The 288358-nt window shown below is 34.5% G+C and overlaps 1 protein-coding gene, 1 non-coding gene and 1 pseudogene across 3 annotated transcripts; 1 reads left to right on the plus strand and 2 right to left on the minus strand.

Annotated features, from left to right (window-relative positions):
- The first annotated feature begins 66284 nt into the window (after positions 1–66284).
- On the plus strand, positions 66285–189424 carry LOC118203735 (neprilysin-2-like; annotated as a pseudogene). Its single transcript, XR_015043802.1, has 24 exons — positions 66285–66451; positions 73841–73948; positions 78204–78296; positions 84256–84417; positions 89130–89213; positions 91596–91807; positions 94273–94449; positions 97371–97424; positions 97513–97608; positions 150873–150926; positions 151015–151110; positions 153179–153303; positions 154658–154880; positions 159157–159255; positions 161506–161583; positions 163582–163685; positions 164824–164891; positions 167199–167250; positions 167400–167467; positions 173718–173845; positions 179852–179917; positions 182961–183056; positions 188847–188923; positions 189128–189424. The product of XR_015043802.1 is annotated as a neprilysin-2-like (transcript).
- On the minus strand, positions 103335–107685 carry LOC118203736 (sterile alpha motif domain-containing protein 3-like). The gene is made up of 4 exons (XM_035376022.2): positions 107001–107685; positions 106124–106437; positions 104805–104990; positions 103335–103697 (listed from the first exon to the last, which is right to left on the minus strand). The coding sequence occupies exons 1-4, from the start codon at positions 107668–107670 to the stop codon at positions 103389–103391; spliced, it is 1479 nt and encodes a 492-aa protein (XP_035231913.2). The 5' UTR covers positions 107671–107685; the 3' UTR covers positions 103335–103388.
- Positions 189425–278620: 89196 nt separating the features above from the next.
- LOC118205941 (U5 spliceosomal RNA) lies at positions 278621–278740 on the minus strand. The gene has a single exon (XR_004761090.1). It is a non-coding gene; the product is annotated as a U5 spliceosomal RNA (small nuclear RNA).
- Positions 278741–288358: the final 9618 nt, after the last annotated feature.

A 288358-nucleotide genomic window follows, 5' to 3' on the forward strand; every position in this document is an offset into this window, starting at 1 on the left:
CTTCATCTAATAAAATCAGTCAATTGGCAATCCACCACGAAGTATTTGGTATCACCCAAAACATTACAATTTAGACATAGATCATTATCTTGGAAATGAAATCTCTTTAAATAATAAGGAAACCTACCATGTCCGGTGATAATCTGATTCATATCAATGCCGAGGTTGTGCGCGATGCCGAGTTTATGAGAGTCTGGGATGTTTTTTTAAGTGAAAATAGATTGATGTGCACATGGGCAAAGCCATTGTGGTGCGCAATACCGAGGTTGTGCGCGATGCCGAGTTTGTGCAATTCTGGGATGTTTTTAAGTGAAAATAGATTGATGTGCACATGGGAAAGCAAATGTGGTGCGCAATGCCGAGGTTGTGCGCGATGCCGAGTTTGTGCAATTCTGGGATTTTTTTTAAAGTGAAAATAGATCGATGTGCACATGGGAAAGCAAATGTGGTGCGCAATGCCGAGGTTGTGCAATTCTGGGATGTTTTTTTAAGTGAAAACAGATCGATGTGCACATGGGCAAAGCCAATTGGTGCGCAATGGCGAGGTTGTACGCGATGCCGAGTTTGTGCAACTCTGGGATGTTTTTTAAGTGAAAATAGATCGATGTGCACATGGGCAAAGTAAATGTGGTGCGCAATGTCGAGTTTGTGCAATTCTCTGATTTTTCTTTAAGTGAAAATAGATGGATGAGCACATGGACACCCACTTTGTGGAATTCTTTGATGTTTTTCGAGCGAATACTGATCGTTGTGTAAAAGGGAAACGAGTGCGATGCCGAGCAGTAATGTAACTTTATTTATGTGCAATGTTTAACATATCGTTTGTGTATTTTAAATTTGTATTGTTGTTTTAATTGTGAATTATATTTAAGACATCATTTTTCATTTAAATTGTATTTTTAATTTTTTGGTTTTGATATGTTTATAACGCTTTCCGACTTACGTTATATATCGATAGCCCGACGATCTACTCAACAGTAGCAAAATTGTTAACTTTAACTCTTGAAGTAACGTTTACCTCATATTTTAATACGTAGTGTTTGGTATCGCAATTGCACGTGATAATATGAGTTCATTGATAATATGTGTGTGTGTTCGTATGTGAAGCATAGCTTAGTGTTCCAAGTTTGTAGTATTTATTTTATTACATTATTTTCTTTTATTTTGGAACATTAGATTTTTTTTATTTATTAATGCGCAGAATTGTAGCATGCCTACACAGAATATGGCGTGATTTAGGAATTTTAGAAACTGATATGAAAGCTGTGTAATGATGTTCATATGCAATAAAAAATACTTTTCTTTTTTATTAATGTAAAGTTTAAAATTTATAGAAATAAGGAAAATTGTCTAATTATTGGTATATAAGGAATTATTTCGTTACGTAGCAAGAAGGTAGTTTGTAAAAATGATAAAATTGAAATGTTCCACAATATGAATTTAAATTAAATTTTTTTTATTTGTATAAAGGCTTTAATAAAAATCTTTGAAAATATTGAAGCTCTACAAGTATTAGAGACTGCGACGTTGCTTATTGTTTTAATAATTGGTAGAATTCGCTCACTGTATCATGGTAATTTTAAATATAAACAATTTATTATACTTATTATCATTAACGCCTAAGCTTAAATGTTATAAATGTAAATTAAAAGTACAGAATTTGATATTAATTTACAATAATAAACAATTTATTATTGTTATTTTTAAGAGAAAATAGAAAGTACGCGTAGTGCAAATGCGAGACTCCATGTATCTAAAAGGAAAGAAAAGGTCCATGTATCTGTATGGACCTTTTCTTTATCATGTATGTGAGAAAAGGTCAATGTATCTAGCCAGCTGGTGTTTTGCATTTCTGTTTAGTGACATAACGGTCGAAAACGTGACCAGACCTAAATGAAACTTTTTGCACTAGTCTGTGGCGGCTTTGTTAGGTAGGCCATCAGATACTTGTGTAATATTGACTACTTGTTTAAATTAGAGATAAAGATGGCATTCATGAAGTTTTTTTTTTAATTTTAGGTGTATATATCTGGTGACCACTTTAAAAGTTACGCGTATTGTGCGCTAATCAATGACCTTATGCAAATAAAATTCTTTTATCTAGCTTCCAGCGCTCCAAATGATATTTTTTTCTAATAATTTCCTTTATAAGGATCGCATAATTAAACTGAGTGCTTCATATTTTTTAGTTTAGTTTATTTATTTAGCTGGTTATTTTTTTCTTAATTTTATTTGAAGGCGGTTTTTTTTTTTTTTTTTTTTTTTTTTTTTTTTTTTTTTTTCTTTTCAAGAAACATTTCTTTTAATTCTCTTTTTCTATCCTTTAAATAGTATATGTATAAATTTTGGTCTCGATTAAGTCAGGGACTCTCTACTAATTGTAACGTATTAACTCAAATAAGCAGACCAACTTTAATACTATTACCCGGTATTTTAGCTTTTAGCTTCTGTTAATTAAAGGGCAATATTATGAAATAATGACTACAAATATATATATATATTGTGGGTTCTTTAGTTTCAAAATCGCAATTCATGTTCAAACAAAGCACATTTATTGAAACATTAATACATCTATAAGATCGTTCATCTATTAGTACAGAATCTATGCCATCTTACATCTATAACACAACATCTTATATCTCTTCTAATAAAACAAAGTGGCGAGAGTTCTATCAATTTCATTCGTGCAGTCAACAGCTAAAATTTAGACAGCGCGCGAGGAAAAATATTAAGCTTTGGATTTAAAATCCCACATTCGGCCTTCCTGCTATGCGTCGACCTCGACGACATTATTCTACTCTTGACATCATAAATCATTGGTCATCTTACATCATCGTTGTCTTCGGTAAAAGAACCATCATCAAGAATAAGCTGAAACCTGAAACGAAATACGAAGGGAGAGGGGGAAGATTGTGTGCTAAGGACAAAATTGAAAGGAAACATCGTAATTGTCCTTCATCTTTGCAACAATAACATCATCAACAGTCCCTTCTATTTTTCACAAACTTCATCTAAATCGAAAAGTATCTTCAATCTTTACATTTTTGGAAAAGTTTATTTTATCTTAAAAATAACATTAAGTGAAATAAAAATCATCATTAGGCGAAAAATCACAGTTCGGTTATCAGTTGTATCACTCCAGATTAAAACGTCATAGTCAGTATTATTCTACAAATCTTCTGCTTGAAAATTAGATGTTGATGTATTTAATTATGGCAAAGCACACTAGGGCTATCTGCCTAAGGGGAGGGATGCCTTCGTGGAGGACTTTCTAAGGGAAACTGGCTCGTATACACGTTACACATGGGGAAAACCACGAAAACACCCATGCAGCCAGCCCGTAAGCGGGATTCGAACATCGGTCCAAACTACCAGGGTTCAGCGACTTTACCGCTCGGCCACTGATGGGCGCTTGAAAATTAGAAGCATTCTGTTTGCTTATTCCAGATATAAAATTAACAGCTGGTATTGCTTTAGGAAATCTTGTTTTGGGGATTGAAGGTTCTTCAATGAAAGATTTACGTCTCATATATGTCCTTGTCTTAGATTGAGCTGACTAAGTTGAAGTCGCACTAGAAAATGTTGTTGGAACAGTATCAGCATCACCTAGGTCTCCATAATGTTCCCAAGCATCAGCATCTAGAATTTCTCGCAACTGACGAAATGTTTCTTCTGTCATACACATGTTTCTTTCCAATTCTGCTTGTTTGTCAGATAATCTCTTCTTCATCATTTTTCTCATGCGATCTTCTTCTAAAGCTAGCATTTCTTGCATTTTCAATTTAACATGTTGAAATTCTTTTTCTTTCTCAGACAGGATTTTATTTTTGATTCTCATCTGAAATTTTGTAGTTTCTACTTCCTTTTTGGCTTTTGATAGTTGTTTCAGTAACATTTCTACACTCTGTTCTAATACAGAAAGTTTTCTTTGCAAAGATCTAACTTGTTGTTTATGAGCATCCAAATCCATTTGTAAAATAAATTTTTCTTGTTTTAACTGTTCTTTACCTATAATTGATAAACGCCTGGGTCTCAAAGAAATAGGTTGGTCATCTTTTAAAATACTAAGCATTTCAATATTGGTAGATTTTCCTTTGGCTTGTCTTCCTGTAAGATTTTGAGATATACCAGGATCCAGTTCTTCAGTTGGAAGTTTATTTGCTGTTGATTCTTTTTTACTCTAGATATTTCTGTTGCAAAAGCATTATCTTCAAAAAATTTTTCAGATTTTGAATTCTTTCTTTTTCTAGAATTCATTGACTCTGAAGTGAGCTTTCTGCAATCATTAATTTTTTCATTACTTTCTTTGATTTCCTGAACTTTCGTAGGTAGATTTTTTTCTTCTTCCTTTAAAAATCGAATTCTTCTGTTCCTCTACATTTTGCAATTTTCCTTTTCCATGTTTAACAGCAATTTTTTCTTTCCGAGACTCCTCTTCCTTTAATTCATCTTCAACTACATCTGTTTCTTTTGCATGGTTCTCAGTTTTATTAGCAATATATCTGTGAATTAAGTGTTTAACTTCCGACCTATATGTATTAATATCCGAACAATTATCTAATCTATTTTTTTGATCAACACTTATATACATTAAATTCGATTCATTTTCGTCTTCCTTTTCATCTTCTGCTACTTTCATAGATATGCCGTTCTTGTTTATAATAATTTCCATTTGCGAAAGCAATTCATTTCCAATAACAGCATTTTCTTTCATTCTTCCTTGAGGCACAACATAAATATTTGATTTAATTTCGCAGTCATCAATTCGTATGGAACCTTTAAAAAATAACCAATAGGTTTTACTTTATTACTACCAAAGCCTTCTAGAATCAAATCGGAAGAATTAATACTAGGTGAACCAATTACTTTACAAATATTTTCCGATGCTATATTTATATCACTTCCTGTATCAATCAGAGCTTTTACTTCTACATTATCTATCGATACAGCTTTATGCATATCATTTAACTGCTTATTTACAAATATGTGATTCACTCTGGAAAGGTTTTTTATATTTGTCTTATTTTTTATACATTCTGCGGCTACGTGACCAAATAAATTACAATGAAAGCATTTTTTCCCTTGCTCTTATTTTTGCAGAAATTCTCCACGTGACCAAGATTTCCGCAGTTATAGCAGCGAATATTTGTTTTTATTTTAGTTTCAAAATGGTCGCGTCTGGTTTTAGAATTAGGCTTAACGGATTTGTTCTTATCATTATCTAAATTAATTTTTTCATATATCTTAAGTTTTTCCTGAAATTCTGCCGAAGTTTTACAACCGTAAAGAATAGCTTTATTAAATGTAGAATCATTTATACCATTAATAACATATTCCATTAAAGCGGCGTTTTCAATATTACCTTTAGAACACATATTTTTAATTACCAAAAAATATTCATATAGCGATTCTTTTCCCTGCATTTTACGTTTTGATAATAATTCATGTAACTGAGCAGAGTTATACTGAACACCATATTCATTTACTAATAAAGCCTTAACTGCATTCCACGAATTAATTTTCGTTTCACTTTCAATGAATAATTTTGCTTTGCCAGTTAAAGATCTTTTGGCGAATATCAGTTTCTGCAATTCATTTAGTTTTAACAAATTAGATACATCCTCAGAGATTTCAATGAATTTGTAAACCGAATTATACGGATTACCATCAAATTTAGAAATCAAACTTTCAATATCATTAAAATTTATATACATATTTGAAAACTGTGAAAACGGAAATTGAACTGACGACTTACTAATATTTTGTTTTACCTCATGATCTTCATCAACAGCAGCAAAAGATGAGTCGTTGAAAATTCGAGCAGTTGATGCATCGATTTCACTATTAACAGAAATATTCCTTCTATCATCCAATATTGCTTCATATTCCTCTATTTGTTGCTTGTAATTTGATCCAGATTCTGACACCAATTTTGTGGGTTTTTTAATTTCAAAATCGCAATTCATGTTCAAACAAAGCACATTTATTGAAACATTAATACATCTATAAGATCGTTCATCTATTAATACAGAATCTATACCATCTTACATCTATAAAACAACATCTTACATCTATAAAACAACATGTTACATCTATAAAACAACATGTTACATCTATAAAACAACATCTTATATCTCTTCTAATAAAACAAAGGGGTGAGAGTTCTATCAATTTCATTCGTGCAGTCAATAGCTAAAATTTAGACAGCGCGCGAGGAAAAATATTAAGCTTTGGATTTAAAATCCCATATATATATATATATATATATGTGTGTGTGTGTGTGTGTATCTAACATCTGCTATTGCGCATATTACCATTCATAATAAATTCGATTTAAAAAAATGACTCATCTCAAGAAGCCATAATAAGATAACAATTTATTTAATATTTTTCTGCTTATGTCATACTTATCTTTCCCCTAAATTATTCGAGACAATATTTTTAACGTCTGAATATTTCCCGTAAAACTCGAAATTAATCTGAAATGTGACAAGTGACAGAAGTAATTATTTGGAAAACATTATTCTAAAAGAAAAATAAATTATTGCTTATAGGTAACCCTGTTTCAATGTAAATGTTAGATTTATAAAAATATCGAATCTTACAAGCAAAATATTTTATCACATGTAACATTAATGAGTGATCATGCCACAACAGTCTGCCGAAGTAGAAAGTGCCTTCGTAATGAAATTTCTTATCTACTTTGTAACAAAAAGAAAAAACCACGAAAATGCTCTTGCAGAGAAAGCATTCCAGTCAAAGTCAAAAATACTAGCATGGTCTGGTCTGGTCTGTACAGATATAGCCAAAATATCGCGCAAGTGCGCAACTCATCCGGCTCATGAAAGTACAGCCCAGTGGGCACATGAACTTTGAAAATTCTTGACAAGTTGGTAAGGTCAAGGTGGTTTACAGGGGGCGACCATGAGTCGCAAAGCCATTGAAAGACAAGCTGAATGAGAAGGGCACGAAACAGAGGCCGTGAGGATACTGTGTGACATGTTTGCGTTGTTGCATTTTATTGTTATTTTTTAACGTTTTGTGTGTTACATTTATTTATGTAATATTATGTTCTTGGAACTTAAAACACAAAAATTTAATTCAACACCAATATCACAAAATATTTCAGAATAGCAAAACAGCATATCTTTAGAATTTCCAATAAACAGTCTCGTGCTCTGGAGATAAAAATGTTTTTTTTTTTTTCGGTACAGTGTTGCCATTGCTCGCTTAGAAATCGTTGAGTTTATTAATCCAAAATTCCTTAAAGTTTTACAAAATTTGAAATAGATATTAAAACAAATTAAAAATTCGAGCTTCCAAGGGCCCATGTTCGGTTGGAAGACTACATTATTCAAAACCACCGTTGTTTTTTCACAATGTTCAAGTTACCGTTGTTTTCACTCTCCAATTATTGCTTATCAGAACAATAATTTTTATGAAATTTTAAAAATGCCTTACAATACATCCTGCAAGAGATAGCGCAACCAGAGCTCCAGTCAACTAAAATGCTTTTCATCCTTACTAATAGATGGCGCCACACGACGTCTCATTTGTTTAAAGTTTACTTATTCTACGGAGGGCGCCACAGGAGCTTCCGTCGCTAGTAATCTCTGAGTTCTAGCACAGCATGTGCACAAGTACTTCCATATTATTGGATACAACTTACTCGATTCCTCAAGCATTTAAAAGTCAAGTATAATATATTGGTAAAGGCCGTTAATGGTCGATTGCCTCTTACTAAGTGATAAGACATAGACATAGACATTGGAGAAACATTCCATGCGTTTATGCAGATTCTTCATTATTTAGTTTCTTTAAACATACATAACGATAATATTTGGTGGCAAGAGTTTGAAAAGTGAATCGACGCAAAATATTGTTTTGAAATTAATAATTCTTCTGGGCTAACCGCCTTTATGCTAACAATCATATATTCTCACGAAATTGGGAAGAAAAAAAAAAAAAAAATTCTACTGGGTATTTTTAACAAGCAATGTTGTATTTGTTTTTACATGCTTGTGTCAAGGTGAGATTAGAGTATTGTGCGTCTAAGGACAGTTTTCACTTCGCGATAAAACATATTATCACAAGTCTGTCACTGTTCTAGAGGTTTGAGTCTAGTATAGTATTTCATGGCCTGGTTATTCGCCTGATTTAACTTATTTCCTAACTCCAAAATTCAGAGCGCCATGTAATGTGGTTTTTTGGATACAACTAACATTCAGGAAACGATGACAACGGATTTTAAACAGCATCTGTTTAATATTTTTGTGTGCACTTTATGATCAGGAAACACAGCATATAGAAGGCTCACGAACAGGCTGGCTGCATGGGCGTTTTCGTAGTTTTACCCATGTGTAACATGTATACGGACTTGTTTCCCTTAGAAAGTCCTCCACGAAGGCATCTCTCCCCTTAGGCAGACAGCCTTCGAGACTTCGTAAACCAAACAAGACCAGAAATAATTTACTGTTAAACATTGGTATATATTTATACCTGTATTTTGTTCTCAAATTTAAACGAAAAAAACTTTGAACTACAGAAATGGAATGTATGTGTAGTTTTCTGGTTAACAATTCTAACTATTCTTTCCATCCGTTCTCAGCTAATTTACATGTATGCTTTTTCTGTCCTCAGTACTTACCGAAATTTATTTTTTAATGGATATGCCAAATTTGCGAAACATTGTAACATCCATTATAAATTTTGAAGTATTTAACGATGAGTTATTTGCAAAAATGGCTATACTGTTTTGTGAAATTTTTCAAAACGTTTTGGAACAAATCGCTGTACAGGATTTTATCGATGAGTGTTTCCTCAATCAATCAAGTTGATGAAAAATAAATGCAATTTCATCGATGAAGCACGTTCAGAAGCACGTTCAGAAGCACATTACATTGGGTACATTTTTAGTTTGCAGCTTATTCTTTCCTGGTTCAACATCCTGTCTCGGAGCATTTGATATCCAGTTCTGGGTATCAAATTTTCTCATCAGATATTATTACTGAGTGATCAGGGTTTAAAGTTTTAGAGAAAACTAAAGAACTAAGTATTGCTTGAAGGGAAAAAAAATAAATTTATTCATAGAATGTATATCTGCAACTACGTTTTCTTGTGAAAAATGTTTTATTGGTTAATTTAAGTTCTCAATAGGTAAGACTGAGAAAAGAGAAATAAACATTTCCAAACTTTCCACAACTAATGCAGAAATAATTTTTTTTTAAAAAAAAATTACATTTCTCAGCAGTTAACGTAAATATACCTGCTTGAAATAAATTTTCTTTATTTAAATTTTGAATCTGAATAAATCTAAGTAATAATTACTAAAAAATTAAATCTGAAAAGGTTCAATTTTATCTGCAAAGTGGAAAATTATATAACGTAATCGGATGATAGGAAGACTTTCCGATGGTAACTGATACTTCCAAAATCTCGAATTCCAGATGTCCTTAAAGAACTACATACCAGCTCTACAGCAGGCCACTTCGGAATAACTAAGACCTTGTTCAGCGTTCGTGAGCGCTTCTACTGGAATAATGCAAAGGAAGACGTGCAAAAGTGGTGTCGATCTTGTCTGTGCCGGTCGGAAACGACCGAAGAAACGCAGCCATGGCAAGCTGCAACGTTTTAATGTAGGAGCAACTTTTGAGCGTATCGCCTTTGAGATCTTGGGGCCTCTACCACGAATTAATGATGGCAACAAATACATCCTCGTTGCCATTGATTACTTAAACAATGGCCTGAAGTAACTCCTATTCCTAATCAAGAAGCTGTCAGAGTAACAGAGGTAATGAATGCTACAGCACTGAATTTCCAGGTTCGGAGTGCTTCTTCAGTTACAGTCCGATCAGGGAAGGAATTTTACCTCGGCAGTAATCATACAACTCTACAAGCTACTCATCATTGACAAAACCCAAACTACGCCCTTACATCCCCAGTCCGACGGCATGGTAGACAGGTTTCATCGAACCATCCTTAATAACTCTCATTGGTGGTTTCAAAAAACCAACAGGACTGGGACAAGAAGTTACCACTGCCTCTTGTTTAGTCACCCTCGAATGCGTCGTCATCGCCTGAGGAATACATCCAAGATCTCCAGGCTCGGTTTCAAGTGATGGACAATTTTGCACGAGAGCGAGTCAACTTAGCGACGGAGAAGATGAAGACCTGATACGACACCAGAGCTACTGGACATCGATTCAACGAAGAAGACAAGATATGGTTAGGAATCCGACTCGACGGAAAGGACTCTGTTCGAAACTACAGTCACCTTGGGATGATCCGTACACAGTCCTAAACAGGCTGAACGACGTCGTGGTTCGGATCCGCAAGTCATCGAACTCTAAGCCTAAAGTCTTTCATTACGACAGGTTAGCTCCTTATTATGGCCATTGTACGTAGTGTATATAATGTAAAAAGTATAATTGTGTATATAATGGTCCTTTCTGTTTCTAAATTTGATAGTATTTGTTTTGTATTTAGTATTTGATAGTATTTGATTTGTTTTAAATTACTTATTGCAATTATTGTTTATGTTGTTTGTTATTGTAATGTAAACTTGTTATTGCATTGATGCCTTAGGTGTAAGTTTAGCTTCTTGTCCAGGGATTCTACTGCCCGGGACGTGCAGTCCTTGAGAAGGCAGCAGTATTTTGTATTTAGTTGGCTATTTTTGGTAGAATTGTAATTAAAATTGTTTTATCTCCCCGTGTAATGCAGCGTGCGATGAGTTCTAAGAGAAAGCTATGCCGAAAAAGTAAAAATACAAAAGCCCGCCATCTAATAAATAGGTATAACTTAATTTATATTTAAATTGAAATAATGCTGTAACATGTGTATGTTAGCTGTAACTGTAATTCTATCTTTTGCTTTCCGGAAATCTCGAGAAGTTAAGAGTAGTTTCTCGAGACATTAAAAAGCTTATAAAAGCGAGAGAAAGACATCTGAGTTCAGTTGTTTACTACGTTGTTGTCGTTTACTTAGCTGCTGTAATTTTCCGATTGGCTTAGTTTTCTCTGCGCTTGGCATTGTGTTCTATTTAACGTTTTTGTAGTTTAAAATATAACTACTGTGTGATATTAAACAAATATCTGTGAGGGAAAAAATCGCCATTTTCTTTTATTTCTTGTGATAAGAATAAATTTTGTTAACTTTTTATCGGACTTGACATTCAATCTATTACGAACCGTAAATACGCAACATTGATTTCGACTAATAACATAGCCGGCAAGTAATGTTTTCTCCTTACCCTTCTTCTGCTTCATTGCTTATTTCACAAACTGCATGGACATTTTTGCAACAAGATCGACAAGAGTGGTCTGAACTGCATTCTTTTTCACGCATTACGCAGAATTTTTCGCGTAATGCGTGAAAAAGAATATATAGTTATTACCAGGTAACCGGTCTGAACTTGTGGAGACAATAAATTATTTTGATACAGGAGACATAAAAAATGTGCAATGTCCTCGCCAGGAGTTGAACCTGGACCTCTTGAATACGCGCCGAGTGTGCTAACCATTACACCCCGAAGGCATGCAGAAAGAAGGAAGAAAATAACTTTGGAGTGGCCTGTTATGACTTGCCAACTTGTTGGGTCAGGTGGGTCGGTCTGCGCCCACTTCTGATACCTTATAAAATTTTGGACCGTTTGGGCCCGTTATAGTCATAAGTAACTAACTAACTAAGATTTTTACCGCAGCTCGTGAACCCAATCACATTCTGGGAACGGGAAAAATCCCGAAAGCGTCACCCACCGATGACTTGAAACACTCCTGCTGGGCCCAGGGTCCCACACCCCCGAGACACCAACAATTTTATGGTACCCTCTATTAATCGCTCAACGATTAAAAGCCCACCGCTAAACACGGGCCGGTCAAGACCACCGTCCCGGCCGGACCGAGACCACGGTGGGGTGGGAGATGGAAACTTAGGGTCGATGACCGGCCGTTAATTTGGGCTACCTGCCAGCACTACACGGGATGCCCCTCTCCTTAGGCTTTTACATGGAATACCAAGGACAGCAGCGACCAGACGCTCAATGGCCCAGTTTGCTATTTGGCTACCAATACCCTGGTGGAAGGGACTTACACCTCCCGGCCCATGAAGAGCAAGTATAAACCTACCCCATGGACCATCGGGAACCGCCAAGTTCATAAATTATATACCCCCGTGGCCGAGACTGCCTAGATACAGATCCTAGCCAGTAGCTTCGCAGAGTTCTCTACGTCGACCTCCGGCGGGGGGGGGAGTTATAGTCATAAGATCGTCCTTGAGACGGTTAGGTGGACTGCGCTTCACCCGATACTGCTTAACATTATAAACTTTCTCATGCTTCCACAGCCACGCCAGCACATTTGCCATTTCCAGAGGTACTCTGTACACTTTTAGCATCCTCCATTTCTTTTTCGGCTTTCTCAAGGTCTTTCTCTGTACAACCTATCTGAGCAGATTTGAGGTACTTAGCTCCACTTTTGCTTTGCAGTCAAACATGGCCTCATATGGTGAATACCGAATTCCGAGGTGAAAAGAACGATTTTTCATGAATTGAAATAGATCGGAAAACACTAAGCCAAATGTTATTGATTTATTTGACCGCATCCATGTGATCATCCTATTCTGAATATCCTGTTTTGCGCGTTCGACAGAACCTTCACTTCTGTAGAGTCTCTGTTCTTTTCGGGATCATCCAAGGGTACACTCTACTGAGAAGATTGAGTAGCGAATTCTCGCTATGTCTTTGAAGAACAGATACAGCAGAAGAAGGTATAAATAATTTATTTTTGAACTAAACTAACATTTATTTGAACTAACTATTTATTTGAACTAAACAAATGCTGCGCTCACAAATTACCACCATTTGTGGCTAAGTAACTTGAATAAAAAATAAAAAATGTAAAATCACAATAAAGTAAAGGTGCTACTCGACTGGCGACTTAATTACCTAAACCGCTAAATCAGCTGCATGCAGCAACGCCGAACCTAGAGTATCAATACAAGCTGAAGAAGGTGGCTAACACCAACTATTAATGTAAGGGTACTTTAAACACGTGACATCAATTCGGAACTAACTCTCTTACTACTACGCTTAAACTCGCTGCTTAAATACTGATTCCGAACTCAGTTAGATTTGCATACTACGTCATTAATATCTACAAACTGAAATCAGAAGAGAAAGAAAAGTTTTACAAACTAAAAATAATTTATTAGTACGAGGTAATCAATCAACATTTCTACATCCCTCCTGCGCTCAATTGCGCAACTGGGAGAATCGACCTACTGTGAACCCCCATATCAGGCAGGGGGAGGTCGTGGCAGGTAGGCCACAAAACGAATTCGACTTAATGGGCTGGAGTCGTGGGGCCCAATCCAAAACTTAGCCTCAGCCCAACTTTTACGAGACCACTTAGGAGTTTTAAACTAATCCTTAATGTCTGAGAAGCCGGGTCCCACGCCGGATCTTCCCCAGACTGAATAACTCCAAAAATCCTCCGCGTACTGGGCCGGGCCCGAGGGGTCACCACTCACTGTTCTCGGCTTTTCGACGGAGGCGTGACCTGAAAACCTGATGGACTTAACCGGTCGTTAAATGCTCCCGCCAGTACTACACGGGCAGCGCGTCCCATCAGGACATTACCTAGCAAACTCGGTGCCGTCCCACACCGTGGTGCCGTCCAACACCAAGCTACAGAACCATCTGGTATACGTCTTATGCCTTTCCCCCGAGGTCCAGCCATACAAATGACCCAACCCCGGGCTCTGGAACCGCCAGGCTCGTGATTTTATACCCCCGTGGCCGAGACTGCCTAGGTACAGATCCTAACCAGTAGCTTCGCAGAGTTCTCTACGTCGACCCCCGGGGGGATAGTACGAGGTAAGGTCTTTACATGGCTATGCCTCGGTTTTCCTTGTAGAAGTTTCAGTTCAGGTCACATGTTCTTTAGTTCACTTATAACTTACTTCACAAATTCTTTCCCATCATCTGATTGAAGCATGGTTGGAGCACCTATAGTGAGGAAGATATCAAGTAGCTTGTAAGCAACGCCTTATGCTCTTTTGGTTTTGCTCTTTGGTTGAGAGCACGCAGTAACGAAAACATGGTTAAATGATTCTGATAATTGACTATAAACTTTTTTTTCCAATGGCAGATTGTGAACAATTACAAATGTAACCTAGTCGATGTGGTGGTCTCTTTATTATGGAGGCACCTAATAGGTGGGCCACCATCGCCTTTCCTATGAAGGGACGGACAGTTACAACCATGCCTTCTCCGGGATTCGAACCCAGGCCCTTCGGCATCGCAGTCAGCTTACCTGATCACTATACTGACTGGGCAGCTTGGCTATAAACTTGTACTCGCCATAAGGGCTAATTTACATATCTACGAGATCGACCTGGTATCTTGAGTTAAATTCTTTAAATATCAAAAGTTTAGAAACTAGACCTCTATTAGGATCAGATGACTTGGCCTGACATGGCTTGCATAAGCGAAGATATAATGTATTGAATTCTTTGGTACATTTCTGCACTAAGTTTTCAGGCCCTTTTCCATCCGTGTGCGACTTTCATGTCCGGTTTTCAAGTGAGTATCATGCAGTATGCCAAATAATTCTTCTGCTTGCACATAGTACGAAGTAACACTATTGTTTCCTTTTATAGGCACAATAAGTCTGTCTGACACCCACAAAAGTCAGAAGCGCCTACGGAAGGCCTTCAGGAAAATAGGAAAAAATAAAATAAAAACTAAATAAAGAAATAAAAATAAATATTACAATAATAACATTAATTAGTAATAAAAATAATAAAAAATTACTTATTAAAAAACTTAATAATTAAAATAATAAAAAATAGTGATTAAAATAATGAATAATTAAAGTAACATAATAATTAGCAACTGAAATCTAAAATACTTATAAGTAAAATTTAACAAAAATGTAAAGACAAATAAAAATTAAAATAATTCTTAAATTTATGATGAATCGTTAAATTATAAAGTAAAATACAAGGTCTTGTATTATTGGCTTAGTACCTTTTCGTCCTTTCTCATTTCATCCCAGCTCCAAAAAGTTTCATTTCGTTCGCTGCCTTCCCCCACCAATTCCCTCTTTCCCGTTTTATCCGCGGTTTGAAAAATAGGTGTTTACGATAAGACGAACGTCTGTTTACTTCAATTAAAATGGTTTAGAAGAGATGACTGTTTCTACTTCGACTTAGCTTTCGATTTCTAATACTATTTATTATTTTATGCAGACGAATTATGCTGAGCAGAAGAATGAATTTCAGACGTGTTCAGAAGGTGTTGTATCTGAATATAATAACGTTTTTGTTATATAGTATCCATTTTTTTTTTTTTTTTTAATTTCACACATTTCTAAAGCAAGAGAACCACGGTATCACTATTTTGGCACACACAAAAAACATGTATAAATAACATTAATGTTACATTCTTTATTAAAAGTAATGGGTTCTCTTTAAATGCAACCATTCATGCTTTATAGAGCATTTTACATGTCGTGGTCTTAAAAAGGTGATGTTCACTACCAATGTTTGTTTATGTTCTCAAAAATACAGATCTCTTAGAAAGTGACCTTTTAGAAATGTCGTAATTAGATGGTTTGCTATAATTATTTTCTAATAGATAACGGAATTAATGTAATTTAATGTCAATAACTCGAAGAAGCAAGTTTAAATACGGTGCAACAAAAATACAGAAGTATTTTAAATGACGAAAATATTCATATTTTGTCAATGTCAAATTTTAAAAAGAATTAATTTTGGACAAATTATGAAATATAACTTTTAATGTTGTCTTCTGGTTCCTATATTTATAGCTGGCAAAGTTTTATACTCGTTATGAAAAAATAAAAATACAAGAAGTTTGAGTCCCGTAGACAGAGATTGACCGGGAAATTTAATTTCAAAATTTGCAGTGTTTGATGCCATTTGTAACTTGCCTTTGGGTATCGCTTAATTAAGTTAGAATAATTCGACGAAATAAGTTTAAATGAAGTGCAGCAAAAATTAGCATAATTGAAAAAGTTATGTGGTATCCATATCAAATTTCACTTTTCATAATGACAATAAAAGTTTCCCAAAATACAAATAAAGAAACTGGGTTGGTGTTGGTGTATTTAATTATGGCAAAGCACACTAGGGCTATCTGCCTAAAGGGAGGGATGCCTTCGTGGAGGTCTTTCTAAGGGAAATGGCTCGTATACACGTTACACATGGGAAAAACCACGAAAACATCCATGCAGCCAGCCCGTTCGTGGGATTCGAACCTCAGACCGAACTACCAGCGTTCAACGACTTTACCGCTCGTCCGCTGGTGGGCTAAAGAAACTGGGAGACCGCATTAAAGATTAGATTCCGTTATTTGTCCGTTATTCATTATTTCGTTCGCTGATTCTCCCCATTCCTTTCATCAGAACCGCTAATGACGAAAGGATGAATTTCTAGTAAAGCATGTATATTAATGTTCATTATACATTTGTCACATTTTTGCTTTCTTTCAAAACAGTGATACTGCGGTTTTATTGCTTTAGAAATTAATAAAATGGGCCCTATGTTATAAAAACCTAATTATATTCAGATACACACCTTTTGCACATGTTTGAAATCCATTATTCTAATTAGAATGTCTACAGAAAATATTGAATCAATATTGGAAATCAAAAGCTAAGTGAGAATGAAGTAGTAAGTGTCATATCGTCTAACCTGTTTTAATTGAAGAAAACAGGTGCTTGCTTTATCGTAAAGTGAACACCTGTTTTTCAAACAGCGAAGAGCCTACCAGCGCTCGAGCGGTAAAGTAGCTGAAGACTAATAGTTCGGTCCGGGGTTCAATTCGGGCGTTTTTGTGGTTTTCCCCGTGTGTAACTTGCATATGAGCCAGTTTCCTTTAAAAAGTCCTCCACGAAGGCATCCCTTCCCTTAGGCAATAGCCCTAGTGTGCATTGCCGTAACCAAATAATCCGAAACCGAAAAAAAGGGAATTGGTGGGGGAAGACAGCGACGAAACGTCGTTTTAGAAGAATAGGCTACATAACCAAATTTCTATCTATACTCTGGTAAACAGTACATTATTTGATCCTCAAGAGCCTAAATTTAGCTAATGCTTGGCTTAGTTCTTAAATTGCAATTTCAGCTACAGCCACCAAACCAGACGATGTCTGGTATTTTATTTCATTACTTAGTTGTTCATCAATAAGTTAAGAATTAATTAAATTTTTATTTGACTTTACATTTTTATTGAACTATAATAATAATTATTTAATATTCTTGTTGTTAATTATTTTATTATTGCATTAGTTATTTTACTTATTTTTTATTTTTATTTATTTATTTATTTATTCATCTTTCCTGATGGCCTTCCATAGAGCTCCAGCACTTCTAATTTTAAAAATTAAGTCCTGACTACAACCAACGATTGCGAAAATAAAAGTCAAGTAACTTACTTAGTGATAAATAAATAAAATAAAAATCAAGGCTTTTATTTTCGCCTTACTTGGCTTTTATTTTGTATTTATATATATATGTATGTACTTTACATTTAATTACATATAAACTTTACATTTAATTATAATTTATTTAAAATATACATATTTACGTTTTGTAGTATTACCGATTGCAATAAAAAGGGAGGTGCACATCTAGACGTTATAACGGTCCCATATACAAAATTTCAACGTTCTAGAACTAATCGTTTTTGAGTTATGCGAAATGCATATATACGTACTTACACATCACGAAAAAATCCCTTTCAAGTATCAACTTAGAGTCATCAGTCATAATCATTATTCATAAGTATCAGCTTAGAGTAAATGGGATTACATTTAACAATCCGTTTCTGGATTTGTGTTTGTAGGTACAGACATCACCCCCCAAAAAAATAATTCACATGGATTCTGTAATCGTCAAAAATGGATATTTCCGTAGAAATATTATACCCAAAAATTTTTCTCGATTACAATACTTACTTCCTTTTTATTTCGTACAAGGAAGTAAAGAACTTATATTACCCTACACATTCTTATATAAACCTAAGTGCAGTATATAAATATTTCAAATCAATAAAATCTCACTATGGCACGCTCAAGAAAAAAATCAATAATCATCTAAATTTTCAAATTACAAACATAATATGCACTATAAATCTAAATGTAAAAAGCAAATACAAAATAACGCTTTACGCTATCAAAATTGATCATTTTCTTATATATCAACAACTAAACGATATTTCAACTAAAACACATAATGTAAACAAGAGATTCCCCGATGAGTTAACCAAAAAAATTCGAAATTATCAATGAAAAATGTGGCAAACGGGTATTGTTAGCAAATGTATCATTCGTATTCGAACAGCAACCGCATCATTCGTATTCGCACAGAAACCGCATCATACGTACTCGAATAAACCGCATCGTACGATAGATGCGAGTACCGAATCGGTACTTCGAATCAACCGATGCACCCGTTACTCGGTAACGAATACATGCGGTTTGCTTCACCTCTACCCGCAATACCCCATAGTTCAATATAGGGGAATAGTTAACAGAATGGCAAGAATTTGTCTTTATATATATATATATATATATATATATATATATATATAAAATATCATTCGTATTGTGTGTGTAAGTTTTTGCATCATCAATGTTGAGATTATTGCGCAATAAGGTGTTCCTGACCAAGTAATGCGCATCTATAATTATTCTTAAGAATTTATTTTTAACGATTTGCAGTTTCTTCATTCCGGGGTGCAGGACTCAATTTTTATGGGCGCTGGATTTTGGATTTTGTTGCATTTATTTCTGCGTAGCGGACCATGGAGAGGCTCGTGGAAATGTACACAAATCAGCTTAAGGAGTTAGATAAAATCAGAGAAAAAAAATGATGGGAAATTATCTGATATTGAAAAAACATTTTACAATTTTTTGCTTAGCTCTCTTGAGATTGTGAATGCTTTAAAAGAACAAAGTAATAATGTCAATGACAACACACCTGCATCTAGCACATGTAAAAACTATGATGAAAACAGTAGGGCCAGAAGTCCAATAAACATACATAATGATCCCACTAACAGTACCGAGGAAAAAACACTTGATCAAGACACAAGTTCTGATGAAGAAGCATTTAAACGCCGCAAAGGCGACCAGACCGTTAGAACAAAAACTCACAAACCAAATGCTAAAAAAGTAAAAACTCAGTACACACACACAAATAATCTCACTGATCGTTGCGGCTAATCAAGCTTGTAATAGCACAAATGATCAAGAGTCAATTAATGATGTGCAAACACATTCAGAATCTAATCAGGATAATGAAACAGATAATAACATGGATACCAATGTATGCGAAACAGAAAATCAAGAAAACCCAAATAATCAGACGATAACAAATAATGAACGCGCTGAAGGTAATACACAAAATTCAGAGAGCAACACGCAAAGAAAACTTCCACCATTAATTCTTAAAGAAAATGTCATGACTTGGGGAAATATCAAAAAAGTATTTCATACCAAAAAATTCTCATTTATTGGACAAAACTTGAGGAATGATGGCTGATTATTTGGGTTATCTTGGCATAAAAGTCATTGCAGGAGACGCTGAAAGTTATAGAGGCATGGTTAAAGTACTCAAAGAGCTCAAAGTTGAGCACCATTCCTACATTTTGCCTCAAGATAAAAACTTAAAAGTGGTTATAAATGGTCTCACTACTGCTTCAGATATAGAGGAAATTCAAACTGAATTAGAGGAATCAAATTACAAAATTATTGAAATCAAACAAATGTCAAGACGACGAGGCGGGGAAGTCATCCCACTCCCATTGTTTCTTGTAACATTACCAAAAACTGACGACTCCAAACGAATCTATAATGAATACAAACTCTGCGATATGAAAATCAAAGTAGTTGAGTATAATGGTAGACAGGGGCCCATACAGTGTTTTCGCTGTCAGGGCTTCAATCATACCCAAGCCGGATGCAATTATGCTCCGAAATGTGTCCGATGTGGCGGAGGCCATTCAGTTAAAGAATGACCTGACAGAAAAAATCCCGATAAGCCCCTAGTCTGTTCGAACTGGGGGGATCTCACACATCTAGCTTTAAGGGTTGTGAAAAGTATCCCAAGAACAACAGCAGCAGAAATAACACTGTCAAAAACAAAACATACTCAAATCGTATCATAGAAGGTAAAAGTTATGCACAGGTTATATCATCAGGACTCTATTCTGAAACAATCAATGAAGCAAAAGCAGTTTTTGCTAATCTAGCAGAGCTAGTAAAAATCATTAAAGGCGCCGGCTTCTTGCAACTAACACAACAAACTAAACAGACTATTCAAACCAATCCAGAAACTGCAAAAACACAGACTTTAGATCATGAGCCAATACAGGAATAGTCGGGCTTTCCTATTCAGATCATAACCTGGAATGCGCATAGCGTCCAGAATAGAATTACGGAACTTCATAACTTTTTACTTGTGTATGATATTGACGTTGCGCTCATCACAGAAACGTTTGCGACTCCCTGTTACAATATGAATATCGCAAACTATAGGTGTTACAGATGTGACAGATTGAGTCATAGAGGTGGGGGGGGGCGCGATTTTCGTGAAAAGCTCCCTACAATCCTGCCTCATCAGCGAGGTTCGCGATAATGGTTATGAAACAGTTACAGCTTCTGTTCTACTTCCATATTATGAAGTTGTCTATTTTATTGCATTTTATAATCCTCCGAATAATCTTCTTGACATAGACAAGCTCGTTGAGATTCTCCCAAATAACAAACACATCATCCTGGCCGGAGATCTGAACTCAAAAAATACACAATGGGTTGTCGAAGAACCAACAACAATGGTGAAATCCTGCTTGAATTTATAAGTAATTATCCTATTTATTTTTATGCACCTACGGACTATACCTATCTCCCAGATAATCCTAGAAGAGGAGACATTTTAGACATTGTGCTCACTAATACTGTCATACCAATGTATTTAGACGTTAAAGTAGAATTAACCTCTGATCATGTGCCGGTAATTGCTATTTTAGGTACCAAGAGATGCGAAGACAACAAGTTTAAAAAAGTCACTGACTGGCAGCAATATTACACACAATTGTTAGAGAAACCCCCAACTATTAGCTCACTTAAGAATAAAGATGACATTGATAATGCGATTGAAATTCTCAACAATAGTATCCTCGGCGCCTACAACACTGCTACCAAGAAAATCCCAATTGATAAAGACAATTTCAGGCTACCTAGAGATATCAGGAACCCAGGGGTCAAGAAAGAACTTAATAGACTTAATAATAAAATCAGAAGCAAGATTCGAAAACATCGAGATGAGGCCTGGAACAATAAAATTGAGAGTTTCAATGAATCTGGAAATGATTTCTGGTCTTTTGCGAGAAACCTTAGACGCAAGCCCCTCTGCAAAAAACCAATTTATAGCAACAGCAGAATCGCGCTCACTTACAAAGAAAAGGCCACCCTTATGGCAGAGCACTTAGAACAACAATTCGTGCCGTATCAAGATCCCTGTGATCCACTTTTCTCCTATAATACAAGGCAATTTATAAAAGACTGGTTCGAAGGACCCGGGGCCAAAAACCGCACTGAATATACATCACCGATGGAGGTTAGGAATATTATAAGAAAAATGAAAAACTGGAAATCCTCTGGCTATGATGAAATTACGAATGTTGCAATTAAGAATATGCCTCTTAACACGGTCACAAAATATGTTAGCATTCTCAATGCCTGCCTGGAAAATAACTATTTTCCGGAAAAATGAAAAAAGGCGAAAGTCATTCTACTGCCAAAGCCAGGAAAAGATGTCACCAAACCGGAGGGATATCGACCGATTAGTCTACTCCCAGGACTAGGTAAGATATTCGAACGGGTCATCTATAAAAGAATTGAACCGCATATCAATAAGCTCCCAATGGAACAACTTGGTTTCCGTAGAAATCTCTCAACGACAAAACAACCTGTTCGTCTATGCGAATTCATTGGATCTGCTTTGTTCAGACATCAAAGTGTTGCCTTACTCATGCTAGACGTGGCGAAAGCTTTCGACCGCGTCTGGCATGAGGGGCTCATTCTCAAGCTCATCACACTTGACTTCAGCAGAGATCTCATTTTACTAATCAACTCCTTCATACGGAACCGCAAATTTTTTTGTAAATTTTAGAAATGAACACTCTGAGACAAAGTATCTGAAAGCCGGAGTAGCACAAGGTTCTATTCTTGGCCCTATTTTATATCTATTTTACGTTTACAACTTACCCAACACTAGTGCCGACCTCAATACTCACCTCGGATGTTATGCTGATGACACCGCTCTTACCGTGAAGTCACATAGTCAAGAGCACGCATTGGTAAAACTTCAAGAGAAAATTCCTGCCATTGAGGAATGGTATACTAGATGGAGAATTGCGAACAACGGACAAAAGTCCCAGTTAATTACCACCGGCAAAAAACACTCTAGAATCCCTATTGACAGGAAAATTAAAATCTTTAATGAAGAAGTACCACTAGTTAAGAAGGCTACATACCTTGGGGTGGTCTTAAACCACAGATTTACCTGGAAAGATCACATTCACACTATTAAATGGAAAACCTCTTATACTATCAAAACTCTCCTCCCACTAATAGGTAAAAACTCCAGACGTGATCTTAGAAGAAAGAGACACATCTATACGGCAATTATCAGACTAATTTTCTGTTACGCTTCGCCCGTTTGGGCTACCTACACTCAGAGTGACATGAAAAAACTTCAAGTAACGCAGAACAAGTTTCTCAGAGTAATTACAAATGCGCACTTTTATGTTTCTAATGAGACCTTGCACAGAGACCTACGTATTAACAGAGTTGAAGAGTTCCTCCATAAGGTCAATAGAAAGTTTTTTGAAAAGGCGAGAAAATGTTCTCATATGCAACACTTCAAAGTGTTCGACTATCAGATCTTTGCAGAAGACTCACGCATCCGACCACTCGCGGCCTTTCTCACCCGAGACTCGAACTTTCCTACGTAACTTTATCACGAGTGCAACGTCGCTGTAAATATGTATATAAACCTTATTTAGTCGTATGTAATCTTATGTATTCATTTTCGATATCTATTCGCATGTATTTGTATTATTCTAATAAATTGTAATGTGTAATCGTATTTGTGTAACTTTAATTATGACATGTATCTATCACGAACAACTGAACAAGTCAGATTTTCACCCTGTCATCGCCTCTCCTGGTCTTGGGCTTCGTCTGCGTGTTTCTCTACACTTGTGACGTCTTGCAGTCATCCCCTCTTCTCACTACTGATGCCTCCTTTCAATTGTCATTGCCAACTACCATCATGCGCCCTCCGGACCAAAGTGTCAAGAGCCGGAAACATTGCGTCAAAACAGCAATATCTCGGCAATATTGATGATGATGATTTGTAGTTTGTGTATTTGAATGTTTGTCACCGTATTTCAAGCAGGTGACGCTTATCATAGGGTTGGCCTGAAGCAAGCCGTACAAATATGTTTTGTTGAGCCGATTTTCGAAAACTGGCCTATGAATATAAGAAATTGATTTATTTTTCCTGGTGCTTTGTTTCTGACCCTAACGATATTACTCTGGCTCGTTACGGGCTACACTTCAGGCAACAACCATTAAGAGGATTGGATTCTTTTTGTTCTTGGATGGATTCTTTCAGAACTGCAGGAAAGTGCTACAGCTGTAGTAGAAATCCTGCAAAATTCGCGCAAATGGTCAAAGCATCATGGCACCAATCTCATTTATTTTCCGTGATTTCTTTGCACTCTGTGGGATGGACAAAGAAGAGCTACACTGCCATCTAATGGTCGCGACATTTTTACACCGGCTTTTCTACTTTGCTACTAGAAGTACTAGAGGTAGTAGTGTACTAGAAGATAGAAATGAATTATCGGTCCTCTATATTTGGTAATAAAATTTTGACGTCCCACTAGGCAGTGTTGTGATCGCATGTGGCTCCAATTCCGAGACATTCACTGCAAATACAGATGTTTTACAAGCCAATTTCTTATTTTCTTTTTCTTTTCTAAGAAATATGCATAGTAAATTTTATGTTGCATTTTGGCGTTTTAAAGAAGAGGTTTTCTTTAATTTATTTGAATATATTATTGAAATTTTATATTTTTTAATATTCCTTCTTTGAATGATTCCAACTAATTTTAATATTTATGAAAATGATAATTTTCTTTTAATACAGGAAAATAAAATTACATTTCTAAAATGTCAAAAACATGAAATCAGGAGAAAGTGGATTAGAGATCTCTATTGTGCTTGTAAATTTCCTTTCCTAATTTTGATACTAAATATTCTTAATTTAGAAATCGAATTTCTGCTTAAACTAATTTGTTGGCAAAAGTGTGTATCTATATTTAAAATTTCATAAAGGTACTCCAGTTTTTGAAGTAATAAACATTAAAATTTCTTTCATTAGGTATTATTTGTTAATTGATTTCTTTGTCATAAATTAAATATGATTATATTTGTTCTGACATTTGCATTTGAAACTGAGTCCATTTCATAACATTTACTGCTTACAGTAGTAAATGATAATCATTTAATACTGTAATAATATTAATCGATTAAGTCGGCTTATTATAACTCAAGCTTAGTATTGCTTAAGTAGTAATAAAAGTATTAGTACTTAAGTAGTAATAATAAGCTCGACTATCCGAATTTCTTGGAAAATGCCGAATTCCGGATAAGTGAAAATTCCCTTAAATGAGTGTTTAAAAAGTGCAAGGTACAAAACGAAATTTCACAAAAGCCGTCTTATCTGCTATCAACTTGAATATCAATGGCCTAATATAAAATTTACATCCTAATTTATACATAAAGTATCCCAAATAGGAAATGTGGTGAGATTTTAATGACTACTGTTAGTAATAAATAATTTTAAATGACTTTTATACTGATTTTGCTTAATTATTCCCCAAATAATCTACAGTTCGCTAGTCGAACTTTGAAGTCACATTTTATTATTTTACTATGTTATTCACTTTTTCATTATTTCAGGGTACTGATACCATTCAAATAATGCCTCTACAAGCCATATGATTGCCATATCACTTCAAGTTTACCAAATAATATTTGCTATTCACTTAACCAAGGCCAATTTATACTCAAAGCCTGCCAGTGTGAAAATATTCTTTTGTGTTTTCGGTGGCCTCCGTGAAATTTCTACTGACCGCAAGAGGGCGCTACTATTCCGCTACGTTTTGCGACGTTAACAATAAGTAAAATGGTATCCGAGACAAATAATTGTCTTGTTATTTGCGAAATTTAAAAATGATTAATTTGTAGTAGTCAGAAATTATACATTTCTTTTTAATAAAAATATTTTTATTTAGAAAGAAAGCATGAAATTTCAAGTTATCCCATTTTTCTTTTTTAATATATAACCGTCAGCTACTTGATTCTGATTTTAATCCCTGCTTGCATCTTGATACACGCTAGTTTTAATTGCACTTATTAGAGTTACCTATTCCAATTTAAGGGTAATTTAGAGCACATGCTTTAATTTTAAATAATTTATATAGTACGAAGTTAGCAGGTAGCTTCAGAACATAATGTTCATCGTATTAATATCAGTTGTATTGAGCACCAAAATAATTTGGAGCCATTATTAAATATGTAACTAGGAAATTAATAAATGATGATCTAAAATTTGTTAATACATAGGAGAAAAAGTATTCTACAAGAGATTTGGTTTTAGATACTGAAGAGTTTTTCTCTTTTTTAATTAATATAAAATACGTTTTTAGAAAATATTAAAAAATAAAATTTTAAATAATGCAGATTTAGAGTTCTGAAGAGTAAACGCAACACTACAGATATTCAAAATAATACCAAGTATTTCAATATCACTGACAGTATATAATAATGACATAATCACACTGACAGTATATAATAATGACATGTGACATTAATCACAATGTACAAATGTACGTGGAATGGAAAAGCGTAGATTTTCTCCACGCGGCCGGCTGTCCGAGCTGGAAACGTTCCTTTGCTGGCTCCTGGATTTCTTCGCTAGCTCCTTGAACGTCATTCGCCAAGGTCAGTCACGTGTGTGGTCACCCACCCAAGTACTGACCCCGGTTGCTGCTGAAGAATGGGGAAGGAACAAGTTAGTAATTTGAAAGTCTTGGAGTTTCTTCTGTTGCAATCAAGGAGCCTCCTTAGTTGCGATGCATATTAATAGCTTAATTGGAGTCTTTGGCAAACTTTATAAGAGACATTATTGCCTGAAATCATAATATAAATTTTTCTATATATTATTTTTTTTCTAATATTATTTTTTTTCTAATATTATTTTTTGAATATGATTGATGATGTTGCTTAATAAGTTATTAATTCGTGGGTCTTTTATCCATTCTATTGCTTCGTTTAAGTAACCAGGGGGAGGTTGAATATTTGTTCGCTGGTTTCGTCATTCTGAGTATTAGTATTTTCTGCTCTCGAGGTAGAAGGTAAAGGCGGGAAATCTTCTGTTCGATGCTCTCGGTAATGGTGATTTCTTTTCGAATTTCTTTTTGTATACCACACATCCACGGTATGAAGATACATGCTGTTCTGAACAAAAAATGCAGGTGGGCTTTTCTTCAGGTTTAAGGGGACAAAATTTACTTCGATGTTGGGCTCCGCACTTACAACAACTTTCGGGTTTTGTGCATAGGTGCTGGGAATGCCCGTACTCTTGACAGCGAAAGCATTGCATGATTTTTTTCTGGGTTGGTATTTTTCTATTTTCTCATTAACATTAAACATATTATTGAGATTATGTATTGCATATCCAGCTTGATTTTTCTTCACTTCAATTAGAAAGATAGGTAACTTTTCGAAATTATATTTTTGACTGCGTGTGAATTGCTTAACTTTCAGGACTGGAAATTTTCTTCGTTTGAGATCGTCTTTGATTACATCTTCTTTCATATTTTCAGGGAGATTTTTCAAGATTACTTTTAAGGGTTTTTCGCTTTCTAATCTATGCGTGTGAAAAGGAATATTTCTTGATTGTAGTAGTCTAGTTGCATTTCTATAGCCAGTAGTAGTTTTTACGTTAACGTATAGTGATTGGGTTTTCGTTTCCGCTTCAAATTCTTCCGTGCCTACTGTATAGAGTAAATCTCAGATCTCCATCCAGTTAACCTCTTTTTGTGAGAATACTATAGGTTATGGGATTTCAGCAAAGTTAGAGTCTTCCGTGTTGCTTCTATTCTCGTCAAGCTCCTTAAACCTGTTTTCGGTAGAAATTTCCATCGGTGCTGTTTCTTTTGGATTCTTCGCCGTTTTCGTAGAGGAAATCCATTTATCTTTCTTATTATCTGCTTTCTTTTCGTTATCAGGAGTCTTAGCTTAGTTTTTTGCTAGATTAGCTAGCAATCTTTCGGCACCGTATTCTTTAATCATTCCTTCAAGATGTTTCATTTTTCCTCTTCAGTAAGTTCGTCAAGATTTTTTCCATTCAAGGGTGATTCGTTTTCTTTAGCGTGCATTGTTTTCTTCTTTTTGTATTTTTTCGTCTCCGGACTGACTGACTGACTGATAACTTATAGCCAGAATACCACTGAGATCAGTAGTTTATCTGGCTCAATCAAATTCATGCCGGATGGGCACAATAACATAGAACTATCTTCACATAATGTCCGCAGTAAAGAGGAGAAAGACGGATAAAGAATAGGAAGACCAGCAACGCAAGAGCTCACAAGCAAGTAACCGGCCCGGTAAAGGCGTGACTAAGTGGGAGTCATAAATGAGTGTAGAATGTGAATAAAACTAGAGAATTTAAGAAATACACAGTACAATAAATGAGTAAAATACAAAATTAAGAATGCTAATAAACACATTGGGTACATCATTTACAGGTGGGCACTAGGTGGGAAAGTTCGGGTCCCTGATAAGGTGGGCCGCAAGTGGGCGCAGTTTGGCGTCCTCATTCAATATTTCGTAGGTAAAGATATCAAAATTTCTCATATGGTCACAGTTCAGAGCTTTCGTGAAGAATTTCCTGTTGATCTTATTCAGGTGCTCTTCTAGAGTGTCCAGTTTTAAGTCACAGTGTAGTGTAGCATTGCTCTCAAAAAAGTGAGCATGGGTGATAAGCCTTAAGACTTTGTTTTGCATGATTTGAAGTCTCTTTATATCCTCCTTGGTAGCCGTGCACCAGGCCGGCGACGCATAAGTCATCAATGGCCTAATTGCCGTGATATAAACTAGCCTCTTTTTCCTGAGGTCTAAGCTAGAATAATTACCCAATATAGGGATGAGACTATTTACAACAGTGAAAATTTTTCTTCTGACCTCTGTTATATGATCTCCTCATTTTAATCTTTCATTTAGCATTACTCCTAAATATTTTGCCTTACTAACTCTAGGACTCTCTTCAGAGAATAAGAAGAGCTTACTGTTAATAGTCAACTGTGTATTTTTCCTTCTTATCAATAATAATTGCGATTTGCTGGCATTAATAGCAATTCTCCAAGTCTTACACTACTTTTCTACCACTGGTAGAAGCTCCTGTAATTTCTTGATTGCATGGTGTGCGTTTGCGGACTTTACGGCTAATGCCGTATCGTCCGCATAGCACCCAAGAAAGTAATTTCTGCCAATGTGAGCCCTAGGAAAGTCATGAACATAAAATAAATACAGGACGGGCCCTAAAATGGACCCCTGTGGGACGCCTGCATTCATGGTGCGTAAACTGGAGATGTCCTTTCCAATAGCCACAGTGAATTTCCTATTAGTGATGAAAGACATAATTAGCTGAATCAGCTCTCTATCCATAGGGATATTTATAAGTTTATAAATAAGCCCCTCATGCCAGACGCGGTCGAATGCCTTCGCCACGTCTAGCATGAGTAAGGCGACATTTTGTTTCTTGTGAAGCGCATCCCCACAAAACTCGACGAGCCGAACCAGCTGCTTCGTTGTTGAAAGCTTTCTCCGGAAACCAAATTGTTCCGGAGGCAGTAATTCAATATAGTTTTTCAATCTGCTGTAGATTAATCTCTCAAAGACCTTTCCTAGTCCCGGAAGCAAGCTAATGGGCCTGTACCCATCTGGCTTAGTGTTATCCTTGCCGGGTTTAGGCAATAAAATAACTTTTGCGATTTTCCATTTTGTGGGAAAATAGCATTGACTAAGACACGCATTGATAATACTCGTGAATTTTGTCACAACATTGCAGGGCAGATTTCTAAGTGCGTGATTATTAATACCGTTTATGCCAGGGGCCTTTTTGACTTTAAGCTTCTTTGTGATTTCTTTGATCTCACTGGGGGTAGCAGTGGCCATGTACCTCTTAGCAGTGTGGGCATTAAGCCAATCCCTAACAAAGTAGCATGCCTCATTGACAAAATTAATGTCCATGGGCGTCATGTTAGGTCTGAACTGCTCTTCTAAATGGTCCGCAAGGACCGTCGATTTGTCTTTATTGTTGAGAGCAACAGAGTTTTCAGTATAAATCGGCTTATTGCATGTACGCTGCCTTTTCAAGTTACGCATGAACGTCCAGAGACTGCCATCATTCGGACTAAGATTCTGAATTTTTTCTTCCCATACATCTCTCTTATGCTCATCTATTTTCTTTTTAATTAATTTATTTAATTTGTTCATATCTCTTTTAACGTGAGGGCTCCATGTAAGGTGCCACGCTTTCCTCATCCTATTCCGGTCCTTAATCATCTCTCTAATTTCCTGTGGCAGAATGCCAGCGTTATTATTTCTTCTCACGTGTCTAGGGGCATTTTCAATAGCATTATTGATTGAATCAGTGAGGGTATCAACTGCATCATCTATATCTTTCCGCGAGTTCAGAGAATCAAAGATGGGCGGATTCTGACTGAGAAACTTCTGGAACTTATTCCAGTCAGTCGTGCGGATCATTTCATTTTCTGCCTCTTTAGTAGTGCCTAGGTAAGCAATGACCGGTATATGGTCAGAGCTCAATTCGTGCTTTACTTCAGTATAAATAGGGATTGAAGTATTTGTCAGAAGAATATCAAGAAGGTCTGCATTTCTTGGGTTCTGTGGTCTATACGTATACTCCTCAGTAACATGCAAAGCAACTGGGTGATTATTTATAAATTCATAGAGGACCTTACCATTTTGGTTAGTTTTACGGCACCCCCACTCGGAGTGCTTTGCGTAAAGATCACCCGTTAGGATATACTTATTAGTGTCAGAAAGAAGTTTGGAAAGAACACTTTCCGTCAGTAGTTTCCTGGGCGGATTATAAAATGAAATGAAATTCAAATTACCATATTGCGGTAAGTACACTGAGACTGCGACCATCTCATGTCCGTCGTTTCTATCTTGGCTAATCAAACAGGACTGTAGCGAGTTTCGCACATAAATTGCGGCCCCCCCACCATGGTGACTCAAACGATCGCACCTATATGTGCGGTAATTAGGCAAATTTATACGCACGCATGGCGTGTGTCCGTTAATTCATAGGTCCGTTGGTCCGCATCCGTTATATCATCATCCGTGTCGCTGACTGCCCCGAAAAAGGACATTTTATTTACCCGAAGGTAAGAAATCTATTTGCGTTTGCAATCTCTGTCCACCTAGGGCCTGGGACAGATCTACAAAAATTCAAGAGAATAGCTTTAGCACGTCCTTACACGTTTGCTGTCACAGCTCTGAATCATCCTGTGAGCAGAAATAGAAAAATCGCCCAGTTATAGATATGAGTGCGTAATGCTGCTCATCCAATCAGAGATATTAACTGAAATCACGAGGTGACGCTATCTTATCATCAAGAGCATTCTTAAGAACTTTATGTAATATGACAGATTTATGAGTTTGGCGGGCGCCAACAGGTTAATGTAATTTATAATATAGAAAAGATTTCGCCAAAATTTAGGAGCAGGGATGCAATTTAGGTAGAGAATCGCCAACACGTTATTAAGCAATATTATTAGAATTTAATTTAATCAATTGATTTAAAAATATCATTACACACACACACACACACACATATATATGATAGGTTAAAATATCAGTTATAGAAAACATAGATTATCTCCAGTCTGATAAAAAAACAATTATGAGATTTTTATTTCAGAAAGACGAAAAAATGATATAAAGCAGAACACACATACACACATATTAAGAAGCTTGTTTAAGCACAAAAGCTGAGCGAAAGAAACGTATCAAAAGAATTTTAAAGCTTTAAAATTTTACGTGATGATGGATTTTGTTTAAGAAATTGTGTATTATGTATTTGCAGTAAATCTGTATTACATGAAACTGATGGAAATGCTATCCGTCCTACAGTTATATGCTGAGAATAATTATTTAAATACAATCGTAAACATTTTTTAAAAGGAAGAAACTTTTTGGCAGTATAGCACGTAACAATATACCATTCTATGTTACTATTAGTTACAGTGGTACGTTTTAATAAAATACACATTTTGTCAATAACGAGCCACATTACAAATAGAGAACGTATAGCAAAAGTGTAGTGGAATGCGAGCGCCACCTAGTGATGAATTTCACGAAACCAACTGAAAACTGGGAACCGGAATTTCGCTCAGTCTGGCAGGCCTTATAAGTAAGTAAGGTAAGTGTGTGTAAGTGTGTGCTTATCGTGCCATATAATTGCCATTACGCCTAATTGCTGTGTGTTAAAGGATGGTAATTAATTACTTTGCTGTACTTTATTTTATTTTGCTAGTGTCTTACGCTGGATTTTCAACTCACATAGTTACTCCCAAGCTGTCACTGCCAAGTGATTGTCAGGAGCCTTGTGAGTTTCCACCCGCTCATCTGTCTGCCGAGACACCGTCGAGCGGGCCCTGTTCCAGGGCGCGGGTTTTTCTGCGTTTTTGGGCGCTGCGATTTTTTGACTTTTGGATTATTTCGGATTGATCATGGACAGAGTTAGCTTTGTTTTCGAGCAGCTCATTGAGGAATTGGAACTTAAGCGGTGCGATGATGGTACGCTTACTGGCGAACAGGAACGAGACTATAAACTTTATGTGCACATGCTCACATGCATTAATGCTTATTTAGCTGATAAGAATAGCAATGTAAAAATAATGTGAAACATACACAGAAAACTGATGAAATTGATAAAAATAGTGACAATGAACGATCACATAGTCTTCTAACAATTAATGATAATGAACAAACAGGTTCAGAAAAAGAGACTACACTTGACCAGGATACTAGTTCCGACGAGGAATTTTATTCTAAAACGCAGAGGAGATCAGACCGTAGGTACCAGGTCGGCGAAACCGCCGTCTTAAAAGCAAAAACATCATATGCCGAACAAATTACCACGTGCTAGCAGGCACATTAATTCTGATATTACCGACAAAAATTTTAATGATACTATACATTCAAAAGAAAAACAACGTGAGTTAACACAAAATAACACACAAAAACAGGGATTATCCACCATCGTGGAAACTGAAAATGATATATTGGATTCCACTTCACTGGAAACAGAACACACTCAAACCGAACCAAACCCACAAAATAAAGACGAAATAACTGACACAGACTTTGTCAGAAAATATAAAATTCCACCTATTACCATTAAAGAGACTAACAAGGTTTGGAATAATATTAGGAAAACCTTTCATGAGCGCAATATTGAAGTCGATAGCCGTCAAACCCCTAAGGGTATTAGAATTATGACCAAGGATGATGAAGACTACAGAGTGATAGTTAAGCTGCTTCAGGTCGCAAAAATTGAACATCACTCATTTATCTTGCCACAGGATAAGGATATTAAGGTGGTCATAAGAAGGCTACTACGTGATACTGAGATCAAGCAAATTAGCGAGGAACTAAAAGCTAAAAATTTAGTCGTTAGTTCTGTCAAACAAATGACTAGCAGGAGAAATGGAGAGGTAATTGAATTGCCTCTGTTCCTTGTTTCACTACCCAGAAAGGATAAATCGAAGGAAATACATAACATCACTAACCTCTGTGGGCTAAGAGTAAGAATTGAAGATTATAGAGGTAGGGCAGGGACCCTACAATGTTACCGTTGTCAGGGGTTCCACCACACCCAAGCTGGATGTTACTTTACGCCCAAATGTGTTCGGGGCGCTGAGGAACATTTTTCATATCTTTGCCCCAATAAAAATAAAGAAAAACCACCAAAGTGCGCCAACTGTCTCCAAAAGCACACATCGAATTTTCGAGGGTGTGACAAATTCCCGAAGAAAAAAAAAAGAAAGTAAAAGCTTACACTAGTAGGGTAGTGGAAAGCAAAAGTTATGCGCAAGCTCTTTCCACTGGAATATATTCTGATACGATCAGTGAAGCGAAAAAGGTGTTCGCCGACTGACCGAACTTGTTAATGTAATCAAAAGTTCAGGCGTTTTGCTTTCACAGCTAATTCAACATACTAAAGCAGTAATTCAAGAAACACAACAATCCGGAGACCATAATGGCCAATCACAACATTAATCAGGCCCCTATTAGAGCAGTTTTTTGGAATGCTCACAGCATTCTTAATAAAATCACGGAACTTCACAATTTCCTCACTACTCATGAGATTGACATCGCTTTAATTTCTGAGACTTACGCTACTCCGTGTAATAACATAAATATTAATAATTATCGCACATATAGATGTGATCGCTTGAGTCAAAGAGGTGGGGGAGTCGCAATTTATGTACGAAACTCCCTGCAATCATGTTTTATTTCCGACAAAAGGAACGCCACAAATGAAATGGTCACAGTTTCAGTTTTACTACCTTACATAGGGACTGTTTATTTTAGTGTTTTACAATCTCCCCTATGTTCAGCTTAATGATGATATCCTGAAAAGTATTTGTCCTGAAAATCAGCAGTTTATAGTCGCCGGGGACTTTAATTCAAAAGATAAAGAATGGGGATGCAGACAGACATATAAAAATGGAAAAATTCTACATGAATTTATTACAAATCACCCCATCGCACTAGAGGCGCCGGCTGAATACACTTACCGGCCAAATGATCCTCGCAGAGCAGAGATTTTAGATCTCCTCCTTACTAATACTTCCTTTCCCATGACTATTGAAGTTCTACATGAACTCACCTCGGACCATCTGCCAGTGGTTGTCACACTTGGAGTAGCCAGGGAAAAGAATACCGATAAAATTAAACTCACTGACTGGAATCTCTACAGAGATATTCTTCAGATTAATCCTCCGAATATTGGTACGCTCAAAACTAGAAAAGATATTGACGTTGCAATAGAGAACTTGACTAATGGCGTCAAAACTGCCATTAATAATGCCTCTAAAGAAATCAGTAGAGAACAATTCGCCAGTTTTCTCCCCCGCAGCATTAAGGATCTTATTTCTGAGCGGAATAAATTACGCAAGAGATGGCATTTGACCTGGAGTCCCCATGTAAAAAGAGAATGGAATAAATTAAATCGAGGAATTAAACAGAAAATTGCTGAATACCGCAACGAAGTATGGGAAGAGAAACTTCTCAATCTCAACCCTGCTGACGGTTCTATTTGGAAATTCGCTAAAAACTTAAAACGAAAGCCATGCAGCAACAGACCTATATATACGGACAACCACATTGCCACCACCAATAGTGATAAAGCACAGATTTTTGCTAACCACTTTGAACAGCAGTTTATGCCGAACCGAGAGCCTAGAAATATCAATTTTACTTACGAAGTTTGCTATTTCATTAGGGACTGGCTAAATGCACCGACTGCTAGGAACCTTGTCAGGTTCACTTCGCCTACTGAGGTAAAAGAAGTTATTAAAAGACTCAAAGCTAAGAAGGCTCCTGGTTATGACTCAATTAGCAACAACGCTATCAAAAACCTGCCTGCCTGTCTAAACTGTGTCACTAAATACACAAGCATCCTTAACTCATGTTTGAACATGAGCTATTTTCCCACCGCCTGCCAAAAACCTGCCTGCCTGTCTAAACTGTGTCACTAAATACACAAGCATCCTTAGCTCATGTTTGAACATGAGCTATTTTCCCACCGCATGGAAGCATGCAAAGATGATTTTAATTCCAAAGCCTGGAAAAGACATCACAAAGCTGGATGGTTACCGACCCATAAGTCTGCTTGCCGGTTTTGCGAAAATATTTGAACGAATTATTCTTACCAGACTAAGGCCCTACTTATCTGTACTTCCACCTGAACAGTTCGGCTTCCGCAGCCAACTTTCCACCACCAAGCAACTGATCAGATTGGTAGAGTTTTGTGGTGATGCACTGCACAAAAATCAGAATGTGGCTCTCCTCATGCTGGACGTGGCGAAAGCTTTCGACCGCGTCTGGCATGAGGGACTTATCTACAAACTTATCCATCACAAACTTGACAGAGAGATCATTTCGCTCATTGTCTCTTTCATCTCTAACAGGACATTTTCAGTCTCTATAGGAAATGATTCCTGATGTGTCAAAACAATAAATGCAGGGGTCCCGCAAGGATCCATTTTGGGACCCATTTTATATTTCCTTTATGTAACAGACTTCCCTAACATAGTTAATGATCCTAACTATTTTCTTGGTTGCTACGCGGATGACACGTCTTTAGCCGCAAGTCCGCTAGCGCCAAGCATGCCATAATCAAACTTCAGCAACGCATGCCTGACATTGAAGAATGGTGCCAAAGATGGCGTATCTCTATTAACGCACAAAAATCGAATCTATTAATGATTAGGAAGAAACGCAGACTTGCACAGATGAATGCAAATATCAAGCTGTTTGGGGAAATTGTTCCACATGTTGACGAGGCCACTTATTTAGGAGTAGTATTTAACAGACAACTTACCTGGAGGAACCATATTAAAAACCTTAAAAGGAAAGCATACAGCATTATTAACTGCCTCAGGCCTTTACTTGGCAAATATTCAAGCCTTGACCTACGCAGGAAAAGACTTCTGTACATTACTATGATCAGGCCCATTCTAACTTACGCGTCGCCTGCATGGGCCACTGCGAAAGAAAATAAAATCAAACAGTTGCAAATCATTCGGAATAAAGTGCTTAGGCAAATGACTAATGCACACATGTACGTTAGTAACGTCACATTGCATCATGACTTTCAACTGCACTCAATCAAAGAACACCTGCACAAGCTGAACTCAAAATTTTTCAATAAAGCATTGAACTGTGACCATCTTGCAATTTTCGACACACTCAATTATATTATTCTTTTTGATGATGAAGAATTGAGACCTCTCGCAGCTCACCTCACCCACGACTCAAATTTTCCGACATAATTATGAATTGTATATAATTGTAAAGCACCTTGTACATAGTATTTTTACATTCTGATTGTATCTTTTAGTAATAAAATTTTTGTACTTTGTTTATGTATTTTGTTTATTTCACACTGATGATTTACACACTTCCCGTCTGTCCATGATCGTCTCCTTGCTTGGCTCTGCGATGTTGGCCCCCCTTTTTACCACCTCCTATCTTTCTTAATTGAAGATAGTACTACTGTGACGTGCCTTCATGGCAATTTTATGGAGTCGGACAAGCGGCCATGTGCTGCATTCTGACAATAAACAAACAGTCAGTCAGTCAAATGGATTTTCTCCCTCGTCTTACGCGTTCCCCGCTGTCACGGTGATCACATCCGGAGAAGTAGGGACGACTTGCAGAAATTTAACAGTGATTGCCTATTGTAGTGTGTATAATTGTCAAGAAAACGCTGGTTGTAGCACCTTATTTCACAAATTCGAATTTCTACATATCTTTATTTTTGAAATTGAGATTGATTTTTAAAAATTTAGCATATTTATCAAGCATAATTAACGTTCCAAATAATTATAAAGCTATTGCATGCTTTCAGGGCTGGATATTTTTTTAGCTTTTCCTATGCTGTAAGGAAATTTGTAACTAGTTCTTTTAGAAAATACTATTTTAAATCTTAACTAATAAAAAAATTTAAAACAAGCAATTTTCTCTTGCAATTTTTATGCTTTTTATCGTTGTAAATAAATAAAAAAATCATGAATTTTTAATTAAAAATGAATTTTTGAAAGTTTTGTTTAAAATTCTAAATTGTGCTTCTTTGTTAAAATTATAGATGAGTATTATAGCACAATTTCTATTAAGGAATTTTATTTCAATCATATTTCTCATACATCATAGTGATAAACCCTTTTGACTCCTTAATTTTTATACACTTAATTCTAATATTAAAATTGTATTTAACCGTAATTTTGCTTGTATTTTATAGTGATTATTTTTTAAATTTATTTTTAGTTCTACATAAGATTTTTTTTTATTTACTGTTAATTTACGTTATTAGTTCTAAGCGGCATTTTGCGCTGTTTCACTATAAATGTCCGTGTCTCCTTGCAAATTGTTGTTACCAAATATTACCGCACTGTATTATATTTAAAGAAATTTAATGAAGATTCTACATGAATACATGTATGTTTCTCGCGCTGTGACAAAAACGGCAGAATCTAGAGCCATCAAATTTTGAATAATGTAATCCTCCACCCGGACATGGGCATATGGATGGTCGAATTTCGAATTTGTTTTAATCTATTTCATATTTTGTAAAACTTTACAAATTTAAAGAAATTATTATAATAAGAAATTAAAAAAAATATTAAAAGGTTATCCCATCCTATCAAAAAATTGCTTTGGGCCATAATATTGTCTCATTAAAAAGTGAAAGCTTTTTCATAAAAAGTAATTAAAGTTTGAAAAAATGCAATAATGTGTTTGAAAAAAAAATGTAATTAATTATACATATGTAATATTGTGACAGTCAGGCACAGGGATGACGAAGCTTGGCATCAAAATCCGGACATTTTGGCGGCTCAGAGTAAGGCGGCATCCAGTGACGACAAAGAAGTTAGCTGTTTTGATTCCACATCTTTATTCAATTCAAATGGCAGATCATTTTTACTTTAGATGAAATTCTCCAAATTAGATATCCAATAATGGTTTAAATTAAAATAAGGTTAAATTTAAGATTTTGACGTCATAACTGTTCCAACAAAGGGAAGAGTAATGTACAGAGAAGCGCTGAGTCTTGTAGCAGCGGTAGTAGGAAGCAGACTTACGAAAAAATGGCGCGAAATCTGCATTTAACGTAGCGGTTATATAATATGCCAGAATGTTCTTCGTCTAGGGGGAAGATCCTGAAATTGCGGTTAGTTAATTAGAGGTTGCCTGTTCGCGTAGAGCAAATCCATTGTAATTTTTATATTTTAAATATATATGTGTGTGTGAGTGTGTGTGTGTGCACTTTGGTACTGCTAATTCCAATAAAAATGGGAGGGATACAAATAAATGAACTATATGTTATAGTAGTCCCATATATAAAAATTTCAACGCTCTAGTGCTTAGTGTTTTTGAATTATGCGCGATACATACATATACACGTATTTAAGTGCCTATGTACAGGCGTCATGAAAATATCCCTTTCGAATCCATTTAAAATCCACTTCACAATCTTTTTTGGAAATAACAGTCCTTTATTCTTTCTAAACGTATGTTACGGACAAAAATAGTAAAAATGAATTTGGGAATGATCAGAATGGATGTTTCTGTTGAAATATGTCACCCGAAAATTTTCACCATCACAGTACTTTCTTTACTTTGCTGCAATAGTTGTAGCAATAAACAGTTGCTTAAAAAAATGCAGAAATACCTACAGAAGCTTTTAAAATTGACAATCTTTTTTGAAGTGAGTATCGATTGTAGACAACCATTTTTTTTAATTAATCAAAAGAAATGAAATAATTTTAATCTTGTGTTTTTTCCTGTAATGCTTTTTCGGAGACGGTTGAGCATGATGTTATGCACCTGAATAAGGTTAATGATAATTCCCTTCTTCAGCAAACATTTTTATCTAATGAATCTTTGAAAAAATAACCAAATATACTCAGCAATATTATCCATAGGTTCCAATATCCATGTATGTTGAAATAATTTGGTTCTGTGACATAGCATTTTTTTAAGAAACTAAATACAGTCAAAAGTCTTTAATCCGGACTCGTCGGGACTTTGGCGATTCCGGATTATCGGTTTTTTTCCGGATTATACATCATCAGTTTAAATCTGGTAAGATGGCATGCAGAAATTATAAAATTAAAAATATGAAACCGTAATTTATGAAATAAAGAGCATTTATGATCTAAAGGGTATCAAAATTTACAAAAAAAAGCTTAATATTTATTTGTTTACTTTATTAAGCATTTCTTTCACCGCGCACATGCGTAAAACATACATTATGCATAGTCGAAATTAGAAAATTGCAACCAGAAAACTATTTGACGTGTATTCGTGATTATTATAATGACGAGGAATTAGATTTAAATCATATCAAAGACGGAGTACATCGACATGAAATACTGCATTTAGTAAGAAATTATAAGCCGAATAAAATAAAAACATCTGCCCTGAAGATAAGGATAGTGCTGACACATCAACTTCCAGTTCATTGCGCGCCGCGATGTCCCCCCCCCCCCGCAGAGCAGCGTGAAATTGTTAGAAAAACAAAGGATGTGCCTTTATCCATTTTTTGTAGCAATCCTACTTTTTGTGATGGACATCGAAACGTTCTTTCGCTTTGTAGATTATTTATCAGCTCCAGAATCGGAAATTCTTTTTGACATAATCGAAAAAAATCAAGCTTACTTTTATAAAATTGCTCTAACAGTCTGCAAAAAATAATAAGCCGGATCCAATTAGAAGATTAAGGAACAACGCAATCTGCAACATTAACTGAAATAGATAATTAGATAATTTTAGCTTAGCTTATACAGTCCGTTATACATTAAACACGATTGTCTGAAAATGCAAATATCGATAATTAGTTCTTCTAATATTGTACTCAATTGACATACATTAAACACATTTAATTTTATGATATACTCAGCAAATAATTTTGATGGACATTTGCGTCTTCACTGTAACTGATAAATCATGTTTACATAAGTCATACATTATACAGCTTTTAATCATTCATTTTTAAAATTTTGTATGTAACATTTTTAGATGTTTCTTAATATGTTGGTATTTTTAAGAATAAACTCTTCTTTGAAGAGACTCAGAAGTTTTCAGACTGCAATTTCTTTTTCCCTTTTGAATTAATTAAATTAAGATTTACTTTCACCTAAAACTAAGAGACAAAATATTTAAAGCACTTTGTATGTGAAATTCGCAATTGTCTATTTATATAGTTTGCCTCTCCGCTTTCAAATCTATAAATTAAACATATGAAACATTTAGTTTTAAATTTACCTGATAAAAAACTAAACTGCCTCAAGAATCCATAAATTAGTTGTATCTAGATTAGGGGTATAGAAGTATTGTTTCAAAACAAAATACTGCTTATATATATATAAATATATATATATACAGGGTGATTCTGTGAACATGGGACAAACTTGGAGGGATGGTTGAACATACTAAAATATACATTTTGTGTATAGGAATGTAGGGGTCTAAAGTGATCTTGCGCTCATTTTGTAAATAAACTAATTTTTCCCCCTGTGTCACTTTTTGCGTTTGTGCCTTAACATGTTACTTTAGACCCTACACTCCTATACAAAAAATACATGTTTTAATATGCTCAACAACCCCTCCAAGTTTGTCCCATGATCATAGAATCACCCTGTATATATATGTGTATATATAGATAGATAGATAGAAGGATACATAAAAAATATAAGGTAGGCACAAAAAAGACAAACGGATACTGAAGCGAAGTAGAGTCTCAATAAAAGTAAATTAGTTGTATTCTAGGTTTAGGGGTGTTGAAAAATAAAAAAGGTGTAAAAAATGTATGGCCAAAATACTGAAGAGAAAAGGAATAAAAGGCTATCTGGTAACTTCCCTCTCAGCCCCCGTTGCGCGGTCTTGAAACCATAGTCTACTATTTTTTTCATAGGGAAAAAAAATAGAGCATAGGAGAAGGATGTAAAAAAACAATTAAGACCGGATAATTGAATTGAAAAGAAGCAAAAGGAACTGTCCAGTAATTTCCCTATCCTCCTTCGTATTAAATGAAGCAGGGATTTTAATTGCCAAGTTTTTACTTTAATTTCATTTTATACTTTTTTCGATTAATTTAGTCATTTCTGTGTTATTATAATGAATTGTACAAAAATGTCTGAATTAGCAACAAAAAGACGAAACATGATAAGCGCAAAATTGGCCGTCCAGTAAACTCCTCTCTCCGCCTCTGTATTAAACTCTAGCACACGAGGAACCGATCTTGCTGTTCGAAATTGCCGGATTAAACCGGACAGCACACAACGGCGTCTGAGTGTCGTTACCAAACAGCCAAACTGCGGTAATCTACTCACATTTATATACAAACAAGTACAAATTCAAATAAAATAGTGGTGGCAATTATTCTTTCCTACGTTGCGTATTGTTGAATAATATAATAATTTTCTTATGATAATTAGAATTTGATATTATTATTAATAAAAGCTCGACTATCCACAAACTCTGGTAAATGAAAGTTCCGGATAATTGAATGCATAAAGTCGAACTCATGATAGGTATGCCAAATGCAATCTAAATATTAAACAATTTAGATTTCATGTAACTACTGTTTCTCACAACTCAGCACGTCAGTTAGTAGGTGGTGTTTAGAAATAAAATTAGGCACAGATAGATTTTGATGTCTTAGCCTCTTCAGGAACACAAATTTAGTTATTTACAAAAATTTAATATATGTTCTAAATATAAAAAAAAAAGAAATTTAAATCTTTTTTCTTCCTAACTCATTCAGGATAATAGATTAGTTTCCTCAATATTAACTTTCTATGTAACATTTTAAATAAGAGGCGTGGTCAATAAAAAAACGAAGGGCGTGGTTGATTTCACGACATTGATTTCGTTTGATTTATGATACTTTGCATTTCTAGTCGCGATCTAGACATTTTAATTCGGAAAATGCGAATTTTGAAGAGAATCAGATGCAATATATCTCCAAATAATGGTAAATTTTTCATATGCGTCTACTCATTCTGGCCATAAATTTTTTGGTTAAATTTACTTAATACTTCTGCCGCCCAGCTGGTACAGTGGTTAGTGCCAAGGCCAACTTATACTCAAGGCTTGCCCAAGGCCCAAGGGGATATTTTCCGGAGTACCTTTGCAAATTAATGCAATTACCTCCACAACTTCGTTAAGAGAAATGAAGTAATTAAGAATAAGCAATGGCTAAAGCGTGTCAAACAAAACCGTTAAGGGTTTAACGAAGAAGAATTGAATAAGGAGTCCACGCTAGAGACGAAATAATTCTTTCAGCTTTCAACTTGTTTTGCAAGATTGAAAGTGAGAGAAGAGATAAGGCGAATTCCTGAACGCACTCAGAGCTAAAGAAAGAGAAGGGCTGGGTCATCCGTTTGAGAATAACGATGCCGACACGAACCCTCTTGGGGAGCATACCCGATGTTATGTGACGTCACTGGGTTCGTCCCGTCGTCGACTGACCAGAGCATCAGGTGCGAAAGATTGAATCTTTAGTTCTTAGATTCTCTTTCTTTAGCCCTGTTAGTTTCAGAGAAAGAGGTGGTTTTTTATTTATTTTTTATTTTTTTATTTTATTTTACTTATTATTATTATTTTTTACTTGAAAGTTATAACTGATGATACTTTTAAAGGGATTTTGTATTTAGAAGGTTCTTGTAATGAGAAATCATTGAAAAAATAGTATCGTGTGCCGTTGCTACCTGTAGTAATATATATCATAATACGAAAGAAACTAACGTGGTATTTCATAGATTTTCGTACAAAAATATTCGGTTAACGAAAGAATGGTTGCATAGTTGTCGAAGAGTGAATATTGTCAACACAAAGAGTGCTCGAACATGCAGCAATCACTTCACTGAATCTGATTATGAGGATGATATGAACAATAGCTGGGATTGCTGACAAAAAAGTTACTGAAGTCAACTGCTATTCCAACTGTTTGTATTCTTGACTTGGTTATTTATCAGAATACACCAAGGCAGCAAAGGCAACAAAAAAGAAAAAATTTACAAAGTGCATTTGAAAGAAAGAATTTAAGTCCTAAAAAGGCATGTCTGGAATTTCAAAACTATAACAATAATAGCTATGAGAAGCTCACTGAAAATAATATTACTCAGCAATGTTGCAACTGTTCCAACCTCCAGAAAAATGTGAATAATTTAATCACAAAACTATTTTACAGACTGAGAGAAAGCAGCATTTAAAAGCTATCTTCCAGCAAAGAAAAAGATTTAAAAGGAACAGAAAACTAATATTAGAAAAAGTTCAGAAACTGAGGAAAGAAATTAAAAAAGTGAATCAATAAAATGAAAAACTAAGAAAAATGAAAACATATGTTCAAAACATATTTACCGAAACTCAAAAATAAATGCATTAATGAAAAAATGAGCGAATTAAATGGTCTCCAGACGACATTTCAAAAAGCATAGCAATCAGGTCATTATCCTTAAAGTCATATGACTTCTAGAAAGAAAAAATGGGTATTCCACTTTCAAGTGCAAGTACACTGAAAAGATGGTGCTCAAGGTACAATTGCATTCCTGGCATTTTAAATTATGTACTGTTATTAATAAAAAAATTTGCCAAAATGCAACTGACGAAGAAAGATTATGCGTATTAAGTTTCGATGAAATTCATATAGATTCAAGATTCTGTTATGATTCAAAATTAGATCAGATATTAGGTCCTTTTAAAAAGACTCAATTTGTATTGGTTCGAGGACTCATTTTGCAATGGAAACAGCCCATTTATTTTGATTTTGATCGTCAAATGAAGGAAAATCTTCTGTCTTCCATTTTGTTTGCACTTGTATCGTCTGGGCTTCGAGTCAAAGCAAGTGTATCTGACATGGGAGGTAGTCAGACCCTTTGGAAAGAATTACAAATTTCAACAGTTAAATCTTTCTTTTACATTCCCAAGTTCAGTACCAAAATATGGGTTTTCGCTGATATGCCGCATTGCATAAAGCTTTTGAGAAACCATTTTCTTGATAAAGGTTTTATTCTCGGAAATGGTACAATTATAAATAAAGACGTTATATATGAAGTACTAATAAAAATATCGGAGAAATTAAACTGTGCTATAAACTGAAACCTCAATTTTTATCTGTAAAAGGAAACGAGAGACAGAAAGTAGCACCAGCAAAAGCATTATTTTCCTCCACAACGGCTAAAGCAATTATGCATTTGACTGGTAATGCTGCAACAAGTAATTTTTTTTCAGTAGTTGATGGTATTTTTTGACATTATGAATTGTAGTGTACCATTACCCCTAGCAATAAGCCTTTAAAAGCTGTTTTCTGCCTAGAAAGCTATTATGAAGTACAAAAAGAAAAAGTAAATGCGATCAAGCAAATCATTTTTGATCTCAGAGTATGTGGAAAGAAGACAATTTCCAGAAAAGTATTATCATATCGATAAATTCGCTTTTCGGTTTATTTGATGACGTAAAATCTATAAATGTGAAATATATTTTAAGATATTTTAAGACTGACTCAAGATGTATTAGAAAGCTTGTTTAGCCAGATACGGTGTCTAGGTTTAATGACCATTCGTCTCCACCAGACGTAATAATTCGCCTGAAAAGGTTGCTATTGGAAAACAAATTGTCTAAATTGACTGTGAAGATGTGAAGAAAGTTGAAGCATATTTGACAAAAGAGCTGTTAGAAATAGCTTTTTCTTCAAATGAAAAAAACACAAATGTTTGAGTCTTCCTTATACGAAGATTATTTAATTAATTACGAAGATATCTATGATGAATGTACGTCACTTCCTTGGGAAACCGAAATTTATGATTCAACGAGAGATATATCTGCATATGAACAAGAATCGCTCACTTATGTGGCAGGTTATATTGCATCTATCTGCCTAAAGGGAGGGATGCCTTTCGTGGAGGACTTTCTAAGGGAAACTGGCTCGTATACACGTTACACATGGGGAAAACCACGAAAACGCCCATGCAGCCAGCCCGTTCGCGGGATTCAAACCTCAGACCGAACTACCAGTGTTCAGCGTCTTTACCGCTCGGCCGCTGGTGGGCCCCGATGATGATGAAAATAGAAAAAGTTTTCCGTTCTTTTCATGGCAGTTCTTTCTGAAAAAGGTAGAGGTGTAATTCAGAATCTTATTTCTGAACTTGAGAAACGTTTTCCCTCCATGAATAAGAGTGCAATTCGTTTATTTTGCCGTTTACGAACATTTATAAGGGCTCGGCACTTGAATAGGAATGCAACCCATGTATCGGCAAGAAAAGCTGACCAGAAAGCAAATAAATGGATGAAAACTAACAGAGGATTATCGAACTAAAATATATAGGAAAACAAAATCATGTAAGTTGATTCATATTATTCCTATCAAAAATAATAATTTGAATCATTACTTGGTTTATTATTCATTTAATTTGTCACCTAATTTATGCACGTTTCAGCTAATTATTTGGACTACTATATAAAATATTATATATTATTATATACTAATTTAAACTGCTAAATTTTACTATATAAAATAAACCATGAAATTCTGCATAAACATAAATTAGTATCAGAGCATATACTTTTAAAATGTAAGAATATATGCTATTATTACAAAATATATAAATACTACTTAAAAATATTTAAATTATTTTTTGAGTAATTGACGTTAAATAATAATGCTGATGTTCCATAATTATGCTTTCATAATAGTCATTGCAAAAGCTTACAAAATTCTACTTCTCATTATCAACGTTAATTGATAATCAAAAATGAAAGAAGTGAAATTTGTTTCGTTTTAATGTGTTATGAAATCTATTATTAGCATTAAGTAATTTTTAATCAGATAGATGTGTAAAGTCTTTAGCATGTATTCTCATTTGAGACTAACTGATATTTTAACGCAAAAAGAATTCTTCGTAAATGTAGAAATTTACGTGTTATCGGTGGGTTACTATTTACATATATTTAAAAATATGATTACGAAAAAGAGTTACTATATTTAGGGTATACTCGACCTAAAAATTAGTTATGTTTACGCATATGCGTTAATTAAAAAATTAGTTATGTTTATGCATGTTTTACTTACGTTTTACGCATATTAGAGTTTAATTTAGTATGACGTAAATACATTACTTGTTCATAAATAGATGCATGTGTATATTGCAATTTCATGAGCTAAAATCTCGGCTCATATTGGTTATTGAACTATTCTTCAAAGCGTTTTGACTCTCGTGCAACTGCTTAAGAAACTGAACAGCAGAACTGAGCAAGCGAACCCAACTACGTCATCAGTCTCTTCTTTCGGTTTCAGCCGCGAGAAGCTGATGAACTAGCCCTTTAGCCCTGGAACGCACTGCGTTAATGGAATCGGAAAGGTTGGAAGACAATCAGCCAGGAAACATATTTTTCCAAGGCTTGGAAAAGCTACATTAGGTATTACGGGAAACCGCAGAGAATGCCTTGGGGATAGGCGGGGGGTATTCCAGGGAGGGAAGAGCGAAAGGTCATGGAGGTAGGAACCTGTGAAAGTACTGTGAAGAAATCTAATGATTAAATGTATCTAATTTATAATGATTATAAATATTATCTAAATATATAATAACCTTAATATTGAATTGTAAACATAAATTGAAATGCTGTTGACAAATACGTTATAAAACTATTTAAGCAAGAATTGTTCGCATTGGAAAGCAATCTGTTAAAAGGTACTGTAAAGCAAATGTTATGAGTTGCGCACTTAAGAACGTAATAAAGAGTTTTTGAATATGTATTGTTGAAATGAAGGGTAAAAAAAAAAAAAAAAAATCTGATAAGTATAATTAAAAGAATTATTCCCCTTTACATTTTATAATAACTCAGTTACAAGTTTTAAATAATACTTTTAAAAAAAAAAAACTTATTTTATTCCCTTTCAGAAATGTTCAGAGAAAGTCAAATACTATTTAATACATATTTAATTATTAGGAATTAGCGAAATACTTATTTAAAGTATTTCGCTAATTCGTAATAATTCTCTTATTTAAAATGAACCGAATAGAGCATTAATTATAAATTGACTTACATTTTTCGATTTAAAAGAAGCCAAAAAATCATGTCATATTTAAAAAAGTATTTTAGGAAGAAGCTCTATAAATAGAAAAGAAATAATGCATAATTTTAATATTAATAATACAATAAACTTTTACCTTAATTTTTGTACCTTAACCGAATAAAATCGAATTACCTTAATTTTTTTTTTCTAATGTAATTAACGGAAACTTGTGAAAATATTTCATTCAAATTAAACCATTCTGAGAAAACTGTCCTGTGAAAAGTATAGCCTTTAATTCCGTTCAGAATGAAATGTTGTTTAAAAATATGTTGTTTTCACATACTTAGGACTCTGAAGTGTTGTAGAAAAAGAAAATATATACATTTATATGTATATTTGCGACGTAATTACAAAATATTTACACCCGAACGCGTCAAATCCCATAGAACTCAATGATAAATGACCCAATGTTTTGGTCACCACGTAGGGATCGCCGGTGCTTCAGAGCAGGGTACGGAGAAACTTGTTTAGGGCGACTCCTTCTTACTTCCTACCTCCATGCGAAAGGTAGAGGGGGAGAGATAGTGTATTCATTGAAGGCGAAACGTTCTCCAACCGCCCGTGGCGAATTGAGTAACTGGAGCAACTTTTTGAAAAGAAAGGACCGCGAGGAAAGTTAACTGTGAAAAAGACGGAGAAATTTTGGGAGAGGATTTAAAGGGAAGACCTGCAAGGTAAAGTGGCTTAAGAAGAGGGTAAAAAAGTGGGATTAAAGGGGGGAGAATTAATTTTAAGGGCAGGATTAAGTTAAATTTTTGGGAGTAAGGATGCGGATGGAAGAATATGCAAGAATATGCGGATGGAAGAATATTCTTGTAGGTTTTATTACGGAGTATTGAATTGATAAATTTTAAACAGAAGAATATTTACTGTATAGATTTAGGATAGAGTAACTTCAATAAATACAAAATCTGACGTGAAGATTATGAATTTACTGAATTCATGGCGTTAAATGTTATTTAGTCTGTTATTCTATTGTAATTTTGAATCCTAATTGTCTGCAACGTGAGATATGAAAAGCTGAGGTCTTGGCAAGTGGAGGAGCATGTTATGTATAGCAGCACGGATATATTGCCGAAGAAGTAGGCCGAATTAGGTCCGGCGGGTAATTGATAATAATTAAGAAATAGTTAACTGTCGCCGGGTTAGGTCCGTGATGTGCTGGTTGATTTTAAAATTAGAAAGAATTCTCCGCTTTGGCTTCCTAGGAAAGATGTTAAATGTTCTATCAAGGCTTGCCAGACTGAACGAAATTCCGATTCTCAGTTTTCAGTAGCTTTCGTGAAATTGATCACTAGGTGGCTCTCGCATTCTTCTACAATTTTGCTATACGTTCTCTATTTGTAATGTGGCTTGTTATTAACAAAAAGTGTATTTTATCAAAACGTGCCGCTGTAACTATATAACATAGGATAGTATATTGTTAGTTTTCTTCCTTTTTAAAAAATATTTACGATTGTATTTAAATAATTATCCGCAACATATAACTGTAGCATTTCCATCAGTTTTATGTAATACAGACTTAATACAAACACATAATACACAATTTCTTAAAAAGCCTTCATCACTTAAAGTTTTAAATCTTTTGATATGTTCAGCTTTTGTGCTTAAATAAGCTTCTTAATACGTGTGTATGTGTGTTCAGCTTTATAAATTTTGCTGCATTTTTTTAAAAAAATAGTTTAATTTAATTTTAATTTATTAAATTAGTAGATTTATTTTCATGGATAGATTTTACACTTGATTTGCTTATGCTTCTGAATTTAAATGATATTGTAGATTTGTTCGAGAATTAAATCTTTTACATGTTTGCATATTTTTAAATTATTTTAAATTATTTTGGTTTTTTCCTTTTTTTAGAATTTAAATTGTCTTTTCTACTTTTCGTCTTCCTGAAATAAAAATATCAATTTTTTTTTTAAATCAGACTGGAGATAATCTCTGTTTTCTGTATAAATGATATTTTAACCTATCATATATATATATACATACACATATATATATATAGTAGGTAAGTTAGAATTAAGACTTACTATTTACTTGCTTTAAGTATTTTTTTTTTTAAATTTTTATGTAGTATCTAAGTATTTTCTAAATATGAAATTATATTTTTAAATATATATTTATTTTAAATATTGTGAATTATTCTTTTTGTTACTTTTTGTTTCTTATTGGTTTATATGGATTATGTATAGTTCTTTTGTAGTTTCTTTTTATTGATATGCATATTCGTGTAGGGGAAGTTTCTGTAGACAAGGATTTCTAAAATACATTGGTTTCTAAATTCTTTTTATTATTTTATAAAAAATTAATTTAAAAAAAATATTGTGAATTATTCTTTTTGTTACTTTTTGTTTCTTATTGGTTTATATGGATTATGTATAGTTCTTTTGTAGTTTCTTTTTATTGATATGCATATTCGTGTAGGGGAAGTTTCTGTAGACAAGGATTTCTAAAATACATTGGTTTCTAAATTTTTTTATTATTTTATAAAAAATTAATTTTTAAAAAATTTAATTTTTTAAGAAAAAGTTTAATTCTTGACTTTACTTGCTTGTTTCTCAAAAGATTTAATTAGTATTTTCCTTTTTGAACTTTAATTCTTAAATGTTAATTTCTAAGGGTACCACTTTATTGGAATTACTTTTGGTTTTGACTTTTACCCTTGCCTGCATGAATGACGAAACACGAATTGAATGTTTGGAGAGTTAGGTTTGGAGGCAACTTGCCTTGACAAGTCTGTCTCCTGCCTACTCTACGATCATTCACATATGCATTTTTTTAAAAAAATAGTTTAATTTAATTTTAATTTATTAAATTAGTAGATTTATTTTCATGGATAGATTTTACACTTGATTTGCTTATGCTTCTGAATTTAAATGATATTGTAGATTAGTTCGAGAATTAAATCTTTTACATGTTTGCATATTTTTAAATTATTTTAAATTATTTTGGTTTTTTCCTTTTTTTAGAATTTAAATTGTCTTTTCTACTTTTCGTCTTCCTGAAATAAAAATATCAATTTTTTTTTTAAATCAGACTGGAGATAATCTCTGTTTTCTGTATAAATGATATTTTAACCTATCATATATATATATACATACACATATATATATATAGTAGGTAAGTTAGAATTAAGACTTACTATTTACTTGCTTTAAGTATTTTTTTTTTTTAATTTTTATGTAGTATCTAAGTATTTTCTAAATATGAAATTATATTTTTAAATATATATTTATTTTAAATATTGTGAATTATTCTTTTTGTTACTTTTTGTTTCTTATTGGTTTATATGGATTATGTATAGTTCTTTTGTAGTTTCTTTTTATTGATATGCATATTCGTGTAGGGGAAGTTTCTGTAGACAAGGATTTCTAAAATACATTGGTTTCTAAATTCTTTTTATTATTTTATAAAAAATTAATTTAAAAAAAATATTGTGAATTATTCTTTTTGTTACTTTTTGTTTCTTATTGGTTTATATGGATTATGTATAGTTCTTTTGTAGTTTCTTTTTATTGATATGCATATTCGTGTAGGGGAAGTTTCTGTAGACAAGGATTTCTAAAATACATTGGTTTCTAAATTTTTTTTATTATTTTATAAAAAATTAATTTAAAAAAAATATTGTGAATTATTCTTTTTGTTACTTTTTGTTTCTTATTGGTTTATATGGATTATGTATAGTTCTTTTGTAGTTTCTTTTTATTGATATGCATATTCGTGTAGGGGAAGTTTCTGTAGACAAGGATTTCTAAAATACATTGGTTTCTAAATTTTTTTATTATTTTATAAAAAATTAATTTTTAAAAAATTTAATTTTTTAAGAAAAAGTTTAATTCTTGACTTTACTTGCTTGTTTCTCAAAAGATTTAATTAGTATTTTCCTTTTTGAACTTTAATTCTTAAATGTTAATTTCTAAGGGTACCACTTTATTGGAATTACTTTTGGTTTTGACTTTTACCCTTGCCTGCATGAATGACGAAACACGAATTGAATGTTTGGAGAGTTAGGTTTGGAGGCAACTTGCCTTGACAAGTCTGTCTCCTGCCTACTCTACGATCATTCACATATGCATTTTTTTAAAAAAATAGTTTAATTTAATTTTAATTTATTAAATTAGTAGATTTATTTTCATGGATAGATTTTACACTTGATTTGCTTATGCTTCTGAATTTAAATGATATTGTAGATTAGTTTGAGAATTAAATCTTTTACATGTTTGCATATTTTTAAATTATTTTAAATTATTTTGGTTTTTTCCTTTTTTTAGAATTTAAATTGTCTTTTCTACTTTTTACTTTTATACGTATTTGTTTAGAATTTAAATTTGTTTAAATTTATATACATACATACATACATATATACATATATATATTGATTTATATATATATGAATTTAATGCAAAAAATTTAAGAATGAATCCACGTATATATTTTATGAGAAATGCTAATTGTGTTAGTTTTTTTACGAACGTAATTAGCATTTCCTATAAAATATATACGTGGCTTTTCTTATAAAATATAACATCAATTTATTACTTTTTAGCTCTCGTATTTGTTATTTTTGATCCCGAAACATTTGAATGCTGTTTGTATTAGCTTCAAAAATTTAAAGCGCACATCTGATTTTAATTAGTGTGATGTATCAATATGCAGTGCATGAATTTGTGTCTACTGGTTGAGTGTTTTTGTGGTTGCACTTGAAGCAATGGAGATTCATGTCGAATCCATATATAATTACTTCTATTAATCCATATAATGTAATTAATAGAGTTAAAACATCTTTTGTTTTAGGGAATATGGCTTTGTTTTTTAAAATATGCTGTCAATGATATTGAAATACTTGGTATTCAACACTAGCAGTTTCAAAATTTTATATTCCCTCCCTCCCAAACTCGTTGCTACATTTCGGTCGAAAGTTTTGTCTCAAATTAGGTACTACATTTCAAGTAGGTGGAGTCATAAATAACTTTCGATGCAGTTTAGCAGATGGACATCAGTAAAATTAATTATAAGCCGTATTACAAGGAATGTAACGCTGCATACAAAGTTTTCATTCTCAGTTTTTACTTTCCACAAATGTAGCACTTATTTTGGGACAATTTTATCGACGCAAATTTAGACGGTTCACACGCTCTTAAGCCACGCCCCATTTTGTAAGGACTATACCCCCCGTATTTGGGAAATATCGTGTTTATGTGATTAAGGCGAAGCCTCGAGGACTGTCTGCCTAAAATGAGGGATGCCTTCGTGAAAGAATTTCTAAGGCAAACTGGCTCGTATAGACAGGACAGATTATTGAATTTATATTTAATTAGTCTGAAGATTTTAAGCGATTACTGATAGAAGAGTCCTTACAAAATGGGGCGTGGCTTAAGGGTGTACGAAAGGCTGGATTTTTGAAAATAATTTGGTACTGATTTAAGGAGGGAATGCTTGGTAAATAAAGTTGTTGTGGATTGATAACGTAGCACCCTGAAATTTCTGGGAAATGTCCAAACAAAATCATAAAATCTTCAGTATCAATAATCAGTACTGTAATATAGCAACTAATTTGGGACAGAGACAGTATATGATTATGATTTATTGTGATTAATGTCATACATTTTTTTATTATGCTGTAGGTGATTTTGAAATACTTCGTATTCATCACTAACTAGCTTAAAAATCTCTTTTAGAAATACTTTTTCTCTTATGTATTAACAAATTTTAGATCATCATTTATTAATTTATTAATTACATATTTGATAGTGGCTCTAAATTATTTTGTTGCACAGGACAACTGATATGAATACGATGAAAATTTTGCGCTGGAATTGTTTATATTCTGAAGCTAGCTGCTAACTTCGTAGTATATAAATAATTTAAAAGTTAATCATGTGCTCTAAATTACCCTTTTTCTGAACCGGCTGGTACAGCAGTTACCAGGAAATGACTTTTTTTGACTCCGGTTGTGGTACCAGGCATGCCCTCTCTATTTTTGAGAATCGCCTATCTGTAGATCTCTGGGTGGTCGGTTGTCGCTGCTCAGAATAGCCGCTGGCTAGGCATTATTCCCCTCATCTTATCAGTTTGGCTACATTTTGGCAAAAACCGCACGTTTCGTCTCACGCCAATATACTTGAAAATCAAATAGGGCCAATTTCTCTCTCGAACTGTCTCATAACTTTAATGCTAATTTTTTTAGTACAGACTTTTGCTATGATTAAAACGTCAGCGATTTTGCACGCTCTTTATTTACGCTTACCAGATTTAATGTTTTTTAAATCATAGCAAATAAGAATAGATTACTATTTTAGATTTAATGCCCTTCTAGAAAATAGGTAAAACCGCTTTTATCGTTTACTTCCTTTTTATACTTATGAATAAGATTTTATCTTGACATTTTTTTTTTTTTTGGAGTGTATAAAACCCTTAAGAACTGTTAACTCTTTCAAAGTGCTTCTATTATGTAGGCAATTTTGTCTGATTTATCAGGAGATAAATAAGAGACAATTGTATGCATAATAGTTTTTGCGATTTTCATTCATTCAATGATTGCTTTCAATGATTTTCATTGATTGTAAATTAAATAAAATCAGACTACCTTTAGACCCTATTTTAGGATGAGATCTGACAAAAAGTATTTAAATATCAGTAAAGCATCCGTTACTTCTCAATTGAATCAAAACATCAGTTGCATTGTATAAAATTTCGGCTAGTTTTATTTACTGAAATTCTTATACTCCTCAAGAGATAAAGGGAATTCAGACAAGTTAATAAAAAAAATATCTTTAAAAAAGGTTGTTATTTTGTCTGTAATAAGATGTATGTCAACTTACTATTAAATGTGTGAGAATTAGGATTGGATTACGGAAAAGCACGCAAACGCCATCTGCTTAAGGGGATGGATGCTTTCGTGTAAACTTTTTTAAGAGAAAATTGCTCGCATTTATGTTCCTGGTGGAAAACTCCACATGTAATCAACCCGTTCTTCGGGTTTGATTGGATTAATTTTATTCGCTTACGGAATTACATCAAAGCACACAACAATTATCTGTATAAGGGGAGGGATGCATTCACAGAGGACTTTCTAAGGAAAGCTGGCTTGTATTTACGTTACACAAAAACCACGAATCCAACCCTTTAGCCGGGATTCAAACCCAAGCGAGCTACAAGTGTTCAGCCACCTTTACCGCTCTACTGAAGGGCCCATAAAAAAATTGATAAAGAAAAAGTAATGAAATAACCGGTTTAATTCATTAACCTTTATTTCTCAATCGACAGTACATAAATTACCCATATGAGGGGATTATTTGTGAATAAATAAACTGTACTGCACTTTTCTCCATTATTTCATATTACGATGGAATTATTGCATTTCAAAGTTATTTCTCATGAATTAATTTTGCTCCGTTCATGATTTTTTATTTTTTCAAAGAGAAAATTTCACACTTTAAATAAATAAAAAAAAAATACACGAGAAGATACTTTATGGAAAATTTGGCGCAAACAGTTTTCTTAATTTTGCTTTGAAAATATTCCAGGGTAATCGTTTTCATCACTGGAAGAAATATGAAAAACAGATTTACTACATTGTAAGTGTCAACATCCAGTATGTCTTTATTCTTTTGAAAACGTGAAAGATTACTCTTTCTAAAATAAATTAGAAAATATATTATGTGCAAATAGAATATTCATTGAAAATGAAATAGACTTCAACCTTTGGATATAACGATGGTTTTAGATGAAATTTCTACCTGTGAAAAGAAATTGACGTATAATTAATTGTTCATAAACATTTAAAACTGTTCTGAAAAATACTTTTGATGATTGCATGTATAGGTCACGGATTTTTTTTTCTCTGCTAACATAAACAAAAGCCAATTTTACAAAGAAAAATTCTGGTTAAAGATATATCTCTTTTGCCTGATAGTACAATGTAATATTTGTTAAAGTTAAGTGATGAAACGCAATGTATCTCGGATTTTCTTTTTTATATTATAATAACAAAATTATCGAAAAAAGCAGATATCTCAATATCTAATTGTATTGAAACTCATTCTAATCATCTAATGGTAATAAATATTATTATTATTATTTCATTAAATTAGTCATTACCATTATTTTGTTAATGAAAATATGTTATTAAAATTCGCATTCCAACCTGCAGACTTACAAAGCTAGTTCGTATTTATTATATTTTGTAAAATTTTGTTTTCGTTTTCTAATTTCTAATACGAAAATATTCGAATATAAATGAAGTGTGAAAACAAAGTTATAAAATTCACAAATTATTGAGGAGATTGATCAGAAATAGTGAGTGAAATATAAACATTGCATACATTTTGTTCTAAATCAATAGTGCACTGGATATGCATAAATTCATTTAAATAAAAGCAAAATAATCATTGAAAAAATCGCAAATCTAGCAACCCATCTACTATGGGACAGCGGCCGACAAACATGTAAATTTTACTGCATCCATGGAGGGGGACTAACGACTTTTCTCATTAGGAAAATGTCAAAGAGGGGGCAAAACTGTTTCCGATCGCGCCGGTCTGAAGGCTATATTATGAGAATTTCGACTCGGATTTAGAAGGAAATTGGAATAGGTACTCCCTTAAATTGGAATAAGTACAATTAAAACTAGCGTATATCTAGATGCAAGCAGGAATTAAAATCAGAATCACGTAGCTGACGGTTATATATGAAAAAAGAAAAATAGGATAACCTGAAATTTCATGTTTTCTTTCTAGATAAAAACATTTTTATTAAAAAGAAATGTATAATTTCTGACTGCTGCAGATTAATCGTTTTTAAATTTTGCATATAACAAGACAATTATTTGTCTCGGGTACCATTCTGCTCAGGGCTTAATTTCTAAGATTAGAAGTGCCGGAGCTCTATGGAAAGCAGCAAAGAGGAACAAGAATAAATAAATAAATAATATGACTATTAAACTCATTAATAATTTAAAAAAATAATAGCTATTTAATTAATGTTTATAAATTGTTATTTAATCAACAATTATTATATAATTAATTAATTATAATTTAATTGATAATTATTAGATAATTAATTATTATTTATTGAAATAATTAAAGATTGAAGTAATTAAATAAAATGTAAAAAGATAAATTAAAATTTAATAAGCGATTTTTAATATAATTTTATTATTAAAGTAAAATTTTCAAGATAAAATTTCTACTGAAATTGTTATTCAATTACATAAAAGAAGTGCCGCAGCCTTCTTATTCAGAGCTCCTGTGCGTTCCGGCTAGAATTATGATTTATTACAAAAACTAAGAAGCACCGGAGCCGAAATCCAGTGGGCTCCGGCCCAATTTAAGCTCTGATAGTAGGGAGGAGTTCTTTTATCATCAAAAAATTAAATATACTTATAGCTGATGAAAATTCCAGGGCGAAACAGAATGAGGGTATGAGTGGGTGGAAACGAAAAATGAGGGGAATCTTGGTGAGAGAGAACGTTCTCTTTGACCGCAGCTCTCTGCTGATATAATTATAGCCATCAAGCAGATGTATGCCAGGGGTAAAATGAGTCCTGAATCTGACTCCTAATGATGAATGTAAAGTTGCTGGTTACGCTTTCTCTTTCCTCATTAGTGGATAATGTGAGAAGACGATGTATAGGCATGCTTGAGCAGTTTATCTCAGTATTTCACTCATTTCAATTTCATTCATTTCATTATGTACTCGCTGTCCTATAATGCACATTTAAGAACACAAATTTTCCTTCCTGCGAGGGCCCACCAGCGGCCGAGCGGTAAAGTCGCTGAACATTGGTAGTTCGGTCCGAGGTTCGAATCCCACGGGGTTCGAAGCCACGGGCTGGATGCATGGACGTTTTCGTGGTTTTCCCCATGTGTACGTGTATACGAGCCAGTTTCCCTTAGGAAGTCCTCCACGAAGGCATCCCTCCTCTTAAGCAGATAGCCCTAGTGTGCTTTGCCATAATTAAATACACACACACACCTTCCTACGAGGATAACTAACTGTAAGCATCGATAACAATACACTAGATACGATGGCACGGCGAGAAATTTACACGTTCCTAAACAAACTTCCCAAATTTATTGCCCTTCTGAAAGGAAAAGGTTTCCGCATGTGAGTGAGGGGACTTTACTTGAACGGCTCATGTTCTCATGAGTTCGTATTTCTAGGAAAATAGAGTATTGCATGGTCTGCTTATTATTAAACTAAAACGTTAGGAATTTATTTTTTTTTTCCCTTTAAATTGTGGTTCGGATTTATAAAAAGAAGTACCAAAGCTCATCTTATTTAGGGCTTTGGTGCGCTCCGGCTGAAATTGTAATTTATCTTAAAAACTGAGAAGTACCTGAGCCGGGATCCGGCGCGATTTAAGCACTGATTCTGCTCATTGTTAACGTCGCAAAGCGTAGTGGAATAGTAGCGCTCTCTTGCGGTCAGTAGAAATTTCAGGGAGGCTACCGAAAACACAAAAGAATATTTTCACACTGGCAGGCCTTGAGTATAAGTTGGCCTTGCTCTGACTACCGTGGCGGTGGGCCCGGCCTCGAATCCCAGCGGATCATCAGTTAAGTGGCGAAGTCACTGGTCCGAAGACCTTTATTCCCATAAATCACTTGGTTTATATCACCATAAAGTTCTTGAAAATCCGCTAACGGAAATACATCGATGGAGTGAAGCAATTACATGGCAGTTAGATTCAATATGGTAGATGAAACATCGTAAAAGTTGAAATCTGCATGGCATAAGCAATTATTGTACGGAGAATCAGCATCCCAGGAACAGCATATTTCGCAGGAAAAAATATTAAAAACGTATTAAAAAACATAAAATGAGCTTAGAAAGTAGAAAAATTAGAAAAACAGTAATATTTACAAGTCCCAGTGAAATATTTGTAAAAGAGTACGACCGGGGTTCGAACTCGCTATCTCTTTGGAGAAACTAGCAGGGTGAAAATTTAGTTCAAATCCCGGAGAATACATGGCTGTAACTCTCCTTCCATTCGTAGGATGCATGGAGGTAAGAAAGGTTTTACTTCCTACCTCCAACACATTGTAGGATCCAACGGTGGACACCTGTTAGGTGCTTCTGGCCACCACTTCTAGCCCTTGTAGCGGTGAAAGTCTAATGCCTATTTAAAGCGCCGGGCTGTTGGAGAAACTTAATTCTACGCAATTTGTTTTGCACTTCAACGATATTCTCTTCATCAATAATATCTTTGAAGTGCAAAACGTTTTGAGGGATAATTTCGTTCTCATATAAAATCTAATGGTTGAAATTTATCCTATACGCAATAATTTTTTAAATGAATGTGTTTTAAACTTTTATCTTTGCATATTGCTTTGATGTTAAAATTATACGTTATGTGTTTGAACTCAGAACATATTTCCCAGCATTTGCACGAGAAACATGTATCAAATCAACAAACTTTAAAATAATAATAATAATAATAAAATATTCATCTCCAACTCCAACTTGCTTTATTTGCCGCGATTAACCTGCGAAATCGCAGCGCAGGTTGTGTTCCGGCTATCGAACTTTGGTGCTTCTAGGAGCGCTGCAGGTAAGGAAATGCCGAACGTAGTTCTCGTGGAGACAGGATAGCAGATGCAGGGGGTGTGACCAATGTCACGTGATGAGCGATAAGACATCTGGTTGGCGATGAAGTATCCAGGCATCGTAGCGCTGTAAATCTGAAGTTTTGCAATAGTTATACATAAAATAGTACTAAATCAGTTCATAAAAGGTGTGTGTTGCAGTCATAAATGCAGAAAATAAAATACGATTCCAAAAAGTAAAATAGTATATACAGGAAAAATATAAGTAATATCTTGTGGGCGTGGCTGTGTGTGTCACATGATCATCCGGCTAAGATTTCTAAACATCATTAATTACAAGTCAAATAAGTTTTTCAGAGTACTACATACTTAAAAACACAAATTATGTTGGAAAATCCTGGTTTCCACTGAGTAGAAAAGCGGCATATGGACGGAGGTGCCTGTCCTCGTGTAAAATTTCATAGTGAAATAGGTTGAAAATGTCCATATGTTGGCACTCTTTAGCGGCGTCATAAAATGCCGTGTTAGTTCTTAAATATTCCACAATTGTATCCATTTTTAAATCTTCATGGAGACGTTTGTTCTTCACATACGAGTGTGCATTTGTGATAATTCTTAAAAATTGGTTTTGCACAACTTGTAATTTTTGGATTTCACCCTTCGTAGCTACCCATGCTGGCGAAGCGTACGTCATGATGGGTAAAATATTCATATAGAGCCGAACTGAAATTCAGTGATGATTGTGAATGTAAAAAGTATATTATATTAGTTTTCATTTGATATAAGATGTAAAATGAGGCATTAACTTCACAATATTACATACTTCACAATTCATGTGAAGCAATTTTAAATAGTTCTTAAAATTGTCATATTCTGAGCAAATTTGGAGTTGTTTAAAATCTATTAAAATTTGATTAAGATTTATTCTGAGAAAGAGTGGGACAGGGAAAATGGTATTTCGTCCACTGTGCTCTTGGTGAGACAATATATTCTCTGTTCCAAATGCAGATAGCAACATTTCTATAAAAGCGTTTCCAGTGAGAAAATCTAAGAGAGAAATTTAAATTATGAAGTTTTTTGGCTAACTTTGCCAGAGCATCAGCTCTCTCATTTCCAAATTTTCCACTGTGTTCAAGAAACATAAGCAACGTGGATGACGATATCAAGATCTTGCAAGATTTTAGTATTAACCTGAATTTCAACAGTAAGTTATTCCGAGACAGATACTAATTTTCTGTAGCAATTATTGGGGACCATTACATAATAAAACGCTCATTTATCTCGAACCAGTGAAAGAATTTGGAATCCATTTCGGAGCAAATTTTACGCATAGCAATTCAGCCTGACAACACAGAGTATTCATCACTACATCCGTACTGTTTGAAACGTATAGAATTTCTGCTGGCTTTCTTTTTTAGCATCTTAAAGAACAATACCAAAGCCAGCTTTATTATCCATCCTTTTCTGTCAGTTAGACAAATCATTAATTCCATCAGTATCTTCATTTCTTCCATCGGTAAAATAAATTAACTGGTACCTTTCAAGAATAATATCGAAATAGGCAATAAATAGTATGGTGTTCATATTAGAAAAATGCGAAAAAAAATCAAAAGATTTGATGACGAGTGCCTATTGGTATAATTCAATATTGCATAGTGAATATTGCAGTTACTCAATATTGCAATAGCAATGGTTGGAACAAACAGCACAGATAATAAGAAGAGTGAACTAATAGTTCTGTAGCCACGAACAATTCTTAAAAGATTTTATGTGATTATGGCAAAGCCTCAAGGGCTATCTGCCTAATAGGAGGGATGCCTTCGTCGAGGACTTTCTAAGGGTAACTGGCGCAATGGTTGGAACAAACAGCACAGATAATAAGAAGAGTGAACTAATAGTTCTGTAGCCACGAACTATTCTTAAAAGATTTTATGTGATTATGGCAAAGCCTCAAGGGCTATCTGCCTAATAGGAGGGATCCCTTCGTTGAGGACTTTCTAAGGGTAACTGGCTCGTATACACGTTACACATAGGGAAAACCAGGAAAACGCCCATGCAGACAGCCCGTTTGGCCTCTGGTGGACCAATTCATAAAAGAAATCTGAGTTTTCTTTAGGAGCTTGCAGTTTATTTCTTCTGTAAAGAAGGGCCCCCAACCGTTCATGAATATATCCATAAGAATTGTTTCACGTTGCTTTAAAAAATTAATCTTCTCATCTTTATCAGAAAGCAGTTGGAAGTAATTGGTACAAAAATGTAACTTACTTAATTCTGATGAAAAGAAAAACAGAAAGTGTTAATGTGTATCTAAAGAACGTCAGTTACAGGTGATACTCCAAGCGTAATTATGCCAAACTGATAACAAACACAACCAGTTCTAGTTAAATTATACTAAATTAACCCCAATTCATAGTCTAGTTTAAAGCTCGTAAGATCAGAATAGAATCGAGATTACTTTTGCACTGCATTTAAATATTGTGATTGTATTCGAATTTAATATTAAGTCTAAATCTAATAAGATTGACAGCGGTTGATTCTCCCTCAAGTGGCTGGAGCATTTCTATGGATACGCAATATCATTTAAAGAATTTAATAGAAATATCACAACTAAATCTAATACATAAAAGTACATTCCCAAAACATAAATAAAAATAATGTTCTTTATTGTTGCCAGTTAATATTTTTAATGCAGGATTTAATTGAAAACGAATGTGTTTTTTACGGTTTTCTGACATCTGACACCTTAATAGTAATAATACGTGTCTATTCAGGTCGAAACAACTATTATCTTCTGTTCTTGTAACTGCAGAAGTTCATTTCTTATTTAACATTAATGTTCAAGAAATCTTAAAAAAATTCATTTATTCTTTTAATATTTATCCTACGTACTCACAATTACAAACTGAAGTAAGTTTTACTTTGTAATACGTACTTCAGTTATGAAGTTTTACAAAGTAAAGGGACAGGAAAGTAAAGGGAACTCAAAACAAAAGTTTCAATAGAATAGATAAACTAAAGATAGAACAGATTTGAAAATGGTTTTCATTTTTGGGAGGTGTCGCAGAGCAAGTGTTTAATCAGTAATGTGGAGGATTTTAATTTCTTGTCCATTTTTGTTCTTCGTATGTCTGTCATGCAGATTTTCACCCGTTCCAAAGACACAAAAGTTTAAATTAAATGGTAATAAATCTGGTTTTAACCACAGTTTTAAAATAGATCAGTAACAGGTGTCAATATGGGAACAAAATATTAACTGCCTATCTGCTTTAGAAGAAACGTATTCTCCGTAATTAAGTGGTTATTCTATGGTGTTGGAAATTATTTTAAACTTTAAAAGCATAAGTAAATTTGAATTGTTATTAAGTAATACCTGCAAGTTAATGATAATTACGGGCTATAACTCGCCGTGACATTAAATACAGCTTTAACAGGCTTTTAGATTTAATGGAAATTGATTAGCAAAAGAAAAGAAAGGAAACTGCTTTAGACTAAAGGTCTTCCTGGAAAATATGGCCGTAAAAGGAAGTGATTAGTGTTCACATTATGATGCATAGACTCCAACCTTAAGCAAACCTTGTCAGTAGTCAACGCGCGAACTACATTTTTACAACTTTGAAAATGTGCGCGCAGCGTATGTTGTAATTAACCATTCATTAATTTTAAATTAATAATTAATTGTAATCAATTTTATTACATATAAAACTGAATAATTAAAAATATACCTTGTAAATTATATGCACATTTAATTAGAAATTTTCTTTTAACTCCTCAAGCATTCACTAATAAAAAGTACTTCAAATCACTACTAATCATAGAAAAAATCAGAAGCTATAAATCATATCTTTATTCTGGATATGATTTCTACAGGGAAATAAAATCTAAATAACCAAGAATGATACATATAAGTATTAAACAAAATACGCATAATTTATGAATGCAAAGATTTATATGTAGCATGCTTAGCAAGCTTAAGTTCTGATTTTGAGAATGTTTTTTTATAACACAGTTCTTCATTTGCCTGCATATTTATTTTTTTAATCAAAACTGCTTCAAGAGTTTTAAGACCTAAATTTGGTCGAAATTCCGTCTGATTTTTTTTAACAATAGAAAAAATTCTTCCGCAAGCTGCATTTGAATGAGGTATTATTAAGACAGCAAGCATTACAGAAGGCAATACTTTGTATTTAATACACCCATTCATATTTTTTAATTTGGCAATTTCTCCCCATGCTATATCAATACGCAAATCTACAATTTCTTTCAAATCATCTACTTGATACATGGAAAATTCAATTTCTACTTGATTAAGACATTTTTCATCAATAATGGATGGAAAAGTATTCATCAAGTAAAAAACAGATGAAAATGAGACTTCAGTTCTCAAGTTGATGTCAGCAACTTCAGCATGTTTTAGAAATGGATCACTCAGTGGAAATTTATCAATTATATATGAACATGCAGTTACAAAAAAAGCTCGCACAGAATTGAAAAATGATTTCACTTCACTTTCATTCAACTTGGCATTTTTTAAATATAGTCTTGTTTCCGCACCAATCACTAAATTTTCATTTTCTTTTTGTTTACTATACTTCTGAAATGGAATAGACGTTAGAGTAACATCTTCATTTTCTTTAGAAATTACTGATGGTTTTACGAATCTAACAAATAAATTCATTAAAAGTTCAGAAGGTTCTCTTCTCAATTTATGTATATAAGGAGCTTGTTGTTGCAAATTACTATTTACTGTTATAAACAAAGGCAAAGTATTTTTCAAAAATAACAAGTACAATTTGGTGGTCGGTGACTGTAAAATTTTTTTAATGTTTTGCAATCTCTTTCCTTCATTCTCACTGTTATCTGGTTTATCTCCAAAAAAATTTATCACAGCATCCCACTGTTCCAAAACCCTTGTTATAGATTCTAAAAGAGACAACCATCTCGTACTGCAATATTTCAAAATTTTATGAGATTTTGCATTCTGTCCCAAAATTTGTTGAGCAACTTTGAAGCTATGCTTCCGTTTCGAACTTTTCTCCAAGTAAAAATATATATCTATTATCAACATTTCAATTTCTGAGCCAATTAATTTTTCAGTAGCTTTTTTTGCAGCTATATGCAAGAGGTGGCATGGACAACCTCGGGTGATTATACTTGGTTGATGCATTTTGATAAATGATGCTACACCTTTAAACTTTCCAATCATATTACTAGCATTATCTGAAGAAAATGATAAGCAATTTTTCCATTCTAAACCTTTGTTTTTAAAGTTTTCATTTATACAATTAAAAATACCTTCTCCTGTATTATTCGTGCATTCTAAAATAGAAATCAATGAAGTAATTATCACTCCCTTTTCTTTACTGTAGTATGTTATAACCAATGGGTACAGTTTGTTATCATTGTTATCATTACTTCCATCAGTACTTAGAGAAAATGATGTACTGCACACTGATTTTATAATATCAGCAACAGTATTTTCTGCAAGCGTTTTCACAATAGCAGCAGTTTTGGTATGACCGCAGCTAAATTTTTTTGCTATGGCAGAATCCGGAAACATTGCTTTGAAAAGCTCTTTGGAATGATCCGAAACAGAAAGCGGTAGATTATGTTCAATTAAAAAACGAACAAAATAGCATTCGGCTTTTATAGGATCTGTTTCATCATCTTTTATTAAGAAATTTGTTATTTCTTTAGATTTTACGGTGCCAAGTTCTATATGCTTTTGAGAAAACACATGCCGTTTACAGTCATCTTTTCCGCCATGAGCAACTGAGAAGTCTTTGTTGCATACACTGCAGTGTGCGTGATTCACAGAAATTTCGGACGCTTTAATGCATGGAAATTCTGAAGAATATGAATCTTTAAACTTCTGCTTTGATAATTTTGGCTTCTTCGTTCGAGGCAGCATTATGATTAAAAATCTTTCACCTGATTCACAGTTCACAAGACACACGCTAAGCTCTCGCCGTAAACTACACAATGCAGCCGAATGCAGCCTAAACACGCATCAGCGAGGAACCTGGGAGACAGACAATTGGGTGGAACTATTGATAAGTCGTTAACGGTTGGAGTTACTGATCTACGATTGGCTAATTCTTCAAAACTAGGAACGCACTCAACACGTGATATATGATAACACGAGTATTCAGCCAATCATCGGATGAATTAGTTGGTTCCGTTTTGCGTACTGGTTCTCCTGCTCTTGTTTCTGTAAAATCCGTAGTTTTTTCCATACTTTTCGTAGCTCGTAGTTTTTCATGAATTTCCGTAGAAACTACGGAGAATCCGTAGTAGTTGGAGTCTAATGATGTTTCAAATTCTGTATTTAGATACACAATTTTAGTAGAATTATAATTAATTATTATTATTAATATTAACAATTAATTATACTAAATTAATTAGTGTACTAATAATACTAAATTAATTAGTATTTTCCAGTGCAAGGCAGCGCGAGACAAATTTGAGAGAAAGCTATGCCCGAAAAGTAAGAATACAGGGCAAGTGCATTTAGCTTTAAGTAAATGGATATCTCGGTAATTTTTATTTAAATTGAATAATCTTATTCACCACTAAACATAGTAACCGTAATTGCGTCCTTTTATTGTTTTCCATAAATCTCGAGAAGCAGAAAGTACTAGAAATTTCTCGCGACCGGTTGAAAACTATATAAAGCCAGAGAGAGATAGCATTGTAGCTCAAAATTGTATTTCTGTTTGAATTTTCTCAATTCAGGACTTTCCAGAACCTACCTACAATTCACTTTGCTTCTCGAAGTCCCCGTGATAATTGGTCACACCCTTCACACACCATCTCCAATCCCAGCCCGTTCAGAACTCACGTAATAGATATGCATTGTAATGCGTCCTCAACGACCCAATTACATGGAGCCGAAAAACATCGAGCATACTGCACTGTATTCTATGCATAATAGTAGAACTAGGAACTAAGAGCTTTTTCAGCTCAACTGCTTAGTTACTGTTGTTGCGAGTTGTTTAATTCCGTGACAACTGAGGACAGCTTTCTGTTTAGATGCGATTTGCATCGCGTTGTATTTAACGTTTTTAGTTGCTTCAAGTATAACTACTGATTATATTGCGTGATATTGTGAACACTTATACGAAAATCTCTGAGGAAGCTTCCAGAGTCCCGATATATTACTTTTGATCAGAATAAATTTTATTAACCTATTATCGGACTCGTGCATTCAATCTATTACGAACTCATACGCACGCAACAATACATAATGACAACTCATTATAGTAGTCCGTTTGCAGTTAAAATTATTCAGCTATCTTACCTATTTGCTCTTGTGGGCTCTGACGTAAGCTATACTGTTCCTGAAAGGACAGAAAATTGATACTTCAGGTAAATTACTGTGCCTCAGATTGGTACCAAAAAAAAAAGTGATACGTTACTTATCTGTTGCTTAAGTAACTGTATGCCATTTATCCAGTTAACAAAGGGCTGACTTTGATTGATATTTTTGATAAGCAAGTTTCCATATGTGTGCGTCAAAACACATTTGGGTTAAATAGAACAATGCTCGATATCGATGTCATATGAGGAAAAAAAAAAAAAAAAATCTTCACCAGCTGCGTAGCTTACCGGCGTAGCTTCACCAGCTAAGTGACAGGACACATAAAAGTACATTGTTCACTCATCAAAAGCTACTGTTTGACTCACATTACAAAATTCTGCTTTACGGTGTTGGAATAGTGCGTAATAAATTTTATAAATTGCAACAAAGAGGTATTCTGACTGCTCACAATAAGCTGCATATCATAAGCTCAAAATGGGAGTTGTAACGGATCTCCTTTGCCGACTATTCCTATCCACAAGTAAGTAAAAACCTATTTTACATAAGTATAAGGATAAAACAGAAATGTAAAGATTTAACATTATTGTTTATACATTTCACTACCAAAGAATATTTTAAGGAAACAAATGCGTGAGGCTAATCTTTGGAATATGGTAACAGGTAGTTTGGCGACATTTTGGTAAGGCGATAAAGGTTACTAGCTAGGACTTTAGCAGTGTGCATGGATAAAGTTAAGAGTGTGCGCAATGCCATTTTTGTGCAATTCTGGGATGTTATTTTAAGTGAAAATAGGTCGACGTGTACACGGATGATACCGTGTATGTGCAATTCTTTAAAACGCGGCAAGCAGTGGGCGATTCTGCACTTTCTCCCAATTTCGCACCTAATCTTCGTCATGAGTAAGCACTTTTGTTCCATAAAAGTTCTAGCATAAGCGTAATTCCGCTAGCAGATTTTTGGAAAAAATGTTGAGTAAAAAAAAAAAAAAAAAAAAAAAAAGTGCCTTTACTTCGTGAAAACAAAATGGCGTCCTAAACAAAACTAGCAGGTTGCTGTAGCAAGGTTGGTCGCCAAAGTTTCGCCAAAAATCGCCAAGTTACCATAATCCGAAGATTAACCGTGCTTGATTTTCAAATGCGATGCCGTGTTAGCGTATTAATGACACTGATGGATATCATAGAACAAAACAATTAATTCAAGTCTTGTATTTTAAAATTCTGTAAATTTGTGCTGATAACAAGATTCTACCTGTAAATTCTAAACTGTAAAAAGCTTTAGCAATTTGCTGCGAAGAACATGCTATCTTTAGTTAGTACCATATATATACTGGCATACATAGATTTTCTACCGACTACAGGGATAGAAAGCATTCAAACCTGGAACGGTTGCTTTTGTTAGCTGAAAGATTCCAAGACTTGTAGGGATGACGTAAGGGGAAAGAAAAACAAGAGCCTGTCATTTTTGGCGCGTGCTTTCTATGTATATGCAGCTACCGTTTGTTTTCAGGTGAAAGTTTTCATCAGTAAGTTCCAGCATAATATATATTCTTTTTTTTATACCACATAAAACTGTGAATGGATACAACATGTGTAAAGTCGTGCTCTATATCCGTTGAAAATCAAGAACAGTTTTTTATTCATTTTGTGTTACAAATAAAGTGTTTTTCATAATATTGACTATTAAATTGGTGTTGGTGTTGGTGTATTTAATTATGGCAAAGCACACGAGGGCTATCTGCCTAAAGGGAGGGATGCCTTTCGTGGAGGACTTTCTAAGGGAAACTGGCTCGTATACACGTTACACATGGGGAAAACCACGAAAACGCCCATGCAGCCAGCCCGTTCGCGGGATTCGAACCTCAGACCGAACTACCAGTGTTCAGCGTCTTTACCGCTCGGCCGCTGGCGGGCTGACTATTAAATTGAAATGTTCCTGTAATCAAAATCCAAATACCTATTCCATCTGGTAGGATTTGAACCAGAAAATTACAATAATATTAAGAAATATTTAATTAAAATTTAGTTGTATGCCATTTATAAAATTTAATATACATTTATATATTGGATGCAATATTTTACATTACAAATTTACTCTTAACTCGCCTGTTCCAAATTTAGTGGCGAAGCATAAAACAATTGCATTGCATAATACACTTTAACACAGCAACAGTTGTAATGCTCTGTTGAGTTCAGAGAATTTTATTCCAAAAAATCATGTAAGAAGTATATACATTTTCTTATTCCTTGCAAATTTAATTGCAAAAATGGTTATGCGCTTTTATTTAGAAATTCTGATTGTATAGTTTTTTTTTATTTTTCTTTCGGTTAAAATACTTTTTCAGATATTTTCAATTTTCTTTATCTTATCAGCACTTAATTTCTTTTCCGAACATATCACTTGCTTAGATAAATTAATAGATTTTGTTTGCTTTTCAGACTGCGTAATTTTGATTACTCAATTTAATGATATCATAATATCAGATGCAAAAAACAAAAAATAACTCGCTTCAAGATTGTACCAAGATACAACAATGCCAAATATTTATTTGATTAGCACGACTTTTAGGGAGTTACTTGGGAGAAATGCGTAGGTAAATATATAATTCATACATTTGTAATATAAAATATGAGGCAGTTTCCTCTAGAAATTCCTCCCCGTAAAAGGCATCTTAACCATATGGTCACACCATGCTTTACCATAATCTAATCATAGATCTGCTAAGCCATATACCGATCTATACTGCACTTTTAATCACCATTATTGTCAACCACTTGGTTATTCTACATTCACAGCTATCATTAGTGCCAATCATGTGATACTTTGGAGACATGTTTTCCTCACATTAGTTTACATTAGTTTTTCCTCACATATAAAAAAGTTTTCCTCACATTAGTTTTTCCTCTCATATAAAAAAGTACAGTCATAAAGTAGACAGTGTTCTTTGTTAAAACTAATTAACATCAATCCTGTGCATTGTTTTCAGTTGATGATTTTGATACGTTACAAATTTTGAGTTTACACATTTTGAAAATTAACTGTAAAAGATCTTTGGCTGAGTTAGACCATTTAATCACTGGTAATCAAAGGGTCTTTCAAATTTGATTTTTCAAATGCATTTATTCTGCATACTGGGATATAAATGGTTGTCTTAATGATTTTGAATTATTACGTTAAAGTGTCAAACAAAATTTATATTATGAAATACTGAGAGTTAATAAAAAATCATAATAAATATTTCTTCATTTAATAAGAAATATTTATTATGATTTTTTTATGAATTTTTTTATTAACCATTATATTTTTTCTTCATTTAATATGAAATATTTATTATGATTTTTTTATTAATTCTCCGTATTTCATAATATAAATTTTGTTTGACACTTTTGTAATAATTCAAATTCATTAAGACAGCCATTTATATATCCCGGTATGTAGAATAAATGCATTTGAAAAATCAAATTTGAAAGACCCTTTGATTACCAGTGATTAAATGGCCTAACTCAGCCAAAGATCTTTTACAGTTAATTTTCAAAATGTGTAAACTCTAAATTTGTAACGTATCAAAATCTTCAACTGAAAACAGTGCACAAGATTGATGCTAATTAGTTTTAACAAAGAACACTGTCTACTTTATGACTGTACTTTTTTATATTACTGTTTAAGTGTGCTTTTTTATATTACTGTATCAGGTTCTGTGTTCCTCCTTACTTGCTTTGGGAACATTAAATGTCCTGACTCGGAACAGGAAGCTTACTAAAGCTATGTTCAATAAATTTGGGAAGTAGACAATACACACAGGAAGGGTATACGAAACCCTTTATTTTTCTCTCTTTACAATGATTTCCGGACTTCGGAATACAGAGACCAACCACTTGTGGTCTGAACGTAAGAATATAAAAATATTAACTAAACTCTAACTAAACTTAACTTTGGATTAATCAAACAAGTGCCTACTCCAAGATTGGCCGTATATTAGCAAAAAGCCGTATGTAGTACAGAGAACTGCTAACACTACGATACGTTTAAAATTATCAAGAGGATTAAACCTCTGGCCTTGAAGGCAACCAGCAACCGAGTAAAACTACTATGGCAAGCGGCCTGCTTCTAATAGCTCCTTCCTCTCTCTTGGCAAAAAGCCACAACTTAAGTACTTGGCGTTCGCAAGACAAATTTACATAAATCATTGTAAAGCTTTAAATTCTGGCCGGAAGTAGAAAATAAGAAGTGATAGTAAAGATTTAAAATAAAATAAACGTTACTAAAACTTAAGATCCTTACAACTGTTTTAAATTTTTTTCATGAAATAAATTTTATTCTGTGTAAACTGAAATTGTTCTTTCACAAGTGAATACAATATTCTTTTCCTATAATAGCAGTCTTTTTGAAGCTCCATCAAAATATATCATACTAAAAAACATTACTTGTGTACCAGAGAAAAGAAACAGTTAAATAATTATGTTTTGTTGTAACATTATCATATTAGCCGTAAATATTAAAAATACAAAAAATTTACAGTTAACGTTTTCTACAATATGTTAAATAAATAAAAACTTACAGTTATGTTTTTTGTAATTCAATTCAAGTAATTCTTAGTTACTATCTCGAAATAAGAGTTCTAGTAAATATTAGAATAAACAAGATTATGTAATTTCGCCCAAACGTTATGCTTTAAGAAATTTTTAAATAAGCCTACAATGCATGAAATTTTACATTTCAAACATGTGTTTCACTTCGAAATATTACTTTTATTTCATGAATTCATAAAAATTAATCTGTCCTTAAACAAAAAGCTCCATAAAACACAGAGCATAAAAATACGCAGTGAAAGTCCTCCCACCATTTAGTAATAAGCCAGCGAGCACTAGTGACACTGAAAACCATTTATACAATGTAAATACTTTCCGTTGGAAGCCATTCCGGAATTAGTGAATCATTGACGTTGATATCATGCAGATTCTTACAGCAGTAACGTCTGTCACAGAGGATTCGTAAAAACAACTATTCAAAGATACCATTAATAACGTAAATACTAAGAGATATTTTAACAGCTATAACATCGTAATTACGCACAGAAGACAAATTCTCGAGGGAAAAAATAGTGATATTACAAGGCTGTTAAGATTTTCACAGTATTGCTGTAGTTTATTTGATTACAATAGATTGAAAAAATAGTGTTCTGTATTTTGCTTTCAAATAAATGCGAAATTTTTTATTTTGATGAGAAAATTACGTCATCCTGAGTATGTTGTAAGGGGTAAAGTAAAGGCAACACCAGGACCGTCTTTCATCGATTACCAGGTATATTTCTTCTCTACTAGCCTTCTTTGAGAGCTTCTATGAGAGATAGAAGTGATTGCACCGAAAACTTCTAATTTAAAAGCTGTATTTATTTTTCGCTACAGAACCCGCTCCGCAATATTCAGCAGCTTATTCCACGCAACAGAAGCTTAGCATTGCATGCAAATGAATTATATAAATACATTTTAAGAAGATAATAGTACCAAATTGATTGGTTTGGGAAAGGGCTGTTAGACTTTCCATCAGTTATTATGCTTCATAGCCATTTCTGAAATATGTATGCATATATATTATAGAAAGAGTATTCACCGATAACGATTTTCTTCATGCAAATTAATTAGTTTGCCAATTTCGATCACACAGGTTTACTTTACTTACAATAATTTTAATTTAGTTAGAATCTTATACTAATATAAAATATAGTATAAGATTCTAGATAAATCAAAGATATTGTATTGGCTAAATTAAAGTTATTGTATTGGCTAAATAAAGTTATTGTATTGGATAAATTAAAGTTATTGTATTGGCTAAATTAAAGTTATTGTATTGGCCAAATTAAAGTTATTGTATTGGCTAAATTAAAGGTATTGTATTGTATTGAACTATGAAGCGACTATTAGCTAAGTTCAAACTGTATCAATAACAACAAGTGAAAAGACCTTTTTTTTTATTAAAGACCCTTTTATTCAGAAAAGATCCTTTTTTATTCCATTTATTTATGGAAAGTATTTACAGTAGACACTCCTGGTGCTTATAATTTAAGCCAATAAGTTTGGTTGTAACTCAAAATAGAAATGTAAAATTAAAATAATCAGCCAAAGCTGCAAAGAGGCAATTAATGCGCTTATTGTTGTGAATAAAATGGTTACAGCCGAAAACATCGCGGCGAAAACATCGCAGACGAAAATGTCGCGGAGAAAACAACGCAAGGCGAAAACGGTCGTGCTACAAAACATCGTGGGAGAAAACATCGCAAAGAGAAAACATCGTGGGAGAAAACATCGCAAAGAGAAAACATCGCAGTTCTAAAACATCGTGGTACAAAACATCGTCGTCGAAAATAAAGCGGTTCAAAAACATCGCAGTTTAAAAACATCGTCGTTGAAAATATCGTGGTAAAAAATAAAGTATCTACAAATCATCGCATGACGATAACATCGCAGACATGCTTTTTTCAGGCATGCTTTAATAAGTGTAAATGGATATTCCCATAATGATTTGTGAGCGCAAGATGGAAAGAAGGATAATTTTTACTTTCATATTTTTTATTAATTAATAAATTTTTGCTGAGAAAATAAAAAGGAAACTTAAGCATAAAAAATTAATGCAACTTATAGCACTTAATAGAATTTTAAACAGACATAGTTAACTAACAAAGACCATTAATAAATCATTTTTATAAAGTTTTTACTGGTAATATTTCATGAAAAGTATAATCTATAAGTTACATTTAATTTTCTATGCTTAAGTTTCCTTCTTACGTTTTCAGCAAAAATTTATTAGTTAATAAAATATGTGAAAGTAAAATTTATCCTTCTTTACACCTTGCGCTCACTAATCATTATGGGAATATCCATTTACAATTATTAAAACCTGAAAAAAGCATGTCTGCGATGTTATCGTCATGCGATGATTTGTAGATACTTTATTTTTTACCACGATATTTTCGACGGCGATGTTTTTGAACCGCTTTATTTTCGACGACGATGTTTTGTACCACGATGTTTTAGAACTGCGATGTTTTCTCTTTGCGATGTTTTCTCCCACGATGTTTTGTAGCACGACGTTTTCACCTTGCGTTGTTTTCTCCGCGACGTTTTCGTCCACGATGTTTTTGCCGCGATGTTATCGGCGGACACCGAATAAAATTTAGTTGCAAACAAGTATCATATTCGTGGAATTTAACCTATCGAAACCTATCGAATCGAATACTCTACGCTTGAGTCATTTAGGCAGAACACATTCTAAATTCACCTTCCAAAATCTTCCCGTAAATACTAACTTGTTTCTACCTCATCTAAACATACGCGAGCTGACACATTTACATTCCGGTAAGAAAGAGTGAGTTAAAAGCAACAGCGATAGGAAAGGTTGCTTCAAAATAAAATTAACTGTTAAGTAAATTAAATAAAAATGAGTAAATACTTATGAATATATCGTCACATTTTCGCTTGCTGCTTCAAAACCAACACGTGCGGCTCACTTATCTGCTATATCATCCATTACCTTAAGATGCGCTAAGTTTCCCGAACTGTGTGGTGCATATTGTACCCATAATGATGAGAGATTAAGCGGTTTAAGAATTGCTTTATCCAGTAACAAAATATGTTAACACCTACGGCTTCTTTTGTCTGCAAGTTTTATTCTTCTATATGCAATAGATCTTCCTAATATATCACACACACACAAACACACATACATATTTTAAACGTCCGGTACATTGTAATGCATACAAGAGCTCTCATTTACCTCTTTGTCTCAGGTGAAAAAATATGTTGGCCCGACTCTGCAAAGATGAGTAACAAAGAAAACTTCTTACTTAAATGGATGAATTAAACCTTTCATCCTGTGTTGGAAAGATGTTAAAAAGATGTTAAATACTTACTTTCAGATTCCATACCAGAGATGTATGTGCCGTGGGATGCATATTACCTTGGGTCAGCCTTCAACGTCTCGTCTTTCACCGACGTTTGTCTGAAACCCGTGTGCTTTGAATCAGGTAACTTTTAGTTTCTCTTTGAATCAAGTGACTTCTAGTTTAGTACAAGTGTTTAGGCAAAATAATCTAACCGGATAGCATATTTCACAAGTGCACATCAGCGTAGCCACTGAGTTGGGGGGTTTCGAAAATGGACCAATGAGCTTCTATTGCCCTTATGAGGCTAAATCTTCGTACATGTGAGCGTATGTTATTTAAGTTTTAATTTGAATTTGTTTCGCAGTTATAAATGTATGGCGTAATAGTAGAAAATCTCGTAGTACTTTCGTTTTATGAGTTTAATTAATTGCTGACATTTCACTTTCGCGATTTTTATAACGGATTATTATTTGGATTGATGTTTACGACATATTATATCTCTTTACATTGAGAAAATGACTCTCGTTACAATTAGCTTCGAATATTACGCATTTACTAATATCTGTGGATTAACATAAATCAAGTGTACAGTTTTTTTTAATTGAGCTGAGAAGGACTGAAAGTGTTTGATGAGTATTTCTTGTGGAGACAGTACATTTAAGAGTGAGCAGTTCTTAAATGTAAAATTTAACACAATGAATACGAATGCGAATTAGTAAAGTTCACTTTGAATAAAATTCTGCATTGGCTATTACTATAGAACATCTTTGTCATATAGATTGCAATAAAAAGTGCTGACTTCTATTTACATATAGTATAATTGGTGTAAATATTTTTCTCATACGCATAGTATTATGTAAAGATAGCATTTGGGATCAGATGTTCATCACATATTTCTTTCTTCATCTTATTTATCTTTTATTAAATAATATTTCACATGGATATTTTTGCGGAGCGTGTAACATGTGTTTGTATTCATTTCAAATTCTTTTAATCAGGTAGGGAAACCTTCACAATTGCTTATATTTGATCTAACTTTGCAATGAAGATTTTTAGAAGAAATCGACGATGCTTTGATTATTCTGTTTAAAAGATTGCGTGGCAAAATATTTTCAACCATCTTGCTTAAATCTCAAAGCACGCGAAAGGTCATGTGACATGACACAAATAGTACTGTATGCCCATTGGTCCATCCTAGAAGCCACTCCCTCGGTGGCTATACAGATGTACACTTGTGAAATATGCAACCGGATATTGTTTAGTCACTGCTAACAAGACACTCTTTTGTACTTCGCTGAAACATTGCAACTCTTGGGATCTTGACAAAAAAATGTCTGAAAATCTTTGACACTTAGCGGACTTAATCTCTTTTTCTTTTATCTATCCAGAATCGAATTAAGCTACCGTATTTTGTAAAAAATCATTCCGAATGGAAGATTTTCGGGCTCATGTTTGCGGTTTTACAGCTAAGACAGCAGAGGTAGGGCATTTCCCTGTATTTAATTTTTCTAATTTTGATCCAAAACATCCTAGAATATAAATACTGACATTTACTGTACTGACAATAATACTGACTGTTGTTATTTTCTAAGGAATTCTTCAGAAAATTTTGACTGGTTTCTTTTTCTCTCTAAATTCTGCAAAGGCAGAAAAGTAATTATGTAAAGTTAGAAACTTTTATGTTTAATTCTCGATTGGGATCTAAACAGAACTGAATAGAAGCGAACATTTATTAAGTCCCTTTCAAAGCAGATATAGCTGACAAATATTTGCTAGTTAAAATGTGCTGCAGTCTTCTGTAATTTGATGACATAATGCAATTGAAATTCTTATACGTCAATATGAGATTTACTTATATGGCTGTGAGACACAGAAAGTATCTTCCTTTTCTTAATTTAATGTAAGGAGAATGTTACATTCTTAAATGCACATTAAAAACCCATTCTCATCTTAATTTTACATATAAAACATGAAAGCTTTCAGATTTTATATTACGCCAAAGGGGCATTTTTACACTTACCTATACATACACATTTTAACAGCACTTGTGCTAAAAATATTTTAAAATAGCGTATCTTTCGAATTTCCGATAGAGAGTCTCGCGCGCTGAAGATCAATTTCCTTTTCCTTAGAGTGTTGCCATTGCTCGCTTTAAAAACGTTGAGTTTGTTAATAAAAAATTCGTTAAAAGGTTTACGAAAACTGAAGTAGACAATAAAACAAGTGCGAAATATCAAATTCGGACTTACAGGTGTCCGTATTCAATTGCAAGGCTACGTTATTCGAAATTTGATGGATTTAGGTAGCGTTGTTTTTTTATAATGGAAAAAACATGCATACATTCATGCAGATTCTTCATTATTTAATTTCTTTAAATATAAAACAGAGCGATAATGTTTGGATGGCAATAATATAAAAAAAGAGACGCCAATTAAAATGAACTCATGCAAAATGCCGTTTCGAGATTAATAACTTTCTAAACTAACGCTCTTTTGGACTAAAATGAAATATTTCAAGGTAAAACTTATCACTTATCTGCATTATAAAAATTCAAACATTTGTAGGTCACTTTATAATTCACTTTTCTTTAAGTTTATATAGAGATAGAATTGCCATAATTTTGTAAGACATGAGTCTGCTTTCTTTCTGCTGTTGTAAAATATTTTCTTATTGGTCCCATTCTATGCTACTTCGTTGCTGAAACTCTGTCGAAAAAAAGTCGTGCATTTTAAATAATAGCAAAAGATCACACAAAGCTACCATTAAAAGAATATGCGAAACTAAATCATTTAAGGATTAATGTAAACTGCGTGTAAATGTAACCTATTGAAATTAAGATTTTTCTCATTACTTGCAACAGATAAATTGAAGTAATAAGACGTCCCCAATGTATTGCCTTTAAATTTATATTTACAAGGTGAGTCAGAAATATGGCAAAAAATTTAAGTCAAATGCGATTTTTAAATTTTAGTAGGAAAAGGAGAAGCATTTATTATTCTAAAGGGGCTTTGCCCTTGAGGGACTATTGCTTTTGTTTTGGCATTTTGCGTCGAAACCTTTAAAAAGCGCGATCACTTTTCAAATTGTTGCCATCAAATATCATCACCCTGTATTATATTTAAAGAAATTAAATAATGAAGAATCTGCATAAATACATGTATGTTTCTCGCATTGTGATAAAACAACGGTACCTAGAGCCATCCAATTTTGAATGACGTAATCCTACTGCGAATATGGGATCTGAAAGCCCGCATTTGAAATTTGGAATTTGTTTTTTATGATCGATTTCATATTTCGTTAACACTTTATCGAATTTTTGATTAACAAGCTCAAAGATTTCAAAGCGAGCAAAAGCAACGTTGTACAGAAAAAAAATATTTTTATCTCCATCGCGTGAGACTTTGGATCGGAAATTCTAAAGATATGCTCAATTTAAAATTATTTTATGATTCTGCTCTTGAACTGAATTTTATGGTTTAAGTGCGAAGAAAAAGATATTTAATAAATAAAGGTAACACACAAAATGTTAAAAAAGCGCCCTTTTGGATGTAATTTAAACTCTGAAACCTTTCAGATTTTATTTTTTAAATTTTAAACTTCATTTTTTCGTTTTAAGTATGTGTCTCGTGATCCAGTTTCTATCATTAGCCAATCTGACGGTGAAGGTACAGGAGTAAATTTCAGCAGCAACAGAAGTGTTTGCGTTTTCAGTCATCCGAGCGGTGATTGATCTTGTTAAAACTCTCCAGCCGGCGAGGCCGTATATGTACGGTCCAGAATATGTTTTGTCATATCATTAAGTACAAATATATACGTGCATACTAAAATATGTTCAAAATATTAAAGCAGTATATTAAAAGAAAAATATTTGAGGTATAAATACACAAGAGTAATTTACTATAGAAACAAAGAAAATAAATACCTCATTCTCAAGAAAATTTGAGGTTTATGTACGAAACTCTTGGCTTGAATTTTCTGAGCATTCCCTAGGATGCTCGTAAGAGTTGTTGTTGATCGTTCCGGAGAGACATGATTTTATTATCGTATTGCTGCCATTGACTATGAAAAGTAGTGAAAATTATTATTTATTACAGAAATGCGCAAAACATAAACTCTCTTGGAAGGCTTTGACATAACATATTTGAATGCAGCGACAGCGGTCAGTATTGAAAGCTTTTGAAACGACAAGCAATTTAAGCCAGTAAAATGAGTGTGGTTGGTATTGTTAAGTAATATTTTTGAGTTTGGAGACTTGATATTTTAATGGCACTGTCTCATTTCCTCAATGATAAGAATGTCATCATACAATATTATCAAAAATGCAGTCATGTTTCTGACTCAGTCTAGTCAAGTGTTTTATACATACGCCAAAAATAAGTGAAATGTTCTGTTTCAGATTTAGAAACTGATGACCTACCAATGGACATTGATCGTATTTTAACAACCTCAGATGCCTATGTCTGCCTTACACCTGAGTGTGTCAAAGAAGGTAACATTCAGACTTTTTATCAGTCAATTTCTTAAAAATGCTTTCTTTTTTGTTCGAAAGAATAAACACTTTACCTTTAAAATGGGTTATATTGTAAAGAAACTTCTCAGCTTATGATTAAGCTTATTTATATTCGTATAGAGTATAAGTTCAGAAACATTTTATTTAATTCTAATTGCTGTATTAAGACAAGGCTTTTTAAATTTTTCTTACTGATTGCACATGCGTTTTTTCATCTTAATTGACTATAAGGTAGCGACCCAAAAATAAATAACTGAGAACCTTTACTGAACATTACATAAATACAGAAAAATGGTCACGAGAAGAATTAAAATTTAGTAAATTAAAATTATGCTAATTTAGAAAATTACCACTACCGTAATGTATATAGTAAATTAAAGATGGCTAATTTGTATAAGGATACAATTTGTGTTGCGTTCTTTTACGCACTGTACGTTCTTTTGCCATAGTTAGGACTATATCTTAGAATGATTTACACTAGTCATATCAAGAAATTAGAAGTATTGTTGCGTTTATCTCTTCTGACACCAGTTGTTACGTTATTTTCTTTCTTCACGTTCGTACGGGGTTTGTAGATTTGGAGTGAATAAAGACGACACTTGATGAAGTATCGAAACACACTTTATTTACCAATATTGTCAGGACAGCTCCAAAACACGTTTATACAGTCGTCGATGAACTGCTATAGACACGCTGACAAATTCAGCGACACAACCTTCACACTGTCAGGTAATAACGGTGGAGACAGCTTCACTGCAAAGCACCCGAGTACAGCTCCCAACTCTGCTTGGTTGTTCTCGGAACTCCACGTACTTTTGAGACTCTCCACTCGATGCGCTCGATGATACACTAGAGTATAGCTCTCGATTTAGCACAATCTAAGACAAAACTCGACGATGCACTAATTCGCGATGCACTAAAAGACTCTGTCGATGTACTCGACGACCAACTCGGCGCTAGACTTCGAGACACTCGGTCAATGACTGACTATCAGCTCGCTAGACGAGGGACACACACACTAACTGACTGCGGACCAGCAGGGTTTATATAGCTTTCGGCTTGTGTTCGAGAACATTCTGGGTTAAACCGGTAAGAATTCGTTCCAGAAGTTTCTCCATCCGTCCATGGTATATCGCCAATTTGTCGCCAAAGGGGCAATTTCTCGCCAAATGTGACAACCCTGTTTTCCTTTGCCATTTTATGGCAACGCTAAACCTGCTTTGCGGGGAAGCCATCTTACCGCGCCTGTACATTTCGTAACACTATATACATCGAATTATCTTTTACAACAACATAAGTTGAGAAAACAGTAAATACATCGCCTGCAATATCAAATTCAGTCATAGTAATACACTTTAAATATATTCATTGAAATGCATTTTTGTTCCCCAAGTATTAAGGGGAGGGAGAATTTAGAAAGTTTTTGACGATTTGTTTCTTTGAATACGGCCAAGCATAGACCAACTATCTACCTTACGGAGAATATGCCTTTGCAAAGAACTTTACATGAAAAGCCTAGCTGATATTTAAATTATGCATCGCGTACAGACCATTAATAACTTTGTAAGCCAAATGGCTCGCAATGGTTCAAACCACTGTTCAGCTACTCGTGTTCAACGGTCTTAACAACTCTACGATTGGTATCCACATTATTATATCAAAGTAAAAAGTGGGTAAGATATATTACATAGAAGCCAGATCATAATGACCTCGACGTTTTCGTGGTTTTCCCCCATTTGTAACGTGTATACGAGCCACTTCCCTTTAGAAAGTCCTCCGCGAAGGCATCCCTCCTCTCAGGCAGATAGCCCTCGAAGCTTTGCCATAATGACACACAAACACATAATGACCTCGAAAAGAAAGTTCACGTAGTCAAATTTAATTTTCTAAGCCGAGGTGGCATTAAAGGCTCCATTTCCGCATTGGACAATGGGTATCTGACCATACATACATACTTTGACTATAGTTTTCAGGAAATCGAAGGCGTGCATACGTAATTGTTGTAGCACCAAACAAACTTACATAGAAAATCTATTGGATACTGGCTCACATGAAATATCGGGTAATGAAACCATGGATGCAACAGCCACCAAGCCCCATGTTCGCGTAGTTCATGTACCCGTTCCGGGCACGTTATTGAACTCCGACCTGAGAAACGAATTACCGAAAATTTAACATACATGGAAAACAGAATTACTGGTAGAAGAGCCCACAGTTGTTTTTCCATGAGTAGACCCACTCTTAAAAATGAGCCCCTTATTTATTAAGTTTCTAATATATCATGAGTCCTTCATTTGTTAACTGCCTTGCTTTGGAGGACAAGAAAATGAAGAGTGCTTACGCGGGCCGCGAGATAGCCGAGGACCCGGATAATTATATGTTATATTGCAAAGACAGCAAAGACGCCTTGATGACAGTCTGCAGTGCTACAGACGTCATCTTACGTGTCAGATTACTTATCAAATAGTGTATCAGATTTTCGTACTTATCTCTAAAGTGTGTATTTCAATTCAAATCATACTGAATGTGATACGGTTTCCTTGCACATGAAAATTTCTAATAATCCGAAGATGTATAATATTATATACGTATCTTTATGTCCTTCTGCTGAGATAATCCTAAGGCTAAAGAATATTAACATTTCACGGAATGAGAAAGCTCCGCATTTGTCTTGAAATTCTGATGTCATAGATATTAAGAAGGTAAACAAAAGATTTTTATAAAAATCTGATATGGACACGACATGACTTCCGCATGCGGCCCATTAAATTATACAGAGTTTTTGCTTCATTTCATTAAAACTTACTTCTTCCAGTTATTCTAACGTAATTAACCAGTCCCTCAAAGTAAGTTAAAAATGACATTAAAAACTGCAAATGTTCAAATTAATTAGCTTGCCCAATTTTTGTCGTACGGGAGTCAAAGTTCTAATTTTATTTTTTCATAATGAGTGAAACACTTTTCCAAACATAAGTAAAGAAATCGGGAGATAGATTCCTTTATTTGTCGAAAACTAATTTTCTTTAAAATTTGAAATTGCCAAAACATGAATATTTTCGTCATTTAAAACATTTCTGTAACTGATAATACATGACTATGTCAAAAAGTTGTAAAATAAAGGCCGGGTAAAGATTTTAAAGCTATGTAAGAGGGTGAGTAAATGAATATCTATCCATCTATCTATCTATTTGTATATATAGATATATATAGATAGATAGATAAATAGAAAGATATACATTTGACACTGCCGATTACAATAAAAAGGGAAATGCAAATAGATGTTATAAGCATTCCCATATGAAAAATTTCAATATTCTACTGCAAATCGTTTTAGAATTAGGAGAGATATAAAGATACATATGAATACATACGCATATAGTATACACATATACATACGAATGAGTGTACGTACGTACAGACGTCATGAAAAATCCCTTTTGAATTCATTTTTAAGTCCATTGTAAAACTATCCATCTTACAAAAGTGAGTCTTTTATTCTGTCCGTACCTACAGATGTCACGTAAAAGATCGCCCAAATGGAGTCGGAAACGGTTAAATTGGATATATCCGTTGAAATATAATGCCTGAAATTTTTCGCTATTAAAATACTTACTTTACAAGGCAGTAATAAAACCTACTAAATTAAACGCTGACTGCATAAACATGATTTACGATCTACTATTTATATGAAAATTTTAAATTAAGCAATTTTCAGTTTATAAGAATTTTTTTAAATGTCTATATAGTTTTCTCTCTCAGCCATTTTTTTCTATACTTGATAAGCATACAATTCTTATACATTTAAATATTTATTTTGTATATTTTTAAAGAATAAATAAAATGCAATATCCGGCGAAGGTGGATAAGCGATTTTTCAATGGTGGATAAGCGTTTAGTCGTCTTAAATGTTAATTTAAAGAGGATATAGGTCATAAAACTTTTAAAATTTAAAATTTTGGTTTAAAAAAAAAGTAGATTATGAAGATTTCACAAATATAAAATTTATGCATGTTTCAAAATTTTAAACGACCGAAAATGTAAACAATCATTGGTACGACTACCAGTTTATAAGATGTAGATGTCTGGTGTGGCTACAATAAAGTCATATCAGCTGGCAAGAAATTCGTTCATAAACATTTAATTCGTCCATAAACATTCTTAGTCAAAACCCGTTTTATTAGCTGTTAAAAGTCTCTCTGACAAAGTACATTAGAAGAACTCAAATCCCGAAAGAAAGTTTTAATAATTGCATCTAGACACGCATACCAAAAACTATTTTTGTGCGTGTCATTGCATTAAAATTAGGTTTGTTTGATGCGGTAATATGTTTTAATGATGATGTAGGAAGCGTAATAAAGTAATGTAACTATTAGAATACAAACAGGATTTTATAAAGTCTTTGTGAAAATAAATTGTGACAGAATTCGTTAGGCCCATCTCGCTTACCTAAAGCTTTCTAAAATGGCCAGAAAGAAAAATAAATTGATAAAACAAAACCTAGTAATTAAATAATTTAATAAAACATTCAAGATGCTTATGACGCAGGAAAATATTAAAATGATTTATGATTTTGTCTATAAATTATTAGTGTTTAAAAGGCTTTCTTTTAGTTTTTCTCAAAATGTGTTTTTTTAACTTTCGGTAATCGTTTCTCGAAAACTATTCAACCAGGAAGGCTTAAATTAAGTGGAATGTAAAATAATTCTTATTTTTCTTAAATGATAAACCAGCATGCAATATTTTAAAATGTTCGGTGCAGTAGTTTTTGAACAAAGTGTACCAAACTAGCACACTATGACAAAAAATTCGTCAAAGGTAAGTGAAATTAAACAAATGATTTTTAAATATACATTTAATTTATATTTTATGTGTTGTGTATAATCTACAATCTGTGTATTTTAAATTGAAAAATGAATCGAGTGTATATAATAAAAATAATCGAATGTACATTATTTAGAGAAAAGTTATACCTTAACAACTTTTTTTCTCGAAATAGTTGAATTTCGCCAGTCGAGATGTCGCATGTCCTCTGAAGAAGGAAATTTTGTTCACTCAATTTATTTGCAAACCAAGTTTAATTTATCGTTTTATTACTGGAGTTCTTATAAATGCTTTTCCAAAACTACCTTTCAGTATATTTTTGTTTAAAAAAAGACCTTTCTTGTTAACGCAAAATGTGTTTATTTATTAAAATTGTGAATCAACGGCTTGAATAATCGTCTTGAGCGAGGACAGAGCGTTTCACTCCTATGCAAACTTCTTAAATGCTATTAAAGTTTTGAAGATCCCAAGCTATTGCAAATTATACAGGAAATAAAATTCATGAATACTGACTCTACTTCGGTACCGAAGGACCCAGGTTCGATCCCGCTAGAGGCATGGATGAGAATACTCTAAATATGCGGCGAGCCAGAGTCCTCTCGAGATTGGTGGAATTGGTGTTGGGATTGGTCTTCTCGAGATTGGTGTTCTTCTCGAGAGATTGGTGTTGGGGGAAGAGGAATGGCAGACCTTCGGACCCGTCCCTCCGGGTGCTGTCCTTGAAAATTGGGGACAGAATTGAGCGAAGTCGTACTGTCACCTGTTGGTCCTCAAAGCTCAAGACCTGTTGCCAAAGACAGGCGCAATCTTCAATTCCTAGCCACGATGAGATTCGTGGGCGTGTTGTGATGCTACTGCCAAACAAGTGAGTCGCAGTCAACAAAGTCACAATATAACAACAACGAAATTAACTTGTGGAAGTTAAACAATCGAATATCATACCTAGAATCTTTAAAGTTAAGCAACATGTACTGTAGTCTAAATTTTAATATATTTTGGTTAAAAAGTAAACTGAAGCCTTTCATAGGAAATACGGTCAAGAGCCCAATTATCTTTTTTTTCGCATTTGAAAGTGAAATTATTTTCTGCTATTGACGGTTATTTGTTCGTTTTTTAGCTGCCAAGATCTTGTCCAATATGGATGACACTGTTGACCCATGCGATGACTTCTACCAATTTGCCTGTGGTGGTTGGAGGGATAGACACAGTATTCCTGAGGATAAGTCGTACATTTCGGTCTTTGCGGAAACTCAGCTGGACTTGAACCTTAAACTCAAAGGCAAGTAGTCAATTAAGTTGCTAATGTATTCAATAAATTGAATCAGACAAAACTGTCAGATAATCTCTTATAAATTACCGAAACTTGATTTCATTCCATCAATTAAACTATAATTTAGAATTTAAAGAGAGAATTTCCAGTCTTCTAAACCAGTGTTTTACAAAGCGGAGGGTACGCGGTCCCTTTGGTCTCCCAGAGGGTATGCAAAGGGATCTTTGGGGGTACGCCATAGCAGGCTCACGATCACTTGCGTGTGTATGATCGCTTATGAAGGCGTGAGTGCGAGGTTCTCTCATTGGCTACTGTCTCTGGTTTCACTAGTGTCCTAGTGAGGAACTCAACATCATAGTTGCATCGGTTTTATAGCGCATGCATATTGCATCATGTTATTATTACTATTATTGTTGTTATTATTATTACATGTTATGGTATTGTATTATATTGCATAGAAGAACTCCAATTATTGGGACCGGACTGTATTCGGGTAATCAAAAATTCGGATATTTCGATTTTTCTCGAGGAAAGGGTCTACGTATTCGTTAATTAATTGATGTATGTACTCTATGTTGAAAATGGGAGAAAAAACTATTTTTAAAGAAAAAAGGTTTTAATTGATTAAAATAAAAAGGCAATATTTTTATGTACCTGCTATGTAGCTTACTGTACAGTACTTGCAAGGGCTGAAAGTCACTGATTACTGAATATCTTGGTCAAAGTAAGCTGTTTGACTGTCTTCATCCGTTTTTGGGCAGCCAAGACGCGTCCGCTCGACAATGAGAAGTTGCATGGGATCACACTCGGGCTGACGTTCCATCCACTTCAACGCAGTTTCATCGCCTGCAAACGCTTCACCAGCTGATGGTCCCGTGTCTGCATGAGCATTGACATTAAAACCATCTTCTTCGACACTTTCTTCCCTCATATTTTCGATAAGTTCATCGTCATTTAGAATTTGAAACCCAGGGTCTGACGAATCACACACACATTCTGTTGTGTCCTCAGCACCAACTTCTGAACATCCAGGAATTTTCAAAAGAATGCACAATTCCTCAAGTGACACGTCATCCTCATCTTCTCCTATCTCTTCCCTTTCATTTGAGCTTCTTTCTTATTTTTCTCCTTTTCCTTCTCTTCTTCAGTTGATTCTGAAAACTTTTGAAATTCTCTTTTGAAACCGATTCGGATAGTCGGAGTTCGGATAATTACAGTTGTACTGTATTACATTATATTATATAATAACACATTACATTATACTGTATTACATTACATTATAGCCTACCTATTCTATTCTATCTTATCCTATCCTATCCTGTCCTACTATATTATATTACGAGGGCTATCCAGAAAGTAGATTACGTTTTGGAATAAAAAAATAAACAAAGTATAGGAAACAAATTTTATTATATACAGATGAAAGCCACACTCAAATACTACTTTTCTACATAGTCACCATACAAATTAAGGCATTTATCGTAGCGATGTACGAGCTTGGAAATTCCTTCGTCGAAAAATTCGGCCGCCTGCGCCTTCAACCACTTCGTTACCTCTTCTTGCAGCTGTGCGTCGTCATCAAAACGCTGCATAGCCAGCCACTTCTTCATTGCTGGGAATAGGTGGAAGTCGCTCGGTGCCAGGTAGGGACTGTACGGCGGATGAGGAAACAACTCCCACTTAAAAGATTCAAGAACTTTACGAGTGACATTTGCCGTGTGGGGCCGGGCGTTGTCGTGAATCAACAAGATCTTAGAGCTCAACATTCCTCTGCGCTTGTTTTGAATTGCTCTTCTGAGTTTTTGGAGAGTTTGGCAATACCTTTGAGAGTTTATTGTAGTGCCTCTTTCCAGGAAGTCCACCAAAATTACACCTTTTCTGTCCCAAAAAACAGTCGCCATCATCTTCCTTGCCGACATTGTTTGCATGCATTTCTTGGGTTTTTGGGAAGAACTTGTGTGCCCCCACTGCATTGATTGCAATTTCGTTTCACAGTTCACATGTTTCACCCATGTTTCGTCACCAGTAACGATGCGATCGAGTAAAGAGTCACCATCCTTATGGTAAGCGTCCAAAAAGTTCAACGCTGCAGCCATTCGCTGATTTTTGTGGTCCTCTGTCAAGATTTTTGGAATCCATCTTGCACAAAACTTGTGGTAACCAAGCTTTTCGCTGATGATTTCGTGCAACAAACTTCGCGAAATTTGTGGAAAACTCAAAGAAAGTTCCGTTATTGTGAAATTTCGATTTTCACGGACTTTAGCATCGACTTTTTCGAGAAGTTCGGCGGTCACTATGCTGGGTCTCCCACTTCGATCTTCGTCGTGAACATTGGTTCGGCCATTTTGAAATCTTATGACCCACTGACGCACTCCACCTTCAGTGATAATGTTGTCCCCATACACTTCACGAAGCTGCCGATAGATTTCTATCGGTTTACAGTTTTTTGCAGTCAGAAACCTTATTACTGAGCGCACCTCGCAGCTCGCGGGATTTTCAATTAACGCAGACATTTCAAACCGTCACAGTATCTGAACGGAGCACAGCACGAACCTCTCACTAGCACGGCTAGATGCAGACTGAGCTGCGCAACGCTCTGACCCCAAGATGGCCGCGCTAGCCCCGCCCCTAGCGGACACAGACGGAAACGTAATCTACTTCCTGGATGGCCCTCGTATATTATATACTTCAGCAGATACAGATAGTAACAAGTATAACGGATAATTACTTTCATCTTTCAAGGGTACGCGATCAAAAATGTTTGTAGATCGCTGTTCTGAACAATATGATTATTAAGGCACTGACATATTTGGGACAAAATTTTGGCCTAGAAATAGCTTTCAGATGATTAACTGTTTCATAAGATTCCATGATTTCTCTATAAGAGTGAAATCAACAGACTTAGCTAACCATTTTATCTGCTTAATGATAATATTTTCAAAAACGTCGTCAGTGAGAGTTTCTTCGATTGGTCCTTGTTATCATTAATAAAACAAATACCATACTCACATGAATTTCTAAGCAGCTGTACTTACGATTTTAAATCTACATCCTGATATTCTTTGAACAGACGCAAATGATTTGCTACACACGGGGCCAGTGGGAATAAATCTGTTTGTGGTTATTCTTGCTCATATTATCCCATATTTTCATACACCTGTGTAACAAGTGCTATTAACCAATACTTGTGATATCACTTTGCTCATTTATTTTTGATTGCGAGCATACGTGAGGTTAGAAAAAGATGTTAAGCTAAACCTTCACTTGTCATTAAAGAACACAGATATTGCAGGTTGAGATTTCGGTTTAATGTTTCATTACGAATATTTAAAGCTACTCACTTCATAAATTAATGCAAGTGCCGAAAGATATTTTTGGTTTAAGATTTTTGTCCTGCAAGCGAAAATCCTATTTCACTAGTTCCTTCATTAACCAAAAAAAAAAAAAAAAAAAAAAAAAAAGTAGTAATTTAAATGTTTCGTAAAAGCAGCGTAAAGGGTTAAGTAAGTTTTCTGATTAAAAAAAAATAAATACGTTGAATGGAAAAAACATATACATATGGAAAAATGTAACATATATTCTTAAAGCTCCTAGCCCACCAGCGGCCGAGCGGTAAAGTCGCTGAACACTGGTAGTTCGGTCCGAGGTTCGAATCCCGCGAACGGGCTGGCTGCATGGGTGTTTTCGTGGTTTTCCCCATGTGTAACGTGTATACGAGCCAGTTCCCCTTAGAAAGTCCTCCACAAAGGCATCTCTCCCTTTAGGCAGATAGCCCTCGAGGCTTTGCCGTAATTAAGTAACCTAACCTAACCTAACCTTAAAGCTCCTATCAGCATTAAAGTATGCCTTGTTCTGCGATGACACTCTTTTGAAACTTCGAATTTGAAGTCAAAAGCCAGAATTTTTAGTGCGTCCATTCTTGCTTGATGCATAAGTTAAACGACAGCTCAAATTTTTATAAAAGTCATGATTATTACTTTTTATGACATTAAATGAGACTAGAAGACAGTATAAATGTGTTTGTATTTGACTACATTATACAACGTAGGGTTAAGCCCTTCTGTGCATAATTATTTATTATTATTAATAGTAAGAAATTATTATTAGTAGTAAGAAATTATTATTAGTAGTAAGAAACTTATTTTTAGTAGTAATTTATTGTTAGTAGTAAGAACTTATTATTATTAGTAAGAAAATTTATTCAAGATAATTATTTTATTAATTCAAGATAAAAATATAATATAGATTTATTTTATTAATTCAAGATAAAAATATAATATAAAATTATTTTATTAATTCAAGATAAAAACATAACATAGAATTATTTTATTAATTCAAGATAAAATTGTAATATAGAATTATTTTATTAATTCAAGATAAAAATTCTAATTGCATAAACAACATTAATGCTTAGTCATTTAAGTGTGTGATATATTAGTTAAATTATTTCATTAAACCTTATTGTAAAAATAGAAGTGCAATGTCTCTCTGGCGTAGTTGAGTTTTAATAAAATTTTTGAAGTACTAAAAATTTTAAACTATCTCCTTCGTTTCCTGTTTTAAATCTTCTTTAATATTTCTTAGTTTGTAAAGTTATGTCTATCATCATCGATATCATATATAGCAGTGGAATGGGTGATGATTACATAAAGACTCATTAAAAATATGACTATGGAAATAATGTAATTTTAATTATATAAATACTATTTCCTTATTTTCAGGTCTATTAGAAAAAGAGTTGACTGATAATGAACCCGATTTCATTCAGAAGGTAAAAGCTATATATGACTCCTGTATGGATATAGGTTAGTTTCATTCGGAAAATTCCACGTTTAGTTAGACGTATATCATGACAAAAATTTTAGCAGCTGTAATAGTAAATTGGAAAACATATGATAAAACTCAAAATTAAATCTTTCTTAAGGAAAACTATTCTCCCAAATATATGCTTTTTATCTGACCATAACAATTTTGTTTTGCATTTAACTCATAAGATGAGTTGTTTTTATTGAATAAAATGCTGACCATCGAAAGTACAGAGAAGTTTCTTTATGATTCAAGGTTTTCTCCATGCAAATTCAGTGACCTATACCACTAACTCTAGTGTGATATTCTGCAATAATTATAAATTAAGGTATAAATGTGCAATATAGTAGGAGACAAATATTATCAATGGAACTCGCATTTCTTCGGAGATTTTTATTCTGTGCGTTGTAGAATAACAAAGTAACAAATTACTTTAAAAAAACTCAAAAGAATTCACATTCGATTTGTCATTTAAATCGGTCATTTAAAAGAAATCGGTCATTTAAAAGAAAGCCATAACTTAAATGAACTGCTACGGGATATGGAACGGATATATTGGTTCATTTTCTCAAAGAATTCGGAGAAAAAATTCTGAATTATTCACTAGGACACTTACATTCAATATAACGAATGGATTTGCGATGTTTCTGGGTGGTTAAAAATTTACCTACCTTTACCCGGATTAAGGAACTTCATTCTAGAATAAATTCCACTAACTGGAGTGTTAAAGTAAAAGATTTGATTTTAAAGCTCAGATGTCTGCTGTATGACTGTATTTTACATTTAGATGGACGGATTATTTTAAATATTACAATAGTATGTTAACCACGTGAAAGTAAACATTACTGTTCATTTCTCTTAACTCAGGAGTAAATGAAGTTAACAAATGCCTAAATACAGATGCAGTATGGCGTCACTGCACGGTTGCTAATTTGAAGCTTTTTATGCACATATGTGAATTTGAGAAAGAGAAATGGGTCGCCGGAGTTTGAACAGACATTGAACAATCAATCTAATCAGAAGTACTTGCTCGTCAATAAGAGGTACGCTGATTAGTTCGTCATATATTACAAGCAATCAGTAGGGGCAAAGAGGACATCTGTCCCTGGGAGTAGCATCCAAGGGGCGCCAAACTGACGCTACGAAATTTTTAAATGAAATATTTTCCATTCTTGGCACACAAATTCTTTACTTGTCCCCGGGCGGGGGAAACTCTAGCTACGCCCCTTCAAGCAATGGGTCCAGTACAATCGTATATTACAAGCAATGTGTCATATATCACAAGAAATGTGTCGTATATTACAAGCAATGTGTCACATATTACAATAAATGTGTCGTATATTACAAGCAATGTGTCCAATGCATACAATCGTAGAAAGTGCCGCATGCACTTAACCCACAGAAGTAGAAGGCTTTGCACGCAATGCATTCTAGTGAATCTGATGATGACGGGCTTGATAGGTTGAACCTTCAGGCTACTGAAGAAGTCTCTGGGCAAATTGTGGGCTACACTGTTTGGATGTAATCAAGCAGTTGTGTTCATTTAATGGCCTTTTCGTATTGCTTAGATAATAGACGAATTTATCCTACTACGTTTTAACAATATTTCTAGCCTGAACCATTCTTCAAAGCTTTTCCGAGAGTTAGAGCTTCAGGATATATGTTTCTGAATAAGTCCAGCCTTTAATATTCAGATCATTCTCGAAGACATAATATCCTCATTTCACTGAGTCAATTTATAGTTAGAGAAGATTTACTAGGAAAAAAAAAACATCAATCATTCTATCAAAGCCGTATTTATGAAATTTTCGCACAATAAGTATTGCATTGGATGAAATTGCTTTCTTTATGGCGACTTTGTGGGAAAATCTATTAGCTTCTTAGGGAATACAGAATGCGTTAAAGTTCGAAAAGGATATTTCCTAATAATAATGTCATAAACGAGTTGTTCCGCTCCTTCTTACTAGTCCTTATAATAATATTCTTACGCTTCTAATGTTATAAGATATTAAAATGCTTAATTGTTGTTAGCTAGTTATATATGGAAAGTCATAAGGAATTTTAACCCCAACAATATGTAATAAGCTTGAATCAGTTAATTTGAAACGCCTCTTATAAGAAAGAAAAATCTGCCATTCTTGGTACATAATGCATATGTTTCTTTCATGTAATGTTCTAATTTATTAAAAATGTATAAATGTTAACATATAATAAATCATTCAAAAGAGAAAAAAGGATTGAAAAGTTTGCGCAAAAGATGCTAAATATAAAAGGGACTTTATGTCAATACAAGACAAAACGTATATGAATAATGAAGTTCAAATTATTATTCCAATTTAGCATTTTTCGTTCTATGCTTATTTAATATTTTAAATGTATAGAAAGCATTGAGAAATTGGGCAGCCAGCCACTGAAAAGGCTTCTGAAAGATCTTGGGGGTTGGCCGGTGGTGGAAGGAGATAATTGGAATGAGAGTTCTTTTGATTGGATTCAAGCGCTTATTCAGATCCGCAGAAATGGCTACAATCAAGATATTTTGATGGATTTGTCTGTTTCGGAGAACGTAAAAAATAACACGGTTCACACCATAACGGTAAGTCAACATGCATTATAAATTTTTGTATACTTGGTAAAATTTCATATCACTTTGTTCGAATTATTATTCTAATTATATTCACGGCCTTGCTAAATATATAATGCATTCAAAAGGCATTATACATTTAACTTAATTTAATTAAAAATTAGGAAATAAATTAATATTTTCTCAACTCTTTTCATTTAATAAAAGGAATAAAATGAAAGAATATTTTAATGGGAATTACGTATAACAATGAACCGAAATTTAAAATTTATTTGAATGAAATCTCTCAGATGCAATACGTGTATTTTAAAGCAGCTCTTTATTTAGTTACGTTAAACATAATCATACACATGTCAAAAATATAAGAATTACAGTATGATTAACACATATTATTATATACGTTATAGTTTTCCACTGGGTACCAGCTGTTCTACATCCACTTCTTTCCCCTTAAAATAGTTTATTTTCCTCAAGAACTTCCGTAATCCTTAAGCTTTTAAGTTTACCTCTAGATGTATAATGAAGACTTTATTGCCAATAATAATAACAATGAAACAGAAAAACAAGACATATGTCTTAAATGCTTTTAACTAAATGAAACTAATACTAAAGGAGCAAAAGGGGATTATTTAAAATTGCAAATTTGAACGCCTATTGAAAAGTCACAGACTGTAATGTCGCACTGAAATGAAATTGTTTTTTTAAGTAAACAAAATATACATAAGGACTATTTGTCAAAAGTTGGTAGATGGTTCTGAAGTAAATTTTCTTAGCAAATTAACTTCATATTTACCATAAACTTGAGAAAATAAGAAAGGAATAGGAAATTAGCGCAATTAGGCGAAGTAAAAAGCAACTGTCGTCCAGACGATATAGTGGTTAATGGAGCCTATTAAGGCAGCGAAGGGCTCTGGTTTGAATCCTGGAGAGGACATGCATGCTTGTAAATGTATAGTGTCGGTGCGGAATGGCGGTACCCTAAAGATGCGGCGAGCAGAAAGTCCTCTCGTGTGGATTGGTGGAAGGGGAGAGGGGTGGAAGACCCCGGATCTCCCCGCCCCGGGGTTCTCGCCCTCAACATTGGTGGAAAATAAAAGTGCAACCTCTCTGGAGTAGGTTCTGGCAACTATTGTGTCATGTAATATGGACAAGAAAACATCAAGAAAAGGCAACTGGGCAGCGTATTTAAGCCAAAAATAAACTGAGACGACTCGTAGTTATCGCCTTCAGTCACTCACGTTTTCACTGGTTTGCAGTGACGAATATTTTTAGGCAATTAATATTAAAGGAACAATTTCAATTGCTTATTAAAATGCTTCATAAAATGCGCATTTTGCGACCCTTTGACTGTAGAAGTCCTCAGCGACGGATACTTATACTCGTATATGGCCTCATAGCGGCCAATAACATAAACTGAATTGTGGCTCAATCATAGAAAGGCCATTTTCGGTACGATTTTATTAGCCATTCCCTTAAATTTAGGTTGCCGTAAAACAGACGTGAATGGAACAATACTCGACTTCTGTACCTACTCCGAGAAGCCGCTGGCATAGAAATAGAGAAATCATACTCAGATAGTTCCCCATCACCGCCGATGCCAGTCCTGTATCCCTCTGACAATCTTGTTTTTGTTAGACATTTTTCTTCTTTTTTCGAGTTATCTTGCTATCAGGATCTTTGGAACCCATGGGAATCTGAAAACTTTAAAGAACGAATCATGCGCGCCAGATTTCCCCAATGATCTGTAATTAAATTGTATATTCATTAGGTTATTTTGAACTAGGATACATGAAAAATGAGCAGTGCCCTCTCGGGACTCCAACCAGGACCTCTCAAATACGCCTCGAATGTGCTAATCGTTAGACCACGAAGGCATACAGAAAGGAACGACGAAATGCCTTATATACTCCCACTTTTCACGGGCGACTTGGGATTAGGGGACCTAATCACCAAATCTTGGTGGTGAAGAATCATCATTCAACACCTTTTAGTTCGAAAGCCACTGTAGATTTATTAGGTTATATCCGAAGCAGAAGACGTAAAAAATAATCAATGCCCCACTGGGACTCGAACCTTGGACCTTTTGATTAAGCCCTGAGTTTGCTAAGCGTTACACAACGAAGGCATGCAGAAAGGAAGGAGGAAATACCTTATAATGTACTGAATAATTCTAAAGATATAAATTAGAAAATATTATTTTAGGTGTAAAATGTAATAATCATTGTTAGATGGATATACATCTTGATAAATCATTTGTTAAAGTTAATAATTTCATTTGGCTATCAAATGTGAATGTAGAAAAGACATTTTATAAAAGTATTTGTTACTATCACATATTTCACGTAAGTGATTAAATATTCCCACTAAGGAAAGTAAAACTGAAAAAAATGTTGAAACGTTTCTTTCTTTATTCTTTCTTCTTTTTTTCCCCTTTCTCTCTTCAAACTGATAAAAAATACTTTATATTTTTTTTCAAGTTGGGCCGTGCAGAATTCGGGATAGAGCGTGAATATTTGGTGAAAGGATTAGATGATCCCGCCACAGCCGCTTACCTCGAAATGATGGTGAAAGCAGCAAATAAATTAGGTGCAAATAAAAGTATCTCAGAAAATGAACTTAAAGAAGCATTCGATTTCGAAGTCATGCTTGCCAGCGTAAGTATAGAAGACTTTCAGTTTCTTTTTAATATATTTTTATTTCGTGGTTACAGAAATTGCTCACTATATTATACATCATTTACTGTTAACCGTTCTATACAAATATATAGTTCTCCCAATTCTTTCATGTGAACAGAAATTTTAGGACACCTAACTATATCTAACTAAAATTATACATTCAGCTATGTTTAATGTAAGTTGAATTTCAAGCGAATTTTTTTAAATCTCCCTACACTGTATTAACATGACACAATTTTTTAACGTACTCTCAAAATTTCAACTGATAATAGAATTAAAGTTAAATATTTATTAACTATATATTATATTAGTTATAATACCAGAGTATTAGATTTAAAGAATTATGATATGATTTCAAGCACATTGTAGCTTTAAAAGTTCTTTTGATATTAATATACATGAACTTTTGCTTCAGTTACTCAAAATTCAGTAAAATGGAACATGATCAGGACTATACTTTCTTTATGTTTTTATATATAAGTTTATTTATTCAAATATATGATTAAATATTACCGTAATTTCCGGAAGAAACGCCGCGGCGTTTACGTGTTTAAAACTTAAATTTTCAGCGGATGCGGCGTTTCTACCCATGCGGCGTTTAGGTGCACTGAAAATAAAATATTTCCTATGATGGTCATTGTACATAGTTTGGATGGCCTTGTCATTGTGCATAGACTGGTGCTGTTCCCACACAAAAGACCACTCAGTTGCTTTTTGCGAACGTTATTTTGTTTACATTCTTTCCCTTGAACGGACCTACATGCCTTATTCACCCTAAACGAGATCTCAGAACAATAACATTCTTCCCTCTTTCAAATCAACATTCTCATCAGTTTGAATAGTCTCTCTCCTCTGTGATTCCATGAATCTTCCAGGACCCATCCTCTCCCCCCCCTGCCTTTTCTGCAATTTTTTTCAAAGGCGGACACGACTCCACCTGCCTCGCAATAACGAACTCTGACGTATTTTCCCTTCAGCATGAATGGATTTTTCTTGGCATTCTGCCAAATACAGATCCCATCAGTTTGGGTACAAGTACTTGTTGAATAGTTTTTAAGTAAGAAGGGAACGGAAAATTTTTGAAAATGTCTCTAAACGGCACAGAAGCTATACATTTCTTACCTTTAATTTATTTTTGAGTTATGGTTTCATTTCATGCATTTTTCTTAACTGGTATGTCATATATCAGGACTTAGGTTGAGTTTTTGCATCTATACGGCCCACGACGATGTCACGCGCAATTTAATCTATTGCGGCGTTTACGCTGATGCGGCGTTTCTGTGTAATTTTTCTCGAGTGCGGCCATTTTTCTTTCCCGCCATTTTTCTCGAGTGCGGCGTTTACGCTGATGCGGCCTTTCTTCCGGAAATTACGGTAGTTTCATTCAATCAGAATTCACGAAATTAAGACGAGGCCTGAGTATGCTAGAGATCTCTTATGTTTTTCATGTGTCAGATGACAAATTAATCTACATATTCACAATGAACTGTTGATGTTTCAGATACGCAAATTGTATCATATTATACTCAAATTGAATCGTATGTATCAACGCAAATTGTATCATAGCTAGGATACGCAAACTGTATCATATTATAGAGTCTGACTTACTTTGACTAGTATTCAAACCCTTAACAGAAGTAGAGCGTGTCTGAAGTGGACGACAGAGATTTGAGAAGGTTAAAATAACCTTTTTTATTTAATCAGAACTTTAACATAAAGCGTTCTTCTCGGGCTTAACAAAATAATCACCACTTCTGGCGATGGAACTAAAGTAACAGTCAACTTTAAATTAAAATGTAGGCTAGTAGTCAAATACTACGCAAATTATTTAAATCGAAGCTGGCTGACAACTCTAACCGGCGTACAAACGCAACTGTAATTCAAAGGCGAATAACTACAATCTTATCAGAGCTAGCGACACCTGGTAAACCTGCCCTCGAGATACGGAAACACTCTCTGTCTTACAATCCAAAAACTTCAATGTAAATACTCTTCTAACCGATTTACATTTCTGGTGAGAAAACGAAACGGAGAAGTTATAGTAAAGGCTGAGATCATAAACAACTGGTCAATGCAATATAATAGTAACCGTACAATAGAACCCAATTTTGTTAGAATATCACCCATTTAGTACGTCGTTCCATTTACTTGATCTGAATTTGGTTTTATTTTATTTTACTTGTCTACTTTGTCCCAATCAGCTAATATTTTCTACAAAAGATGTACATTCTACAAAAGATGTACTGGTTATTGAGTCCCTTATGAGATGGTGATTTTATCTATCAGATCGCATTTAAACTTGCGGTGCGAACAAAATTATTCAACGGAAAATTTATTCCTGAAAACTGACGTTTCCTTCTAGGCTCAACACACGATGTCTACGAGCATTAAATCCTAATATTACAGCTGAAGTAACGAAGATTTTATAACCGTTTGTTTTGTTTTTTCAAGTATAACCAGACTTTTAATTAAGCGATTTAATGAGTTCGAAAAATAAAGTATTTGGTAATATTTTAGAGATTATCTGTATCTTCTAATCCTAAGTTATCTGCATCTTCTATTCCACATTACATGCATATGTATTGTAATAAAAAAGTAAAAACGACAACTCCTTTAGATTTTAGAAAAACGAAAATTTATCAGTGAATGTCGTCGAAAAATTCCAATCGATGTTAACGATAGGAATTTATAAATTAATTAGGAAATTAACATCACAGATATATACATATATATATATACCTTAAATTTATCTTTGTAAATCAATCAAAGCAATTTTAGGACTTTAGCGCTTTCGTTTGTTTATATATGATTCGGTACAAATTTGTGTTTTATATGGTATTTAATTTTACACTTGTTTTACTAAAAATTTGCATTTATGTGATTTATTGTTTATCCTACAGTTCACTTATCCATTGGAAAAAAGCAAGAATACGAGTATTGCGGATAACAGTACTGTTAAGTACCTTTTTAAGTTGCTTATTTATGAGTAAATAATACGATAATTAATTTTATATTGATTCATTTTCTTGACCTCTCCCGCAGTTTTCATTGCCATCGAATGAAACATTTGATACAAATAATGGGAACAGTAGCACCGTTCTATATACCATTCCGGATCTTATGGATGAGATGCCAGAGGTAAAGTTATTCCTATATAAAACAATTTAGTTAGTTTAAATTCGAAATTTCAATGAAAACTAAAAATCAACGTAGATATGTATTTGTTTTAAGCATGTAGGTATAACGCTTTCTGTTCCTTCCTTTGACTCTTCAGAAATGTTTCCACAATGACATACAAAGCTCTACATTACCTTATTCTATGGTTGGTTCAAGTTAGAAAGAAAACAAATCAAGATAAGCAAAAATTCGGAAAAGAAGGGAAATGCTTGAAACAAAAAGACAGAGTAATGATAGAAAGACGACAGAAAACCCTTAGACATGCAGCCGAAGACCATATGCAGATGTTGTCCAAAGACTTGCATACAATATTTTGTACTTTGAATTAAAAGAACTTAATAAACATTACGATTGCGGATCTTTTATGTTTAGATGGATGGTATGAATATGATTGGCTACCTTGTTAAGCTTGCATACATAGAATGATTTGCTTTCGCATATGGAAACGTCTGAGTTTGATTTATTCTTTTATGGCAAAGCACATTAGGGATATCTGCCTAAAAGATGAGATGTCTTCCTGGAGACCTTTCTAAGAGAAACCGACTCGTATCCACGTTAAACAACGGAAAAGCTACGAAAATGCCGGTATGCATTTTCGTATTGCGTTTTTGTTATGCATTTTCCTAGCACGTTTGCCTGGAATTGGACTCATGTCGACTACCAGGGTTCAGAGATTTTATTACTTGGTTTCTGGTGAACCCATACAATTCTGGGTTGGGTAGGTTAATAAAACTCGAATTTGGATCAGATAACATGTGGGACCATCGTCATGCGTAAGCGTGCAGAGAAGAGGTGAAATGAAAAAGCAGCATAAGCAAAGAACATTGTTTTATTCACCAAATTGATTGGACATAGCATTAAACTGCTAAAAGGTATATGTTATTTGTATATTGTACTTCAGAATAATCATTTTCATTTTGATAGAGAAAAGGAGTTCAATATAATGTACTTAAAAGCGATGACAGTTTTCTGTTTGTCAGAAAACTAGAATGTCATGGAACCAGAGAAGAAGATAAAGAGCCTAACTCAGCCACCTAGTTTCCTTAATTTCATTTACCGTCTAAGCATACCAGAATATGTGAAGATTTTAACAAACTAATTTCTGCTTTCAAATGGGTATTTTCAAATAAACTTTATTCTAATTCAAAATTTATGAAATATCGAAATTTTTTTGTACATAATATATTTAATTATGATTAATAAGGGGCACAGCAAATTCAAACCAGGAAATTTATCAGATAGTACTTTTTGAAGCTAATTTTCATTCATTTAGAAGTTAATTTAAGTCGCTTAAGGTGGGTGTAAATAGACACTTCAGCATTTTGCTTTAGTAGCATCAGTGCTCACAGAAATGCTCTGTGTTATGGATGTTGATTTTATTTGACAGATTTTTATTTATTCTTGAGTACATACTGCATGTCACATTTTCCTTTTGATAATTTAACAAGAGTAGTCCAAAATTTTAAAGGTCCGCTGGCGCAGTGGCTAGCGCGTCGCGCAGCAGCACTGCAGGTCCTCGGTTCGCTCCCCGAGATGGGCAAGGTTGACTCAGTCTTTCATCCCTTCAGAGGTTCGATAAAATGAGTACCAAGTTCGGTTCGGGACTAAATACCGGGGGTCCTGCGACAAGTTGACCACTTGTCCAGGCAAAATACTCATGCAGCCCGGAACCCACGGTCTGGAAAGCAGATATCAGGTCACTACCTAAGGCCTGTTTGTGTCCCTGAGTTTAGTTTAGTCCTAAACTTTAGTCTCCCTGACTGCGTCTCAGTTCTTCATAATTATGGAAGAAATTAAACTGAATATGTTCGTGAAGCTAGAATACGCATCTATTTACAAAATTATTGCCGTTTGAAATGCCAGCATACTAAGCAATATGTTTCTTTACATTTGTAAGTTAATGCATTCACAGGAATTGGCTTCAAATCCCTCGGTCATTTTAGCCTCTCATTATCGAGAGAGTTATCCAGAGTGCACCACTTAGAAAAAAAAGAATTACTCTTGTGAGAAAGAGAACCTCCGTCCCACGTATAATAATTATTTTAAATGATTGGACAGAAATAGTTTGATACGTGTTCGAATCTTGGAGAAGGGGCTAGCTGCGAAGTTTTTTTTTTTCGTGGATTTCACTACACTGTAAAAAAAATTCTGTAACGTTACTAAAAAAACTCATGGAAACTGGGATGCCATGAATTATTTAAGTAATAGAAACATGTTTTTTCTTAGTAACAATACAAGAATTATACCTGTAGTGATTACAGATATTTTATTTGTAAAGTTACTAAGAAACGTTATGTGTGTAGAACAGATGAATTGCATGTAACAAAACAAAACATACACCTGTAACGATTAAAGGTATTTTGCATGTAATAGTACTCGAATTATTTATGTATTAATAACAGATTATTCTTAAGTAAAACAACAAAGTATATGTCTGTAAAGGTTACAGGCATTTTAGTTGTAATGGTACTGCAGTTATTTATGTATGTAGAACTTAGTTATCGTATGTGCGTTACCGAAAGATAAATCTGTAATAGTTACAGATACTTTGTTTGTAATACTTCTACAAATAATCATGTATTCAAAACGCATTTTTCTTATGTGAAATACCAAGGAATTATTTGTAAAAGTTACGCAAGTTGTGCTTGTAATGTTACTGCAAGTAGTTATGTATCTTAATCATATTTATCGTATGTGAATTACCAAAAGATAAATTTGTAGCAGTTACAGATATTTTGTTTGTAATACTACTACAAATAATCATGTATCTAAAACGCATTTTTTTTATGTGAAATACCAATGAATTATTTGTAAAAGTTACAGATGTTGCGCTTGGAATGTTACTGTAAGTAATTATGCATTTTGAGCGTATTTATGATATGTTAAATAACAGAGAATCTGTGTGTAATGTTTATAGACATTTTCCTTGTGATGTTACTGCAAATAATGTTTGTATGTAAAATATATCTGTTTCATGTGATCGATAAAATGATACATCAGTAAAGATTACAGATCTTTTGACTGTAGCATTACTGATTGTATTAAAGCTTGAGCTTTCACATTTATCAAAATTCAACTTCAGATTTTCAGTAATGTGAAAGAAATGCTGCATGTGTTTAGAAAGCAGTCTTTCTTATTCAAAGAACAGGAATACTTTGATGCTGCGCAATATTTCAGCTCAACCTATATTAAATGCCCTCAAAAGATATAAAACACTTCTTTCGAATTAACGCCAGTCTGATGTTAATATTTTAAAATCCTTCTTTTACACTTATATTTCTTTTCATTACTTAATTTTAAAGTAAAGAATACCTGAAAATTGCTGAAGAAAAAATCGTAGCTAAGGAGCATTTATGTGTTATTCTTAAAATTTTAGTTACAAGAAATGGAAAGTAATATAGACTTTTCTTTTTGATCAGTAAATTGAGAAAGGTGGACATTACTTTTAGGTGAACTATATTTCGTAACTATGATGCAGCTAAATATAATTACTTATCTTAAATAAGAAAATGACTGGAATTTTTCTGTGCATTAATTATTTTCAAAATTTGACTTTTAAATTTTGAAACTTCGATTTTTCAAAATTTAACTAATAAAATTTTGTTATTTTACTAAAAAGTTCTGTTATTTATTATGTATCAGCTAAAATATTCAGAAGTCTTAAAAAGCAAAAAACAATGTTCATTTATATCTTATGGAAGAAGTGAAATTTTGCTTGAACATTGTAGGTAATTAACAAGTTCAGCAAGGTAATATCTATGTGAATGAAAATTAGTTTATTTTGTTCAGTACGAAATAAACCTATGGGTTTTCATGCGTATATTTCGATTTAATCTTTGACAGTCAGTCATATCCCGGAAAACGTTTTCAGCTTGAAGATAAATGTTAAATGTAAGGCCAGTAAAAGTTCAATTTTCTAATAACTTAGTAAATTAGAAGTTGATGAATTAGTATTGTATATTTCACAGAATTATAAAGAATATAAAAGCAATCTGCAATTATTATTCCTTCATCATAATCTTCATAAGGAAATTTACTATGCATAACTAACTATTATTTAAATGCTGAATTCTAAATGTTTCTTATTAACAATTTCCCTACACATTTTGATATCCCTTGTCTAGTTCTTACATGTTTTAAACTGCATGAAACTTTTAACTGAGATATGTGAGTGTTTAACTAATATTATTGATAAAATAAATAATTATATTTGCCTTATATTAAGCCTCCCTTCCCAAAACATTTTTAAAACATTTTTCATGCAGGTTTCATCAGAATCTTCATAAGAAAATTTACTATGCATAACTAACTATTATTTAAATGCTGAATTCTAAATGTTTCTTATTAACAATTTCCTTACACATTTTGATATCCCTTGTTCTTGGGAAATTGTTAATAAGAAACATTTAGAATTCAGCATTTAAATAATAGTTAGTTATGCATAGTAAATTTCCTTATGAAGATTATGATGAAACCTGCAAGAAAAATGTCATTTTTAATTAAAAAGCAAACTATTTTCAAACTTAAAATTTATTTGTTTTTACAAATTGACACGATTTCTTTAGAAGCATAACGTTCTACGTATAAAACTCAATTTTCTGTCCTCCCACAAAAAAACGCGCTAGTTATTTTAGAACTTGGTACTATTTTTCTATTTTCTACATAGAGAAATTTTCTACTTACCAAACTTAAACACACTTTCTTGAATCAAAAGCAATCGTTCCTCTATCCACAGATTTGACTAGTATCAATTATACTCCACTGTGCATCAATGTGCTAAATCTTGTTAATCGTGTTAAAAAATTAGTATTTTAAGTGCCAAAATTGTTAAAAGGTTTTGAATATTTTTTGCCACACCATCCAGTTGTTCTAGAAAATGTTCATGTTCATTAAAAATCTTTCCATTTTTTAAAAAATAATTAAAAATGAAATTTTTGTTATCCATGAGTAAAAAGTAAAACATCTGTTAGATTTCTAAGAGATGATTCTGGTAAAAACTCATTACGTAGTTGAAACCTAGTTGTGAAAGTACGATTTTCATTTTCAACGAGCATATTCGCAGGGGGTTATTTCGGATAATGTTTCATAATTACATTAAGTGTCTGAAACAACTTGTACTGGAAGATGAATACTCAAATAAAAAAAATTGTATAAATGCAGTTAATCTATAAAAATAAGTAATCTGTTTAGTACATATCTCTAGTGAACAAACTGTATTTAGTTTTCATTACAATTTTTACTGACATTATTCACAAACAAATTAGTAAAAACAGCATATATATTGTGTGTATGAAAACTTAATTTTCATCACAACTACATTATTTATTCAAATAATATGAAAAATAGTGTACATTGCGTATGCAATTTTTAATTTTCAGGTGGCAAAATCAACGAAGAAAAGGTGGACCTTTTTACCTGTTTCAGTTTAATCCTTTTCCATTTTTTAAAATAAAAATCTGCAATTTAGTGCACATTCATAAAATGACTGAAGTTAAACGATGAGCAAACGTAAATAAAATGAAAAGTTAATGAACCATATGTGGGGTAAGAAATATCTTCTAGTAACTGCAATAATATTAAAAATATTCATAAAAATAATAAGTTGAATACACCATAATATATTTAAAATTATATCAAAAAAGAGATTATTTCTGTCAAAATGTTAATTTTTAATTAAAAAGCATAGATGACTTTAAAGCATACATAAATTTATTAACAGCATCTATTAGATTTACAAATATTTATTTGTTTAATTTCATTTCAGTTATAATTTTCCTTACAACTGGTGGGATTTTAACAGAAGAAGAAATTTCTGCTAATCCTACTTGCAGGAATAGCATTGACTTAACACCACATTCGTGATATTCCATATCACATGCATAATATGTCATTATTAAGTTGATAACTGCATCAATGAATTCCAAATTCTGCATCAGTAAGTCTCTTTCACATGAGATCGCCCAACGCCCAGCCATCTCTATGAGCACTGGGTGTGGAGGCAATGGTTCAGTTGCAGCTTCACTGGCATTCATCTGAGGGTTAAGTTCATCCTAAAAAAAATAATTTTATATTGTAATGCGTATATCTTAAACGCTACTTAAAAGTCACTCAGGAGTTTTCGGTTTCTTGACTATTTTTAATAACTCCTAAACAACGTGATTTAAATCTTCTTCTAGAAGAAAGGTATAGATGGTAAATCAATTACAACAGACTTTCTTTAAGTATTAAAGTAGACTCTCTCTTAACATACCTAATAAAGAATAAAAGTATAACAGTAGTTTTGAAAATTACAAAAGGCCCAAGTGTTATTTTTTAATTTATTAGTTATTATTATAATTAGAATTATGTTTGACAACATAACTCAAAAGCGCGAGGAAAAAATATTTTATTTAAATCATTAAGTTAAAAAGATTAAAGATCAGGAACAAGGTAAATTTTAATAAAAAAATTATTAAAAATTACTAAATATGAAATTTGGGATACCGATTTTTCTTTTTCTTTTGGCTAATTTAATGCACCAATCATTAAGCTACAGCGAATGCAAAAACGTAAAATCAGATAAAATTGCTACCAAAGGCTTTAATATCAAAGATTTAATCAGCAATAAGCATACTGAAGCGCATTTCAAACATCATGTGTTTGCTATATTAAGTTTCATTAAATCTAACCAAAATAATACTTAAATTTTTAGAATTAGAATTTTCTCTAAACTGTGTTCTAAGGTAGAATAAATCTTTTTGTATTATTATTCTAAGAATTATGCTACGAAAAATCTACAGTTAGATTTTTAGATTTATGCAATTCTGTTTCTACATGAATGGTAGAATAATAATTTTTTTTTCTGCTATTAGAAACATAATTGCTATTCTATCTGTGAATAAAAATATGATTACTTTCCACAGCTTTTCGAAATGCTTAATATTATTTTATTGTATCATCGAAACTTCTTACTAATTTTGTGAAAGAAATTTGAACACTAATACAAAATAAATAAGTAAAGAAATAGTCTGGGGAATTTTTATAATATAAATTTTATGAACTGATGGAGTTACCCACTTAAGCTAATATTTCAAATCGCTGAGCATGTGACAAATCTTCTTGATGACCGACTGAAATATAAAAATTTATTAACATTACCATGTAAAATCAACTATTACCTCTGTAACAAAGAAAGACCATTTTTCGTGGAAAAATTTTGGAATAAACTTCAGTGCAGTTTCTGCAGTTATATTTCGTGTTTTCATTCTTCTTTGTACAATTTCTAAGAAACCTCGGTTGCAAAGATTACTTTTAACTTTTGGTTCGATATCAAAGCCAATCAGACGAATCATCTCTCTAGTCAGCTAAAAGGAGAATAAAAACTGGTATTTAATATTAAAATTTTCTGTACAGGCATACTAAACATTTTCGAAACAAGTACTTGGTAATTCTAGGAAAGCAAGTTACATGGGAGAAAAGGTAAAAATCGTTTAATTTAGAGTATGTTGTAGAGTTGTATGTTGTAGAGTATGTACATTTAAAAACTCAGCATATCTGTAATACATGAGATTTAGAAGATATATGCCGCCCAACCGGTATAGTGGTTAGCGTCGCTGACTGCCATATACCGGTATAGTGGTTAGCGTCGCTGACTGCCATATACCGGTATAGTGGTTAGCGTCGCTGACTGCCATATACCGGTATAGTGGTTAGCGTCGCTGACTGCCGTGCCGAAGGGCCCGCGTTCGAATCCCGGAGAAAGCATGGATGTTTGTAAATGTATAGCTTCGGTGCGACATGGCGGCACTCTAAATATGCGGCGAGCCGAAAGACCTCTCGTGTGGTTTGGTGGAAGGAGAAAGGGGCTGGAAATCCCTGTCCTACCGGATGCTCTCCATCAAAATTGGGGGAGGAACTGAGCTAAACGACACTGTCACCTGAATGGTGCTCAAGGATTTTGCCAACGGCAGGCGTAGTCTAGAGCTCCTTGCCACGAGGAATTTCTTGGGCTTGGGCTGACTACGTCAGACAAGTGAGCATAAGTAACAGCAACTACACCAGAAGGGACACACATACATATATATACATATATACAATTGATACAATATAGGGACATATATTTTTTACGTAATTTAATGCTTCGGAAAAGTTTTATGTAAATCAGGCACTTGAGTGTTGTATGTACAGTTTTTGTGCCTTGTCTTTCCTGGTTTATTTTTTCCAGTATCCCAAGTAACTGCTTATTATAAAAGCTTATAAAGCTTTTTTTTATTAGTAGTTTAATTATTTATAAAATATAAATAATCAAAACAGACTTAATAACTCCCTAACTCTATGTTATAACAATAAATTATTGTATTTTATAGCAAGCTATGAAACATATCATACATTTTTAACAATGTTCGGTGTAAAATTTAGTTATACATTAGCATTCAAAAAAAAGTTTCTCAGTACATATGAATCTAAGAGTATTTAAAATAATAGTTTAAGAACTTACTTGATCTGGTGTAAATAATGCTGGCCACTGTTCTTTTATCTCACTCATTTTAATTCTGGATATTATCTGTTGTCTTCTGAAAGAAAAAGTAACTTCCATTTTTTTATTTATAAATATCCTGTTGAAGTCCTTTTTCATCCATTCTCTGTTCATTTGCTCCTGATGTTGTTGCAGAGTGGATTCATTTTCGCCATCAGGAAAGTCTGGAGCATAATTAACTTCCCCGCATCTCGCTTTCTTAATACCACCATTTTGCAACGGGGATTTATTGGCGTTGAGATCTAATTGCAAAGTGATGCTTCTTGATCGTTTGCCTAAAAGTTAAGTTGCCTAAACTTATTAAAAATACAATACCAAATCGTCTTGCTTGATGATTCAAAGTTAATTTTAAAAAAACATTTGGAAAACAATAAGATCAAAATATGGACTATTTATATTTAAAAGAGGATTAAAGACACTTTTTGGGGGGCGCGAGAAATCAATAATTTAGATGTAATGCGGTACACATTATTTTTTCAAAAAAATATTTGAAATCTGTATGGAAAACCATCTAAGTTTCAATTAAGGTTTTAAATTTAATGTTATATTTATTCTTTTCTAATAAAATTAGGCTTTTCTTAATTCTTTGTTTCTAAAACTAGTTACAGTTTCATAAAGGTAGTTTTATAATTTTTGGTAATAAAAGTGTTTTTAGAAAAAACTTTGAAATATAAAAATTAGCGGTTTTTAACAATAAAACATTTAGGCATAAATATCCACGCATTAGGACAGTAATAAATAGATTAAAACGGCTGTTTAAAGTTTTTCTTACAATTTATCGCAATTCAAACATTTTCCAAGTTTAAAATGTTAAAAAAATTGTTATTAAATTACTTACCAGAATTAATTGATGTTTCATTACATTTACATTTCCTTCTGAGCTCCTGCATGCGGTACTTGAGTGCTATTTTCCAGCAGGAAATGCCATCACCTACTATGGGATCTTGTAAGGATGGGAAATTTTTAATGAGTTTTTTAGTAACATTTGCGTACATTTCGTCTGTTGGATATAAACTGTAATCAGATAGTTCTTTAGATAATATGTCCAATATTTCACGTTTGAGTTTATGAGATGCCTTGTGCAGTTTTAAAGAACTATTATATTCAGTCTCTGCTTTTTGCAATTCATTTCGTGAAATGACAGAAAAAGAGTCTTTTGAAATTTCAAAATCAAGTCCATTTCTCCAGGGCTTTTTTCTTAAATTATTTTTGTTGAGGATGCTCATCTCAATATGACTAATAATATTGGTAGATGGCTCTGGAGATGAATTACTTTTAGAAGCTACATCATCCAAATCTAATACTTTTATGCGACAAAAGTTTTCAATCTCTTCTATATGTTCCAAGTCACAAAATGTTTCAAAGGCTTTATCATAAATTTGAAGTTTATATGTTTCTGGCAGTAAGCCTAATTCTGTATGGACAGTACTTATCAATAATTCCATATCCATAGAATCTTCAGTGATAATTCTCTTAGCTACATTTTTGTATTCCAGCAGAATCTTCATTTTGAACTGAAAAGTATATAATAATAAAAATAATAAAATTTTTATAAATATCTAAATTTATATAATTCATTTATGTAGAATTTGACTTGATTCACAGCATGAGAGCACGAAGTAATATTTAAATGGTTTATTTAATAGAAAGAAATAAAAGTATATAAAGATGAAGTTAACGGTATGCAGAATTAACATAATGATGTAAAGGCATAACATCGAAAGCACAATTAAAGTTTATAAACTCTTGAAGACGTGTGAGCCGTCTGCTCACGTCTGCCCTCCACTCTCGACCAGGTCTCAGCGCTGTCTGGGATGATTCTTACTGCGCTGGGTGATGCTATACTGATGACGTCATAACGGGCAATTCTCATTCAGCATTGGACGGTATGATTTCCCACAGCTTCGGCCAGCCTGAAGAGGCATCGTCCTCGATGTCTGTTGAATGGACATCACTATCATGTACCTGCAAAGAGAATAAAAAAAAAACAAAAAAATTAAGAAAAAAGAGTATCAGGTCCTTAGGCTTTGAGCTGATACAAGCATTAAATCAATTTGACCATGGCTTCATATGGTCAGCCGCAGTAGATGTCAAATTTGGTCCTTCATGGCATCCTACTTTCTCGACTTCATATCTATCATTTAATCGAACAGCTATGATTTTATACGGTCCATGAAACTTAGGTCGTAGTTTCAAACCAGTCCCATATTGAGTTCTCTGAATGGCTACCAAGTCGCCAATCTTGTATAGTTTCGGTTTCTTACGTTTCTTGTTGAATTGTTTACGATTCTCTTCTTGTATCTTCAAAATGTTGTTTTTCGCATCTTCTCTCATTTCATCACGTTCTTGCATCAATTGTTTTAGATATTCTTCATTCAATATTTCACTAATTCTCAAATCTTCTTTATTCTTCATTTTCGTGCCTATGAGAAGCTCAAACGGTGAATATTTCGTACTTCTCGTAGTTGTACTGTTGATTATTCTCTGAACATCTGAAACATATTTAAACCATTTCGTTGAATCTTCATGTGATAATTTTGACAAAACAGGAATCAAAATTCTAAGAATTCGCTCAATTTGTCCGTTACCTCTTGAAATACCGGTAGTAATTTTGACATGTTCTATTCCTTCTTCAGTACAATAAGCTAAAAATTCTTTCGATGTAAAGGCACTACCTCGATCTGAAATGATTCTCGCTGGATTTCCAAATACAGTCTGTTGTTGCTTCAATTTTGAAATAACTTCTTGCGTAGTTGGTGATTTCACTGGATAGAACCAAGTAAATTTCGTAAAAGCGTCGACAACAGTTAGAATGTGTTGGTATCTCTTGTTCGTCGATGGAAGAGGTCCAATAAAGTCGATATGATACGTACTCAAAGGAACGTTTTCTTTTGGTACAGGATGAAGAAATCCTTCTGCTTTTCCTTGCTTCTTGTTGTACAGTATACATTCTATACAGTTAGCAATTACTTTTTCAACTTTACATTTCAGTCTGGGAATATAGAATTCTTGCTCTACAGCATTCACAGTTTTATCTACAGCAAAGTGACCTTTTTTACGTACCTTCTGTATGATTTCATTCTGTAAGGATTCTGGCACTAGTAGAAGATCTTTACCATTTTCAAATTTGTACAAAATATCATTTCTCACGAAGAATCCATTTTCTTCTCCCTTCTCAACTAAATTCTTGATTAACTTCACATGTTCATCTTCATTCTGTTGTTGTACTAACCGAATCTTCTCAGTTACATCGGATGTGTATGATGTTAAAATTAAAGCATTTCTACTTAAAGCATCAGCATGTTTCATTTGGCTTCCTGAACGATGTACAATTTCGTAATCGAATTCTTCAATAAACATTGCCCATCTCGCAATTTTAGGAGTTAAATCTTTCTTATCTAAAGTTTTCTGAAAAGCGCTACAATCAGTTACAATTTTGAATTTAGTCCCTAACAAATAGTTTCGAAATTTCTTCAGAGCTTCTATTACTGCAAGGGCTTCTAATTCGTAACTACAGAGTTTCTCTTGCTGCGGTGAAGTCTTCTTACTCATATACTGGATTGGGTGATAATTACCATCATCAGACAATTGGAGTAATACCGCACCAAAGCCTTGACTACTAGCATCAGTATGAAGTTCTAATGGATATCCTTGCCTAAATATGTGTAGAACAGGTGCCTGAGAGAGAATTTCTTTTAATCTGCAAAAAGCTTCCTGTTGTTCGGAATCGAACTTAAAACCAATACCTTTTCTAAGTAAGTCACTAAGAGGTTTAGCTATTTTAGCATACTGAGGAATGAATTTACGAAAATAACCTGTTAGTCCTAAAAAGCTTTGTAGTTGTTTACAGTTACGCGGTTGTGGAAAGTTTCGAACAGCAACAGTTTTGGAAGGCGATGGTCGAATAGTTCCGTTTTCAATTACATGTCCCAAAAATTCAATTTTACGTTTTAAGAATTGGCACTTTTTGAAATTTAGTTGTAATCCATACTCGAAAGCAGTTTTGAATACTCTTTCTAATTTGTCTAAACATTCAACTTCATCATTAGCCGGTATGACTATATCATCCATATAAATAATTAGTACACCTTCATTTAACAAGTCACGAAATACTGAATAAATATACCTTTGAAAAACATTTGGACTAATACATAAACCAAAAGGAGCTTTAAGAAATTCGTAGATACCATTATGTGTTACAAATGCGGTATATTTGGTGCAATTTTCGTCTATGTCTACATGGAAAAAGCCATTTTTCAAATCTAGTGTCGTGAAGACTTTTGACTGTTCTAAGCGATCAAGTACTTCCGGAATTAAAGGTAGTGGAAATTTGTCTTTAATAATCTTCTTATTTAATTTCCGATAATCTATACATAAACGTTTCGAATTATTACGCTTGTTACACAAAACAATAGGCGCCGAATAATTAGAATTGCTAGGCTTTATTATGCCCTCTTTCAACCATTCCTTAATTTGATCGTCAACGATTTTTTGTTCCGCGAAAGACATGTATCTTCTATTTTGACAGACAGGAGTATCATCGCATAAATTTATTTGCATCTTGAAGTCAGATTGTCTATTTTTCCGTGGTTGGTACGAATTAATTAAATTACACAGTCTTTCTTTATGTTCTGCATTCGAAATATGCGATAAATCAATCTCGTTGACAGAAATAGCATTCACCAGATGTGAAAGGTAATTATTTCGGGACTTTTGTTTACATTAACAGAGACGCCAGACGATCGCGAAGGATCATAAGCATTCTTCAATGAGACAGCAATATTCAAATTTCCCATAACGCAACGAACGTTAGAATTTCGAGATGACTCAGCAGTTATCAAGTTTACATTACTTTTATTCCGATGAGAAATTATTTGAAGGCCATTCTCAGTAAAAGAGAAGTTAAACTGATTCAATACATCTAAACCTAATACAATTTGATTACATAATGACTTAACAACATAAATTTTCGTACGAAGTAAAAAACTATCAATTGAAATATCAGAAATAAAAAAGCCGATAGGGTACGTTTGTTTTGATTCAATTCCGTTTAATGTGATATCACTACAATTTAAATTAGGAGAACCAATCTGCTTGTATAACTCTACGCTGCATATCGTTACATCTGAACCAGTGTCAACTAAACTATTAACTAAATGATTATTTATTTCTACAGTCTTCCTAATTCTATCCTTGTCACAAATTCGTTGTAATAAAGCTGCTTGATGTGTCTCGGGGGTCTGCTCTGGACAGTTTGTTGAATAATGCCCGAACTTCTTACATTTTATACATTTTACACCCTTTGATTTGTTTACACAATGCTTAGAATAATGCCCTAATTCCTGGCAATTAAAACATTTGACCTTATTAACGTTAGATTGATTTCGGTTTGATGACGAAAGCTTACTTCTATCTTTAACTTGAGTGTCTACTTTCGGTTTCGGATTTTTAAACTTATCATTGTCCGATCTCATTTTATCATAAATTTTAAGCCTTTGTTTAAATTCAGATATTGTTTCGCAACCATATAGTATAGTTTTCCTAACCACAGAATCGGGAATACCATCAATAACATATTTAATTAATGAAGCATCTTCAATGTTACCTCGCGAACACATTTCTTTCATTTTCAAAAAATACTCATCTAAAGATTCATTAGGCATTAATTTACGTTTACATAACATTTCATGCAACTCAGCAGAATTAAAAGCTTTACCATATTCAGATTTCAAAAGATTTTTTAACTTACACCAATCATTAACTTTAGGTTCACTCTGAATAAATAGTTTCGCTTTACCTTTTAATGATCTTTTAGCAAAAACTAATTTATGCAAATCACTTAATTTCAAAGAATTTATAATATCTTCAAATTCATCAATCCATTTATCAACATTTTCATATGCATTACCAGAAAAAGGATTAACAATACTTTCAATATCAGAAAAACTAAGATGAGGTTTAAAATGATCTTGAATTGGAAGCTGCATACTGTTGTTTACTTGAGACTCATTAAAACCAGGATTGTCTCTTTGATTATCATCAAGCATTACTTCAGAAAATTTATTAATAGTTTCATCTTCAATATCACTATTTTCTTCATGCAAAATATTTTCAAATAATACAGATAAATCACATAGGTAAGAGACAATTCGGGTTACGACTTCCGTTTTTAAACCTTCTGAATTTATGCACAGTACATTGCAAACTTTAATTAACTCATTCAAAGTAAAACTATTCTGCACTGCATCTATTTTCTTATTAAATTCTTCGGAATCTGGTTTAAAAATAAAGCCAGAAAATTCACGTAATCGTTTCCGGTTATTTCGGTCTCCATCAGTATTAAAAATAAGCTTATGCAAACTTTTGATTTCAGAACTTTTACGGTTCTTTAAAGCTGCTTCCAATTCTGGAATTTCTACTAACTTCATATTGGAAAGAAAGTTTTGTACTCACCCGACAGATGATCGTCGTCAATTGGGTAATCCACACTTTATACGAGTAATCCAATAAATAGAATAACTTGTGACAACAGTTCACTCAGTTCACAGTTCAAAGCACAGTTCTACTACTCGCACATTTTGGAATTCGAGGCCGCACGGTTGGTCGCCATATTTTTTTGTAGAATTTGACTTGATTCACAGCATGAGAGCACGAAGTAATATTTAAATGGTTTATTTAATAGAAAGAAATAAAAGTATATAAAGATGAAGTTAACGGTATGCAGAATTAACATAATGATGTAAAGGCATAACATCGAAAGCACAATTAAAGTTTATAAACTCTTGAAGACGTGTAAGCCGTCTGCTCACGTCTGCCCTCCACTCTCGACCAGGTCTCAGCGCTGTCTGGGATGATTCTTACTGCGCTGGGTGATGCTATACTGATGACGTCATAACGGGCAATTCTCATTCAGCATTGGACGGTATGATTTCCCACATTTATATATTACATTTATATATACAATCTTAAATTAAGGATGTAATTCCGTGATGAAGAGTCACACATCTTTTTTTATATCCTGGTGTATCATAAATAGGTAAAGGATAATAAATTTGCAAATCTTTTAAAGCTAATAATATAAATCTATTACAAGAAATTAGTTCATAAACGTGCAAATGTGCATTATATACATGTTCATTATATTGGAACCAAAAATATGGCTCATCCACAATCCATATACTCTGTACTTCAACAAATGCTTTATGTTCTTTTGAAATCAGAACATGGTTTTTCTTGCAGTTCATACTAGTCATCTTGATATTTTTACACTGTGTATAGAAACTTTGTTTCGTATTTATATGATCTAAATTATTTAATAGTTGTGCTTTAATTAAAGATCTATGGATTGGAGTTGTATTACCAGTAACTACTTCTGGATTGAAAAACTTTTGTCCGGATAAGTGGTATGCTGACAAAAGACTAATTTTTTCAGCTGCTGTTTTCAGAGGATTTTTGAAATTTCCTCCTGATTTCAATATAGACTTAAGGTAACAGTGTTTTCCTTCAAATCTCATGCACCAATAATTAACTGGTGGGCCAAAATTCATGACTGCTTCAGGGTAATGCTCCAGGTTGTGATTTTTGATTTTCAGTCTTTCATTAGGAAAAATATCAATAAACATAGATAAATGTAAGTCTATTAAGTATTTTAAGTATGAAATCATCTCTAAACTCAGTTCCGGAGATAATACCAATTCTACTATGTTTTTTAATATAATTAACAAGCTCCAATAATTACATGAATTATCTTCTGGAATAAGGTCTCCAATCATGAGTGGTAATAGTTTTATTAAAGTTTTATTTGCTGAAGCATTACCACCTACTGTGTTCTTAGCACTAAAATTAGGGTCTATTTTGTAAATTTTGTTCGCTTTATCAGACCCCTTGAAAACAAAAGATTTAATACGTTCATTCAGTAAGTCAAAATTCAGATAATTATCTAATATAAGATGTTTTAATATCAGGGCTATCTCATACGGAACAATACCTTCCAGCAAATCATGCATTGCATCAGGAGGTAATCCTTCAGTGACGTGAAAATATCTGAGCTCATTAAATGGGCAATTGCTGTTAATACCATATATCACTTCATTACTTTTATCAATAGCTATCTGAGATAAATGATAAGCATAATTATTTTTCGTCCTCTTAATCGAATCAATGTTTACTTTGCCAATATCTTGCTTTTGACTAAGACAGTGTCTGCAGACGCGAGAGGTGTTTGAGGAAAAGGATGTGCTAAATCCACCTAGAAAATTTGATGATAAATTATCTCCAGAAATATAAGCAGCACTTCCTTTTAAGCATCTTCCTAGTTTTACAACGTAGATCCCCTGAGTTTCCAAAACCTTCAAATCTTCTAGAAGAGGTTTCACTGTATTCTGTAGAGAAAAATTTTTCATGTCTGTGTATCATAAAGAGACATGGTTGAATAGCTTGTAATTGTGAACGATGGTTGGGAATGATGTTAAGAAGTGTGTAATAAAGGCATGATATTTTATGTCTGCTTTTGTACATTCCAAGTGGATTACAAATATCTATTTCATCTAAGTAGAGATGCAATTGTAAAGTAATACCTGATGAAAATAATTCATTTTTCATACAAAAGTAGCTGCTATTGAAATCAGAAAACATTTTACTATTAGGTTGATTTATCTGTAAAACATCTGACAAAATGCTGTCATGTTTTAATAGGTTTGAAAGAGATTCTAAAATGTGTATATATACATAAAACCTTGGAATTCCATTTATGTCGCCTGCTCGATATTCAACTGGTTTCACTTTCAGGAAATTCCCATTTGATATGTATAATTTTCTTTTATAACTCGAAGATAAAATTCCATCTGAAAAAGATGATTCAAGTATACTTTTATTATCTATGCTTTCAGATAATATCTCATCTATTGCATTAGCTGGTACTCCTTTAAGAGAAGCCAAAGATTTTATCTGTTGAAGTTTCAATGCAGAATTCATTTGAAGTAGATTAGAAATGTCTGACAGAACTTCTGCTATAGCTGTCTGACTCATGTTTAATTTGGCTTCCATTTTTAAAGCAAAGCAGGCCAGAAAATTATCATAGTTAATATATGATAGAACATCTAAATTTTCTTCAGCATTCTTATTGTGAAGTAATTTTTGCAAATTTGAATTTACTGTGCCGAAAGCACTGTCATTTCCAAACTCATTTTGATTTTCAACATTATTCACACGGTGCTCGTCTTTAAAAATCCATTCTTTTCGTTCTGAATGATGCCTATGCATATGCGAACGAAATGATTTCTCATTTGTGTATCTTCGGGTGCAGAATTTTATAGGGCAAAAAGAAAACCCTAATGTCCGGATGTCTGATGAAATATGGTTTATGACAGAATTATAAGTGTAACTGATATTAATATTACATGATGGGCAGAAGAAAAATTCTTTAAGTGGTGTATTATTTTTTTCTCTATGAAGTCTATAAACATGGCTTTTAGTAGATGATTCCGATTTGAAATATCTGAAACAGCCATTGTACGGACAAGGATAATTATTTCTCGAATTTGCATGTATTAAAGAAATGTGTTTTATATACTGAGTTGGAAATTTGAAATATTTTGTACAATATGGACATGTAAAGTGAAGCTGCGTTGATTCATGTGATAAATCCATGAATCTGAGTTAAAGTTCGGTACCAAATCTGAAATAAAGCAAACAATTTTTTGACTAAAATACCTACATTTAAATAAACATTAGATATATTTATATTACGCATTTTTGCAGTTAATTTTTAGACGTATCTCTTACATTCTTCTCATCCAAACATCGTTCAGACATTTTTATTGACTCTCATAAATATGTAGTATATAGAATGGCTCACAAAAGTGTTCGTACACTTACGAGTTTCAGTGAAATATTGCTTTATTCATTAATGAAAATTAATATTTTAGAATGAAAAAATTTTAATAATATTTATAAGTTTCACTTAGCAAAACTATATTAATCATTTTATGAACATATTAAAACTTTGTTTTCGAAAAATCAATAATAAAGTTACTTGAACGTGAATGTTTCATAGATTTTCTAACTATAAATCTCTGATCACGTTGAGTCACGTCAAGTCCTCTTTCACGGACAACCTCTTTTGACTTTATTTTGGATCCGATTTTCTTCTTTAAAGCATTTAATCAGATACTGCACCGTAAGATGGGATACATTTACTAATTTAGCGATATCTCGAATCAAATTTTCAACCTTATGATAAAAAAAAAATTATCAGTTTTCGAATGCTGTTCGTTGTTCTTTACGACTACGAGCCATTTTTAAACATTAAGTAAAATATAACGAAGTAAGCAAGCAAAATATAAAGCTAATCATTTTTTTTTAAAAATCACTAAAATACAAAAAAAAAAAAAAAAAAAAAAAAAAAAGAGGTAGATTATAATTTTATTTACGAAATTTTAAGAAAATGTTTCGGTGTACGATAACTTCTGTGGCGCCTTTTATCTATGCCTCCATTTTTAACTTTAGAAAAAGAAAATAAGTCAGTGTAAAAAAATTAAAAAGTTTGGTTTTATTCAAAATCGCATTGAGATGATATAAAAATATTGAGACTTATAATTCGAATTTAATTCTGGATACAGCGCTTTTTCTGAAAATTCTTAAAGTGTTCGAACACTTTATAGGCTATAAATAATGATAACTTTGGTTTGAACCTCTCTTAAATGCCTGAGAATGAAAATGTTATGAATTTGTATTATTCTGAATTTCTATTATTCTTATTTTACGAAAATGTTTCGGTGTACGATCACTTTTGTGTCGTGCTTTATCTATGCCTCCATTTTCAACTTTAGAAAAAGAAAATAAGTCAGAATTAAAAATTAAAAAGTTTGGTTTTATTCAAAAGCACATGGAGATGATATAAAAAATATTGGGACTTATAAATTCGAATTTAATTCAGGCATACAGTGCTTTTTCTGAAAATTCTTAGTGTTCGAACACTAAGAACTTTCACTCAGTGTTCGAACAGTAAGAACACTAAGTGTTCGAACACTAAGAACACAAAGTGTTCGAACGCTAAGAACACTCAGAATAGACTATAAATAATGACAATAACTTTGGATTGAACCTCTGTTAAATGCTTGGGAATGGAAATGTTATGAATTTGCATTATTCTGAATAACCGGAAAGGAACTGGAGAAAAACATTGTTCAACCATTTACTTATACCAAACCATTTTCTAAAACTTAATAATTTTCTTAATAATTGAAACTTTAATTTTTTTAAAACGTTAATTAATAAATAATTTGTACATCTGAAATAAAATGAGAATTGGAAGAGTTTCTGGTTATAATAATGAAAAGTATTTAATTTTACAAATGTAGTTATGATACATTATATTAATACATTTACACAAAATATTAATATATTTACACAAAAAAGAATGATTTATTATTAAATAAGCACTTACATTTGTTTGTTCCTTCACGAGAATTTTTCTTCAGATTGATGAAATTTCAAAACGTTCCACAAGCTCTCCAAACAGTCACAAAAATAATAACTATTTTTTACAGAGAAAGCTGGATTCTTTTAGCTCGAAATCGTTTGCAACTCAAATAGACTGATGCCAAGGCTTTTTATAGAATATTCGGTAAACGTTGCCACGTATTTTCTTCACGAAATTAATAATTTCGAACGCTTTTATTATAGTTTGCAAGATATGGGGTCTCTACTTCGCTCTTTTCTCGAATTCAGTGCTGAAAGTTCTAATGAAGTGAGCACGGCTGTTCCGAAAAGCGCAAGAGATATAAGATAAAATAAGAAGGGTTTAAGACAAATATATCAAAAGCATTGTAGTTTAAAATTTTTCCCTTGTAAAAAAAGACCGAAGCATATTATTACGAAATGTACAGGCGCGGTAAGATGTCTTCCCCGCAAAGCAGTTTTAGGGTTGCCATAAAATAACAAGGAAGGCAGGGTTGCGACATTTGGCGAGAAATCGCCCGTTTGGCGACAAAATTGACGATATGCCATGGAGGGATGGAGAACCTTCTGGAATTCTTACCGGTTTAGCCCAGAATGTTCTTGAACACAAGCCGAAAGCTATATAAACCCTGCTGGTCCGCAGTCAGTGAGTGCGTCTCGAGTTAGTCTGTGCGGAGTCGATTCAGGTGACATCCGGGAAGCGAGTGCCGAGTGGGTCGTCGAGTGCATCGCGAGTTGTAGCGTTGTCTCGAAATTACGTGGAGTTCCGAGAACGACCAAGCAGAGTCGGAAACTGTACTCTGGTGCTTTGTAGTAAAGCTGTCTCCATCGTTATTGCCTGATAGTGTGAAGGCTGTGTCGCTGATTGTGTCAGCGTGTTTATAGCACATCTTCGACGACTGTAAAACGTGACTTTGGAGCTGTCTTGATTAATATTGGCTAAATAAAGTGTCTTACAATACTCATCAAGTACTTTCATCAAGTATTCTCGTTATTCATTCCAAATCCACGCGAACCCGAAGGAAGGTAACAACTGGTGTCAGAAAAAAAAAAACGTAACAATATACTGAATGATGAAGGTTTTTGTTCGATCAGCTATTTTTTTTCTCTCTCTCTGCTCTACACTGTATTAAGAAATTCTGTAAGGTTATTAAAACAAGTCACGAAAACTCGCATGTCATTGGTTATTTGAGTAATAGTAACAGGTGCATTCTTTGTAACTTTACGCGAATTATGGCTGTTAGAGATCTTTTTCTTGTAATATCACAGCATATAGTCATGCAAGTAGAAAATATTTTTATTATGTAAAATTTCAAACGATATATCTGAAATGATTACCGATTATTTGTTTGTAATATTAAAGAAATCGCCCATTTGGAGACAAAATTGGCGATATAACATAGACGGATGGGGAAAATTCTAGAAGGAATTCTGACCGGCTTTCCCGAGAATGTTTTCAAAGGCAGATCAAAAGCTATAAATATCCTTACCTGTACGCGGAGTAGCAGTTTATCGCGAAGAGTATCTTGAGTTCAGGGATCAGCTAGAGAGTGATCGACCGAGTCGGGAGCTGTACTTTAGTGGTTTACCGTGAAGCTGTCTTAACCGTTATAACCTGAAGGCTGTGTTGCTGGTTATTTCAGCGTGTTTACCGTAGTTTTTCAATGACTGTAACGCGTCTTTGGAACTGTCCTGTGAAATATTGGCGACTAAATTGCGTTTCGATTCTTCAACAAGTGTTGTCAGTCACTCCAAATTCACGAACCCGTAGAAGGCAACAATATTTGTCTAATGTAAAATCACAAATGAAATATATGTAACCGTTACAGACTATTTGCTTGGATTATTACAGCAAGTAATTATGTAAGTAGAACCCACTTTTCTTAAGTAAAATCCCAAAGGATGTAGCCATAAAGGTTTCAAATTATTTCCTTCTAATATTCCATTAAGGAATTATGTATGTAGAATATATTTGTCACAGGTGAAATACTAAAGTATATGTCTGTAAAGATAACAGATGTTTTGTCTAAATTGATGCTTATTATAATAAAATATATTGAAATCAATATGTTCAAGTAAAAAAATGATATATATACATATATATATGTGTGTGTGTGTGATATTTTAGCAGTCGTGGTGAAGCTTGGCATCAAATTTCAGGTATGGTTTTTGCAGAGTGGTAAGACAAAATACAATTGATGAGGCAAGATGATTTAGCTTTTAATGGTACATCTTTATTCCATAACTTTAATTCAATTTCTACCGTAGATCATGCTTTACTTTATATGAAATTCTCTAAATCACATATTCATTAGTAGTTTAAACCAAGTACGACTGAATTTAAACTTTATGTTTTATTACTATTTCTAACAAAAGAAAGATAAATCAAGTGGCAGCCAGATGAATAGCACAGGAGGAGAGGCGAGCTTCTGACACAAAATGGCGCACATTCGTTTTTTATGGTAGCAGTTATGTAATAGGCCAGCAAATTCTAGAAGGTACTGGTCTATGGGAAAGATCCTAAATTGCAGAAAATTAATTAAAGGTTGCTGTTTCGCGTAGAGCAAAGCCATCGTATTTTTTATACTTTACATATATATAGCTATAGTCATAAAAGTGCTAGATATAGTAAAGTGACTATGCGCTACTAGATGAGATAGCTTACAGCGCTACCTAATGGAAAACGGCGGAGTTAGCGTCCCTATCTCGAAAACGATACGAGATAGGAAGAAGAACAGTATCGTAGATTTAGTAACGAAAAGAAACCTTGTGGATGTAAACGCTGGTTTGTTTCTTCACGATTTCCAAAACTGTGACGTCACGAAACTTGAAGGAATGGTTATCCTTCGAACGGAAAACGAGCCCGCGTTGCGGCAGTGGTATCGCTTGTAGTTCACAATCGAAAGGACTGTGGTTCAAACCCCGCGGCATGCATCCTTGTACTGATTGTCTTTACAAACAGAATAGACAATATGCAGGTCTTGCACAATCGTTTTGCAAAACGCATTAACTCAACGCAACTTGAGCTTGGTGTTCGAATTTGTGCATTATGAAAATAGTGTATGAAACGTCCCACCTGTTCACCTGATACAGATATAACAGAGTTTACCTCCTCGAGTTCGTATGTTGAAGCTCATGGTTATAGAGCGAGCGACCTCAGAATAGCATTTTCAAAAAGCAGCATTATTCTGTTGCAGAGTGCTTTTGTTATATATGAAGAGAAACTTATGTGACATTACTGAAAAGTCTTCCAAATTATCACCAATCTGAAGTAGAATTTTGATTCATTTAAAAGTTCAAACTGATATGCTACTTCTTACTTTGTACAACAACATATATGTATAGGTTGTTATTAGATGTATATCCTTTTATAAAATAACACAAAGGCATCTGGAAATACATTTGTCCTGTAAAATAATTGGGGGGGGGAAGAACACTTTATTTATATATATTACTGTCATATGTTCTAAAACTTCCTTTTCTGTTCAGTAGTTTTAAATAAAATAGACAGACACTGCTTTAGATTTAACTTATTTGAGTAAACACATTGCATGTTGAATTGATTACATTAATACAGTAAAAGACATTTTGTAAAATATTTCTATGAAGAACTCAGAATAGCTATTCTTCATATTTCGAAATTATATTCTCTCCTAAAAAATTGATATTTTCAGTAAAATGAAGAATACAACACAGCAATGAACTTTATTTTGCTACCGCAAGGTGTCCAAAATTTTGTTTCTATGTTTGAATTACACCGTTCAACTAATCTTTTTATTCTTATCTGCACTCGGTGTTTGTCAATAGTCTGTACTGTTTGAAATAATAGATAGTAGTTGGATAATTTTTTTACTTTATCTCCAAATAATTTCCTTTGAATTAAGAGATAAATTCTTTCATTCATTAAAAAACTTATGTCATGCTTTTTAAATAAACATAAAACTTCATTAACTAACCTTAATTTTTAAAGCTTTGCTTCCATTAATTCTTAATATAATTATGCATTTAACAAATTTGTTATAAAAATTAATACTTCACTTTAGCTTACAATGTAATGCATCTTAATTTTACCTATATTTTTATTTCCCCTTCCCACATATTTAGAAGCACGATATATAATAAATCTAAGCTCAATATTTACAATGGAGCCAAAATTAATCAGTTAGTCAGCACTTTCATACTAAATCAAGTTGCGAAATTAAATCAAAGGTGAAAAATTCAATTAAACAAATTAATTACTCTTGAACTGTTTTATATGCATAAGAACCTCATTATTCTTATTATCTATCCTCAGTTAACCTCATTATTCTTATTATCTATCCTCAGTTAAAATTCCAAAAATTTAGAAGTTATACATCAATGCTCATTTATATTATCATGAAACAAAATTAAATTTTTTTAATGAAAATTATATAATTTCAAAGTTCAGCAAAGTTACAGTTTTTTATATTAAAAATTAATTTAATATTTTCAATATAAAATAACAGCATTACTCAGTTGCTTTTTACATATTACATGAATAGACAATATGCAGATCTTTGGAGTCTTGTTAAATGCTAGACACCTATTTAGAAAAATAAACTCTTTTAATGAGTCAAAATATATACATAGCGTTAGGATAACATAAATGTCAGTGATGAATGCTGTGTGTACACGGACTCGTTAAAAACAGAAGGCAGAAATTCTCTTTTGCAGTCACGCAGAGATGATTCTTTTCGCGCATGCGCGAGGAGAACTCGAGGCGCTGAAGAAATGTGGGTTGGAAGGTAGCCTCACACCATCTACCTTCCCGAGGGGAAAAAAAAAAAAAAAATGCGCTAACGGTTAGGATAACATAAATCTCAGCGATGAATACATTGTGTAAACGGACTCGTAAAAAACAGAAGGCAAAAGTTCTTATGCGCGCATGCGCAAGAACTCGAGGCGCTGAAAAAATGCGGGGGGGGGGATGGAGTGGAAGTAGCCCCACAGATCCATTATTCCATAATTACAAACTTTAAAAAGTATTTTTATGCATTTATTTCGATATTTTGAATTAGTTATTATATAGTTTATTAAGTCTTATATTATTATAAAGTTTATTTAGTCTTCTGCAGACTTTCTGCCTCTTTGATAATCAGTCTACTTGATATTAAACTACAAGCAATTCCACAGCTGGTTAATAATCTCAGATTATAAAGGACAACAAACTTGCAAAATATAATAAAAAATTTTAATTTTTATACATTTTTTTCCGCAACTAATTTTCAGATATTTGTTTGCTACAGAGTCACTACATTAAGCTTTTTACGACACCTGAAACTGCAACTGCAGATTACAAATTGCGAGATTAAGTTTGCCAACTTGACAATCCACATTAAAAAGAGTACTATTTTTATATTCCATAGCACACACATCCCCCCCCCCAAAAAAAAGATTTTTCATTTTTTCATAATTATATTCTTCTAAAAGTTGGCTTTTTTTTCTTTCTGTGCTGAAAAGGAAATATATAATCATCGTTCAAAGTTTAAAATCACATAATTTACTGCATTTCTTGTGTTGCAAAGTTGCATATTAACCAAATTTAAAGCACATATTAGGCATCACAAAATTACCCTTAATGAATTTTCTATACATACTGGATAATCAATGCTAGATAGTTTCAGAGTGTTAAAAACTTTACCTTTCCACTTTTTAGTTAAATGCTTCTGGTCTTGTTTTAAAAATAAATACTTTTAAATGTTTCAGAGAGGATAATGATTTATTTCTTAATTTATTGCTAATTTCTAAAAATATTTAAAATTTGTTTTCTTGATATAAAATCTTGGCATAATTACAAATAAGTGGGATTCAATGAAAAACATAAATGTGACATTTCCTTTTTTTATGCACAATAAATAAATAAATAAATAAATAAAAGATTCATTTCAGTCCATAAAGAATATTATTTTAGAAAGTAATATTAAAAAGTATGCCTAATTATTATAAATTTTGAAATTTGCATACAAAATTGTGAAATACACATGTGACAACAGAAAACATATTTTATGCCATGTATATTACACCATGTTAATTAAGAAAGTTTATTGAATTTATAATTTTATTGTGAAAGTATTTTACTATTACATTTAAGTAAACACTATGAAACAAATAATACACTAATAAAAAATACAGAAATACAAATTTATTATTTTAAATCATAAACTTTACATAAGATCTGAATTGGTGTATTTAATTATGGCAAAGCACACTAGGGCTATCTGCCTAAGAGGAGGGATGCCTTTCGTGGAGGACTTTCTAAGGGAAACTGGCTCGTATACACGTTACACATGGGGAAAACCACAAAAACGCCCATGCAGCCAGCCCGTTCGCGGGATTCGAACCTCGGACCGAACTACCAGTGTTCAGTGTCTTTACCGCTCGGCCGCTGGTGGGCTGACCATAAGATCTGAAAAAAATGAATTAATTTAAAAATAACATGATATCACTTTTCATACAATTTCATCTTGGTACTTTAAAAAAGGAATGAATTGTTTTCCATCTTTGCACATATAAAGCATGTCTCCTTAAAAAAGTAAAAAAAAAAAAAAAGATTTTTTTAAAAAGCATGCTCTTAAAGGATAGCTTAAATTCATTAAAAAACTGAATTACAGTGAACTGTCTCATTACGATTAGCTACATCAATCAATTACTTCTTAAATCTAACCAGCATTTCTCATAAAATAACTTCTAAGATGCCCACTTTCATTAAAGATCAAAATCTTCAGGAATCACATATAGCTAGCTTAGAGAAGGTTCACTGCATGAAAACAGCAAATATGCAAATTCTTTCATAAATGAAGCCATTATAGATGTGAAATGAAATATACAGTAGACCTATATTCAGAATTCATAATCTGAATAAATTTCTCAAACTGTTCTAGTGTTGGAAAAATATATTTATTACCTTAAATTTCTAAAACAATATTACAAATTGGTCCAAATGAATCACTGGAATTTGGACACTAAATACCGTATTTGCTCACACATTTCCTCCATAGTTTTCTTTCAGCACAAGGTTCTGAAATGTTTTTGGCAATGCTTAAGGCGCTCAAAAAAAATGAGTTACCGCAAATTTTTTGCTCACATAATGGCTGTTTTCACCTTGCTAACTGATTTGCTGGTGGATTTGGGGTGCATGGGCTTTCACTAATGAAACAATAATAGTGAACAGCTTCAAGAAAATGGTGATATTTAATCCTCCTTGATGCTATATTCCCTTCGTTTTTTGGGGGGCTAATTTTATTGTCCGAAAACTTAGAGGGAAAAATTAAGCGAATAATTTAATTTCCAAAACACACAGTCACAGTAAGAATATAACAAATGAAAAGTAATCATGGATAATCTACCAGTAACTATCACAACATTATTTCTTTAAAAGAAAACTACATTTAATTCAAATACACACAAGTACCACATTTAATAAGTTATTTCATTTCTACTTCTCTGTAAATTGAATTTTTCTCATTCTCATTGTTGTCTTTACTACTCCTTAGGCCTCAGATCATCCATAAATAATTAAAGAAGATGACCTTACAGCTGACATGGCAAAATTGTGAATGACAGTTAGTATTTGTTTCACTACCACAGATCACTTTTTGTATTAGACTGGCATAAAATTCAACAGTCAGAAGGGAAATTTTTAAAGGGTCTTTGCAGGTAGTGGACGAGAGTTTGCCTTTGTTAGTATGATGAAAACAATTACTATGTCAACAAATCCATTTTAAAAGTTCGTGATACTCATTTTCTGAATGCACTGGAAAAGGGAAATATTATGGAAATATTTTTTAAATTTTCAGAATCTGATTCTAAAGCTGCTAGGAATACACGTGGGCAATATGGTAATTCCGAAGATCATTGCTCATGCAGGAGAAATTGAAGGGTGATAATTTTCATGCTGTAGAAGATGACACAAATTCCAGTTCCAAATGCATTAAACAGTTTGAGGTCTAGAGAGTAGCAGTGGACAATAATAAGAGAGGGAGAAATTTAAGGTCCAGGGAAGTAGAAATGAAAATTATTATTATCAGATACTGCAATGTTAACTAATAAATAACTATTACTAAGCATTGTCATTAGAATGTAGGTCTCTTTTAAATCTTTTTTCTCAAACTATTATAAATCCATTTCAGATCTTTCATAACCTTGCTTTTTTTTTTATTAAAAAGAAATATTACATTCAATTATTGAATTTAAGATATCTAACAATGATACTACTGAAAGGATGAACTCTTACTGAAATTTGAAATTAAAATAACAAATGAAAAGTAATCACTTAAAAAATTAAAATAATAATTAAAAATTAAAGCATATATATATATAAATCAGACTTTCTTGATTTCCTTTTGTTTAAAAGATATCTGCATTATGTATTAGTTTTAATAAGTAAATCATTGGATACCTAAATGCCATGCTATAAGTAAACTAATGTAATTTACAAATGCACTGAATTTTATTTCCTGCATTAACTTTTAAAGAAAGGAAAATTTTTTGTACATTCATATCATTTGGCTTCATAGATAGCATGCAAAAGCTATCAGCTTAAAGGGAAGCAGATATTCATGGATGGCTTTGTTAGGAAAAGTGGCTTGCATTTGCATTGTATTTATATAATGTTTACACTGTTAATGGTAAAATCAATGTTTTATCAAAAATTTATTATTATTTTACTTTTAATATTAACATACAAACACAATTGTTTTAAATTCCAATAAACATATAATTTATTAAGAAAACTTACATTATGATTTATATATCATATTACATGATCAAGAGAAACATTTGTCAAAAAATGTATTACACTTAGATTAGCAAGTTTATGCTATGTTAGTAACAAGGCTATCATATTTCAAAAGAGTATTAAAATTTGGCAAAATAAAATAAACATAAATTCTACATTAAATGCTTAAAAATTATAAATATAGAATATAATACATTTCATCAATTATGAAATATTAATGAAATGATATTTTTGGAAATAATGTACAACATTTTAGTTTTTGTTGGTAAGATCCTAGTACAAACCTTTTTGTTTATAATTAGTTTAACGAATTTTTAGAAAAATATTTTAGATCATTTCCATTTTTCTTCTGTTCATATTAAAAATCAGCTGCATCTAGTTAGTAAAAGAAAACATTACGTAAAGTATCATGCGATATATTTTTAATCAGATATAATTACTTCAATTTTGGAATTATAACATTTTCACCACATTACTCTTTCAATTAAATACCATAGCAGTGATTAAATTTTGGAATAACTAGATATAAATAATACGGTCAGTTTACGGCGTAACTTACCGGATGCACAATGACAAAATACTATCATTCGATCTGCATTTGGAATAAAAATTTTGCTTTGTTTTCAATATAGTGCTTGTTATGTGCTATGCATTCTTTCAACTCAAAATTCCTCTGCCGTTAGACATTACGAACATTCATATTTATTAATAGCAAAGGTTAAACGTTAAAATACTTAATGAATATATATAACAGTGTAACGTGCATAAGGATAATCTACATAAAAGGAACAAAAAAGATCTCAAACAGTAATCGTAAAAGTTTTGTTACTTGCCTCAGAAACGCGACGAATCAGCCATGTTTTTCCTGCGACTAGCTTTCAGATGCTTATTTTCTACTGATTGGCTGAGAAATTGTCCCCCCTCCAATCAGTCACGTGATTTTTCCGCGTGACTGTTCAAACACTATAACTTCAAAGAATCGTACTCGCGAATCGTCTGTATTTCACACAGATTGCTTTCAAACTGTTGCCGTTACAGGAAATTCTTGAGTAACTTTTTCATTTCTGTAACTTTACTAAACTTTTGCCTGTAAAGAGCGGCCTTTTTTTTACAGTGTATGCGTAACGTACATACGAAACATTTCACTTAGAAATACCTCCACAAAGGCATACCCGCTTTTAGGAATTAGGTCTGAATGAAGCAAAGGCTTTCAGAGGCAAACAATCTAATTAAAATTTAGATAAGGGATAAATTATTCCACGTTATCACTGCAGCCATTATATGTAAAACACAACAAACAGCGCAAAATATGCACCAGCGTGCCGTCTCCACTGTTAAATACGTGCTACCTAGGAAAATAAACTTACGCAGGTGAATTAAAATTACTCATTTTATTTTATGGCAAAGCTATTTGCCTATATGGTTTCGTTGAGAGTAACAAAAGTGTAATGCAACCAACCTGTTTGCGGAGATTTCATTCAAACAGAGCTATGATTATATGATTATTCGGACCAAGGACCAAGGCGTTTGAATTACGGAGTACCTTTGCAATTAAATGCAATTACCTCCACATCTTCGTTCAGAAAATTGGAATGATTAAGAGAAAGCATTAGCTAAAGTTTGTGAAAGAAGCAGTTAAGCAAAAATCAAGATTCGATAAGAGTCCTCTTGTTTGGACACAGGAGGAGAGAACAAGCATTGAACACAATGGAGGGTGTTTAGCCCCCCGTCGCGAGTCAACTGCTTGCTCTCAGATACAATAGGAGAGGCAGCCAGAACGCTGAGCGTGAATGGTTGCCATGGATGGATACGAGACAGCTGATGGAGGGAGGCGCGGAAAACCGGGCCTCGGGAAAGGTAAGGTAACTGTATTCAAGCATTTAGCTAAGAGCCTTGGGATGGTCGGGGTGGGGGAACGAGGTCATTGACCGAAGAAGGCGAAAGAGTCGAAAAAGCGATTGCTGTGGGAGAGAATAAAAAGTAAGCTGGAAAGGAATAAGCTTTGAGTAGCGAAGAACCGAAGGGTTGAAATTGTTGAAATGCAGCTTGTGTTGCAGAAATGAAGCTTTAGCTAGATGAAAAAATGATTTAATAATTTTTGAGTAGCAGATGGTTATTAACATTTTAAGAAGTTAAAGTTATGTTAAAATTAAAATAGTTTTTATTGAGGTTTTAGTTTTTTAATTAATGATTAAGATATTTAAAGAATTACATGCTATTGCGATTACTACATTCTTCTGGCAGCAGAGGTCTTGGCAAAGGTGGGTATTAAATAAAAAATAGCAGCACGGTGATGGTTTCGCGAAAAACTATGCCAGATTAGGTCTGGGGGGTAAGAATAGTTAATTGTAGCTGGGTTAGGCCCATGAAGTACTGATAGTTTAGCCAGATGAGGTTCCCCGATCAAGCAAACAAACCCTTTTAGGCCGCCTAGGGAAGATGTTATAAGACCTGTCCATGACAGCCCTAGGTCTTTTAGCTGAACTAGGTTCAGCTGGGTTATAGGCTGGAATGATATGCAAGACCGGGTTGCTAATCTGTTCAATTCTATTGAAAAATTTTGTCGAAATGTGCTTGAAATAAGCATCCAGGGGAAGAATTTTGAGGTCAGAATGTAGTACTTCATTGCGTACATACCAGTGAGCATTAGTTAGGATGCGAAGCGTGACGTTTTGGAAAACTTGAATCTTCTTAAGGTGAGAGTTAGCTGCTGTGGCCCAGATAGGTGCTGCGTAAGTCAGAATTGGCATGATGGTAGTTGAATAGAGGAGAAGCTTATTACGGAGAGATAGGTGGCTGGTTCTGGATATTAATTGCATCAGTTGATTCCTAGTGGTTTTGGCTTTACTTATTGCATATGATATATGGACGCCCCAGATTAGCTTCGCATCCAGATAAACTCCGAGATATTTGTAGTAGTCCACCCAAGGTACATTTTCATTGTAGAGCTTGAGTGGTTGGAGTTGGCTGTGAACATTCCTTTTTCTGGAAAAGAAAACGGTGGCAGCACTTTTGGCAACATTAATTTTGATCTTCCAGTCAACGAGCCAGGACTCTAAATCTGACAGATATTGCTGGAGATGATGCAAAGTGTGGTGAAGAGTTGAGTGTTGTGAGATAATGGCAGTGTCGTCTGCATAAAGTGCAAGATCGACAGTGGGTAGTTGTGGAATGTCGTTTACATACAGGTTAAAAAGATACGCACTAATTATTCCTCCCTGAGGGACCCCAGCCAGGATAGGACGGGGGGAAGAGAGAGAATTTTTAACTTTAACACAAAAATGTCGATTATTTAGGTAGGAGTGCATTAGTCGCACAAAGTCAGCCGAAAGTCCAAGTCGCATGAGCTTGAATATTATGCCAATGTGCCAACACCTGTCGAATGCCTTTGCTACATCTAAATAAACAATAGCGGTTGGCATTCCATTGCGAGCACCCATATGAATGATTTCCACTACTCTCAGTAGCTGGGCCTGAGTGGAGTGTTTAGCTCGAAAACCGAATTGTTGTGGGATAATTATATTTCGGTTTCGGCAGAAATCTTTCAGGTGTCTAAGCAATATAGTTTCGTAAAGTTTACTAAGAGAAGACAGGAGGCTGATCGGCCTGTAATTTTGTCTGTGATTGCCATCCGGTTATTAACCGTGCCCATTAGGGGGGGAATGTCATTTTTTGGTTTGCGTAGCCGAGCACTAGCTTCCCAAAGGCTGTTATTTGTGGTCTTTAAGGACCTAAGATAAGAGTTAAATTTATCATCAGAATACCTTTTGATGTCGGATTTAATCTCGTTCTGGAGTCTTCGTAGTTGTGTTCTGGTAGTTTCAACTCGGGTTCTTTGCCAATCTCTACGAAGACGGTTTTTAATTTTGATTTTATCTTTAATGTAGGCCGGGAGTTTGGAATAGTTTGGTCTAAATTTAGGGAATGAGGCCGCATCAAATGCACTTTTAATTGTGCTAGTAAGTTGCTCGATAGAGTTATCAACTTCTTGATTATTGCTAATTTTGAGGGGGGGGAAGATTTTTTGAATTCAAAATATGCCGGAAATTGTCCCAATTAGTGGAGACTTGCGCCGGTAAATTTTGATTAATTTTGACACAGTTAAGGGTAAGGTGAACCAGGTAGTGGTCACTTGACAATTCCGGAATCACTTGTATCGAATGATCTAACGGTATATTTTTGAACAGAGCCAAATCAATAATAGATGGAGCACCTATGCCTCCAGGAAACTGATAATGCGTAGGTACTCCTGGCGCAATAATTTGGATGTGGGCGCCCTGAGTCCAATTTTTTAATTTATCACCATAGTTATTGGCAGTAACGCAATCCCAACTTCTATGGCGGGCATTAAAATCTCCTGCAATAATCATGTTATTTAAGACTCCGCTAAGTTTTTTAAGGTCAGGGAGAAAGTTTGGTCCCTTTCTTGGAGGCATATAGCAGGACGCTACTGCTATGGGGGGTAAATTTTGAATATAAATTTGGACAATAGTTGCTTCAAGAGCCTCCATGTGCGGAGTTGGAATTCTGCTGTGTTTGACAGTGCGTTTTACATAAACAGCAGTCCCACCACTAGCGCGAATAGCGTCACTGTTACTAGCCGCTCTATCATTGCGGTAGCAGTAATAATTAGGAATATTGGCGCTACGTTCCTCAACCAGATGAGTTTCCTGAACAAGGAAGAGGTCCACAGCATGCTCACTGATATAATCCCGTAATTCATGAATTTTGGGAAGAACGCCGTTCGCATTCCAGAAGCCGATGAGAAGATTGTCTCTGTTTGAGGCATTGAATGTGGCAGTTTAAGAAGTGAGAGCACAGTAGCTTTCAAAGATATAGAATGCTCTTTCTGGACCTGAAGTAGCGGATTTTAGTTGAGGTAGTGCCTTCCGGAATGCTGCTAGCAACAGGTTCTGTTCGATTCCAAACTCCCTAGATATTTGAAAGACGCTCCTCAGTGTGTCTGTACAGGAGTTGTCGTCCGGAGCTGCAGTCGGGGCTAGAACCTGGGCCGGTGGTTTCTCCAGCGCAGGAACAGTCACAGGAACAGTGGAGATGGTTGGTACTGCTGTGTTACTAGCAGGAACGGACTTCTTCCGGGATTAGTACGCTTGTTTGCTACTACTGATGAGAATGAGGGGGCCGTGCTGCTAAATGGAGTAGGAGCGGGAGCGGGTACAAAATTTTGTTTCCCGGCACCTGGGATTTTCGAAACGGGATTAGATGGGATCCTCTGTTTCTGAGTCTTGTTAGCTGGGTTCCTCGGACAGTGATTCCAGTTCGCCGCATGTCCTCCTGAGCAGTTTGCGCAGATGTTGGGCTCCTCAAATGGCTTGGGGCAGTCCCGGGCAAAGTGAGGTCCGGCGCATCTTAGACATCTAACTGGAAGTGTGCATACAGCACTGGAATGGAAAAACCCTTGGCATCTCCAGCATTGCGAGACTTTTCCTTTGCGTCCACGGTGTTTTTCGACTTGGATGTCCATGCCAAAAATTTGCGTCTCCTCGAAGATGTCGTAGACACTTATGGTAGGATTGAGTTGTACGAGAAACAGAGGCATTGGGTGCCGGGATTTGTAACGTCGTAACTGCGTTACACTAATCACGCTATAACCCATCAGAGAGAGCTCAGCTTTTATTTCCTCCGCCTCAGTTTTCACCGGGAAACCCCAAATGATAACTTTGAGGGGACGATCCTGCTTTAGATGGAATGATTTGTATTCCGCGCCCTGATTTCTCAGGACGTGGTCTACAGATCGATACTCCTCTTCAGAGGTTACCGTGATTCGTAGGTAATGGCCTTTCATTCAGCATTGTGCTTTTGGTACAGTTCTCTGTACAACCTTGACTAAGAATTTCCAGTCGTTCGGAACGACAAAGAAATGTGGAATATTCTTAGCGGAGGGGGAGGGGGAGGCCCGCTTTCGCTCCGCTCCGATGCTTCTTCCTGAATTTCTCCTTCCTCTAGTGAGGGGGGGAAGGCAGAACTGGTTCTTTCACTCCTCTCGCTCCAAGATGGAGGCGAAGAAGAAGTGGCGTCTTTTGAATTTTCCTTATCAGGCGCTTTATCTAAGTCTTTTAGAGTTGTCTTTTTAACTATGAGATGTTTGGAAGGTATTGAAAATCCTTCGGAGTCAACTTTAGGCTTTTTTTGGGGAGGTTGTTTAGCAGTCATTTTTGCTTTAGTAGGGGTTGTTTTTGGAGTATTGTTCGAAGATTTTTTGGGAGATTTCTGATTATATTTATCACGATGATCAAAAATTAACTTAGCAGGTTTGATGATAGGATTTTTATCACTGCTAGTAGAATTATTATTAGTTTTCTCAGATTGCGGCATCTTTTTGACGGATTTTGAGATAACATCCAACTGTGAATCTTTTTCTGGGGGGTTTTCGCATGCGCGAAAAAGTTTTTGAAAGCACTCTTCTTCAGTGCTTGGGATTGCGAATAGGGGGAGATTCAGGCGTTTGGCTAGCGAGGTAAGTGAAAAGAGTACTACCTGGCTTTCCTTTTCCACTTGCTTGAGGTCGAAGTTCTCGAGTGGCGTTGTCCTTCTGGATCTTGTCAGCGTCGCCTCTAGCTCTGCAAATCTCGATTTTAATGCGTAAAGCTGTTTAATCTGTAGAAGCAGGTTGTCGACGATGACTTCTTCTTTATTTACGGTCTGATCAGGAACGTCCTTCACAGGCTCAGCTGGAGGAGAATCGATGATGGCGGTTGTATCCATAGGTTTCGGTGAATCTACGGGGCCCGCCCGTGCGTCCGGCGTTGGAGAAGGCGAGGAGCTCATGACAGGACGTCTGCTCTCTTCGGTGGCTACCCTGCGAATATGATTATTCGGTGATTTTAGCGTTCAATTGCTGGTGCATAAATATGTCTACAAGAGTTAAAATTCATAATGAAAATGTAAAATGTATTGGTATTAAGCAGACACCTTCAACTTAAATTCTTCTGCATTTTCATTTAAATTCTTATAATTTTTAATCGCTTATTCGCTTCTTATATCATTGCTATTGTATATAAAGTGTATAAATAAATTTATGCTTACCAGTTTTTATTAAAAGCTTACTTTATTATGCGCTTGCTAAGGTTTTATTTGAAGAACTTAAATTAGTAATCATCGATGCTAATGCCCATTTTACCTACACATTTTAGATACAAATCTATGGTTTTTCAACCATTTTTCTATAGAAAGTTGGTAATTGTATTGTACGTGTTACATGTAAATTTCATTCTTCATGTTAAATACATTGCTCATTTTGCTGAAGTTTTCAATTTATTTAAGACTTCTAATAATTTTATTAACAGAACTAAACATTTAAAATATAAACCATGCTCCTCTGAATCAGCTCTAGATTTCATAAAATAAGAATGTTATAATATAGTAATGGAGGGGGGGAAAACACTGCTCATTAGTTTTGTCAACAAAGGAGACAAAAAAAAAATTTTGCTGGAAGCTTTAGTTTTAAAAAATTAAAGTTTATCATTTTTTGCCCCTGTAAGGATATTAAATTTATTATTATTGTAGTTAAAAATAAATTTTTTAAATTTAATTTTGTTTAAATTTTACCTTTTTTCATGTCATTACTCTGTCAATCAGGAAGACCAACAAATGAAAACTCTCTATTTCTTTAGAAAGGCAGGTAAACGTGTTTTGTAAACTCAGTAGTTTAGTTACAGCTCCTAATTTAACCTTATGCTTGGTCGTTTAATTAAGAAAACATATTTTTCCGACTTCACTCTGATCCTGGTCAATTACCGAAAACGAGGTAGTCATATTGTCGTTTTGGGAAAGAAACTAAGAGGAGACGGAATTCCCAACAGTGATTACCAGTAACTTCTCAAAAAACACCAATTAAAAAGAATGATGTATCCAATTAAATATATCGCTTGCCTACTTTTTTAAATAGTATCAGAAGATGATAAATATTTTTATCATACGTAAAGTAGAACTACCAGTAATTATTATAAAATCAAGATATCGAATATTAATTCGAAAAGTGTATATTAAAATAACATGGAATTTATTATATTGAATTATTTCTTTGAACACAGGTTTTAAAATAAAAATATTTTCTTTAAAGTATCATTAGCTGTTATTGTATTGTTCATAACTGTGTTTCGTGTATGGAATTATTTTTTTCACTTGCATAAAAAAAGACTCATTACAGCTGTAGCTATTAGGTCAATTTAGAGGTTAAATTACGCGTAGGTTATACTTTTTGAGACACAAAGTTCATTTCTTAAGGAAGTCTGACTCTAAATTTATTTAAGAGAAACAAAGAGGAGTAAAAAGTAACAGTACCCTGAATAAATTAACAAAAGAGAAAAATACGCTCATTTTCACTAACAAGTAAATAAAAGTATTTACATAAGTTACTTGATTCTTTAGATTACCTCAACAGAGTGTGTAGAGATATTAGGGAATTTTGAAAGCAGGAGAGATATAGTCACTTTATTTAACCTGTTCCGTCAAAGTAAGTTAATGGCACTACAGGGTAAGCAACGTCTTCGCCGGGAATCAAACCAACGGACCTCTGAAATACGTGCCCAGCGTGCAGACCACTACACTATGAAGGCATGCTAAGAACGTGGGAGAAATATCTTATATACTCCCTTAAGAAATATCTTATATACTTATAAAGGGCGACTGCGGTTTTTAGGCAACCCAATCGCCAAATCCTGGGTGTGGAGAATTATCATCCACCACCCTTTTAGCTTCGGCACCACTAAAGTTATAGTAGATCTATTAGGAACTTAAGGAATCTATTAGGAACTACACTATCTAGTAATAGTAGATCTATTAGGTTATATTTTAAGCAGAAGTAGCGGAAAAGGAGAAACTCCTTCGTCGGGACTCGAACCACGGACCACTGGAATACGCGCCCAGCGTGCTGACAGCTACACTACGAAAGCATGCTAAGAAAGTGGGAGAAATACCTTATAAGTGTTTGCCGTGCTTTTATTACTATTATTAGTGAGCATGGGTGCATTTGTATGCATAGCTCAACACACGATGTCTACAAGCATTAAATCCTAACATACAGCTGAAGTCCTTCAGGAAAGAAGATTGTAAAAATTGTTTTTTTTTTAAATACAATCAGACATTTAGTTAAGAGATTTAATGAGTTCGAAAAAGAACGTATTTTGTATCATTTTAGAGTTGAATACAAAGTGTGTTTACACATTTTTAGGACGATTTGGATCAAGAACTAAAAACAAAAAGCACATGTTTAGGCATAAATAGCTTACGATTTCAAATATAACTATGTCGTTGCCACTTTTAAATTTATTCGTCTTTAAAAAAAAAAAAAAAAAAAAAAAAAACGCATGTAAATCAGCTGCGTGTTGAAGGATACGTTTTTACTCTTCCGACGAGAAATATTCCTGTTTCGTAATTCAAAAATATTGTGAAATGTATGGTATTAAACTTTCGAAGTGCGAAATAAGCAACATTATAAATTCGAAAAAGAAAAATCTGAAAACATTATCTATATATGGAAAGAAAGCTCGAAACGAATACACGAAAAAAATACGTACTTTTTCTACAGTTAAACGGTTGGTAACTAGAGAAAATCCGCTGACGCAGAAATTAATTGCACAGTCTTTAAACAAATCTGCCTCAACAATAAATAAAATAATAAACTAAGGTTTACAGCTTAAAAAAGTTAAAAAACATTATGTTCACCAGCTTTTGATGAGGCACATGATTCAGCTTAAAACAATTTGTAAGACCCTGCATGAAAATAATTATTTAAAAGGATATAAATTACACAACTTGAAGAAACATATTAAGTATATTAAACTTGAAGAAGCTTGGTTTTACCTAAAACGCTTCCCCCCCCCCCAAAAAAAGGTCTATTTATTATCAAAAACAAAGAGAAAAATATACAAACCTCGTTTCCTCAATCCAAAGAAAATTTCCGTTCGCAGGATTCTTTTACAATGGTTAATTAAGAAAATGGAAAGTTGAGAAAAATGTTACAAATCAACTTAATATATTATCAAGAGAAAGTCTTACGTCCGATATTTACAGAGGAAATTAGATTTCCCAGTCTTTCGAAGAGTGAAACTTCATCAAGAAACAGCAACAAATCCTAAATGTAGTCCTAAATGTATCACTGCATTCTTTAAAAAAAAAAAAAAAAAAAAAAAAAAAAAAAAACGTGAAGTTTGGTACAGATATTGCCGATATATCTTTTCATGTATTCCTGCGAAGTCCACCTATGGACTATTATGGCTCTGGTCTCTTGAAAAGAGATCTTTTTAAGCTCACACTCATTACAATTGATGGAATCTGGAAAATAGTGGAAGAGAAATGGAAATCAATAGCCCCAAAAGTTTTACGAAATTCATCATGGAAATAACGATACAGACTCATAGTCCAGATAAAACGCTATCAGATCGAACACTTAAAGAATATGCTTTATATTTTAAACATTAATTAAACTGTCCGAAATCGTGCTAAAATGCGTAAACGTCCTCTTTATTAGAAGTTTATATCTGAGGCTTTAGAGGAACCTGTATATGGAGGAAGTTCAATAAATTACCAAATACATATATGTAAGATAAAAATATGTCAACGATTCTAACTTTAAATTGCAATACTCCTTAAAGCTCTGTGTTTAATTTCATTGTTTCTCTTAGCTGCTATAAACATGGTAACATACCAATTATAAATCTCGTTAAGCTGTGTCATTTCAAAATTATTCCTTCTCACCTGATTCTTGCGTAGTGTCAATAGTATTAATGCGAGTACTTATAGGATGCATCCGTTAATAATAATTTTAATACTTAAGAACTGAAACTAAATTAGACAAACCAAAATTAAATTAGTTTTAAGGGGACTCATACACCTTAAACCCCTCATGATCTTCGAATATGTGACTGTTACAAGAATTGGGATATTTTATTAATTTTAATAGCAATTACTTCCAACTTTTTACAGCTGACTACATAATATAGCTGCTTTGGAAACAAGTAACCGGAAAGTTTGTGTTGCCACAAATATTTTTGTAATGTAATTTTCTTTGTGACAAAATATTTTGCGTGTTTCCACCTTGCGCGCATGATATTTTAAAAATGGCTAATGGTACATACTTGAAAATTTGATGAAATTCTTTATATGAGCACTATTTTCTAACTGAACCAACAATCTGATGAATATTTTAATATTGAAAAATTTTATGGACGAAAACATTAATTTTTTTTAATAAAATACATTTTATAAACTCAACTCAAAATCAAATAAAAATTTAACATGAAATTTTTAGAATTTTAGGTTCACAGTCGTTTCCAAATGTTATAAAAGCTATATATTAAATATGGAATTAAATTATGAAACAGAATGTTTTAAACTGTGCGCGCAAGTTGGAAGCATGACGAAAAATGTTGTCACAAAGCGGATTAAATTATACAAATATTTGTGGCAACACAAACTTTCTGATTACTATTTCAGAAAGCAGCTATATTATGTAGTCAGCTGTAAAAAGTTGGTAGTAATTGCTTGTAAAATAAATAAGTTATTTCAATTCTTGCAACAGTCACCTATTCGAACATCTTATGGGTTTTAAGGTGTATGAGTCCCATTAACCTAAACTTGAAATTATGGTCCGCGCATGCTTCACTCGTTTGCTGTTGTTCTAACATGTAATCGTTTAACATTGTTAACATGTTATCTTTCTTGAATAAAAATTAAATATTATAAGCACGTAAAAATGTTCCAAATGTAAACAAAAATTGAAACTAACATTCAGTCAATTAAGTCATAGATTTAATCTCAAGAATGTGTTTGTCGCCAAGAACAAATGAGTATTAAACTAGCCATAGCAACTATTTTCTTTATGTAACATTCAGCTTTCGTTATCAAGTATCATAACCACCCGCTTCCAAAGCAGATATGATGTACCCATTTGCAACCTCATTGGAAGATGCTCTTGGAGAATGTGTGCTAATTTTATCTCCTGATGGGGCTTTAGCGAACGGAAGGTACCGTCGTTCCTTAATAGCGTTAAGTTTGTGGGTAGGAATTTTGTCTAGGCTAGTAGTTGACAGATTCATATTTTCTGTCGCTAATTATTTTCGCGTTTGGAATGCTGTGTTTTTTTCCTAGGATACCATGTTCGATGTTGTGCGTATAAATACTTCAGCAAAAATAAATACAATATTTCACAGCACGTCTGCGAACAGCTCGATCTCCGTACTGTTGCCGCCCTTTGCAGAAGCGTACTGAAATTTGAAACGCAGATTTTCCATATCTGAGTACCATGCAATACAGCCTGTCAATATACATCTATATATATATTAACGTCACTAATCTTAATTGTTTTATTAGACTTCATATATTGTTACGAATTTTGCACAAAGATAAATGATTTTTAGTGCAATCATTTGTGAAATTGTATTTTGCTGCGTAATGTAACATAAAAAATCTGAAGAGACGAGCTATGCCCAAAAAGTAAGAATAAAGGGGAATCACTTAACATTGAGTAAATGAGTATCTCAGTAATTTGGTGAGATATCGCTAGGCTGACAACCGTTTTGGAGGCTTATTTTGTCGCCAAATTTGGCGAACCAATTAATTTAAAATTTGCCAAACATAACGACCATTGGACGACATTTTGATCCCGTCCCTGTATTACCATAACAGGTACTGTAATTGAATAAACGTAATTCAAAACTTTATTAGCTCAACCGTAATTCGACAATCATATTGCTTTTCGGTAATTTCGAGTAGGAGAAAATACTAGAAATATCTTGGCGGCCGGTTGAAAATTATATGAGGCCGGAGAGATCATCTGCTCTCAGTTAGTTGTCACTGTCGCCAGCTGTTAGTTCAACGTAAGTTCGGAGATATCTCCGGATTAGCTCTCTGTTAGTGCGTTTTACTTGCCCGGTGTGATTAACGTTCTTGGTAGTTTGAAGTGTAACTACGAATTATAATGCTGTGAATACCTGTGCGAGTATTTCTATGGAAAGTTCCAGAACTTTGAAGTGTTTTTATTTGTTAAAAATAAATTTTATTAAGCTATTAGGACTTGTATGATTCAATCTATTACGAACCCGTATTCACGCAACAATACACATATATATGTATATATATTTACTAAAGAAATATCGATTATATTATCTCCTAATATAAATTTAGTAAAATGAATCAAAATGAGGGAACCCATAAGTAGGAAGTTAAATTCCGAAAGTTGTTTTTTAAAGGAACTTAAATATAAATCATCAAAAAACTTTTTAAGCGGACTTCAGTTTAAATCACGAATAACAAAATTTCAAACTTTGAAAAAGAAATTAAAAAATTACAAAATTAAAAAGAAGGTATTAGAAAAACTTGTTTTCGAATTCAATGAATTTTAGATCATTCAATATTTTATGCATATATATGAAATGTATTTTCTCATACATTATTTGTGTTGTGCAGCCGGGGCAACAGGAATGAGACAAATTTTGGAATATAAAGTGATACGTTTATTTTAGCATCCATCTCACAAGAGTTCCTCCTGTACCTCGAGGAGAAGCCCTATTTATAGATAGGTGTGCGTTATGGGGCTCATCCAATCAGCGATATTAATTGAAATCACGAGGTGACGCTATCTTCTCATCAGGAGTGTTCTTAAGGACTTTATGTAATATGACAGATTTATGAGTTTGTCCATTTGGCGGGCGCCAGCAGGTTAATATAATTTATAATAAAAAAAGGATTTCGCCAAAATTTAGGAACAGAGATGGAATTTAGGTAGAGAATCGCCAACACATTATTAAGGAATATGATTAGAATTTAATTTAATCAATTGATTTTAAAATATCATTACATATATGTAAAATATAAAAAAATACGACGGCTTTACTCAACGCGAACATGCAACTTCCAATTAACTTTCCGCAATTTAGGATCTTCGCCCTAGAACGTACCTTCTAGAATATGCTAGCCTATTACGTAACCGCTACTATAAATAATGAGCTCGAGCCATAGGAATTCTACTATTTCTAACTGTTAATTTAAATTCACTTGCTGGATTAAAAGGCCTTTGTCTAGTGGAATGAACAATTTAAGATTTCTTTTTAGTTAGAGAATTAGGTTTATCAATTTCATAAGTAACTTCAGAATATTGTTTTAGAATTTTGTAAGGTCCTGAAAAAAATGGAGGAGAAAGTTTACGTGTATTAGGATATTGAAATTCTTCATACATTACTAAATCACCTATTTTAAAATTACTAGGTTTAAAATGAGTATCATATCTTTCTTTATGAACATTATGATAATCATCAGATTTTTTTTGAGCTATTTTTCTAGCTTCCTCTATTGGTGGATATAATTCTTGATTTTGAATTAAGAAAACATAAGGTAATTTTCCATACATTAAGTATGAAGGTGGGAATTTTGTTACAGAATGAGGAGTGTTATTATATTCTTCAGTTACTTGAGGTAATAATTTTCTCCACGCAATATTACCTTGATAAGAATTTAGCTTATATTTTAATCTTGTTAGAATTGTTTGATTAACACGTTCAATTTTACCGTTAGTTTGGGGCCTATTTGCTGTAGTCAATAATTGTTTTACATTATGATTCCTTAAAAAGATGTAAAATATAAAAAAAATGCAATGGCTTTGCTCTACGCAAACACGCGATCTCCAATTAACTTTTCGCAATTTGGGATCTTACCCTTAGACCAGTACCTTTTAGAACAGTGGTTCTTAACCGGGGGTGCGGGAATGTATTTTTGGGGGTGCGGGAGAAGCCCCTACCTAATTATAAAAATTATTAAATATCATTTATTAAATTTCTTATAATAAAATATTTGAAATCTGCAATAGTGTTCCCAATATTGAAGCTCATAAAAATTGGTAGCACCTAGCTCACTTAGCGGCAAAGACAGGAAAGAGCTGGTGCTGATGGGCGTATACACTACGCTACGAAAAGGCATGAAACGCTACAAACGAACGCGAACAGGCAGCTAGGTGACGGAGAAAAGAAAAAAACTTTGTGGGAATATAAGCGGAGAACGTTATCCCAGCCTGCGCATGCACTGAGTTCAATATGTGCTACTCCAATGGAATCTACGGATCACAGATTTGTATCTGCATCTACTGCGCCTGTGTTAGGTTGAGTCAACTATTGTGTCTGCGACATGTGTATTGTGTATTTTGACTTGTCCAGAAACCTCTTGAGACTAATACATTCTTAATTGCCCGTTCAAGCCGAATAGGATTCAGTGATATTACAAACCCTGCTAAAAATGCCCCGTAGAAACCCATAAAATTTTTTTACGGGGAATTGGCCTACGGGTACCCGTACAGCTCTGTGGGTACCCGTAGGCCAAATCCCCGTAAAAACCCACAGACAGAAACCCATACAACTGTACGGGTACCCGTAGGCCAAATCCCCATAAAAACCCATAGAAAGAAACCCGTACGGTTGTATGGGTACCCTTAAGCCAAATCCCCGTAAAAACCCATAGAAAGAAACCCGTATGGTTGTACGGGTACCCGTAGGCCAAATATCCGTAAAAACCCATAAAAAGAAACCTGTACGTTTGTACGGGTACCCATAGGCCGAATACCCGTAAAAACCCATAGAAAGAAACCTGCACAGCTGTATAGGTACCTGTAGGCAAAATACCCGTAAAAAACCTGTAAACGGATACCCGTACGGTTGCGAGTAGGCCAAATCTCTGTAGAACTGTAGGCACTATAAACAAAATCCCAGTAAAAACCCATAGCCAAAAATCAAAATTTTATATGCATATCCATTGGCCAAATTTCCATTAAAAAAATGGATCTTCCGTAGGTCTATGCCTTGTAAAAACCAGTAAACAAAAGCATGTACACCTATACAGGCACCCATACGCCAAATCCTGTAAAAACCACTACACAAAAATCCACAGACCAATAAAGGTACCTCTTGGAAAAATCGCTGCACAAAACCCATAAACAGAACCAATAGCATTATACCATAGTGGAGTATCCATACATAGAATCGTACATAGAACGGGTATCCATATACAGAATCCCTATAAAAAACAATACACAAAAATAGAACTGTAAATCAAATTTCCATAAAAACATAAACCAGCAGAAGTACATAATTAGCACTGATGAAATGTACAGAACTAAATTGCGGAGAACATATTACAAAATATTTGTATAAATTCTCTTTACAAAATTTTAAACTACCTTTATATAATTCTGAAAATAAAATGAATAGATGAATCGAATGATGTATGTACATATATATATATATGTAAGAAAAATAAGGAATATGCAAAAGATTAAATTAGCAGCGTAAAATAATTTTCCTTCTCTATTCTAAAAACAGTAATCTTTCTGCACTGCATCATTTGGAGATTAATTCATGTCATATGATTCTTACATAATTTGATGTTGTAAAAGAAACTAAAACTCAAACAGCCAATAGTAATTTTACAGTATTAACTATCAAAGACGAGTAAAAATGCATCAAGAACCAAAATTAACTCGGTCTGAATTAAGATTTCACCCTTAACGTAACGCATTTGCTTTTTATGCTTTGTATTAGCTGGATTGCAGTCTGTCTGCTCCTTGTTTCTTACTACACATTTATCAAAAATGTTAATTTTTGGAATAGGCATAAATAATGTGCCAACTTGTTTGTGGCTGCAACATATTTGCTGAAAGAAAAGTTGAATTAAATCTACCTCGACTGCCAAATTTCTTATTCATTGTGGATTGGAGTTTCAACATCTCTAAGCCATCAAAATTCTTGCTGTTCATTACGGATTCAGCTGCTTGTATTCGACTACAGAATCTATTACATATATATATAATATCATTTCATTTGATGGTTGCGAATCATTACTTTGACTGTATATATATTATTGATTTCATTATAAATATATACATATAGTACTGTACCTCACTGCATATATTTGTATTTCAGTTCTTTAATTGGGAAATTAAACAATTGTATTTAATCACATCAGCTTGTTTAACAATTTGATACCTAATGAGAAATGTATTGCCAAAGGATGTTACTTTCTAGCATCTGCTTAAATTTTAAGTAACCTACAGTGCACTAAACCAAATTAAAAAACAAAACTAGAAGAAACCCAAATTTTCAGGAAGAGAAACATTATTAACAAGCAAGCAAAAAGAGTACGGGACTTGCAAATTAGAAACTTAACATAGAGTTCAAATTTATCATACTTGCTATCCCCTTAAAGCTCGCTTACCAATGATAGTAACACCCTGCAGTTATTATGACATGCATACACATAGATGTTTTGCGTGGAAGAAAGGATGAATCCAAGAATATAATGTAGTGAAGAAATAATAATATACAAACACTGTGTCGACCCCTTATTACAATACTTTGAACGTTACCTGTATCTCTCAAAAGATAAATGAAACATGAAGATAACATATAATAAACTTAATAGTACCCAAAATACAATAAATTATATTGTAACAAAATGAATTTTAAAAAATTTACAAGTTTCAACAAATACCAATTCTCAACGAACAGTTCGGGAATTAAGAAAATATCTCTTAGCGTATAATGTTTTATTCCGTATCTCACTTTTAGTGCTATATAATCTTCCACAGATTTTATATAAATAAAATCTATAACATAATGGGTATTTATAGTATATGTAGTTCTTGATGTAAAAAAGATAAACTTTCGTACTGTAAAAATTCCATCTATGTGAATAAGTATGAATATACTCATATACACATAATTATACTAAATAACTAATTTAATGAAACTAAATTCCTACAGAAAAATGGGGAAAGTGTAGAATCGCCCACTGCTTAGCGTGTTTTTAAGAATTGCACATACTCGGTACGTACACATCGACCTATTTTCACTTAAAAAAACATCTCAGAATTGCACAAAAATGCCATTGTGCACTCCTTTGACTTTATTCATGTACACATCAACCTATTTTAACTTTAAAAGTCAAAAGAAAATTGACAAAAATCCAATTCCTTTTACTTTTGTACAAAGTGCCAAATAAATAAGTGGGCGATTCTGCACTTTACCCGAAAAAATATATAAAAATACTATTTACCTATATATATTAATAATTTATTATTACACAAGGTTTTTCATATATCATCTCAAGGTAACATAAATTTAATTAAAGCGATGCATTATTGGAATAAATTTGAGTCAGTGTTTTAGGTGCAAGTTATTTAGATTTCTATTGTAGAAAGAATACTTGAAATAATGTATAGAAATATTATTTTGAACCATAAAAATTCTCAAACGTAAAATTTAAAGTACTGAAAAGGTAGCTATTGTTTTTGACAGTAGATTATATAATATAAAAATACCTCATGCTAAGCATTTTCTGAAATTACAATGCTAAATGAAATTGATATAGTGCAGTATTTAGCAATAATAACTTTTTGTAAACAAATGTGGCTATATTCGCTTAATTGTAATGACAGTAATATTAACTGCATTTGTATAAGGCTGTACAGAAGATTTATTTATATGGGTTTTCATCCGCAGAGAACAACCGGATTCCCTGTGGAAGTGATTCCGAAAATAATGTTTAAATATTACTATAACTATATTTGAAAGCAATGAATGCTATAACAGTGCCCTTATAAGACTCATGATCTGAAAAGCTTTGGTTTTAAATGTCTCGTAAAAACTTTCAATTACTTCTGCAAAATTCATACCCACGTAAAAATTACTACACCGAAGTCAATTGATTATACAGCAAAACTTTCCTAAAACAATCAACTCCACAATTCGAGATAATGCGAGTTTCCTGTAGCCTGACAAAACTATGAATGATTTTTAAGTCCTGTTATTTAATTATTGTCCTGACAAATGTGCCATTATCAGAGGTGGTCATTTAAGAAAATAACCACTATATGAGGTTTCAACTAAATGTAATTTTTCTCAAATAAATAATTCACTTTTTATACTCCCAAGACTAGTACATTTAATATTACATAAATCTTATTCACAAAGCTATTTCTATTTCAAAAGCAATTTATGAAAAACACATTTGAAATTTTCTTCATCAAACTAATAATAATGAAAATTAAAGTATGCATAAAAATGATTATATGTGTTTTAACAAAATAGCACAAAATATTTAATGTAAAAATGTGGTTCTAGTCTCATACTTGTAAAGAAAAATAGACCAAAAAGAAAAAACAATGTAAGCTACTATGATCATCTAAATTTTCACATAATTTTAGTAGTGGAAAAAAGATTCCTTAAGCTTGTATGTCTTGTCTACCCCATTCAATAAGTAATAAACACATTAAATACTTCAATGTTTATTTCATTAATAAAACTTACCTTTTTTTCTCGCGAACTATAATTAGTACATTTTTTAAAACATAAAAAAACATTCCTTTTGCTCGGCCACATCACATTAGTCGAAAAATTCAAAATTGAATCATGCAAGATCATTTTTAAGTGTATGCTCAAATTTATTAGTACATAATATTCAAATGATAAAGCATCTACATGAACAAGCTTTAAAAAAGTATTTCTAAACTGTAATCAAAAAAATAAATTTTCCGAAATACAGTTTCAGTAGAATGCAAAAACTACATTTCTGCATCTGCACACTGAAACAAATTATCAAGCCTGAAATTATCACTTTTCAGTCTTTAAGCACATTGTTTTTCAGGATAAAAGTAAAGATGGAAAATCAATTTCACGCTCAGAAACTCCATTTCACAAATAGTCAGTTATCAGTAACGTTCTCTCAAACATTAGACACGATTACACGTGCATGGCTTTAGTGGTATATTCATAGTCAGTGCTGGTATTTTATTATTTATTACTAATTTCTAAACAGTAAAACATAGTAAAATTTGTAATACAGTAAATCCTAGTAAATAATATATTGCATTACTACAACCACGAAGAAAATAACACCACCATCACACAACAATAACTAGAGCGGCGCCATATTGCTTGTTTGGGAAACTTCTGAGAGTGGGAGAGAGAGGGGAATTTTTTTCTTCACGTCAGCGTTAACAGGGAGAAAAGTTTTGCGATTGTGAATGAACTTGTTCGCGTTAAAGAGATGTTGGTTGATACCGGTGTTTATTTGTAATATCAGAAATGTAAGTGCTTATGTGTGTGTATTCAGAGAACCAACTCGTAGCAAAAACCACCTCCCTAAGACGACCGCCTCTGAAAGAAACCAGTATTTCTGAAAACATAAGTATACTTTGGTATTGAATATTCCCTCTATAAGGCGACCATTCACAAAGAAAATTCTGCAAGTGTGTCTGGTCGCCTTAGAGAGATTCATTCCGTAGATGCAATGTCCTAAGACGACCACCTCTAAAAGATAAACGTATTTCTGAGAACGTGAGTATCTTGGTATTGAGCATCACCCCTCTAAGGCGACCACTTGCAAAGATGAATTTTTATTTGCGGCTGGTCGCCTTGGAGAGACCTCGTTGTGTGTGGTGTATATGATTACTGTTATTGTTTCCGAAAAAAAATTTAAATAAAAAAAATAGCATATTTAGTAAAAACCCTCTCTAAAACGACCACCTGCGTTTACAGGTTACTCTGGTGGTCTTAAAGAGATCATATTTTCATTCTGTTAATTTTATTATTTTATTGTTTATAAGAAGTATATTAACGTCAGATAAAAAAAATAGCACAAACCCATATAAACCAACAGAAGATTTATTATTATATTGATACCAGTAAGAAAACCAGTAAAAGTCAATATAAACCTATACAAACCAGTACAAAGTTCTGCCACTGAATGTTGGTTGTATGGGTATCAATTGATACCAGTAAGAAAAACCCACAGAGATCAATAGAAACCAGTAAAAGTCAATAGAGACCATCAAAAATTCTAAGGTACCAGTAGAAAGTTTTACTGGTTTCTATGGGTCATTTTGAAACCAGTAAAAAAAACCCACAGAGACCAACAGAAACCAGTAAAAGTCAATAAAAACCATAAAATCTTATGGGTACCCATAAAAAGTTTTACTGGTTTCTATGGGGCATTTTTAGTAGGGAACGTAAGAACATTATTCTAAATAATTAAATCGATTATAGGGAACCCCACTATGTCAAAAAAAAAAAAAAAAAAAAAAAAAAAAAACGACAATGGAACGATAAGTATGCCGGTTATGGATTTACCTGCACAACAGAAAAAGATAGCACGCAACGACCGCAATGCATCTTGTGTTTCAAGATATTTTCAAACAACAATCTCAAACCATCAAAGTTATTAGAGCATTTCAACAATCTGCATGGTGGCGAAAAAGCGCATAGCATGAACAGCTTGAAGTCAAAGAAGGCTCGGTTTGATACCAGTGTAACTATCCTAAAATTGTGCGGACCAGCTATTCAAAAACCTTTATTAGAAGCGTCGTCATATCAAGTGGCATATTTATGTGCCGGAAAAAAAAAAAAAAAAAAAAACTCACACGATTGCTGAAGAATTGATTAAACCTTCTGCTTTAATTATTGCTAAAACAGTTTTAGATTCGGAAGCACATAAAAAAATCTAACACATTCTATTATCGAATGATATACGATCGCGAATACAAGATCTCAGTGAAGATATTTTAATGCAAGTCATTGAAGGCATAAAAATCAGTCCACTAAAAATAAGCATGCAACTGGATGAGTCAACTGATGTTGATAATTGTAGCCAACGTTTGGTATTTGTCAGGTATGTGAAGGAAAAAGAGGTGATAGAAGAATTTTTATTTTGTGAGCCACTGAAGGCCATCAAAGATTTTTTTACTAAATATCAAATACCAATGTATGTGATTGGCTCAATATGCACTAATGAATCCCCAGCAATGTTAGGCAAAAATTCAGGATTTTTTTCCCACATGAAAAGAGAATTACCGGAAGTTATAATAACGCATTGCATGTTTTATCGTCATGCACTTGCGTCGAAAGCATTGCCAGAATGTTTAAAACAACATCTAACTACAGCAGTAAATGTAATAAAATACATCCGAGGGCGAGCGTTTAATCATCGCATTTTTCGTGCATTTTGCGAAGAAATCGGTGCTGATCATACCGTGCTCGTATATCACACCAAAATACGATGGTTATTTAAGGGTCGCGTGCTTAACAGAGTTTTTGAATTGCTTGAGGAAATTATTCAATTACTGACTAGTCAAAACTGTTATTAGTAAAAGATTTTGAGAGTAATGGGTCAATGTTGAGGCTGGCCTACTTAGCAGACATATTTAGCCATTTAAATAAATTGAATCTGTCAATGCAAGGATTTGGTATAAATATAATAATATCTAGTGAAAAATTATCTTCATTTATCGCAAAATTAGAAATTTGGATACGTCGAGTAGAAAAGGGGAATTTTGCAAACTTTCCCTTGCTTGATTCTGTTATTGCGAAAAATGAAAAGAATACAGTTATCCCGACATTGTAATACATTTGAGACGATTGAGCGAATCATTCAATGGATATTTTTCTATCGGAAATATTACCAAAACTCAGAGATAGATACTGGATCCTTTTCTATTTGACTTAAATTTGAAGGATGATAGTGATCTGAAAAAAGATCAACTTATTGAAATGCGAGCAAGTGGACATGTTCAAATGGAATTCGAACAATTAGAATTGCAACAATTCTGGTGTTCACAGTTACAATGTTATCCAGAGTTGGCGAACGGAGCACTGCAGTTACTCTTACCCTTTGCTACCACCTACTTGTGAGAAACGGGATTTTCATCGCTTTTGCATATAAAAACTAAAGCGAGAAATCGCTTAAATGCAAGTGATGACTTACGTGTATGTCTTTCAAAAAAGGAACCTCGCTTCGCCAGTATAATAATGAACAAACAACAAAAGACTATTCATTAATAAAAATAATGTTGTTTTGTATTTATATAAAATGTACAATGTTTTCCAATAAACAATAAGTTTCGTAAAAAATGTATTTTTCTAGACTAAAAAAATTAAAACACATTTTTCAATGGGGTGCGGAGATATATTTTCAGATTCAATCGGGTGCGACTTGCTAGAAAGATTAAGAAACACTGTTCTAGAATATGCTAGCCTATTATTACGTAACCGCTACTATAAATATTGAGTACGCGCCATTTTTTAGTCAGACTGCTTCCTAATATCGCTGCTACAAGACTCTGCGCTGCTCTGTCCATCTTTCTTTCCTTTGTTAGAAACAGTGATGAGGCAAAAAGTTTAAATTCAATCATACTTAGTTAAAATCACTATGGATATGTAATTTAGAGAGTTTTCATCTAAAAGGAAAATGATCTGCTAGTTGGATTAAACAAAAATGTGCAATTAAAAGCTAAATCATCTTGTCTCGTCATTTGAATTTCGCCTTACCCCTCTGCAAAATCAATGCCTGAACTTTGATACCAAGCTTCCCCACGACTGCTGGGAAATATCACATAGATATAGATATAAAATATTGAATGTATAGATTATATATAGATATAAAATTTCTCTCTTTCTCTCTCTCTCTCTCTCTCTATATATATATATATATATAGAGAGAGAGAGAGAGAAAGAGATAGATAGACAGATAGATATACATACACATATATACATACATACATATACTAAGATGAAAATATGTAACTCAAAGTAGTTACTTTACTTTGCAAAACTCCCTTAAATCTATTGAAATTTGGGTATTTCCCCTTTTCAATATAAAAATAGTATTTGCTTTTTCTAAACCTTTCTAAACTGCGTCATTTTCAAAGTACTCGATGCCATCTGATCTTACGTAACACTAGTGAAGCAGATAATTTTGCAAACTGAAAATCAAATTTCTTTGAAACCAACTTTAATCTGAGGAAAAGTAACACCTGCTTTCTGCTTTCCTTGGAAGGTAGATAACACCTGCTGCGTCAAACGTATTTCACAGTATTAAACGGTAACAATAGGTACCGATACAGTTTATCAAAACCTCGAGGTATTTCATCGTAACGGGCTTATTGCAGCCGTTACGATGTACGTTCTTAATATGAATTACAAATTCATACTAAGAACGTGCTTTTCAAGAAAAAAGAAAATGTGTTTAAAATGATTGCAAATCATCTGTATATTCTCTTCCGTATTACACAAATGCGTGCAAGAATTGTAATAATTGGAAGCTCCCTTCAGAACATCTGGACACGAGTGTCCCCATAGCTCAAAAGAAGGAGCCACGTACGCAAATGCATGTATTGTAATATAAAAGATAAAAGCGTAACACATTTAGTTTTCAGAAAAACGAAAATTTATCATTGAATGTCGCAAAAAATTCCAATCGATGTTAACTATAGGAATTTATAAATTAAGTAGGAAATTAACATCACCGATATATATATATACCTTAAATTTACCTTTGTTAATAATCAAGGCAATTTGAGGTTTAAGACTCTTTAGCGCTTTCATCGTTTCATTTGTTCATATCTGACTCGATAAAAATTTGTGTTTTATGTGGTGGCTAATTTCATACTTTTTTGCTAAAAATTTGCATTTATGTGATTTATTTTTCCTCCTACAGTTCTCTTCTCCATTGGAAAAAAGTCAGAATACGAGTATTGCGGATAACAGTACTGTTAAGTACCTTTTTAAGTTGCTTATTTATGAGTAAATAATATGATATTTAATTTTATATTGATTCGTTTTCCTCACCTCTCTCGCAGTTTTCTTTACCATCGAATGAAACAGACCATACAAATAATGCGGGGAGCAACACCGTTCCGCATACCGTTAAGAAGCTTATGGATGAGGTACCACAGGTAAGATTAATAAATAATAAAATAATAGTATAAAATAATTTAGTTAGTTTAAATTCAAAACTTCAATGAAAACTGGAACTCATCATAGATATGCATTAGTTTTAAGCATGTAGATATAACGCTTTCCCTTCCTTCCTTTGAATATATTCAGAAACGTTTCCGACAAAGACATGCAAATCTCTACATTTCCTAATCCTATGATTGGCTCAAGCTACAATGTGGTAAGGTAAGCTCCAGGTAATCAAATATTCAGAAGTGGCAGAAAAATACTTGAAACAAAAAGACAGAGTAATGATAGAAAGACGACTGGAAACCCTCAGACATGCAACCGAAGACCATATGCAGATAATGGCCAAAGAATTGCATACAATATTTTGTACTTTGGATTAAAAGAACTTGATAAACATTACGATTGCGGATGTTTTATGTTTAGATGGATGGTATGAATATGATTGGCTACAACGTTAAGCTTGCATACACAAGATGATTGGCTACAACGTTAAGCTTGCATACGCAGAAGGATTTGCTACCGCATATACAAACTTCTGGGTTTGCTTAACTTCATTATGGCAAAATACACTACGGCTATCTGTCTAAAAGATGAGATGTCTTCCTGGAGAGCTTTCTAAGAGGAACGGACTCGTATCCACGTTAAACAATGGTAAAACTACGAAAAAAGCCCATACGTAAAGCACGTTCGCCTGAAATCGCTCACGTCGAATTACACATGTTCAGAGATTTTATTGCTCGGTTGCTGCTAAACCCATACACTTCTGGGTTCTTCTTATTCAAACTCAAATTTGGATCAGATAACAATGTGGAACCATAGTCATGTGTAAGCGTGTGGAGAAAATTTACAGAAGACATAAATTATTCCACGTTATCACTACAGCCATCAAACTATGGAAAACAAACAGCGCATAATATGAAATAGCGTGCCCTCTCCGCAGTTAAATACGTGCTACTTAAGAAAATATGTGGTGGATTAAAATGATTTATTTTATGGCAAAGCTATTTGCCTTGTGGGAGGGATATTTTCGTTGAGAGTAACAAAAGTGTAATCCAAACAACTTGTTTGCCGAGATTTCACTTAGACAGAACTATCAGTGTTCGGTGATTTTACCGTTCATTTGCTGGTGCATAAATATGTCTACAAGAGTTAAAAGTCATAAAGAAAATGTAAAATGTATTGTTATTAAACAGGCACCTTCAACTTAAATTCTTATGCATTTTCATTTAAATTCTTATAATTTTTAATCGCTTATTCGCTTCTTTTATCATTGCTATCGCATATAAAGTGTATACGTAAATTGATGCTTACCTGTTTTTATTAAAAGCTTATTTTATTATGCGCTTGATAAGGTTTTATTTGAAGAAATTAAATTAGTAATCATCGATGCTAATGCCCATTGTAACTACACCTTTCAAATACAATTTATGTTTTCTGAACCATTTTTCTGTAGAAAGTTGGTAATTTTATTAACAATTTTTTATAAAAATTATATTGTTGGTATTATATGTTAATTTCATTCTTCATGTTAAATACATTGTTCATTTTGCTGAAGTTTTCAATTTATTTAAGACTTCTAATAATTTTATTAACAGAACTAAACATTTAAAATATAAACCATGCTCCTCTGAATCAAAGTAAAGAAAGCTCTAGATTTCATAAAATAAGAATGTTATAATATAGTAATGCAGGGGAAAAAACACTGCTCATTAGTTTTGTTAACAAAGGAGACAAACAAAATTTTGCTGGAAGCTTCAGTGAAAAAAATTTACAGTTTATCATATTCTATCCTTGGATGGATATTAAATTTATTACTATTGTATTTGAATATTTTGTTTAAATTTTACGTTTTTTCATGTCATTTTGGGAAAAGTCCTCAGGTCATATAAAAATCGAGTTTAGTTTCTAATTAAACTTGAAAAGCTTTTTATTTTACGAAGAGGCTTCAGATCACATAAAAACCAAGTTTGACTGCTAATTAAAGAAAAATAAATATTAATATATTAATTAAAGCTCACAGAAGAAGATTAAAATAAGCTCTCTTGCATTTCTCGATAGATTGACTGGCTGAGGTACTTCAATGGATTACTGAATGACGAAATCGATGAAAATGAAACCTTAGTTTATCAAAATCCAGATTTTGTCAGCAGATTCGCGGATTTTATCAATAAAACGGAGAAGAGGTAAGGAAAAAGTCACGAGTTCTTTCTTTTGTGCACATATCAATTTCAAACTGATTTCGTTAGACGTAATGTACGGTGGATTAAAATTGAGGCAGAATATTCGAATTTTTTCTTCCATTGATATGATTTAAGCTATTTAAATGGAAAAGAAAAATATTAAAGGGAAAAAATAAGGCATTGCTGTAATTTGGGCTATCAAGAAAATAACAAACATGTTTTATTTTTAATATTTTGGAAACACAAAAAGAAGATTTTCTTTAATTTGTGAGTTAAAGCCATTTCGCAAATGGCACTTCAGATTAAAATTTTGTAACCGTTTTTCTATAAACACAAACGCCTTCTATCTCTAAAAGTATTTACTAACACATCACAGAAACAGTTACAAACAAAATATATATCAGAATTTTAACATACACTAAAACGAAACACCTAACATTTAGAATTAACATTTTAAACGAATGTTAGAGTTACGGAGACATAATAACGGAGAACCTATCCTCATCGCATTTGGTGGTCCACCAACTGTTAGTTGTTCTCGTCGCCACTAGATGGCGTTCGATAAAATAGCTGAGCTGAGTCCAAATAGTTCTGTTACAATTGTAAGTTTAGTTGTTAAGGTACTGCTATCTTAACAACTAAACTTACAATTGTAACAGACTATACATGTTCAGTAGTTCATTCGGCAATTAACATTTTCAGTTGGCTGTGTTATTGCTATTAATTAAAAATTGCTTTGTTATTCAAAAGTTTCTTACAAGGTGGATTATATTTGTTATTATCGATATCTAACGTGTTAATGATATTAATTTATAAATATTAATATATAAATAAAAAGGGTTAAAGTATTGCCTACCTGAATTTATTTTCCAACACGAAAATGTCAGGTGGGGTGGTTCTGCGCTGATATGTGTTAGTTAACGGTAGGTAAGAAATCTCAGGAATCTCACGAATGTCATGTCCTTTCAGTTGTGTTTTCACCTATACATTTACCAAAACGAATGAAGATTTAAATTAAAAATTCATAGTGCCATGATTTAAATCATTTCACGCGAAAGCAGTGCTTGCTCAAATTTTTCGATTTCCAACTAAAGAGCTAATAAAAGGTATTCCTTTTTTTTTGACTCCTTGTCCTTAATCCTCAAAACGAAGTATATTCTTCTTCTTGAGTTCTTACAGGCCGAAAGCAAACTTCTCCCAACGTAATTTCAAGAAATCTTTCAAAATAATTCCTGAATGCTTTCAGAGGAATTTTTGGGTATTTTTTTTTTTTTTTTTTTCATTTACTCAATAAGAATAAAATGTTTTATTACATGGTAATTTTCTATAATACGGTAGTTAGTACTTATCTCTTTAGGGTTGTAGCTAACTACATGATATGGAGGGTTGTTCACGAATCTATGCCCAGACTATCGGAAGACTGGAGGAATCTGTTCGAGGAGTTTCATTCAGTCATCTCGGGTAAAACAAAACAAGACCCTCGCTGGGATACTTGTCTCTATTCCTTCTTTTGGAATTTAGGACTGGCTCTTGGCTACCAATATGTACGACATTACTTTAATGAGGAAAACACAGATAGCGTAAGTGACAAAATTCTGCCTTTTCAGTACCCAGGACTACCTACTATCAGTAACAGGAATTATACATTATAATCTGTGCATTTGGTTGAATCTGTAAATGTTAATAATGCTCGTTACCTGTTAATTTATGTAATGCAGGAGTTCTAAACCAAGCGAAATTCTACTCTAGAGGGGATTTCATAGTTTCAGGAAGGAATGTGATCAGATTTTATTTAACTGTTAAGTTGTAATGTCGCGCGCTCCCAACCTGCACCCAACAATAGTGGTGACTGCTATGAACTGGAAAGTATACAAAGTCTTGAGAAGGGTTTAAATCCCTTTTTATTCAACTTTAGAAATTACAGATGCGTGCTCTTGACGCTCATAAACTACGCCGACCCGGCGGTAAAATAAAAATAAGAAACTCAAAAAGGAATAACAACAAGTGACTAACTATGAGGCTCTCTAAACGTAACTAACCTAACTGCGTTCTAAGATACCGCTGACGATTCAGCAAACTTCTGAATATTACGTTGAAAGATTTAACTATCTACTGAGGCAAGCACACAGGCTGAAACGCATGGTTCTTCAATTTCTAACTAGCCACCTCCACGCTCGTGAAGCAAGAAAGCACACTTTCGAACTCGTTTCCCTTCTATTTAACTCAGACAATTTGAATCCGCTGACAATTTGAATCCTTGCGCGTTCTACTAAAATTTACATACTCTGGTATTGGCAATTCCAGGGGAAAGTAAGGCTTGACAGGAAAGATAGTTTAAACTTAAAATAAATGTTAGTTAAAATAAATATAAACCCTACAAAGTATATTTAGTTTACGAATATGAAAAAATACTTTTATTCTAGTTTTGGGTTTTATCAACATTTTCTGTACTTTTCTTGTTTAATTTTTAAAAACCATTAAGAACAATTTAGATTTAAATAAATGTACATGCATTTTTCGAATTCAGAAAAAAGGTGATTGGTAATTCTCGTCTAGCAATTATGAAAGAGATGCATAGGACAGAAAAAAGTTAGAAACCACTGATCCATGATCATAATCGAGCTATCCTATTACAAAAGATTAAATATAAAATGCTTCACCACGAACGACGGATCATGACTTTGCTATTAGCCTCAACTACTATGAGTTTTCACTAGTCGATTTAGTTTATTGCTCTAAGGCCAATCACGGAAACTCTTTGAATTACGATGCAATCGCAACTTACTTCCGGAAGTGACGCTGCTGTTTTGGCAAAGTCAAGAGTTTAAAACTAAGTTAGTAAATTCACAAAGTTATTATCAGCGAGTGAATTAAGCACAGCGTTCTTAAAGTCTTGAAATTGAGTCTCTAATTCATATATATGTTACGGTGAAACACCGAAATCTGGAGAATGTAGACTTTCACCGGTGAATGTCAACATTCACGTAGTCGCTTGGTGTATGTCCGAAATATTTTCCAAATACTCTTATTTCTGACTTACACCGGTGAATGTCGACATTCACCATGTACTAATGGTGAATGTTGAACATATAAGAATATTATATTTCATTCTCCGTAATTCATTCGCGAAAAAAAGCACTTCAGACTCAAAATAAGAACTTAAGAATATAAGAACTTAAAAGAAACAGTACATTCAAAATGAGAAAGGAAAATAATAGAAGTTATAAACTTACCAAATTATGTGATTCAAATCTTATTTATTGCAACAACTTAAACTATTATGACACTTTGAATTGCACAAGAGGCCCTTGCTTTTACAACTGCATTTATTTGTGGAACACTTCCTTTTGGAATGGCAGCGTGTACATATACTCCTCTCTTTTTGACCTACACCAGAGCATATCTGTGATTGTCGACATACACCGGTGAGAGTCCGAATGTACAAGAATGTAAAGAAATATTCGATCTTTCATCGACGTATTTGGCGAATGTTGACATTCTCCGGTGAAAGTCGACATTCTCAATTTTCGGTCTTTCACGGTAAAATATGCACTATTTACACAGGGTTTTAGATATGCAGAATATTAAAATTTGAGATTTCTTGGTCACGTGACGTGACCCTGATGATGGGAAAGATTTCATTTTCATAATTTGCGTAAACGGAGAAATAATCTGGTAAACTCATTTTTAGGATTGAAGCGATTTGGCTGATAGGGAACGTTCACGTTCAAACTTTGGTACTAAAATGTTTACAAATACACTAAAACATTGAATAATAATCATGATTAAATAAAATAAATGAATAATAGTTTAAGGAAGTTCCTTAAACCGCTGAAATGCCTCATTATTTGTCTTTTGTCTTTTGAATGATTAGGAGGCAATTAGCAGCCTCTGCTGCTTTAACCACCGCTTTTGAAAGAAATGCCCTTAGGCGTTTGTGTATATAATTGAAAAAATGGGTGTGTAACGCCGCGCCTACTATAGGCGAAGCTGAAGCAAATACAAAGGTATGTAGAGTGAAAAAGCATCTGGGAGCTGTTCGAGCTGTGACAAAAGATATAACTAGCTGAAAAGTTTGCTTAATAAAGCATTTGAAAAGATAAACATTAAGTAATTTAAATTAAGTATGCTTTTGAAACAGGTTCAGAATGAAATGGATCGTAATTATACTGGTGGGAGTGGCTCAAATGAGGAATAAGTCAACAGTAACATATTTCTGGTGAATTTCAAGAGTTCTCGTACGAGAAATGTCATATAAATTAACAGTATTCACAAACAGTTCACACTGTACAAAGTTCTGGAATAAACACACTTTTTAAGAAACACTTGTAATTAAAACAATATTTCAGCATAAGTCACAGTTTAGAAGGCGGGATGGTGAAAAAAACATAAGTCAGTTTGTGTGTCCCTAACAAAGTATTTTTATAGGAACACTAATAAAATATAAAATTCTTGAAAATAATCATATAAAGCAAAAGACCAAAAGCAAATTTTCTTTAAATTTAGAAAACAACTGGTGATAATCTTCATACTTAAATGTAGTTAAGTTATTTTGCAACTATACTGGACAAAACATAGCGCTCACACCCTTAGAATTTTAAAATTAAATCTTATTATGTCTCTTGCAATATGCGTAAAGCTTTCTTATATTATTAATAATCATATAAGTTATTTTTTTTTTTTTAATTGTGCGTGTTTTTGAGGTTAGAAATGTTTTCACTGAAAACGTCTTTTAAAAACTTTTCAAGTGTTATATGTTTTAGAAGTGTCTACTTAATTAAAACTATTTGTAACGTATCCTGACGGCTAAACTTTAGAAGTTAATAATTATGGTTGGCGAAGTATAGCCTTTTTCTAATGCTTACCTTAAAAGGCAAAATTTAAATAAATTTCCCCCACTGATCGAGGAATTGAAAAAAGTTCAAAACAAATATTTAGACATTTTATTTCCCAGTCGATGCAGCATCTCGTTCCTTAGACGCTATGAGTCTGGTTTACAGTACCAAGAATTACTATCTGAAATTACAAAACGCTTCATCAGACAGAAAAATAATATTTACATTTATCGAACTCGACTAATGTTGACGCTCAAGCTGTGCGTGTGTGATTATGGCAAAGCCTCGAAGGCTATCTGCCTAAGGGGAGGAATGCCTTCGTGGAGGTTTTTCTAAGGGAAACTAGCTCGTATACACGTTAAACATGGGCAAAACCACGACAACGCCCATGCAGCCAGCCCGTTCGCGGAATTCGAACCTCGGACCGAACTACCAGTGTTCAGCGTCTTTACCGCTCGGCCGCTGGTGGGTGCATTGACGCTCAAGCCTCTTTGTCTGATGGGTGGCTCGTTGAGCAAGTAGCATTACAGTAGGAAAAGTTCTACTCAGAATATCCGCTACGATTACACCTAGATTTAACCTATGCCATTTGGCATACAATTTGCATAAACGTCCGATATGAGAGGTTCATGACAAAGCAAGGCATAAACCAAAGAAATTAACCTAAAACTAACCATGAGTAAAACCTAACCCTTAAATTTCACAAAATGCACAAATGCTCGTTCTGCACTGGAAAAAATATCTCTTCACCTTGCAACAAACAAACGATTTTTTAAAGTTAACTGCATAAATTGCAGTTGGTTATAAACTGCAACTGATTATAAATTTCAAATGATGTATCACTTGTATCAGTATAGGGTTCTCCTTCACTGAAGTTCGCCATCAATAACCATTCAGGTATTTCCGCAATTAAAAAAAATATATTGTTACCGTAAGAGGCACACGTTGCCTCTTATGGTAACAAGTTATATCCATCTTTTACGTAACTTTGCGTGAAGAAGTACCATTTCATTTCTTTCAGGCTGTAGAGATGATTCATTATATACGTAAAGAATACTTAAATATGCTGGAAAAGAATGAGTGGTTGGACGAAGACACTAAAACGCAAGCTATAGAAAAGGTTTTATTATATTTTCTTCTTTTGCTTATATTATTTGTATTTCACAATACAGAAGTAACTCTTTATTGCACTAAATTTTCTGGTAACGAAAAACACTGTCACGAAAAATGTTTTCAGTTATAATGAAATTGTAACGTTGAGAAGCTAGTTACAATAACAATCGTAAATGTGAAACGGGTACCTTCACTAAGTTTCAAAAGTTTAATTTTTTATCTGAAGTATATCTGTTTACTTATTTCATGCACAGGTCGGTCCACTCATCTCTACTTATTCATGTACCTTATTTATCCAGTGAATTTGCGTATTGTTCTTCATTTCTACTTATAATATTAAGTGACGCCATTTTCCCCTCCAATGTCAGGTTGTAGCCATTTATAGCCATTGGCGACTACTAAGGCCGAAAGCAGTGGTCCCTTTAATATGACAAAGCACTCAATGCTTATCTGGTCAGGCACCTAATAGGCAGGCCACCGTTGCCTCTTATGAAAGCACGGACAAACTAAATTCATGCCTCCTCCAGGATTCGAATCTGGTGCCCTTCGGTACAACAATCAGAGTCATTGACCACTTTCCTGTCTGGGCAGGAGGTGGCGCCATGTTTTATGAAAAATTTTCTCAACACAGCACGGTTTCGCATTCATATGTTATTATGATATGCTACATTATTTCTTCAATCATTTTGCCTGCATGTATTATAAATTTAGTTTATTTTATTTTCCACATTATGGCCGATTTAAGCCCTTTACGACTAAAGAGCGTATTTGTCCTTTTGAAGATAATGGCCGGTTTAATCCCATTAATGAATGAAGAGAGTATATGAATGGGTAGGAACTTACGGACCACTGTTAAATATTACACTGATTATATCAGAGTATCTAGATTTCATTTGGCTATAAGAAACTTAATATGAATAATGTGAAAGCAGTTGGACATTTGATATTTTCAAATGCGCATTTTTAGCCTTTAAAAATCAAATGAATTACTTTTAAGGGAATAGTATTCCATCTACACACATCAATCTAGTTCATCGCTTTAATTTTAGGAGGAAATACGAACTCTTTATATTTCCACTCCAACCTAGTGTACTTTATCAAATAACCGAAAATAGTAAAATTCTGTAAATTAAAATTCATTCTAATTGTTCAAGCCTAAAATGTCTCCAAAAACGCGGTTTTCGCACATGCAAAAACCACGTTTTGAACACACAAATTAAGCTAAAAATCCGAAATTAAAACAAAAAATTTAGATATCAAAAACGTAAAGTTTCTAACCAAAAATATTTGACAAGAATCCATGTAAACAGCGATAAGTTTTAACTTTAAAAAAAAATCTACGAATTCCACAATTTAGGCAGCGAAACAATCTACGAACTGCGCACACCTCACTTTAATAAATGAACATAAGAACTATAAATTTCAAAGAATACCATGTACACAGCGTTCTGTTTCAACTTTAGAAAACATCTACGAATTCCACAATCTAGGCACTACGCACTAATCAACAAAATAAACTAAAATAACTAAAATAAATTTCAAACAATTAAAAAAAAAACTATAATAACGACAGAAATTCGTACTAAAAAACAATGAACATAGAATTGTACAAAATAAGAAAAGAATAAAATAAAATGCACTTACCATGAATGAATGCTTTTTAGAACAGCAGAAATACCAATTTCATACCGCCTTTAACATGCCGCCACGTAATCACTATCGTATTTATATGACAGCCAGACACACTATCCAGAAAATTCTGGTTCACAAATAAATGTTCAAAATCTTCTTTTCCTAAATCCTTGTAAGATTTGCAGCCATCCGAAAAAATAGCTGTACAAGGCTCAATCCACTCTTTAATACACTGCATCATCGTTTCCTTACTTCTATCATGCACAGCCACTAAAAATAATCTCCCAGACCCTCATGCAACCACGTCTCTCATTGCAACATACGCCATTTCAACATAGGACTCTGATCCCCTAATTCCCAGTCGCCTTTTTTAACAGTTAGCACACTGGGCGCGTATTCGAGACGACCAGCTTCGAGTCCCGGGAGAGGGCATTCACATTTTTCAAATCCTCTGCTTTTTCCTCTAATGACTTTACAACTTGTATATATTTTCAATATACAGCCATTAACTACATTTAAAATTATCAATTCGCTGCTGTAACTGAAGAAACAATTCAGAAACTGAATTATAAAGAAAGAAAAATTCAGAAGAAACAATTCAGATTTTTTTTTTCGTATTTTGCAGGCTAATGCTATAATGGCATTTGTTGGATATCCCAAAGAACTTATGAATGATTCTATTGTCTCCGAGTATTATAAAAATGTGAGTATCTAAAGATTATTACTGAATTTTGAAAAATAAATTTTGTCTACGTTATCGACAAAGCATGAAATCCGACATTCAGTAGAAGCCCTAGGTGTTTTATAGAATGCTGGGGACTGGTTGGCAATGCACGAAACGATTAAAGGTATGACACAGTGTCTAACGACAAACCGGTAAAATTTGAAATACATCTCCTTTTATATACAGTACCTAGGACAAGTACAGTTGTAGTGAGTGTGACACAGAATAGTTTCTACCGACTTCGAACTTCTGTAAGAATTTTAAATCAACTTCATACGGGATCGCAGTTCATTTTATGTTCTGAAAACTTGCTTAGAAATGAAGATATTCCTGACCACGAAATTCCTCTCTGGCCAATTGCTAAGTCCAATGGAAGTGGCCAAGGATTCGTCAAGCATAAGGACAAAACAAAGTGCCGAAATATGAAATATTTTGTGCGAAAAAAGTAATAAAGTGAATTCAAAATGTCATTCAGGCCTATCATGTTGCAACAAATAGGTTAATTTTAATTTCTTATTTTTATATGAAAATTTGTTTTCTTTAATAAGAAAGGTATACATTTTGTTTAGTACAATTTTCATTTTTAGTCCAAGGGGGTTTGTCCTTGAGGGACTATTTATTTCGTTTTGCGATTTTGCATCGAATCATTCTGAAAGTCCGTTTCACTTTTCAAACTGATGCAACCAAATATTACAGTTCTGTATTATATTTGAAGAAATTGAATAACGAAGAATCTGCATAAATGTATGTATGTTTCTTGCATTGTGATAAAACAACGGTACCTAGAGCCATCAAATTTTGTTTTGTTTGATAAGAAAGGTATACATTTTGTTTAGTACAACTTTTATTTTTAGTCCAAGGGGGTTTGTCCTTGAGGGACTATTGTTTTCGTTTTGGCGATTTTGCATCGAATCATTCTGTAAGTCCGTTTCACTTTTCAAACTGATGCAATTGAATAACGAAGAATCTGCATAAATGTATGTATGTTTCTTGCATTATGATAAAACAACGGTACATGGAGCCATCAAATTTTGAATGTCCGCAAATGTGGGCATCTGGAAGCCCAAATTTGAAATTTGGAATTTGTTTTATTATCAGTTTCGTATTTTGTAAAACTTTAACGAATTTTTGGTTAACAAACTCAAAGCAGTGGCAACATTGTACAGAAAATTTTTTTTGTCTCAGCGTGAGACTGTGTGACGGAAATTTTAAAGATATGCTCAATTTAAAATCATTTTGCGATATTGCTCTTGAACTGAATTTTATGGTGGTGTGGTGTATTTAATTATGGCAAAGCACACTAGGGCTATCTGCCTAAGGGGAGGGATGCCTTTCGTGGAGGACTTTCTAAGGGAAACAGGCTCTTATACACGTTACATATGGGGAAAACCACGAAAACGCCCATGCAGCCAGCCCGTTCGCGGGAGCCGAACCTCGGACCGAACTACCAGTGTTCAGCGACTTTACCGCTCGGCCGCTGGTGGGCCCTGAATTTTATGGTTTAAGTTCGAGGAACATGATATTTAATAAATAAAAGTAGCACACAAAATGTTAAAAAAACGCCCCTTTGGACATAATTTAAAATCTGAAACCTTTCAGATTTGGTTTCTTGTATAATTTTTTTTTCTTTATGTATTTTAAATAACAATTTTTAATGGCACTCTTTCATTATTTTTTCAAAACAACATCTGTATTTTAAAAGAATGAACATGTTTTGAGTAATACCTTTGTAATAACCTTTTTTTTATACTTTGCCTAAAGAGCATTTGCCATGCTACAGAACGCCTAGGCGTTATATATAATGCTTAGGTTTTAGTATATAATTCTCATATTTCATGCTTTGCTTAAAATCGCCAGGCGTTCTATAAAAGGCCTAGGTATTCTACAGAATTTCGTGTTTGATATTTTGCCGGTACCATCTACAAAATCAAGAGATTTTTAAGAAATTATACCATTACAATTTAATTTGTTTTTCAGTTAACTATAGGCAATGAAAGTTATTTCGACAACATGCGGAACGTAAACAGGTGGGTAACTGACGAAGCCTTCTCTCGTCTTAGGAAACCTAATAAAAGAGGAGAGTACGTACAATTTTAACTATTAGTAATTACTTATTTTATTCCTATTAATGTGGTTTTCCTAAAATTTACTAACAAAAATAAAGAAAATTAAAATCTAAAGTATTATGCATAAAAATTGCAATTACCAATGATACAATGTCTTACTGCTAATTTTAATCGTTTACTATATGGAAAGAATTATCTGTTTATTCTGAAAAAAATATACCTAATTAAATTTAAACATTTACAATGTTTTCTTAATTCTAAGCAATATAAATATTATTCATTTGCAGACATACACTATTTTCACTGTAAATAACTTGGAATATTGCTTGTGTTATTTAATTGATCAAACAAGAAAATTAACTTATTTAAATCATTATTTCATCAAATCGTTTTGCGTGCATTATATAATATGGATATTTCCAAATATTTAAGACACTCTCATCTACCTAATACTATAAATAACTCTGACAGAGCTTAATAATTTTATTTTGTCTTATTCTGACTCCACAGTGAGCATTACAGATGTGATAAAGGCAACGATCATGGAAGTATTTCTTTACAGATAATTGCAAGTTCCTATTAAATTGTTTTAATTATAAGAGAAATAAAATACTTTTCTGAGATATGAAATTTATTGCGTAGCTGAAGCGTAATAGCTTAATTGCACGAGGATAAACAATACAGATTTACTGATTAGCTATATTTTACTAAGCGAACATATAGCAGTAATTATATGATTGCAAAAAAAAAAAAAAAAAAAAAAAAAGCATCAGAAGTGGATGTTGGAGTTAAAACTTATAACAATTAAGATTAAAATTATATATATAACATCTGCCTATTTTAAGAATTCAAAAAATGGTAAAAATAAATTATGGTATCCTACTGAAATTTTAAGAATTAATGATTCCAAAACTGAACTAAAGCAATGAAATACAAATACCGATTAATGTACATTAAACTTGTGTAGGAAGTATGTAATATTCTATATCTGTGTTCAAAGTGTTCTGAAACTTAAGCGAAAAGATACCAATATACATCTTTTACATCTGTCATTCAAGCGCGCGTACGATTCAATAAATTAAATGTAAATGTTTTCATGACAGAAGAGTGTCGTTAAAACTTTCATTTAGTGTTGGTAAATATTTATTTACAGGTGGAACAAATTTGCAGAGCGTGCGACTATTGTAAATGCCTTTTATATGAAGACAGAAAACAGCATATGTGAGTTTTCATTTGCTACGTTTTACTATTATAAATTTATTAACCCCATAATTAGAAACAGAAAACAGAATATGTGAAAGTATTGTATTGGTATCATTATTATAAATTTATTAGTCTATAATTGGAAATTTTAAAATATTGCCACTTCTAATTATCAATAGCAGTAAGAGTTACTAATTCAGCAAACAGAAAATTTCGTGATCTCGTTCGGAAGACAGAAAAATCCTCAAAACGTCAGTATCGAATAAGATTGGGAGCATAGTCCACCCCCCCCCCCAAGCTGGAGTAAATATAGTAACTTTGTATCTCAGTAAGTTCTTTTTTAAAATAAGTTTTTTTTTTTTTAATGAAAATAAGGATTCTGACGTCGAATTTATGGATGACACGTTTTCGTTCAAACGGAAATAGCTCATTTTGTTATCCATCATTTAGAGATGTTAGGAAAAAAAATTAATACATTTCGTATTGAACAAATCTCAAATTTTACATTGTGATCTTTTCTAATTTGCTACAAATCACATAAAATATATATCTTTAGCTATGAAATATATGTTAATTTTGAATTAATGTTCCTTTTAGAAACCAATGTTTCGGATGTGATTTTTGAACAATTAAGCTAAACATTAGAATAATATGAAGAATATTAGTATTACAGTAATTCCAAATAGGAATGATTTAAAAAAATTTTAACTTGCAGAATAGTAAAATTGTGATTGAAATACATTGCTTAAAATTTGCTAATCAAGTGGCAGATTTTGTTGAGTATATAGCGGTAGACATTGTTCAAGAGAACGAAACTTCACAAATATCCAGCAGAAAACTTATGGTGGTTTTGTTAAAGTCAAAATCACAAGAGTAATTTAGCCTCCGTAAGTAATCACTAAAGTGCAATCTTCTGTAAGAATGACAACAGACCTTAGAACATTAGTTGGTAGTATGGGCTGCTCAAACTCCAGGGCTTTATATTGATTTTACTTGCTTACCACAGAATTGTTCAGAAGAAGCAGAATCTTTTCCATTCTTCTTCCAATGTAGTCTTAAGTTCCTGATCTTCAGTAGGATGATAGACCAGAAAATAAGCAGAAAAAATCAAGCGGTTTTATCTTGAATTGTTGGTGGTAAAGATTTGTACAGCCAAAAGTCGTTAATCCGGACTCGTCGGGACTTCGGCGATTCCGGATTATCCATTTTCCCGGATTATAGATCATCAGTTTAAATCTCGTAAGATGGCATGCAGAAATGCAGAAATTCTAAAATTAAAAATATGAAACCGTAATTTATGAAATAAAGAACAATTATGATCTAAAGGGTATCAAAATTTACAAAAAAAAAAAAAAAAAGAAAAGAAAAAGAAAAAAAGAAAAAAAAAAAAAAAGAAAAAAGAAAGAAAAAAAAAAAAAAAAGCTTAATATTTATTTGTTTACTTTATTAAACATTTCTCTCAATGTAAGTTGTTTAAGTTGCTTCATTTTATGTGATAATACTTTCTCTTTAATTCTATAAAAAGACAATTTCTTGTTCAGTTACAAAGTTCCGCTGTTCAAGTCCCGTTAATTGCTGTGCCGAGAATACCGACTAACTTGTCAATCGAAATTTTTTCGTTTTCACTAACCTCTCTGTCACATTCTTCATGTCTTTATCCATTTTTTGCAGCAATTCCACTTTTTGTTTGTTGGACATCGAAACATACTTTCGTTTTGTAGATCCTTTGGAAGTTCCAGCATCGGAAGTTCTATTTGACATAATCGAAAGTTCAAGTTTACTTTTATAAAATTGCTCTTACAGTCTGCAAAAAATAATAAGCGGGATCCAATTCGAAGATTAAGGAACAACGCAATCATTAACATTAACTGAAATAGATAATTAGATAATTTTAGCTTACACCATCCGTTATACATTACACGCGCAGGCGAAAACGTATTCTGCACTTGCGCACACGCATATGCGCAGTAGTCAAGGTCTTACGCGCACGCGTAAAACGCCTGTGCGCATGTGCCGACGCGGCGCATGCGCAGAAAGTTTTTAGCTTAGAGGTCCGGATTATAGATCATTCCGGATTATGGGTGTCCGAATTAACGACTTTTCACTGTACTTTGTATGGAAATGCATTGTCATCCATCTAATTACTCTCCAATTTAAAACAAGAACATTCACTAATTAAGTATTCGTGTACAATAATCTTCTGCCATAACTTCCCATGCTGCAAAGAGATTTAACATTTTCTGGTACCATGCCATGATCCCTTCTCGTATTAGCATTTGACAAATCTAAATAAAAAAGAATTTCAGTTAACATTTCTTTTTTCAGCATTCCCTGCAGGAGCTATACAGCTTCCCAATTTCAGCAAGGATCGACCATAGTAAGTTATAAATAAATCTTACACATTTTTGTAAACTTAAATTAAGCTGGAAGATACTTATTTAAACTATGACTTCCTTCATTTTAATCTTAAATGTTACGAAAACCTGTATTTTCTCAAACTAAAAAGTATTTCGATTTCCTTTCCAGCTATCTTAATTTTGGAGGCATTGGATATTTCATTGGCCATGAAATTACTCATGGATTCGATAGTAATGGTAAAGTTTACTCTTCTACAGCAGATTTTACACTTTACATCAACTGAGTTATCAAATAATTTAGTCACTGAAAGAGGGTGCTGGAGAAAAATAAAGATTTATATTAACGTTACATAAAATAAACTGATAGCAAGCAGGGGCTTTGTACATTTCGGTTATCTTAAAAATTAGTACTGACTTCGAAATTTTCTATCATTTTAAAACTAAAATAGATTCAAAATTTGTGGTCTAGTATAAAATTAACTTGCAACACGTTTCCAAGTACAAGGAGTTCAAATCGAAAACGTATAAAAAATAACAAGTGTACTAACAAATGATTTGTTAATAATATGTCATGAAAATAAACGTTTTTTATTATCGTGTAGCTACATTTTATACATCACTTATACTTCATGATAATAAACGTTTCTTATTATCATATCATGCTATATTTTATGTCATTTATATGTCACGATAATGAAAGTGATATTTTTATTTATATGGTACATGAATAAAAACATTATACTAAATTTTTATTGTTGTATCACTAAAATAGTTCCAAAATTAATTGTATTTTTTAGTATACAAAGTGCAACAGTTGCCCAGATACAATGAGGTCAAACCGAAAATGCATAAAAAATAACAAAGATACTAACATATTATTTTTATTTACATATCATGAAAATAATATGCCATATTGTATTTTATATTAAGGGTTTCTTAAACTTTTTTCAGTCCTGACCCCTTTATATCACTGACATTTTTTCGCGACCCCCATGACCCCATAATATTTATAAAAATTTTTCAAATCCAACACAAGCGTAAGTGAAACTGTCAATTTTTTCACTTGTACTGTAATATACTATTGAAGTTTTAGGTCATTAATTTCTAATTTTAAAACAGAACATTGTGAAAATTTTAAATAAGTAACAGACGAAATGACAACGTCACGTGCAAAGCAAGGAAAATGAATGTTTATATTATAAAAAGAACGTGTCGAAACGTTTTTCGTTTTTTTTTTCTTTGTTTGTAATGTCTTATCTTTATCTATTTTCAGATGCATTTTTGGTAACTGTAAAATTATTATAATAAGTTAAAAGAAATATCAAAACTATTAAAAGTTTTGGCGACCCTCTGCTGCAGGTCCCGCCACTCCCTTAGGGGTCGCGACCCACAGTTTGAAAAACCTGTTTTATATCCTTTATATGACAGGATAATAAACGCAATGTTTTTTTTTATTTATGTGCCATATATATATTGTAACTAAAACAGTTCAAAATTAGTTGTAGTTTTTTGTCTAGAATAAAGTGAAACTGCAACACAATTAGATACAATACAATTACACCATTTCAATTTTATTAGACATTTATTAGACCATTCAGTTTTAATCAGAGAATACAATTAGACCATTTCGAAAGTGCATCAGAATTACAATATGGAGCAACAATGAGTGTCAATCCTTTCATTATTTATTACAGTTAATTTGCTTGTTACTATTTAAACTGTACAAAAATTAAAGGTTATTTACTGTTGCTTGCATGTTATTTAAAAGTAACTTGCTTGTTACTATTTAAATGAAGTAAAAAATAATTGGTTATTACTATTTAAAGAGACCAAAACTAATTGTTTGTTACTATTTGAACGAGACACAAAGCTACTTCTTACCATCTAAATGAGATAAAAAGTAAAGGAAAACACCTACTAATTGCTTCATTCTGTTACGCCATGATTTATCCACGTGAGGATAAACGATTGCTGCTCCTGGTTGTTGTTAGCAGTTTTCTTTCATACATGTACCTTTAAATACAATGTTTATTAACAGTGTTTTAATAGGGAATTCAAAATTTATTTATTTATAGCACAGTTATCAAGAGCAGTAATCTCCAATGAGCAAGAGATTACGCTAAGATATGCATGCATCTTCTGAGACGAAATAATTGTCTAATAATTCAATAGTGTATCATACCAGGGTTATCATACGCAGAGTATTCTGCTATGCTAGAAAACTCCCATTTTTAAATGGTTTAAAAAGAGTATAATAAAAAAATATACATTCTACCTGACATTTTTTATTAGTCCAAAGGGATTTGAATCCCGAAGGACTATTAGTTTCGTTTCGGCATTTTGCGTCGGACTCATAAATGTCGGTTCACTTTTCAAACTGTTGCCACAAAATGTTAGAGTCCTGCATTATATTTGAAGAAATTAAATAATGAAAAATCTGCATAAATGTATGTATATTTCTCGTATTGTGATAAAACAACGGTACATAGAGTCATCGAATTTTGAATAACGTAATCCTCCAACTAATATGAGCATGTGGAAGACCAAATTTGAAATTTGAAATTTGTTTTATGATCGATTTCCTATTTTTTAAAACTTTGACGAATTTTTGATTAACAAACTCAAGGATTTCAAAGCGAGCAATGGCAACGTTGTGCAGAAAAAACATTTTTATCTCCAGCGCGTGAGTCTCTGTATCGGAAATTCTAAAGATATGCTCGTTTTAAAACTATTTTGCGATATTGCTGTTGCACTGGATCTTATGTTTTAAGTGCGAGGAACATGATATTTAATAAAGAAAGGTAACACACAAAATGTTAAAAAACGCCCCTTTGGACGTAATTTAAAATCTGAAACATTTCAGATTTTTTTTTTTTTTTTTTTTTTTTTGTATTAATATTATATACAGCCATAAAGCTGAATTAAACCAAAAAATAAAGATATTAAATAACGATAAATGGTCAAATAAGCCAAACTAAACAGCAAGAAAGCAAAGGAAATTTGGCCACAGTACAAAAATACAAGTTTGTGGATTTAATAATCACGTGCTATCGTCAATACGAAAACTTCAGGCTCCTTAAATTATTAAAAATTTTATTTAATTTATTAAAAATTAAATAAATAATTTATTTAAAATAAGTTGAAATATGGAAAAGTTCCTGCGTCATTATGTTCCTCAAAGCAGGAAACTGGAAAAAACAAATGGATGAAAAAATGTGCAGTGTTGGGCATTGATTTTGACTGCTGGCGGGATATGCTTTTCAATTCTCTGCAAAGACACTTGGTAAGGAGGGAGAAAATGCCATACATTCTACCCCAATTAAAAGGCCACAGACGCAGAGATCCAATAGCTAAATTCCTGATGGTGACGATCGTCCACTTCTTTTTAATTCCAGCGCAACTGTGAAGTTATAAGGTTTGTCGAAAGAGAAAACATGAAAAATGTTCAGTGTTTAAGGTTTCAATCAGTGCAATGTGCAGAGTCTCGAGATCAGGATCTTTCAACAGCCAGCCCGGCATGCTTTCCAATTACACTACCAAGGCACATCATAAGAAGGGAGAAAATGAATTACATTCTCCCCGACTTTAAGGGCCATGGGGGAGGCAGGAAACCAGACCCTAAATCCTGGTGGTGGCGAATTATCGTCCACCATGTTTTAATTCCAGTACATATGTAAAGTTTTTAGGTTTATCGTCATTTCTCTTAACGAGACTTGAATGCCGGACCTTCCGATTGCTAGCTTGATGTGTTTTCAAATTACACCATGAAGACACGCGGTAAGAAAAGAGAAAATGCATTATAAAGTGGATACTTGGAGCTTCAGCATGACAGGAATGCGGCAGTTTAGGTAGAGTAGAAAGAAGTCATTATCAACATGAAAAAATTATCTGTAAGACAAATTTTCAGTTGATAGGAATTTTTCGTTTAGCAATAAAGTGTGTTGAAAAGATATCAGCGAAACATCTTCCCAAATTGCGGTAAAGAGAGTCAGTAAAGAGTATTAAAAAGATATCAGCAAGGAAGTTTTCTAAACCTCCAAAAAATAAATAAATAAAGAGAGGCAAGATAAATAGACTTGCTAAAGCAAATCATTCTGAAACCAGGTAGTGAAACCTCTTCACAACTGCTTCTCTGGTATGAATTTAAATATTGAACTAGCGCATCGAAGAATATGAAATAATTCATGTAAAAGGATGACTGCCAGAAGGGAACTAAGGATTAGGAGATCAGAAAAAGAGACTTAATGTCGTAACAGAATTTAGTTCTGTGAGCGCCATGACCGGCTTTAACTAGTCATGAGATATTTTGTCAATTAGTATATATTAACTTATTATTTAAGATATTTTGCGCAGCTGAATTTTCTTCGCCCACGGGTGTTGGTACTTGCCTAGTACCATTTGTTTGGAAATATATTTGCCTAGTGCTCTTTAATGCGATCTACTGGCGAAAACTCTTTAGTAGTTAATGACCAGAAAAAAGTAAGTCATAAAATATATTTTGCTTTCTTATTTTCTTTAATAATATAAATGACATCTTAATAATGTAAATTTGTGAAAATAGAGACTAAAATAATGAATATGCGAGCAAATTTAGGTAATAAATAATGTTTAAATACATGTTAAATAGATGATCTTAAGCATTGTCTCTTGCATAATAAGAATTATCTTAAGCATAGTAAATAAATGTTTCTATACAGGGTGAAACTGAACAAGTGGGCAAAACTTCAGGGGCTGATAGAAGACAGCTATACGCGCAATATTCGTCAGAAAATGTATGCTCGGAACGCAAACAGCGAGCCGCTACCGTGCATTGCTGAGAGGATGACTTCGTTGTACGAACCACGAAGTTTCCTAGGCGATGGATTGGTGCGGCTAGTCCCATAGCTTGCGGAGTAAGATCATCGGATCTCTCGTGTTTGGACCTTTTTCCTGTGGGGGTCTTATGAAAAGGCTAATCTACGAGTGCTCCGTTGAAACCAATATGGATCTAATCGTCAGGATCGTCATTGTTCCTCGCGATATTCTGTAAATACCTGGTGTCTTTCCAAATATGGGTCAGTCAGTATCCCGCAAGTGCGAAGCCTGCATTTGTAAATAAAAATTTAATTAATAAATTTTAAAACGGGTACTTTTGAGGAATTTCTTTGAGCACGTACATCAGTTATATCCCTGCTAATTAAAATGTTTTCCGATGTATTTCCTCTCATTCTTGTGTTGATTCTTTAAATGTGACAGAATTTGCAAATAAAGATTTAATTAATAAATTTTAAAACGGGTGCTTTTGAGGAATTTCTTTGAGCATGTACATCAGTTATATCCCTGCTAATTAAAATGTTTTCTGAAGCATCTCCTCTCATTCTTGTGTTGATTCTTTAAATGTGACAGAAGAAAACTACCCTTAACTTCTCCCTGATTGTGTTCCGACAATACATTCTATGATTAATATTGCTTGTAAGCTGCTGTCCCCCCTAATGTTTTGCCCACATTCACCCTGTAGATATAAACGGTTGGTACTAATGTATGTCCAATAAAATCTAGTTTAAATAAATGAAGATTTAATTGATAAATTAAAAACGTGTCATGAGCCTTGGTGATCAAAAAGTCAGTATAAATTTGAAAACTTAATAAATCACGGAATAATGTAGATACAGAGATAAAAATTGACACACGTACTTAGAATGACATGGGGTTTTATTAGAAAAGCAATAATTAGACAAGCAATAATCTGATCAGAAAAGCAATAATTAGAATAACAAATTAAGACCAAGCAAAGATGATGTTCTTTACAGGAAATGCTTAATATGTTCACCATCATTCCTCAACAATAGCTGTAGTCGAGGAATAATGTTGTGTGTGAACAGCACTGTAAAGCATGTCCGGAGTTATGGTGAGGCATTGGCGTCGGATGTTGTCTTTCAGCATCCCTAGAGATATCGGTCGATCACGATACACTTGCGACTTCAGGTAACCCCAAAGCCAATAATCGCACAGACTGAGGTCTGGGGACCTGGGAGGCCAAGCATGACGAAAGTGGCGCCTGAGCACACGATCATCACCAAACGACGCGCGCAAGAGATCTTTCACGCGTCTAGCAATATGGGGTGGAGCGCCATCCTGCATAAAAATCTTACGTTCCAGCAGGTGTTTATCAGCCAGGCTGGGGACGATGCGATTCTGTAACATATCGGCGTACCTCTCACCCGTCACGGTAGCAGTTACAAAACCAGAATCACGCATTTCCTCGAAGAAAAAAGGCCCGATAATAGTACATTTTTTAAACTTTTTTTTGGCTCTAATAAAACCCCATGTCATTCTAAGTATGTGTGTCAATTTTTACCTCTCTATCTTATTCCGTGATTTATTAAGTTTTCAAATTTATACTGACTTTTTGATCACCCGGTATAACGTGCTTTTCGTGTTTAAACTAAGCTCTTTCCAAGGTTATGTTAAATGAAAATTTAATTTTCTGCATTTTTTAATATGATAGGTCGACATTTTGATAAAAATGGTAATAGGAACAACTGGTGGAGCACAGACGCAGACAAAATTTTCAGAAAGAAAGCCGAATGTATCATAAACCAATATAGTAATTACACAACAGATATTGGAATGCAGGTAAGATTCCATCTCAGTAGTCACGTTCTGTCTGTGTGTACATATATGTTTGTGAACTAAATTAAAAATATTTAGTCGGTTGTGGCAAAGCACACTAAGGTTATCTGCCTAATAATATGTGGAAGATAATTTTACGAACTCTCCATCATAGCAATAAATACATTAAGCGCAATTAATTTGCCAAAATGACGGCAATATAAATTAAATTATAATATTTTTATCTGCAATAATAAAAGGAAGAATATATCTGGGCGTATATCTCAGATAGTGTATAAATCGAAAAGCCTGAAGGGCAAAGTTTCCTAGAGATATTGCTCTTAAACTCGTAGTCAATTTTCAAAATGCTATTTAGTTTTTTATCACATAGCAGCAAAGTTTCGCGTAATTTTTTAACGTATCTCGCTTATCAATCAAACCTTTAATCTCAAAGTTTGTCATTTTACTTCAGTGTTTCCAAACGTAGGTATTATCCTTCCTCTTTCCTAGGAGCGCTGAGGAGCTATGGGAGCTATGGGAGCGCTGAGGAGCTGAGGAGCTCCATATACAAGGACCATTAGGGATTGTAGAGGAGTACGTGAGCAATAAAAATGCCCTAGAAGAATTTTATTGCGTAAGCACTTTTAAACAACACTTCAATACAAATTTTATTTCATTAAAAAACTGATTCCTTCAATTTCTTAAAGAATTTTAATTAATAGCTTGATGCAGTGCAATTGCAGTAGGTAAATATCTAGGAGTAATTTCTGTTGGTATAATGAGGACAATTCGCTTGAGCATTCATGCAGTGCAAGGACGTATTAATGAAGTGGCTCAGTATGTGCAATTTTAGAATGAGACACACGCTAAAAGAACTGGTTTTGTTTATTGATATATGAAAGTATCTTATTAGATAATGAAGCTTTACTTTTGAAAATGTTAGATTCATCAAATGAAGAAAACTTTTATGAAGATAGTTGAATGCGTAATTGCTCCACGCCATTCAGCTGCAAAAACAGCACAGCTCTTTCCAGCTATCTGATGATTTTCTTACGTAGGGCTTCCAGATAGAATAGTCTTTAGTTGAATTTCCAGGGAGAAATCTGAAGGGAAGAAAGCGCAAAAAAAATTTACTTTCGCCTCGAAATGAGAAAATCAACCGGAAATGGCGGAAAAACAAAAGTCCAAATTTCTTAAAAGACCCATTTAAAACTAAGTGCAAAAGACATTTGATTAATGGTAGGTTTGATACAGAAAGAAACTTTAACAGCTTTTCAATTTTTTATCAGATCTTGTGATTCTTGACTAATTTTTTTGAAATTAATTTTTTGATTTGAAATTTGAAAGCGAAATAAATATTAGTTTATTTTTTCTTTACTGAATAGAGAGAGAAGTTACTATGGTAGGAAGACATATTGAATTCATGACATCAAGCAAAGGAAAAACCTATTTTTCTGGTTGGAGGATATATAAATATCGAGTGCATCACTCTTTAACAAATGGAGGTATTCGTTAACGAATGATTCGTTAACGAGTGATGCATTCGATACTTTAATACATCTTTTATGTCAGTTTCAGTAAGAATTTTACCTTGCTTATACTGGAACCTCATACGAAAAACCTTACGATTTTCTCAAATAAAACTAGTATCGGTATTGACTGGTGATTTCATTCAAGAGACGATTGAACTAGAAGGATTTGTGCTGAGTGTTACACATTTCAGCTTTAAAAATGGATACCAATTTAAAGGAACTTTCCTTCAACATAGGCAGCGATTTGCATTTTATAATCTTGAGATAAGCTATTAAAGTTATGATATGTGATGTATAGACAGTTGCAAGTGCAGTTGGTCGCACTGCGTAATATGCAAATATCCAAAGATTCAATTTCTCAAACTATAAGATATTTTGTATTACTTTTTACCTGAAAACAGCCTACTCATTGATACAGAGCTCACTCCCGACACTATGCTCGATCGATATCTTATCACAGGCAATTTTTCGTGTAATGTTTTAATAGAATTTTTCATGCACGATTATATAAAGACGTAATATGAAGTAGCATAAGATTGCATTCAGGTGTGATTTCTGATGTATGTTTGAATAAGACGTTTGTTCGCAGCAATTTGCTCTAAAGTTTCAAATCATGTCTAAATGTACAATGGTCTAACTGACACCTAGTTCAGCGTATGCACTGAAAGGCATGGATTCACAAGCTGATTTGAAAGAAATATTTATTTTGAAGATCGGCACTATTCAAAATGATGTTTAATTTTCTTTTTTAAAGGACCCCAGAGACACAGATTACAACTGCATTCGAAACATGCATGTATCTGACTTGGAAAGGTCGTTTGAGCAAGTGTATCTTCCACCAGATCGATGTGACATATGAAGGTATATGAGCACACAAGGAAGGGGAAATGTGGCAGTTACTCCATACGAGAAATGCTGCATTTTTCTGATACTCATTAACATATTGCTGGGTGGGAACGGACATCACCATGCATAAGGGAGAGATAATAAAGTACTGCAGTGCAGAATTTAATGATGGTATATAGGGCGTGATCCCAGCACCGCGTAGCCATCACCAAACCGTTTTTAAAAATGCGGAGCCCAATGTGATACCCCATTGAAACTCCATTCCATGCGATGATACTGCCGCCTATGATTTTGGGATGTTCGATGATTTTTTGGACCTGATTCCTTGTTCCTCTAAACCCTTTCGTGCGTATCACCAGATTGCAGGGAAAATCTGGACTCGCCCGTGAGCAGAACATTGAGCGTATCTGAGACAATCCAGTTGAGATGCTGTGACACCACTTTAATCTTGCCCTTTTGGATTGGGCGGTTAATGGAACATAAACGCTTGGCACTCGGGTTACAGTTCCTTCATGTGAAGAAAACTGGAAGCAATTTATTTCTGATTTAAAATGCATAATTTTTGTATTTTGTTACTCTTCACTTTCATCTGAAATAAACTGCTGGCCAACAATAGTCCTTGAATTTGTATATGAGACTATATTTTTAAAACCAACACTTAAAAACACAACTATGAAAAACGACAAATTAAATTAAGTACTAAATAAGATTTAATAACCAAGGTATTTATCATGACTACGTTTACATGAATTATAATGCCGAAGTCCCTTAGCATTAAATATATTATAAACAGGAAGGAAATATTCAGTCGCCTCAATTTTTATACCACACACCAACTTTTAACAATGTATTGGATTAGAAGCTTCGGACTGAGCATGAGTTCTTAATACCTTTCCAAAATTCTTGCCTTCTTCAAATTTTAGTAACGTGAAGTTAGTAACGTTGATTGACTGCTGCCCTCTTGGGCGTGGAAGGAGAATAGGTGGCAAAAGACCGTTAGTTTGGCAGATAGGAAGAAAGAGTATTAAAAGAAGATTACAAAGTTTGTTGCTCTTATTTCTAGTCATTTTTTGCGAGTATTGCAATACAATAAAAGCAAATTGAACGAATAAATTTATTGTTTGGTTAAATGACTTCTTTCTCATTGTCAGCCGCTATCAGTGACTGAGTGGTTAGGACCATTGTAGTATGTTGTAGTCTGTTACTTTAATAGGGATTTCAAGGTTTTCGCCATCCCTTCTCATTCGCGGTCGTAATCACTGCACAGCATTTATTTTCTCCATCTTATTTGAGACTGTAGTTCAAGTCACGCTAAACTTAAATGCCACTGCATTAAGTTTTGGGAAAAAATTAAATTTCTTAGCCTTCTTCCGGCAGCTTAGGGTTCTCATAGTTACGAGTCAGATTGTTCGGCAGAAAAAGAATAAACCTCTAAGTTCCTCTGTTTAAAGTAAGAGGCTATGATAATTTGACCCGGGCTCGAGCTGACTCCATAGATGACTTCCATAATTTTATTTTCATGAGTAGTTTTAATAAGAGCTCATTTCCCCTGAGGTCCCTTTACGAAGATCTTCCTTCCGTTCGTTAGATAGCTCTAGTTTGCTTTGTCTTATCCAAATAACTTACCTCTTCTTTGGCATAAAAATACTTTATAATCTCATTGCTAAAATAACTTTATGTATCGTTTGAAATAATTTCATTATACTTGTATGTGGCATTTGGGCAAAACAATCTTCATCGGAAAATAATTACTTAAATAACTTAAAAATTAAAAGAGCTAATTTACTTATCGCATAATAAAATTATCATGAAGTTTGGAGGTGATCATAGAGTTTGGAGAGTTTATTGTAAATTCTCTCACATAGAACAAAAATGTCTTGAAGAAATCCTGAAGATGTTCCCACTTCGTAAACACATATCCTCAGGGCACTCCAGAATATCCTCCTAACCTCCTAAGCACATACACTTGAGTGCTTAACTCATGTACCAGCATGTCCTTAGAAAATATTCGCTAGATTCCTTTGACAGAGCACAGGATATTAAAGTCTTACATACCGGAATATTTCATTAACCTAATAAATAATTCTCTCGGGTGCCTATATCACATCCCAGTATATCTTCGCTACGTCCCGCCGACAGTTTAAGTGACACTATGAGGAGTTAAAATTCTGCTTATCGCATCCTCAGAATATCCTCTTAATCTCCTAAACATATCCTTGCGAGTGCTTAATGTCGCATGCTAGTTTATCCTCAGAACATCTCCGCTAGATCTTTTCAAAAGTACGAGGGGTTTGTTGTGATGAATTAGGGGCTCGCACGATTACACTCAGGTGCTTTTCATATACTCACTATGTAAGAAAATGATATGTTGAGAAGTTTTATGTAAATTACAGTATTTTTTAAAATTTGAATATCGTTTTTAAAATATCTTTTAGATATCTACAAAATATGCATGGGACTTCAAATGACTCTTCAGTAAAAGACATTAACTTCCATTCAGAGCTCTGAAGCGAAATTGTGTTTAATACCAGAGATTTAACAGTTCTTCATGAAGACTAATAAAACATTCTTGGTTTTGGAAGAACAGTTTGCTAAAACCACTTATCCTTTTTATTACTTTATTGCATGTTTAATTAAATAATTCTAGGTAATTGCATTTGCATATTTACCAGAAGTAATGGAATTGTTGAAACCTGATGGCAAAACAGACATTTTGTAGTGTAGGGCTCTGTATGTATTTCAAGGAAAAAAAGCGAGCACGGGAAATATTCTAGAAGACATCTTTACCTCAGAAATATTTACTTCTTATCTGATTGTGTCATTACGTATAATTAAAAGAGCCTTTGAATATATATATATATATATATATATATATATGTGTGTGTGTGATAATGTAGTCTGATGCAGATACATTGATATTAGATGACAGCTTTTTAGGAAAACCACGGATTCACCTTTCAGTCATGACAGAGAAAACTGCTGTGTAGCTGGCTGGAAACAGCGGTGTAGTGGATGACCGGATGGAAGTTCGGAAGAAGCCGGACCAACTTTGTAGTTAAGCATCATTTATTTCTGGATGATACTTGATACTTTGGTGTTCTTTATGGCATTCAGCAGGATGATTCGTTCCTGCTCTTGCAAGTATCCTCAAAGAATCCCGACATATGATGAAGTCCGAAAATGAGAGTTCTCCATACGAGGTAGAATTGAAGAGGGAATTTCTGGATGACGAATTTATTAGCACATTATCGTCTTAATTTGTTGAACAATAGGGGTGTTAAACTCACCCCACAAATTTATATATATAATTACATTCCAAATAGCGAAGAATAACTAGCAGGAATTAACGAGACATTGCACCAGGAAAGTGGCGAAAGAAAATGCGCAGTAAGTTGCGATACCTTTATAAACATTGAAAGTCTTTAAATTAATACCGGATAGCCCGACTGAGCAAAAGTTTAAATCAATGCGGACGCTGCAGGGACAACGCAGATGTCTGGAATGTGTTTAACTTCATTTAAAAATTGGTAATTGAAAGGTCTACAGTCAATGTGTTGCAATAAAGTTTTAATTTGTTAAGATATTCTTTCTTCCTGTTTTTATACCTTATATATATATATATATATACATTTATAAATATTTTCTTTCTCAGCTAAACGGCGTTTAGATGCAAGCAGAAAATATAGCGGACACAGCAGGACTGAAAACAGCTTATTTGGTAAGAAAATAGCTAATATTATTTTAGGAAATTTAAATTCCGAATTGGGCCGATAAATTCCGAATCAAAAAAAAAAAAAAAAAAAAAAAAAGGGGGGGGGGAGGAATTTGAGTCATGTTACAAAATAATTCATAGTTTATATATTTTATATTAATAATTTAAATAAAAACCTGTCCTTTTACAATTTAAGAATGTGTGTTAACCATATTCTTAAATTGTAAAAGGACGACTTAACCACATGTAATTCATTTCAAAGCATAAAAGAAAACTTATTTTTTATTTTACACAGCAACAGTAGTTTAATGCAGTCAAGTTTTTTTAATTGCTAGTTGTTATACATAATACTTAATTTTAAAAACATTCTTATTAGAGAGCATAACTAAGAAATCTCTCACACAGTAATTGCAAAGAATGTTGTTAAATTTACAAACGTATTGAACAGCATTGTAACAAGAAAGTACTGTACAAAATATGTAAATTTAGGGGCGAATTCAAGTGCAACGCTTGTCATGGTAATCGCGCTTGCATTGCAAAATCGGATTCAAGTGTAACGCTTTTCGGACACGCCTAAAATACGTCACTTCCATAGAGGAATTTTGCAGCTGCTCCTGACTGTTCGTACTTTTCATAGTATAGAGGGCGCAAACTGATGCAAACTCGTCGAAATAAAAATAGCGTTCGAAAAGGAATCGTCAAGTTATTACTCGCCTTTCGAACTTCGCATTCGTATCGTTAATCGCTTCGTAATATGTGGTGCTGTCGCCGGGAATTATCGTAATGGTTGGGTGAGTGAGTGAGTCAGTGCACCGCTATGATGGCTTCCGACCACGGACATGAACCAAACGGAATTATATACCATCACGGCGGGGAAGACTCCAGAGTAACAAGGTTGAATATTATAAACTAATAACAGTTTTTACATATTGTTAACTGCAAGGCACTAAGCGTTATTCTGGTTATCTGCTTTAAGTTCTGAACTTTTGAAACATTATAATATTATCCACGGTTGTTTCTGCTTAGGCAGTGTCCTGAGATTTTCTCTATTTTATCAAGGGCTATTCTGTTTTTGAGTCTGTTAGTCGTCCACATTGCCCAGGCACAGTCCGCTGGTTTCTTCAAGTGCCAGGTTCTTGTATGTACACAATGGAAGTAATAATGGTCCGTGTCGCCTTCCTCTCCGCATTCGCAGAAAGGAGTATCCCTAAGTCTGAATCTGTTCAGGTATACTGGGAATGGTCCATGACCTGTCAAGAACTGTGTTAGGCTAGCACAGTGGGTCTTTATTTCCATGTTAACTTTTGGCAGTAAGCGAAATGTCCTTCGTCCTACCTCTGCCTCTGTCCATCTACTTTGCCAATTTTGTAGCAGACTTGTCAAAGTTGTTCGCTTAATATGAGACCAAGGAAGTTTAGTTGGTCTTTCTAATATATCCGTGCAGTTGGCTGCCTGCTTGGCCAGTAGGTCAGCGGCTTCATTGCCTTGAATCCCTGTGTGAGCGGGAGCCCATTTTAAAGTGGGTCTTTGCGAAATAGGCATTGTCAGAAGCTGTTTCTGAATTCTGTATACCAATGGACTCCGGCTGTTTTGACTTGCGATAGCTGCCAGACTTGATGCCAAATCACTGAGTATGGAGAATTTCTCCTGTTGACATGTGTTCGCATATCTAATTGCAGCACTGATAGCTAGAAGCTCTGCTTGGTATACCGAGTTGTTCGAGCCTAATTTCCTTTTCCACTCGAATGTTACAACTCCATTTTCTAGTCTACAGAAGGCGCTGCCCGTGCCGTTCTCAGTTTTGGAGCCATCTGTGAAAAGGTTATTACTGTACCTCTGAATTGGTTGGTCGTCTATACTGATACCGTCAGAGAGATTAAAAGCTGCTGGATGAAAGTTATTGCAGTTGTTTTGCTCCTCGTAGTCCGAGTGGTGATAACTATGACCACAGCCTAGTAACCCTTACGATAGCTGCCTCCTTTTCTACTATCAAATCTAGTTGAAAATTTGTTTGAATAGAATATTTTGTAATTGTTGAAGTGGTAAAGTTGTTTGATGCCGTTGATCTTGTTTGGTAAAAATTTACAACTTTAGGTTTCGATCGCATTTACTGAATGTATTTGCAAGTAAGAAAATGCTGTGTTTTCTTAGAATTAGAGTTTGTTGTTAATGCTTTGAAGTGTGATTTGTTGTTGAAAATTACAGTTTGTTTTCTTAGAATTCTAGAATTAGAATTTATTGTTAAAGTATTTGAGGGGTAAAATTTGTTGCTAGAAATTGTGAAAATGGCTAAATTGTTAAAGCTTCGAACTAAGCGTGACACACATCGTGAACAAACTTTAAAGTTAGTAGAAAAAATAAACAGATATTTGAATGAATCAGATATTGACATAGATGTAGTGATTCATATTTAGAACAGTTGAATAGTAAAATTGAAATTATTAACATACTAAATAGTGACACTGATGAATTGTTGAAAGAAGAACAAGAAATTAAGGATGAAATTAACACAGTAAATGAATAGAACGAAAAAATAATACCAGTTAAAGTAAAATTGCAAAACAAAATTAAATCAATTGGAAAGGTTCCATATCAGTCAGGTGAACAAACAGTAAATCCAGAAAATGTTCACGTAGAAAATAAAACTTTGCATTTAGGAAACAGAACTAAACTGTTAACAATAAGATTCATTTGAGTCAAAGAATTTCAGTGGTTTAAAGAACAAATAAAAAGGCTTTTATTTAAGTTTCAATAAAAGGCTAATTCTGAAGTTGTGTTTTTATGCATTTCTTGAATGTTTCTCTTGACTCAAATGTACATGGATTTTATAACAGTTACAAATAAGAAAATTTTAATTAAAAAAAATACACTTTTATTAATAGAAAGTGATAGAATTTCTTTAAAATTAATTAATAAAACACTGTAAAAACATTTTCTTGTTGTCTTGATACAAAATTTATATTTGGATACTATTTTCCAATGAAAGTTAATTAATTAATTTTGATTTGAAGGGGGCATTTAATTAAATGTATTCCTTTTTTCCCTACAGGCCTACCAGTCGTGGGTGAGAGATAAAGGAATAGAGCCAAAGTTGCCTGGATTAAAGTATACACCGAATCAGTTATTTTGGATAGGTTTAGCAAATGTAAGTTTAAATCGCTTCCTAACAGCAGCTAAAAGCTACTAAACGCTGAAAATTCTTTTTTAAGTAAAATTTGTCTAAATCATAAATCATATGAAGCCTGATAAACCGTCATAAAATAAGCAAATTTTTCTTAAAAATGAAAATGAAAATTGTGATCATCTAACGTTAATCAGAATACCGAAAACAAAATTCAAATTAAAGGCTAGATAATGTGCTAGATAATGATGCAATAAGTTTAACAAAGAGTTACATTCCATGTAAAATTAGGATACAAAATGTGATTGATATATTAAAAGCGCATGAAAATAAAGAATAATACGAAAGTTTGTTTTATATGCAGAAATATGTAGATTGGTCCACGGATATATACAATATCCGTATAGAGCCTATTTATAATGAAAATATTTTCAATAATGATGATTTGATAATGAAACCATATTGCTATGATATACAGTCAAAAGTCATTAATCCGGACTCGTCGGGACTATCGATTTTTCCGGATTATAGATCATCAGTTTAAATATCGTAAGATGGCATGCAGAAATTATAAAATTAAAAATATGAAACCGTAATTTATGAATTAAAGAACAATTATGATCTAAAGGGTATCAAAATTTACAAAAAAAAAAAAAAAAAAAAGCTTAATATTTATTTGTTTACTTTATTAAACATTTCTTTCAATGTAAGTTGTTTAAGTTGCTTCGTTTTATGTGATAATACTTTCTCTTTAATTCTATAAACAGACATAATTTTTTGTTCAGTTACAAAGTTCCGCTGTTCAAGTCCCGTTAATTGCTGTGCCGAGAATACCGACTAACTTGTCAATCGAAATTTTTTCGTTTTCATTAACCTCTCTGTCACATTCTTCATGTCTTTATACATTTTTTGCAGCAATTCCACTTTTTGTTTGATGGGCATCGAAACATACTTCGGTGCCCATCAAACAAAACGATCCTTTGGGAGCTACAGAATCTAAAATTCTATTTGACATAATCGAAAGTTCAAGTTTACTTTTATAGTATTGATCTTACAGTCTGCAAAAAATAATAAGCCGGATCCAATTCGAAAATTAAGGAACAACGCAATCATCAACATTAACTGATTTAGATAATTAGATAATTTTAGCTTATACCGTCCGTTATACATAAAACGTGCACGCAAAAACGTATTCTGCGCTTGCGCACACGCAAATGCGCAGTCGTAAGAGGTCTTACTCGCACGCGTAAACGCCTATGCGCATGTGTCAACGCGGCGCATGCGCAGAAAGTTTTTAGCTTTGAGGTCCGGATTATAGATCATTCCGAATTATGGGTGTCCGGATTAACGACTTTTGACTGTATAATAATGAATGATTTGATATATGATAATGAAACGTTTTTTATATAATGATGATTTGATATATGATAATGAAACTTTTTTTATATAATGATGATTTGATATATGATAATGAAACGTTTTTTATATAATGATGATTTGATAATTGACAAACTTATTTGACCAATAAATTTTGTTCTTCCAAATGTAAGTTGTAATAGATGGTGAATGAATTTGAAATTAAGTAATCTTCTGTCAAATATTTTAAGTTGGTTAAAGTGTATAAACACTCTCCTTCTGTTTCCTTAACGTTTATTTAGATTAAAGCGCTTAGGCTAAATTTGCTGCTTTTCAATTTCATTAAAATCTTAATGGCGATTTTTTCATCAATATATCTGAAAGTTAATTTAAACAGGTCAAGAACATTAAGATTATCAAGTTAAACTATTTAACAAAATGAAAAATGTTACACAAATTTGTAGATTCTCTCAATAGAAATACCATTAACTTGCTGCAAGAAATTTAACCAAATGATGATATACTGTCAACTGAGGTAGGTTGCCCAAGTTCTTAATTTAACAATTTTATTAATTACTAGGAATAAATTATGAAGTTCAAAGAGACTAACATTACTGTCATTTAATGATAAAAAGGTGTATATTCAATGTCGTAAGAGTAAGTATTAAAAATCGGAATTTCTAGAATGGCTTGTATGATATATTTTTTATTATAAATAAATCAATAATCAAACATAGTTTTATTAATGTCATTTTTAACAGGCCGAGAATATTGGCAAAGCTTCAATCAACTGCTTTAAGAGCTTAAGTCTATTAGCAATGAATTTGAAACCAATTAAATTTTTGTAAAATTTGGGCATTGCAATGAAGTTTGCGCAGAACTTCAAATTTTTTTTGTAAAATTTGAGATTTTTGATAATGATGTTTTCATCAGATAAGAGTTATTTTTGTATATAATTTCGAATTTTAATACTTTTTATATAATTTTTTAATACAATTTCTTTCAAATAACACTAAACTTCGTTTATATTTGATAAGTTTATATCTGAGTTTTCTGACTTCCCTGAAATTAGATTTTGTTTTGATAAATTAACCTATACTAAAGTTTAATTTGATGTTTTGATAAACTCTTCATTCTTCAAGAGCATTAAGTAGAAGGATGTGTTTATAACTGGTTGTTATATAAATTGATTTAAGTTGAATTTAAATTTACCAAGATATTTTTAAATTTTAAGGTTATAATTACCTCTAATTTTACTTCGCAGTTTTGTGAGTCCTTTCATTTGCTTATTTTCTATAATACTGAGAACAGCTATGATAATATACTTTAGGATATATATAAATATATCTTTTGTAATTAATATTTTGATAAAAGCTGGGAGTGTCAATTTCTGTTTATTATCGCGATTAGTAAGAATCTCACTAATTTTTTGTTACGTTTAATGTAAATTTTAGTGTTTAAACTATTGATTCGGAAATACTTCTTTTTGTTTAATAATTTTGATGAGTTTCATTTAATTTGATGGATGGAGTAAACTTTGCCGTAATTAGTAAGGCTTTATTTTATATCACATAAAATTTGTACTTAAAAATGTCTTTTATAATATCAATGATAATATTGTCCTTTGGAGAAAAATTATCTAAAAATATCTTAATGTTGTATGGTTTTTGTTTTAAGAGCGAATTTTTTTATTTAATTAATTGTTTTGCTTTCTCTGGGAAAAAAAATACCTTTTTGGTAGATTGATATATCATCGGTTATGTAGCGAAGTCATCGGCCCGAAGACCTTTGCTACCATATACTCACATGTGTAACATTACTTCGAAACATAAAGTTCGTGAGAATCCGCTAAACGGAAATATTTCGATGAAAAAAGCAATTATATAACAATTAAATTCTACATGGCAGATGGATTCGTCATGGTAGTTGAAATTTTCATGGCAAGAGCAGTTCTTGTGTACGGAGAATCAGCATCCCTGGGCATATTCAGAAAAGAAAAGATAAGGAAAATATTTTATGCTTTTAACATTTTTAAAACGAGCTACTACAGCACAATATTTAGGAAGTTACCCTAGATACACTGCATCACTACCTTAAATATTTGCACGGTTAGGTGGTTTATTAATTTACAAGAATCGGGAAATGCATTATGTATATTAAAGTTATTAAAAATATCATAAAATTAAAGAATGCACACTTGCTTTGCCACTACAGACCTTATAATGCAGCGACAAAATTTAAACGTGAATTTAGCTGCTATTAAGATATTTACAATTTTTAAAAGGAAATTATAAAGAGTACAGATTCGGTTGATTATTATATGACACTTTCTATTATATAACTCCCTTTTAGGAATTCTGTATTCAGTTCCGATTCTGCTCTCGCTTCAAGAGCCATAATGAGCGTATCATAAGAACTAGGCGTTGAACAAAGCAAAAGTGCTGAAACGGGATCGGCAATGTCGCGAGATGATAAATTTATTTATCGAAGACAGCAAAATAATCCACATTAAACATTAAACTACTTCTAAAGCCACATGAGAAAAACTCAGGTAGGTACAAGAAAGGTCTAACCTCTCAAGTAAACTATCTTTTCTTTTGCGAATCTTTCCCTTTTGCGAAGCTTTACAGTTTGAAGCTTGAGGAAGATGGAAATATGCAAACACATATAAATACATTACTGGAGTTAGTTCGATAAACTCAAATCAATAAGGGAGGACATAAAAGACGAACAGGTTTCAGCACTTTTGCTTTGTTTAATGCCTAGTTCTTACGATACGCTCATTATGGCTCTTGAAGCGAGAGCAGAATCGGAACTGAATCTGTAATTCTTAAAAAAGGGAGTTATATAGTTGAGAGTGTCATATCACTGTCCTTTCCTCAAGGAGTGAGAAAAACAATGCGAGTCCCAAAATTAACATAATTTGCAGGATGTCCAGATTACACTGTTTATCGCGCTATTGGCGACAGTCCATCACTATTTGCATACCATTAAATCATGCACTAAAGTACCGTCTTGCAGGAAAATAAGAATCAGCACACTAAAAACCATAGTACATGAATAGAATGAAAAATAATTAAAAAGCAATAATATTTTGAAGCTCACAGTGATATTTTGTAAAAGAATTCGACTGAGGATCGAGTTCGCTATCGCTTGTGTGAAACTAGCAGAGTAAGGTAAAGCTTTTGTTTCAATTAAGATGACATTTCAGAATGTACCGGTAGTCTCTGACTATTTCTTCCTGCAGTTTCTTTCAGAATTATTTTTTTTAAAAATCACACATTTCTGTAGATGTTTGTACTGTAATTAAGTTTATTTTATATTGAGTTCACATGGATAAATTATTTTTAGCTTGAGAGTTTGGAAAAACTTTTATTTCTATTTTAATATCATTAAAACTATGCTTATTAAGATACTTTAATTCTGCTGCGCAATAAGTATCAAGGTTGCTATTTTTATTATTTTTAAAGTTTTTTTTAAATTCTTTGATTATTAATTTTTAAATTAAATGTTTTTTGTTTTGTCCTATATATTTTAAATCCAGGTATTTCAAATGATTGATTAAACACTATTAGGAATTTTGTAGAGAATGTTTTAATTTTTAGCAAAATTTGTTAGGCTTTGTTCTCTTAAGAATTTTTATATTTTATGTTTTTAATATTTTTAAAACGAGCTACTACAGCACAATATTTAGGAAGCTACCCTAGATACACTGCATCACTACCTTAAATATTTGCACGGTTAGGTAGTTTATTAATTAACCAGAATCGGTAAATGCAGTATGTATATTAAAGTTATTAAAAAATCATGAAATTAAAGAATGCACATATGCTTTGCCACTACAGAACTTATAATGCAGCGACAAAATTTAAACGTGAATTTAGCTGCTATTAAGACATTTAAAATTAAAAAAATATTTACAATATTTGGAAGGAAATTGTAAAACGTGCAGATTCGGTTGATTATTCTTACCAAATAACCATATTATGTTCTATGTGTCGTTGTTTTAATCAACTATATAAGAAAGAAAATTTATCTTCCGCTACTTTATAACGTTTACTCATAAAATCTGCAAAAGATTCAACTTTGTAGTTGGTTATTTATCGGTTGGTTTACTTCAAAAGTATTCAAACGATATAGTAATTTACATTACAAATTTAAATTACCTGATATAAATTGGAGTAAATTTTAGGATAATATATATTTCTTTAAAAGTACTTTCTAATCATTTGATTAAATATTACATAATAATAAAAATTTATACATAATAATATTTAGTATTAAATAGTTATCTTGTATAAGTACCTTTCATACTTCTAACATTTTTAAGTATCATTTCATGAAGGCACCTTTTAAACTTAAGATTTCATGGCACGACTATATTGCCAAATGTATGTGTAAATATACGTATATTGCCAAATGTATGTGTTTAATATTATTTTTACTAAAATATTTCAGTCATGGTGTGACAATTTAAGGCCGGAAATTCTGAAGTATTTCATTTTGTCATTGGTACACAGTCCACAAAAATTTAGGTAAGAGAAAAAGAAATGTTTTTATGTAAATTATGAGAATATTTCTGAAATAATCCTGATGGTACTTGAAAATATGTATATTAGTACTGCAGATGGAAAATATTAAATTTCTGATCGGAATATGCTAAAAGTTTAGAAAAACAGATTCAAAGACCTGAAAACGTATTCTACATAAATGTATTGAAAATACTTAATCTTTTATAGAGTCAATGGGGCAATTTCTAATCAAGTAGAGTTTGCAAAAGAATTTGGTTGCAAAGCAGATTCAGCAATGAACCGAAGAAACAAGTGCCAGGTTTGGTAGATGAGTCTACTGAATATGCTACATAACAAACAATGGAAATTTCAAAAAACATTATATTTGTAATTTATTTTAGCATCATGTTTATACTCGTATTATCTCTTTAAGAATACTATGTATGCACAATTTAATACATATTATATTTTTATAGTCTTCTGCACTTACCAGCAATTATTTTTAACATAATAAAATTTAAAAGTCTTGTTGTTGATGACTTTTAGTGCTTTTCTGTCCATAAGAAACTCAATCTAACCACAAGAATATCAGTAAACTATTGTAATGTAAGCATATTACTATCCAGTTTGTATATACTTGATAAAAATAATATTGTAAAGCAGTTTAAATGATATTGAATATCCAGTCAATGTGTAAATGAATTACAAGTTTAATTTGGTTATCTCAGTAAAAGTATTGTAAATATGAATTCATATAATGTTTAAATGTACACATAGCTGTCATGATTTTATGTATCTATCATATGTAACTTGTACAAGACAATGATTGTAATCAACATATCTATGCTTATACACAGGCCTTGTATGCCCATGTAATATTTATATGTATATTTTTACAGGTGACAGGTGACGGAGGACGGGGAAGCCTGGCGTATAACCTAGGTAAACAGGCTTATGTCCCACGTCCTCCACTATCTCGAAGAAGCAACTCGCTGGAGCCCCGTGAGGCTGCACCGGGAGTTTACATGGACATACAGGGGCTAGATGTCAAGTAGATTTTACATAGGACGTTGTTAATAGCACAAAGTAACTTAAAAAGAATATAAAGGATAGCATTAAAATACTAAAACACACATATAAGCTGAAACACATAGATATACAAAATTAAACGTAAAAGCATAAAAACACACTCGTAATTACGTAACATAAAGACATGAAAACACACACGAGAATACATAACATGACACATAGAATACATATGGAAACACGTAGAGCACTTAAATGCAAATATTGCACACAAAAGAAACTTATGAGACATAGTAAGGTGTGCGTAAAGCAGAAGCGCTATGCGGAAATATGCTCAGTACTCATAATACATAATGTACATACTTTCATTAGGGGCTTCTGTTGCATGATTTACATATTTCGTTGCATACACTACATTGGTGCATTGTACGGATATTATATATTTCGATTTGGGATAATTACAGTTATACAATTCTGGAAGGATTCATGGTTACAAGAGACATACAATACATTGGATAAATACATTAGGAACATACATTACTTTACATGCACTATTTTAGAGCCATTCACTACATATGGCATTTACATTTCGTTGGGGAGTTAGATATATACAATACGTTATGATATTAGATATTATACGCTATACGAACATACATATTATTTTAAATAGGTCACTATTGCAGGCATTACTAGTTTATACTACGATAACACATCATTCCATTGGGTGCCCAGTGCTTTACACAGATAAACATGTCAGTAACATTATTTCTGCCCGTTGCTGGCTATTGAAAGCAGATGATTACATGAGGCTCGAAATTGAATGTGGCACTTACAGAATGTGTACATACTGCGAATACCTAATCGTTGAGTACATTGTCTGCAGTACCATGCTATTGTGGCTCGCAAATGTCTTGCCCTAGGGCGTTGATTTGCTGTACAACTGCGCAGATACTCCTTATAGCTGGCAGGTGTTTGATTATGAAACGATAGTAAAGTGTTCTATCATTCGTTGGATGTGGTAAGTGGTGGTTTGTTGTTAGACCACAGTCAAACAGGTAGTGCTCGGGAGAACCTAGCATGCCACAAACATAATTGTCAGATGTTGAGATGCCATGACTCATAAAATAAGATGGAAATGGGCCAAGACCTGTTATGTACTGTGTCAGTGGGGCTATTGTTATAAGACGTTCCGTGTCTACCTTTGGTAGGAAGTTATACGTCCTTCTCCCTGTGCCGCCACTATTCCATTCTTCTTGCCACTTTTCTTTACAGATATTACGCAGAGTTTTCTTGAGGTGTGAGACGGGGGTAGGGGCTCTTATAGTTTGAGCGTGGATGTTGTTGGCATCCTCATTAGCCAGTCGGTCTGCGACGTCGTTCCCTTCGTTGTCGGAGTGTCCTTTCACCCATACCATGTTAAAGCGCGCTTGATGATTATTGCGTAAAAGTTGCTGTATATCTATGATGATGGGTGAAGTGTGGTGATGATCCCTGAGTGCGTGTAGCACTGACATGCTGTCCGTGAAGAAAGTCGCATTGGTAAGGGAAAGATTGAGGGCATGTCTTAGCGCATTCAATATTGCTAGTGCCTCTGCTTGGAAGATACTATTGCTGTTAGTGAGATGTCCTTTCCATTCCTTTACTAGTGTGCCATGTTCGTAGTGAGCAAACGCGCAGCCCACTCCCTGATCATGTTTTGATCCATCAGTGAACAGTTGTGTAATCGCAGAGGAAGTGTGTTGTCTGGAGTGCGATTGTTGATGTTGGATTTTGACATGGATCCCTCTACCTTTGATGGCAGGGTGGATGTGTTGCACACTGCCAGGAAGTTCATAGTCTGTTGTTCTGAACGTAATTCCTGCATATGTGGCTTCTTGTCTGTGATGGATGATTCGTACATAGGTAGCCTCTGCCTTTATTTGTAATGGCAGCAGGCCTGCAAGTATCGTGGCGGCGCTGGACGCTGTTGTGCGATAACCTCCGCAGATGTTTAATGCAAACGGCCGTTGAATTGTGGTCAGTAGCTTGGTCTTTCGGCTGCTCATTGGTTGTGCCCATATGACTGCTGCGTAGAGAATTATTCTCTCTGCCACTGTCAGATATAATAGTTTCCTGATATGGGGGTTTTGTCCTCAATTTCTCCTTTGAAATTGCCTAGCTTTCCTTGCGATGGTCGATGTTTTTGTACGTATTTCTTGGAGGTGCGGTAACCAGGTGACTCTTGGATCCCAAGTGACTCCTAGATATTTAATCGTCTTCATTATTTTCAAGTTCTTGCCCAGTAGCTTTATACATGGACATTTTGTGGGATTTGTGCCAGGACGTGGAATTACTATGGCTGCGGACTTTTGCCGAGAGATGGTTAACTTAAGTTTATTGCATAGGTCCGTGAATATCGAGCAGGTTTCTGTGGCATTCCGTTCCAGTTCATCTCTTGTGCGGCCAGACACCAGAAGGGCTACATCATCGGCGTATGCTATGATATCTGTATGCAAGGGCCATTCATGTTGTAGTATGGAGTTAAAGGAAATATTCCCTTCTGCCAGGATGACTATTAACACTGTAAGACTTTTACAACAAAGTCAGGTCAGTGGTTATCTCAGGCGGCGCTCAGTCTTTTTTTAATCTAGTATAAAATGTATTTATAACACATTTTTTACCAGAAAAACTTACTAGAAATGGAGTTACGAGAAGTCGTTGCATTCAGTAAATGTAATAAATGAGAAAAACCAGCTACCGTAAATTTTATATTTTTCAGATAAAGCTTTCGCAGCCGCACGCATGTTCAGAAATTATGAGTCAATCGTATGAAACTGGAAGTTCTTAGGAGAGATCCATCAACCCTTCTAGGAGAGAGAAGGTCGGCAGTAAGTTTAATTACAGAAATAAATTTATCATCGTTGAATTCTCTAAGCTCTTCTTCAAAAGGAAAGGGCGGTTTCTCATTTAAAAATTGTTTTTATAGTTACGCTTTGAACAGTTACTGGCATTAAATGCATCATCAGTTTTTGTAGCGAGAGATGGCCATGTAAAATTTTAAATATTATAACAAAATTAAAATGGTTACTAACTTCAATTATAGTTCAGATTACATCAATCAGATATTTTGTTCGAAAAAAGAAGAAGTTTATTTATTCTCATATCAATTAAACCCGTTAAATTACTCAATGTTCAAATTTAAAACGACAAAAAAGAAATATAATGTAATAGTAAAATTGAAGATTGCTGAAATAATTCGCTAACTCGAAAAATATACAATTTGCTAAGAAATAAACACTCAATTAATGATACTTTTATGCCAAGAAAATGAGGAAGTTTCCATGTGTACATTGAGAACTTCTCAAATGCCTAATCTGAAACAAAAACGCAAAATGTAGCAAATTTGAATTACAAAGTCTAAGAAAACAACAAATATATTACTTTTGGATATCTAGGTTATAAAAAATGTTATACTGCTCCTTTCAATTTTTGGCTGTTCAGTTTGACAGCGCAGGATCTTACTAGACAATCTCTCCCAGGAAACGTTTCAATAATTCTACAGAGGGTCTAAAAGCTTTGCGATGGTTCGATAGCTTGCATAATCAACATGTCACCAGTTTTGAATTTGTATGAATTGTTAGGGGAATGAACGTAATCTGTTGTTCCAAATTTAATAAATATACACTTTTCTAAAATAGAAATGAAAAACCCTAGACCGTCAATCCCGGAAGCTTAATGGCAAACCGCACATTGAGTTGATCAATGTTAACGAATTTCGCTTACTGCGCATGGTGTACCGCTTACTCAATGGTGTACCGCTGGCGTGGGAGAAAATACTGGCGACTAAGCATAAGCAACCCTACACAAGCCTGTTCGTCATGTAGGTCTTATCGACTATTTACAACTGCAACAGTCTATTTCATTTACTTACAATAATTTATTTGACCATTAATTCAGTAATTTAAACTAGATTTAATCCTTAATTTGTTAAATTATATATGAATGGAAGGTATGGTAAACACTCAATTGTTTTTATTCCTCAGTATAATCAGCTAATATATCTTGTAATGTTTCTTGTTCTGTAATCCTTTTTAAAAGAAAATTTGGGTAGCTTACAATCGACAGTTACACTCCAAGTAATGAAGCAGCTTACAACCTGACACGTTTTAAAACCTCGAACTGTTTATGACCAAGATAACACAATATCGAACATATACCGTATTTATCTTCTATTAAAATTGCGCCAAAGTCTTAACTGCGCCCAATTCTCATTTGGGCATGCGCAGAAAGCGAAATTCGTTTAACATTGATCAACTCAATGTGCGGTTTGCCATTATGCATCCCGGAACGGCTGCTTTTGTTAGCTGGGCGAGTTCAATTTAGGCAGGTAAGAGGAAGGAAAGTTCTGGAATGGCTTGCAACGGGAAGAGTTTAGATCGCGGAACTATTGTATGCACTATTAGATATGCTCTATGGCTTTTTCCTAGACCGTGAAAGGAGTTTCACAGGGTATTTTTATGCTCTGTGTTTTATTGAACATTTTGTTTAAGAACGGATTAATTTTTATCTTTTCATGAAACAAAAATAATATTTCGAAGAGTTTTTTTTGAAATGTAAAACTATGTAAATGTAAATAATGTTGAAATCTGAAACATTCTATGCTTATTTAATTTTCTTCAAACATAATGTTTTGACGAAATTACATAATCTTGTATATTCCAAAGAAATCGAATATTTACTAGAACTCCTATTTCGGTAAAATAACTAAGTATTATATGAAGTTACAATAAGGTAACTGTAAAGTGTTTATTTACTTGAGGTATTTGTAACTAAAGTTTTGATATTTATAATATTTATCGCTAATATGATAACAACAAAAGCATAATTATTATTTATTTTAATCTGGTACACAAAATAAATAATGTGTTTTAGTATCATATATATTTTGAAGGAAAAAAAATATAATGCAATAGTAACACTAAAGGTTACCAAACAAAGACTTAATCGAAAAATATATAAGTTGCTAAGAAATTAATACTAAATTTATGATAATTTTATGCGAAAAATTAAGCAAGTTTCCATGTTTACATGGAGAACTTTAGTTACTGAATATTCACTTTTACAGAGCAAAATCGTATTGTACCGTATCTACCAGAAAATGTTTCAATAATTCTACAAATTTCGAAAAATTTCGCAGCAGTTTGACTTCTTGTATAATCACTATGTCTTCAATTTTTGAGTTTATCTGATGCTTTAAGAGAATTAACTCAGTTTGCTTATTCTAAATTCCTATTGACTTTTCCACCTTTGCAGAACGAATGCGTAAAACATTTTTGGCAGCATCACAACAGCAAATGTTTGCGAATATTACTTACCACTGTTTTTACGATGAGCCAAGAACTAGTTTTTCGAGAAAACTTCATTTCCGGACACAGAACGAGGTACATTTCAATGACCTCATTGATCACGTGACCTATGTATACCTTTTATAAACAACAATGCAGATGACCTCAGAGATTACGTGACTCATGTACAGCTAATGCAAACAAGCAAGGTCATTCTTATCTTCTTCGCTTGCGGAATGTATCTCATAACGATTTTTCCCGAAAATGCTATACTTTATTCATACAAGGTCATTCTTATCTTCTTCGCTTGCGGAAATCTCATAACGATTTTTCCCGAAAATGCTCTACTTTATCAACTGCAACTTCATATTGTACTTCTTGGTTGCTATTTAAATCAAAGCTATGCAAATATTTCATTCTTTAGCTTTGCCCAAATCTTTTGAGTGCAATTGTCAGGTAAAACAACATACTATGGAGCGTGTTTTGGATTATTTCTGAAATGGCTGGCCTGGAGTTCCTAATTACCACACCTACAAAAACAGCCATACCCTGCATACCAAACGTTAAGCAACCAAATAAAATTAGTAATTTTTCAGAGTGTAGAAATTGAGAGGTTGAAATTCGTTGTCGATGAAGGTAGCAAAATACAAATATCGTCTGTTGTGCAGCACATGTTGGATTGTCCTAACAATACGCCAATTTGGCAGTAGTTGAAGACCCCAGTATTCTTGAGTTTCAATGATGCAGGTTTATGTAATTGCTATTATGGCATGTTTACATCCTTCAGTGATAGTTTTTCATGACGTTGGTGTTCCCATGGCAGAAAGATGGGCAACAGATAGATAGATAATTAGCGCCGGCCTGCTATCAAAAGCACTGAAACAGGAAAGTTAATCAAAGACATCATTGCTTACTTTGGCATTAATCATTCTATAATATCTCAAATGGGAAAACTAAAAAAGAATCCATCTGTCTGAAGACTTGTAATTGCTCCACCAAGAAGTATAATGAATTTGAAGGGTTACAGCCGGAAACATCGTGGCAAAAACATTGCGAACGAAAACGTTGCGGAGATAACAACGCAAGGCGAAAACGTCGTGGCGCAAAACATCGTGAGATAAAATAAAGCATATGCTTATTAAATAAAGCATATGCTTATATTAGTGAGATAAAATAAAGCATATGCGCACTTCTAAAACATCGTGGTACAAAATATCATCGTCGAAAATACAGCGGTTCAAAAACTTCGCAGTTTAAAAGCATCGTAGTGGAAAACATCGGGGTAAAAAATAAAGTGCCTACAAATCATAGCATCCCGTTAACATCGCAGGCATCCGTCTTTCGGGCTTTAATAATTGTAAATGAATACTCGTATAATTATCTGTGAGCGAAAGATGCAAAGAAGGATAATTCTTATTAGCTAATAAATTTATAAAAAGCAAAACAAGAAATTTAAGCAAAAAAGAAATAAGTTTCACTATAAGAGTATCAGATTAACAAAATTGAAGAAAATTATCTCATAATTAAAGTAGCAATTCTTTATAGATAACGCCAATGCAGTTACTTATCTTCCTTTTGCAACCTTTTTTAGATTACACTTTTCATAAAAAATTACAGGGAAATTTTATTAAAAAAATTTATTAATGGCGTTTGTTAGTTAGCTATGCCAGTTTCAAATTCTATTGAATACTTATAAGTTGCACTAATTTTCCATGCTTAAGTTCCTATTTTATATTTTCAGGAAATATTTATCAGTTAATAATAAAATATGAATGTAAAAATTATCCTGCTTTCCATCTTGCTCTCATAAATTATTATGCGAGTATCCTTTCACAGTTATTAAAGCTTGAAAAAACGCGTGTTTGCGATGTTATCGTCATGCGATGTTTTGTTGGGTACTTTATTTTTTACCCCGATATTTTGAACAACGATGTTTATAAATTGCGAAGTTTTTGAACAGCTTTATTTTTGACGACGCTATTTTGTACCGCGATAATTTAGAACTGCGATGCCACGACGTTTTCGCTTTGCGTTGTCATCTCCGCGGCGTTTCCGGCCGCGATGTTTTCGGCGGACACCCTTTTGAAGATAGGGATAAAGATGTAGTTGCAAACGGAATCGAGGTGTGACCTTCACAACTGTTATATCGATTTTTACAGCGTCATCTAACGCAATATCTGCTAGTATTGGGAGCGGGAGACTTCACATTGAAGAAACTGCACGCCTGAGTGCCACGTTTCTGTGTTTCAACACCCAGCCGATTTAGAGACGCAAGATCAAAGTGGCGCTGTCAACATACATGTTACACTACCTCATCTTGTTAACGGACAAATTCAGATAGACTCCGGAATGAGATTGAAGGATACTAAGTGTCTATTCAAAATGCTACAGAAATAATCAAGCTCAGAAAATCACCGAATATAAGACCTTCAGTGATGTTAACATCATAATCCCCGCCTCAGTTTGAATGGAATATCGCACACAGGTGAACATCTTTAATCCCTTGGGTACATTTGACGTCTGAGACACGTCATTCACTTTTTTCCTCCTAGGGGCGGATGACGTGTCTAAGACGTCAAACCAAAAATTAAACTCTTGGGTACATTTGACGTCTGAGAGACGTCATTCACTTGTTTTCCCTAGGAGCGGATGATTCACATACTTAGCACGAAACATTCAAATGCTGATTTGATAAACGCAGGCAAAAAACAAAATGAAGGTGGTGATAGCGAAAATATTATAAAACAGGCATCTGTTCTTGAGTATAATAAAGGTATGGGAGGCGTTGAGCGTGCTTCCCAGTTATGAGAAAATGTGTAAAGGATTATAAGAAAATGTTTTTTTTATCTAATAGATATGGCCTTTTATAATGCTCATGTTTTATACTCTAAAATCAACTGTACAACCAAGGCAAGCATTACTTTCTTTCGCTTAGCTATTGCCGCAGAATTGCTGGAGCAATTGTCATTGCCAAATTATAAACGTCGTGGACGCCCGTCAAGTAGCGATACACCATTTCGTTTGGCAGCGAAACATTGGGCACACTTTCCTGAGAATATTCCGTCAACTAAGTCCAAGCAACACTCTGGAAAAAGGTGCCGTGTTTGTTATAAGCATAATATTAGTAAAGAGATTACGTGGCAGTGCAAACAATGCAAAGTAGCACTGCATTTACTTACTTGCTTTGAAAAACATCACACTCTGCATAATTATTAGAAATTGATTTTATTTATTTTATTTTATTTAGTTTTATTTTGTTGTTATTAATTTAGTTTTGTTTTGCAATTCTAATTACTTGAAGACATCTTAATACTACATATGTCATCAATATTTTAGAAATAAATGAATTCTTACGTAAAATGTACTGCTTTTACATTCTACTCCAAGCAACCAAAAATTATATCCGTTCCACATGCAAATAGTTTCTCAAATAAATCCGTACCCAAGGGGTTAAGGACGGTTTTGTGGCTATCGCTTGTTATCGGAGGGAAGTCGTACTCACGATTGCCCAAGCAGCCGTTCTTGATTTGAATTTTTTTTGAAGATAACACTTGTCTTCAGTGAGCCAAAACTGATAACTTGTTTCTGGACACTAAGAATATTTTTAGTATGGAGTTACCACGTATTCTTCCGAGTGTAATCCCATTAACAATATCTGGGATGTCCTTATGCGTACTGTCTCTGCACATGTAGATTCTCAAGCAGTTCCAGACTCTTGGAAACTACTCTAATCGAGAAATGGCCATTCCTAGTATCATCGACAGATAATCACATTGAAAATATGGTCGATAGCTAAAACGTTTGTGGGAAAATCCGCGACCTTGAAATATCTTATAAATGTTAGGTCTGTCTTGTTTTAGCTTTAAACCCAAATGTGAGGTCATAAAATAATTTACACCACAATAAATAAATTATGGTTTTCTTCCCTGTACATACTTGTTTTCTTTCATGCATAAATATGTTGCTACCTTCATGCGCAAGTTAATGTAAATCAGATCTTTACTTTTCCATTGTTATTGAATTTACCGTCACAGGCTTCCCTTTTGAGAGTCATTGTGTTTTTGGAAGGTAAAGAACGAAGATTTGATAAAAGATTTCCTGATTATAATATATAAATACTGAAATTTTCTAGTTTTATAGCAATATATATGCGGGTTTGATATCCATATATCTATCTATTTGTCTCCTTATATATATAGATGGAGGACAAAATAATACGAACACCTGTGAAATAATGGAAAATCTTTATTAATAGGGTGTTGGACCCACCCGTTGACTGAAGTACAGATTGAATGCGACGTGGAATAGATGCATAAAGGTCATTGACAATATTTAAAGGAATATTAAGCCATTCCTCCTGCAGAGCGGTCTCTAATTCCTAAAGTCCGGATGTAGGGGGAAATCGCGATTGAAGTTTGGACTCCAAACATGTCCATAAATGTTCAATAATATTTAAGGGCGGAGATAAGGGGGCCAAGCAAGATGTTGAATTCCATCGTCATGCTTTTCGAACCATTCTTGAGTGCACCTATCAGTGTGGATAGGGGCGTTGTCATCTTGAAAAAGCGGTCGCTCCCTATAGAATACAGTCTGGACATGATCCTCTAGAATGCTTAGACAGTGATTGGATGTGATCCTCCCATGTAGAATAACAAGTGGCTCAAGACCGCGCCAAAATATCGCACCCCATACCATAATGGCGCCACCCCCATGGTTCACAGTCGGCGAGAGACAGTCAGAATGAAACGCTTCTTTGGGCATTCTCCAGACATAAACGCGTACAGTCGTCTGAAATAGCGTGAATGACGATTTATCTGACCATATTATCTGTTGCCACTGCTGTGGGGGGCCAGCCTTTGTGATCTCTACACCATTGGCGCCGCTTGAAAGCATTAGTCACCAAGGGATTACGAATTGCCACTCTGCCATAAATGTTCGCAGCATGAAGTTCCTTTTTGACAGTTTTTGTTGAAACGGGGTCCTGGAGATGACTGTTCATTTCGGATGTTATCTCGGATAACGATTGCTTGTGATTTCGGGCTACTATGTGTTTCAAGACCCATCTACCACTATCAGCCAGCTTTAACTTTCGGCCACTGTTGTGCTTTGAAGACACCGTCTTACCCTCTTTCGTGTACGCTGTCATAACGGCTGATACCATACTCCTTGCAGACCGCACAAGATTTGCTGTTTTCGTAATCGATGTTCCACTTAAACACGCTCCAACTATCATTCCTCTTTGTAACTCTGACAGTTCTGACATTTCCAAAGACAGTCCGATCGAAGCATGCAACGCAGGTGACTACTGTTGGGAGACTGATACCTTCCTCTTCACGCTCACTAGGTGGCAGACTTCCGTTGCAGTTGGCGCGGCAATACTGCAGGTGCCAAATACGTCATACCTTTTCACAGATTTTCGCATTATTTTGTCCTCCATCTGTATATATATATAACAAAATTTGACGTGTAGGAAAATAAATGTAAATATAATCTAATACTAAATCATGAGTAAAAGCATTCTAGTTATATCTAAGGAAAGGTGTAGCGAAGTATCATCATTAATCCTAATGCATGTGAAACATGAATTGGAACAACTTCAGGGTTCCGGTTCATGTTCCACATGCAATTCATATATATCACATTCATTTCGTTTACTCAAAGGTTTATATAAATCTATATGAGCGTTTGGGTGTATGAATTGAGTATAAACCTTTGAGTTTAAAACTTATTTAAAACTATGTGAATTCGTGATGAAGTACCTTGTCAGTCATGTTAGAAAAAGGAATTAAATAATAATATAATCTCTTTAGTTGATAAGAAACTTTATCCACACCCTTTCGAACACGTTAATCCCACATTACATACTATACACATTACACACACTATACACATTAATCATACACACATTGTTTCGATTCATTTTATAACCCTTTATCGTGTGCATTGTTTGAGGTTTTGTCGAATTCCGACCATGTGATTACTTTTTATGGGAGGGCCTGAACCGTGACCAAAGTGATGAAATGAGCTGAATAATACTAGTTTGGCACAGCTTTAAAACGGTTTGGCTTTGTCATTCCACTTTCACCGATTTTAACGTGAAAAGAAGCCAGTTTCTCTTACACATTACTGTAGAAAGCATCGCCCCCAGTGAGTAAATGTTGATATAAAAACAAATACAACAGATAACGTTTCTGTTGTATATTTACCACTATTTCACAAATATCAACAAATTGGCTTCCCACTAAATCATCAATCATATCACACGTACCACGTGAAGCTATCCTTCATACGCTTTTATAAAGACAAATTTTTCATATATCTCTTGGCGGCTACTGAAATTTTGAAAGAGTACACGTTTTAAATTCTCAATGTTGCCTGTAACCTTTTGAATGCAATCCATGTAAATCTGAAACGGTTGCAATAGAATCCAGTTACAATAGCTGCGAAAATACACTTACACTGGCTTAAAATATTTAAGCGCCCCATTTTCGAAAGGGAGCTAAAATTGTGTGCCTGCCTCTGCACATGAAGATAACAATATGCAAATATCGTGTGTCACACCTAATCATGAATGTTTGCCCGAACTGCGCTAATTACGCAATGGCAAAAGAGGGCAGGATTGTGAAATTTTTCTGCAGGTTCATTTAATTTCTGATACGAAATGTTTAAGAGTTTCGTTGAAAGATAATTTTTCATGAAAAGTGAAAGATCCAAAGAGATCAAACAGTTCTCTAGAGACTGCAGTTAGTGGATCATTCCCTCTGAAGATCAGTATGTTGCTATAGTAGTGAGCGGAAGGAAAGTGTATTGCGCAGTTTTTACGTCTATGGTTTCATCACTTTGTCTCAAATTTGAAAACAACTCCAAACAATTGCAAAAGTTGTTGGAAGGTCTACAGCAGGTAGATCAACCATTACCACCCTTTTTCAAGATCGGTATTTTCCTATAGCCATGAAAGAAATTGGTCTGTGACCTCCTAATCTGTTACATCCACGGTAGCGCCACTTTGAAAGAACGTATCGTGGCAAATACTTTCTTTCAAAGTGCACGGAAGATATAATGAACGGACTGTATGTCAGACGACCATGTTCTAATAGTCCACCTGATAGAGTGAAATACGAAGTTAGATTTTCTTTAAACGTTTAGGTCAATGATCACTCATGTTCACGTTTACATTGCTAACAGCAGTAAAAGCTGTACAGCTGTAACGAAGCAGCAGAATACTCCTTCGAATTTATCACGAGAATATGTCCTTTTCTATTCTTCAAAGAAATTAAGACTGACGAATATTCAATTCCGAATTCGTGTAAAAATTGATTTATTGATAGTTTGTGAAATTCAAGACACATACCCTGACAGCGTTATAATGCGCCAAACGTGTGATAAGAATGTTACTTTATTAACACAAAATTATAAAACAAATCATACAATAAACTGATGTGAATTATAAAATATATTTGTGAACAAATGAATAAAACTCATACCATGGATGGAAAGTAAACTGGAAACAGGTAAACATGGATGGAAAGTAAAAACAGGTAAAACCGGTTTTTACTATTTTTCAACACACCCACATAGACACTAGAAAGTATGTTTACTAATGATTATCTTGAGTTACCTAGACCAAGAAAATTAACGCGATGAATGTAATAATAAGAAAATAAAATTTCAGCACGTAAAATACATTTCTTAGTACATTTAATGAAACGCATTAAAATTCCTTCAGATTAGATTATCTAACCTAGTCTCTTTTAGTTAATGAAACAAATCTGTATTGACTCTTTTCCGAATAAACGGTCAAAAGGGAGTTAACAGCTATTAAAAAACTTCATTGGAACTCTGCCGAAAGCCGGGCTTTTAATTTAAATATATCATAATGATAAAATTACTTTACAAATGGAACAAGTAGGCTGCTCTCATCTTTTAAACCCCACCAGCGACCGAATGGTCAATGAACACTGGAAGTACTGATCAGGGGTTCGAATCTCGGCGAACGGGTTATTTGGGTGGGAGTCTTCGTGTTTTTTCACATCTGTAAAGTGCATAGGTAAAAGTTCCATTAGAAAGTCCTCCAGGAAGGCATCCGTCCCATTAGGCGGATATCCTTCGAGTGTGATGCCATAGCTAAGTAAACCAAGCATTATCTTTGAAAAGGTTTAGTTGTGCGCAAAACCAGAGTAGTCGAATTTTTGACCAATTAAGACGTCCTCTCTTCGGCTTGTTGTATCCTCTCAATAGACTTTATTAGTTTTAATATTTGTTAATTTATTATAAAGCTGACAGTTCCAGATTAGCTGCCATTTCTTTAGGATTTTGTGTCTGGATGTTCTGATAATATCCTTAAGAGATATATAGATAACTCAATCGTAGACTTTGCACTGACGTCCGCTAGCTCGTTTCCTTTCATTCCTAAGTGTCCGAGAACACACCAGAAATCGAATCACATTGAAACAAGTACCGTGACTCCGTAAATGCTTAATAAAGTCGAAAAGGGCATCTAGAACAGACTTTACATTCTCCGAGAAAATGACAGCGCTCATGTGCAAGTATATAAATCTAAAGTTATTTGAAATTCTGAATAACCTAGTCAAACGTTTTTCTCTAACTCTTGTTCTCTAGTATTTAAAGCATATTGTCTTGTGGGTTTCCATTCTTTTATCTAACAATTAAATGTAGGGACTACGTGAGCAGCTATGCGAATAATCGCTTTAGTTCAGAAAAAGATTCGTAAACTTAATAAGGGTTTATTATTCAAAATAAGAGTTTAATTGTTGGTCCCTTTTTCAGAGCGTACAGCAAAGTCTCTATTTGGGCTTGAACTTAAATTAATCAAGAATAAAACTTAATTAAAGAGAGTAGACGGCTTAGACGTATACAACAGGCGAGAACACGCTCTAGTCAGAAATTCTGAGGTTATTTCTAGTAGTCAATAGAACTTGTTTCATTTAAATATCTTAGGTCTTAGGTCCTCGTTTATTCAATAGGTATACGACCCTGAAGTCTTTACCTATCTATAACTGTCCTTAATAGGAATCCTAAAAGTGAAAAAAATTCCAAGTATTGGAATAAACCTGTACACTTGAAGTGTTGAATGACATCCAATGTGGCAGTATGTAACAGTGGCATAACTTTGGTAAAATAGCGATGTAACATCTGAAGCATAACTTTCACATCGTAAAAGAAATTTAACACATCTGCAGCATAAAAACTTTGGCATAACTTTCTCCTCGTAGGTACTACGGCTGAGTGTGCTTCTTCCTCCTTGTCTTGGAGCAACAGAATAGCGTGGGCATAATAGTTGAGGCATATAACAGTAGTGGGCGGAGCATAGTTGCACTGACCAAACGTTGAAGTTTTATACACATAAGACAAATTAAAGACCTGCCTCCGTGGGCGCAAAGTCCATATCGCTTTGCAATAATTAAGTAAATATAAACACGATTAAACAATGAAAAGTAGAAAAAACATTAAATTCACTATGTACATCGATCACCATAACGTATCATTCTTGGTCTTTTGTAGCGTTGAATGACTGTATAGTCATAATCTCCTATGCTAAGTACAGCTTCATCTTCGTGATTATCACATTTGGTGTAGAAATTATGTATTAAATTTAAATATCACTCTTCTTCATTCGCATCAACCGTGATTCTAAAAACACATACTGGTAGGAAATTGTAAGTTGACATTAGGAACGACAGGAACTAAAGTTAACTAAAATTAACTCTTAGAAACCTAAAATAAACCTTACAATCTGTTGAATAAACTATATACGATAAAATAATTGAATCTTAGGAAAAATAGTAGACGAAGCATATATTTGAAAATGAAAGATAGACACGAAAGAAGGAATATGTAGACATTTATCGATCGTAACGGAATAATAATTATTTATATACTTACTTAGATGGCGTCGAAGACTTTGACGTAAAGGCCCACTTATATTAAGGAAAGAGCAAAGCAGGAAATAAAATAGTATACTTTTTTCCAAAGCCACCGCTCTGCCTGGAGGTAACAAAGCAGTTTGATTAAATAACATAATATTAATGTGTAGAATTCGCAGATATACTTAATTTTAAAATGGATGAAACGCAGTAGTATATAAGAAAACTAGTGAGTAACATATTGGTTATATTTTTATTGTTGTAATTATCAAGGACGTTAGAATACGTGGAGATGCCGTCTCTGCTATTACAGTACGAAGAAAGTGAAGCCAGGGGAAGGAAATAAGCCACGCCACGTGAGGGCAAGAAAACGATTACCTTACTAAGCGAAGTGAGGTAAAAAGCCAGTCTCAGTGTGTTTTCTGATTTTGTATGCCTAGATCTGAAAGGCCTAAAAGGCACTGAATTGTTACAGCGAAATAATGTCTACATTTCCGACTTCATGTCCATGTAAAAGAATGTTTTAGAACGTGCATAAAAAAAGTAGAATAATCGAAATGTGTGTTTTAATGGCCTTCAAGAAAGAGTTTGAGTATTTTCTTTGTACACGAAGAAATATATAAAGTTCTCAGATTTACCTTTTCATAATAATAATAAAAGTGATATTCGTAATTAACTTATATGTGATGGCAAAACGATAAGTAAACAGGGGGAGGGGGAGTGGCTAGCTCTCCATGGGAAAGAAAACAGTTTACTTTAATGTCTGATCATAATTACATTACAAGTGTGTTACTTTTTATGTGTTCAACTACATTTTATTTTGTGCTCAAGTAAATATATATTAACTGGATTTGATTTTTAGTCACAAATTTTTGTGTGAGTTTTAAAATAACAACTTAAAATTTACATATTTCTATCATTGTTTATTCAAATTAAGTTTTTTCGAAACATAAGTAATATTTATAACATGACAAATTTGAGAATTATATATACTTAGAAGGAAGCACTTCCGCAGAGAACCCGGTAAATGTAAACATCGCCAACTTTAGCGATAATAGTTCAAACCTGGTAACCCAGTAAATTTATCCTATTCGCTTGTTCGAAGTTTGCAACCATTCCTCTTGCGTTCATTTTGTTGAATTATCACTGCTGTTGTTCGCATTTGCAGATTTATATTATTCTTCTCTTATTTATTATTATTTTTTTCTGAATTTTTTAACAATGACTAGATAGAAATATTTTCGTAGATAGATGCGGGTTCTCCTCGGGGCTGAAAGGAAGAAAATACGGGGGGAGGGGTGAATGCTAATTTGTAACAAGGCTGTTCACGTTGTGTTCTTAATTATTAACAGATGTTAAGAACCATGAGCAGAATCATGAGGTTTTCAACCTCTAAAATAATTTGTTTCCGTAGGCCGCAAAAATGTGCATGTGCATTTTAAATAAATAAATAATGCTTTTATTTTTATTATTAGTTATTGTCATCTAAAATTATGAGAATAAATCAATTTTGATGGCGTAAAATTTTAACGAGATAATGTTAATGCTTTTTTAACAATAACCTTTCAGAGGATGGCAGGTGTTACATAAATAGATGATTAAATTGAAATCAAAAATATTATTGATTATCTAAGATGACAGAATAGTTTGATGCATCACCATGGTTATCAAAATTAGCAAACCACTGCTGGTGTAAGAAATATATTGTTTTCTGTGTTACCTGGAATTTAAGACAATTTTTTTTTCGTTTATCGCGTTTAACCGGTTAATTTCAGTACATTAATACTAATTTATATTTTTAAATGAATATATCACGTTTAACCGGTTAGTTTTACATCTACATGCTTATTATCTGTGAATTTTTACTACCACATGCTTAATATATTGTTTTGTCTGCTAACTTGAATTTACATGCACTAAAAATCACGTTAACAAAATATCACGTTTACGGCAAAGAATCTACGGCTCGGATCATCGTCGATGAACCGCGAGCTTGGCGAGTAAAAGTGTAACGGCGCCAACGGGTTCTCTGCGGATGAAGAATAAGTAAAGTATAATCAAATTATAGTTTGAGTACATAGTTACTTTGTAGTACATAGTTTTGTGTTTACAATACTTTTCATGCTATTATTCATTAATTACAGGATGCAATTACATAATGTAGAAATTATAGCAATTAAACAATGTAGAAATTATAGCAATTACGTAATGTAGAACTAAAATGAAATGGCAAGAAAAGTACTCATTAATTTAGTTTTTGCTTGTTTTTGGCCTTAAACATTAATTGACTAATGGCCCAAATGTGACGCCATAAGGTAATTTACGTCACAATAAATAAATTATTGTTTTCTACTCTCTACATATTACTAGTTTTCGTTTATGCATAAATGTGTCGCTATCTTCATGCCCAAGTTAATGTAACTCAAAGCTTTACTTTTCCTTATTTAATTTACCGTCACAGGCGTTAATTTTGAGAGTCATTATGTTCGCGGAAGGTAAAGGAACGAAGATATGATGCATGGTTTCCTGATTATATAAATACTCAGATATTCAAGTTTTATAGCAATATTTATGCGGGTTTGATATCCATATATCTATTTCTGTGCTTTTATATATGCATAATCAGTTTCGAGGTCTAGGAAAATAAAGGTAAATATGATCTAAAACTACGCCATGAGCAAAAGCATCGTAGTTATGTTATGTAAGTAAAGGTGTAGTGAAGTATTATTATTAAATATAATGCATGAGAAACATGACTCGAACAACTTAAGGGTTCCGATTTCACGTGCAATTCATATATATCATATTCATTTCACTTATTCAAAAGTTTATATATATATATAACTCAAAGGTTTATATATATACATATATATATATATATATATATACATATAAACCTTTGAGTGTATGAACGAACAAACCTTTGAGTTCAAAGCTTATTCATATCTATTAGAATTTTTGAAGAAGTATTTGTCAGTTATGTTAGAATGAATGATAATATATAATCTTTTTAGCTGATAATAACATTTTATTCTCATCGTTTCGAACACGTTACTCAAACACTTAATATAATAATACATTATTTAGATTCTTTTTATTGTCAAGGATCCGTTCGGATTTTCTTCATCTTGTCAAGGTCCGTTCACCTGCTAGATCCCTTTGGCCTTTTTCCGTTTGGTACGGAAAACTTTTTCTTTCTCCGTTTTCTCATCCGAGATTTTTTCCATTTACTGAATTCATTATGTCATCTGCCCTTGGGCTTAATTTAAGGTACTGGCAACGTTGCACCTGTAATATAGTCTAAGTATAGATTCCTTTCATCACATTCCTTCATCCTTTGAAAAAATATCTGCCTTACAGTTAAAACGCTTGCACTAGAATCCAGTTACCGTAGTTGCGAAATTAGACCTCAACTGGCTTCTCATATTGCAGCACGCAATTTTCGAAAGGGATATGAATTTGTGTGCTGAACGTCAAACTTGAAGCTGTGTCGCTGCACCTGAAGATAAGCTTTTCGTGAAAAACTGCAAAACTCAGATGTTATATTGTAGAGCCAATGCCAATGATTAAAAGTTACGGAGTTCAAGACCATGCACCTCCTCATCAGTATTAAATAAAAGCGAGCAGAAATAGGAAAATTGCATAAGTATTTAACTTGATGCTCACTAGAGGGAGCCACATGGCTCGAGAAAGGTTAGAGATAGCAAGAATATATAAAACTTAAGCAAAAATAATTTTCTTAAAGTTTTTAGATTTTTAATCCTTTTTTTTTTTTTTGTATTTTTAAACACAATGCTACACTAAGGCAAATAGCGTAGAAGAAAGATTTCACATTTAATAGGCTCATTGACATGTGGTATAAAATGGAAACATTGTAGAGTTCCAAGTTACACTTATGCCGAGATTATCAAGCATTCTGCTTGATGTTTTCCGGCTGTCATCAGATGTTTGCTCTTTGAGCGCTGAAAAGAGAATAAGTTCGAAGTGTGAGTTCAGAAGGGCAGGAGCTAATGGCGAAGGGGCGCGTAACCAGTTGTCACGTGGGCTGCAAGTTGACTTATCATTGGTTGCGAGTCTTCTGAGGAATACCTCGATATGCATATTAGTCCAAATACGTCAGGAGATAAACACAGTCATTGATGAGCAATGGCTGCCAACAGCGACGGCCCAAGGCCCAAGGCGATATTTTCCGGAGTACCTTTGCAACTTAATGCAATTACCTCCACAACTTCGTTAAGGAAAAACTGAGGTGATTAAGACAAAGCACTGGCTGAAGGGTAATGAAGGAGACCATTATGGGCTTACGGGGAAGGAAGTGAATAAGGAGTCCATTCTATGGACGATAAATTCTTTCTGCTTTCAACCTGTTTTACTAGGTTGAAAGAGAGAGAGGTGACGGATAAGGGCGGATTCCTGAATGCATTGCATTAATGGAATCGCAAAGATTGAAAGACAATTAGCCGGGAATCATAATTTTCCAGGGCTCGGGAAAGGTGTATTAGGTAATACGGAAAACCGCAGTAATCGCTAATGCCTTGGGGATGGGCTGGGGGGGAGAGAGTCTTACGACTAAAGCAGAGCAAGGGAAGGTGGAACGAAAAGAAGGGGGGAAAGGATTCAAGAGTAGAAAAAGTTCTCCTACCGCCCATGGCGAGAGTACAATAGGAGCAACTTTTGGAGCGGAAAGAACCGTGAAAAAGTTAACTGTAGAAAAGACGGAGAAGTTTTAGGATAGTTAAAGGGAAGGGAAGTAAAGAAAACCGTTAAAAGTTGGAGAGGAGAGGTGGATTAAAAAGTGGAAAGAAATAAAAATGGGGACAGAATTAACCAAAATTACCTGATTGCAGTTGGTGTTTGAAGATATGCAAGCTTGTATATATGCAGAGCCAACAGCGACGGACGTACGAGCTCTGAGCTCCGTAATGTCAAAGCGAATAGTATCCTGAATACGGCGCCGCCAGCGGGCAATCAACCTTCTTCTCCACCACCTTTGATGATACAAACTGAAATGGAAATATCTGCAACTACTCCACCTACCTCTCCTTCAGCGCTAGAGCTATCCAAGAGCGCGATCCAGATTTACTCACTAAAGAATCGGCACACAGACCTCATTTTCGACATCCAGCGACTACAGCGAACGGACACTCCGAATAAGGACCAGATGATCAAACAGTTACAGGATGAGGGTGAGAAAGTTTTATTTTCCCTACATACCCTATGTTCTAAACTCGGCATAAATTTATTCACCCTCCCTGCCACTGAAGAGGAATTCTTCAAAGAATGTAAAAAGACTTCTAAAACCCCTGATTCGGACTCCAACACTCAAAATTCTAACCCTAAAATTCAAAATACAAATCCACCCTCATCCCCAGCCAATCAAAATCCTCCAAAAGAAAATCCTAAAACTGACTCTAAAAAACGAACCAGACCGACTGATAACGAAGGATTTGTAGTTCCTCTAAAACATTTAATTGCCAAAAAAACACTTCCCAACACTAATAGTAATGAAACCAATACAACATCCAATTCTTTCACAAACATAAACTCTGATAACACTGAACACTCGACGCAGCAGCCGGCTGTCACTCAAACACCAAAAATTCAAGCACCACCTCCAATTTTCATAAAACCGCGAGCTGATTGGTTCTTTCTCCTCAATCAGCTTCGCCGACACGCACCAACTGTTCTTTCCAAACAAAACGTTGATTTTCTAAAACTCACAACTACTAACGAAACAGACTATAGAACAGTTGTTAGATTCCTCACAGACAATAATATTGAATTCAAGTCTCACACACTCAAATCAGATAGACCACTTAAAGTGGTAATTAGGGGATTACCCTCAAATACACCGCTCAACGTTGTGCAGACTGCGGTTGAAGTGCTTGGCTTCAAAATCCACAAGATCTCTCAACTTAAGAAATGGAAGACAAAAATGCCAATGCCTCTCTTTTATCTACAAATCTTCAACAGCCTCAAAGCCGAAGAAATCTATTCCATAACTGAGCTCCTTGGAACTGAGGTATCCATGGAACACTTCAAAGGTCAGAAAGGTCCCTCCCAATGCTGGCGTTGTCAGGGATTCTTTCATTCATCTGAAGTCTGCACCTTACCAAGACGATGCGTCAGATGCGCTGGGTCGCATCAAGCCAAAGAATGTACTAAACCATTTGAAGAGCCGAACAAATGTGCAAATTGTTCGGGAAACCATGCTGCTAACTGGCGTTCCTGCCCGAAGTTCCCAGGCTCCAAAAACAACCTCCAAGGCCAAGCACCAAACCCAGTCAGACCGTTGACAACACAAACAAATTTAACTTACAACATAATACATTTCCAGTTCTGCCGGCTGCACACACTCCCAGTGCAAATAATACTCGCCCTGGAGTATCATACTCTGCTGCCCTTACGGGTATGCAACAAGCTGCACCCCAAATTCTTCCAAATTTATCGGTCCCCTTAGGAGCTAATTCGACGCTAAATTGCACCGAAATCCTATTGGCAATTATTCAAATTTCAAACCAACCTGGTATTGACCAGAGCAGACTTCTTTTGGCATTCAAAAACGCCTTACCGCAGCTCAGAGTGGCTCCATCTGGTGCTGACGCGGCTTACTACATCTTTGAGAGTTATATTACTCTCCAATTCTCTGATATCCCCAGTCAGTAAAATTCAATACTTTGAAAGGATTGAAAAACTTAAAACTATGCACCTGGAATGCAAATGGCATTCTATCCAAATTCCATGAGTTTCGAGACTATGTGGAAGAGAAAGATTTTGACATTATTTTTGTCCAAGAGACCAAACTCCAGCCAGGGAGAGCTCCCAAGCTTGCAAATTATGCATTATATAAAAATGACAGACAAGCTTCTAATACTCGTGATGTTTTTCATGGTGGCACATGTGTCTATATTAAAAATTCAATACCACACAAAAGAATTGACACTCCGAGTATGAGTAAACTCGAGGCAACAATCATCGAAATTTTCATTCAAAATTCGCCCTCCCTTGTAATGATCTCTGCCTATCTTCCACCAGGTGGAAATTTACCTGTGGTTGATTTTAACAAATTGCTCACCTTTTCCAACAATCTAATCATAGCTGGTGATTTAAATTGTCACCACCAGCATTGGCGTTGCCGTAGATCAAACCCTGCTGGTCGTGGCCTTCTAAAATGGGCTCAGTGCGCCCAAATTAAAGTTATTGCGCCGGATTCCCCTACTAGATATGGTTCACGGGGTGCCCCTTCATTCATCGATTTGGCACTCTTTCGAAACATCCCTTTTGGATATCACGTGACTGTGGAAAACTGTTTATCCTCAGATCACAACCCCGTAATCATAGACCTTAATTGTACTATCTTTAATCAAAATTCTCCGGCACTCGTCTCTACAAACTGGGACAATTTTAGTTTCAAACTTAAAAGTAAAAGTTTGCCCTCCCTTGAAATTAAATCCAGCCATGATATAGACTCGGCAGTTGATCACTTAACGACCATTTTAACAGATACTTATAAGGAAGTATCAAAACCCACCCTCAGACCCAATTTTCGTAAATTACCTCAAGAAATTAAACTCAAAATTAAAGAAAAGAATAAAGTACGGAGACTTTGGCAAAGAAATAGAAATCCTGGTTTAAAAATTCAACTCCGTGCTCTCCAAAATGAGATCGAGGCATCATGTGACCATTTCTTCCAATCACAATACACGAATTACATTCAGTCCCTAACGACCAATGATAACAGTCTTTGGCGCGCATCAGCCCGCCTACGCAAACACAAATCTAACATTCCGTCCTTAGCTACGGACGCAGTGGTGGCTCACACAGACGCTGAGAAATCCGAATTAATTGCGGATTCTCTTCAAACTCAATTTACACCACATAATGAAGGAATTTTTGCGAACAGCGCAAGTTCTTTCCCACAGGATGTTGAACGTTTCCTCTCCTCGCCTTTTGGGAGAGAAATACAATATACATCCATGAGCGAGGTAAGTGAATACATTACCAAGCTCAAACCCAAAAAAGCCCCTGGTATGGACTCTATTTCTAATCGTATGATTAAAAATTTACCCACCCATTATCTCTTTTTCCTAGTAATGCTTATAAATTTTCTGATAGAGCATTGCTATTTTCCTCAAAGCTGGAAACAAGCACTTATTGTGCCTATTCCAAAACCAGGCCAAAGCCTTTCTAACCCTCAAAATTATAGACCTATCAGCCTCCTATCCTCGTTATCTAAGATATACGAGTTTGTGTTACTTAAACGCCTGAATGATTTTCTCCGAAATCACAACGTTCTGATTGATGAACAATTTGGATTTCGAGCAAAACACTGCACCACGCACCAGCTGCTGAGGACAGTGGAGTTCATTCACGAAGGGTTTCGTAACAAAATGCTTACTGGCGCTTTATTTCTTGACATAGCCAAAGCATTTGATAGGACTTGGCACATAGGAATTATTATCAAGCTCATACGACTTGACGTTTCGGCCCATTTAATTCATATAATTAATTCGTACCTCACTAATAGATCTTTCTCTGTACGAGTTAATTCTATCATTTCGACACCCCGTCCTATACTAAGCGGCGTCCCCCAAGGGTCACTTTTAGGCCCAATTTTGTTCAACATTTTCATAAATGACATACCAAAATCACCAAGTATCACTCTTGCACTTTATGCAGATGATACGGCCATCCTAGCTCAACACAAACGCCTGGAAAACTTAGTCCAAAACATTCAGAGTTATCTCTCTAGCCTTGAGCGCTGGCTCATCACTTGGAAAATAAAAATTAATGTTGCTAAATGTGCTGCTATGATATTCAAACGTAGCCCCCTCCCGTACCCTTCCATTAATATTAAATTCTTTGACGACTATGTTCCCTGGTCAAACTCTTACAAGTACCTAGGAGTTGTACTTGATTCAAAATTAACCTGGCGCCTTCACATTGAAAATGTTCTCAACAAAGCAAAAGGTGCCAGAGCCCAACTTTACCCATTTTTAGCTCGAAAGAGCAAACTGTCAATTAAAAACAAAATCCTTCTCTATACCTCCATAATAAGACCTGTCTTTATGTATGCATGTACAATCTGGGGTGCTGCTGCAAAAACTCATGTGAAAAAACTTCAATCTTTTCAAAGTAAAACCTTAGGTATGGCCCTAAACGCAGCTTGGTACGTCCGTACAGATGTGATTCATTCGGACCTTAACATTAAACCTGTTGATTACCTTATCAAAAAACATAGTCAAAATTTATTCCTCAAAATTGAACAGATTGATAACCGAGCACTTCAGCAGATGCCAGCCTACGATCCTACTTTTCGCAGCTCACAGAAGAGACCAAGAGCCGTGATTGGCCGAGAGTTCGGCATCTACTCTCCATCTAAAAGGGCAAGACACGCCCTCTCAACATCAGTTCAGTTTCGTTCCCCGTTCAGTTCACATTGGTTCATTCATTGGATTCGTCTCCTGACTTCCGAGCGTGAAGGTGCTCCGTCCCCTCGCTCGTCTCGTGGAGTTACTAGGACTAACACGTGGCAGCTTTGGTATCGACGAAGCAATTGTGCCATATTTGCTTATCGCACAGAATCACTCTGTGCAAATAATTTCTTGTGATTAACAAGAAATATCTTAGAATTTTGGTCGTTCTGCAACCAGAGTACCCTCCAAGCTTGCGTGTCGGCGCTTGACAGAGGCACTGGTTGTATTCATCGGAGATTCCACCTATTGCACACCCGGCGCGGTGCGGGCAAAGTGGCTCTTCGATTTTTTGTTTTTTTTTTCTCCTGTTCCTGCGGTCGATACTCTCTTTGAGTATTACATGATACACAATGAAAGATCATTTTAAGAATTCTGCTGCAATTCCACCAGATATCAGCCCAGAAAAGAATAGAGAAAAAATGTCGCACTCACCACCTAGCTCACCAATTTCAAAGATCATTGCTTATCCGGAAGAAAGAAAAAAGCTTTTCCAAAATGAAGCAGAAACTGATCAGTTCATCACGTATCTGGAAAAACAATTACACATCCTCTCCACTGTTGAGGAATGCGCTAGACTCTCTGCACTAGCTCAAGACATATTAACTAGTGAAACAATTACTTATCATGCTTCACATAGACTGCAACACTTCCTAATATGCATCTTAAACAAAACACGTGTATTAGAAGAAAACCAAGCAATTACTGAAATTGAATATCGTGACCAAAAAATTAAAGAATTAGAACAAAAAGTCGACCACTTAATGAACGCCTTACATGGAGAACCATATAAGGAGCAACGTAAAAGACATAGGCGCCGTTCTTCGGCTTCTACAAACTCCGACACAGAACAACTTGAACCTGCCATTAAAACCGCTAACAGATACAGTGGACTAGAAACAGAAATGAGCGAAATTAATATAAACAACAATGAGGAAAAAATGGATAATGAAAGTGAGGGTACACATAATCCGGCGGCCCCTGAGCCCTCGAACAGTAGAAAAATCAGAGTCCCGCCAATTATTATAGATGATGTCCCTCAAGCTGATAAATTCCTGGCTGAGCTTAGTGTTCAAACAGGGAAAACAATTACAGGCCAATTAAAAGGCACCAAATTGCATGTGACTCTCCCTGATGCAGATGCTCACAGATATGTGAGAGAAGTCATTAAGGAGAAAAAGTTAAAATCACACACTTACCAACTTCAAGATGAAAAGGTTTTAAAAATTGTCATACGAAGACTTCCTGTTACTATGGACCATCAGTACATAGTACAAGAATTAAGAAATCAAGGATATGGAGCTACCTATATATCTAATCTTAGAAATAGACGTGAGAACAAACCAATGCCGCTCTTTCTAGTGCATTTGCCAAGAAACGAGCAAAACAAAACCATTTACAACCTCACTTACATTGGCTATCTCAGAGTTACCGTAGAGGCACTTAAAAGAAAACCAGGACCTCCACAGTGCTATAGGTGCCAGGGGTTCTTCCACAACTCATTATTATGTACAAGAGAATGGGTGTGTGTGAGATGTGGGGGCCCACATCGATCGACGTCCGGCGAATGTAAACTAAAACCAGAAGAACCTGCAAGGTGCTGTCACTGCGGGGGACCACATCCTGCGTCCTTTTCCGGTTGCCCGGCTATACCAAAGACAAAAAGGAAAACTGACAATTTCATCCCAAGCCAGCCGCCTGCCAATAACCCCTGGACAAGCAATTCAGAAAATTTCCCGCCACTCACAGAACCAGCTGCTGCAGCCCAGACAGAAACCTCAGAGACAATGCAAAGCTCTGATGACCTCTTCAGTCTCCAATCGCTAAAAGTCATATGGAATGACATCAAAAACGGAATAAAAACAATCAAACAAAAAACTTCAATATTTGACAAAATAGAAATAATAGTGGACATTATTGAAAAAATCACTAGTCACATTTAACTCTCCAGCAGCAAATAATAACAGATACTACAGCATTCTCACTTGGAATGCCAATGGACTTTACTCCAGAAAAGATGAATTAAGCGATCTCATATTAGAATTCGAGCCGGATGTTATTTTAGTGCAGGAAACTCATCTCAAGCCAGCCAGGACGGTCCTCTTTCCAAATTACTTTGCCTACAGATGTGATAGACTCTCAGGACGAGGCGGCGGGGTCATCACGTATGTTAAAAGCAGTATCTCACACTTCCACAAGCCAGTGCTCACAAACAGGTTTGAAAACGTCAACGTCATTATCACAATTGACAATACCTCATTTGCAATTACCAATATTTACATACCACCCACAAATCACCTTAACATTACAGAACTCAATAGCCTGATCACTATACACCCCAAATCAATAGCAGGAGGTGACTATAATGCAAAGCACCCTAGCTGGAATCCTGGACGAGCAAACAGAAACGGCAACTTACTTTTTGATCTCATTAATCAAAATCATTACTCACTGATAGCACCAGAAGAACCCACGCATTTCTCCCTAAACAGATCTACAATTATTGATTTCTTCATCGCAAGGGATTTTCCATACCAGCATGAAATTACCTCAATCCCAGCACTTTCTTCAGATCACAATCCAGTATTACTGAAAATTTTTACAAATGCTAGCCCTCCTTCACTACTACGCTCAATTGGTGTTACAAACTGGCCCAAATTTACTAATATTATTTCCAGTACAGTCCCAGGCAACCCCCTCATTAATAATAAAGAGGATATTGATAAGGAAATTGAACAATTCACCAATCAGATCAAAGCAGCCATTAATGACGCTACTAATACATTCTATGTCAACAGACGTTTCCAACCCCTTCCACGCAACATAAGGGAGCAGATTATCATAAAAAATAGAGTACGCAAATTCTGGAAAAACACCCGAGACCCTCAGGCCAAACGCAGACTAAATTCACTCCAAAACAGTATAAAAAGAGCAATCAAGGAGTACAAAAGCAGCAAATGGACAAATTTTCTAAATACACTATCCACTGAAGATAACTCACTGTACGACATCTCTCGTAAACTCAAAAACTCTTATAAGCAAATCCCCCCCTTACATGGACCGTCGGGAATGGTTTACTCTGATCTTGACAAAGCCAACACAATAGCAGATGTCATTCAAGACTCTTTTACACCAAATCCAGTCCCTTATGACAATGATCATATTGATCACGTCAACACAGTGGTTGATAGCTATCTTGGCATTCCAGCTCCACTAAATTTCACCTTTCTTGCCACACCAACACTTGTTGCACAATTTATCAGTGCACTTAAAAATAAGAAAGCCTCTGGCCAAGACAGGATCCCAAATAAGGCATTAAAAAATCTCCCCATAAATGGAATTACATACATTACTAAACTCATCAATGCCATTATCAAATACTCATATTTCCCATCAGCCTGGAAAAATGCATCTATCATAGTATTCCCAAAACCCAAACAGAATAATACATTTCCACAGAACTACAGGCCAATAAGCCTGCTTAGCAGCCTATCTAAAATCACGGAAAAAATTATTTTGTATTTCATTCACAAAAACATTCCAGTCAGCCATTACACACCCTCAGAACAGTTTGGTTTTTGTCATTCACACAGCACTACACATCAGCTTCTAAGAGTCATCAATTACATTACAGATGGTTACAATGCCAAAATCCCCACAGGAGCAATTTTCTTAGACGTGTCAAAAGCATTTGACAGAGTATGGCATAAAGGACTCATCTACAAACTTATCAAGTTGGACTTCCCAGATCATCTTATTCGACTTATAGCTTCATATCTTAGTAATCGCACATTTACCATCAAAATTCGCAATACGCACTCCTCCATACGACCCATTACAGCTGGCGTCCCCCAGGGAGCAGTTCTTTCCCCCCTACTCTATAATATCTATACATATGACATACCCAAAGATGACACTATCACACTAGCACTGTTCGCCGATGATACGGCCATTCTCACGAGGGCAATACATACAAATCACATTCGACTTCAATTACAGCATTACCTCATAGCACTCGAGCACTGGTTCACACTTTGGAGAATAGCAATCAACACAAATAAATCAAAAGCAATCATCTTTCGTAAAGGTACCTCGAATTACACCCCAGCACCACCCCAAATTTTTGATGATGATATAGAATGGGTCTCCGAGGTGAAATACCTAGGGATCACTCTGGATAGCAAACTCACCTTTAGGCAACACTTCAGTGCTGTCACAGAAAAATTTAAAATGACAGCGGCCACTATGCGGCCTCTCTTAGGCAGACACAGTGTACTTTCCATATCCAACAAAGTCATACTTTACAAAATGATACTCAGACCTGCTCTACTCTATGCCTGCCCTATATGGGGACAAGCGGCAAAAATGAACATCAAAAAACTACAAATTCTTCAAAACAAAATGCTTCGTGAAATTGTAAATGCACCTTGGTTTATCCCAAATAACACCATTCACACAGATCTCAATATCAATACCATTGCAGAATATATACGCAAACTCTCCACCAACTTCTTTCAATCCGTCCAATTTCATCATAATCCAGAAATATCAAACCTTCGATATACTCCAATCCCTGTTGAAAAACACAGGTACCCAGCACATATACTTGCCCCATAACACAGGCTTTAATACTGACACCGTCACTACAGCTACCACTATACAAAAGCACTACATTACCTTTCACGTCACTGCTAGACTAGTGTGGCCCCGCCACCACCGCCTCGCCGGTTGAAGAACGGCTCACCTCAATTCTATGCTCAAACACCAGTCTCGGACAGCTCATTAACGAACTCTAACTCCTGATATTTTTAATATGAAACATAGTAAAAGAGCGCTTCGCGCTCTGACACTATTACAAAGCATATGATCTTCGTCGTCAACATCAGTTCCAGCTCCCGCGCCATGAAGGAAGGAAGTCTCTTCAGCGAGCTGCCATATAATTGCTTATTACCATCTCTACCTGCAACCAAGATCTTCAAGGAAAGTTATCAATCTGTTCGCATAGAATCACATCTCCCGCAGATTTTTAAAATCTGCCTATGAATATTTTCAACGCGTTCATATTTATTATTTGCACTATCCTACACAAGCCACATGCCAATGAGCCTATTAATCTTAAAATCTTTCCTCTCCGCTTTCTGCTTTAGTGTTGTATTGTGTATAAAAAATTTATAAAAACCAAAAAAAGTATAAAATATAAAATACAAAAAAATTATAAAACCTAAAAACTTTAAAAAAATATTATGATTCTTAAGTTTTTATTATCTCATCTCTATCCCTAAACTTTCTTGAGCCAGTGGCTCCCTCTAGTGTGCATCAAGTAATTCACTTATGCAAAATTTTTTCTCATTTCTGCTCGCTTTTAGTAATTCTGATGAGGAGGTAAATGGTTTTGAACCATAGGAACTCCGTAATTTTCAAATCATTGGCATTGGCATAGATAAACACAAGGCATGGGAAGAAGAGCTTGTAAACTAAGATGAGGCTCAGACGCTTGCTGCTTGAGTTTGGTGTCACTGAAAGTAGATACTATCGCGATCATTATTTAACAGACACTAATTAAGTGGGAAAGTCTCGATTTTCTTTAATCAGGTAAGCAGCATAAGGCCCGAGAAACCTATCTTCAGCAAGTATCTCGTAGTGAAACAAGTTAAAGTTCATAAGATGTTCACAATTTACCACACCATTGAAGAAACTTGCATTAATCTTGCGAATATATTGATCTAGTGGTTCAATTTTCATGTCTCTATGCAATACTTCGTTTCTGACATAATAGTGGCCATACATTATGCCAATGATTTAAAAATTTCGGAGTTCCTATGGTTCAAAACCATCTACCTCCACATCAGAATTAATAAAAGCGAGCAGAAATAAGGAAAAATTTGGCATAAGTGATTTACTTGATGCACACTAGAGGGAGCCACAGGCTCAAGAAAGTTTAGGGATAGAGATGAGAAAATAAAAACTTAAGTTTCATAATTTTTTTATAAGTTTTTAGGTTTTTTAAAAATTTTTTTGTATTTTATATTTTATACTTTTTTTGGTTTATTATAATTTTTTAAACATAGTACAAACACTAAAGCAAAAAGTGGATAGGAAAGATTTTACGATTAATAGGCTCATTGGCATGTGGCTTGTGTTGGAGAGTGCAAATAATTATTGAGATCGCGATGAAAATATTCTTAGGCAGATTTGAAATCGGCTCGGTTATCAATCTGTTCAATTTTGAGGAATAAATTTTGACTAAGCTTTTTAATATGGTAATCTACCGGTTTAATATTTAGGTCCGAATGAATCACATCTGTACGGACGTACCAGGCTGCATTCAGGGCCATACGTAAGGTTTTACTTTGAAAAGATTGAAGTTTTTTCACATGAGTTTTTGCAGCAGTACCCCAGATTGTACATGCATACATAAAGACAGGTCTTATCAACCTCAGTGGAACGGTGCCTTGGTACACCAGGGTACCTGGGCCGAAGGCCCTACCCCATGTAGAATATATTTAGAAGTTTCGAATTGCTGCTTTTCATTAAGTTTATACATATTAGTCTAATCAAGTTTTTTTTATTTAACATTTTTAAGTATATTTAGAATTTTTTAATTTTTTTTGGTGGATTTTAGGGATTTTTTATATATTACCAGAAGGCCAGAAAGCTGTCGAGTGATGAGAAATCCTAGAAACAAAGATGTGAAACACAAGGCAGTGCCCAAAGTGATGCCAGCCCTTGGCAAATAAATATATACAAATTTATATACATACATGAGAGTACAATAACAATAATAAAATAAATATACATACTGAAGGTGTTGCTAAGAAGACAATAATTATATAAAGCAGAGAAACCATTACTATGCTATGCCATTACATGATCCATTCATTTAATATGGCCAAAGGCCTGTGTTTGTTGTCCAGATTGTATGGGTCGTACTCAGGTATCTTAATGGCAGGGTTTCCAATCTCTAACTGCCTGCTATGAAATCGTTTGGCAATTTTGTAGTATACAGATTTAAGCGGGCGCACGCCCAGTTCCTCATGAATTTTATTGTTCCTCACGTACCATAGTACATTGGCAATTTGCCTGAGAGTGGAATTTTGGGCAATTTGTAGCTTGCCCCGATACCTGTTACATGAGTACGCCCATACAGGACATGCATAGCATAGTAATGGACGCAAAATGGATTTATAAATGAGTAACTTGTTATCTATAGTCAAAACACTGTTTCGAGCAATTAAGGGGAAGAGTTGAGCTTTACGGGCTCGAAACTTATTAATAATATTTGTGATGTGTGGGTTCCATGACAGAGTTTTATTGAGGATCACCCCAAGATAAGGGACTTGCTGGGCCCAGGGGATGGAGCTGCCGTACATTACCAGGTTTTTCTTGAACTTCTTCTTCCTGGTAAACAGGATGGCTTGAGTTTTATCTATGTTGACCTTAATCTTCCATTGAGTGAGCCAAGTCTCCAGTGCATGTATGTAATTTTGTAGATGTTGTATAGCTGAACCAGCAAATGCACTTTGTGTGAGGATTGCTGTGTCGTCAGCATACATAGCCAGTGTTGTGTCCTGAGTTGTAGGGATATCGTTCACGTAAATATTAAAGTAGGTGGGCCCTAAAAGGGACCCCTGCGGGACCCCTGCCCTTATGGGGTGTAGATTAGAATTTGTTCCTGAGACGTGAACGACAAAGTTTCTACCTGTTAGGTAGGATTTAGTGATGTTTGTGATGTAATCTGGGAAGCCCAGATTGTGTATTTTGTAAACTAGTGCCTCCAGCCAGACCCGATCAAAGGCCTTGGCTATGTCAATAAACAGACCGCCAGTAACTCTCCTCTTGTGCAGACCATCCGATATAAGCTCCACTACCCTGTAGAGCTGGTTCGTGGTTCCCAAGCCTTTCCGGAAACCGAATTGGCTTGGGATTAAGATGTTGTGTTGCTCCAGGTGATGATTTATTCTTGTGAGAAGCATAGCCTCGTAGACCTTGCTCATGGAGGAGAGCAGACTGATCGGCCGGTAAGCAGTGGGGTCGGATGCTGGTTTCCCCGGTGTCAGGATGGGTACAATTTTTGCCGTTTTCCAGGCCTGTGGGAAATGCTGTAATTGCATGATCCTGGTGAATAGCTTCGCCAGGATGAAGATGATCTTAAGTGGCATTTTCTTTAGCATATAGTTGGTAACCCCATCCAAACCAGGGCTTTTCCGCTTCTTGAGTTTATTGACACAGTCAAGGACCTCCGAAGGCATAACCGGAGGGATGTTGTTTATGTTTGTATTTGTTGTAATATTGTTATGAAATGTGTAAACAATGTTTTCTGTTGGAATGTCATGTATGTTGTTCGTGCAAAACTGAGATTCCAGTTGCATTGCTAACAGTTCTGCTTTCTCAGTTTCGGTGTAATGAATCCTCGTGGGGCCTTTAAGGGGCGGAATTTTGTTGCAGCATTTTGTATACCTAGAAACAGCTTTCCACAGAGAGTTATCGTCCGTGGAAAGTGAGTTAAGGTAGCTGGTCCAGCGTTGCTGTGCTTGCACGCGTGTAAGAGACTTGACTTCATTGGCAAGGCGATTGAAAAGGGTTTTGTCTTCACGACATCTGGTCCTTTGGAATAGCCTCCGCGCAGCATTTCTCCGTTTAATGAGTGCTTGAAGATCACGGCTTCTTGTATATGTCCTTTTATGAATTTCGACTTTTGCCTTTTCGTGAGCTTCTTTGATCTTTTCTGTGAGCTCCTGAATGAAACTATCAATGTCATCCCCAGTCTGTATCGTAGGAAGTGTATAATGTATGTTGTTGAGAGCTTTGGCAAAAATATGCCAGTCTGTTTTAAAGGCTCTTGTGTCTGCTGTGGTATACCTACTAATGTCCAGAATCATCTTAACCGGATTGTGATCCGATGACAGTTCATCCAGCACGGAAATATCCAGTGGAACACTGGTATTTCCGAGCAGGAAGAAGTCAAGGATCCCGGTGGACCTAGTGGTGTACCGTGTTGGGGTTTTCGGAGCTGCTATGTGTAATCCAGCCGAGTGGGCTAAGTTGAAAATTACACGTCCAGTGTCGTTTGAATTATAGCAGTTCCACGCGCGGTGTCGTGCATTTAGGTCTCCACCTAGGATAATGTGTTTACCTAGACTCAGTAATATTTGTAAATCAGCCAGGACTGCAGAAACAAGACGTCCTGGGGGAATGTAAGTGGAGACAAGAATGTATGTTGTGGAAGTGTTTGTTGTGAGTGAAATTGCAGAGGCCTCCACGACCGAGAGCTGCGGTACTGTGACTGGAAGATGTGGGATGCAGCGTTTAATCAGGAGCGCTGTTCCACCTCCTCTTGGGCGGGAGATTACCGGATCTCTGTTTGACCTATGGACAACATAGTTTGGTACATAGATAGGAATGGCTGGGCCAAGCTTGTGTTCTTGTAGGAACATAACGTCAGGAGTGTACTCATTTATAAAATCTCTTAGCTCATGAATTCTATGAGATAATCCATTTGCGTTCCATGTAATTATGTTTAGCACAGACTTCAAATTATACATTATTTGCAGTACTTATAGATCCAAAAAGTTCTTCAAATAGTTCAAATAGAATAAATAATTTATCTACAGTATTTTGAGTAGCCTGTAGTTCAGGCATTTTTTTCGTGATCCTACGTATAACAGTGACAAAAGAGATTCCATTGAACATATTGATAATATCCTTAATTAATTTAGACATTTCAAAAAGGCCAGACAGGCCCACATCGTTCGTGTTAACTGGCTTCTCAGATTTACTGGCCATTTGCACAGTATTTTCTTTTTTAGCTGCCTCAACCGTGCTCCGGGGAGTTTTCCCGCTTACAATATTAGCAAAGGAAATTCCGGGTTTTAAATGGCTTTCTTTAACAAGTACTTCTTTTTTGTTTTGCGATCTGGCACCCTGAGGAACTGGGAATTTAGGGCATCCGCGATAATTCGCAGGATGTCCTGCCTGCCCACAATTACAGCATTTAACATCAGCAATAAATTTGCTGGAACACTCCTCAGTTTTGTGGGTGCCAGCGCATTTAACACAGCGAGGTCTTAATTTACAATTTTCAGATGAGTGATGGAAGTGCTGGCAGTTATGACATTGCACAACACTCCCATTCACTCTATAAGGTTGAATGCTTACATAAAAATTCAAGAACTTAGTAATATCATAAATTTTTTCGATTTCTGGGGTTCGTTCAACGTGAATTTGGAACAAGGGCATGGGGACTCTTGTCCTAATCCTGTGCATTTGTGCTACTTTTCGTACTTTATAACCCAAGTTGGTCAATTCTTCATGCACATCTTCCGGAGCACAATCGATTGGAAGGCCTCTAATGACCACTTTGAGTGGCCTATCAAATTTAGAAAGTATAATATAGTGATCTACTTTCTTTTCATCTAGAAATTTGGAGATTTTGCGATGGTCATCCTCAGTCTCCGGGAAGATTTTGAGGAAGTCCCCCTGCACCTTGCCCGCAAATTCACATTTAACATTATCCCGCAACACCTTCATAAATTCATTATACTTTATATCTGGCTTCACCATAATTGGTTTGGGTTTTGGAATTTTCGCGACAACACTTTCCATTACCACATCATCGATATCAACATCAGGTTTGCTATTGGTATCCTGAGTACTCAATTTTTCAAATTTATTGGCCAGTGGCAAATCGGCGTTGCATTTTATTATTTTGCTAGGGCGCGCAGTGGTTTTCGGCAGAATGAATCCATCTGCGTCCCTATCATCATTAATTGAACGCTTAGAATATTTTTTCGAAGGGCGCTTAGGCCTAGGTTTTGGTGTCTCAGCCAGATTACAGTCATTTGTAACATTAGACTTAACATTAACATTATCATTACTAGTACTTAAATCATTAGCAACAGAACATAGGTTTTTCATTAACACATTTTGACAAGCACTTTTTACACTATCTGAATTTAAATTACAACCAAGGGCAGAAGCAGCACTTTGGCACTTACCTTCTAGGCTGGATCTCAGCGTTACTCCAATTAGTTGATCCTTGATTGTCCAGAGACTGTCGGATGCGTTTCACTACCTCCTCTTCGGTCATCAGGTTTAGAATATTTTTACACGAGTCTCCCCGCGCAATGAGGTCCGTGTTGATTTTTGCCACCATCTCCACTCCGCGACAAAAATCATCATAGTTCCAATTTTTCTTAGCAAAGAGTTCCTGCCAGTCCAGACCAAGTATTCTATTTCCATAATCCATTACATCGGCGGCGAGTCCACACAGTATTCCACTAGGCGTTTTCTTATCCATTTTTTCCTTGACCGGTAGCGGCGGGAAATCACTGCCCACCATGTGCGTCGAAAATACACTATCACCACACACAAAAATCACAATCGAAGCACTATACTAGATCCGAGAAATACACATTGAGCACAAATAAACTTGTAATTCAATATGAAATCACGAAAAGACGGGTAACAGCCAAAAAACACAAAACCATCCAAGATGGCAGCGAAAATGGCGCAGGCAAGCACGAGGAATCCACGGAGCGCACGAAAACACGTCCTACTCTCACCAAGTAACCTCTCCAAAAAAAAACAACGGCGAATCCAGGTCTTATGATGGATGTATAGAGAAGAATTTTGTTTTTAATTGACAGTTGGCTGTTACGAGCTAAAAATGGGTAAAGTTGGGCCCTAGCACCTTTCGCTTTATTGAGAACACTTTCAATGTGAAGGCGCCAGGTTAATTTTGAATCAAGTACAACTCCTAGGTACTTGTAAGAATTTGACCAGGGAACATAGTCGTCAAAGAATTTAATATTAATGGAAGGGTACGGGAGGGGGCTACGTTTGAATATCATAGCAGCACATTTAGCAACATTAATTTTGATTTTCCAAGTGATGAGCCAGTGCTCAAGGCTAGAGAGATAACTCTGAATGATTTGGACCAAGTTTTCGAGGCGTTTGTGTTGAGCTAGGATGGCCGTATCATCTGCATAGAGTGCAAGAGTGATACTAGGTGATTTTGGTATGTCATTTATGAAAATGATGAACAAAATTGGGCCTAAAAGTGACCCTTGGGGGACGCCGCTTAGTATAGGACGGGGTGCCGAAATGAAAGAATTAACTCGTACAGAAAAAGATCTATTAGTGAGGTACGAATTAATTATATGAATTAAATGGGCCGAAACGTCAAGTCGTATGAGCTTGATAATAATTCCTATATGCCAAGTCCTATCAAATGCTTTGGCTATGTCAAGAAATAAAGCGCCAGTAAGCATTTTGTTACGAAACCCTTCGTGAATGAACTCCACTGTCCTCAGCAGCTGGTGCGTGGTGCAGTGTTTTGCTCGAAATCCAAATTGTTCATCAATCAGAACGTTGTGATTTCGGAGAAAATCATTCAGGTGTTTAAGTAACACAAACTCGTATATCTTAGATAACGAGGATAGGAGGCTGATAGGTCTATAATTTTGAGGATTAGAAAGGCTTTGGCCTGGTTTTGGAATAGGCACAATAAGTGCTTGTTTCCAGCTTTGAGGAAAATAGCAATGCTCTATCATAAAATTTATAAGCATTACTAGGAAAAATAGATAGTTGGTGGGTAAATTTTTAATCATACGATTAGAAATAGCGTCCATACCAGGGGCTTTTTTGGGTTTGAGCTTGGTAATGTATTCACTTACCTCGCTCATGGATGTATAGTGTATATCTCTCGCGAAAGGCGAGGAGAGGAAACTTTCAACATCTTGTGGGAAAGAATTTGCGCTGTTCGCAAAAATTCCTTCATTATGTGGTGTAAATTGAGTTTGAAGAGAATCCGCAATTAATTCGGATTTCTCAGCGTCTGTGTGAGCCACCACTGCGTCCGTAGCTAGGGACGGAATGTTAGATTTGTGTTTGCGTAGGCGGGCTGATGCGCGCCAAAGACTGTTATCATTGGTCGTTAGGGACTGAATGTAATTCGTGTATTGTGATTGGAAGAACTGGTCACATGATGCCTTGATCTCATTTTGGAGAGCACGGAGTTGAATTTTTAAACCTGGATTTCTATTTCTTTGCCAAAGTCTCCGTACTTTATTCTTTTCTTTAATTTTGAGTTTAATTTCTTGAGGTAATTTACGAAAATTGGGTCTAAGGGTGGGTTTTGATACTTCCTTATAAGTATCTGTTAAAAGGGTCGTTAAATGATCGACTGCCGAGTCTATATCATGGCTGGATTTAATTTCAAGGGAGGGCAAATTTTTACTTTTAAGTTTGAAACCAAAATTGTCCCAGTTTGTAGAGACGAGTGCCGGAGAATTTTGATTAAAAGTAGTACAGTTAAGGTCTATGATTACGGGGTTGTGATCTGAAGATAAACAGTTTTCGACAGTCACGTGATATCCAAAAGGGATGTTTCGAAAGAGTGCCAAATCTATGAATGAAGGGTCACCCCGTGAACCATATCTAGTAGGGGAATCCGGCGCAATAATTTTAATTTGGGCGCACTGAGCCCATTTTAGAAGGCCACGACCAGTAGGGTTTGATCTATGACAACGCCAATGCTGATGGTGACAATTTAAATCACCAGCGATGATAAGATTATTTGAAAAATTGAGCAGCTTATTGAAATCTACCACAGGAAAATTTCCACCTGGTGGGAGATAGGCAGAGATCATAACTAGGGATGGTGAATTTTGAATAAAAATTTCGATGATTGTTGCTTCAAGTTTGCTCATATTTGGTGTGTCAATTCTACGATGCGGGATGGAGTTTTTTATGTAAATACAAGTGCCACCATGATAAACATCACGTGTATTTGAAGCTTGTCTGTCATTTTTATATAGTGCATAATCTACAAGCTTGGGTGCTCTCCCTGGTTGGAGTTTGGTCTCTTGGACAAAAATGATATCAAAATCCTTCTCTTCTACATAGTCTCTAAACTCATGGAATTTGGAAAGAATGCCATTTGCATTCCAGGTGCATAGTTTGAGATTTTTCAACCCTTTCAAAGTATTGAATTTTAATGAATGTGGGAGTCAGAGAATTGGAGAGTAATATAACTCTCAAAGATGTAATAGGCCGCGTCAGCACCAGATGGAGCCACTCTGAGCTGCGGTAAGGCGTTTTTGAATGCCAGAAGTAATTTGCTCTGGTCAATGCCAGGCTGATTTGAAATTTGGATTATAGCCAAAAGGATCTCGGTACAATTTAGAGTCGAGGTTGCTCCTAAGGGGACCGATAAATTTGGAATATTTGGAGGTGCTGCCTGTTGCATACCCGTAAGGGCAGCAGAGTAGGATACTCCAGGACGAGTATTATTTGCACTGGGAGTGTGTGCAGCCGGCAGTGTTGGAAATGAATTGTGTTGTATATTAAATTTGTTCGTGTTGCCAACGGTCTGACTGGGTTTGGTGCTTGGCTTTGGAGGTTGTCTGTTTTTGGAGCCTGGGAACTTCGGGCAGGAACGCCAGTTAGCAGCATGGTTTCCCGAACAATTAGCACATTTGTTCGGCTCTTCAAAGGGTTTAGTACATTCCTTGGCTTGATGCGGCCCAGCGCATCTGACGCATCGTCTTGGTAGGGTGCAAACTTCAGATGAATGAAAAAATCCCTGACAACGCCAGCATTGGGAGGGACCCTTCTGTCCTTTGAATTGCTCCATGGATACTTCAGTTCCAAGGAGTTCAGTTATTGAATAGATTTCTTCGGCTTTGAGGCTATTGAAGATTTGTAAATAAAAGAGAGGCATTGGCATTTTGGTCTTCCATTTCTTTAATTGAGAGATTTTGTGAATTTTGAAGCCAAGCACTTCAACCGCAGTCTGCACAACGTTGAGCGGTGTATTTGAGGGTAATCCCCTAATTACCACTTTAAGTGGTCTATCTGATTTGAGTGTGTGGGACTTGAATTCAATATTATTGTCTGTGAGGAATCTAACAACTGTTCTATAGTCAGTTTCATTAGTGGTAGTGAGTTTAAGAAAATCAATGTTTTGTTTGGAAAGAACAGTTGTTGCATGTCGGCGTAGCTGATTGAGGAGAAAGAACCAATCAGCTCGCGGTTTTATGAAAATTGGAGGTGGTGCTTGAATTTTTGGTGTTTGAGTGACAGCCGGCTGCTGCGTCGAGTGTTCAGTGTTATCAGAGTTTATGTTTGTGAAAGAATTGGATGTTGTATTGGTTTCATTACTATTAGTGTTGGGAAGTGGTTTTTTGGCAATTAAATGTTTTGGAGGAACTAGAAATCCTTCACTGTCCGTGGGTCTGGTTCGTTTTTTAGAATCATTTTTGAGATTTTCTTTTGGAGGATTTTGATTGGCTGAGGATGAGGGTGGATTTGAATTTTGAGTTTTGGGATCCGAATCAGGGGTTTTAGAAGTCTTTTTGAATTCTTTGAAGAATTCCTCTTCTGTGGCCGGGAGGGTGAATAAATTTATTCCTAGTTTAGAGCATAGGGTATGTAGGGAAAATAAAACTTTCTCACCCTCATCCTGTAACTGTTTGACCATCAGTTCCTTACTAGGTGTCTCAGTTCGCTGAAGACGCTGGATGTCAAAAAGGAGGTCTGTGTGCCGATTCTTGAGTGAGTATATCTGGATTGCGCTCTTGGATAACTCTAGCGCTGAAGGAGAGGCGGGTGGAGTAGTTGCAGTTACTTCCATTTCGGTTTGTATCAATAAGGGTGGAGGAGAAGAAGGTTGATTGCCCGCTGGCGGCGCCGTATTCAGAGTACCATTCGCATTAACATTACGGAGCTCAAAGCTCGTACGTCCGTCACTGTTAGCAGCCATCGCTGTTTTTCAATGAGAAAATGTCCGGCCATACATTGAGCCTTCATATTATTTTATGAACCGCATTTTTTTATGTACTACTTGGTGGCTACTAAAATTTTTATTTTATAAACTTTTTAAATTCTGGATGTTGTCTGTAACCTTTTGCAATTCACATAAATGTGGAAGAATATCTGGGTTACTGCTGAAACTGCTGCATTAGAATCCAGTTACCACAACAGCGAAAATAGACTTTGACTAACTTCTATTATTTAAACACACAATTTTTAAAAGGGAGCTCAATATGTATGCCTGAAATTCGCTGTACCTAAAGATAACGATATGCAAATATCGTGTCTTACACCTAATCATGAATGTTTGTCCGAACTGCGCAATGGCTGAAGAGAGCAGGATTGTAAAATTTTTCTGCAGGTTCATTTAATTTCTGATACGAAATGTTTAAAAGTCCCGTTAAAAGATAATTTTTCATGAAAAGTGAAAATATATCCTAAGAAGTCAAACAGTTCTCTGGAGACTGCAGTTAGTGGATCATTCCTTCTGAAGATCGATATATATTGCTATAGTAGGGAGCGGAATGAACGAGTATTCCACAATTTTTACGTGCATGATTTCATCACTTTGTCTCAATCTTGAGAACAACTTCCCAGAATTGGAAAAGTTGTCAGAAGATCTACAGCAGCTCGGCCAACGAATACGACCCCTTTTAAAGATCGGTATATTGCCGTAGCCACGAACGGGAATAGCCTTCTGACCGCCACATCTGTTACACGTACGGTTGCAGGGTCACTTTGGAAGGAAGTATCTGTCACTATTCTGCACGGAAGACTTAACGGACTGTATGCCAGAAACCATGTTCTAATAGACTATCTGCTAGATTTAAATTACCAGTATTAGATTTTTCTTCGAAAGTTTACGTCAATGTTTACTCATGCTCACGTTTACATCGCTAACAACAGTTCCAGCTGCTTGCCCATAACGAAGTATGAGAATGTTTCTTCAAATGTCTCATGGCAATATGTCCTTTTTTATTTTCAAAGAATTTACGAATGGCGAATATTCATTTCTGAATTCATGTAAAAATAGATTTATTGATAGTTTGGGGGAGTCTTGCTGCGTACCTCAAAGGCTTATAATGCGACAAATGTGTTTTAAGAATGTATTTATTTAACATAAAATTAAAAACAAATCATACAATTAACTGATGTGAATTTTACAATTTAATAGGGAACAAATGAATGAAGCTCATAACATAGATGCGAAAGTAAAAACCACATTAAACCTCAATGCACACCATATGCACAAGAAAACGTATGTTTATTAATTATTATTTTTCGTTGATTACACCGAAAAAATTAACGGGATGAATTTAAAAAGAAGAAAATAAGTAAATTTCATTAGGTAAAATACATTTCTTAAATGAAACACATTAAAATTCATTCCGATTAGGTTATATAACTTAGTTTCATTTAGGTAATGAAATAAATTTGAATTGACCTTTTCTCAGAATAAAAGAACAAGAGGATTTTACAGCTATTAAAAAACTTTACTGGAATGTCGAAAGCCTGGCTTTTAATTTCATTCTATCATAAAGAAAAAATGCGTTTACAAATGGAACAAACAGGGGGCTCTCACCTTTTAACGCCCACCAGCGACCGAGTGATAAAATCACTGAACACTGGTAGTACTGCTCAGGGGTTCAAATTCTTGGCTGGCTGTATGGAAGTCTTGGTATTTGCTCATCTGTAACGTGTATATGTAATAGTTTCCATTAGAAAATCCTCCAGAATGTCATCCCTCCCATTAGGCAGATATCCTTCGAGTGCTTTGCCATAGCTAAATAAGCCAAGCCTTACCGCTGAAAAGGTTAGTTGTACGCAAAACCAGAGTGATAAATTTTTAGACCAATTAAAATGTGCTGTCCCCTGTTTCTTGTGCCCTCTCCATAGACTTTATTAGTTTGAATATTTCTCAATTTATTATAAAGCTGGCAGTTCCAGATTTGTTGGCGCTTCTTTAGGATTTTATGTCTAATTGCTCTAATAATATCCTTAAGAGCTACATGGTAGTTCATACACAGACTTTGCAGTGATGGCCGCTAGCTCGTTTTCGTTCATTCATAAGTGTCCAAGAACACACTGTAAATCAAATCACCACAGAAACAAGTACCGTGACTCCCTAAATGCTTAATAAAGTCGTAAAGGACATCGAGAACCGACTTGATATTCTCCGAGCAAATGACGGCGCTCATGTGCAAGTATATGAATCTAAATTTATTTGACATTTTGAATAATTCATTCAAGCGTTTTTCTCTAATCCTTGTTCTCTGGTATTTAAAGCATATCTTTTATCTGTTTAATAAACTGTTAACACCTTGTTCTTTCGATAAAATAATTTAATTTTAGGAAAAGTATTAGACGAAGAAAATATTTGAAAATGGAAAGAAACACGATGGAAAAGGTATGTAAACATTTATCAGTCTTATCGAAAAAAATAATTATTTATATATTTATTTAGGTCATGTCGAAGACGTTGATGTAAAATCCCAGTTTTATTAATTAAAATCGCAGCAGAAAATTTATGAACTTATTAAATAGTAACAACTTTTGTTCTTTAGAATCCGTGTTGAAGCACCATGACCAGCGCATCATATTCCGACATGCTGAAGAATTATCTTCGTCCTGCAATCAGATCAGAACGACGTGAAAGTCTGAGTACAGGTATCAATTCGCCACACAACAATGCTCGACCTCATAGGGCATGTGCAACAGCTGCAACCATTACTGACCTTCAATTTGTTACTCTACCACACCTGCCATACTCACCAGATCTAGCCACAACTGATTACCATGTGTTTGGACACCTCAAAGAGGAAATAAGAGTTTGTTTTGATGAAGAGGTTCACCAGGCTACGCACGAGTGGCTACGCAGCCGACCACAAAAAGTTTTTCCACGGGAATCGGTGCACGTCCTCGGCGCTGGAGGAATTGCGTCGAACGCCAGGGAGAATACGTCGAAAAATGATGTATTTGGTATTCCACTTTAGTTGAATAAATCAAATTAAGAAAAGTATTTAATGTTTTCATTTGACTCATCCATTGTGCAAATCTTAACATCGAGTTTTCGCAGTTTTGAATTCCCTGTTTTCCGAGTGATTAAATTCTTTGCTGCCACTTTTATCCCATTAGATAGATTTACCTGGGTAGAAAAAATTTATGCTAGCTGTATATCCGACAAATAGGGAGCTAGATTGCAAATTCCTGCCATACATGAATTCACAACTGTGGCCAAATTTTACATCAAAATCTTAAAACTCGGATCGAGTACAGGATTATTTAGATTGAGACAAACGAGTTGAAGATTATCTGCCTAAGGAAAGGTTTGCTTCGTATATGATGTTTTAAGAAAAATTTTCCCGTATTCAAATTACGCATAAAAATCGGAGAAAAGCAATAATTCCCCCCTGCAGCCATTTTGTTAGACTAGATATGAGCCGGCATCGAATAACTAATATTTAGGAATTCCAAAGCTCGGTCGCTCATGTCTTACATTTGTCACATCGATCAGTTTATATTTTAAAATATATGATGAGTTGAATATGTGGCCTCTTTAGGAAAACTCTTAAACATAACATTTTTAAGAATGGCCTACATCTTTTTTAACCTTTGGCTTTACATGCTCAAAATATATAAAAAATTCTTCACAATGGTAAGAAAAACATTCATCAACTTCTATATAAACTGATATAACAAATTTATATTTTGTATTATTCTATAATTATAAATTTAAATAAATTAATAGAATTTTGTAATAAGGATGTGAAACATTGCTTTATATTTCAAAATGAAGCGTTATAAATAGCGGAAATGAGCGTTATAAGATACAACGCATGTGTAATGCATTGCATATTTTGCACTATGCTTCGGAATGAATGATATAAACCAAACTGTCTTAGAATTGAAATGCCTTACACGTTTGCTTCAAGTTTAGTCAGTATGCTTTGAGACCACTGTTTCAAATAAGAATTGCAGTAGTAATGAATACGGTAACAGTAATATGTGCTAGAAACTATAATAATGTGTCATTCTATATGCATGTAGGTTTCTGATTATCAATGCGATACATTTATTATTTTATGCAATGCCTTTAATCAAGTATTACTTCATTCATATTCGTATTATAAATAGCTTGTAATGAAACATGCAGCCTTTCTTTAATCTGATATGTCATTGCTCTAAAAACAGTACATAATTGCTTAGAATCATTAGGTTATTTTGAAGCAGGAGAAATGAAATATATTGTATTCCCTCTCCGGGACTCGAACTTGGACCCCTCGAAATACGCGACGAGTGTGCGACCATTATATCAGTTTTATACTTAATTGGCTTCTATGTCAATGTCTACGAAGTGCACTTAGTCTAATATCATTTCAGTATAAATTTTAATATTGGTAATTTAAAACTTACAATTACATCTAACCTGTGATACTAAATAACCTGTGATACTAAATTATTATAATACTTTATTACAGTGTGTATATTGTGTCCTTACTTTATGTAATGAAATACTCCGTTACGTTGTGAAACAACACTCTAACAATTCCTGTACATTGAAAATACGTCTTCAAGAAACTTGCTTGCTTCTCAAATTATCTCTTTTAGAAACATAATAATGCACACTGGACTGTCATCCCAGCCGTTTTAACTGTATTGCAATATTCTCTTCATATTCGTTTTCGATGTCGAACGTTTACTCATGGACACACTGAAAACAAAATTTTTAAAAAGACTACGCTCGACGTCAAAATCTGAAAACAGTTAAAACTTTTAATACCATGTTCAGCAGTTTAGAATCAACTCGCTCTCCCTCGAGAACGAACAACCAGAGGAAGACAGGACGGTACTAGAGCAAAGTAACTGAAACATATCAAATGAACAAGTTTGGAAGTGTTTGATGCGTAAACAAAAATTGTTCTTACCAAACAGTTTTCAAAGATTTATTTTGCTGCCCACATATTCATTTTCAATGTCGAAGGTTTACTTATGGACACACTGAAAATAAACTTTTTAAAAACAACCACACCCAATGCCAAAATCTGAAATCAGTTAAAAAATCTTAACGTCCTACTCGGCAGAGTGAAATCAACTCGCTCTCGCTCGAGAACAGCCGATCCTAGCAATCCACAACGGTATTAAAAGCAATTATTTGGACACCTGTGATAGAAAAGAAAAACGAACTTTATTCAAAATCAATAGTTGGTAGAGCCTCCACGAGAGGTAATTACAGCGTGGACCCTCCGGGGAATACTTTCCACAAGTCTTTTACAGCGGGGACCCTCCGGGGAATACTTTCCACAAGTCTTTGTATGACAGCTAGTGGTATTTTCTTCCACTCGGTTTGGAAAAGACATAGAAGTTTTTTCACCGATTTTGCACGGGTAGTGCACCCCTGAATTCGGCGATGCAACTCGTCTCAGTGGTCCTCGATAGGGTTCAGGTCTGGACTCTGGGCAGGCCAGTTCATTCCATGAACTCCATTGGCACCATACCAAGCCTTGGTTTACGTCGAAACATGACAACTGGCATTGTCGTCCTGAAAGTAACATGGGTCCAACCCGTAAAACTGCCACAACGTAGGAAGCACACTGTCATCCAAAATACTGCAGTAGGCATCGGAGTTGAGCTTACCATGAATGGGGACCAAGGGTCCCAGCCCATACCAGGAGAAACACCCCCAGACCATAATTCCACCTCCGCCGAACTTGACTGTTGGCACAATGCATTCTGGCAGGAGACGTTCTCCAGGTAGACCCCAGACCCTGCCATCCGAACGGTAAAGGGTGAACCTTGATTCGTCACTCCAAAAAACCTGTTTCCACTGATCTACGGTCCAATTTCGATGTGCTTTGCACCACATTAACCGAGCAGCGCTGTAGGACTTTGTGATCAAAGGCTTATGTGCAGCAGCAGGACCATGAAAGCCAAACAGATGTGCTTCCTTACGGATGGTATTCATTGAAACAATACTCCCGGATGCCTGTTGAAACTCCTCGCGGATGAGGGCCATCGGTTGGGTGCGGTTCTTCCGAATTTCTCTGGACAGCACTCGTCGGTCTCTATCTCCCACTTGCGTTGGTGATACCAGATAATTACACCTTTCTCGAAATCAGAGAGCTCCGAACTGCGAGGCATCTTGCATGCAACTAAGGCCGATGCTGTTTCCTACACGATATATACCGGCGGTGTCCGTGGCGTACCTTAGGACCGCAAATATCGTCATTTGCATAGGTATACTTATTGGTAGTCAGTGTATATTCGTCTGCATATACGAAAATACGTGTATTTGAAGTGATTTTTCAATCTCATTCTTTTGGTAGCAGTGCTAATAATAAGGATTGGGATTTCTGTTTTGTAAAAGGGGAATCCACGTAATACGTATTTGTATTTCACAACAGTAAAGCTATTTAGTTCATGTGAACTAGCGCAGTATCAGTATTTTAGCAGCAAAGCATCATTTTTACTTACATATTTGAATGCTTACTGGTAAGTTTTCAACATTTATATTTTGTTTGGTATTTTTATAATTTACCTATTTTTTTAGGCTTTATAATGCCAAAAGATTTGAAAAAAAATTAAATGAAAGGAAAGTTAATTCTTTAGGAACAGAAATTAAAATATTATGTCGTCTACATCTTAGAAAGAGTAACAACTGTTGCTAAATTTTACTCCATGAATAAAGCCACAATAAGGACAATTAGAAAAAGTGTAGCAGCTGAAACTTGCAGCAGAAAGAATGAAGAACTAAATGAGAAGGTATTAGTTAATATGATTCATGAAACAAATAAATATGATGAAGACAATGATTCTGATGAAGAACAATCTGAACCAGTTGCGTACACAGCAAGTGTCATCAGCGTAGGACTCGAATTGGGAAGGAAATTAGGTAATTGTTTTTTGCAATATGACAGGAATGTTTAACGAGCTGTCCGATTGCAACGGCAGCTTAGTAAGCGCTTAAATCAATATGAGGAGGTTTACAAAGATTTAGAAAAAAAAAATCTAAGCAATTGTAAATTACGGATTTCACTACAAAGACTTGTCGATCTAAGATCTTTCCTAATTCCTGAACCATTGAAGCAGAATCTTATCAAGAAGGCTCAAGGGATGAAAGTGACATCACATCAATCAAGAAGAAAAGACTAATAGCTCATGAAAGTGATCAGAGTCATTAAAGTTATAATACTTTTTTGAAAGATTTTATATTTTCTTCATGTAAAATAAATTAAGTACGTATTTCTATTACCTACATATATTTGTTATTTTATGAACGAAGTATAATTTTATTTATTTTAAGAGGTCTTACTTTTGTCGTTGTGTAAATAAATAACTAAAGTTTGCACAATTAGCGTGTTTTTTCATTTTACGCGGTTTTACACAACAAAATCCAAGATTTCGATTTACGCGGTTTTGTGCGGAACATATCTTCCATGTAAATCGAGAGATAGGTGTACTTAATTAATGATACTTTTTTGCCAAAAAGTTGAGGAAATTCCCACGTATACATTAAGAACTTCTCAAATGTCTAATCTGAAACAAACACAGAAAATGTAGCAAATTTGAATTACAGAGTCGAATCAAGCAACACACATAGTATTACTTTTGGACCTCCAGGTTAAATAAAAACTTATACAGCCCCTTTTAATTACTGACTGCTCAGTTCGTCACCGCAGCATCTTACTAAACCATCTCTCCAGGAAACGTTTCAATAATTGTTACAAAGGGTCTAAAAGCTTCGCAGAAGTTTGATATCTTATATAATCAAGATGTCACCAGTTTGAATTTGTCTGAATTGTTACAGGAATGAACGTAATTTCATGTTCCAAATTTTACAAATATTCACTTTTCTAGAACAATGAAAATAATTTTTGACGACATCACAACCAAAAAGGCATCCTAATGTTACCCACTACTATTTTATGAGGAACCAATAAATGGCTTTTCGCGAAAAGAACACAGAATGCTGGGAAAATGCTCTCGCTAGTTATCACTAAGACCATTAACTGGAAGGATTTTAGGAAAGAACTAAAAGATAACTTAAAAATTGGAAAATTTGAATGCAAAAAAGAAGGCGAAAATATGGTTCTTAAACTAATCTCCGCCGACGATTATAAAAAGGTGCAGGATAAATTAGAAAAGGCGGAAATTCCGTATCACACCTTTCTGTTAAACTCAGATAAATGTAACAAATTGGTCATAAAAGGACTCACCACGGATTACCAGGCTGACGAAATTAAAGAAGAGGTAGAAGCTCAAAAAATACCGATAATTAAAGTCAAACCCATCACTAGAATGAGAGACGGTATTGCTACACAGCTGCCTGTTTTTTATGTTGAAACCCCGCGTAATGACGAAGGTAAGAAAATATGGCAAGTTACACTCATGTCCATAAATTAAGGATAATGCAAAATCAGGCAAAGGAAGAGTTAGAAGCAAAACAAATTTGACTTATTTGTAAAGCTTATTTATTAAACAAAAGGTAAAGGGCAAAAAAAGATGCCATATGTTTGATATTATTAAAAAAATTAGCGATTTTGTCTCCCTGGAGAAAATTACAAAAAAAAAAAAAAAAAACCTATTTACAAAAAAACCAATATTACATGGTTGGTATGATTGTTAATACATTGTATGTCTACCAGACGATGCAATACAGTCCGTACAACGCCTAGGCATGCTGAGTATCAAATTATCGATCTCATCTTGGGGGATATTACACCACTCAAAAAGCAATGTTCTCCGAAGTTCCGGTAGACATGTAGGAGGAGGTTGACGGACTGCAACTCGTCGGCCAAGCATGTCCCACACGTGTTCTACTGGATTCAAGTTCTGTGAGAATGCTGGCCAGCCCATACGGGTGATATCCTCCGGTTGAAGGCATTCGCTTACGATGTTTGCACGGTGAGGATGGGCGTTGTCATCCACAAACACAAATTGTGCACTCATGGCAACAAACAAACGTACATGTTGTTCCAGAATGACGTCTCGATAGATTTGGCTTGTCATGGTTCCAATTTGAATATGCAGGTCAGTTCTGGAACCCGGAATAATTCCACCCCAAACGAGCACTCCTGCACCACAGTAACGGTGTCGTTCAATGATATTTTCTTGGTGGTAACGGGCACTTGGTGTTCGCGCCTCATGTAAAATTTGATTTTGTTCTCTGCAAGAGGGCGCCTGCGAGCGCCGAACTACCTGTATATCTAATTGTACGAACTTGTTCTTCACTCAGTCTAATAAACGCAATAACGGACGTTTGTGTCTACTTTCCATCCGCTAACATGGTCTGTCGAGCCGGAAAAGTTCTTTGGATGATGTGTCAAGACAATTTTTAACGTTCTGGTATAGAAGGACATTTCGTGCAAGGAAAACGGATTTATATTTGTCTGGATTGTGAAAACAGCGGCAGGAATATGGAGTCGATTTTAAAGCAAAAGCGAATCATTAAGGGTAAGTTGACTCGTTTAATTTCACAAGTAAATGGTTTACCAAATCAAGAAAATTCTTTTTCTGCCATTGAAGTATATGGAAATGATGTTGGTGCATTAGGTGTTGAAGTGAACTGTTTAAACGATAACATTCTTGATACTTGTTCTGACGCAGAGTTTAGTAAATATGAAATAGAAATGAACGAACTATTTTCCAAACTGGATGCATTAAAAATTATTTTAAAGGAAGAATCAAGAAAACTTAGAAATTCAGGCAAAGATATAATGAATGCTAATGCAAACGGCTTGAAACTTCCTCGCGTGGAATTGCCAGTGTTTACTTCTAATTATGTTGATTGGATATTATTTAGGGATTTATTTCTTGCCAGTGATGGAAATAATAGTACATTAAGTGACAGTAAAAAATTGCAATATCTTAAGCTATCTGTGAAAGGTGAAGCCGCTGTTTTACTACAGTCAGTTCAAATTTAAAACGCGAATTATGAAAAGGCATGAGAAGCGCTTACTGAACGTTATGAAAACGAAATAGAAATAATAAACGCAGTATTAAATAAATTAACTTCACAACCTGTTCTAAAACATGAATCAGCTTCAGGTTTGCGGAGATTAATTCATACAACACAACAGTGTATTGATACATTAAGGATCCTTAAACAGCCGGTAGAGCATTGGGATACTATGATTATTTTTCTGTTAAAAGGAAAACTTGAGTGAAACACTAAAAGAATGGACGATAGGGCATTCGAACAGGAAAATTTCTGTTTGCGCTGGATTCAAGCGTTTTATTTTAAACAGAGCGTATGCTATTGCCTCTTTGGAGAAGTGCCAGAGGGAGAAGGCAGTTTTGCCTTCTGAAATTAAAACTCGCGGTTCAGGTAGCAGATACGCTTTTTCGTCCCAACTTGTGGCTAAAGTGTGCGTTCATTGTAAGAGTAATTCTCATTCTCAGTTATTTAAATGTGATAGCTTTTTAGAACTCCCTATCAAAGAAAAATGGGATATTATTAAAAGGAATAAATTATGTGCTAATTGTTTGAAGGATAGTAAAACGCATCCCATTTTTAAATGTCGTGCAGACATTGTAAATATTGTTCAAAGCCACATAATATAGTGTTATGTTCGAAAAATTCAAATTATGAAAAATGTCATATACCCATGGAACACGGAACTTCTTCTATTAGGAGCAATAATGCCACGGTGCCTGTCACGCAGGCAGTTTTATTGCCTACTGCGGTTGTTTATGTTAAAGATATTAATGGCGATTTACAAAAATGCAGGATGTTAATTGATTCAGGTAGCCAGGTTCATTTATTCAGGAGCACTGTGTAAATTTACTGCAGCTAAAGCGCACTAGTGCAAACATAAGTGTAAATGGCCTGAGCTCGCAAAAAATTGGAAAGGTTTCAGTTTCAGTTCAATTACAAGTAACATCTCCATTTTATAAAAACGCATGCATTTCAGTTAATGCATTAATTATACCCAAGATCACGTGTGACCTTCCTCAATATCAAGTTGATAAATCTGTTTTGACATCTTTCAAACATTTGTGGTTGGCAGATACAAATTGTTTCCAGCCTGGCCCAATAGATATTCTTTTAGGCGCGGATGTATTTGGCGAGATAATGCTTCATGGACGTTTAACTGTTCCGGGTCATTCGTTAACAGCCTTGGAATCAATATTCGGCTGGGTCATTATCGGAAAGACTAAAGTGTATCACAAACAATTGTATCTAATCATGCTAGTTGTACCAATGTTCAACTCCAGCTTGAAAGATTTTGGAAATTGGAAGAAATTTCGGAGATAAAGCATTACACAGAAGAAGAAATTGAGAGCGAAAATCATTTCAGGCGAAATTTTTCTCGTGATTCAACAGGTAGATTTGTTGTTAAGTTTCCATTTCGTAGATATGGCAATGAACTTGGGTCATCAAGGGATGTTGCTGTACATCGTTTACAAAGCATTGAACGTCAATGTATTAAGAATAAATCTCTTTCCAGTCAATATCACAAATTTATGGAGGACTATCAACAACTTGGTCATATGGAATTGATTCCAGAAAATAAAATTGATGTTCCAGCTAATTCTAGTTTTTACCTTCCGCACCATTCAGTTCCGGATAAAAATGGTGATAAATTTCGAGTCGTATTTGATGGTTCTGCAAAATCTTCTAGCGGCATTTCTCTTAATGAGAAATTGATGGTTGGTCCACAGTTGCAGACTGATCTGACAACATTAATTATTCGTTTCAGAATTCACAGAATAGCTTTAACTTCAGATATAGAGAAAATGTACAGACAAATTATACTAAAAGATGCAGACTTTCAGAGAATAGTCTGGCGCGATTCACTTTGTAAACCAATTCAGGATTTTCGATTAACTAGGATTGCTTACGGTACTGCATCAGCTCCGAACCTTGCGGTAAGATGTTTACAGCAGTTAGCCATAGATGAAGCAACTAATTTTCCTTTGGCTTCCAAGACATGTCTTAGGGACTTCTACGTTGATGATTTGATGTCCGGAGCCAGTTCAGTTACTGAAGCTATAGAATTACAAATTCAATTGAATCAGATGTTGTCCCGTGCAGGACAACATCTGATTCAGTTGAATTCGTTTGTTGTAAGAAAACGGGCTTCTAACAGCAAAGAAGTCTTGAATTCATTTAATCCAGATTTGTGCTTATCAAATGTTTCTTTGAACATAGACAACGATGATACTGTAAAAACGTTAGGTATCCTGTGGCATCTAGCTTCAGATATGTTTTTATTCAAAGGCAATTCATCATATCCTGAAGTCTTAACCAAACGAACATTACTTTCAATAATCGCAAAGACCTTTGACCCTCTTGGATGGTTGGCACCGATCACGATTCGGTATAAATTGATTATGCAAAGATTGTGGAAACATCAGTTTCAGTGGGATGAAAAGGTTCCTCCAGATATTGAATGTGAGTGGAAACAACTTACAGAAGATATGTTATTCATTAAAAGTATCAAAATTTCACGATTCTTGTTGGTTGAATCAGATAACCAGTTTCAACTGCACGGGTTTTGTGACGCCTCAGAGAAGGCCTACGCCGCTGCAATTTACTATCGTTCTGTGTTAGATACTGGACAAATGAATGTTCAGTTGGTGATAGCCAAGACAAGAGTTGCACCACTAAAAACCATATCACTTCCCCGATTGGAACTTTGTGTAGCATTACTGTTCACTAAATTAATGGATTTCACCTGTAGGGCTTTAAATACTCCTATATCGCAAGTTTATTTTCATACTGATTCCACTATTGTATTAGCCTGGATAAGATCTCATGCAAGCCGATGGAAGACCTTCGTCGCCAACAGAGTAGCAAAAATCCTGACTTTATCTTCTCCTGTCCAGTGGCATCATGTGAGTGGAAATGCTAATCCTGCTGATCTTGCAACGCGTGGTGTGTCATCATCTGCACTAGTTACTTCATTGTGGCTACGTGGTCCAGATTTATTGTATAATTTATTTCCTATGCAGCCAGCATTATCTGCACCACTGCTGAATGATTCTGTGCCAGAGCAAAGATGTGCTTTTCAGTCAACAACTGCTGCCAGTCACTTGACAGACGCTCATAATTTATTTTATAAATATTCTTCTCTCACTAAACTTAAACGTGTTGTAGCATTATGTCTGAGGTTTGTAAATAACTGTAAAAATTCAGAAGATCAGGTAAGTAGATTTTTAAAAACTAGTGAATTAACTAAAGCTATGCATGTGTTAATTAAATTAATGCAATATGTTGAATTTAAGAATGAAATTAACACTTTAGGCAGAAATCAATCATTATCTGGTACAAGCAAAATTTTATCTTTAAATCCATTTTTAGATAATTTAGGTATTCTCAGGGTGGGCGGTCGCTTGCGACATGGAAACCTTGCATATGGGTTTAGGCATCCAATTTTGCTTCCAAAGAAGCACATTTTAACTCATCTCATTGTTAGACATTACCATGAAAGACTTTTGCATGCAGGTCTACAACTTATGCAATCTTGCATTCAAGAACAATATTGGATCATAAATGGTAGAGCTGTTATCAGAGATTTAGTTAGGAAATGTATAAAGTGTTGCAAAATTAGAGCATCTGTCACTAATCAATTGATGAGCGATTTGCCGTCTAGTCGCGTTTTGCCTGCTCCTGCGTTTTTGCGCTGTGGAGTGGATTACGTAGGTCCTTTTCAAATTAAAGCAAATAAGGATCGAGGATCTAGATCATTCAAGGCATATATAGCTCTATTTGTTTGTTTTACGACAAGAGCTATTCACTTAGAATTAGTGACTGATCTTTCAGCAGATGCTTTTATTGCAGCTCTTAAGAGGCTCATTTCCCGCAGAGGGAAAACGCAGTGATATATATAGCGATTGTGGTTCCAATTTTGTTGGAGCAAAACGCAAACTCATGGAATTTGAAAGGCTTGCTAGGTCTGCAACTTATAACCAAAATGTTAGCAGATATTTGGTTGATAATGGCATTAAATGGCATCTAAACGTTCCAGGTGCGCCACATATGGGTGGACACTGGGAAGCTGGCATAAAATCAACAAAATACCATTTAAAACGAGTAGTTGGTGAGGCGAGATTGACATATGAAGAATTTGAAACATTTCTCACACAAATAGAAGCTTGTCTTAATTCGCGACCTTTAACAAGTTTCTCTAATGATCCAAATGACTTATCAGCATTGACGCCTGGTCAGTTTCTTATTGGTAGATCATTAACAAGCATTCCTGAACCAAATTACATTGAAGTTTCCCATCTTACTAGATGGCAACATATTCAAAAAATGGTTCCACAATTTTGGAGGCGTTGGCACAAAGAATATCTGTATCGATTACAACAAAGACCAAAATGGCTTTTGCCAACTAAAATTTTTCAAGTTAATGATCTGTGTTTCATAAAGGAGGATAACTTACCTCCAACTAAATAGAAAACGGGTAGAATTACTCAGTTGCATCCTGGTCTTGATAATACTGTTAGGGTTGTGACCATTAAGATTTCAGATGGTATGGTCAGAAGAAATATTACAAAATTATGTCCATTACCAATTTGAGTTTTAATTCATGTATTATAAATTAAGTATTATATCATGATTTTAATATTGTATTGTGTTCTAAATTTACTGAATTTTAACCACTAAATGTTGATATAGTATTTCAAGGTGGGCGGCATGTTCGCGCCTTATGTAAAATTTGATTTTGTTCTCTGCAAGAGGGCGCCTGCGAGCGCCGAACTACCTGTATATCTATTGTACGAACTTGTTCTTCACTCAGTGTAATAAACGCAATAACGAACGTTTGTGTCTACTTTCCATCCGCTAACACCTGGAGCTCTACATATGAAAGTCCGGCGAGAATCAGACTGCAAGCTAAACCTGGATTCGTCGGAAAACATCACACAAGGCACTGTTGCGGTGTCCACAATGCATGCCCTCTACTCCAGGCTAACCGCACGCGACAGTGAGTTGCAGTAAGTGGAACGCATCTGACAGGTCTACGAAAATATAGACCAATCTGCCCTAAGCGTCTGTACATGGTCTGCCTTGAAATTGTCTTACCAGTAGCTGAAGAGAGCTGACGAGACAGGTCTAAGACTGTACTCCGCCTGTTTCTTTTGTCAGTAACTGCCAAATACCGGTCCTCAATCGACGTTGTAACTCTGGGGCGACCTGTGCTGTAACGTCTACTCACATTACCATCATCTTGGAATCGTTGCCAAAGCCTGGAGATGACACTCTGGGCAATTCCAAGTTCGTCTGATACTTCCAGTTGGGTACGCCCACATTCCAGACTGCCGATAATTCTCCCACGTAAAAAATCATCCAAATGCCTCCTTTGTGTCATAACTATTCTGTTATTGCACTAAAATGCTTATACAGCGCCTGCGAACAATTTTACGTCTTTGCCTGTATTCCTTATATATCATTCTCTTACACTCTCGTCATTGTGACGTACCATCGGTGTCACCTGGTTCCTTCCTGAAATTTGCATATGATTCTTGAAGATGTGTGTAGTGATTTTACAGGTGATATATTTATTTTAGAGTTCGATTTCCGCGTGACTCCGAATTATCCTTAATTTATGTACATGAGTGTAAATACTTATGTGATATGAAGGTTACTATAAAATCTTACAAAGGTAGGCCCGGACCAACGCAATGTTTTAATTGCCAAAGGTACGGGCATACCCAGAAGGCATGTCACAACGAACCGCGATGTGTACGTTGTACCGAATCGCATAAATCTTTCGAATGGCCATATAAAAATAAAAAAGAACATGCAGCCTAGTGTGTCCTTTGTAACGGTTCGCACGCAGCGTGTAGTCTTGATTGCCCCAAGAGGCCTGGAAATATGGAACATTCTCCCAAACACTTTGAAAATAAGAAAATCATACCCAGCGCCATGACTGAAAAAGCGAAAAATTATACTCGCTCTACTGAGAGCCAATCAGAAAAAGGCTCCGGTTCCAAAACGTACGCGGCCGCCGCCGCACCGATGATAACTAGAAATAAACCCAAGCCAGGAGGAAAAACCTCTCAAAATAATGACGAAAACGATATTGAAGGTTTTAATAGATTTATTAAAAATTTATACTCTCTGTACCTACATTTTAAAGAAGCAGATGACCAGATGAATAAGTTAAGCGTGGCTCTTGAAGCCATTAAGATGTTTGATATGAACAATCATGTATAATCACATCCAAAACAAGTTAGCATGTAACAGTAGGCATATTAACTATGCAAAATTTATGTTCTTTAACTGTAATGGCATAAAAAGTCAAGTAACTGAAATTAAAGACTACATTAACAGGCATAGCTTAGATATCGTTCTTTTTAATGAGACGCATCTCAGGACGACTGACTCCCTAAAGATCGCAAACTTCGATGTGTTTAGAAGCGACCGAATACATAACCGTGGTGGAGGCACCGCCATAGCTGCCAAAAAAAACCTAAAATGCTGCAAATTCCCATTACCCATTTTTAACAGCATAGAAGCATGTGCGTGTATTCTGAATAGCAAAGGAGTAGAATATCTCATAGTTTCGATTTATAAGCCACTCGGAAACTCGCTCAATACGCAGGATTTAAATTATAATGCAAGGTTGGGCTTTCCTACTATCATCGTAAGTGATATGAATTGTAAAAATTTAAATTGGAACTGCAGGACAAACAACCAAGATGGAATTGTGTTATATAACTACATAATAAGCAATAATGTACAAATTTTTGCTCCTACGGAGCACACGTATTGCCCTATGACTCGCAGCAACTCTGATATCTTAGATATTATGCTTATTTTTAATGTTTCGCAACAGCCTTGTCTCAGTGTGGACAATGATCTATCCTCCGATCATTTACCTGTTCGTTTTACCCTCTACGGGCTACGACATAGATTACCACCCATGAAGATTCGGACGAACTAGATTCAGTACCAGAATGAAATTAATAATAACATCACTCCTAACGCAAATCTTAACTCAAAAGAAGAGATAGACACTGCTATACAAAACTGCTAGACTCATGATGATTAAGTATCGCTCAGAGGCATGAGAAAATTTTGTAGACAGCCTGTTTCGCCGGCCGGTTATGACGGGATTGGTAACAAAGCCGTCAAGAACCTGAACAGGAAAGGGGATAATCCTCATTACAAAAATTTTTAACGCCTCCTTAAATTTGAACTATTTCCCTCGTATCTGGAAACACGCTACCATTATCGTCATAAGAAAACCAGGAAAAGACGGGTCAACTACGAGCGGTTATAGACCAATCAGCTTGCTCCCTACTCTTGCTAAATTATTTGAACGTATTATTGTAAATCGAGTTAAGAACTTCATTGAAAGTCACAACTTGCTAAAGAATTACCAGTTTGGCTTCAGACCAGGTCATTTTACAGTACACCAAATCACAAGAATTACAGAAATTATCGGACAACATCTAAATAAGAAAGAGACAGTTGCTGCCCTATTTTTGGACATCGAAAAGGCTTTTGACAAAGTTTGGCAGGCTGGCCTCCTTGTCAAAATGATAAATTATCAATTTCCTCCGGAACTTATTACGACAATATTCAGCTACCTAGAAAGTCGAACTTTTTAGGTTAAAATTAAAGATACTTTATCCAGCAAGAAAATTATTCAGGCCGGTCTTCCGCAAGGAAGTTTACTTTCGCCAATATTATTTTTCTATACATCAACGATATGCCAAATATCCCAGATACTACTTTTGCTTGCTATGCGGATGACACCGCAATCCTGTGCAGTTCTATTAGCCCCATCAAAGCAAGAGATAAGCTTCAAAAAGCCGTTAATATCCTCACCAAGTGGTTTTACGCTTGGAAGATCAAAACCAATGCAACTAAGTCTCAAGTCGTATTTTTTAGACACAACCTCAAAGAAGTAAACAACATAACACTAGATGGTGCCACAGTACCTACAGTTAAAAATATTAAATACTTGGATGTAATTCTTGACGATAAGCTTACATTCAGGCCGCATATTATGTATACTCGTGAAAAAGTTCACAAAGCTTTTAAGTCTATTTATGCCTTAATAGGGAGACATTCAAAATTACAACTAAGTACCAAGAGAATTCTCTATCTTCAAGCAATAAGACCGATTTTATTGTACGCAGCACCAGCATGGGCCGCTACAACCAGATCAAATCGTCAGATTTTGCAAAAATTCCAAAATAAATTTCTTAGAACTATCACAGACTCACCGTGGTTTGTAAGAAACACTGCAATACATCGTGGAATGAAAATCAAACCATTAGATAGTGAGATCTTAATTGCCTCTCAGAATTTCTACACCAAATGTGATAATCACGAAAATGAAGCTGTACGTAGCATAGGAGATTATGACTATACAGTCATTCAACGCTGCGAAAGACCAAGAACGATACACCATAACGAGTTATGGTAATCGATGTACAGAGTGAATTTAATGTTTTTTCTACTTTTCATTGTTTACTCGTATTTATATTTACTTATTTATTGCAAAGCAATATGGACTTTACGCCGCCGGAGGCAGGACTTTGATTTGTCTTATGTGTATAAAACTTCAACATTTAGTCAATGCAACTATGCTCCGCCCACTACTGTTATATGCCTCAACTATTATGCCCACGCTATTCTGTTGCTCCAAGACACGGAGGAAGGAGAACACTCAGCCGTAGTACCTACGAGGAGAAAGTTATGCCAAAGTTTTTATGCTACAGAAGTGTTAAATTTCTTTTACGATGTGAAAGTTATGCTTCAGATGTTAAATCGCTATTTTACCAACTTTATGCCACTGTTACATACTGCCACATTGGATACAGTTGATAAAGCTAATTACCTGGGAGTTACCCTTAACAAGAACTACAATTGGAAGGATCATATGCTTAGAGTAAGCGGAAAAGCACACGTGATAATTTTCAGGCTTTTTCCTCTCCGAAAGAATGTAAACCTCACCCTCAGACTGAAACAGAGGATTTATGAAACTGTAATCCGACCCAATCTCACCTAAGACTCCAAAACCTTTGTATGTTATCAAATATAAGTTCTTATATATTTCTTGGTGGCTATTTAAATCAAGCTTTTATAGAATTTGTATTCTTTAAATTTTCAGTTAATCTATTCAGTGAATGTCCCATAGAATTAAATATGAAGGAGTTTCTGTATTATTGCTCAAATGGCTGCACTGGAGTACCAGTTACCACACCTTCAAAAATACCTGCAAAGTGCCTTCCAGAAGTAAAGCAACCAAAGGAAAATAGCAATTTTCGAAAGTGCAGCATTTGAGAGGCTGAAATTCCCTATTGATGAAACTAGGTAAATATTTTATCGTCTTTTATGCCGATCATGATGGATTATCCGAACATATGCTAATCAGGCAGTGCTTGAAGACCTCAGCATTCTGTTGACGCATGATTCATTCATGCAGGTTCATTTAATTGCTGTTACGAAATGCTTATAAATTTGAAAGATAGAGTCTCATGATACTCGCGATTCCATGGCAGAAAGAACACTAACAGCAGGTAGTTAACCCTAGCGGGCTATCAAATTCATTGAAACAGAAAAACTAATAAAAGTATTCATTCCTTACATTATCCCTGATTATTTGATAATATCTCAAATGAGAAAACAACTAAAAATGAATCTACTACTTGTCTCAAGACTGTAGTCGGTTGAGCAAAGAACATTATTTCTTCTGAAGATAGGGATATTGCTACAGTCGAGAACTGAATCGACGCGAGACCTCCACTATTGCATCGATTGTTGCAGCGTCATCTAAAGCAGTATCTGCCAGAAATGTGCACGGAAGACTTCACGCTAAAGAAACTATACGCCAGAGTGCTATGTTTCCGTGTTCCAGCAACCGTTGCATCCAGAGAAACAAGATCAAAGTGGTGCCGTCAACATCGAAACAGAACTGAAGTTAACGGATGAGTCCAGATCTGCACCGGAATCAGATCATAAAATGCTATATCTGGATAGAATGAAGCTCAAAGAACTAAGCCTGAAAATAAACGAAAAATCATGATAATCGCCGAATTCCAATGTCATATTTTCTCTTTGCCGATTATGCTCGACAGCAAAATAAATAACACACTTCTCACTGTATGGCAACCGAATATGTATCTGAATGTTATCCACTACTATTTTATGACGAGCCAATAAATGGCTTTTCGAGAAAATGTTGTATGAAGATATATGGCGACGTGCTTGAATCAAACAATGCTGTATTTTGTTAACTACAACTTCTTATATAGTTCTTGGTGGTTATTTAAATCAAGCTTTTACAATAATTTTATTCTTTAAATTTTCGCCTATTTTCTTCAGTGCAGTGTCCCATAAAATTAAATATAAAAGAATTTCTGTATTAATGCTAAAATCGCTGCATTGGAGTACCCAGTTACCACACCTCCAAAAATAGCCGTAACTTGCCTTCCAGATTTTAAACAACCAAATTAATTTAGCAATATTCGAGAGTGCAGAATTTGAGAGGTTGAAATTCGCTACCGATGAAACTAAGTAAATATTTTTCGTCTGTTATGCCGATTATGATGGATTGTCCAAACATATGCTAATTAGGCAGTGCTTGAAGACCCCAGCATTTTGATGGTTCATTTATTTGCTGTTACGAAATGCTTATAAGTTTGATAGACAGTTTTTCATCATATTCGCGATTTTTTGGCAAAAATTAAGAAAAGCGGATAATTATTGTTGGGGTGCTAAATAAATCTAATCAAAGTTAATATTGCTTAAATTTTATTTGATCATTCGATAATATCTCAAATGAGAAAACAGCTAAACATGAATCGAACACGAATGTCTCAAGACTTGCAGTCGGTTGAGCAAAGAGCATCATTTCTTCTGAAGATATGGGTAATCTGTAGAAACATATGGTGCCACTCCATGCGAGGGATACTCTCACTGTGCAGAAATTCTTTATCAGTGCTGGCTCAATGCAAACCGACAATTTTATCCAAAAATCGGAAATCCAGAACGATTGCTGGTCCGTATATTATTGCAATGGAGAGTACGATTTCATCCCGATATTGCGCAGTAACCACGAAACTATATTGCTAGAGTCTAGAACGGAATCGACGTGTGACCGCCACAACTATTTTATCGAGTGTTGCAGAGTCATCTAACGCTGTATCTGACAGTACTAAGCGCGGAAGACTTCACGCTGAAACAACTAAAGTGCCAAGTTTTTGTGCTTAACCACGCGCCCGATTTAGAAAAATAAGTTCAAAGTGGTGCCGTCAACATCCAAACTGAACTGCATCATTCTGTTAACGGATGAGTCACGATCTGCCCCGAAATTAGATCATAAAATGCTGTCTCTGCACAGAATGGTGCACAGTGAACCTAGAAGTAATCAAAAATCAGACTTTCAGTGATGCCAATATCATTATCTCCGCCGGAATTCCAGTGGGATATTGCGAGCGGCTGCACATCTTTGAGAACGGTTTCGTGGTTACTGCGCAGTATTCGGGATGAAATCGTACTCTCTATCGTAATAGTATACGGAGCAGCAGTCCTTCTGGATTTCTGATTTAAGGATGAAGATGTCGGTCTGCGTTGAGCCAACACTGATAACGAATTTCTGCACAGTGAAAGTGTCCTTCGCATGGAGTGGCAAGCTAGCTGCGACGCTACTGGCCAGTATTCCACTACTGCTAGCCAGCCATAAAAAATTAACAACAATTAGTATCCGTCATTTCCACTGTGTAAGCATATTTATGTATTTATGCCAAGTTGTACGACAGTGTAAAGGAATATATAGATAGATATTGCTTTACAAAAGATTATGGTTTAAATTCATTTTTACTTAAATTGTTGAATTATGTAAATAAGTACTGCCTTCGTTTCAGAAATACAACGGAACAATTAAAAATATAATCTATATTTGGTAGCGAACGCATTCAGAACTGTGGCAATGCGCATAAATTGCATACGAATGAGGCTTTTAATTTTTTATTGTCTTTGCGTGCAATCCAGTTTCATTTGCATAAAAGCGGTCACAACAATTTGTAATCAGCAAATTATTTTTCTAATGCAATAGTGAAAAGAGTATATTAGTACAATTGTCCACTAATTATTTGATATAAAAGTCACATAGCGCTTAATCGCGTCCTGAAATGTGTCTAGCACAGCCTTTGTAAGTTGTCGTAATATTATTTATAATGCCAACATAGAATGTGCAAATATTTATAAATGTCCGACTATGATAATAAACGACTTAAATATGTACATATATATAGGCACATTAAATGAGTCTTGTTTGCAAAAGAATTTTTTTAAAATTTGAATTTCGATAAATGCGGTCTGAGCTGCTGTCTCGACCTGAGGGAGTGATTCTCTTTTATAGTGGCTGACATCTGCCAGAAGGAAATTACAATGTTAGATATTTCTTAGAAATTTCAGGTTAAGGATCTCCCATGGTGGCGTTCGTATCGCTAACCAGAATACCGGTTGGACGTCCATAACGAAGTTACAGAATGTTGCAAAAACGTCTCACGAGAATATGCCTTTTTGTGTTCTTCAAAGCAATTACTACTGACAAATATTCATTTCTGATTTTATTCGAAAAATTGATGGATTGGTACACTGAGGGATTCATGGAGAAAACCCTCACAGGGTTATAATCTGCCGAATGTGTGATAAGAGTTTATTTCATTAACATAAAATGATAAAACAAATCATACGATAAAGTGATGTGAATTCTGTAATATATCCTCGAACAAATGAATAAAATTCATAACATGGATGGGAAAGTAAAAACATGTAAAACCTCAATACACAAGAAAACATAGGTTTATTAAGAATTATTTTATGTTAATTAAACGGATAGAATTAACGGAGTTTATGCAACATCCACAAACAAATAAAATTTCCGTTCATAAAATGCATTTCTTAATATAATTAATGAAAGACATTAAAAGTCATTCAGAATAGATTATATAGCTTCCTCAGTTTTACGTAATAAAATAAATTTGAATTGACCTCTTTTCTGTCAAGAGGCGGGCTACAGCTTTTAAAATACTTCAGTCGAAGTTTGTCGAAAGCCAGGCGCTGAATTAAAATGTAACATAGAGAGAAATCTGCTTTACAGTAGAGCAAACAGGCTACCTCTCCTGTTTTAAAGCCCATCAGCGGCCGAGCGGAACATTGTAGTCTACATGGGAGATTTCATGGCTTTCCCCATATGGTAACATATATACGAGATAGTTTTCTTAGAAAGTTCTCCGCAAAGACATCCCTCCCAACAGGCAGATATCTTTTGATTGTCTTGCCAACACTAAGTAAGCCAAGCCTTACCTTTTAAAAGGTTAGTTGTGCGCAAAACCAGAGTGGTCGTCCTCTCTTCGATTTCTGGTAGCCTCTAGATAAACTATCGTTTTAACCATTTCTCAATTTATTATAAAGCTGACCGTACCGGGTTTGTTACCAGGATATGAAGGATATGATTTGTTTAGGATTTTGCGATTGATAGCTGTTATAATATCCTTAAAAACTATCTGGATAACTCATTCGAAGACCTTGCAGTGCTGTCCGCTACTTCGTTTCCATTTATTTCTGCGTGTCTAAGAACCTACCAGAATTCGGATCACCACATGAAGAATGCCACGACTCCGCAAATGTAACTTCGTAAAAGACATCAAGAGCATACTATCTACGCATTAAAGTCTTTTCAAATTAGGCATCTTATCGTTAACGGTTACCTTCTGATTCCTAAATAATCCCTTGACAAGAGTCCTATTACTTACTCGCGTACACACACGGACAGACACACACACACACAGATATATATAATGGCAAATAAAATGATTACACGTCATTCTTTAATATAGCTCATTTAGCTACTCTGTCTTTTTACCTTTGAAATTTCCAGTAAAATATCCAACAGAAGTTCTCAATTCCATTAACTCTAACAGCACTCTTTCCTACACAAAGATTTTCTCTGGAAAACATTTCTGGATGTTCATTACAAATTTTGATGTAGCAGATTGAAGACAAGATTTTGTAACATACCTTCTGCTCTTCTGCAGAATGAATTTCGCTTCGCTATCTAAAATGTTGTTAATGTTAGTCGTTTGAGTAATTCAAGTTTGCTTATATCGATTCTGTGAAATCCAAAATGTCGATCAGGTAACAATTTTCAACTGTCTTACTCGAGAGAAATATCTTTCTTTAGCTTGGCGAATCAAATGGAATCGAACCAGAATATTCCGCGAATATCGCACAAAGCTTGACGTGTCCGGATCAGTGTCAAATAATTCCATAAAGGCGCATAACACATATACTGTCACTAACTTACGACTCAAAAGGATTAACAATGCGTGAAAGCAAAGGCAAGCATGAGATCCATAAAAAGATTCTATATAACAAATTAAAAAGAAGGGCTGGAGTATGTGTCAAGCAAGCAAGTCTATAAACGTACATAAAATATGATGGCAGTAGTTCAAAATAGGAAGATTACTGTTTTATATAAATAAGAAAGGCTTAAAGATAGAATAAAAGTGCGTTACAGATACAATGAAATACAAAACAAACGCAATTACAAAAATGGATCAATGGCAATTACAAAGATCATAGTGCTCCTCTACTATTTTATAATTGAAGAGATTAAAGGAATTTAAGTATTCACAGCCAAGTATCTTGTAAAATTTTCTGTTTTCTCTTATTGAGATATGTTTCAATAGTATCAAGTGTGAGGTCTTCATGGATAGTTTGATTTTTTACGTAATAATCAGCATTAGTAATAATGCGCGAAAAACGATTTTTAATGTTTTCTTGTAACTTAAGGAAATCATATTTTGTAATAGAGGTCAATACAGGTGAAGCATATGCTAAAATAGGTCTAATTATAGAGCTGCAGACAAGATGTCCATTCCTAAGGTTCATATTAGGATATTTTCCTATAAGGGAAAGTACACTACTATTAATAACCTTGTTTGATTTATTTTTAATGTATAACGAATATGATTGTCGTGAACATCATTGTGAGTTTAAGAGAAAATAATGAGCGGTTTGTTAAAACTTAGTTTAGATGAAAGATCTTTTAATATATAGCATTTTAATACTATTTAGCACAGTGTAATTGGTTAGTTTTACAATACGCAACATCGAAAAAATGATCGTTACAAGGAAATTCGTTCATCCATCTTTTCGAACAACAATCTCTCTCTCGTTGAGTCTAATAATAATTGAGATTTCATTGCAGTGATTGCAATTTTCGAAGAAGTGCATCATCTCTCAATGTATTTAATCTTGCAACTTTTTAATCTCATGGATAACATCAATTGATATTGCAGCAGGCGCCGTATCGTCAGCGTAATATCCAAGGAAGTATTGTTGATTCAGATTACTCTTAGGAAAACCAGCAGCCAAGGACACATAAAGAACAGAGTCAAGACACTATTCTTCGGGGACAGAGCCGGTTTCCACCGGCTAAATGGATAACTGCCACAAAGTCCTGCGGTTTAGTGGGATGAGGTTCGGTCTGATGATGAATAATCTTATGACGACCCAACGGACCGCTCCTTCCTGGGAAAACCGGCAGTTGTGGGGAGGATCCGAAATTCCGAGGACCTTTGATCTGGAGAGGAGGATGAAGCAGGCATGTAGAGGATACAGGAGAAAAACTTTGTTATGCTTCTCAGACCGCCAGATAATACAGGAGCCCGAGGCAGCCTAACCAACATGTCCTGGCTCCTCTATCAGCTGGCGCATAATCTCGCCTGCCTTGTAGTTCCACCTGGTGCCTGGGGAGGTTCTGCATAGCAGAGCGGAGGGGGGGGCTCTTCCGAGGTCACTGTTGGCTGCTGAATCCAGGGCTAGCGCCTCCAAACTGGCTCTTAGAAAATCGGAAGGAATTTTTCCCCCCTTTCTTCAATCAAATACCAAAATGGATGTTAAGAACACAGAATCAAATAAAAATCAGATATATTCTCTGAAATCCCCACTTTAACCACAGTAGCTCCTTCTGAGGGAATGAATGCGCCCTTGGATGCGGACGCTCTTCTCTTTAGGACTACAGAAACCTGAACCGCTGGTGAAGGAACCGTGACTTTGGACACGGACGCCTTGAACCCGGTTGGGATGAATACTGACTCCTCTGTCAGAAGTGCTGTGGCAGATGCGCAAGCGGATGACCAGTCACCAATGACGGAGGTTGTAAATAAAAGAAGAGAAAAGAGACAACGCCAGAAGGAGCGGAAATGGCTGGAGAGAGCCATAGAAGGGATCTCGATCACCGGGAAAAAGGGAGCGAGGGAGAAAACAGATAAAGCTGGGACATTTGGAGCGACCTCAAAACTGGTGAAGTAGCGTCTTCTAAGAAATAAAGATTATCGTAAGAGAGAACTCATTGCTGGTGACACCACGGAAATGGCCCTGAAGAAACGACGGCTTTATAGTCAAGCTGTGAGAAAGGCAATTACTCTGCGGGTCGTCTGCAAGGATGACTCCAGAGACATAACGTCAGCGGATTCGGACTTCATCACTTCTGTGATTGATGACCGAATTATCGACAGCTCCATAACCACATGTAGGGTCCACAAGACTGTCGTGCAGCCGAATGGACTCAACATTGCGTGTGAGTACCAGTAGACTGTGGACGTCCTACCTAATCATTGATCTACCTGGCCCTGAAGAAAACCATCCCGGTTATCATGCTATCGTTCCCGGGGATAGGACCCCATGAAGAGGTTTTTCGCTTGGTTTCCTGTTAACAGGTCACCAAAAGATAACATTAAGCTCCTTGATGCCTGTAACAAGGGCTTGGATGTTAAGAAGATTGCCATCAAGACAGTCATCCTTGGAGACCGAGCTAACACTCTGGTGTTGAGAGTGGAACCTGAGCTTATGGATTACCTGGAGGCCCAGAATTTCAAACGTTTTGTGGCGCCAGCTGAAGGAACCGAGACAGCAGGAGAAATAAATTCCTCCGCCCAAGGATCTTTCGAGGAAGCTGATGGAAGAAGAGGAGACCAAACAGGAGTCAGAAACAGAGCCTTCTTTGGAGGCTCTGTGGAAGACCTCTGAATAGGTTTCCCCTGGCACGACTTCAAGGGAAGTCGTGGGTTAAGGAGGCGGCTTTTAACTAAGTCTATCCTAAAATCCCTCGCGGTAAGTTCTTATCTCTTTTAACCTGTTTAATGGTTAAGGTTAGTCAGCTAAACCTGCAACATAGCAGAGCAACTTCATACAATTTAGCTGCTCAATTAGGTAAACAAGACACTTTTGTTGCCTTAATTCAAGAAAGGGTCTACAAGGGTGAAATACTTGGTAGGCTCATGAACGCACACTTCGTTTCGTCAGAAGGACCTAATAAAAGACCTAGAACTAGCATTTACATTTCTAAAAATATAAAGGCTGTGAAATTATCTCAATTTACATCAGAGGACTTGACTGCTATTTTAATCAAGGACATAAACAGTTCACTAAGAGGAAACATTTGTTTTTGCTCGGTTTACATGGTTTATGAACTCAACATTCCGCAAGAATTTATAGATCTTGTGAGTTTCTGTAAAATAAACAATATTCCTATGGTTATTGCTGGTGATGTTAACGCTCACCACCTATCATAGAGCAGTTCTGATACTATTCCTAGAGGAGAAAAACTCATGGAACTTATAATGAAAACCAACCTAACTTGGGTAAACAGGGAAAATCGCCCCACCTTTGGCAACAGAAGAAGAAGAAAAGGTCATTAACCTCATACTAACTTCTGACATTTATACCCTTATAGAGAATTTCCATGTAAGTAACAATCCCTCACTTTCAGACCATCGCCTTATACAATTTTCTATTAGAGATGAAATTCCAGCTGAATTTTTCAGAAACATTAAAAACACAAGTTGGGATCTTTATAAGGACTTCCTGGTTTCTAATGTCATTAACCTTCAGGTTTTAGATAATAATAGTTTTGTCGAGGAGCTTTATACTCAAGCAAACAACCCGAAAAATATCATTATTGCATCTTATCATGCATCATGTCCTCTCAAACGAAGGAAGTACTCTTCTAGCAAGAGAGTCTGGTTGACCAATGAGCTTGAAAGCCTCCGCCTAGAGGTTCGGAAAGCTCACAAGAAAGCAGTCAGAAATAAATCTGAAGTTAACTGCTCTAACTTTAGAATCATATAAAGGAAATTTAAAAGTGAAACCAGGAAAACTAAGTACAACTCATGGAGATCCTTCTGCACAGATATTCTGTCCTACCATGAGACTGCCAGAGTACATAAAATTCTTAAGAGGTCTCAGGAGTCTCAACTCTCATCGGTTATGCGATCAGATAAACCTTTGGATACACTTTCGACCATGTTGAATTTTGATCTGGGGGGGGACACAAGTGCAACCTCTGACCCCCAGGAAAACCTATCGGAACTCCTTCATAGTCAATTAGATTTGGATTTTGCTAAAACAATAGTGAACACTGAAAAAGCTAAAGCGGCCCTAGATTTATTTCTTCCCTTTAAATCTCCAGGGAACGATGGCATTTACCCAATTCTGCTTCAGAAAGGCTGGGACACTTTTGGCCACACTCTCGTGGACATATTCTAATCCAACTTGGTTTTAGGATATGTTCCGAAGGTGCTGAGAACTTCACGAGGTGTGTTTCTTCCCAAACCAGGAAAAGATGCATATGAGAAACCAAACTCATTTAGAATGATTACGCTAACATCCTTCCAGCTTAAGCTGTTAGAGCGATTGATTTTCTGGCACCTTCAGTCAGATAATCATCTGAACCATACATTTGGCTTAGACCAACACGGTTTTAAGCCTGGCTTCTCCACTGAGTTGGCCCTACATCAACTGGTGTGGCGAATAGAAAAAAGAATTATAGACGGACACTTTACCATTGGGATTCTACTGGATATTGTAGGAGCCTGTGATAACATCGGCTTTGAGAAAATACATAATACCCTTATTGGAAGGCATATTCTCCCTATAATTACTAGATGGGTCATCTTTATGATTAAAAACAGGAATATCTGCGTTAGTCTCACTGACTGTGAAGTAAAGAGAGATATTACTAAAGGGTGTCCACGGGCTGGTATTCTTTCTCCGTTCCTGTGGCACCTGGTATTCGACTCACTCTCAGTACTTCTACGGGAGGAACCCGGCCTGTCCCAGGCTTATGCAGATGACCTTATTGTGTTACTACAATATCATATTGCATCATTATTGCATCTTATCATGCATCATGTCCTCTCAAACGATTGTTGGGTTTCGATATTGGAACTCTACACAATCAAGCTCAGCAAATCTTGAATAAAATATCACACTGGGGTGAAACAAACGGCTTATCTTTCTCTTCTGAACGGTACAACGGTACATAGAGCCATCGAATTTTGAATGACGTAATCCTCCTACGAATATGGGCATGTGGAAGACCAAATTTGAAATTTGGAATTTGATTTATTATCGATTTTATATTTTGCAAAACTTTAACGAATTTTTTGAGTAACAAACTCAGCGATTTAAAAGGGAGCAATGGCAACACTCTACGGGTGAGAAAAACCTTTTTGTCTCCAGCGCGTGGAACTGTGTAACGGAAATTCTAAAGATATGCTGCAGCATTGCTATTGAATTGAATTTTATGGTTTAAGTGCAAAGAACATGATATTTAATAAATAAAGGTAACACACAAAACATTAAAAAAACGCCCTTTGGACGTAATTGAAAATCTGAAAACTCAGATATTTTTTTTCCCCCAGTGGCGTGGTAAAATGAATCATTAAAAACGAAGCTGAGCTTCTTAATTACATTTTGCAGCTCTAGAATGATACCGCTAATTTGATTATCCAGAACTCGAAGTATTGAATAAATTTGAGTTAAATAAAATTCAAAATTAATGCGAAAGAATTTGTTTTAGCAAATTTCCTGAGATAGATTATGTTCTGCTGTTCTGTAATTTTTAATTAGGACCGTAAAAGAAATGTTTCTTGACGAAGAGGTGAAAACTGTTGAAAACAGTCAATTTCCTATTTATGAGAAAACTTTATTATAACTTTGGAGATTAAAAAGTACATATAAATATTATAGTTCTCATTTTTCATGTTTAAATAATTAGTAAGAAATATGGATTCTAACGCAGCAATTGTAGTGTAATTCTAAATGAACCATTTATAACATTGTTATCAATGAAGCAACAATCGTATAATTAAAAAAATGAATGCAAAATTCTATTATTATTGTTTTGAGCTCAAGTTCTATGTTTCAAGAGCTTTCAAGTCTGAATTAATTACTTTTCAGACTTAAAATTGCAGTATAACTTTTGTATTTAAAATTTTGTTAGCAGTTTCTTAGCAGTTCTATAACAAATATCATGCAGAATTTTAGCAGTATTAGAAAAGGACTCAAAAAGAGCTGACAAGGAAACTTCCTATCTTTTGGCTTTTTTAATTGTTGAAGTGTATGGAGTCAAAATTAAAGCTACTAACCAGTTTTTAAGGTTGTTATTAATTAAAACATCTGTAATTTTTAATAAGCATCATGTTTATGAGGAAATGGCAATTCAGATAATAAGTATTATCTGAATTATCGTTTCCTAGTCATTCCTAGTATCATCAGGGCCGGTGCCAGAGCATATGCAATCGGCGCGGCCGCACCGGGCGGCAGAATTGAGAGAACGCAAAATTTTTAGAACTTTGGAAAGAGGTGGGCGGCAAAATTTTGAAGTTCTAAAGCAGGCACCGTGCGGCAAAACGTCTAGCGCCGGCCTTGAGCATCATTCCAAGTCTTAGTAAATCAGCTTAGAAACTTAGTAAATCAGAACTTACTAAAATAGTCGATTTGTATAATTCCGCTAAGAGCGAGTATTGCTTAACTTAAAACAGTATAAAACTTGCTCTTTTCCTGCAGTGATAATTTTAAAAGTATAAATGAATTATTTTGTACACTTAAATAGAATTGGTGCTCGTTGATTGAACACGTTAACTTATTTTTTTATTACACATTGTACTGTAATTAATTTAAACTTTTGTTACCATCAATGCTTAAGTTAATTATAATGTTACTGCACTGAAATTAAGTGCTTTTTCGTAGTCTGTTGTTGCATCTGCACTGCATTGTTAATATAATTAAATAATTTATTGTGTCTTTCTTTCTTAAATGAAATCTAATTCCATTGCATTATATTTTTTCTACGTGAATTCCTTTGCATTTCAAAAGCCTTATATTTTATTTCTTTCTGTAATAGACAGAGTTTTATGGATTTTTTATGGTAAGCCTGACTGGCTCTAAATCCCAGCGTGTGATGAATTTAAAAAAAAAAAATGCTACTTTAAAAACAGGCAAAACTTAAACGAGAAAGGTCTGAGTTTAGTAGTATGCATCTCAAAGAAATATAGAGTAACTGTTGTAATATAGAGTACATAATATAGAGTACATAAAGTTATTGGATTCTACACTTTAACTAGTAATTTTATAAAATAACGATTTCCTAATCGTTAAAGAATTACAAAAGACCCTTCGTCAAATTGTTAGTAAATGCCTAATCGTAAGTAAAGATGGTGTTAAAGCGTTAGTAAATGACGAATTGTTAATAAAGATGGCACGGGAAAGCCGCTAATTAATGTAGCAATAATATTATATGTTCTGTTTTTCTTTATTATTTATAAATTATTCTATCCGTAATATGAAATATATTTTTGGAGAGAATTTTCCGCTTACCATTAGTTAATTTATCAAATAATGAACTTATTTTAATCTCAAATTGTTTATTTTTCACTTTACCTGTCTATCATTTGTTAGTTATAGTATAACTAATTAAAGTGTGAAATTATTTATCAATTACATACTTTAACCGATTGGCTAGTTATTTCATTAAAAATCAAGTTTTTCTATGAAACAACTGAATTATACGCTTTAAGGGTAACATATATTTGTAAAGTTGCATCATTAATAACATCCACTGGTAAGACAAGATTCATGATGCGAAACTTAGTTGAAAATATCCTAGTCCTATCTATTTTCATGGTTTAAAATTTTAGCCATTTATGGTGGAATATTTTCAATTATAATGTATTCTTGGCAGTTATTAACTATGAAGGAAATAAATCCTAATAAGCAGATTTCGTAGCATTGCTCGCTTTTGTATTTGAATACAAATACGAAAGTGTTTCATTAGGCAAATATTTGATTAAAGGTATAATTTACAACTAAGTGAGAACCCATGGATCAAAAGTAATGTTATACAATGTCGCTTCTCAGAAATTATAAGTAGAACACAATGATTTCTGAAAAATCAATCAAATTTCAAGTTATTCTGAAAATGTTTTCTACAACAAAATTTACTTGACAGAGCCATCGCATAAATGCTGCTTATTATTATTAAATCGTCATTTTGAGGAACTGGATTAGAATTTCATACTTCTTTTCATCAGTGGCATTTTGTTGTTCACCTTATGTCATTTGGTGAACCGTACACAACCGTCCAGGAGTAATTTAGTCAGGTATTTTTTTAAATGTTAATATGCAAAATATAGAATTAATACTAAATATGCATAAATTTTAGACTTGAGCCTTCTTGACGTGCTTTCGTGGTGTAGTGGTCTGCACGCTGGGCGCGTATTCCAGAGATCCACGGTTCGATTCCCGGAGAGGAGGTTGCTCATTTTTCAAGTCTCCCGCTTCCATAAAATATCGAATGTCTCTGCAATCTAAGTGAAGAAATATTCGACATAACAGACATTTAACTTTTTCTTATAATATAAATTTTGCGTGGGAACAGTTTTACATTGAGCTGAAAATAAGTTTATGTATTCTGCAGTAAAAATTTACATTCATTCGATTAATTATTTATGTGTACTGAAAATTGTTTTTTCATTTTATGTAAAATTTATTTGGCGAAATTGAATTTAGAAATTTTCTCCATTGGCTATAATTTTCTTCCTTCTGCAGGGATTGGTATGTAAACGAGACATATTTTGTCGAATGCCGTTACAGCATTGCCGTATCCTTTTGTGTGAATATATTCAAAAATGTTAAATGCTATTACGTAAATTACAGCATTATATGTTACATGAAGGGGATTAAATTGAATCCAAATTCAAAATATTTACATGTCTTTTCACTCATATTTCTAACAATTTTATTTTCATAGGGAAAGTTACCAAACACTGATGATATAATAAAATTGACAGTAATTTGTGTTCTATATTCTTAAGCAGAATACATAATGCAGCTCATCAGCGCTCCAGCGGTCGCCAGGGCCGTAGCTAGAAGGGGGCAAGGGGGGCATCTGTCCCCGGACGCAGAATCCAAGGGGTGCCAAACTGATGTTACGACATTGTAGAATTAAATGTTTTCCATCCTTGGCAAGCAGTAAAGGGCGCGAAATCTTCAGTTGTCCCTGGGCGCTGAAAACCCTAGCTACGACTTTGGCGGTCGCTTAACACTGATAGTTCAACAGGGGTTCAAATCCCAGCAAACAAGCTGGTTGCAAGATAATTTAGTTATTTCTTCATGTGTAAAGTAAATACAATCAAGTTTCCCTTTCTCATATTTCGTTAACTCCTCCACAAAGGCATGCCTTCTCTTAGACAGACAGTTCCCGTGCTTTGCCATGATTAAAATAACCACCAAAGAAGAAATGAGGAGAAAATGCAGTAGGTACTAGCTATTCAAGGGATAGAACAATTATTAATAGATGTAGAAGAGCATTTTTGAAATCATTTCAAAAATGCTCTTCTACACTCCCCGGAAATTTACAAATTCCGGGGAGTTCTAAATCACCGAGAGTTCTTAAATGTTAAATAACTTCAGTGCCTTTAATTGAGTCTGAAAATTGGATTGATGGAGTTGAATTTTTTGAATTTTAAAATTTGCGATTTGTTAGAAAAGACGAATTTTCTGCTCAAGTGCTTGCAACAATATTGAAAATTCTAAATTTGCGAATCTATGGGTGACGTAGATCATTAATTACATCAAATGCTTCTAATAATTCTTCTAATAACTATTTTAGAGTTTAACATAAAATCTCTAAAATTGCAGGGACTGTAAATAATCTAGAGATATTTAGAAATACAACAAGATTTGACAGTTGAGGAAAATTGAAAAATACACTAATTATCATAAAAGATGAACTGAAAATAATTATAATGTAAGAAAGAAAAATTTTCTCCTTTCTTTTTGTTTATTTTCACAATTTAAAAAAAAAATGATATAAATCTAAAATTTGGTTACTTAGGGAAATTGCTATAAATTTGTAATGTTGCGCGCTTCCAACCTGCACGCAACAATAGTGGTGACTGCTATGAACTGGAAAGTATACAAAGTCTTGAGAAGGGTTTAAATCCCTTTTTATTCAACTTTAGAAATTACTGATGCGTGCTCTTGACGCTCACAAACTACGCCGACCCGGCGGTAAAATAAAAATAAGAAACTAAGAGATAATAACAAGTGACTAACTACGAGGCTCTCTAAACGTAACTAACCCAACCGCGTTCTAAGATACCGCTGACAATTCAGCAAACTTCTGAATATTAAGTTGAAAGATTTAACTATCTACTGAGGCAAGCACACAGGCCGAAACGCGGGGATCAAGGATCAAGAAAGTGCAATTTACGGAGTTCATAGGCAATTACGCCTTTACCTCCACATCTTCAAAGGAAATTAGATCATCGGAAAGAGGGTATTGTCAAATAGGGTAAAAATTTTGATAAGCCGAATGACTTGGAGTAAGTGCCTTCACACTGAGTCAAAAAAAGGCAAAAAACTCAGGTCTTAATTTTGCGCCGAAAAAGGGCCAGAATAATTTAGATAGGGGCAGCCAGAAAAATTTTGACTAGAAAAATAAAAGGTGAAGTTTCCTTGAATCTTGATAATCATTTTCTTTGCATACGTCAGATGAAGAATACGCTAGGGAATTCCGATGCGCGTTCTTCGAGGTGGGAGGGAGGGGGGAACCTGTTTACAGGTCGAAAAAGTAGTTCTGTCAGCTGGGAGGGAGAAGTTTCATTTTTGACCGCTATTCAATGCGGTTTTTAAAAGCCAAAAGGACGCTGTTAAGCGCCTAAGAAAGTTCCTTTTTAAAGGAAGAGAGAAGTTAAAGTTTAAGAAATCTTTTTCAGTTTAAAGAATCTTTTTCAGTTTTATTGCATTTGATAGATTAAAGTATGTTAAATCAGTCCTATTTGACTGTGATGTTTCTTATTAAAGAAACGTTAAGGAGGTTCCTCGAGTTAATGCCGTGTGCATTAAAGAACTTTAGAGGCGGGAGGGGGGTTAAGGAACGAGAGGTAGTTATTCACGTGGCTATCAGTGTGCTCATATCTAGCCCGTTTGAATGGCAGAGCTGAATATTCCCTATTAAGAACCGCTCTGGGTCTTTTTCGGGAAGAAGCAACAGCAGGATCGTATACGGTTAGCATATGAAGCACAGGATTTGCAACACGTTGAATATTTTTGAAAACTTTTTCCGAAAGTCGCTGTATATAGCGATTAATGGGCATAATTTTGAGGTCGTTATGAATCTCTTCGTTCCGTACAAACCACGGAGCTTTTAAAATTTGCCGAAGCATTTTAGATTGAAAAATTTGGACATGTTTTCTGTTAGTCAGTGCACATGGGCCCCATACGGGACACGCATACGTAAGAACCGTCCTAATCATTGATTTGTAGAGCAAGATTTTGTTATCAGTTGACAGGTCGCTATGACTAGCTAAAAGGGGGCGTAGGGCGGTTTTTACAGCTGTCGCACCCGCTATGATTTTGCGGATGTGAGGCTGCCAAGTTAATTTTGAGTCTAGTAAAACACCTAGATATTTTTAAGAAGAGACCTAGGGAATGGGTTCACCGAAGAGCATTAAATTAGGTAAATTTGGGATGTTTCTTCGGATGATCATAGTGGCAGCACATTTTGCGACATTAATTTTGATTTTATACAGACCGAGCCAGAGTTCTAAGGTCGAAAGGTAACTCTGCAATTGCGAGATTACCTGGAGGGTGTTGGAGTGTTGTGAAATGATGGCTGTATCGTCTGCGTATAATGCAAGATCGATATTTGGGGCCTTAGGAATATCATTTACATAAAGGTTAAAGATTGCGGGGGCGAGGAGACTTCCTTGAGCCACCCCAGCATAGATTGGGCGGGGAGAGGAGAATTCGTGGATAACTCGCACGCGGAAACTGCGTCCGGTCAAGTACGAGTTAATAATTTTAATGAGATGAGCCGAAAAACCAAGCCGCATGAGCTTGTAAATAATCCCGTCATGCCAAGTCCTATCAAAGGCTTTGGCAACGTCTAGATAGACAATTCTAGTTTTCTCTCGCTTACGAAAGCCTTCATGAATGAATTCCACTACACGGAGTAACTGGTGTACCGTGGAGTGTTTAGGTCGGAAGCCGAATTGTTCCGGGATTAGTAAATTTTGATCCCGACAGAATTCATTCAGGCGATTAAGTAAGACAAATTCATAGATCTTAGAGAGAGAAGATAACAGACTGATGGGTCTGTAATTGACGGGCAGGTTTAAATTTTGTCCCGGTTTTGGAATGGGGACGACTGCTGCAATTTTCCAGCAGTCGGGGAAATAGCTTCTCCTGAGCATTAAATTTATGAGTACCGTGATCCATACGATAAACATAGGGGGGAAGTTTTTCATCATGCGATTCGAAATAGAATCTATGCCAGGTGCTTTGTCAGGTTTCAGTTTGTCTATGAAAACCATGACTTCAGAAGGGTCCGTCGGCCTGAGTTCAGATGTGGTAGGTTGTGTTAAAAAATCTTTAACCCGTGCTTGTATGCGCCCCTGTGTAACCGGGCGGTTACAGTAGGAGTCGTGGTTTGTTGTGAATTGAGTTGCAAGGCTGTCAGCTATGACATTCGCCTTTTCTGAGTCAGTGTAGGCCATCTGTGCGCCATCGGCCGTTTGAAGGGGCGGAATGTGTGTTTTATGTTTGCGTAATCGGGCGGCTGCGCGCCAAATCGATTTGTCTTCAGTCGTTAGGGACTCAATGAATGTTTTCCACTCCGCTTGTTTTAATAAGCGGGTTTCGGTCCTTATCTCGTTCTGTATCTTGCGAAATTGGGCACGGATATTGGGATCTCGTGACCTTTGCCAAATTCTTCGCAAGTAATTTCGCTGCTTAATTTTGAATTTAGTCTCAGGTGCGAGCCTAGCACCTGGATGTTTGAGTGGTTTTGAAGCCACAGCTCTCGCCTCTTTCAGTAAAGACTCCAGACTTTTGATATGCCTGTCAAAGTCCGAATTGCTGGAAATTTTGATGGGAGGGAGTGAAGTTTTTTCCAAAATAAATCTAAAGTCGTCCCAGATTGTTGAGACTTGCTCCTCTAATTTTTGAGTATCGATTTTGAATATCTAGGGATATCAAAACGCGGTAGTGATCAGAGTCCAATTCCTGAATCACTTTTATCTCATGCCGAAAAAATATATTATAAAAGGCAGCCAGATCAAGAACTGCAGGAAACCCTCTAACAGGGTAAAAAGTCGGGAGGGTAGGAGCTATGATCTGTACATGGTTACTCTGGCACCATGAATTTAGACTAATACCATACCTGTTCCTATTAGAACAAAACCATGCGGTATGGCGTGAATTTAGATCACCAGCAATTATTAGGTGATTTGAAATATTCAAAAGTTTATCAAAATCACTGACAGGAAAAGCTGGCCTTCCACGCGCTGTAGACAGTGGAGGTAGATAAGCTGAGACTATTGTCAGCGGGGAGGAATTTTGAAGGAAAATTTTGATGATTGTCGCTTCCAAAAAATTTAAATCAGGGGACGGTATCATGTGGTGCTTTAACGAACGCTTCACATAGATACAAGTGCCACCACAGGGATTTCTGCCCTGTGACACCCTGTCAGTACAATAAATGTCATAATTCCCAATTTTGGGAGTATTCCCTGGGGTAAGGTGAGTCTCTTGGACTAAAAACACGTCAATATCGTGCTCTACTACAAAATCACGAACTTCGTGAATTTTTGATGTTAATCCATTGGCATTCCACGTGCAAATGGTCAGTTCTCTGATGGTATTTGATCTGTTATTCATAAAATTGAATTTTAAGCCGTTATTAAAGGTTCATCACTGAAAAACAGAAGACATGGGTCTAATAAAGCCAAATTAGATTGAAAGCTCAACATAGCTTTCATAAATGTAAAATGCCCTCATTAAAGCATCTGCTTGCCTGAGTTTAGGCATTGCTTTTTTGAAGGCAAGGAGCAGAATATGCTTGTCTACCGCTGCGTCGCGGGAGATTTCGATTAAGCATTTTAGTGTAGATGAGAAGACATCGTCTGAATCATTGCTACACTCTGCTGTGGCTGACACTGCTGGGGCTGCAGGGGCTTCTGCAACCGGCAGTCTTGGATTCGTGGATTTGAATCCGTGCTCGGTGGTGTTCTTCACCATCTGTGCATAAGATGGTGAACTGACGTTGCTTGGGGGAGCAGGCATGGGACGTCTTGTCTCAGCATTTGCTGGGGGCTTAGAAGAACCCTGCAGGGGTCTGTCTGAGCAGCTGCCCTAGTCCTAGGCGCGGAATTTTTACCGCGAGCCCGTTTATTACCTGGGTCTCGGGGACAAGATTTATATGAAGCAGGATGATCTCCACCGCAGTTGCAGCAAGTGGCAGGTACGTCTAATCCTTTGGTACACTCACGTGCCCAATGGGGTCCAGAGCATCTGACACAACGGATTGGAAGGGTGCAGAGTTCCGAAGAATGGAAAAAGCCCTGGCACCGAAAGCACTGAGTAGGGCCCTTGCGGCCGCGGTAACGCTCAATGCTGATCTCTGTGCCCCACATGTCAGTGACGGCAAACAGATGATCGAGGAAGGGGTGTGGGATGACTTGTAAATAAACAAGTGGCATTGGATGTCTGGAGCCAGGCTGAGTAAGCCGAACGATGCAATGCACTTTAAATCCCATCGCCTCAACTTCCTTTTTGATGTCCCCGACGTCTGTTTCAACAGGGCCGAAACGCGTGGTTCTTCAATTTCTAACTAGCCACCTCCACGCTCGTGAAGCAAGAAAGCACACCTTCGAACTCGTTTCCCTTCTATTTAACTCAGATTACTTCCGCTGACAATTTGAATCCTTGCGCGTTCTACTAAAATTTACATACTCTGGCATTGGCAATTCCAGGGAAAAGTAAGGCTTGACAGGAAAGATAGTTTAAACTTAAAATAAATGTTAGTTAAAATAAATCTAAACCTTACAAATTAAGCATAAAACAAATCAGTGCGAGAATGGTTTTGCATACGAACTGCGACTGCAACACATTTCAACCAGTTTTAACCAGCCTCAGATGTTAAAAAGTTCCAGAATTAAGATCTTCTTATTGTAAATGCACAAAGTTTAAATCTTGGCATAAAATTAAATAACTTGGGCATTTAAAGCCCGAATATCGGAAAATATCATAATTAAGAATTTTAAAATTTTTGCAATAGCATACGTACAAAATAATGATCAACAACTGATTCAAGGCTTTCATACGAATACAATAATCCGAATGGAATGTAAAAGATTATTACTATTCTAATTTATATTGAAAGTTGTTACACGACCTTGAAAAATCAATATTATAATTTGTAAGACAGACATGTAACTGAAATTATTAAATGCCACAAAAAATGCAAATATAATGAGACTTTTCTAATTTTACCACTAACGGCCGCTTCAAGCGATTTTTAAGCCACTTATATAGATGGTTGCATTAGAGAGGCAAGTCTATAAAAGCCTGTTTATTTATGTTGTAGGAAACACTTTTAGAGTTCGCCGTCATGAGATTCTCTGTACTTATATGTAAAACAGTTACAAATAATACGTCTTACTAAAACGATCTGACATATTTAGGCTTCTAAAATGATGTCAAAAATTTCAAAAAGGAAATCTAACAGAAAAAAAATCCTGATTTGATTAAGTTAAAGCAGTTAACACACTTTATGATAAATAAAACATTAATTAAAGCATCCCAGGCTTCAGTATGAGAAAAAATTAGCATAATCATCAAATCAGATTATTTAGGTTATGGCAAAGTACCATAAGATTATCTGCCGAAGTGAATATGGATGCCTTCATGGAGGGCTGTTTATAGCGAGTAGTTGACAAAAATTATTTCATACGTCTGATAGAAATTGACTCGTATTTATGTTACACATGGAGAAAAACACGAAAATTTCCTGGTAAGCAGCACATCCGGATTGGTTTGAGCGCCAGTCGAACTACCAATATTCAACGATTTTTACCTCTCGGCTGCTAGTGGTCCAAGGTCATTTAAGTTATTCTCTGAATTTCAAAGTTATCTGTCTACGCTTTATTACACAATTATTCATGCTCAGATTTTTGGAAACAAGAGATAAATTAAAAACTGGAATTCTAGATAACCAAGTTAAATAATTAAATTTATTTAATTTTCCGTTTTGATACGTTTTACGTTATGAATACGGAAAGCTCCCACGTATGACTTATTTGGAGCTCAATTTGGAGAGTAGAATGAATAAGCTTCTTTAATTTGGTTTGGTTTACTTGACTATAACAAAGCGCACGAAAGCTATCTGCCTAAGAGAATGGTTGCCTTCGTGGAGGGCTTCCTAAGGAAAACTAGCTCGTAACCACGTTATATAGGGGAAAAACCACGAAAAGCTGCTTTGCTAGGAATCGAACCCAGATATAACAACCAGGGTATTCAGCAATTTAACCGCTCGGCCGCTTTTAAGTTTCCCTAAGCTCTACACGTAATTGTAATTAATATAACTACTATAAGTAAAAATCCTTTCTAAGATATCCATCAGCCATCCATCAGATTTCAGCCTATCAGCGGCCGAGCGGTAAAGACGCTGAACACTGATAGTTCGGTCCGATATTCCAATCCCGCGAACGGGCTGGCTGCATGGGCACTTTCGTGGTTTCCCGTGTGTAATATGTATACGAGCCAGTTTCCCTTAGAAAGTTCTCCACGAAGGCATCCCTCCCTTTAGCTAGATAGCCCTCGTGCGCTTTGCCATAATTGAATAATCCTAATCCATCCATGTTTCTAGTTGATTTTTGGTATTCTGTGAAGATCACCACCCTAGAAAGATGATATTCAGTGCAAATGTTTGTTTATACCTATGGAAATGCCTGTCGCTTTTGGAAGTGATCGTCTTAAGGAGATGGTCGCCAGTCGTTTATGGGCTACTAGATGGTCCGGCTCTGAGTAGGTTGCGCATTGGTGCATTGTAAAATGCATTAAATCCTCTCTAATACGATCATCCACGTTTCTAATTATTTTGCTCTTTGGTGGAAGTGGTCATCTTAAAGAGATAATGCTCGGTACAAGTGTTAATTTCTACTAGCGAGCAAGCCCGCTTTTCATTGTTCAATGTTCATGAGTTCCCATTGTAATTTCGCCGGTATTCGAAAGTTGGACCGAACTACTAATGTTTAGCGGTTTTGCGCGGGCTGCGCCCGCTTTCCCTTTTCATTGTTCAATGTTCATGAGTTCCCATTGTCATTTCGCCGGTATTCGAAAGTTGGACCGAACTACCAGTATTCAGCGGTTTTGCGCAGGCTGCGCCCGCTTTCTTCGTATATGCATGGAGAAGATACTGCATAAACGATACACATGCGTAAAAGCAAGAAAACACCTATGGAGCCAGCCCGTTCGACGGAATTAGAAAGTTGGACCGAACTACCAGTGTTCAGCGGGCTGCGCCCGCTTTATTCACCCATGAATCCAGAAAATACTGCATGCACTATACACATGCGGAAAATCACCAAAACATCCATGCAGCCAGGCCGTTCACCGGGATTTGAAAGTTGGATCGAACTACCGGTTTACATCGATTTTACCTGAACTGATCCCGCTTTATTTTGGCATGCAGGCATAAGATACTGCATACACGTTACACATGCGTAAAATCAAGAATACACCCCTCCAGCCAGCCAGCCGTCCGGGATTCGAAAGTTGGACCGAACTACCATTTTTCAGCGGTTTTACGCGTGCTGTGCCCGCTTTATTCACGTATGCATGCAGAAGATAGTGCATAAACTATCTTCTACACATGCATAGATACACATGCAGAAAATCACGAAAACACCCATGCATTCAGCCCGCTCGCAAGGGCTTCGAAAGTCGGACCCAACTACCAGTGTTCAGCGGTTTTGCGCGGACTACGACCGCTATATTCACGTATGCATCCAGAAGATATTGCATACATTATGCACATGTGGAAAATCACGAAAACACTCATGCAGCCAGCCCGTTCGCCGGGATTCGAAAGTTGGACCGAACTACCAGTGTTCAGCGGTTTTGCGCCCGCTTTATTCATGCATGCACGCAGAAGATATTGCATACGCGTTACACAGACAGAAAATAACGAAAACACCCATACAGCCAGACCGTTCGCCGGGAATCGAAAGTTTGACCGAACTACCAGTGTTCCGTGACTTTACCGCTCAGCCGCTAATGTGCCGTTGTATAAAGTGTAATCGGGAAAATTTTCGCATTTATTATTCAAACAGTAGATTCGTTATTAAAATTCCTATATTTTTTATAAACTTCAAAATAATCACACACAAAATTGTATCAATATATATATTAATGCAATTAATAATTCATAATTATTTATAATAAGAAAAGTTTCCATATACCATCTCCAAGGAACATATATTCAATTTAAAACCCTGAACGGAACTACAAGTTTCCATATATCGCGTGGTTATAGGATCCATTTTAATTAGATTTTAAAATTTTAGTAAAATAAAAAATCTGAAAGGTTTCAGATTTTAAATTACGTCCAAAGGGGCCTTTTTTTTTTTTAACATTTTGTGTGTTACCTTTATTTATTAAATATCATATTCTTCGCAAACCATAAAATTCATTTCAAGAGCAGTATCGCAAAGTAATTTTAAATTGAGCACATTTTTAGAATTTCCGATTCACAGTCTCACGCGCTGGAGATAAAAATGTTTTTTCTGTACAACGTTGCCATGGCTCGCTTTGAAATTCTTGAGTTTGTTAATCAAAAATTCGTTACAAAATATAAAATCGATAATAAAACAAATTCCAAATTTAGGCTTCCAGTTGCCCATATTCGCAGGAGGATTACGTCATTCGAAACTCGATGGCTCTAGGTACCGTTGTTTTATCACAATATTTGGTGGCAACAGTTTGAAAAGTGAAACGGACATTCAGAGTGATTCGACGCAAAATCGCAAAATGAAAACAATAGTCCCTCAGGGACTAATAATTTTGAAATAAACCTCTTAATTTTAATAACTGTGGTATTCTTGTTTTCAAACTTAAGTGCAAAATTAAACAATTGTTTCCTGTGCAGATACGTTACTTTTAATTAAAATCAAATGAGAAAAAAAAATTATGCGAAAATTAATTAGCTAAAAAATTTAGTGCTATTCTTACCGCAAACCATAACTTGAAATTGCATCTACAACTGTTTCTTATACCAAAGCTCAGGATGAATTCGTTTTCTGTTGTGTGTCAATAAATGTTTCACTAAACCGCAGCTTAAGGCTATAACTACATGCGGTGCCAGGAGAGTAATTACTTAAAGACCTGACAATGACCGACGCTGGACAACCCGCCTTCCCCCCCTGGCTTCCATCACGAAAGCTTTCCGCTCTTAAACAACCCTCTATTTTTAACCTTAACCTTCTAAAACCGGGACGAAATTCTCATAATATAGCCTTCAGACCGGTGCGATCCGAAACAGTTTTGCCCCCTCTTTGACATTTTCCTAATGAGAAAAGTCGTTAGTCTCCCTCCATGGATGAAGCAAAATTTACACTTTTGTCAAACGCTTACGTTCCATAGTAGAGGGGTTGCTAGATTTGTAATTTTTTCGATGATTATTTTGCTTTCATTTAAATGAAGTTCTAAATAAATAGTGCATAAATAAATATGCAGTACTGGATGCATATCCAGTGCACAATTTATTTAGAACAAAATGTATGCAATGTTTGTATTTCACTCACTATTTCTAATCAATCTCGAAAATAATTTGTGAATTTTTTAACTTTGTTTTCACTCTTCATTTATATTCGCGTATTTTCGTATTAGAAATTAGAAAGCGAGAACAAAATTTAACAAAATATAGTAAATACGGACTAGATTTGTAAGTCTGCAGGCTGGAATGCGATTTTTAATAACATATTTTCATTAATAAAATAATGGTAATGACTAATTTAATGAAATAATAATAATAATATTTATTACCATTAGATGATTAGAATGAGATTCAATACAATTAGATTTTGAGATGAACTTACAGCAATAATAAAGCTTTACATAACAATAACAGAGATTTAAATCTGCTTTTTTCGATAATTTTGTTATTATAATATAAAAATCAAAAGCCGAAATACATTGGTTGCGTTTAATCATTTAACTTTAACAAATATTACATTGGACTATCAGGCAAAGAAGGTATATCTTTAACGAGCATTTTTCTTTGTAAAATTGGCTTTTGTTTATGTTAGTAGGGGAAAAAATCCGTGAACTATACATGCAATCATCAAAAGAATTTTGAGAATAGTTTTAAATGTTCATGAAAAATTAATTGCACGTCAATTTCTTTTCATAGGTAGAAATTTCGTCTAAAACCATCGTTATATCCAAAGGTTGAAGTCTATTTTATTTTCAACGAATATTCTATTTGCACATAATATAGTTTCTAATTTATTTTAGAAAGAGTAATCTTTTACGTTTTCAAAAGAATAAGGACATACTGGGTGTTGACACAATGTAGTAAATCTGTTTTTCATATTTCTTCCAGTATTGAAAACGATTACCCTGGAATATTTTCAAAGCAAAATTAAGAAAACCGTTTACGCCAAATTTTGCATAAAGTATCTTCTCGTGTATTTTTTTAATTTAAAATGTGGAATTTTCTCTTTGAAAATATCAAAAATCATGAACGGAGCAAAATTAATTCATGAGAAATAACTTTGAAATGCAACAATTCCATCGTTATATGAAATAGTGGAGAAAAGTGCAATACAGTTTATTTATTCACAAATAATCCCCCTCATATGCGTAATTTATGTACTGTCGATTGAGAAATATAGGTTAGTAAATTAAACCAGTTATTTCAATACTTTTCCTTTATCAATATTTTTACGGGCTCTTCAGTAGAGCGGTAAAGGTGGCTGAACATTTGTAGGGTTTGAATCTCGGCTAAATAGTTGGATTCACGGTTTTTGTGTAACGTAAGTGCAAGCCAGCTTCTCTTAGAAAGTCCTCCGCGAAGGCATAACTCCCCTTATACAGGTAATTGTTGTGTGCTTTGATGTAATTCAGTAAGCGAAAAAAATTAATCCAATCAAACCCGAAGAACGGGTTGATTACATGTGGTGTTTTCCACCAGGAACGTAAATGCCAGCAATTTTCTCTTAAAAAGGTTTACACGAAAGCATCCATCCCCTTAAGCAGATAGCGTTCGTGTGCTTTTCCGTAATCCAATCCTAATTTTCATACATTTAATAATAAGTTGACATACACCTTATTACAGACAAAATAACAACCTTTTTTAAAGATATTTTTTTATTAACTTGTCTGAATTCCCTTTATCTCTTGAGGAGTATAAGAATTTCAGCAAATAAAACTGGCCTAAATTTTATGCAATGTAAATGATGTTTTGATTCAATTTAGAAGTAACGTGAGCTTTACTGATATTTAAATACTTTTTGGCAGATCTCATCCTAAAAGAGGGTCTAAGATAAATTGATTTTATTTAATTTACAATCAATGAAAATCATTGAAAGCAATCACTGAATGAATGAAAATCACAAAAACTATTATGCATACAAATGTCCCCCTTCGTTTGCAATGGGAAATATAAGGCCTGTTTAGAAAGATCGCCAAGCTGGGTGATAAAAGTCTTATCTCAACAACCGTAACTTCGGATGACCGGAAACATGTGCGAGTAGAAGCAAGAAGATGTGTTGGCTGCTTGTTTCTTCCATGGAGCCTACCTCCATGGTTTCTTCGTTAACCTTCTGAAACCGGCTGATACAGCAGTTGTACCAGGAGAATGACTTTCTCAGACGCCGGCATTGGTACAACTGTCGTACCATCCATGCCCTCCCATTTTAGAGAATCGCCTATCTGTAGATCTCTGGGTGGTCCATTGTCGCTGCTCAGAGTAGCCGCTGGCTACGCATTATTTCCCTCTTCTTATCAGTTTGGCTACGTTTTGGCAAAAACCGCAGGTTTCGTCTCGCGCCATCTCCTGATAAATCAGACAAAATTGCCTACATAATAGAAGCACTTTGAAAGAGTTAACAGTTCTTAAGGGTTTTATGCATTCCACAAAAAAATGTCAAAATAAAATCTTATTATTCATAAGTATGAAAAGTAAACGATAAAAGCGGTTTTACCTATTTTCTAGAAGGGCATTAAATCTAAAATATTAATCTATTCTTATTTGTTATGATTAAAAAACATTAAATATGGTAAGCTTAAAAAGCGTGCAAAATCGCTGACTTTTTAATCATAGCAAAAGTCAGTACTAAAAAAATTAGCATTAAAGTTATGAGACAGATTGAGAAAGAGATGGCTTCTATTTGATTTTCAAGTATATTGGCGCGAGACGAAACCTGCGGTTTTTTCCAAAACGTAGCCAAACTGATAAGAAGAGGGAAATAATGCATAGCCAGCGGCTACTCTGAGCAGCGACAATGGACCACCCAGAGATCTACAGATAGGCGATTCTCTAAAATGGGAGGGCATGGATGGTACGACAGTTGTACCAATGCCGGCGTCTGAGAAAGTCATTCTCCTGGTACAACTGCTGTATCAGCCGGTTTCAGAAGGTTAACGAAGAAACCATGGAGGTAGGCTCCATGGAAGAAACAAGCAGCCAACACATCTTGCTTCTACTCGCACATGTTTCCGGTCATCCGAAGTTACGGTTGTTGAGATAAGACTTTTATCACCCAGCTTGGCGATCTTTCTAAACATGCCTTATATTTCCCATTGCAAACGAAGGGGGACATTTTTTCCGTTCCTTATTTTCCGGGAACATTCTTTCCGTTTCCCTTTTTTCCGAGTGACATTTTTTCCTACAACCATCGTATTTACATGACAGCCAGACACACTATCCAGAAAATTTATACTATGGTTCACAAATAAATAAAATCACAAATCCCTACTTCTATCATGCACTGCCATTAAAAATAATCTTCCAGACCCTCTTTCCACACTTCCAAATACCCACTACCCCTCAACAGGATAGCCACAATCATATTTCCTTTTGCCGAACTGCAATTCAACAACTACCAATTTATCTTTCCCTCCCATCTTCTCAGACACAGAGGCGAACCAACGAGCTCCAGCGAAAGATTTTTCAACGTCAACAGGGTTGCCATAGAACACGCAATATTGCCAAAAACCAGCGCAGAACACATATCGCCACATTTGGTGAAATTAGAGCGTATATTAGAGTTGTACTGATTTTATTTATGTGGTTTGACCAGGTGAAGGTTCTATTGAAAATAATGCCAAGGTATTTAGCCTTATTTACAATGGGGATTTCTTGGCCGAAAAGGGAAACAGAGTTGGTGATTCTGTCTTTATGTTTGTATTTTCGTATCAGTAAGATTTCAGATTTTTCAGGGTTAATGTTAATTCTCCATTTGGTGCACCATGTTTCAACTGCAGACATTTTTTTTCTTGAAGTTTGACGATGGCCTGGTTTGGACGGCGGGATCTTTGCATTAGTGCCGTGTCGTCCGCATAACAGGCAAGGAGGAAATTGTGGTCTGTATTGAAGTTTGGGAAATCATGTGCGTAAATTAGGTAAAGAATCGGACCAAGGATGCTGCCTTGTGCTATGCCTCCTCTGATGGGGTAGGAGTCAGAGGTGTAATCACCTTGCTTGACCGAGAAGGTTCTGTGGTCAAGGAAAGATTTTAAGATGAGAATTAGCTCTCGAAGAATCTGCTGCTGTATGAGTTTGTAAATAAGTCCCTCATGCCAAACGCGGTCAAAAGCTTTGGCCACGTCTAACATGAGGAAGGCGACACTGAGTTTGCTTTTGATAGCAGAGCCAATGAATTCTGTAATTCTGATCAACTGGTGAACTGTAGAGAGTCCTCTCCGGAAACCATACTGTTCATTTGGTAGAAATCCCAGATGCGGTTGGAGCCTTGTTAGGATTAATTTTTCCGAGATCTTTCCAAGTGAAGAGAGCAGACTAATTGGTCTGTAGCTTGTGAGTTTGTCGAAACATTTTAAAACATCCTAAATGTTATGTTCTACCTTTTATATGTATACCACCTCGTGGTGGGATTCCAAAAATTAAATTTAGGCTCATTGTAATGTTCCTCTCCACGGTAATCTTTAGTAAAAGGCGAAAGATTAGCTCGAATAATGAAGAGAAACCAGAGCATGCAAAGCTTCAGGTCAGGTCAGGTTGGAACTTTAGGCTATGAGTGCCGTACTACCTAAAGTACATGACTCATTCTTTGAATTAATCCATTTAAGGCATTAGGAATGGGAAATTTTTTGATTCTTGAAAAAGATGTATGAAATGTTTAGTTCTAAAAGTCTTGAGTTGCATTGAGTTCAAGATGTTATTACTGAAGTAAGCACTGGGCACATGATTCCTAACCAGGATGGTGATTGGTTGGAGCGAGAAAAGCTTGTATTGTCATAATTTGCAATATTTTTAGATATATATACAAATATTTACATAACAGACGCTTGGAATTAAATGCTAACGTTCTTTGTAAGTGTATAAAATTAATATGATGATGATGCTGATAAAATAGAATATATGAAAAATAAAAACTTGATTATATGGGCGTGGCTGCTGTTAGCCAATAAAATGCAGTAAATATGTTAGAATCTTGATTAAATATCGTTTACTTCAATAAAAGTTCAAAGTTCATAAGTTTGAAGTAAAATCTTGATTAAATAGGAGAACATAATAAATGATGATTATTTACAGTTGAGTATATACAGAATTCACCACCGAACATTGTGATGAATTGTCCGGGGCCGTTTATACGTTTGATCGATGAGATAATCGTAATTGCCAATGTTTTGTATAATATTAGAGGGATGGTTTTGCATCTTATTGTAAAATTTGTAAACAGTTTTGAGGATTTCTTCATCTATTGTATTTATGTTTAAATCTCTATGTAAGACTTCGTTTCTGACAAACCAAGGGGCACCCAACATGGTCCTAATTATTTTATTTTGAATGGCATGAGCATGAGCGGCTTATTTACAAGCTTACTGAACTAAAATTCAGCAGAGAGTTGATACAGATCATAAACTCCTTCCTTTCAGATAGGACCTTCTTCGTATACATGAGTAAAGACTCTTCTAATAATAAGAAAGTGATTGCCGGAGTCTCACAGGGATCTGTCTTAGGGCCCGTTTTGTATCTATTTTATGTGGGTGACTTACCTACAGATAACACGGATCAAAATTGTTTTATGGGTTGCTATGCGGACGACACGGTGCTTGCTGTCACGTCTGCATCACCAAATTTTGCAATTTCTAAACTTCTGAGTTTTATGCGGCAGCTTGAGCTTTGGTGCTCGAAGTGGAGGATCGTTATAAATGCTGACAAGTCAAACCTCATAATCATCAAGAAAAAGCGAATGAACACTCCTTTGGCTAAGGAATTGAAGTTATTCGGGACTGTCGGGCCCATTGTAAATAAGGCCACGTACCTCGGCAGCAAGTATAGTTCCAATTTTCAGTGGAAAGAGAATATAAACTATGTCAGAGGCAAAATGGTGGGGGTAATTCAATGCCTCACTCCACTAGTTTTCCCAGACTCAAAATTGGACTTGAGACGCAAGAGACATATTTATATTTTGATCATCTGCCCCATACTCGCCTATGCGTCACCAGCCTGGGCTTCGGTCCATAAAAGCGAATTAAATAAATTACAGGTAACGCAAAATAAGTTACTCAGAATGATGACTAGAGCCCATTACTTTGTTTCAAACCAGACGCTCCGCAACGACCTGAAACTTGAGACGGTGGTAAAGTATCTATATAAAGTGAATACAAAATTCTTCAAAAATGCGCAGGACTGTAGTCACATGGGAGACCTTAATGTATAATAATTAATGTATTATATTGACCTTAATGTATTATATTATGACCTTAATGTATTATATTGTTCTTGAGGAGGACGCCATTTATAGACCGCTAGCGGCGCACCTCACTCGGGACTTGAATTTTCCCACTTAATTAATCTCACCGTCTTGTATATACTATATTAGTATATTGCTTTATGCATCTCATATTGTGAACTTGTATTTCAGTTTGTAACTTGTATTTATTTTATTATGTACACCGCGTCGTTATTGTATATAGCATCGTATTTTTATATGTTACTTCCCCATGTATTCCTTAAATTATGTTTTTGTATTACTTGTTTGATATTTATTGCAACAACACAAACATGCACCACAGTATTCCTCACAGCTCCTGGATCTGGCCTTTCCTCTATTCTGGCTCAAGTGACGCATGGTCACCCCCTTTTTACCACTTTAATGACTTTACCGACTTGTCAGGAAACTTTATCGTCATGTGCCGCTGGGCTTTGCTTCATGAGCCGGGCACGTTGCGCCTTGCGCGATATACCGGCAATACTAGCGCGAATAAGGATAAGAATATGTAGAAGATTAAATTAGCAGCGTAAAATTAATTTTCCTTCTCTATTTTAAAAATAGCAATTTCTCTGCACTGCATCATTTCGAAATTAATCCATGTCATATGACTCTTACATAACTTGATGTTGTAAATGGAACTAAATCTCAAACAGCCAAGAGTAATTTTACATCAGTATTAATTACCAAATAAAAATGCATCGAGAACCAAAATGAACTCAGTCTGAATTAAGTTTTCATCCTTAACATAACGCATTTGCTTTCTGCGCTTTGGCTTAGTTGGACTGCAATCTGTCTGCTCCTTCTTTCTTACTACAAATTTATCAAAATTGTAAACTTTTGGAATAGGCATAAATAATGCGCCAACTTGTTTGTGGCTGCAACATATTTGCTGAAAGAAAAGCTGAATTAAATCTACCTCGACTGCAAAATTTCTTATTCATTGTGGATTGGAGTTTCAACATCTCTAAGCCATCAACATTTTTGCTGTTGATTACAGATTCAACCACCTGTATTCGACTACAGAATCTATTACATATATATATATATATATATATATATATATATATATATATTGTTTCATAAGAATAAATTGAGTTTAATTAAAATTAAATTTAAATACATATTTAATTAAATATTCTTTGCGCCATTGCTGCAAGGAATTAAATTTAAATTTAAACAAATTTGAATTCTTAACAAATACGTATAAAATAAAAAAACTAAAAAAACAAATTTAAATTCTAAAAAAAAGCCAAAATAATTAAAAATATTTAAAAATATGCAAACATGTAAAAGATTTAATTCTCGAACTAATCTACAATATCATTTAAATTCAGAAGCATAAGCAAATCAAGTGCAAAATCTATCCATGAAAATACATCTAATAATTTAATAAATTAAAATTAAATTAAACATTTTTTTTTAAAAATGCATATGTGAATGATCGTAGAGTAGGCAGGAGACAGACTTATCAAAGGGAAGTTGCCTCCAAACCTAACTCTCCAATCATTCAATTCGTGTTTCGTCATTCATGCAGGCAAGGGTAAAAGTCAAAACCAAAAGTAATTCCAATAAAGTGGTACCTTTAGAAATTCACATTTAAGTATTAACATTTAAGAATTAAAGTTCAAAAAGGAAAATACTAATTAAGTCTTTTGAGAAACAAGCAAGTAAAGTTAAGAATTAAACCTTTTCTTAAAAAATTAAATTTTTTTTAATTAATTTTTTATAAAATAATAAAAAAATCTAGAAACCGATGTATTTTAGAAATCCTTGTCTACAGAAACTTTCCCTACACGAATATGCATATCAATAAAAAGAAACTATAAAAGAACTATACATAATCCATATAAACCAATAAGAAATAAAAAACAAAAAAGAAACAAAAAGAACTAATTCACAATTTTTAAAATAAATATATATTTAAAAATATAATTTCATATTTAGAAAATACTTAGATACTGCATAAAAAATTAAAAAAAAAAGTACTTAAAGCAAGTAAATAGTAAGTTTTAATTCTAACTTACCTACTATATGAGTGTTGGGGTCTGCAAAAGTGTTGTGAAAGAGAAGTAAGTGTGTTCTTCAAATTATATAGATGGCGCTTATGTAGGTAAAGTTGAGTGTCAAGCTGCTATCTTTGTTATAGTAAAAATTTTTGTAAACATTAATATTAATTAAATTAAATTAAATTAAAAATCCTAAAGGTAGTAATATCAATTATTTAGGGAGTTAAGTAACTGAGCCAATCAAGAGATGTATGTTTGCTTGAAGGAAATTAAAGTGAAGTGGTATGTGAAAAAAATGTAAACTGTTTGTAATTTGAAATGTGTGTTCTGTTGAAAAATTGTGAAAATTGTTAAAAAAATTAAGTGAAAGATATTTTGTGTGAAAATTGCAAAAAATTAAAGTAATTAAGAAAAACTGAAATGTTTTAATATTAAAGTTTTAAAGTAAAATTTCCCAAAATTTTTTTGAAATGAAGTCCTTAAAAAACCTCTAAAAATTCCCAGAAATTTCTCAAAAATTCCTTTAGGAAGTTAAATAAAACTTAAATTTGATGAAAGAAAATATTAAAATTTTAATGAACTTGATTTAATTGGTATATCAAAACTTAACTAAATACTGTCTAAAGTATGGAAAATTAGAAGAAGAAGATTGAAATCTTCACTCAGTTCGGGCTATAATTGAGACTTTTGAAAAGAGTTGGCCCTTTATTAGTAAAAGGGAAGAATCCAGTATTGATTAAAGATACATATTTACAAAATATTTACAATAAAAATTTACAATAATTTCTCTACTCTTATATATCCTTCATTACCCTCCAGTTAAGGTTTAAGGTAATGTTATCATATCCAAAAGAGCCAAAAAATTATAAAGTAAAGGCCTGCCTTTTTAATATATAAATTAATAAATTTTGGTGGTACTTGGTTATCAACTTGTACATTAATTAGTTTTATGATTTCTTCCTTTAAATCGTCATTTTCAGTACATATATTTTTTTATTCTGATAATTTGGCTATGAAACGTGTTTTGTATTACTTTTCTAGAGATATTAGAGTTCCAATTAATTAGTTTAATAGTAGGAAAATGGAAATTCCTTCTTTTATCAAATAATTTAATTTTGCTGTGTTTAATAATTTGCAGGTCTAGGAATTCAATAGTATCTTGATTCGTATTCGTTTTATTAAGTGTTAAACTATTTGGGTAAATTTGAATTTCTCAAAAGTAGAATTATTATTGAAAGTTATAATATCATCTATGTATCTAAAAGTATGGGCAAATAGCTTTAATTCATTTTTATTTAAACTGAGTTGGAATTTATATTCAAATGTAAAAAGAAATAGGTTACAAATTTATGTAGAACTGTTTGCTCCCATAGGAATTCCTCTAACTTGCTGAAAGATCTTATTATTGTATTTAATGTAGTTATTAAATAATGCACAATTCAGATAAGTATTCCATCTTTCAATACTAAGGATGTCAAGTATGTCAGGAAAAAGTTGTGGGAGTTGCATTAAACTAGTAAAAATTTCTTTTAATGGTAGAGAAGTATAAAGGTTTTCAAAGTCATAGCAGTTAATGTTCTTGATTATTAAACTTTTAAAACTGCTGAGAACTGGAGCATTATTATAAATAATCCAACTATAATTGTGTTGTTTGTTAACGAGATGTTGGATTAAATTACAGATTTTTTTAAGTATAATTGCAAATATGTAATCTATATTCTTTTTATAATTATTTGTACCATTAGCAATAAATCTAAATTTGAGTGGTGATTTATGAAATTTTGGGAGAGCACTATAACTTTTACTATAACAAAGATAGCAGCTTGACACTCAACTTTACCTACATAAGCGCCATCTATATAATTTGAAGAACACACTTACTTCTCTTTCACAACACTTTTGCAGACCCCAACACTCATATAGTAGGTAAGTTAGAATTAAAACTTACTATTTACTTGCTTTAAGTACTTTTTTTTTTTAATTTTTTATGCAGTATCTAAGTATTTTCTAAATATGAAATTATATTTTTAAATATATATTTATTTTAAAAATTGTGAATTAGTTCTTTTTGTTTCTTTTTTGTTTTTTATTTCTTATTGGTTTATATGGATTATGTATAGTTCTTTTATAGTTTCTTTTTATTGATATGCATATTCGTGTAGGGAAGTTTCTGTAGACAAGGATTTCTAAAATACATTGGTTTCTAGATTTTTTTATTATTTTATAAAAAATTAATTTAAAAAAAAATTTAATTTTTTAAGAAAAAGTTTAATTCTTAACTTTACTTGCTTGTTTCTCAAAAGACTTAATTAGTATTTTCCTTTTTGAACTTTAATTCATAAATGTTAATACTTAAATGTTAATTTCTAAGGGTACCATTTTATTGGAATTACTTTTGGTTTTGACTTTTACCCTTGCCTGCATGAATGACGAAACACGAATTGAATGATTGGAGAGTTAGGTTTGGAGGCTACTTCCCCTTGATAAGTCTGTCTCCTGCCTACTCTACGATCATTCACATATGCATTTTTTTAAAAAAAAAATGTTTAATTTAATTTTAATTTATTAAATTAGTAGATTTATTTTCATGGATAGATTTTGCACTTGATTTGCTTATGCTTCTGAATTTAAATGATATTGTAGATTAGTTCGAGAATTAAATCTTTTACATGTTTGCATATTTTTAAATAAATTATTTTGGCTTTTTTTTTAGAATTTAAATTTGCTTTTTTACTTTTTTACTTTTATACGTATTTGTTAAGAATTTAAATTTGTTTAAATATATATATATATATATCACATTTGATATTTGCGAATCATGACTTTGATTGCATATATATAATTATTGATTTGATTATCTCACTGTATATATTTGTATTTCAGTCCTTTAATTACGAAATTAAACAATCACATTTAATCACACCAGCTGGTTTAACAATTTGATACCTAATGAGAAATTTATTGGCATGGGATGGTACTTTCTAGCATCTGCTTAAATTTTAAGTAACCTACAATACACTAAACCAAATTTAAAAACAAAACTAGATGAAACCCTAAATTTCGGGAAGAGAAACACTATTAACAAGCAAGCAAAAAGAATAAGGGACTTGCAAATTAGACACTTAACATAGAGTTCAAATTTAGCATATTTGCTATCCCCTTAAAGCTCGCTTAATACTGATAACAACACCCTGAAGCTTATTATGACACGCATATATATAGATGTTTTGTGTGGAAGAAAGGATGAATCCTAGAATATAATGTAGTGAAGAAATAATAATATACAAACACTGTGTCGACTACCTCTTTACAGTACTTTGAATGTTACCTGTATCTCTCAGAAGATAAATGAAACATGAATACAAAATATAATAAACTTAATAATACCCAAAATACAATAAATTATATTGTAAAAAAACTAGCTTTAAAAAATTTACAAGGCTCAACAAATACCGATTCTCAACCCACAGTTCGGGAATTAATAGCGTATAATATTTTATTCCGTATCTCACTTTTAGTGCTATATAATCTTCCACACATTTTATATAAATGAAATCTATAACATAATGGGTATCTACTATATGTAGTTCTTGATGTAAAAAAGATTAATTAACTTTCGTACTGTAAAAATTCCATCTCTGTGAATAAGTCTGAATATACTCATACTCATAGACACGTAATTATAAGTATCTATTTATTAAATAACTAATTTAATGAGACTAAATTCCTATAGAAAAAATATATAAAATACCATTTACCTATATATATATTAATAATTTATTATTACTAAAGGTTTTTCATATATTATCTCAAAGGAACATAAATTTAACTAAAACGATGAATTACCGTATTTACGCGAATCTAATGCGCATCGTTTTTGGCCAAATGTAGTACTCAAAATTGGGGTGCGCATTAAATTCGATTTCGCATTAGATTCGAGTGCAAAGTTCGCCGATGACGTCAACCGAATTTAAATCGTAACAATGGATTACTGTATTTCTCGACTACATTTACCGTTACATTTATGGTTGACACATTGTTGCACAGAGGATACAAACTGCAGAGTATGTAGTCACGAATGGAGGGCAAGCAGAGAAGAATGTCATATGACGCTACTTTCAAACATAAAATAATTCTTTATCCTGAAAGAAATGGCAATAGAAAGGCTGGGAGAGAGTTAAACGTAGCTGAGAGCAATGTTCGCTTGTGGCGGCAACAGAAATTGGCACTGTTTGCAACTAAAACTAGTAGAAAGAAATTCGCTGGCCCTCGCAAAGGAAGACACCCTAAAATTGAAGAAAAGGTTTTGGAATTTGTACGTGAAAGGAGGAAGAATGGACAACTTGTGACTAGCGACACTATAAGAAATAAAGCAAAAGAAATACCGAAACCAGAGTTTAAAGCTAGCCGTGGATGGGTGGATCGATTTATGAAGCGGATGGGCTCTAAGACGCCGTATAACAATATGCCAAAAGCTTCCTGCAGATTTTGAGGGAAAACTACTAACATTTCAGCGGTATGTCATCACACTTCAGAAGGAAAAGAATTTTTCAATGGGGCAAATTGACATCGCTGACGAGACGCCAATTTGGTTTGATATGCCTCGTAACTACACCATTACGGGGAAGGGGACTAAAAATGTTATCATCAAAATAGTGAATAAAGACGTTTACTATTAATCACTGATTGTAGAAACTGTTAGCTAGATAGAAATGTTACGATTTATTTCATGTTCATACTTTACGATATGTACCATATACGGTAGTGGTAATTAACAATGATTGTTTCACATAACAATAGCCCACTAATAGGTTAATTCTATGTTCTGCTACTTTATGTATAAATCTATTGTTGTATAAAATATGGTATCTAAATTTAAATAAAATTATCATACCATTGATTGATAGTTTATATACAAATCTATTGTTGTATAAAATAAGATTCAATAAATTCCTCATACCATTGATGCGCATTACATTCGCCGACAAACAATTTTTTTATTATTTAAAGCTTTAAAATGGGGATGCGCATTACATTCGATGGCGCATTAGATTCGCATAAATACGGTATTGGAATAAATTTGAGTTAGTGTTTTAGGTATAAGTTATTTAGATTTCTATTGTAGAAAAAATACTTAAATAATAATAATAAAAAGTGTATAGAAATATTATTTTGAATCATAAAGATTCTAAATAGTAAAATTTAAAGTACTGAAAAGGTAGCTATTGTTATTGACAGTACATTGTAGTATAATATAAAAATACCGCATGCTGATCATTTCCTGTATTTACAATAACAATAATTATATAATGAAATTTATATAGTGAATTATTTAGCAATAAAAATAAATGTTCTGTACAGCCTTATACAATTGCAGTTAAAATTACTGTCATTGCAATTAAGCGGATATAGCATATATAGTTACATTTGCTTACAGACGGTTTTATTTACATTAATATCTATACAAACAAATAAATTTAGTGCAGAAAATTGTAACTACCATTTCTTTAGTATGACTAATGAAAGAAAATAATGTTTAAATATTATTATAATTATATTTGAAAGCAATGCAAAACCAGTGCCCTTACAAGACTCATGATTCGAAAAGCTTTTAATTGTCTTGTAAAAACTTTCAATTACTTCTGCAAAGTTCATACCCATGTAAAAATTACTACACCTAAATCAATTGATTAAACAGTGAAACTTTCCTAAAACAATCAACTCCACAATTCCAGATAATGCCAGTGTCCTGTAGCCTGACAAAACTATGAGTGATTTTAAGTACTGTTATTTAATTATGCTCCTGACAAATGTGTCATTGCCAGAGGTGGTCATTTAAGAAAATAACCACTATATGAGGTTTCAC

Source organism: Stegodyphus dumicola, chromosome 11, assembly GCF_044657685.1.
Source record: "Stegodyphus dumicola isolate Sdum_Otavi_A_Nest chromosome 11, ASM4465768v1".
Lineage (NCBI taxonomy): Eukaryota > Metazoa > Arthropoda > Arachnida > Araneae > Eresidae > Stegodyphus > Stegodyphus dumicola.

Bases quoted from the DNA above. Each gene is read 5' to 3' on its own strand.
- LOC118203736 (XM_035376022.2), bottom strand. From the start codon at position 107,670: ATGAAGATTCTGCTGGAATACAAAAATGTAGCTAAGAGAATTATCACT. The intron at 106,438-107,000 runs GTAAGTAATTTA...CTTAACTTTTAG, and splicing joins TGAAACATCAATTAATTCTG to GCAAACGATCAAGAAGCATC. The intron at 103,698-104,804 runs GTAATAGTTGAT...TATTTTTTTTAG, and splicing joins GGTCTTTCTTTGTTACAGAG to GATGAACTTAACCCTCAGAT.